Genomic DNA, 288,358 nt, shown 5'->3' on the forward strand with positions numbered 1-288,358 from the left:
AGGGGGAAGCCACTTAGGACAGCGATGAGGAGAAATTTCTTTACTCAGAGGGTTGTAAATCTTTGGAATTCTCTACTCCAGAGGGCTGTGGAAGCTCAGTCATTGAGTATGTTTAAAGCAGAGATTGACAGATTTCTAAATACAAATGATATAAGGGGATATGAGGATAGTGTGGGAAAAAGGCATTGAAGTGGATGATCAGCCATGATCATATTGAATGGCAGGGCAGGTTCAATGGGCTGAATGGCCCACTCCTACTCCTATGTTCCTATGTCAAAGTAGCCACTGCTGGGGAAGTCCTGCAGAAAGAAGATTTCTGCAGCTTCGAATCCACAGCATTCAAAAAGGACTCCATTAGTGAAGTAGGTCCAGTCCATGGGAGCACCTCCTTTGCTGTTTTTCACTGCCACCCTAACGCTGTTACAAACCCCCTGGCTTGGAGCTCTGGTGTTGGTTACAGCCATTTTTTGTTTAAAGTCTTCCTTGGACTGGCATCAAGACCCAAACCAGCAGGAAAATAACAACCACGGGAGAATTCCAATCCCAAAGGGGTGAAAAGCCAAAAAAACAGTGCTGAAACCCACCCACAGCCCCCAAAACCCCCAAAAAACACACAACACCCACTGCAGGATCAAGGTCTCTCCCCTACCAGGTAAGATGCTGAAATAAAACAGAAAATGCTGGAAATACGGCAACAGATCTGTGGAGAGAGATCAGCGTTTTTTTCCAAAAATATACTATATTCATAAAAATTTGTAAAAAATAATTACAAAACAGTTCAAAGCAGTTCAAATTTGACATTTCAGAAAGTACAACAGAGATCAGATTCCTTCGATACAGAACCTTAGTTGCCTCACAACCCTTTCCATTCTATATGCAATGTACATTTGCATTACACAGCAAAAACATATTTTGATGCATACAGCCTGAGGGAATTTACATGGGTTCCAGACCCTCGGTCTACTATGGCGCGAGGACCTTATATTGGGGCCTTTCCCCATTGAGCCTTTGCAGCGGCTGCTCCAAGCTTTAGTGTGTCCCTCAGCATGTAGTCCTGGACCTTAGATGTGCCAATCTGCAACACTCAGTGGTGGACAACTCTTTGCACTGGAAGACCAGTAGGTTTTGGGCAGACCAAAGAGCGTCTTTCACCGAGTTGATGGTCCTCCAGCAGCAGTTGATGTTTATCTCGCTGTGCGTCCCTGGGAACAGACCATAGAGCACAGACTCCTGTGTCACAGGGGTGCTTGGGATGAACCTTGACAAAAACCACTGCATCTCTTTCTATGCCTGCTATGTAAAGGCACATTCCAGAAGGAGGTGGAAGATGGTCTCTTCCCCAACACAGCCACCTCAAGGGCAGTGTCATCCTGATGGAGACCTGTGTAGGCACACTGGCTCCCCACCACACTTAACCAACACCACTCCTCCAATAGAACACCATTGGCATTTCATAGGCAGCCCCTCAGTCCACACTCATTTCAGCAAGTGCCAGAGAAGTTTATCGCACCATTCAGCCCATTGTGCCTGTGGCAACTCTTTGAAAGTGCTATCCAATTATTCTTGCTTTCCATAACTCTGCAACTGTTCAAGTATTTGACCCTTTTGAAAGTTACTGCTGAATCTGCTTCCACTGCCCTTTCAGGCAGCGCGTTCCAGATCATGACAACTCGCTGCATAAAACCCTCCTGGTTGTTTTACCAATGATCTTAATTCTGTGTCGTCTGGTTAATCAACCTCCCACCAATGGAAACAGTTTCTCCACATTTACTCATTTACAATAAACCCTTGTAAATACCTTTATTAAATCTCCCATTAAGTTTTGCTTCTCTAAGGAGAAGGAGCTTCTCTGGTCTTCTGCCTAGTGGTTTGAAATTGGAGCCCTGGCTGATTTTATCCTTATTTGTTCTTGGACGCTGGGGGCAGCTGTGGTCTATGGGGTATTATCTCATTCAGAAGAAGCCATAGAGCCAAGCAGGAACTGCCTAATCCATATGGTTGAGTACAGTGCCGAGTGGTATATTTACCCATGGAGCCATTAAGGAAATGCTGGTGGATTTTTATTGACATAAATGGACCACAACCAGAGGGACAGTGTCCAATTACATAGTACAGAAAACAGCGAGTCCTGGTAAATGGTTGTTTTTCAGACTGAAGAATGGTCGGCAGTGGTGTTCCCCAAGGGTCAGTTCTAGGACCATTTCTTTTCTGCTATATATAAATGACTTGGATCTTGGAATACGAAGCAGAATTTCAAAATTTGTTGATAATACCAAACTTGGAGGAGTGGCAAACAGTGAGGATGATACAAACTGCTGCAACAGGACATAGATAGGTTAGCAGAATGGGCTGACAGGTGGCAGATGGAATTTCATACAGGCAAGAGTGAGGTGATGCATTTTTGCAGAAGGGATAGAGTGAGGCAATATAGACTTAATGGCACTGTTCTAAAGAGTGTGCAGGAACAGAAGGCCCCGGGAGTGCATGTGCATCGATCTTTGAAGGTGGCAGGACAGAGTGGTTAGCAAAGCATGTGGGATCTTGGGTTTCATAAATAAGGCAAAGGGTACAAAAGCAGGGAAGTTATGCTGAACCTTTATAAACCTCTATTTAGGCCCCAACTGGAGTATTGTGTCCAGTTCTAGTCACCACACTTTAGGAACAATGTGAGGGTCCTTGTGAGGGTGCAGAGGAGATTTACCAGAATGGTTCCAGGGATGGAGGATTTTAGCTACAAGGTTAGGTTGGAGAAGCTGGGGTTGTTCTCCGTGGAGCAAAGGAGATTGAGGGGAGATTTGATTGAGGTGGTCAACATTATGACAGGCTTGCTAAGTTAGACAAGAAAAAAACTGTTCCCATTAACTGATGGTTCAAGGACTAGGGGACACAGATTTAAGGTTTTGGGCAAGAGATGCAGGGGAAATGTGAGGAAGAACTTCTCTACGCAGTGTGTGGTAATGACCTGGAACTCGCTGCCCACGAGGGTGGTGAAAGTGGAGACAATCAACGATTTCAAAAGAAAATTGGATGGGCACTTGAAGGAAATAACTTGCAGGGCTACAGGGATCGAGCGAGGGAGTGGGACTGACTGGATTTCTCTCTGGAAAGCTGGCATGGATTCAATGGCCGAATGGCCTCCTTCTATGCTGTAAATGACTCTATGACTACTGTTGAAGCTAATCGTATCCAGAGGGACAGATGAGTTAGGAGTGTCCAGGAGGACCCACTGAAGCACCAGTTGGAGGTCTGTCTGAGGCCCAGTCTAAACCCTCCTCAATATTTGGGTGAACCTTGGAAATCCATTACTAAAAAGCCAGGAACATAAATATTCACAGAAAGAAAGATTTACATTTTATATAGCATCTTATCATGTGTTTGGGCAACGTCTCAAAACACCTTGCATTGTAATGATTTACTATCCAGTGAAATCGCCATTGTTATGTAGGTAATCAAAGTACACAGCAAGATTCCACGAACAGAAATGACTGCCAGTTAATCTAATCTTATTGGTGTTAGTTAGGGAGGAATTTTTATGAGGAGCCACGGTGAATTCCTTGTTTGTCTTCAAAGCGCCTTGGGATCTTTAACATCCACCTCAACAGGTAGATGGAGACTTGATTTAACTGCATCATTGACAGGGTTGCACTCTAGGTTATGTGCTCATGGAAATGCAAGGTTGACATTTGTGGAAGGGTTCGAGAGAAAGTAAATGAAGGGCGGGGAAAAAGGAAGAAGCCCGGAAATCAATGAAAGTCAGGTCAGGGCAAGAGGGCCACGCAGACTGGGTTAATGTCACCTTTTTTGATGTCAGTAAGATCAGTGCTAGTCCGAAAGTCCTCTAGTGCTCTTTCTAACCTGCAACTATATGTAGAATCATAGACTGGCCCGTCATGTCCATGCCAGCAAATCACCTGGTCCCACTTCCCTGCCTTTTCCCCGTAGCCCTGCAAATCTTTTCTCTTCATATAATTATCCAATTCTCTTTTGAAAGCCTCTCTTGAATCTGCCTCCACCACATAAGACCAAGAGTTGGCCACTTGGCTCCTCGAGCCTGTTCCATCATTCAATGAGATCATGGCTGATCTCTGACATAACTCCATATACCTACCTTTGTTCCATCTCCCTTAACACCTTCGGTTAACAAAAATCTATCAATCTCATCTAAAATTAACAAGTGATCTAGCATCAATTGCCATTTGTGGAAGAGAGTTCCAAACTTCTACCACTCTTTGTGTGACTGAGCCAGTGTAGAATTCTCTCTGCATTCTATGACCATTTGTGTGTAGAAGTGTCTCCTAATTTCACTCCTGAAAGGACTGGCTCTAATTTTTTGACTATGCTCCCTAGTCTTAGATTCCCCAACCAGGGGGAATAGTTTCTTTCTATCTACCTTATCAGCTCCCCTTCAATCAAATCACCCCTTAATATTCTAAATTCCAGGGAATCTCTCCTTGTAATTTAACCCTCGGAGTCTAGGGTATTATTCTGGATAATCTATGCTACCCTCCTTCCAGGTCCTTGTGGGACAACATTCATTACATCTTGCCAATTAGAGTACCTGCCCAAAATGCCTACTTACTATCTCCTGCTGCTCAGACAATTTCCTAGAATTGTTCACAGTAGGGCGGCACAGTGGCACAGTGGTTAGCACTGCAGCCTCACAGCTCCAGGGACCCAGGTTCAATTCTGGGTACTGCCTGTGAGGAGTTTGCAAGTTCTCCCTGTGACCGCATGGGTTTTCGCCAGGTGCTCCGGTTTCCTCCCCCGCCAAAGACTTGCAGGTGATAGGTAAATTGGCCATTGTAAATTACCCCTAGTGTAGATAGGTGGTAGGGAATATGGGATTACTGTAGGGTTAGTATAAATGGGTGGTTGTTGGTCGGCACAGACTCGGTGGGCCGAAGGGCCTGTTTCAGTGCTGTATCTCTAAATAAAAAAATAAATAGTACTCCAGCTGTGATCTAACCAAGCCTTCATATATTTGAAGCATGACTTGTACCTCCGTGTATTCTAGTCCTTTAGATAGAAAGGCTAGAACTCTATGAACCCTTTTGACTATTTTCTTTACCTGTTCATGACATTTTCATGATCCATGCACCTGGACCCTAAATTCTCTTTGGACCTCCACTGTTTCTAGCTTTTCACCATTTAGAAAGTGCCCTGTTCTATTTTAGGTCCAAAATGGATGACCTCACATTTGCCTTGATCCAAATCCATTTGCCTCAACTTTTCCTATTCACTTAATCTCTGTAATTTCATGGTTCCATCTATAATTTATAATACCAACTATCTTTGTGTCATTGGCAAAATTGGATATGTGACTTTCTATCCCATCATCAAAGTTGTTAATAAGTATGAAGAATGGTTATGAGACAGGTCCTTGCAGGACAACATTCATTACATCTTGCCAATTAGAGTACCTGCCCAATATGCCTACTTACTATCTTCTGCTGCTCAGACAATTTCCTAGCCAGGTCAATAATTTGCCTTCAATTCCATCACTTCAACTTTTGCTAACAGTCTCTTATGAGGGACTTTATCAAATGCCTTCTGGAGAGCCATATAAATAACATCCATGGACATTCCCCTGTGCACTCCCTTAGTCACTTCTCAATCAGTTCATCAGGCATCATCTTCCTTTTACAAATCCATGCTGGTTCTCTCTGATCTGCTGAAATTTTCAAGGTGTTCAGTCACCCTATCCTTAATTGTAGACTCTAGTAATGTCCGGCAACAGGTGTTGGGCTAACTGGTCTATAATTCCCTGGTTTCCCTCTCTCACATTTCTTAAATAGCGATGTGACATGCACAGTTTTCCAATCTAAAGGAGTGGTTCCTGAATCGAAGTAACTTTGGAAGATCATAATTTCCCAATTTAACTCACATCTTCTATTCCTTTTCAACCCAGGTCATGTCTAACAGTATGGGCCTTGGCTTGTCATATTACATAGAAAGAGGAGGCCATTCAGCCCTTTAAGTCTGTTCTACCATTCAATTAGATCATGGCTGATCTGTATCTCAACTCCATTTACCCATCTTTGTTCCCTATCTCTTGACGTCCTTACCTAATCTCTAATCTGCCTATCCCAGTCGTGCAAATTTCAACCGACCCCTAGCGTCCAGAGTTTTTTGGAGGGAGAGTGTTCCAGATTTCCACTACTCCTTTTCCCAAAAAAGCACTTCCTGAGTTCACTCCTAAATGAACTAGTTCTAATTTTACGATTTTGGGGATTTTCTCACCAGAGGGAATAGTTTCCCTTTAACTACCCTATTGAATCCCTATATCATTTTAAACACCTCGATCAGATAACACTGACCCCCCACCTCCCCAACCTTCTCAACTTAAGGGCATACAAGCCAAGTTTATGAATAAGAATGTAAAGAAATAGAAACTGGAGTGGGCCATTTAGCCCCCTTCAGCCTGCTCCACCACTCAATAAGATCATAGCTGAACTTATACATCAACTTCACTTTCTGACCTAACCCAATACCTCGATTCCCTTAGTGCCCTAAACTCCATTGAATTCTGTCTTGAATAAACTCATCGACTGAGCATCTACAGCCCTCTAGGGCAGAGAATTCCAAGGATTTACAACCCGTAGAGTGAAGAAATTTCTAGTTTCAGCATCCTCAGAATGATTAACACTTTAAGCCCCGGTATCATTCTGGTGAATATGCGCTGTGCCCCCATCCCTGGCCAATCCAGCTTTCCTGACTTTCGGGGCCCAAAACTAAATGCAGTGCTCCAAATGGAGTTTGACCAAGGCCATGATACAAAAGATGACCTTGCACCCCCCCCCCCCCCCCATTATTAACTCTGGGCTAGGGAGGGGGAAATCAGCCCTGAGTCATTCTCCTGGCTGTGGTTTAGCAAAGCTGTATTCGGCTGTTGAATGAGAGTAGCATCGATGAGACTTGTCTGTGACCCCCTTGTCCATTCACCCTGCCAACAATCACTGGTTGGCACATGAAGAGTCAACGGGGTGAGGTATGGGCGAAGGGTGACTGACCGCTGTGGGTTTGCAAGGAATAAAGGAGCTTTGGGAGGGAAGCAGGTTACAAAAGGGCCTGAAGGGCCTGTACTGCGCTGTAATGTTCTATGTTCTATAGTGTAGGTCAGATGGTGTCACAGGTCGGCGCAACATCGAGGGCTGAAGGGCCTGTACTGCGCTGTAATGTTCTATGTAATGTTCTATGTTCTAAAAAGAGGCAAAGGACAAAAGCAAAATAACTATCTAAGTAATTTTGGGGACAGTGTGCCTTTAAAGAGCTGGGAGGAGCTAGGCGATGCAGACTTGCATATGTTGAAACGTGATCCTAAATAGTGAAGCTGAGGATATTACACTTGAGTTGAATGTAGAAGACGGTGTATCTAGTACATAAAACAGATCTGTAGCATTGAGTGAGAGAGGGGAATAGGGCAAAAAAAGGAAAGGCGGACAAGGGGCGATGTCTCACTTTGGTATCTTCCTGAACGTAAGCAAAGGGAAGGAATTCTTCTCTCGTATTCTACAGGCCACCGGATTCTCCCAACATTCAAGACACAAGGCGGTGCCGTTAAAGAGGACAAAAGATGGGGGAGATGTTGAGATCCTCGTGGGTGACTCATCGCCGGCCGGAGCTCAACCCCAAGGGGCGAAAAACTTGTCTGAAATGCCCGGACCCAGTACTTGGAGCAACCTGGTAGAGTTTTTCTGGAGAGACGGATTCAGCAGAATACACGACATTCAAGTAAGTCAGTGGATCAAAAGGTAAATACAATTTACTGAGCAAAGCCAAAATAGTATGGGATGTATTTGCAGGCACTCCTTGCAGTTTAAAGGGTTCACTACTCCGGCAATTCATTCATTAAGGGGCTTTTTCCCGTTGATGGAAGGTTAAAGTAAATTGAACGGGAGAAAGGCGTTTTTTGAATGTTTTTTTGCCAACAAAGAAACTTCATCAGAGGCGTCCGATTTACTTGAGGAAAAGTTTAAGGAACTTTTGGATGCAGCGCCTGTGAGATTTGTTGCACTTGGGAGCTTGTTTCCCTGCTGCGTGAAGTAATGCAACATCTCACAAAGTTGTTGCAACCCATCACTAGTGTTTTATTATAAAAACAAGAAATGCTGGAACCACTCAGCAGGTCTGGCAGCATCTGTGAAAAGAGAAGCAGAGTTAACGTTTCGGGTCAGTGACCCTTCCTCAACTTTTCTATCTCCATCTCTGCCAATAGGCTGTCTACTAATATTCATTATAAGCCTGCCCCGGCCATGTTACTCCCTGGCTAGCTCAGTCGGAAGACCATGAGACTCTTCATCTCAGGGTGGTTCGTTTGAGTACTAGGTCGGGTGATAGATGTTTGATAGAGTGCAACTAACCGAGCCACAGCTGATACTGAATCGTAACTGAGTATTTCAACTCCACTCACTTCCTTCAAGTAAAAGGTGTTGCTATGGGTACCCGCATGGGTCCTAGTTATGCCTGTCTTTTTGTGGGATACTCAAACATTCCTTGTTCCAGTCCTACTCAGGGTCCCTCCCTCACCACTTTTTCCGATACGTTGATGACTGTATCGGTGCTGCTTCCTGCTTTTGCCCCAAAATGGAAAACTTCATCAGCTTTGCTTCCAATTTCCACCCTTCTCTCACCTTTACATGGTCTATCTCCGACACTTCCCTTCCCTTCCTCAACTTTTCTATCTCCATCTCTGCCAATAGGCTGTCTACTAATATTCATTATAAGCCCGCCGAGTCCCATGGCTACCTTGACTACACTTCCTCACACCCTGTTTCCTGTAAGGACTCCATACCTCATACCAGAAATAGGCAGTAACCTAGGGGCTAAAAAGAGTGAGGAAATTAAGGATAGTGATATCAGTTGAGAAAAAATATTGGAGAAACTTGAGGGACTAAAATCTGACAGGTCCCCGGGACCAGATGACCTACATCCTAGGGTTCTAAAAGAGATAGCTTCAGAGATAGTGGATGCGCTGGCTATGATTTTCAAGAATTCCTTAGATTCAGGGATGGTCCTGTCAGATTGGAAGTTGGCAAATGCTACGATGCTTTTCAAGAAAGGAGGTAGAGAGAAAACAGGGAAATACAGGCCAGTTAGCCTAACATCAGTCACTGGGAAGATGCTGGAAACTATTATTAAAGAAGTCTTAACAATGCACTTGGAAAAGCATAGTATGACTAGAACAAGTCAGCATGGTCTTACTAAAGGGAGATCCTATTTGACAAATGTATTCGTTTTTTGTGGAAGTAACTAGTAGGGTAGATAAAGGGGAATCAGTAGATGTAGTATACCTGGATTTCCAAAAGGAAATCGATAAGGTGCCACATAAAAGGTTAATGGGCAAGATAAGGGTTCATGGTGTTGGGGTTGGGGGTAATATATTAATGCGGATAGAGGATTGATTAACAGACAGGAAGCAGAGAATGGGCATAAGTGGGGCATTTTCAAGTTGGCAGGCAGTGAATAGTGGGGTGCCGCAAGGATCAGTGCCGGGGCCTCAGCTATTTACACTCTATATTAATGACTTGGATGAAGAGACAGAGAGTAATGTATCTAAGTTTGCTGATGATACAAAGCTCGGTGGAACGGTAAGCTGCAGGGAGGATGTAGAGAGGCTGCAAAGAGATATAGACAGGCTAAATGAGTGGGCAACAAGATGGCAAATGGAGTATAATGCAGGGAATTGTGAAGTTGTTCACTTTGGTTGTAAAAATAGAAAAGCAGAATATTTTAGAAAAAGTGTGAAACTGATAAGTGTTGATGTTCAGAGAGACTTGGGTGTACTCATACAAGGAACGCACAAAGTTAACATGCAGGTGCAGCGGGCTATTAGGAAGGTAAATGGCATGTTGGCCTTTATTGCAAGGGGATTGGAATACTGGAATAAAGAAGTCTTACTAAAATTGTACAGGGTTTTGGTGAGACTGCACCTGGAATACTGTGTGCAGTTTTGGTCTCCACATTTAAGAAAGGATATACTTGCACTGGAGACGGTGCAGTACATATTTAATAAATTGGTCCCTGGGATGAGGAGGTTGGCCTATGATGAGAGGCTGAGTAAATTGGACCAATATTCTTTGGAGTTCAGAAGAATGGGAGGCGATCTAATTGAGACATATAAGATTCTGAAAGGGCTTGATAGGGTAGAAGCTGAGAGATTGTTCCCACTGGTCAGGGAATCTAGAACATGGGGACATAGTCTCAGGGTAAGGGGTCAAGCATTCAGGACTGAGATGAGGAGAAATTACTGCACTCAAAGGGTGAATCTTTGGAATTATCTACCCCAGATGGTTGTGGATGTTCCATCATTGAATACTTTTCAGGCTGGGATAGATAGAATTTTGGTCTCACAGGGAATCAAGGGATATGGGGAGCGGGCAGGAAAGTGGAATTGAAGCCCAAGATCAGTCAGGCTCGATGGGCCATATGGTCTACTTCTGCTCCTATTTCTTGTGTTCTTGTGCTCTGGTATCCCATTCTCCCAATTTTCCATCACTGACACATCTGTTCTGATGATGTAACCTTCTATAACAGCGCTCCTGATATGTCTTCCTTTTTCTACAACCAAGGATTCCCCCCCCCCCCCACTGTGGTTGACAGGGCCCTCAACTGTGTATGACCCCTTTCCCACACTTCTGCCCTCACCCCTTCCACCCCCCCCACCAGAACTGCCACAAGGTTCCCCTTGTCCTCACTTTCCACCCACCAGCCTCCACATCCAAAGGATCATCCTCCGCCATTTCCACCACCTCCAGCGTGATGCCACCACCAAACGCATCTTCCCTTCCCCTCCCCTGTCAGCGTTCCGAAGGGATTGTTTCCTCCATGACACCCTGATCCACTCCTCCATCACCCCCGACACTTCGCCCACTTCCCACGGCACCTTCCCCTGCAATCGCAGGAAGTGTAATACCTGCCCTTTTACCTCCTGTCTCCTCACCATCCAAGTCTCCAAACACTCCTCCCAGGTGAAGCAGTGATTTACTTGTACTCCCTTCAATTTGTTATACTGTTTGCCGCTTACAATGCGGTTGCCTCTACATTGTGGAGACCAAACGCAGATTGGGTGACTGCTTTGCGGAGCACCTCCGCTTAGTTCGAAAGCATGACCCCAAGCTTCCGGTCGCAAGCCATTTCAACACACCACCCCTGCTCTCATGCCCTCATTTCTGTCCTTGGCCTGCTGCAGTGTTCCAGTGAATATCAACGCAAGCTCAAGAAGTAGCACATGATCTTTCGATTAGACACTCTACAGCCTCGCGGACTGAACATTGAGTTCAACAATTTCAAAGCATGATTGGCCTTTATTCATATTTTTTCTATTTTTTGTTATTTTATTTTTTTTTAACCATGACTGTTTTTTTCATGTGGACAGAGTTGTTCATTACTCTGCCAATAACACTCTCTCTGGACTAATGTTTTGTCTTTCACCACAAGCATACGAACATACAAATTAGGAACAGGAGTAGCCACTTGGCTGTTCAAGCCTGCTCCGCCATTCAATAAGTTCATGGCTGAACTGATTACTCCACATTTCCACCTACCCCGGATAACCGTCCACCTCCTTGCTTATCAAGAATCTATCTACCTCTGCATTAAAAATATTCAAAGACTCTGCTTCCACCGCCTTTTGAGGAAGAGAATTCCAAAGACTCACAACCCTCTGAGAGAAAAAGTTTCTCCTCATCTCTGTTTTAAATGGGCAACCCCTTATTTTTAAACAGTGACCCCTAGTTCTAGATTCTCCCACAAGGGAAACATCCTTTCCACATCCATCCTGTCAAGACCCCTCAGGATCTTATATGTTTCAATCAAGTTACCTCTTACTCTTCTAAATTCCAGCGGATACAAGCCTAGCCTGTCCAATCTTTCCTCATAAGACAGCCTGCCCATTCCAGGTATTAGTCTAGTAAACCTTCTCTGTACTGCCTCCAACACATTTACATTCTTCCTTAATTAAGGAGACCAGTACTGTACACAGTACTCCAGATGTGGTCTCACCAGTGCCCTATAGCTGAAGCATAACCTCCCTACTTTTGTATTCAATTCCCCTCACGATAAACGATAACATTCTATTAACTTTCCTAATTACTTGCTGTACCTGCATACTGACCTTTTGTAATTCATGCACTAGGACACCCAGATCCCTCTGCATCTCAGAGCTCTGCAATGTCTCACCATTTAAATAATTTGCTTCTTTTTTATTCTTCCTGCCAAAATGGACAATTTCACATTTTCCCACATTATCCTCCATTTGCAAGGTCTTTGCCCACTCATTTAACCTATCTATATCCCTTTGAAGCCCCCTTATGTCCTCTTCACAAGTTACTTTCCTACCTATCTTTGTGTCATCAGCAAATTTAGCAACCATACCTTCAGTCCCTTCATCTAGGTCATTTATATAAATTGTAAAAAGTTGAGGCCCCGGCACAGATCCCTGTGGTATACCACTCGTTACATCTTGCCAACCAGAAAATGACCCATTTATGCCTACTCTCTTTTTCCTGTTAGCTAACCAATCTTCTATTCATACCAATATGTTACCCCCTAAACCATCAGCTTTTATTTTCTGCAATAACCTTTGATGTCGCACCTTATCAAATGCCTTCTGGAAATCTAAGTACAATACATCCACTGGTTCCCCTTTATCCACAGCACATGTAACTCCCTCAAAGAACTCCAATAAATTGGTTAAACTTGATTTCCTTTTCACAAAACCATGTTGACTCTGCCTGATTACCTTGAATTTTTCTAAATGCCCTGCTATAACGTCTTTAATAATAGCTTCTAACATTTTCCCTAAGACAGATGTTAAGCTAACTGGCCTGTAGTTTCCTCTTTCTGTCTCCCTTTTTGAATAAAGGAGTTACATTCATATCACAAAGAGCATTAACACGCTTTTTGCCTTTGCCCCATGACAGCTTTATTTAATCTCTCCTGCCCTCTGCCCTATCACACACCTTCTCTTTTGTTTTCTTCCCCATCAAACTACACCCCCTCCCCTTCACTTGCTTAAAACCTAATTCTTTTCTAACCTTTGCCAGTTCTGATGAAAGGTCACAGACCTGAAATGTTAACTCTGCTTCTGTCTCCACAGATGCTGTCTGACCTGCTGAGTATTTCCAGCACGTTCTGTTTTTATTACTGAGTCATAATTTCTGGGTTCAAGTCCCACTCCGGGGCTTGAGCACAAAAATCAAGGCTGTCGCTCCAGTGGAGTGCTGCACTGTTGAAGGTGCCATCTTTCAGTTGAGATGTTAAACTGAGGCCCCATCTGCCCTCTCAGGTGGATGTAAAATATCCCATGGCACTATTTTAAACTGCTGTCCTGGCCAATATTTATTCCTTATTCAACATCACAAAAACAGATGATCTGATCATTATCACATTGCTATTTATGGGAGCTTGCTGTGCGCAAATTTGCCACTGTGTTTCCTATGTTACAACAGTGACTACACTTCCAAAGTCCTTCATTGTCTGTAAAGCGCTTTGAGACATCCCAGTGGTTGTGAAAAGCGCTGTAGAAATGTAAGTTTTTTTTTTGTGAGGTTGCCAATTTTGCACTTTTCCTCTCCCCTCCTTGTCATTTCTCTCCTTGCAGGCTGCTGGGTTTCTGTGCTTGGAGGGTTTGCTCAGTTTCTCAACAATTCTCTGTGATTCAACAGCACCTTTCCTGTCATAAGAAGTTGCCTCAGGTCATCTGCATTCACACGCTGCTCCTCCCTCTTCTAGTATGAGGGATCAACTGACCATAGCTCGCTTCCTGGTTTCTACATCCTCGAACCTTAGTTAGAATGAACAGTCTCTTTCTTTTCGTTTGGGATTACTTTCACAGCAACGCAGGTTCTTGGAACAAAAGATCCAATCTAGAAACACATCACAGTTCAGAGTGTTGAAGACTTGCTCTGTTCAAGGCCTCTCATCTTCTATCCTACTTAAACTGAAGAACATCCATAACTTAGCTGCCTGTACCCTAACTCGAACCAAGTTTCATTCACCATCACCCCTATGCTCGCAGAACTACCTTGGCTCCTGGTCCAGCAATGCCATTATTTATTTATTTTTTTTTTAATTCTCTTCCTTGTTTAGAAATCTTTCCATGCCTTGCGCCCTCCCTATCTCTATAACCTTCAATCCTGGCCTCTTGCACATCTCCGATTTGTTTTGGTGGTCATTCATTTAGCTGCCTAGACCCGAGGCTCTGGAATTCCTTCCGTAAGCCTCTCTTGTCCTTTTGAGATGCTCCTTAAAATCTATCTCTTTGACCAAGGTTTTGGTCATCTATCCAAATATCTCCATATGTGGCTCGGTGTCAATTTTTGTTTGATAGCACTGCTGTGAAACGCCTTGGGATGTTGTACTATGTTAAAGGTGCTATATAAATGCAAGCTATTGTTATTTGGCTCTGGGAACAGGGAATGAAAATAGTGTTGTGTTAAACTACTTTTATGTTGACCTTTAGATGGGTGCTTACATTGCTAATTCCCATTTTGATTTTTGCAGTCTTCCTTGGTGTCGATCTTGAGGTTAGCCAGCCACTTTACACTGGAGCTATCTATCCCCAGGTGCAAAAGACCCGGAAACCAAGGGTGCACAAGACTTGCATGGCCAGCATAAAAGGAACAATAGGTAGCAACTACAACAACAATTTACATTTATATTGCTCCGACAACTTACTAAAAAAATCCCAAGGGCCTTCTCAAATGACAATACTTGACACAAAGCCACATAGAAATATTAGGACAGGTGGTCAAAGAGGAACATTTTAAGGCACCTCTTAAAGGAGTAGAGAGGTTTATAGAGGGAATTCCCTGCCAATGGTGGCACAGTGAAAATTGGGCATGTGCACGAGGCCAGAATTGGAGGAGTGCAGAGATTTTTGAGTTGTAGAGTTAGAGGAGGTTACAGAAATAGGGAGCAGCAAGGCCATGGAGAGATTTGAAAACAAGAATTAGAGTTTTAAGATTCCGGAATTTGTAGACGGAGAGCCAATGTCAGTCAAAGAGCACAGGGATGATGGGCAAATGGAACTTGGTATAAGTTAGGATACAGGCAGCAGAGTTTTGGATCAGCTCAAGTTTACAGGCTGGTGAAGTTTCTTACTAACATTCCAATGAATATATTTTCTTTTTAATTGTAGCTCCAGCACACACAGCAATATGGCAAGATCTTTAAATCGCGCTTTGGACCCCAGTTTGTTGTCTCCATTGCTGATCGGGACATGGTGGCACAGGTGTTGAGGGCAGAGGGCAGGACCCCTCAAAGGGCCAACATGGAGTCATGGCAGGAGTACAGACAATTACAAGGAAGGGCTACGGGACTGATATCTGCGTAAGTAAAACCTGGTAGGTGCCAGTTGGTGGCTGTTTTCAGAGTGGAAACAGACTGGGGAGTAATGATAGACTTTCAAGTTAAGCAGTTAGGGGCAGATGGTTCAAATGATACTGAAGTAATGCAATGCTTGTGACTGATGTTTATCTTTAATATGCAAGTTTGTTGTCTTGCCCCTTCTGAGGCAGTGACTTCACAGGAACTAGCAGTTCATCATTCATTCATTCAGCATTCATTGAAGTGTGAGTGTACTGTTAATTTCAGCAGGCTGTTCAACTGTGGGAAGAAGCATCATCACAAGAAGCCCAGGCCCACCTTACTCAATGTATGGATACTTTCCAAGAGGACTCAGTAGTTAGAAATTAGAGGGAATCATCTCTTCCCGCCACCACGTTCCTCACTCCAGCGCAAACTTCAAAGACATTTGAGCCAACTGTAATGTCTCATCATGAGAACAGGAAGAGGCAATTTAGTCCCTCAAGCCTGTTCTGCCATTCTGCATTCTCCCAGTTTCTCCGTCTCCGACGCATCTGCTCTGATGATGCTACCTTCCATGACAGCGCTTCTGATATGTCTTCCTTTTTCCTCAACCGAGGATTCCCCCCCCACTGTGCTTGACAGGGCCCTCAACAGTGTCCAGCCCATTTTCCGCACCTCTACCCTCATCCCTTCCCATCCCTCCCAGAACCGCGACAGGGTTCCCTTTGTCCTCACTTTCCACCCCATCAGCCTTCATATCCAAAGGATCATCCTCCACCATTTCCGCCACCTCCACCGTGATGCCACTACCAAACGCATCTCCCCCTCCCTTCCCCTGTCAGCATTCTAAAGGGATCGTTCCGTCCGCAACACCCTGGTCCACTCCTCCATTACCCCCGCCACCTCTTCCCCTTCCCATGGCACCTTCCCCTGCAATCGCAGGAGGTGTAATACCTGCCCATTTACCTCCTCTCTCCTCACTATCCCAGGCCCCAAACACTCCTTTCAGGTGAAGCAGCGATTTACTTGTACTTCTTTCAATGTAGTATACTGTATTCGCTGCTCACAGTGTGTTCTCCTCTGCATTGTGGAGACCAAATGCAGACTGGGTGACCGCTTTGCGGAACACCTCCGCTCAGTCCACAAGCAGGACCCTGAGCTTCCGGTTGCTTGCCATTTCAACACTCCCTCCTGCTCTCATGCTCACATCTCTGTCCTGGGATTGCTGCAGTGTTCCAGTGAACATCAACGCAAGCTCGAGGAACAGCATCTCATTTATCGATTAGGCACACTACAGCCTGCCGGACTGAATATTGAGTTCAATAATTTCAGAGCATGACGGGCCCCCCATTTTACTTTCATTTTTAGTTCTTTTTTCTTTTTTATATAATTTTTTTTTTTGTGCGTTTATTTTATTTTATTTCATCTTAGTTTGTTCAGTTTGCCTACCCACTGTTTTTTTTTTCATGTTTGTACTTGCTGCTGTTCAATTTTCAGTCTATCTGTACTAATGCTTTGTCTTTCAAAACATCATTAACATATTGTTTGCCTTTGCTCCATGACCTTCTGGTCAGCTATTCTGTGACCTTGTCTACACTTTCTTCTTTGTTATCTCTTGTCCCAACTCCGCTCTACTTGTGAATAACCTTTCACATTTCTAATATTTGCCAGTTCTGATGAAGGGTCACTGACCTGAAACGTTAACTCTGCTTCTCTCTCCACAGATGCTGCCAGACCTGCTGAGTATTTCCAGCATTTCTTGCTTTCATTATAGGTCGGCACAGACTCGGTGGGCCGAAGGGCCTGTTTCAGTGCTGTATCTCTCTATGACTGTATGACTCTATGAGATCAGGCTGATCTGTGACCTAACTCCATATATCCACCTTGCCCCATATCCCTGAATACCTTTTTTGGCAAACATCAATCTACCAATCCCAAATTCAAAATTAATAATGGATCTAGCATCAACCAGTTTACAGAAAAGAGTTTCAAACCTTTATCATCCTTTGCATGTAGAAGTGTTTCCTAACTTCATTCCTGAAAAGCCTGGCACAACATATTTAGGCTACATACCTTAGTCCTAGACTCCCCAAAGGATGAGTTTGCATTTATTGAGCACATGCGATGCACTGGAGTGCCAGCTAAAATGTTTACACTCTTAAAAAAAGCTGAAAGGCAAGATTGCTACCCACTGAGTCACAGCTGACAGAAAAAAGTCAGCTGTTCCACTGTGAACCAGGAATCTATTGTAACAGTCCATGAGGTGTCTCGTGTGCTCCCCTTGTGTTAGAACTGAGTAAGTGGTCCCGGGCAGAAACCATTCTCACCCCAACAATGCACCGGAAGGTTAACCCTAGGGAAGCAACAGTAACTCAACTCATAAAATGCCCATGGGAGTTAGAATGTTAGAAGAATTTTGGGTATCAGGAAAGCAAGAAAGACTTGCATTTATATAGTGCCTTTTAGGACATCCCAAACCCCTTTCCAGCCAATGATGTACTTGAGAAGTATAGCCACAGTTGTAATGTGGGCAGACAGATTGCACATTGGAGAGGGTCCAGAGAAAAGTAGCAGCAATAATTCCGATCTCAAAACATTTAAGCTGTGCGGACTGGTTGTAAAATTAATCCTCTGCCAGCCTCCTCCGCACAGGTGCCAAATTTCCTTTTAAAAATTGGTCCCTTTATGCCACCTGCACAACTGTCTCAATGACATCAACTGCTGACAGTGAGAAGAGCAAGTCCTGGTGTCCTGACCAATATTTATCCCTCTGTAAACATTCCTAAAAACAGATTATTTTGTCATTATCACATTGTTATAAGTGGGAGCTTGCTAATTATCTGTTGTGTTCCCTACATTACAACAGTGACTACGCTTCGAAAGTAGTTCAATTGCGGTAAAATGCTTTGGGATGCCCTGAGGTTGTGAAAGGTGCCATATAAATGCAACTCTTTTCCTTTCCTCAATTGGCATCCACATTCCAGCATGTTGTTTCCCTAGGGTTAACCTTCCGGTGCATTGTTGAAGTGAGAATGGTTTCTGCCTGGGACCACTTACTCAGTTCGAACACAGGAGACACCTCATGGACTGTTACAATAGATTCCTGGTTCACAGATTGATCAGAGATAGGACCCCTAGCAGTTTGATATTCTCCTTCTGTCGTGCATGGCATTGAGGCCAATCTCATCAACCTTGCCATTGTCCCAGATAAGGAGCAAGCTTTAATCTAGTACTCTTCTGGTCTAAAATAAAAACACAAAGTGCTTGAAATACTCAGCAGCTCCAGCACCATCTGTGCAGAGAGAAACAGAGTTAATGTTTCAGGTCTGTGACCTTTCACCAGAACTCTACTGGTCTGCCTGGCTCAGGGTCACTCCAGGCAGTGCATTTACACTTTGAGGCAACAAGGGACTTGCCATCATCTTCTGAAGGTAAATTGAAGTCATAATACAGGCAAGTGACTGCTGCTCGACATTGCTTAGCGTAAGTAATACTTCAAGTCCCTTTTATGACCATATCTAGATTTAGGTCCATTCATGACCCAGAAATTCTCCTCCCTTTTGTGCTGGTTTCGAACACCAGGGGATGTAAGTTTAAATGTTAGGAGGGAAGTCAGAGGAATCTCTCGCCCACAGGGTGATTGATTGAGTTAGTGAATATGTTAGCAAGGAAGGTCATTGAAGTAAAGCATATCAGTAGATGCAAGAGGCGGGTGATGTTCCTGTGGAGGGAGAAGGGGTTGGAGGATGTGGTGAGGTGAAGTTGGTGTATCAGAAAGGGGAAAGTTTGTTGGGCTCCTTTCCTTCTGCGCAAACTCTGGTTTTTGCTGGCTGATGAGACTGCTGTTAATTTCAGAGAGGGCGAGGAGTGGCTTAAAATGAGGAATGTGCTGAAACAACAGCTCCTGAAGCCCAAGGATGTGGCCATGTTTTCAGAAGGAGTGACAGATGTCATCGCCGACCTGATCAAAAGGATGAAGTACGTAAAGGTGCAGGAAGGCGCCTCGGAGACCATAACTGACGTGAACAACTTGTTCTTCAAGTTTGCAATGGAAAGTAAGATCCTTTGCATGCCACTGGATCTCTTAACCCAGGGTTTTCCCATCTAATGACTCACTTTATCCATTCATTGCCTGGCATGGATCTGAAATCAGGTAGACTGGGAAATCCCAGGTTCAACCTTTGGTCTGTTCTGTAGCAGTTGAACTGGGAAAGGATGGTTGAGGCGGTGGGGTCTACCGTCAAACATAAGAAATAGGAGTAGGCCATTTGGCCCTTCGATTCTGCCCTGCCATTCAATAAGATTGTGGCTATTCTTCTTCCTCAGCTACACTCTATTCAAAAAAAGGGTGTAAAAAAAAAGTCAGACTTCGGTGGTGGGGAAAGCTTTGGGAAACGATAATCTAAGACTAAAGTAAGTCACTTGGGCAAATGTGGATTAATTAGTGAAATCCAACACAGATTTATTAAAGGCAGATCGTGTTAAACTAAAATAAAAGCAAAATACTGCGGATGCTGGAAATCTGAAATAAAAACAAGAAATGCTGGAATCACTCAGCAGGTCTGGCAGCATGTGTGGAAAGAGAAGCAGAGTTAACGTTTCGGGTCAGTGACCCTTCTTCGGAACTGACAAATATTAGAAAATGTCACGGGTTATAAGCAAGTGAGGTGGGGGTGGGGCAAGAGATAACAAAGGAGAAGGTGTAGATTGGACAAGGCCACATAGCTGACCAAAAGGTCATGGAGCAAAGGCAAAAAATATGTTAATGGTGTTTTGAAAGACAAAGCATTAGTACAGAATAGGTGTTAACGGACTGAATATTGAACAGCAGCAAGTGCAAACATGAAAAAAAACCACAGTGGGTAAGCAAACTGAACAGACTAAGATGAAATGAAATAAATGCAAAAAAAAGGTTGTAAAAAATGTAAAAAAAGAAAAAAAAGAAAAAAGAAAAAACAACTAAAAATGAAAGTAAAATATGGGGCTGTCATGCTCTGAAATTATTGAACTCAATGTTCAGTCCGGCAGGCTGTAGTGTGCCTAATCGGTAGATGAGATGCTGTTCCCCGAGCTTGCGTTGATGTTCACTGGAACACTGCAGCAATCCCAGGACAGAGATGTGAGCATGAGAGCAGGGGGGAGTGTTGAAATGGCAAGCAACCGGAAGCTCAGGGTCCTGCTTGTGGACCGAACGGAGGTGTTCCTCACTATCCCAGGCCCCAAACACTCCTTTCAGGTGAAGCAGCGATTTACATGTACTTCTTTCAATGTATAATACTGTATTTGCTGCTCACAATGTGGTCTCCTCTACATTGGGGAGACCAAGCACAGACTGGGTGAACGCTTTGCGGAACACCTCCGCTCGGTCCGCAAGCAGGACCCTGAGCTTCCGGTTCCTTGCCATTTCAACACTCCCCCCTGCTCTCATGCTCACATCTCTGTCCTGGGATTGCTGCAGTGTTCCAGTGAACATCAACGCAAGCTCGAGGAACAGCATCTCATCTACCGATTAGGCACACTACAGCCTGCCGGACTGAACATTGAGTTCAATAATTTCAGAGCATGACAGCCCCCCATTTTACTTTCATTTTTAGTTGTTTTTTCTTTTTTCTTTTTTTTTCTTTACATTTTTTACAACCTTTTTTTTGCATTTATTTCATTTCATCTTAGTTTGTTCAGTTTGCTTACCCACTGTGGTTTTTTTTTTCATGTTTGCACTGGCTGCTGTTCAATATTCAGTCCGTTAACACCTATTCTGTACTAATGCTTTGTCTTTCAACACACCATTAACATATTTTTTGCCTTTGTTCCATGACCTTTTGGTCAGCTATGTGGCCTTGTCCAATCTGCACCTTCTCCTTTGTTATCTCTTGCCCCACCCCCACCTCACTTGCTTATAACCTGTGACATTTTTTATATTTGTCAGTTCTGAAGAAGGGTCACTGACCCGAAATGTTAACTCTGCTTCTCTTTCCACAGATGCTGCCAGACCTGCTGAGTGGTTCCAGCATTTCTTGTTTTTATTTCGTGTTAAACTAACTTGATTGAGTTTTCTGAGGAGGTAACAGAGAGGGTTGATGAAGGTAATGCAGTTGATGTGATGTACATGGACCTCCAAAAGGCATTTGCTGAAGTGCCACATAACAGGCTTGTCAGCAAAGTTAAAGCCCATGGAATAAAAGGAATAGTGGCAGCATGGAATTGAAGTTGGCGGAGTAACAGGAAACAGAAAGTAGTGGTGAATTGGACTGGAGGACGGTATATAGTGGCGTTCCCCAGGGATCAGTACTAGGTTCACTGCTTTTCCTGATCTATATTAATGACTTAGACATTGGTATGCATGGCACAATTTCAAAATTTGAAGATGATACAAAACTTGGAAGCATTGTGAAGTGTGAGGAGGATTGAGATAGACAAGAGGACAGGATAAACCTTTCAGGACTGAGATGAGGAGAAATTTCTTCACCCAGAGAGGGATGAGCCTGTGGAATTCGCTACCACAGAAAGCAGTTGAGACCAAAACATTGTATGTTTTCAAGAAGGAGTTAGATATAGCCCTTGGGCCTAAAGGGATCAAAGGGTATGGGGCGAAAGTCGGAACAGGTTACTGAGTTGGATGATCAACCATGATCATAATGAATGGCGGAGCAGGCTCGAAGGGCCGAATGGCCTACTCCTGCTCCTAGTTTCTATATTTCTATGTAGACAGGCTGGTGGAATGGGTGGACAGGTGACAGATGAAATTTAAATCAGAGAAATGTGAAGTCGTATATTTTGGTAAGAAGAAGGAGGAGAAACAATATAAACTAAAGGGTGCAATTTTAAAGAGAGGGCAGGAACAGAGAGATCTGAGGGTATATGTGCATAAGTCATTGAAGGTGGCAGGACAGGTTGAGAAAGTGGTTAAAAAGGCATACAGGATCCTGGGCTTTATAAATAGAGGCACAGAGTACAAAAGCAAGGCAGTTATGATGAAACTTTATAAGACACTGGTTTGGCCTCAGCTGAAGTGCCAATTCTAGGCACCACACTTTAGGAAGGATGTGAAGGCTTAGAGAGCATGCAGAAAAGATTTACGAGCATTGTTCCAGTGATGAGGAACTTCAGTTATGTGGATGGATTGGAAAAGCTGGGGCTGTTCGCCTTAGCAAAGAGAAGGTTGAGAGGAGACTTGATAGAGGTGTTCGAAATCATGCGGGCTTTAGACAGACTAGATAGGGAGAAACCATTCCCATTGGCAGAAGGGTTGAGAACCAGAGGACACCGATTTAGGTGATTGGCAAAAGAACCAAAGACAATATGAAGAAAAGCTTTTTTATGTGGCAAGTGGTTAGGATCTGGAATGCACTGCTTGAGAGTGTGGTGGAGGCAGATTCAGTTGTGGCTTTCAAGAGGGAATTGGATAGGCATTTGAAGGGAAACATTTTTCAGGGCTACGGGGAAATGGCGGGTGAGTCAGACTGGTCATTGCTCTTGCAGAGAACCTGCATGAGTTTGATGGGCCAATTAGCTTCCTTCTGTGCTGTAACCATTCTGTGATTCTACCTTCCCCAAATCTTTTGATTCCCTTAGTATCCAAAAGTCTATTGATCTCTGTCTTGAATATACTCAACGACTGAGCATCCGCAGCTCTCTGGAGTAAAGAATTCCAAAATTCACATCCCTTTGAGTAAAGAAATTGCCCCTCATGTTAAGTTGGTCAAAGTGTCCCTGGGAAAGGGATACTACATATCAAGCATCGTTCCACCCCCCAATCTCAATGCTATCGAGGGTCTCTTGTGTTCTTGTGGATGTTGAGTGCGGATAGGAACAAATTTGGCTGTGATGCAATTTCCCCTCTGCCCCATGGTCATGGATCCTGCGGCAGGTTCCCTATTGAAGAATAGCCTTTTGCTGTGGCGCAGTGGTTAGCACCGCAGACTCACAGCTCCAGCGACCCGGGTTCAATTCTGGGTACTGCCTGTGTGGAGTTTGCAAGTTCTCTCTGTGTCTGCGTGGGTTTTCTCCGGGTGCTCCGGTTTCCTCCCACAAGCCAAAAAACTTGCAGGTTGGTAGGTAAATTGGCCATTATAAATTGCCACTAGTATAGGTAGGTGGTAGGGAAATATAGGGACAGGTGGGGATGTGGTAGGAATATGGGATTAGTGTAGGATTAGTATAAATGGGTGGTTGATGGTCGGCACAGACTCGGTGGGCTGAAGGGCCTGTTTCAGTGCTGTATCTCTAAACTAATCTAAACTAAACTAAACTAAACTTAATTGCTGATGTTTGACTGTTGGCGAGGGAACAAGTGTGAAGGACCCAGAGCTTGAAAGCACAACAGTTAGCTTTGGAGAGGAAAGTACTTGGAAGCAATATTCACAGAATTATACTGCACAGAAAGAGACCACTCAGTCCATCTTGCCTGTGCTGGCTCTCAGAAAGAGCTCTCTGATCAGTCTGCTCTTTCCCCATAGCCCTGCAAATTTTCCTTTTCAAGTATTTATCCATTTTCCTTTTGAATATTATTACTGAATCTGTTTCCATTGCCCTTTTCAAGTAATGCATTCCAGATCACCACAAATAGCTGAGTTTAAAAAAAAACTTACTTCTCACCTCACTTCTGGTTCTTTTACCAGTTGTCTTAAATCTGTGACCTCTGGTTACTGACCCTTCTGCCACCGGAAATAGAGTAAATCAGAAGAAACTGTCAAACCCCTTCATGATTATGGTCACCCTATGAAATTACTTCTCTGCTATAAGCATAATAGTCCCAGATTCTCTAACCTTTGCACATAAGAAAAGCCAAGAGTATGATGGAATACTCTCCACTTGCCTGGATGGGTGCAGCTCCAACAACACTCAAGAAGCTCGACACCATCCAGGTCAAAGCAGCCCGCTTGATCAGTAACCCATCCACCACCTTAAACATTCAGCCTCTCCAGCACTGGCACACTGTGGCTATAGTGTAGCATCTACAAAATCACGGCAGCAACTCACCAAGGCTTCTTAGACAGTATCGCCCAAACCTGCAACTTGTATCACATACAGCTGCAGGTGCATTGGAACAGCACCACCTCTGAGTCACACACCCATCCTGACTTATATTGCTGTTCCATCATTGTCACTGGGCCAAAATCCTGGAACTCTCTCCCCAGCAACACTGTAGGTGTACGTGCAACACTGTGGGTGTACGTACACCACAAGGACAGTTCAAGAAGGCAGCTCACCATCACCTTCTGAGGGCAATTAGCATTGGCCAATAAATGCTGGCTTTGCCAGTGACTCCCACATCCAATGAACGAATAAAATAAAAAATCTTTAGGATGAGATATAAAACCAAGGCACTGTCAGCTTGCTGAGGTGAAACCAGAAGATCTCATGATACGATTGAAAGAGTAGAGCTTTCTCCTGCTGTTCTGGCCAACGTTTCCTCGTTCAATCACCAGCACAAGACAAAGAGACACATTAGCTTGTCATTCATCTCATTTGCTGTTTGAGGGATCTTGCTGCTGCAGCTTGGTTGTCATGTTTGCTACAAAACAAGAGTTGCTACGCTTTGAAATGTTATAAACTGGAATGCACTGCCTGAAAAAGTGGTGAGCACAAAATCGAAAGGGAATTAGATAAATACTTACAAAGAAAAAAGTTATTGTAGAGCTATGGGGCAAGAGCAGGGTAGGAGAGTGGGACAAATTGGGTAGGCCTTTCAAAGAACCAGGAGTAGGCCATTCAGCCCATCGAGCCTGCTCCATCATTCAATTACATCAATGCAACATTCCCGCACTATCCCCATATCCCTTGATGTCATTAGTATCTAGATATCTATTGATCTCTGTCTTGAACATGCCCAATGATTGAGCTTCCACAGCCCTCTGGGGTAGAGAATTCCAAAGATTCACGACCCTCTGAGTGAAGAAATTCCTCCTCATCTCAGTCTTAAATGGTCTACCCCTTATTCTGAGACTATGTCTCCAAGTCTCAGACTCACCAGCCAGGGGAAACATCCTATCCACATCCACCCTGTCACGCCCTGTAAGAAGTTTGTAAGTTTCAATGAAATCACCTTTCATTCTTCAAAACTCTAGTGAATACAGGTCCAGTTTCCTCAATCTCTACTCATAAAGACAATCCTGCCATCCCAGGGCACAGCATGAGCAGAGTGGGCCAAATGGCCACCTCCTGGGCTGTAAGATTCTATGTTTGTAAAGCACTTTGTGACATATTTAGGATATAAGACGGTATTCATGTATCACATGTGATACTGTGCAGGAATGTGGGAAAAGCCCAGGCAATAGAACAAAGAACAAAGAACAGTACAGCACAGGAACAGGCCATGCGGCCCTCCAAGCCTGCGCCGATCTTGATGCCTGCCGAAACTAACACCTTCTGCATTTCCGGGGCCCATATCCCTCTATTCCCTTCCTATTCATATATTTGTCAAGATGTCTCTTAAACGTCGCTATCGTATCTGCTTCCACCACCTCCCCTGGCAGCAAGTTCCAGGCACTCACCACCCTCTGTGTAAAAGACTTGCCTCGCACATCCCCTCTAAACTTTGCCCCTCTCACCTTAAACCTATGTCCCCTAGTAACTGACTCTTCCACGCTGGGAAAAAGCTTCTGACTATCCATCTGCCATTTCTCCCAAGTCTCCAACCGATCTATATCCTGCTGTATCCTCTGACAATCCTCATCATTATCCGCAACTCCACCAACCTTTGTGTCGTCCGCAAACTTACTAATTAGACCAGCTACATTTTCCTCCAAATCATTTATATATACTACAAACAGCAAAGGTCCCAGCACTGATGCCTGCGGAACACCACTAGTCACATCCCTCCATTCAGAAAAACACCCATTCATTGTTACCCTCTGTCTTCTGTGACCGAGCCAGTTCTGTATCCATCTTGCCAGCTCACCTCTGAACCCTGTGTGACTTCACCTTTTGCACCAGTCTGCCATGTGGGACCTTGTCAAAGGCTTTACTGAAGTCCATATAGACAACATCCATCGCCCTTCCCTCATCAATCATCTTCGTCACTTCCTCAAAAAACTCAATCAAATTAGTAAGACACGACCTCCCCTTCACAAAAACATGCTGTCTCTCGCTAATAAGTTCATTTGTTTCCAAATGGGAGTAAATCCTGTCCCGAAGAATCCTCTCTAATAATTCCCCTACCACTGACGTAAGGCTCACTGGCCTATAATTTCCTGGATTATCCTTGCTACCCTTCTTAAACAAAGGAACAACATTGGATATTCTCCAGTCCTCTGGGACCTCACCTGTAGCCAATGAGGATGCAAGGATTTCTGTCAAGGCCCCAGCAATTTCTTCCCTTGCCTCCCTCAGTATTCTAGGGTAGATCCCATCAGGCCCTGGGGACTTATCTACCTTAATGCTTTGCAAGACACCCAACACCACCTCCTTTTTGATAATGATATGACTGAGACTATCTGCACTCCCTTCCCTAGGCTCATCATCCACCAAGTCCTTCTCTTTGGTGAATACTGATGCAAAGTACTCATTTAGCACCTCACCCATTTCCTCTGGCTCCACGCATAGATTCCCATCTCTGTCCTTGAGTGGGCCAACCCTTTCCCTGGTTACCCTCTTGCTCTTTATATATGTATAAAAAGCCTTGGGATTTACCTTAATCCTGTTTGCCAATGACTTTTCATGACCCCTTTTAGCCCTCCTAATAATTCTAGGTTCTGAAATTACAGTGTGTTGAAGACTGTCAATGAATGGGCAGAGAAAATAACTGCAGTTTATTTTTAATCCACAAATCACATGTAGAATCATAGAATGATACAGCACAGAACGAGGCCATTTGGCCCATCCTGTCTGTGCCAGTACTTTGAAAGAGCTTTGCATTAGACCCATTCTTTGCTCTTTCCCTATAGCCCTACAAATTTTGTCTTTTTCAAGTAAATATCTAATTCCTTTTTAAAAGTTACTATTGGATCTGCTTCCACCACATTTTCAGGTAGTACATTCCAGACCATAACAACTCACTGTGTATTTTTTTAAACGTATTTTCCTAGTCTCCTCACGGGAGTGTAATCAGACAAACTCTTAACACCGAGCCACAAAAGAAGGTGGCCAAAAACTTGGTCAAAAAGGTCAGTTTTAAGGAGCGTCTTAACTGAGGGGAGAGAGGTGAAGAGATTTAGGGAGGGAATTCCAGAGCTCGGAATCTAGGTGGCTGAAGGCATGTCCAGCTATGGTGAAGCGATGAAAATGTGGGATACTCAAGAGGCTAGAATTGGAGGAGTGCAGGGATCTCAGAGGGTTGTAAGGCTGCAGGGTGTTGAGGCCACGGATAGATTAGAACACAAAGATGAGAATTGTAAGGATGAGACTAGGTTGAACCGACGTGGTAGTTAAATCAGGAGAGGGTGCTTCTATTAAATTTCTAAATTCCCGACCTTACTGTGGTGACGACCCTATCCTTTCTACATTCAGGTGTTGCCACGATCCTTTTTGAAACTCGGCTCGGATGTTTAGAAAATGAGATCTGCCCAGAAACTAAGAACTACATGGAAGCCCTGGCGCTCATGTTCAGCATGTTCAAGACCACCATGTATGCAGGGGCCATTCCCAAGTGGCTCCGGCCTTTCATCCCCAAACCTTGGAATGAGTTCTGCCGATCATGGGATGGACTTTTCCGATTTAGTAAGCATCATCGCTTTTCTAGTGACTGTAAACCTTTTGCAATCTATTGGCAGTTCACCTGCTCCTTCAGGTATTGTAGCTCTTGTTAGGGTTAAGAGGCAAATAATTCTGAGTAGCAAGAATTGGTTCTGCCTCTCTCTCTGGAAAGGAGGAGACTTCGAGATGATTTAAGGGTAACTTAAGTATTCACGTAAGAAATAGGAAGAGTAGGCCAATCAGTCCTTCAAGTCTGCTCTGCCTGTCAATAAGATGATGGCTCATCTTCATCAACTTCATCATCCCATATTATCCCCATATCCCTTGGCATATTCCTTGACTCCTTTAATACCCAAAAACCTATCAACCTCAGTCTTGAATGTACTCAGCGACTGAGCAGCCCCAGCTCTCTGGGGTAGAGAATTCCAAAGATTCGCAACCCTTTGAGTGAAGACTTTTCTCCTCATCTCAGTCCTAAATGGCCAACTCCTTATTCTGAGACTGTGAACCCTAGGTGTGAACCTCGCAGCCAGGGGAAACATCCTCCCAGCATCTACTTTGTCAAGTCTCTCAAGAAATCTCTGCACACAAGGTAAAAGTGAGGAAGTCTGCAATGAGGAGGGAATTGGGAGTGGGAACTTCTTCCAGTCAAAGCATAGTAGAGTGGAGAATAAGTTACTGGGGGAAGACTATTGAAATCAACTGCATTAAGAGGTCATTAGAGTTCTGGAGTGACAAGGTGGATTGAGGGTTGTGATGAGAAGATCAATCCTTCTATCAAAAAAACCCCCCAGTTTTTTTGGGCCTATTCACCTTTTTCCTTTCTGAAAAGTCGTTGTGTTCTCTTATCCACCAGCAATCTATGGTAGCCAGATTTTGAAGTTTCACGGAATTTGCCATTATTGGTGTCCAAACCAGATGAGTGCTCTTGTTCCATGCTATAATACCTGGGATAAAGGCTTGTAAATTAGAAACTTCTGGAAAATTGAGATGATTGGATTTACATGAGTACAATTTGTCTGTGTCTGTACTGATAGGAGCTCTTAATTTATTTTGTTCTAATTAATAGATCACTACAAGAGCACAAGTTATTCTTTATCTTGTGTTCTCTGCTGCTTGAACTCTTTGGCACAGCCCACAAATTGCCTGGGTCACATTTGTCATGTCACCTTGATAATCTTCAGAAATTAAGATACCTTAAGCTATACTTCAAATTAATGTCTTTTTTAAACTCGTTCTTGGGATGTGGGCATTGCTATCAAGATCAGCATTTTTCCCCATCCTTAGTTGCCACTGAGAAAGTAATGATGAGCTGCCTCGATGAACCACTGCGGTGCATATGGTGATGGTGCTCCTGTATGTTCTAAATGCTGAAAGAGTGTCAGCCCGTGGCTCACTTGGTAGCACTCTTGTCTCTCAGGTTAGAAGGTGTGGGTTTAAGTTCAAGTTCCACTCCAGGACCTGAACACAAGAACCTAGGCTGACACTGTAGTGCGGCACTGAGAGATACTGACCTATCAGAGGTGCTATCTTTGGGGTAGATAGTGGTAATGTCGCTGAATTAGTAATCCTAATGCCCTGGGGATACTGGTTCAAATCCCACCATAGCAGCTGGTGGAATTTGGGATTAATTAATAAAATCAATTAATTAATCTGGAATTAAAAGGTAGTCTCACTAATGGTGTCATGTTTTAAAAACCCATCTGGTTTACTAATGTCCTTTTAGGGAAGGGAATCTTCCTTCCTTACCTGGTTTAGCCTGCATGTGACTCCAGACTCACAGCAGTGTGATTGGCTCTTAACTGCCACTTTTGAAGTGGCCTAGCAAGCCACTCAGTTGCCAAGGGCAATTAGGGATGGGCAAGAAATGCCAGCCTTACCAGCAACACCCACAGCTCATGAAAGAATCAAAAAAGTTATTTGATTCCCTTGGTAAGTACAAAATGAGATATTTGGTCATTTTAAACACTGAACATTTGACTTTGAATGTGAGGTACCAGGTAAATTGTAGAAAATAACTAGCAACACCAACTTACATTTATGTAGTGCCTTTAATGCCTTTAATGACTGCCCTCAATGCAGCCCAGCCTCTACCAGTCATGGATGAGCTGGACATACAGCCAACCAAATCAGAACTCAGTGATGCCATTGATTCTCTAGCCAGTGGAAAAGCCCCTGGGAAGGACAGCATTACCCCTGAAATAATCAAGAGTGCCAAGCCTGCTATACTCTCAGCACTACATGAACTGCTATGCCTGTGCTGGGACGAGGGAGCAGTACCCCAGGACATGCGCGATGCCAATATCATCACCCTCTATAAAAACAAAGGTGACCGCGGTGACTGCAACAACTACCGTGGAATCTCCCTGCTCAGCATAGTGGGGAAAGTCTTTGCTCGAGTCGCTCTGAACAGGCTCCAGAAGCTGGCCGAGCGCGTCTACCCTGAGGCACAGTGTGGCTTTCGTGCAGAGAGATCGACTGTTGACATGCTGTTCTCCCTTCGTCAGATACAGGAGAAATGCCGTGAACAACAGATGCCCCTCTACATTGCTTTCATTGATCTCACCAAAGCCTTTGACCTCGTCAGCAGAAGTGGTCTCTTCAGACTACTAGAAAAGATTGGATGCCCACCAAAGCTACTAAGTATCATCACCTCATTCCATGACAATATGAAAGGCACAATTCAACATGGTGGCTCCTCCTCAGAGCCCTTTCCTATCCTGAGTGGCGTGAAACAGGGCTGTGTTCTCGCACCCACACTTTTTGGGATTTTCTTCTCCCTGCTGCTTTCACATGCGTTCAAGTCCTCTGAAGAAGGAATTTTCCTCCACACAAGATCAGGGGGCAGGTTGTTCAACCTTGCCCGTCTAAGAGCGAAGTCCAAAGTATGGAAAGTCCTCATCAGGGAACTCCTCTTTGCTGACGATGCTGCTTTAACATCTCACACTGAAGAGTGTCTGCAGAGTCTCATTGACAGGTTTGCGGCTGCCTGCAATGAATTTGGCCTAACCATCAGCCTCAAGAAAACAAACATCATGGGGCAGGATGTCAGAAATGCTCCATCCATCAATATTGGCGACCACGCTCTGGAAGTGGTTCAAGAGTTCACCTACCTAGGCTCAACTATCACCAGTAACCTGTCTGTAGATGCAGAAATCAACAAGCGCATGGGAAAGGCTTCCACTGCTATGTCCAGACTGGCCAAGAGAGTGTGGGAAAATGGCGCACTGACACAGAACACAAAAGTCCGAGTGTATCAGGCCTGTGTCCTCAGTACCTTGCTCTACGGCAGCGAGGCCTGGACAACGTATGTCAGCCAAGAGCAACGTCTCAATTCATTCCATCTTCGCTGCCTCCGGAGAATACTTGGCATCAGGTGGCAGGACCGTATCTCCAACACAGAAGTCCTCGAGGCGGCCAACATCCCCAGCTTGTACACACTACTGAGTCAGCGGCGCTTGAGATGGCTTGGCCATGTGAGCCGCATGGAAGATGGCAGGATCCCCAGAGACACATTGTACAGCGAGCTCGCCACTGGTATCAGACCCACCGGCCGTCCATGTCTCCGCTATAAAGACGTCTGCAAACGCGACATGAAATCCTGTGACATTGATCACAAGTCGTGGGAGTCAGTTGCCAGCGTTCGCCAGAGCTGGCGGGCAGCCATAAAGACGGGGCTAAAATGTGGCGAGTCGAAGAGACTTAGTAGTTGGCAGGAAAAAAGACAGAGGCGCAAGGGGAGAGCCAACTGTGTAACAGCCCCGACAAACAAATTTCTCTGCAGCACCTGTGGAAAAGCCTGTCACTCTAGAATTGGCCTTTATAGCCACTCCAGGCGCTGCTTCACAAACCACTGACCACCTCCAGGCACGTATCCATTGTCTCTCGAGATAAGGAGGCCCAAAAGAGAAAGAGTGCCTTTAATGTAGTAAAATGTCACAAGCTGCTTCATACAACAACAACTTGTATTTATATAGTGCCTTTAACATAATAAAACATCCCAAGGCACTTTACAGGAGCACTATAAAACAAAGTGTGACACCAAGCCACAAAGAAAGATATTAGATTAGATGACCTAAAGCATGGTCAAAGAGAAAGGTTTTAAGGAGTATCTTAAAGGAGGAAAGCGAGGTGGTGACGCAGAGACATTTAGGGAGGGTTTTCCAGATCTTAGTGCCTAGACAACTTGAAGGCTTGGCCACTAATGGTGGAGCAATTAAAATCGGGCGTGCTCAAGAAGCCAGAATTAGATGAGCGCAGATATCTCAGAGGGTCGTGGTGCTGGAGGAGATTACAGAGACAGGGAGGGGTGAGGCCCTGGAGGGGTTTGAAAACAAGGATGAGAATTTTTAAATCTAAATGTTACTTGACCGGGAGCCAATGTAGATCAGTGAGCACAGGGGTGATAGAGGAACGGAATTTGGTGCATGTTCAGACACGGGTAGCAGAATTTTGGATGACTTACAGATTGTAGGATTTGGGAGACCAGCCAGGAGTGTGTTGGAATAGTCAAATCTAGAGGTAACGAAGGCATAAATGAGGGTTTCAGTAGCAGATGAGCTGAGACGGGGGCGGAATCGGGTGATGTTATGGAGGTGGAAGTGTTATCAAATAAATTTTGATACCGACCCACAGGACATGCTTGCCTTCATTGGCCGAGGCATTGAGTACAAGAGTTGGGACATCATGTTACAGTTGTACATGCCGTTGGTTAGGCCGCATTTGGAGTACTGTGTGCAGTTCTGGTCGCCGCACTACAGGAAAGATGTGATTAAGCTAGAGAGGGTGCAGAAAAGATTCACAAGGATGTTGCCTGGTTTGGAGGGCTTGAGTTATAAAGAGAGATTGGATAGGCTGGGTCTGTTTTCCCTGGAGTGAAGGAGGCTGAGAGGGGACATGATAGAGGTATATAAAATTATGAGAGGCATAGATAGGGTAGATAGCCAGAGTCTGTTTCCCATGGTAGGGATGACTAAAACTAGAGGGCATAGATTTAAGGTGAGAGGGTGGAGGTTTAAAGAGGATCAAAGGGGTACATTTTTCACACAAAGAATAGTGGGTATCTGGAATGAGCTGCCTGAGGAGGTGGTGGAGGCAGGAACAGTAGCAACATTTAAGAGGCATCTGGACAGGTACTTGAATGAGCAAGGCATACAGGGATATGGAATTAATGCAGGCAGATGGGATTAGTATAGATAGGCATTATGGTCGGCATGGACGCGGTGGGCTGAAGGGCCTGTTTCTATGCTGTACGACTCTATGACAGGTGAGCAAAAGCTTGGTCAAACATTCAAAATTGTCAATATGGCAGTTGTCATAGCTTTAGACAGATTTTCTATTTTGCAATAATTTTCAAACTTTTAGGGCAAGCATGCAACAATAGAAATTGATGAAATGTAACCGTGATTTAAAATAAAATCAGTGTCAATTTCTTTATTCCCCCTTTATTCCCTTTTCTCGTTCTTTCTCCCATCTCATCTAACTAGGTGAGATCCATGTTGACAGAAAAATGGCTCAGATTCAGCGGCAGTTGGAGCAGGGGGAGAAGGTCCAGGGTGGACTGCTGACCTGCTTGTTGGTTAATCAGGAGATGACCCTGGAGGAGATCTATGCAAATATGACGGAGATGCTGCTGGCTGGCGTCGATACGGTAAATCCATCTCCATAACCATCGTCCCCTCTCCCTGTGGTAGGGGACTTGCTGGGAGAAACTCAAGACCTGAGTTTCTTCTCTCTCTCTGAATTTGGAGATGAGAGTTGGATTCGTAATGCAAAAATTGGTCATTCCTTCACAAACTACTTCAATGATCAAACCCCCATAATAAGGCTTCTTATGGAAGACCATGGGGGAGTTGAGTGAATCATATTAAGGGATAGGTAAAAAGGAGTTAGTAAACAAAGTGACTGCCTTCTTATATCCCAAATCGGATTCCCTAGATGGCTGATCGGTTTAACTCAGAATTTAATTTTGATGCCTGCACTGTGGTGACTGGGTGAGATTAGCTATGAGCGGTGGGGTGGGTCTCTACAGCGGGGGATCTGTGCACTACTAAACTAGGAAATGGTGCTATTGGAAACCAAGGAAACGAATTGCAGATAAAGCTCAACCTGTACCATATAGAGAGAATGGGGTGAAGTGGGGAACAACCCTGGCATAGATAAGGTTAGCCCGGAATATTACTTCAAGATAAGTTAGGCCAACAGGTCAAGACAATAGGGAGCTCAGAAAGAGTGATGGACCATCTGGTATTATCATTGAATTTCGTGAAGTCCAAAAATCATTCAACTGGGAACGATCCCTACAGAATTTCTGGCAGTGCAAGGGAAATGTGAGATAGTTTGGGAGTCAGCAGATTCTGCTAATTCTATGAAGGATTTCCAGGGCAGGGAAAGGGCCTTTCCTGTCTTGTGGCTAACACTCAACATATGGTTTATTTTCAGACCTCTTTCACGTTATCCTGGAGCACATACTTACTGGCCAGATATCCGACTGTTCAGAGTGTGGTGTATAAAGAGATTGTTCAGAACCTTGGACAGGATGTGACCCCAACGTTCCAGCACTTGTCCAAATTACCTTTGATCCGAGGTGTCCTCAAGGAAACTTTGAGGTAAAACACTTCTGGCAAAAGTTGCCTCTTCTCTTTTTCTTTTTTCCAATTTGTTTTTGGATGGGGAGTGGGTTGTTGTAATCTGATCACTTCTCATCTGTGCTGGATATGATGGTCAGATCAAGTATGGAACTGAGGTGTCATTACTTGTGGCAGTGCAATGTTGGTACTGGATAGGTAAGTTTGCCTATATAATTATTGCACTTCAATAAATATTCATTGCAAAAGGTTTTGGGGCATTTTGGCAAGAAAGGTGCTTTTATGGTAAAGTGTGCGCTCCACAAAATGACTTTACAGGGCATCTGTTCTTCAGCAGGCAGTCTCTGGTGTAAACCTTGCTCCTTCTACCTCCTCCAGTGTAAAGCCTTGCTCACCTAGTGGGGAGGTTGGTGCACAAGAACTGCCACCACCCCCACCCCCCTTAGGAAACTGCCATTTGTACCAGAAGGGGTCAGAAGTGAGTGGGTTGCTTGTAACGTCCCTATTCAGCACTGAGGGAGAGCTGCAGTACTGGAGCTGCCATCTCTCCACTGAAGCTCGTTAACCCAAGACTCTGTTCTACAAGATCAGGGGGAATACAAGATCCCATGGCAGTATTTGTAGAAAATCGAGGGAGTTCTCCCACATGCTGGTCAGCATTTCTCCCTCAGCTTACACCACCAGATAAAATAACAGATGTAGTGGTTATTATGCGTGTGAACAGGTTTGCCTGTGTGGCAGTATTCACTGAACTTTACACATACTTCACTGTAAATGCTGCGGTGGGGAAGAGACGGTTGCCCACCTCCTTCTGGAATGTGCCTTTGCAAAGCAGGTGTGGAAAGAGATGCAGTGGTTTTTGTCAAGCGCCATCCCAAGCAGCTCTGTAACACAGGAGTCTGTGCTCTACGGGCTGTTCCCAAGGGCGCACACTGAGATAAACATCAACTGCTGCTGGAGGACCATCAATTCGGTGAAAGACCCTCTTTGGTATACCAGAAACATGTTGGTCTTCCACTGCAAAGAGTTGTCCACGATCGAATGTTGCAGACTGGCACATTCCAAGGTCCAGGACTATGTGCTGAGGGACGCACTAAAGCTTGGGGCAGCTGCTGCAAAGGCTCAATGGGGAAAGACCACTGTGTAAGGTCCTCCCGCCGTAGTGAACCGAGGGGCTGGACCCATGGGAAACCCCTTGGGCTGTATACACCAAATATGGTTTGCTGTATAATGTATATGGCATGTCACCAGACGCATGAAAACATGGGTTTCCACATTGGTCTTTGTTCCTTTTCTGATTTTTATCCAGTTACTCTTGTTGGAAAGTGTGTGTGTCTGGTGAAGCTGCAGCTGCCCCTGCGAATTCCTTTGTCATAGAAGAGCTTGCTGGCACTCGCTGTTGAGACATTTTGCCATCATGTGTATAGCTGAGATGTTGGAGGACGGAAAACAGGTGGAAATGATCCAAGTGTGAGTCAGCCTGATTGGGAAAGTGTTTGCTTTGACTTTGAATAACTTGGAAGTTAAATGGAACAAGCATCAACTGTAAACTGAGGAATTTCCTCTTGCTTTCCACCACAGGCTGTTCCCTGTTCTTCCCGGGAATGGGCGGGTCACCCAAGAAGACATGATTGTCGGAGGGTACTTCATCCCAAGCGGAGTGAGCTGAACCTTTATTTTGATGAATTACATTTATTAACACAGCTGATAAACTAGTCAATCTGCGGACTTAAATAATTTCATAAAGTTCTTGATGTCTGTTGGTATGAGATTCGGGGATGGTTCCGTTAGATTGGAAAATAGCGAATGTAACTCCTTTATTCAAAAAGGGAGGGAGACAGCAAGCAGGAAACTGCAGGCCAGTTAGCTTAACGTCTGTCTTAGGGAAAATGTTCGCTATTATTAAAGATGTTGTAGCAGGGCACTTAAAAAAAAAAAAATTCAAGGTAATCGGGCAGAGTCAACATGGTTTTGTGAAAGGGAAATTATGTTTAACAAATTTATTTGGAATTCTTTGAAGAAGTAACATGTGCTGTGGATAAAGGGGAACCAGTGGATGTATTGTACTTAGATTTCCAGAAGGCATTTGATATGGTGCCACATCAAAGGTTATTGCAGAAAATAAAAACTCATGGTGTAGGGGGTAATATATTGGCATGGGTAGAAGATTGGCTAGCTAACAGGAAACGGAAAGTAGGCATAAATGGGTCATTTTCTGGTACGTAAGATGTAACAAGTCATAGAATCATAGAGTTATACAGCACAGAAATAGGCCCTTCGGCCCATTGTGTCTGTGCTGGCCATCAAGCACCTAACTATTCTAATCCCATTTTTAGCACTTGGCCCGTAGCCTTGTATGCTATGGCGTTTCAAGTGCTCATCTAAATACTTCTTAAATGTTGTGAGGATTCCTGCCTCTACCACCCCTTCAGGCAGTGTGTTCCAGATTCCAACCACCCTCTGGGTGAAAATATTTTTCCTCAAATCCCTTCGAAACCTCCTGCACCTTACCTTAAATCTATGCCGCCTGGTTATTGACCCTTCCGCTAAAGGAAAAAGTTTCTTCCTATCTAACCTATCAATGCCCCTCATAATCTTGTATACCTCAATCATATCTCTCCTCAGCCTTCTCTGCTCTAAGGAAACAGCCCTAGCCTTTTCAGTCTCTCTTCATAGCTGAAATGCTCCAGCCCAGGCAACGTCCTGGTGAATCTCCTCTGCACCCTCTCCAGTGCAATCACATTCTTCCTATAGTGTGGTGCCCAGAACTGTACACAGTACTCCAGCTGTGGCATAACTAGCATTTTATACAGCTCCATCATAACTTCCCTGCTCTTATATTCTATGCCTCGGCTAATAAAGGCAGCTATCCCATATGCCTTCCTAACCACCTTATCTACCTGTGCTGCTGCCTTCAGTGATCTATGGACAAGTACACCAAGGTCTCTCTGACCCTCTGTACTTCCTAGGGTCCTACCATCCATTGTATATTCCCTTGCCTTGTTAGTCCTCCCAAAATGCATCACCTCACACTTGTGAGGATTAAATTCCATTTGCCACTGCTCCGCCCATCTTACCAGCCCATCTATATCGTCCTGTAATCTAAGGCTCCTCACTATTTACGACACCACAAATTTTCGTGTCATCTGCAAACTTACTGATTATACCTCCTATATTCATGTCTAAATCATTAATGTACACTACAAACAGCAAAAGTCCCAGCACCGGTCCCTGTGGTACACCACTGGTCACAGGCTTCCACTCGCAAAAACAACCCTTGACCATTACCCTCTGCCTCCTGCCACTAAGCCAATTTTGGATCCAAATTGCCCTGGATCTCATGGGCTCTTACCTTCTTAACCAATCTCCCATGGGCTCTTATCAAAGGCCTTACTGAAGTCCATGTAGACTACATCAACTGCTTTACCCTCATCTACACATCTCGTCACCGCCTCGAAAAATTCAATCAAGTTAGTTAGACACGCGATCTCCCCCTGACAAAGCCATGCTGACTGTCCCTGATTAATCCCTGGTGTGCCACAGGGTCAGTGCTGGGGCCTCAACTTTTTACAATTTATATAAATGACTTGGATGAAGGGACCGAAGGTATGGTTGCTAAAAATGCTGATGACACAAAGATAGTTAGGAATGTAGGTTATGAAAATGACATAAGGAGGCTACAAAGGGATATCGATAGATTAAGTGAGTGGGAAAGATCTGGCAAATGGAGTATAATGTGGGAAAATAAGAAATTATCCATTTTGGCAGGAAGAATAAAAAAGAAGCATATTATCTAAATGGTAAGAGATTGCAGAGCTCTGAGATGCAGAGGGATCTGGGTGTCCTAGTGCATGAATCGCAAAAGGTTAGTATGCAGGTACAGCACGGAATTAGGAAAGCTAATCGAGTGGTGTTGTTTATTGCGAGGGGAATTGAATACAAAAGTAGGGAGGTTATACTTAATTTATACAGGGCATTGATGAAACCACATCTGGAATACTGTGTATAGTGTTGGTTTCCTTATTTAAGGAAAAATGTAACACAACTAGGCTTGTTTCTGCTGGAATTTAGGAGAATAAGAGGCGACTTGATTGAAACAAATAAGATCCTGAGGGGTCTTGACAGGGTGGATGTGGAAAGGATGTTTCCCCTTGTGGGAGAATCTAGAATGAAGGGTCACTGTTTAAAAATAAGGGGTCGCCCATTTAAGACAGAGATGAGGAGAATTTTTTTTCTCTCAGAGGGGTGTGCGTCTTTGGAATTCTCTTCCCCAAAAGGCAGTGGAAGCAGAGTGTTTGAATATTTTTAAGGCAGAGGTGGATAGGTTCTTGATCAGCAAGGGGGTGAAAGGTTATCGGGGCAGGCGGGAAAGTGGAGTAATCAGTTCAGCCATGAACTTATTGAATGGCGGAGCAGGCTCAAGGGGACGAGTGGCTACTCCTGCTCCTAATTCATATGTATGTATGAAGAGTGTGATATAACAACAACTTGCATTTATAGAACCATAGAATCATAGAAACGTGCAACCTCAGACCCGTGCTAGCTGTTTCAAAGCATAGTTGCATTTCATCCCACATCCCCGCTATTTTGTCCGTAACCGTGTTAAGTTCCTCATTCTCAAGTTCCTGTCCAACTCCCTTTTAACATTTACTTGTGGATTCAGTTTCCTCCACCTTTTTTAGGTCAAGCATTCCAGATCCTGACAACTCTGAATGAAAAAAACATCTCCTTATCTCCCCTCTAGATCTTTTTCCATTGATTTTAAATCTGTTTCCTCTAGTTATTGACCCACTCGCTAAAGGGAATATCTCTCGAGTCTATCAAAACCTCTCATCATCTTGTAAACCTCTATTAGGTCACCTATTAACCTTCTCTGTTCCAAGGAGAACAGTTCTAACTTTTCCAACACCACCTCATAAATGAAATGACTCATCCCTGGTAATATTTCAAGGGCAATTAGGGATGGGCAATAAATGGTGACTTTGTTCACATTCCCAAGAATGAATAAAAGAAAACAACTGGTAAGCTTCCTTCTCTGTAGTCTATATATTTTTATATTCTTTCATGGGATGTCAGTGTCATTGACAAGGCCAGCATTTGTTGCCCATCCCTAATTTTCCTTGACAACTGAGTGGCTTGCTAGGCCATTACAGACGGCAGTTAAGAGCCAGCCACATTGCTGTGGGTCTGGAGTCACATGTAGGCCAGACCAGGTAAGGACGGAGGATTTCCTTCCCTAAAGGACATTAGTGTCCAAGATTGGTTTTTAAAATCAATCAATGGTAGTTTCATGGCACCATTACTGAGACTAGCTTTTCAATTCCAGATTTTTATTAATTAATTTAATTTAAATTCCACCTGCTGCCATGGTGGGATTTGAGCCCGTGCCCCCAGGACAGTAGCCTGGGCCTCTGGATTACTAGCTCAGCGACATTACCATTACGCCATCACCTCCACTTTAACATAGTAAGATGTCCCAAGGCACTGTGTGTGTGTGTGTGTGTGTGTGTGTGTGTGTGTGTGTGTGGTTACACCGACAATGTTTTAAAATTCAATTGTGAGTGAGATGGGCTCTGGTTGTCCTGAGAAGATGGTGGTGAAGCTCATTGAATAGCGATTGTTTTGTAACCAGGTTGCTTCCTTGGCCACTTTAGAGAGCGTGAAAAGTGAACCGCGCAGTGTGGGACTGGAATCACACACACACACACACAGCGATGTGGGTGGGAGTGGCATGTTCCCCTCTTTGAAGATCACAAATGAACGCATTGGGTCTTCATCACAATCTGGAAGCATTCATGTCCATTTTCCTGCCTGGTGCCAGCTCTAATATTCTCAGATTTATGGAAGTCAATTTCTGAATTTGGTAGGGTGAGACCTGAACTCATGACCACTGGGTTGCTGGTCTAGTATTATAACTGCTGCACTATTGTATCCCCAAATTACAGTTAGGGTTCAGTGTGTGTTGGTTAAAGAAAGGGTGAAATTGGCAAGGTTACTGTTCCTGCTGGCATTATCAGCGACCCTGTACTGAGAGTGTGCTATTAGGGTCAGAATCAGATTTGGATGTAATTCTTCTCACTACACCAGTCTCTTTCCCGCCCCAGTCAGGTGATTTGCTGATGTTTACTATTAAGAGTTGCACATGAGAAACAGCCATTTTGTAAATTCATTGTTGATATGGGCATTTATTGCCTGCATTTATTGCCCTTTTGAGCCACTGCAATCTGTGTAGTGAGGGTGCCCCCACAGTGCTGTTAGGGAGGGAGCTCCAGGATTTTAACCCAGTGACGATGAAGGAACACAGGAATGGGGGGTGGTGGGGGGGGATGGCATTTAGCCCCTTGAGCCTGTTCCGCTGCCATTCAATGAGATCCTGGTTGATCTGCAACCTAACTCCATATAGGCCCAAGTCAGGACTGCGAGTGATTTGGAGGGGAACTTGGAGGTGGTGGTGTTCTCATGCGTCTGCAGCCCTTGTACTTCTAGATGGTGGAGGCCATGGGCTTGCAGAGGGAAACCAGTGCCACCAGTATTTTGAATTCCACTTTGGGACGCTCCTGAAGATCTACAAGGCTTGGGGAAAACCTTCGATTGATCGGCACTCCTTTTCCTATTTTTGCCCTTCCTCCCCCTACAAGGAGCCACTTGTCTTCTTTCTGTTTCCCTCTGAGGCACAGGTGCTATGAGGAACTCGTGATGTTGGGAAAGAAGAGGTAATTCCTCATCTTGCCAAATGTTGCCCCATTGTTTCTTTTTAATGTATTCATTCATGGGATGTGGGTGTCGCTGGCTAGGCCAGCATCTACTGCCCGTCCTTAATTGTCCTTGAGAAGGTGGTGAGCTGTCTTCTTGAATCACTGCAGTCCTTGGGGTGTAGAGGCATTGTACAAGGGCTCCTCCTCCATAAGTCATACAAGAGGAAAAAGCGTTGAGTCCTTGGGAGGAAAAATGGAGAGCGACTATAGAATGCTGCGGTACAGAGGGATCTGGGTGATCTTGTACATGAATCTCCAAAAAGTTACCGTGCAGTTACAGCAAGTAATTAGGAACGGAAATGGAATGTTGGCCTTTATTGCAAATGGAATGACGTATAAAAGGTCGGAAGTCTTGTTACAACTGTACAGGGCGTTGGGGAGACCACACCAAGAGTTCTGCGTAAAATTTTGGTCTCCTTATTTAAGGAGGGATATACTTGCATTGGAGGCAGTTCAGAGAAGATTCACTTGTTTGATATAAAAACAAGAAATGCTGGAAATACTCAGCAGGTCTGGCAGCATCTGTGGAGAGAGAAGCAGAGTTAATGTTTCAGGTCAGTCACCCTTCATCAGAACTGGTTTGATTCGTGGGATGAAGGGGTTGTCTTGCGAGGAAAGGTTGAGCAGGTTGGCCTGTAGGGTAGACAGTGAAGATTGTTTCCGCTGGTCGAGGAATCTGAAACACAGGGGCACAGTCTCAGGATAAGGGGCTGATCATTTAGGGCTGAGAGGAGAAATTACTTCACTCAAAAGCTTGTGAATCTTTGGAATTCTGTACCCAGAGGGTTGTGGATGCTCCATCATTGGATTTATTTAAGTCTGGGATCGACACATTTTTGGTCTCTCAAAATTAAGGAATATGGCAAGTGGGCGGGAAAATAGAGTTGAGGCCTGAGATCAGCCATGATTGTTTTGAATGGCGGAGCAGGCTCGATGGGCCATATGGTCTAATCCTGTCCTATTATTTTTTTGTGTACTCATTGGAGTTAAGAAGAATGAGAAGTGATCTTATAAGAAACATTTAAGACTCTCGGTGGGGGCTTGACAGGGTCGATGCTAAGAGGATCTTTCCTCCTGTGGGGGAATCTAGAACTAAAGGGCAAAGTTTCAAAATAAGTGGTCTCCCATTTAAAATGGAGATGAGGAGAAATTTCTTCTCTGAGGGTTGTTAATCTTTGGAATTCGCTTCCCCAGAAAGCAGTGGAGGCTGGGTCATTAAATATATTCAAGGCTGAGTTAGACAAACTTTTGATGTACAAGGGAGTCGAGGGTTATAGCGGGGGGGTGGGAGGGGCAAGCAGGAAAGTGGAGTTGAAGCCACGTTCAGATCAGCCACGATCTTATTGAATAGTGGAGCAGGCCCAAGAGGCCAATGGCCTACTCCTTGTTCCTAGTTCATATGTTCTAATTCCAAGCTTTATGTAGTATAGAGGGAATTAAAATGCAACTCAATGGCAACCTTCTCCAACTCTCTCATCAATTCAGTTATTCTCATTCCTACCCTGTACATTTATTCTCAATTCTCCGTTTCAAATTTTCCATTGTACAATCTTCCTTGCACTCTCCCCTGATACTGACTCTTTATGCCATCTCCTATTCCTAACAGTCTTTGCCAGCATCTCAAAACTCCTCAACACCTTCAGTCTTCAATTCCTCTGGCAATCTACAGGCTTGGTGCTAACTCAGTACCTCTACTGGGTTTCTTGCTGTCTTCTCCCTTATTGGACCTTGACGTCCTGCACTAAACTGAACTTTGTCCTTTTCATTCGGGTTTTTCAAAAACTAACAACAATCCCTGTGTCCTGAAAGGGCAACCAACCTTCATTTCTGCCTCTCCCTTCCTCCACCAGACTCAGCTTGCTCTTTGCCACTACACCACGTCTCACGACAGCGAGGTTTTTGAAAGGCCCGGAGAGTTCCGACCGCACCGTTGGCTGAGGAAGACCGACACGGATAGGGTGGATAACTTCGGAGCGATCCCGTTTGGCTACGGCGTGCGGAGCTGCGTGGGACGGAGGATCGCGGAGCTGGAGATACACCTAGCGCTTGTACAGGCAGGTCTTGTTGCTCATTGGCAAAACAGCCATTGAGAGTTCTAATCCTACCTTGGTCAGTTAAAACTGAATTCAATAGAACCATACAGTACAGAAGGAGGCCATTCAACCCATCATGCCTGTGCTGGCTCTTTGACAGAGCTATCCAATTAATCCCACTCCCCCTCCTCTTACCCCCATAGGTCTGTTTTCAAGTATTTATCCAATTCCCTTTTGAAAGTTACTACTGATTGTGCATCCAGCACCCTTTCAGGCAGCGCATTCCAGATTATCATAACTCACTATGTTTAAAAAGAAAATCTCCTCCTCTCCCCTCTGGTTCTTTTGCCAATTATCTTAAACCCTCAGGTATCCTGAAACATCTGGCTGTGGAAACAGTTTCTCCTTATTTACTTGATCAAAACCCCTTCATAATTTTGAAAATCTCTATTAAATCTCTCCTTAACCTTCTAATTGGGTAACTTGTGAGCTGGCTCCAGGCAACAGTACCATTAGAGTCTGGATGGGCATAAAAATTCATCTTCAAGTATCTTTCAAGGAAGGGGACCTACTATCCCCATGGAATCTAGTCAGTTCCATGCTGCATGCTTGACACTTAACACCCTCTAAATTGGCCGAGCAAGCAATTCCAATCACTACTCAAGAATGCAAGTGTTATCCTTGGCTTTTTTGATAGCACTCTTGCCTTCTGAGTCAAATGGGTTGTAGGTTCAACTTGCATTTATATAGTGCCTTTCACTACCTCAGGATGACCCAAAGCATTTTCCAGTCAATGAAGTACTTTTCAAGTGTAGCCACTGGTGTCATCTGAAATGCAGCCGCTAATTTGCGCACAGCAAGATCCAACAAAAAAAAGGCAATGTGTTAATGACCGGATAATCTATTGTTTGTGATGTTGATTGAGGGAAAAGTATTGGCCAGAACACCGGGGATAACTCCCCTTCCCTTCTTCGAAATAGTGCCAAGGGATCTTTTCCATCTGCCTGAGAGGGCAGATGGACCTCAGTTTAACATCTCATCCAAAAGATGGTACCTCTGACATTTCGGTAGACCCTCAGTACTACACTGAGAGCATCAGCTAGATTGTTCTGCTCAAGTCCTGGAGTGGGACTTGAACCCACAACCTTCTGACTCAAAGGTAAGAGTGCTGCCCATTCAGCTGATCATCAATGTGTAACAGGCAGAGATTTTAGTTCAGATCGGAGTTAGAAAGGAAAAGCTACAAATCTAAAATCTTAAGAAAAGGTGCAGCTTCTGTGCAAAATGAGGAGGAATAGCCTCGCGAGAATGAAGACAGACCTTTATCTCATTGCTCACTAAAGGGGTGGTGAAAAGGAAGAGCCCATGTAAACTGTGCTACTGTGTATCCTAACTTGCACCAAGCCCCGTTCACCCAGCACCCCTGTGCTCACTGACCTACATTGGCACCCGGCCAGGGAACGACTCAAAGTTAAAAGACTGAGTTTGTGACAACGCAACCACTAGGTGGCGCAGTACTTGCACATGTGCAAATTCAGGCTCTTCAACTGGAACATCGTTGTCTGCGACGTTCAGGCAGCTGCCAGGATTAAAGATGGCGCTGCTCAATTTATCACAGGAAATGCTTATGGCTAGATCATTCTAGCAAGCTAACCTTACATTAAGTTGGATGGAAGCCCAGTAATATGCTATGTAGTTCTAGGATGCGAACTGTAATCCTCAGATCCATTTAATATTCTAGTAATCCTATTAAATACAAAAGGAATTTTATGCTTGAATTTCCATTGGAAAATAGTGAATTGTCACCCCAATTGAAAACTGGGAACAGTATAAAATGTGCTGCCAATTCAGTTTGTGATTCGTTTATATGACTGATCAGGACTGATTTCAGCCGAATGCACCTAATAGCTCCTGCCCCACTGGCCACTCTCCCCCCCTCGGCAACTTGCTTTCTCCCCCTCTTCCCCACCAGCCATTTCTCCCCCTCAGCTGCTCACCCCAGACCTCACTGCTCCCCCCCACTCCCCTGGCCAATTGTTCCACGCTCGCACCACCCTGTTCTCCAGTCGCTCGCTCGCTCCACCTCCCGCCACCCCCCAAACCACCCCCCCCCCCCCACCGCTGCTAGCTCAAGGCCACGCCACTTCCCTCCTCTTGGCCACTCACTGCCATGTTTGATCAGTCTCCATGCGCTACCCGAAGAAGCAAGGAGGGATGCAAGGAGTGACGTAGCAGTGAGTGGCAGGAAGGAGGCAAGCAACGCGCCTAGAGCGAGCAGCTAGAGAGGGGGACGGGGAAGAGGGGAGCGAGCGGCCGGAGAGTGGGGTGGCACAAAGCGAGGAATAATCGGCCAGCGGAGTTGGAGGGGAGCAGCGAGGTCTAGAGCAAGCGGCTGAGGGCAGGAAGTGTCGAGGCCTGGAGCGAGTTACCGAGGGGGGAGAGCTCCAGCCTCAAAGTCTCCCATTCAGCCGCTTCCTCCAGTCGAGTGGAGGACTGGATACCCGATGACGCTTTAGTGCGCGAAGTTGGACCAGGTGTGGATACGCGATCACGTTAGCGCTGCGCGATGACATAATCCCGTGCACACACCACCTCGTCTTGGCAAGATGTAGCTGCGCAGGTGCGCAGCTTGGCGCACTCTGATGACGTCAGCGGGCCACTGCATTGTCAGGAATCACTTTGAAGTTAAAATTGTCATCCTGTTTTCACATCTGTCCATGGCCTCCCCCTCCCTAGCGATGTAACCCTTTCAAGCCTTACAACCCTCTGAGGTCCCTGCGCTCCTCCGGTTGAGCACACTCCACTTCCTTCCCTCCACAAGAAGCAGCCGTGCCTTCAGCTGCCTAGCCTGAGCTCTGGAATTTCCTCTCTACCTCTCCCTTCTTTTAAGTCACTTATAATTCTTACCTCTTTGACAAAGCTTTTGGTCACCAGTCCTAATAGCTCCTTGTGTGGCTCCGTCCAGATTTTGTCTGATTAACGATTCTGTGAAGTGCCTTTCGACATATGCCTGGGTGGCACAGTGGTCCAGTGGTTAGCACCGCAGACTCACAGCTCCAACAACCCGGGTTCAATTCTGGGTACTGCCTGTGCGGAGTTTGCAAGTTCTCCCTGTGACCGCATGGGTTTTCTCCGGGTGCTCCGGTTTCCTCCCACAGCCAAAGACTTGCAGGTTGATAGGTAAATTGGCCATTGTAAATTGTCCCTAGTATTGGTAGGGGAATTGAGGGAAGATGGGGATGTGGTAGGGAATATGGGAGTAATGTAGGGTTAGTATAAATGGGTGGTTGATGGTCAGCACAGACTCGGTGGGCTGAAGGGCCAGTTTCAGTGCTACATCTCTAAATAAATAAATTTTTCTGTGTTAAAGGTGCTATGGAAATGCAAGTTGTTGTTGTGGGCATTTACTTTGTATCCACTTGAACTGACCATTTTAACCTCTGCTTTCTTCAGCTCCTGCAGGCGTTTGAGATACAGGTGGCCCCCGATACTGCAACTGTTCCCGCCAAAACCCACGGCCTACTGGGTCCCGGAAAGCCTATCGACCTGAAATTTGTGGACAGGAAGTAATGTGTCTGGCACGAGGTGGACACCTGGGGAGCCAACTGAAAATGTTTTCAATATGTGTCGCGAGTGGATTTGACTTAATCGTACAACGACGGGGCTGCTGAGGTAACGCAACCGGGCAAAACAGCGACAGGCCACAAGGAGTGACAATGGAGGCTTTTATTCAACTCGATTTTAGACGCTCATATGGAGCAGAGATTGTTCAACCCAATTTTATCTCCTGTTTTCCGCTTCGACCTTAGATCAATGCCAATGGTCATCGTCTGGTAAATTGCCTTAGTGGAGAATTGTTTTTTATAACTATTTGAGAAGTTATAAGATTACATACTGCCACTTCACAACTGCAACCCCTCCCCCATCACTCTCAGATGTTTCCCCCCCGCTCTGCTTCCCCACCCTCCACCTTCCCTGAATGTACTTATGGGCAACATTCCCTCTTAAGCTCCACAGGTGTATAGCCACACAGCCATCAAGAATGTGCCACGCAGGGGACAAACCGACCGTGCACAAGCAGCGGTCCCTTTAAGATGCACGGCCGCGCAGCAGTCTTAAAGGGGCCATGCATTGCCAGAAACGCGCCACGCACAGCGAAGGGCAGTTAGAGGGAACATTGCTTCTGGGTGCTGGAGCATGCTTTTGAAGTTGCTATCTTTCGCTGGGGGAGTGGGACTGACTGGATTGTTCCACAGAAAGCCAGCATGGACTCGATGGGCCGAATGCCCTCCTTCTATTGCCATAAATGACTTGTGGGCTGGATTTTACCAAGCCCACGACATCAGGCTCCATGGTGGGGGATCAGACTATGGGTCTGGCAGCGGCCCACCACCAGGGTCGGGCCGATCCTCCCTGCAGCAGTGAGGCTCCATGGCGGCCCAGCAGCGCCCCCACCCCCCCCACCGCCCCCCTGCCGCTGGGCAACGGGAACTGAATCTAAATATTTAGATGAATGACTTGAATAAATTTAAATAAACTTACCTGAAATCCTCCGGGCTCACCGCAATGTTCAGCGCGGCGGCCAGCACTCCCGCACCTTCAATTCCCCATCCGGGGAAAGCTGGCGTAACACTGGTGGGAAGGAGGGAGGAGGTATGATTTTCAGTGCCGGAGGTAGTGAGTGAGTGGGTGGGGGGTGCAGGGAATTGGGGTCAAGTAAATGTAATGGTATAGGGGATGGTGGGAAGGGGTGAACCTTGAACTTTGCGCAGTCTGTGGTTGGGGGAGTGGGGGGGGGGGGGAGGTGGGGAAGGCCAGATTTAAAAGGTATGTGTTTGGGGCGGGGAAGGGCAAATAGTTAATGTAATTGTTATTGGGGGGGGGGGCGTGGGAAAGAGGCAATACAAATGTTTTGTATAAATTTTGTGGGGGGGTGGGGGGGAAATACTGCTTTAAAATTCAAATTGTCCATCAGGGCTGGCTGCCCTTTAAAAATGACGCCAGCGCCTGCTCACAGGCAACTGATGCCATTGCCGGGGACGGACAGCCCACCCCCTTCCATGTTACTGAGGGTGGGGGGGGGGGAGGGGGGAGGTGCGAGCCACCCTGGCTATTTAAATGAACCGCCGTGCGGGAGATCACAGCGGCTCTTTGGCGTGCAAACCACTGTTGTTTGAGCTCACCGCCGAGATTGACAGCGGCTTCTTAAAATCCAGCCCGATATCTTCCCCTACATGTAAGATTAGATACTGCAGTGGTCTCACAGCTGTGTGGGGTGGGGCCAAGGGAAGGTCCCTGAATTGAAATACCCAATAATGCTGAACCCCGTCTCCTAAATCAGGAGACAAAGTTTTAAAAATCGAGAGATTCGCTCGAACGTCATGAACTGCTTTTTTTAAAATCACATAAACCAGTTTGATTGACAGCTGGTTTATAACCTCATGAGTGCCTTATTGAATTTCTAACAGGTCCTATGAAGCTACACTTAGTCCCACAGATTATCTATGGTTATAAAAGCAGACCCAGAGTCAGGTGCTCAGACCGTGATCTCCACGCACCCTTTCCCCATTTAATCTTCTCCTGCTTCCATTCCAAATTAAGGCTGATTAAAATTCCCATAAGGAAGGAAATCGAGTTCCGTGCTTTTAAACCTGTTCCTTCCGCAGCCCTGGCCACAGGAGAGTGAATTCAGTGCATTGCCTCCCTAGGTTAGCATTACGAAAACCGTCTCCCTTATCCTGTCAGCTGATGGGTTAACGAAAATCTTGAGTCGATCAATGATTCTATTGCTAGGATACAGTAGTAGATTTTAAATGTAGACACAGGAAGTCAAGGTACAGACGTCACTCTGCCATCACGAGAACTTCAAAAGCAACAAATATAAAAGCACGTTTAGCTGTAAATGGAGACCTGATGACAGCAGCAAGACTCAGAACTAACTTGGTCTCCAGACTCCCCCATTGGAAAATGCCATCACTGGCACTTCATCCCTGTCAGTTTAAACCATCCTAATATCAGAAAGCCATATAAGCAGATAGGCACATTCCAACAGCCAACAGGCTCCATCAGGCTTAGCTTGCTGTCTGAAACACTAAAGTGATATCGATCCAGCATCAAAATCCACAAACACTCCCACTTTGGAGGATAATAGAATAGTTAGATCTGTAACATTACCACTGATACCACATAACCTTGATCTACAAATCATTATTGCTTCCTGAGCACACACTCCATGCACTGTTCTCTCCTGGCAAATACTCTTTATCCCTAGCCTTTTGCTTTATGTTGCTATATCAGACCCCAGTTGCTATTCATTGCGAGTTCCTGTAATCTCTACCTTCCAAAAAGAGAAATCACTGTTGAACTCCCTCAGAGCAGAGAACCCACCCACACCCCACACCCCCCCACTCCCCGCCACCCCAGCAATAAGATTTCTTCTGATTGGCAGGATGGGGCCGCCTGTACTGGGATCCAAATGCTATTGTGTTATTGTCTGAATGACATTGCAATGATCTAGAGTTGGCTGGTCCATACACAGTTGCCACGGTGTCTTTTATGCAAAAGTTGGATATCAGAGTATCTACAAAACACTCAGTAAATGTAAATCTGCAAGTTGTTGCTGATTGGTTGTTACATTGGTATTCTTGCGGATTGTCCTGATGAGTGCAAGATGAAAAGCTTCAACAACATGGCTGGAATTTTACGCCCCCGAAGAACAGGATGGTGCTGGGGGGGGGGGGGGGGGGGAGGGGGTGGTGGCGGAGGTGGGCATAAAATGGAGCGAGAGACTCGGGAATCCCTTCCCGACCTGCTCCCACTGCTACTTTACGCAGGGTGGCGGAGGCGAAAAACGGCCACTTAAGGGCCTCCGCCCGCCGCCACAAGGATTTTACCTTTGGCTGGCGGGCGGCCCAGGCTGGAGAAAAGCCACCTGTGAAAAGTCGGTGGCTTTCTGACAGCCTGCGGGGGGCCCTCCTGATCAGGCACCCTGTGCCTGACGGAGGGCTGCCCCCGATGTCCCAACCACCCCCAACGCCCAACGTGATCCCCCCCCCATCCCCCCAGTCGAACACCCTTGCCTAACCGGGGCCCGACCGCTTGCCCCCGGCGAGGCCCCAGAAACTTACCGGTTCTCCGGGGCTCCCCGACATCTTCCGTCTTCAGCTGGATTGCAGTCCCAGCAGTGGCCACTGCTCCCGGTGGCGCTGCTGGCACAGAGAGCTGCCGGCACGCTGATTGGCCGGCAGCTCCATTAGGCGGGCTTCCTACCTCAATGAGGTAGAAGTCCTGCATCACGCCAATTAAAGGCCTGGGGACCGCAAAATGCGGAACGGATCCCCAGGCCAAATGGAGGTGGGTTCTCCACCGACTTTTCAGTTAGTGGGCGGCTCCCGTCCGCCGAGGGTGAAATTGCAGCCCATGTCTCTCTTTTCAGCAACACTCAAATCTGCAATTTGTTTATGCAATTAGTTGCTGTGCCTTTAACAATAGCGGGATACTTTTCTCTTTAAAAGTTGAGTGCTGTCTTGTAGGAAGTGGTCGAGGGCTCAGCGCAATGTTTTTAAAAAATCGCTAGCAGCCGTTTCAGGGCCTTGCAGAGCAGCTGCTGTCTTTCACCAAGTCCCGATTAGCAGACGGAGAATCGATAACCTGGTGCCAACCCAACTCCCCAAGAAGCTTTCAAAACTGTCAGACAAATGCTGTAGCTACTAGCCTGATTTCAACTCCCCTTCAACCCGGGGCCAAGGATCCAACAACTGGCAACAGCCTCAACATGTTCCCTGAATCGCCAATTCAAAGTGATGCCTCCAGAAGTTAGATCAGCACCTGTCAAGAAGGGACCCCCCCAGTGCACCCCAATTCACCATTTGACAGGTCGACACAGCTCTGCTTTCCCTCCCAAGCAACTGTAGTATTAACCCATCATATTCCACTGCAGTCAACTCCTTGGTGCTGGCCTTGAAGGAATTGCAGAAGCCACAGGTTAATCTCTTGGTCACGTTAAGTTCAACCTGTTTTGAGCACCTTTTCTTTCGGTTAACCAGAAGTCTGGAGATCTGCGAAAACCTAGCACAGTGCTATAGTGTGTCCAAACCGAGAGTTTTCCAACGCAGAGTGTAAACCAGGATTGCCCAACCTTTTCGAGCGGTGGGGGGTGGGCGGGGAGCCACATTTCGATTTCTGCTCAGCCTGGGGGGCCGGTGAGCAACTTTTGAAGGATTAAGAATTTATCTAACTAATAAAAACAACAAATGTGCATTTTTGTGACGACTTACTTCCTCGTCACTATGTTGAAAACTGATTCAGTGACATACCTGGCATTGTTTTTGCTTGCATAAGTAGTTAATCTCTGCCGCACACTTGATGTAGCGATGCAAAGTATTCTGGATAGATGTCCATCTGTCAGGAGAGGCCTCGATCTCTGTTTCCCCCCCTCACCCCACACTCTGTGTGTGTCCTTCTCTCTTCACCACCAACCCCCCCTACTGCCCCGCCACTGTCCCCTCTGGGACTAGAGGACACATTGAAAGTTTTGTGCAAAGGATGCAGGGGGAATATGAGGAAGCACCTTTTTACGTAGCGGGTGGCAATGACCTGGAACTCACTGTGCACAAAGGTGGTGGAAGCAGAGATGATCAATGACTTCAAAAAGAAGTTGGATGGACAGCTGAGAGAAATAGACTTGTAGGGCTACGGAGTTTGAGCTGGGGAGTGGGACTGACTGCATAGCGCCATGGAGAGCAGGTATAGACGCAATGGGCAGAATGGCCTCCTCTGTGCAGTAAGTAAATGACTGTATTGGCTGGATTTTATGGTGGGCGTTGGGGGAGCCGTCCACAGACCAAAAGGTCCATGGCGAGCCTGCTACCACTGGGCCTAGGGAGCCAGACCAGGCTTTTTTGTCCCCCAGTCCCTTAATTGGGCTTGGGTGGGATTTGCACTCATTGAGGCAAGAAGTCCCAACTAATGGAGCTGCCGGCCAATCAGCGGGCCATCGGCTCATAGGCCTAGCAGCGCCACTGGGAGCAGTGGCCACTGCTGGGACTGCAACCCAGTTGAAGAATGAAGATGATGGGGAGCACCAGAAAACGGGTAAGTTTTTGGGACTTTGCCGGGGGCAATTGGTTGGGCCCCGGTTAGACAAGCAGGGAGGGTCCGTTCGGGGTGGGGGGGTGGGGTGTGTGTTGGGCGTTGGGGGTGTTTGGAGCTTTGGGGGCAGCCCTTCATCAGGCACAGTGTGCTCAATCAGGAGGCCCTCCCCCCAGGCCGTCAGAAGGCCGCCTCCTTTTATCAGGCAGCTTTTCTGAGGCCTCAGCTGCTCACCTGCCAACCGTAAAATCCCCATGGCGGTGGACGGAGGTCCTTAAGTGGCCGTAAATTGGCCTGGGGCGGGTGGGCCATTTCTTGTCGCCATCGCCCTGCATAAATTGGAGGCAGAAGCGGGTCAGGAAGGGCCCCTTGAGCCTTACACTCCATTTTATGCCCCTCCCGCCCCCCTCCTCCTGCCACCAGCCCACTCATTTGGGGGTGTAAATTTCTGGCCTATGATTCTCTCTCTCCTCTCTGATTCTCTCTTGCTCCCTTCCCCCTCTCGCTCTCTTCAATCCCATGTCTTCTCTGTTCCCTGCTCCATGTTCCCAACTTCCCGTTCAATGTTCCCCATTCAGTCTTCCCAGTTCCCTGCTCGCTGCAGCAGCCATTCCCACAAACGGATATGTACCATGCCTGTATTATTTAAGTTGGGGCGAGTGGAGACAGGAACCTGCCCATGGACATTTACTGAATCCTGCAAAAGCAACAGGGGCAGCCAATCCCAGGGTGCCTGTGCCGCATTCCGCCAATCAGCACTAATGCTGCCTGGGCAGCCCCTGTCCCAGGAAGTGACCAATCACAGACAGGGGTCACCTGTCCATCGGGCGCAGGGCCTGTCTACGCTCTCCGCCTGATGTACATGGGAGCTGTGAATCAGAGCTGAGCCACAGGCAAATTGGTGGGCCGGATGGAAACCTTTGGTGGGCTGGATTCTGGCCGTACGTTGGACAACCCAAGTGTAAACTGTCTCAGGATTGTACCCCATTTGCCTTAAGCCTTAGCCTGGGAACCCCTAAATATGCACAGTGCTTGGGCCATATTGCTGGAGGTCACATCACCTGACCTTCAGCCTCAAAGCAGTCTTTTTGTCCGCCCCCCCCCCCCCCCATCTCCAAAATGTTCAAAATTGGAGGCGGGGGTGCGTGGAACCCAAATTTTATGTCCTTATTTTCCTTTTCTCCTGGGTTTTACTTGCAGCAATGGCTGGGAGATTAATCTTTGGTTTCTGGTGACTCCAGAGCAATTCTGGTGACTTGGCAAATAAACTTGCTGAAGATTACGGAGCTAAAACCAGAGAGAGTTCTGCTAAATGGCCTTCCGCATGTCTGAGGAAGACCAGTTTCCCCATTGGGGGTTTACAGGTTGCAGGCTTACCTGCAGCTGAGCGGGAAGATTTCTGGCTCCCAATGATGGGCCTACACCCTCCTTCCTCCTCTACCCTCCGACCCTTTATTCAGACCCACAAAGAGCTGGATGGTTGGCCGAACATCATTAGTGCCCTGAAGTACTACAGACCTTTCAAACTAGGGGAACAATTAACGGGGCCCATGACCAAAAATAGATTCAGTTCCAATATCTCATAGAGTCATAGAGTTATACAGCACAGAAACAGGCCCTTTGGCCCACCGTGTCTGCACCGGCCATCAAGCCTATCAATTCTAATCCCATTTTCCAGCACTTGGCACGTAGCCTTGTATGTTATGGCATTTCAAGTGCTCATCTAAATACTTCTTAAATGTTGTGAGGGTTTCTGCCTCTACCAGATCTTCAGGCAGTGCGTTCCAGATTACAATCACCCTCTGGGTGAAAGAATTTTCCTCAAATCCCCTCTAACCCTCCTGCCCTTTACCTTAAATCTATGCCCCCTGGTTATTGACACCTCCGCTAAGAGAAAAAGTTTCTTCCTATCTACCCTATCTATGTCCCTCATAATTTTGTATACCTCAATCAGGTTCCCCCTCAGCCTTCTCTGCTCTAAGGAAAGCAATCCTAGCCTTTCCAGTCTCTCTTCATAGCAGAAATGCTCCAGCCCAGGCAACATCCTGGTGAATCTCCTCTGCACCCTCCAGTGCAATCACATCCTTCCTAAAGTGTGGTGACCAGAACTGGACACAGTACTCCAGCTGTGGCCTAACTAGCGTTTTATACAGCTCCATCATAACCTCCCTGCTCTTATATTCTATGCCTCTGCTAATATGGCTTATATCCCATATGCCTTCCTAACCACCTTATCTACCTGTGCTGCTGCCTTCAGTGATCTATGGACAAGTACACCAAGGTCCCTCTGACCCTTTGTACTTCCTATGGTCCTACCATCCATTGTATATTCCCTTGCCTTGTTAGTCCTCCCAAAATGCATCACCTCACACCTCTCAGGATTAAATTCCATTTGCCACTGCTCCGACCATCTTAACAGTCCATCTATATCGTCCTGTAATCTAAGGCTTTCTTCCTCACTATTTACAACACCATCAATTTTCACGTCATCAGCGAACTTACTGATCATACCTCCTACATTCTCGTCTAATATCTCATCCACCAGTCAATCATGTGATTGAGCCAATTTGACCCCTAAGGGACATCACCTCTTTGCCTTCTCTCCTTTCCCACCCCCACCCCTGCCTTGCCCTGCTAACTGGGACGACTGCCGTTATTTGACCCTGTAAGCATAAAACTTGTCAAGGTGACCTGTGGAGGCGCCGTGTATTTAGTTTGTAACTGCAGTATGTCGTTTGATACTATCTGGATGGGCTGAATGGCCTCCCCCTGTTCTGCTGTGGATCCTTTCCGATCTAGTTCATGAAAGATGATGGCATAAAAGGAGGTGTGTGTGTTTATTTTGGTCAGGAAAGCATGTTAGACCTGTTAGAGTTCTGATGAAGGGTCTGAAACATTACCTCTGCTTCTCTCTTCACAGATGCTGCCACACCTGCTGAGTATTTCCAGCATTTCTTGTTTGTATTTCAGATTTCCGGCATCTGCAGTATTTGCTTTTATGTTAGATCCGTACCTGCAATAACGTAGCAACCTCCAGATGGCAGAAGAGCTGTTTGCACCTTTGAAGTCTTCTTCTTGGGCCTCCTTGTCTCGAGAGACAATGGGTAAGCGCCTGGAGGTGGTCAGTGGTTTGTGAAGCAGCGCCTGGAGTGGCTATAAAGGCCAATTCTAGAGTGACAGACTCTACCCCAGGCGCTGCAGATAAAATTGGTTGTCGGGGCTGTTACACAGTTGGCTCTCCCCTTGCGCTTCTGTCTTTTTTCCTGCCAACTGCTAAGTCTCTTCGACTCGCCACACTTTAGCCCCAGCTTTATGGCTGCCTGCCAGCTCTGGCGATCGCTGGCAACTGACTCCCACGACTTGTGATCAATGTTACAGGACTTCATGTCGCGTTTGCAGACGTCTTTAAAGCGGAGACATGGACGGCCGGTGGGTCTGATACCAGTGGCGAGCTCGCTGCACAATGTGTCCTTGGGAATCCTGCCATCTTCCATGCGGCTCACCTTTGAAGTAAAATGACACAAACGCCTCACAGCAGACTGCATTACACCCAGTCCATCTACATAACATAAACAAAAGTTGCAGCAGAGCCTTAATTCAAATCTACAGAAACAAAACTGCATATTCAATGCCTTCTGGTTGCCATGGTAAATAAGCCCTCTGCGGGGATATAATCCATTACTTCTTTTGATAGATTTTGATAAATTTATTTTCTTTGGGTGTCAGCTATGCCTCAGTGGCTAGCAGTCTTGCCTCCCTCCAGAAACGTGAGCACTAAATCTAGGCTGACACTCCTAGTGCCAGTATCGAGGGAGTGCTGCACTGTCGGAGGTTCTGTCTTTTGGATGAGATGTTAAACGAAGAACCCCATCTGCCCTCTCAGGTGGATATGAAAGATGTCCTGGCGCTATTGCAAAGAACAACAGGGGTGTTCCCTCTTGTGCCCAGACCAATGTTTATCCTTCAAACATTAGGCCAGAAGTGGGGATGTTCGCTGATGATTGCACAATGTTCAGAACCATTCGCGACTCCTCAGATACTGAAGCAGTCCGTGTAGAAATGCAGCAAGACCTGGAAAATATCCAGGCTTGGGCTGATAAGTGGCAAGTAACATTCGCGCCACACAAGTGCCAGGCAATGACCATCTCCAACAAAAGCCAATCTAACCATCTCCCCTTGACATTCAATGGCATTTCCATCGCTGAATCCCCCACTATCAACATCCTAGGGGCTACCATTGACCAGAAACTGAATTGGAGTAGCCATATAAATACCATGGCTACAAGAGCAGGTCAGAGGCTAGGAATCCTGAGGCGAGTAACTCACCTCCTGACTCCCCAAAGCCTGTCCACTATCTACAAGGCACAAGTCAGGAGTGTGATGGAATACTCTCCACTTGCCTGGATGGCTGCAGCTCTAACAACACTCAAGAAGCTCGACACCATCCAGGACAAAGCAGCCCGCTTGATTGGCACCCCATCCACAAACATTCACTCCCTCCACTACTGATACACAGTGGCAGCAGTGTGTACCACCTACAAGATGCACTGCAGCAATGCACCAAGACTCCTTAGACAGCATCTTCCAAACCCACGACCTCTACCAACTAGAAGGACAAGGGCAGCAAATGCATGGGAACACCACCACCTGCAAGTTCCCCTCCAAGTCACACACCATCCTGACTTGGAACTATATCGCCGTTCCTTCACTGTCGTTGGGTCAAAATCCTGGAACACCCTTCCTAACAGCACTGTGGGTGTACCTACCTCACATGGACTGCAGCGGTTCAAGAAGGCAGCTCACCACCACCTTCTCAAGGGCAATTAGGGATGGGCAATAAATAGTGGCCTGGCCAGCGACGCCCACATCCCATGAATGAATAAAAAAACATTTAAAAATATTCTGCTTTTCTATTTTCCTTATGTTCACATTTCTCCATATTATATTCCATCTGCCATGTTCTTTCCCGCTCAATTAACCTGTCTAAACCCTTTTGCAGCCTCTTTGCTTCCTCCTCACAGCTTACTTTCCCACCTAACTTTGTATAATCAGAAAACTTGGATACATTACACTCAGTCTCCTCATCTAAGTCATTGATATAGATTGTAAATAGCTGAGGCCAATCTGAAGATGATGTGTTTACTCCTACTCTGTTTTCTGACTATTAACCATTCTCAATCCATGCTACCCCCAATCCCAGGAGCCTTAGTTTTGTTTAATAGCCTTCTGTGTGGCATCTGTTCAAATGCTTTTTTGAAAATCCGAATATGTGACATCTACTGCTTCCCCCTTATCTACCCTGTTACAACCTCAAGAAACTCTTAGCAGATTTGTCAAACATAATTTCCCTTTCATAAATCTATGTTGCCTATCATATGATTTTCGAAGTGCCCTGTTACCACGTCCTTAACATGAGATTCTAGCATTTTTCCAACAGCTGATGTCAGGCTAACTGGCCCATAGTTTCCTTTCTCCCTCCTTTCTTGAATAGCAAGATTACATTTGCTACTTTCCAAGCCCTGGGATCCATTCTATAACCTAGGGAATTCTGGAAGATCAAAGCCAATGCATCCACTATCTCTGTAGCAACCTCTTTAAAATCCTAGCAGCAGGATTTTTTCCTTTGGGGTCAAATGGGGGTCACAACCCTGCACTTTGTGTGGAACTGTTACCCAGCAGTGCTTTCCCCCAAATTGGCCAGAGGCCAAGTTCGTTGTTCAATTAAGGATGGCGGGTGGGCTCTCAAAGCTGGAAGGCCAACAGGAGGCCCTTCAGACTGAAGGAGATAAAGCCTGCAGTTCACATAAGAGAGAGAGAGAGAGAGAGGGCGGCTCCATTTTGAGGTGCCCTCTCTCTCTCTCTCTCTCTCACCAGAACTGCAGGCTTTATCTCCATTTTGCTATTATACGCGGCAGCTCACTTATGTGGCTGAGGTACACCGCCCGCCCCCGATGATGGGGAGGGCGTGGGTGATCCGTTCCCCGGCAACAGTGTCCGGCGCCACTGTGCGGGCGCTGGTTCCATTTTGAGACGCCCTCTCTCCAACTTCTTGAACTTTTAAATTTCCAAGTGTCTTCAGCAGCCGAGCCACCATTGTGGAGATGGAACCCCTCCCCAGGGCGGCCTGGGGCTGCAGCTATAGCCAAGCAGGCGGGCAGGGTCTCAGAGCCTGCCTGGAGCACTGGCCCCCAGGCTGCCTCCAGGCGTTCACCTCTCGGCAGCTGGCATCGGCCCTGAGGCCTTGTTGGGGGTGTGGGGGGTGCTGGGGGAGGAGGTCTTCAGGCTGACTGGAATATTCCGTGCCCACCCGCCTCCACATTTGCGCCTCCGCCCCCCCCCCCCCCCACCGCCCCCACACTTTCCCATCAGGGCCTAAAGATCCTGATATAGGGTACAGGCCATCAGGATCAGGGGGTTTGTTGACTTTATTTAATCCCATTAATTTCTCCAGTCCCGTTTATTTGCTAATACTAATTTCTTGAAGTTCCTCATTCTCGTTATACCCTTACTTCGCCACTATTACCAGAATGTTTTTTGTGACTTCTACTGTGAAGCCAGACACAAAATATTTGTTTAAAGTCTCTGCCATTTCTTTATTCCCCATGAAAACTTCCCCTGGGCTGAATTTTAGATTGGTGGCGAGCTTCGAAGATGGCGGCCAGCACACGCGGGCTTTTCACCGTGGAGCCACCGCAATATTATACGCGGCAGCTCATTTACATAGCCAGGGCAGACCGCCCGCCCCCAATGACGGGGAGGCGGCGGGTGATCCGTCCCCAGTAATGGCGTCCGGTGCCACTGCGCAGGCGCCATTTTTAAAGGGTTTCAAGATCTTCCATTGAATTTAAAGTTACAGGCAGTATAAATTTAATGTAAAAAATGTGATAAAAGATTCAAGCCCCTCTCCCCCTCCCCCCGCCATGACTAAACAATTTATTACTTAGACAGCACCTTCCAAACCCGCGACCTCCACCACCTAGAAGGACAAGGGCAGCAGATGCATGGAAACACCAGCACCTGCAAGTTCCCCTCCAAGCCACACACCATCCTGACTTGGAACTAAGCCGCCGTTCCTTCACTGTCGCTGGGGCAAAATCCATACCCAGATAGCATGACTGACAAAGGCAGGGCCAAAGACTGTACTATTCCAGTGAATCTAAATGGTAACTGGAAGTTGTGCTATGTTTTTTGATGGCGAGCCAGTGGCTGTGCGAAGACACAAAAGCGCTCTGTTGAAAGGTGTCATTTATCCTGCACTCGCACAACCATGACAACCAACTATTAGTTGAATTTCCTTTGGCACACACACACACAGACAGACACACAATTATTTAAAACAAAGAGGGCACTTTACCACAAGCAAGTATTGAGGCAGGCACAACACCATCATTAGTTAGAATGCAGCAATTAGATTGAAATAATTTCTCTTCCCCACTCCACAAAAATGCTTTACATCAATTATTCCATCAGTGCATGTTTTTTGGGCTATACTCTCAGCTTGGGATGATAGCATAGTGGTAATTTTACTGGACTAATAAGGCAGAAGCCTGGACTAATGCGCCGAGAGACATGGGTTCAAATCCCAGCACAGCAGCTGGTGGAAATTAAATTCAAGTAATTAGTAAATGTGGAATAAAATGCTAGTCTCATTAATAATGATCTTGAAACTACTGGGTTGTCATAAAAACCCACCTGGTTCCCTAATATCCTTCAGGTGAGGAAATCTGCCATCCTTACTCGGTCTGGCCTACATGTGACTCCAGACCCACAGCAATGTGGGCGGCACAGTGGCGCAGTGGTTAGCACCGCAGCCTCACAGCTCCAGGGACCCGGGTTCGATTCCGGGTACTGCCTGTGTGGAGTTTGCAAGTTCTCCCTGTGTCTGCGTGGGTTTTCTCCGGGTGCTCCAGTTTCCTCCCACAAGCCAAAAGACTTGCAGGTTGATAGGTAAATTAGCCATTATAAATTGTCACTAGTATAGGTAGGTGGTAGGGAAATATAGAGACAGGTGGGGATGTTTGGTAGGAATATGGGATTAGTGTAGGATTAGTATAAATGGGTGGTTGATGTTCGGCACAGACTCGGTGGGCTGAAGGGCCTGTTTCAGTGCTGTATCTCTAATCTAATCTAATCTAATGTGATTGACTCTTAACTGCCCTCTGACGTGGCCTAGCAAACCACTCAGTTGTAGCAAACTGCTACCAAAAAAAAGCACTCTGGGTGTACCTACACCACATGGACTGCAGTGGTTCAGGAAAGTAGCTCACCACCACCTTCTCAAGGGCAACTGGGGACGGGTAATAATTGTTGGCCTTGCCAGCAACACAGACATCCCAAGAACGAATCAAAAAAAATCTGATGTCATTGGCTCTGAAAGGCGCTAGAAGAATTTATTTTCTTGAGGTGGCAGTGGCTAGCACTCTTGTCTCCACGTCAAAAGGTTGTGCGTTCAGGCCTCACTCCTGAGACGCAAACTCGACATTTCCGTGCCGCCCCACCCCGGAGTGATCCTCCGGTGTATTCAAGCCCCTGTCCCCTCCACCCTCACCTCCAATCATAAGTGCGAGGAGCTCCTGGACTTCTCTGTCACTAAGATCAGCTGCCTCTGCTGCATCCCTCCCTTCCACCAGTTGACCATGCCAAACTTCCTCTCGTGCTCCCCCATTGCCCTCGCCCTGAACTCGCATCTTTCTCTAGTTTCTCTCCTCTCTCCCCTCATGCCCTCTCTGAGCTCATCTTGTCCACGAGACCCATGTCCTGCTCCCTCGATCCTATTCACATTAAACTGCTGATCACCCAACTTCCCCTCCTGGCCCCCATCTTAGCTGATATTGTTAACAGTTCTCTCCCTTCAGGTATTGCCCCTCTCCTTTAAATCTGCCATATCTTCCCCTCCTCAAAAAACAACCCTTAACCTTACCATCCCATCTCTGATCTCCCTTTCCTCTCCAAAGCCTCTGAATGTGTTGTTGCCTAACAAATCCGTTCCCATCTTTCCCGGAACTCCATGCATGAATCCCTTCAATCAGGTTTCCAACCCACCACAGTACCGAAACAGCTCTTATCAAAATCATAAATGACATCTTTTACACAGCAAATGGTTAGGATCCGGAATGCACTGCCTGAGAGTGTGGTGGAGGCAGATTCAATCGAGTCTTCAAAAGAGTATTGGATAATTAACTAAGCAGAAAAATTTGCAGGGCTACAGGGGAAAGGCAGGGGAGTGGCCCCCTTCTATGCCATAACCATTCTATAATCTTATGATTCTGTGTCCCACACGGGAATCCTCATCCCTTTAAAGACGGGGATCCCGCCTTGAAGAACTGCTGGCCAATCAGAGGGCTGGCAGTTTAGTATCAGCAGCACCACTGGGAGTGGTGGCCGCTGCCGGTACTACAGATGTCTTGGACCCAGGTCCAGCGCTGGTACCCCGGACTTCAGGTAAGTGAGGCGGGGTCGCTGAGGCCAGTCTGGAAGGCCCCGTCGAGGAGGTTGTGGGAGAGTGGGCACGGTCCAAGTGGGGGGCTGATCCATGGAGTAGGTTTTGCCAACAGGGGTCCTCCATGGACCACAGATTGTCCACAGAGGAGGGATGCACCCCCCCCCACCCCCCGCCACAAGCCCACAGGGAGTGCGCCTCAAGGAGGGATGCACCCCCCCCCACCGCCACAAGCCCACAGGGAGTGCGCCTCATTTTACAAGGCACCCTCCCCGCGTGGTGGAATCACCCCCTGTCCACTGGTTAGATCCCAGCGATGATGGGAAGTGGCCCTTAAGTAGCCATTAATAGGCCACTTAAGGGCCTCAATTAGCCCCTTGGGTGTCAATGCCAATTACAAATACTGTTACAATCACCCATGTGCAGTCTGTGCTTACCTGTCAGCAGAATACCTACTCTGCCTGGTTAGCCTGCAATTGAAAACAGTAGGCCAGGAAATCAGATAGCTCTGGCGTACTGGCTGCCTGGCATTGCATTATAATGTGTGTGACACAAGGTTTAGATCTCATGGGATTTAAGATACAGAGCCACCATGTTCTGACATGGGACTGGCTCACAGCGGCTGAATGGCCTCCTCCTGTTCCGACCAGACCGAGAGTCGAGAGTAAATACCGGTCATCGGTGGGCGAGTGAGCACAGTTATTTCTGCCCAGAGCACTTAAGACACCATGACCAGCAGCTTTGAAGCTGATGCTAATGCATATGGTTGTGCAGTGTTTCAGCCAATAGGAGAGACTCCTGAATTAAGTATGGATGTTGTAAGTGGCGAGGAATCTAGTAAGTCGACCAATTCAATTCAAACTCCTGAGCCCACCTCCCCTGCCCCACCCCATCAAAAGTTCTCATTGGTCACACAGAAATTAGCAGTCGTGAAGGAACGTTATGCAGATGGCATTATGTTGGGTGGGGAAGAGGGGGGAGAAGGTGATTTATTGAAAAGGTTCTCCCACTCAACTTACGTGACTTCAGCATAAACCCTGTGAGAAAGAAGTGCTATGAAAGGCAGGATGGGCTGAACAGCCTCCTGAGGTGGTGCGAGATTCGAGGAAAGTTACGGAGGGAGGGAAATGAGCGGAGGAATCTCTCACGGGAATGCATCACACCCCTCCACTCCCCTCCCTTGACGTGTTTTTTCGCCAATTTTGGCTGAAGGTGATTCCTCGTCTCCGGAAAAGGACAGTCAGGTAGTGGTAAAGGGATGGGGGGTGCGGTCAGGAGGATGGTCACTCGGTCACTTCCTGTCGATGAACTGCAAGTTGATGGGGGCTGCAGGGCAAAGCAGCGTTCTGGTTTTCGCCGTCACCACTTTTCCGGAAGGATCTGGCCTGACTTCAAAGTGTTTGATTAGCTGAAACGGAAAAAAAGAAAGGAGGTCAGGAACAAGAACCAAAGTCAGGTGCTGAAGAAACTTCGTTCACTCTCCCAATTAAAAAGAGAAATATTTTATTCCATTATCCACACACTACTCCCTCAAAGCCACAGTGTCACAGTTCTTGTCCCTCTGTATTATCCTCCTCCCCCATTTTTCTACATGGTGGAACACAATTCTTCAACTCTGAGACAGCTAATCTTCCCATATCTACAAAATCCAGGCTGACACTGTCACTGCAGTACCGAGAGAATGCTGCAAGGTCAGCGGTGCCGTCTTTCGGATGAGATGTTAAGCCGAGGCCTCATTTGCCTTCTCAGGTGGATGTAAAAGGTCCCAGAACACGAATGAAAGCAGAGCAGGGGAGTCTCCCCGTGTCTTGTCATTATATATTACTCAATCAACGTCACAAAAACAGATACTGCTGTTTGTGGGATCTTGCTGTGCGCAAATTGGCTGCTGCATTTCCCACATTACGACAGTGCCTACACTTCAAAAAGTATTTCATTGGCTGTAAAGTGGTTTTTGGACATCCTGAGGTCGAGGAAGGCACTATATAAATGCAAGTCTTCCTTTTATTTTATGCTCTTCCCCTCTTCATCTTATTCTACCACCATTAGTTTATAAAACTCTCAAACTACCAGGGTGGGTTTGAACTCATTCTGGATTTTCTGTCCTAACCTTTTCAGCTACTTTGATGCTTCTGGGAAAGTTGCGGGCTCAATCCCCAGTATGTGAGGAGTTAGCGATCTCAGCCAGGGAGCTAGTAGGGTGATTGGATGTAATTGCCACAGTCTCTGGATTAGGGAAGGAGGGGCTGCTATCCAACCACCTCACGATGGGAGTGTGTGTGTGTGTGTGTGTGTGCGTGTGTGTGTATGTGAGAGTGTGTCTGTTAGTGTCAGTGCGTCAGTGTTAGTGTCAGTGTGGCAACATACGAATTAGAAACAGGAGTAGGACATTCGGCTCCTCGAGCCTGCTCCGCCATTTGTTAAGATCATGGCTGATCTGAATGTATCCTCAACTCCACTTTCCTGTCTGTCCCCCGTAACACTTGACTCCCTTGTCTATCAAGAATCTATCTAACTCAAAAATGTTCAGTGACCCTGCCCCCACTGCTCTCTGGGCAAGAGAATTCCACAGCCTAACGACCCTCAGAGAAAAAAAATTCTCCTCATCTCCATCTTAAATGGTAGACACCTTATTTTTAAACTGTGTCCCCTGGTTTGAGTCTCTCTCATAGGGGAAATATCCTCTCAGCATCCACTCTGTCAAGTCCCCTCAATATCTTAAACATTTCAATAAGATCACCTCTCATTCTTCTAAACTCCAATGGATACAGACTAACCTGTCAAACCTTTCCTCCTAAGATAACCCCTTCATCCCAGGAATCAGTTGAATGAACCTTCTCTGAACTGTGTCTAATGTAATTATATCCTTTCTTAAGTAAGGAGACCAAAACTGTACACAGTACTCCAGATGTGGTATCACCAACACCCTGTACAACTGTAGCAAAACCTTTTTATATTCCATTTCTCTCGCAATAAACGACAACATTCTATTTGCCTTCCTAATGACTTGCTGTACCTGCATACTAACTTTTTGTAATTCATGTACCAGGACACCCAGATACCTCTGTATCTCAGAGTTCTGCAATCTCTCTCCATTTAAATAATATACAGCTTTTCTATTCTTCCTACCAAAGTGGACAAGTTCACATTTTTACGCATTATATTCCGTCTACCAAATTTTTGCCCACTCAATTAACCTATCTAAGTCCCTTTGCAGAACCCTTAGGTCCTCTTCACAACTTACTCTCCTACCTATCTTTGTATCATCAGCAAATTTAGCTACCATACAGCTCCCTTCATTCAAATCATTTATATAGACTGTAAATAGTTGAAGCCCCAGCACTGATTCCTGTGGCACACCAATAGTTACAGCTTGCCAAGCAGAAAATAACCCATTTATCCCTACTCTCTGCTTCCTGTTAGCTAACCAATTCTCTGCCATGCTAATATGTTACCCCCTACTCCATGAGCTCTTATTTTGTGTAGTAACTTTATCAAATGCCTTTTGGAAATCCAAGTACACCACATCTACAGGTTCCCCTTTATCCACGTTGCTTGTTACTTCCTCAAAGGACTTTAATAAATTAGTCAAACATGATTTCCCTTTCACAAAACCATGCTGACTCAGCCTTATTGCATTAAGACTTTCTAAGTGTCCCGCTGATAACCTCCTTAATAATAGATTCTAGCATTTTCCCTATGACAGAAGTTAGGCTAACTGGCCTGTAGCTTCCTGCTTTCTGTCTCCCTCCTTTCTTGAATAAAGGAGTTACATTCACTACTTTTCCATCTGATGGGACCTTTCCAGAATCTAGGGAATTTTGGAAAACCACAACCATCTACTATCCCAGCAGCTACTTATTTTAAGACCCTAGGATAAAGTCTATTAGGTTCTGGGCACTTATCAGCCTTTAGTTCTAACGGTTTTCTCAGTACCCTTTCCTTGATGATTGTAATTGTTTTAAGTTCATCCTTCCCTTTCACCTCTTGATTACAAGTATTTCTGGGATGTTATTTGTGTCCTCTACAGTGAAGACAGACACAAAATATCTGTTCAATGCTTCCGCCATTTCCTTATTTCCCATTATTAATTTCCCAGACTCTCTCCCTAGAGGACCCATGTTTACTTTTGTTATTTTGCCCTTTTGAATACCTGTAGAAACTCTTATCTGTTTTTATATTTCTAAATAGCTTTCTCTCATACTTTAATTTCTCCCTCCTTTTATTTAGTCATGCTTTGCTGGCTTTTAAATTCTGTCCAATCTCATGACCTACCACTAATCTTTGCAGAATTGTACGCTCTTTCTTTCAATTTGATACTTTAACTACCTTAGCCACGGATGGTACATCCGTCTCCTCAAGTCTTTCTTTCTCACTGGAACATATGTTTGCTGAGCCTTATGAAATATATCCTCTAATGTCTGCCAGTGCACTTCTACTGACCTACCCCTTAACCTAATTTCCCAGTTCACTTTAGCCAGCTCAGTCTTCATACCCTTGTAATTGCCTTTATTTAAATTTAAAACACTAGTCTTAGACCCAATGTTCTATCCTTCAAACTGAATGCAAAATTCAATTATGTTATGATCACTGCTACCTAGAGGCTCCTTTATTATGAGATCACTAATTAATTCTGCCTCATTGCACACTAGTCTAGAATAACCTGCTCTCTGGTTGACTCTAGACGTGCTGCTCTAAGAAATTGTCCCGAAAACACTCTATAAACTCATCTTCCAGGATACTTTTGCTGATCTGATTTGTCCAATCCATGTTTAGATTAAAATCACCTATGATTATTGCCGTACCTTTCTTACAACCCCCCCATTATTTCTTCCTGTGTACCCTGTCCTACAGTGTAGTTACTGTTAGGTGACCTATAAACTACTCCAACAAGTGACTTCTTACCTTTACTATTTCTTATCTCTACCCAAACCGATTCTATATCTTGATCTTTAGAACTAAGGTCACCTCTCTCTATTGTACTAATGTCATCCTTCTGTGTCGTTGTTAGTATCAGTGTGTGTGTCTGTGTCTGAGTGTGAGAGAGGGAGAGAGAGAGAGACTATGGGCCTCCTCAGGATGTGAGTGGAGGCGGGGGGGCCCGTCGTCTTCCCGATGCCTTCCAATTTAGTCCGGGGCAGGGAAGGCTGAGGACAACCTTCCTGCCCCAGGCCAATTGAGGCCCTGAAGTGGCCAATTAAGGGTCACTTAAGGGCCTCTTCCTACCTCCGCCTCAATTTAATGGAAGGTGGCGGGGCCTGCCGCCTGGGGACACACCACCAGGTTGGCCAGCAGTTCTTGGTGGGAGGAGCTCGTCCCTTAAAGGGACGGCATCCTTACACTGCTCAGTTAATTGCCTGCCTGCCTTGGAATTTCAACGAGGGTCTGACAGAGGGCCAAGATGGGGTCCTCCCCCAACCTTCCAAGCCCCTGCCAGGACCCCCAACTTCAGAACAATATCTGTGTGTGTGTGAGTGTATGTATGTTTATGTACATGTGTAAGATCCTGAACGTTCTTGACCAGGTGGATGTGGGGGAGTCCAGAACCAGGGGGCACTGTTTTAAAATTAGGAGTCGCTCTTTTAGGAAAGAGATGAGGAGAAATTTTTTTCTCTCAGAAGGTTGTGTGACTTTTGAACTCTGCCTCAGAAGATAGTGGAGGCGGGGTCATTGAATATTTTTGAGGCTGAGGTAGATAGATTCTGTATAAGCAAGGGAATCCAGGGGTATCGGGGGAGATGGGAGTGTGGAATTCGAGACACAAACAGATCAGCCATAATCTTATTGAATGACGGAGCAGGCTAGAGGGGCCAAATGGCCTACTTCTGCTCCTAATTCGTATGTTCATATAAAAGCAAAATACTGCAGATGCTGGAAATCTGAAATAAAAACAAGAAATGTTGGAAATACTCAGCAGGGGGTCTGCCAGCATCTGTGGAGAGAGAAGCAGAGTTAACGTCTCAGGTCAGGGCTGATGAAGGGTCACTGATCTGAAACGTTAACTCTGCTTCTCTCTCCACAGATGCTGCCAGACCTGCTGAGTATTTCCAGCATTTCTTGTTTTTATTTCGTATGTCCATATGTCTGTCTGTCTGTGACAGTGTGATGGTGTCTGTGTGAGACTATGCATGTGTGTCTGCATATTTATGTCTGCGTGTTTCTGTCTGTGTGTCTGTGCTCACCGGTTAAGGATAGGATCGGGGCTTGGTTATGATGGTCTCTGTGGTTAATCAGTCCATCAACATGAGAGGGGGAGGGAAAAAAACAATCTCCTGGAGGAAATGTGGCCCTTGGGAAATGCACCCAAGTTAGAACCCGAAGAAACCTTCAGAAGGAGCAGGAGAAAAATTGTGGCTGGTTTTGCTCATCCTACATAGGAACAAGAGGAGGCCATTCAGCCCCTCAAACTGGCTCTGCCATTCAGTTAGATCATGGCTGATCTGTATCTTAATCCCAACGACCCACCTTGAATTCAAAACCCATAATACCCTTGCCGAACAAAATCAGTCAAACTCAGTTTTGTAGTTTTCAATTGACCACCCAGTCTCAACAGCTTTATGGGGGAGAGAGCTCCAGATTTCCACTACCCTGTCTCTGAAGAAGTGCTTCCTAACATCACCCCTGAATGGCCTGGCTTAATTTTAAGATTAACCCCCTTGTTCTGGACTTGCCTAATCAGAGGAAATAGTTTCCCTCTATCTACCTGTCAACTCTTTCAAACACCTCAATTAGATTACCCCTTAATCTTCTCACTCAAGCCTAGTCTCTGCAACCTGCCCTCCTAATTTAACCCCTTAGGCCCTAGTATCATTGTGGTGATGGGCTGGATGTACTTTTTTTGCTTGCTCACCATCCTGTGGATTACCACTGACCAGAAACTGAACTGGACCAGCCACATAAATAGTGTGGCTACAAGAACAGGTCAGAGGCTAGGAATTCTGTTGTGAGTAAGTTACCTTCTGTCCCTGCAAAGCCTGTCCACCATCTACAAGGCGCAAGTCAGGAGTGTGATGGAATACTCTCCACTTGCCTGGATTGGTGCAGCTCCAACAACACTCGAAGCTCATCACCATCCAGGACAAAGCAGCTCGCTTGATTGGCATCCCATCCACCACCTTCAACATTCACTCCGCCCACCACTGACGCACAGTGGCAGCAGTGTGTACCATCTACAAGATGCACTGCAGCAACACACCAAGGCTCCTTAGACAGCACCTTCCAAACCCACGACCTCTACCACCTGGATGGACAAGGGCAGCAGATGCATGGGAAAACCACCACCTGCAAGTTCCCCTCTAAGCCACACACCATCCTGACTTGGAACTATATTGCCGTTCCTTCACTGTGGCTGGGTCAAAATCCTGGAACTCCCTTCCTAACAGCACTGTGGGTGTACTTACACCATAGACTGCAGCGGTTCAAGAAGGCAGCTCACCATCACCTTCTCAAGGGCAATTAGGGATGGGCAATAAATGCTGGACTAGCCTGTGACACCCACATCCCATGAATGAATTTTTAAAAAACTTACCCGCGAGATCACACTGTACATTTCCAACTCCGCTACCCGCTTCCCCAGGCAGGTGCGGGTGCCGAACCCGAATGGGATGGAAGCAAACGGGTGGTGCTTCTTCTCCCCTCCCTCGCCGCGGAGCCAGCGGTGCGGCTGGAAGCTTCTTGGCTGAGTGAACTCGCTGTCCTCCTGAGACACAGCATAGTGGCACAGGTGGAAGAGGGTCTGGAGTGGAGGGAGTGAGAATTAGTGCATCTTACATGAAGCAGAGAGAGAGAAACTAAAGTTTTAGGTTTGACATCGCCATGTGTTCACTGCAATATTTTAAAGGTTTTATATTTCCAGAGCCCCAGGACATCCAAAGCACTTTCCAGGCAAAGATGTATTTTTGAAGTGTAGTCACTGTTGTAATGTAGGAAACATGGCAACTAAACTGTGCACAGCAAGCTCCCAGAAACAGCAATGGTCTGATAATCTGTTTTCAAATGATGTTGGTCTAGGTTAGGACATGGGCAGAGCATTCCCCTGCTCCTCTTCAAAATAGTGGCCAAGGGGTCTTTTACACCCACCCACAGTTCAACGTCTCATCCAAAAAGACATTATCTCCAACAATGTATCACCTCCGACAGTGCAGCACTCCCTCAGTACAGCACTGGGAGCGTCAACCTGGATTATGTGTATAAGTCTCTGGAGTGGGACTTGAACCTACAACCTTCATAAGCTGTGAAGCACTTTGGGATGTCCTGAGGTCATGAAAGATGCTATATAAATTCAAGTCCTTTCCTTTTCAGTGACGATAGCAATAAGATTTTTGGAAGGGGATGGTTATGAATTGGGCTCCTGTTTTAGCAAACTACACAAACCGAGGTTATGACGTTACATTCAGGTACAAGTGTGTATGTTTCCTGCTGACATTTTTTTTATATTTAGATTTAGAGATACAGCACTGAAACAGGCCCTTCGGCCCACCGAGTCTGTGCCGACCATTAACCACCCATTTATACTAATCCTACACTAATCCCATATTCCTACCACATCCTCACCTGTCCCTATATTTCCCTACCACCTACCTATACTAGGGGCAATTTATAATGGCCAATTTAACTATCAACCTGCAAGTCTTTTGACTGTGGGAGGAAACCAGAGCACCCGGAGGAAACCCACGCAGACACAGGGAGAACTTGCAAACTCCACACAGGCAGTACCCAGAATTGAACCCGGGTCGCTGGAGCTGTGAGGCTGCGATGCTAACCACTGCGCCACTGTGCCGCCCTCGGCAGATGCAGCTAAGAGCTTGTCCCCCCCCCCCATTATGAAAATAACATCCATGACAGCCAATCACTTTTTTCATTATAACATGGTGCACATGTCAGTCAATCTCCCATAGTTACAGATTAAATGGAAATCAGGGCATGAAATGGGGAATAATTAAGGCAACTTGCACTTTTAATTAGGATTGTGATGTGGCTTAAAAGACAATAGTCTAATTTAATTAATTTCTTACAGTTTGAAAAATGAGGTTTATTCTAGAAGTGTTAAAGCACTTGTCAGTATTGTGCCTGTGATTCACTGCCATCATTTTTCTTTACAATGTTTTATACTCCAGAACTGTAATCATTTTGCAGAGAGGGGAAGAGTTCCTTTCTACTGACATAATGATTGGACCATTAAGAAGGAAAGACATTCTTCACCCATTGGAGAAGGAAGATTTTCTTCGAAGATGTCTGCCTCGGCACCAGGTGATGAAAAGACATCAGTTACTAAACAGATTGCTCAATAAGGGAGGAACTGAAAACTGTCACTAGGTGCAGTTAGTTCCAATGCCAAGAAGTGGGAGACCCCTAGTCTGTGTACAGATATCTCCCTGAGAGAAGGACTGAGAGTTGCCAGTCTTTGTATAGATATCTCCCTCAGGGAGGGACTGAGAGAGGGACTGAGAGATTACAGTCTGTGTACAGATATCTTCCTGAGAGAGGGACTGAGAGATTACAGTCTGTGTACAGATATCTTCCTGAGAGAGGGACTGAGAGATTACAGTCTGTGTACAGATATCTTCCTGAGAGAGGGACTGAGAGATTACAGGCTGTGTACAGATGTCTCCCTGCGGGAGGGACTGAGAGATTACAGTCTGTGTACAGATATCTCCCTGAGAGAGGGACAGAGAGATTACAGTCTGTGTACAGATATCTCCCTGCGGGAGGGACTGAGAGATTACAGTCTGTGTACAGATATCTCCCTGAGGGAGGGACTGAGAGATTACAGGCTGTGTACAGATAGCTCCCTGAGAGTGGGACTGAGAGATTACAGTCTGTGTACAGATATCTCCCTGACAGAGGGACTGAGACCCCTCAGCCTTTGTACAGATATCTGCCTGAGGGAGGGACTGAGAGATTACAGTCTGTGTACAGAAAGCTCCCTGCGGGAGGGACTGAGACCCCTCAGCCTTTGTACAGATATCTCCCTGAGGGAGGGACAGAGAGATTACAGTCTGTGTCCAGATATCTCCCTGTGGGAGGGACTGAGAGATTACAATCTGTGTACAGATATCTCCCTGAGGGAGGGACTGAGAGATTACTGTCTGTGTACAGATATCTCCCTGAGGGAGGGACTGAGAGATTACAGTCTGTGAACAGATATCTCCCTGCGGGAGGGACTGAGAGATTACAGTCTGTGTACAGATATCTCCCTGCGGGAGGGACTGAGAGATTACAGTCTGTGTACAGATATCTCCCTGCGGGAGGGACTGAGAGATTACAGTCTGTGTACAGATCTCTCCCTGAGAGAGGGATTGAGAGTCGCCAGTCTTTGTACAGATATCTCCCTGAGGGAGGGACTGAGAGATTACAGTCTGTGTACAGATATGTCCCTGAGAGAGGGATTGAGAGTCGCCAGTCTTTGTACAGATATCTCCCTGAGGGAGGGACAGAGAGATTACAGTCTGTGTACAGATATCTCCCTGCGGGAGGGACTGGGAGATTACAGTCTGTGTACAGATATCTCCCTGAGGGAGGGACAGAGAGATTACAGTCTGTGTACAGATATCTCCCTGCGGGAGGGACTGAGAGATTACAGTCTGTGTACAGATATGTCCCTGAGGGAGGGACTGAGACCCCTTTTCTTTGTACAGGTATCTCCCTGTGGGAGGGACTGAGACCCCTTTTCTTTGTACAGGTATCTTCCTGAGAGAGGGACTGAGAGATTACTGTCTGAATACAGATATCTCCCTGAGGGAGGGACTGAGAGATTACAGTCTGTGTACAGATATGTCCCTGAGGGAGGGACTGAGACCCCTTTTCTTTGTACAGGTATCTCCCTGACAGAGGGACTGAGACCCCTCAGCCTTTGTACAGATATCTCCCTGAGGGAGGGACAGAGAGATTACAGTCTGTGTACAGATATCTGCCTGAGAGAGGGACTGACAGATTACGGTCTTTGCACAGACAGCTCCCTGAGAGAGGGTCTGAGATCGCCCCCCCCGCCCCCCCCCCCCCCCCAGGCAGTGCGATTGCCTGAGTACCTAAAACCTGGTGCCTGAGTAATGCAGGACCCTTTGAGATAGAATTGGAAATAATGCAGGTGGACTGGTGGGGAGGATGTGAACTCAAAGATTAAGGGTAGACTTTCTACTAAGGCATTTTCTTGTAGCTTCTTAACCAATACTAACGTTTTTAGGGAAGTAATATCCTCCAGCCACCACTTCCTTCTCCACTATGACCCGAGCATTGCCAGGTACAACAGGATACAGCCTACAAGAGAGGAAAGGGTTCATTACCGTTCGAGTCAACACATGCACACATTTCATTTTGAGAATAGGTTAAGAGGGGGTGAATAATGCGAAAAGAACTGGTGAAACTTGGGCCCTGGGAAGAAGTATCTGACAGTTGATCTTATAGAGATATATAAAAGACTGTTAAGGGTATGGAAAAAGTAAATGAAATTCGGGAGTGGAACTAAAGGGCACAGCTTCATACAGGCAAAGTGTAATTTTAAAACAAATAATCAGGAAATTATTCACACAAAAGGGGGCAGATTTGACTTTCTGGGTGATATCATTTCCGATGCCCATTATAAATCCGTCCTGCTTTTTACCTTCAATGACTTCAACAGAGTAATGTACAACAGGCATTGGATTCAATATCACTTGGTTTACACTTACTGCCATAAAGTCAAAATAACCCCAGGAGGTGAGACCAATACATAGAATATACCTCTAGAAAGGGTTGTGGCAGTTAAAAGCCTGAAATATTTTAGGTAACAATTGGGTGCTACAGCAGGGAGGGGATGTTGGAATATCTCTGGAGGGATGGATGAATTAAGATGGGCTGAATGGTCTTCCTCATCCCTATTTTAATCTTCTGCATCCAAGGCTGGGCAAGAGGAGTTGGTCACAAACGGCACCAAACTAAGTTCTTCCCCCTGCATTGTCACTGTCTTCAAATCAAAACTGAACCACTCTCTCTCCTACCTTTAACTTGGACTTTCCCAGGACCTCAAAACTCTTGGTTCCTTCTGACTTTTCTGCTTCTTCCTAAAATGTGCAGGATTCTAAAACACCAAGATTGTTTTCCCCTTAATACTGGTTTATGATTTATCACAGTGTGTCTTCGCTTTAGCTCTATTTAAACTTTGTGGTGGCCTATGGGCAATGGCACAGTGGGTATGTTTGGTAAAATAGTTTTTATGTTATTGGACTAGTAATCTAGGGATATGAGTTCAAATCCCACCACCAGCAGTTGGGAAATTTAAATTCAGATAAATAAATCTGGAATAAAAATCTAGTATTACTAATGATGACTAGGAAACTACTGGATTGTTTTAAAAACCCAACTAGTTCACTAATGTCCTTCAGGGAGGGAAATTTACTGTTCTTACCAGGTCTGGTCTATATGTGACTTCAAACCCCAGCAATGTGACTGCCCTCTGAAATGGCCCAGCAAGATACTTTGGTTGGGCAATAAATGCTGGCCTTGCCAGTGATGCCCACATCCTGTGAATGAATAAACTTTAAAAAAAGTTCTCCCTCATATGCTTGTCTTGTTTTCTAGCCTCCCCTTACATGCATCTATACTATTTGCTTCAACCATTCCCTATAGTAGTGAGTTCCACATTCTCATCACTCTCTGAATTCTTCTGAATTCCCTGTGGGATTTCTTGGTGACTATCTTATATTGATGTCCTTTTAGTTTTGCTCTTCACCACAACTTTTCGAAGAGATGACGAAAGTAATGGAGAGGGGAATGTTACTTTATTTATATGGACTTCCAGAAGGCATTTGATAAAGTCTGCCATTAGAGACTGTTAGCTAAAGTTGAAGCCATGGAATTGAAGGCAAATTATTGACCTGGTTAGGAAATTGGATGAGCGGCAGGCGACAGAGAGTAGGGATAATGGACAGGTACTCTAGTTGGCAGGATATGACCATGACTAGTGGTGTCCTGCAAGCATCTGTGTTGGGGTCTCAACTGTATTCATTAATGACTTAGATGATGGGATAGAAAGCCACATATCCAAATTTGCAGATGACACAAAGACAGCTGGCATTGTAAGCAGTGCAAATGGAAGCATAAAACTGCAAAGCGATATTGATAGATTAAGTGAATGGGCAAAACTGTGGCAAATGGAATTCAATGTAGACATATGTGAGGTCATCCACTTTGGACATAAAAAGGACAAAACAGGGTACTTTCTAAATGGTGAAAAGCTGGAAACAGTTGAGGTCCAGGTAAATAGATCATTAAAATGTCATGAACAGGTGCAAAAATCTTCAAAACGACTAATGGAACGCTGGCCTTTATATCTAGAAGTCTAGAATACAAGGGGGTAGAAGTCATACTTCAGATGTACAGAGCCCTGGTTAGCCCACAGATGGAGTACAGTGAACAGTTCTGGCACCACACCTTAGGAAGAATATATTGGTGGGAGTGCAGTGTAGATTTATTAGCATTTAACCCATCAAGGGTTAAATTACGAGAAGAGGTTACTAAACTAGGGTTGGAATTTAGAAGATGAAGGAGTGATTTGATCCAAGTTTGCAATATATTAACAGGAACTGATGGGGTAGATAGAGAGAAACTATTTCTGCTTGTTGGGGAGTCTAGCACCAGGGGACATAGTCTAAAAATTGGAGCCAGATCTTTCAGGAGTGAAATTAGGAAACACGTCTACAGGTAAAGGGTGATAGAAGTTTGGAACTCAATTCTGCAAATGGTAATTGATGCTGGATCAATTGTTAATTTTAGATGAGATTAATAGATTTTTGTTATCCAGCAGTATTAAGGGATAAGGGGCAAAGGTGGGTACATGGAATTACGTCACAGATCAGCCATTACCTCACTGAATGGCGGAACAGGCTCAAGGGGCTGAATGGTCTCCTGTTCCTATGTTTATTTTATGTTCCTAATAAGAGAGAAATCCTGGCAAACTGGGTTTGACTCCCCTCTCCACCCCCTCCCAACGCAGGAATTTTGGGGTCAATAACTCCAGAGAAGAGGGAAAAGACAACAAGAGGAAAATAGCTGGAAAAAGAGGGTGTAAACCCATGCTCTACCGAAGAGTCTCCTTGGCGACTGCTTTTAACAGAGGCATGCTGGCAAAATCCTTCGCTGTTGGGATTTGGTCTCCAGGGCAAACACTGTTCACTTCTTCATAGAGCTGCTGCTGAATGGATGGCTCCTTAGCTAAATTGTACAGGATCCAAGAGGTCGTGTTGGAGGTCTGAAAGAGAGGAGCAATTTCCTTCGCTGTCTACCAGCATAGTTAGAGGGACATCCTGTGCTATACACAATAGACTAGAGCTGAACCTTATGCTATCTACAGGGAACAGAGGGGAATCCTCTGTTATATACCTGTAGGGGGAGTCCTGTACTATAATCAGTCGAGGAGAATACTATGTCATATTTAGCAATATCAGAGAATCCTGGAGTCATAGAGTCATTATGGCACAGGAGGCGGCCATTTGGCCCATCGGGTCCATGCTGGCTCTCTGTAGAGCAAGCGAATCAGTTCCATTCTTCCGCTCAGTCCCTGTAGCCCTGCAAGCTTATTTCTCTCAAATGCCCATCCAATTTCCTTTAGAAATCATTCATCGTCTCTGCTTCCACCACCCTCATAGGTAGCAGGTTCCAGGTCATTACCACTCACTGCGTAAAAACCTTCTTCCTCATAACCCCCTGCATCGCTTGCCCAAAACCTTTAATCTGTGTCCCCTAGACTTTGTACCATCAGCTAATGGGAGCAGCTTTTCTTTGTCTACCTTATCTAAACCGGTCATAATCTTGTAAACCTCTATCCCAATTTTGTTAACCAATCTTTTATGTGGTACTTCTGTCAAACGCTTTCTTAAAATGCATTTACACATCATCCACTGCATTCTCATGATCAACTTTCTCTGCTACTTCACCAAAAAATTCTATTAGATTACTCAAGCACAATCAGCCTTTTACAAAAGCAAAATACTGTGGGTGCTGGAAATCTGACATAAAAACAGAAAATGCAGGAAATACTCAGCAGGTCTGGCAGCATCTGTGAAGATTGAAAAAGAGTTAACATTTCAGGTCTGCTCTGAGGATTGTCACAGACCTGAAACATTAACTCTGTTTCCACCTCCACAGATGCTGCCAGATCTGCTGAGAATTTCCAGCATTTTCTGTTTTTATTACTGCCTTTTACAAATCCTTGCTGGCACTCCTTAATTAACTCTACACTTCTCCATGCCTGTTGATATTTTCCCCGATTATTTGCTTCTTAAGCCTTACCCACCACTGATGTTAAACTAACTGGCCTGTAGTTTCTAGGACTGTCCTTGCACCCTTTCTTGAATAAGAGTATCACAATTGCCACTCTCCAATCCTCTGGCACCTTCTCTGTATCCAGGGAAGACTAGAAGATCATTGCAAGCCCTTGCACCACCACTTCCTTTAGACCTGGGATGCAAGCCATCCGGACCAGGAGACACCCATTCTAAGGATAGCTAGCATTTCCAGTACATCCTTCTTATCAATTTCTACCCCATCTATAACTCTACTATCTCCACTTCTACCCATATTTTGTCAGCATCTTCTTCCTTTGTAAACATCAAAACAAAGTAGTGTAGCCTTGCCCTGCCCCTCTAAGCATTTCTTACCTTCTTTATCCCTAATAGGACCCACTCCACCTCTTACTACCCACTTACTATGTACATGCCAGTAAAAGATTTTTGGGTTCCCTTTTATGTTACCTGTCGTTCTAGTCTTTCTTTGCCAGTCTTATTTTCCTCTTCACTTCCCCTCTCAATTTATTGTATTTGGCCAGGTTCTTGCTTGAGGAATTCAAATGACATGCGTCATACACCCTCTTTTTTTGTTTCATTATATTCTCTAAGTCCCTTGTCATCCAAGGAGCCCTGGCTTTGGTTCCCCTACCTTTCACCTTTTTGTAATGTACGTAGCCTGTACCTAAAACATCTCCTCATTAAAGAACACCCATTGTTCCGTTATAGTTTTTCCTGTCTTTGATTCCATTTTATCCCGGCAAGATCCCGACTCATCTCATTGAAGTCAGCCCTCTTCCAATTTAGAAGTTTTCCTTTAGATTGTTCCTTGCTCTTCACCATTACTAGTCCAAACCTTATGATACAATAATCACTCTTACCCAAGTGCTCCCCCACAGATACTTGGTCCTCTTGGCTCACCTCATTCCCCAGCACCAGATTCAGCAATGCCTCCTTCCTAGTTGAACCAAGGACATCCTGACCATGGAAGTTCTCCTGAACACATTTCAGAAATTCCTCCCCCTCCTTTCCACTTACTCCAACGTTATCCCAATCAATACTTGGGTAATTAAAGTCCTCCCAATATCACCACTCTAAAGGAATAAAAACAGAAAATGCTGGAAATACTCAGCAGGTCTGGCAGCATCTGTGGAGGCAGAAGCAGAGTTGACGTTTCAGGTCGATGATCCTTCATCAGAACTCACCGCTCTATAGTACCTGCACATCTCTGTGATTTCCCTGCAGATTTGCTCCTCTATCTCTCTTTCTCTCACTATTTGGAGGCCTATAGAATATCGCGAGCAGCATAATCATACCTCTCTATGCTATACATCAGTAGAACCAATATCATCATAGGAGCAGGAGTATGCCATACAGCCCCTTGAGCCTGCTCCACCATTCATTAAGATCATGATTGACCTTCTACATCAACTCCACCTGCCCGTCCTATCCCTTAGCCTCTAAAAATCTACTGATTTCAGTCTTGAATCTATTCAATGACCAAACATCCACCGTCTTTTGGGGTAGAGATTTCCAAAGATTCACAAGCCTCTGAGTGAAGACATTTCTCCTCACCTCAGTCCTAAATGGCCGACTCCTTATCCTATCCTGAGATGATCCTAGTTCTGGACTCTTCAGCACGGGGAAACAGTCTCTCAGCATCTACCCTATCAATTCCTCTAAGAATTTTATACTTTCAATTAGATCACTTCTCATTCTTCTAAAACTCCAGAGAATATGGGACTGTTGTTTGTGATATACATAAATGATTTGGAGGAAAGTATAGGTGGTCTGATTAGCAAGTTTGCAGACGACACTAAGATTGGTGGAGTAGCAGATAGTGAAGGGGACTGTCAGAGAATACAGCAGAATATAGATAGACTGGAGAGTTGGGCAGAGAAATGGCAGATGGAGTTCAATCAGGGCAAATGCGAGGTGATGCATTTTGGAAGATCCAATTCAAGAGTGAACTATACAGTAAATGGAAAAGTCCTGGGGAAAATTGATGTACAGAGAGATTTGGGTGTTCAGGTCCATTGTTCCCTGAAGGTGGCAACACAGGTCAATAGAGTGGTCAAGAAGGCATACGGCATGCTTTCCTTCATTGGACGGGGTATTGAGTACAAGAGTTGGCAGGTCATGTTACAGTTGTATAGGACTTTGGTTCAGCCACATTTGGAATACTGCGTGCAGTTCTGGTCGCCACATTACCAAAAGGATGTGGATGCTTTGGAGAGGGTGCAGAGGAGGTTCACCAGGATGTTGCCTGGTATGGAGGGCGCTAGCTATGAAGAGAGGTTGAGTAGATTAGGATTATTTTCATTAGAAAGACGGAGGTTGAGGGGGGACCTGATTGAGGTGTACAAAATCATGAGAGGTATAGACAGGGTGGATAGCAAGAAGCTTTTTCCCCAGAGTGGGGGATTCAATTACAAGGGGACATGAGTTCAAAGTGAGAGGGGAAAAGTCTAGGGGGGATATGCGTGGAAAGTTCTTTACGCAGAGGGTGGTGGGTGCCTGGAACGCATTGCCAGCGGAGGTGGTAGACGCGGGCACGATAGCATCTTTTAAGATGTATCTGGACAGATACATGAATGGGCAGGAAGTAAAGAGATACAGACCCTTAGAAAATAGGCGACAGGTTTAGATAGAGGATCTGGATTGGCGTAGGCTTGGAGGGCCGAAGGGCCTGTTCCTGTGCTGTAATTTTCTTTGTTCTTTGTTCTTTGTATTCAACTCAATCTCTCCTCACTGGACAATCCCCTCAACCCAGGAATCAATCCTGTGAACCTCTGTTGCACCCTCTCTAAGGCAAGTATATCCTTCCTTAAGTAAGGAGACCAAAACTGCACACACTACTCCAGATGTGGTCTCATCAATTCCTATATAGTTGCAGCAAGGCTTCTTTACTCTTATACTCCAACCCCTTTGGCTAACATACCATTTCTCTGCCTAATTACTTGCCGTACCTGCAAGTTAACTTTCTGTGATTCGTGTAGAGAGGAATTTGGGTGTCCTTGAACACCAACGTATATTAGTCTTTCACCTTTTAAAAAGATTCTGCTTTTCTACACATTGCTTAAGTTATCTTGCAACAGTGCACTTGATTCCAGAGTGGAATACACAGCTTCATTCAGTAAGTATGCCCCTCAGTGGGATCAAGTTTATTATGGTTGGCCAAACACACTGACTGTTAAACATGTTATTGCTCTTACAGTGTCCACTGCGGCTAGTAACAGCTCACACAGACTGCCATATATGTCCACAGGAGTCATCTTGGTACTGGTCAGCAGGTATGTGAGGTACTCGCCTTCCACTGCACAGCCTTTCTTCACACTCTCATTCATCTCTTTGATTTTCTTGTTAACCAGCTTCTTGGCTGAAAGTTAAAGAAATACAATTCACAAGCCTGGTTCACAAAGGCAAGCTGTCAGATCCAGCAGATCAATGAGTCAGACCCTCAGACCCAGCAGACCAATGAGTCAGACACCTCAGACCCAGCAGACCAATGGGAGTCAGACCATTGGGTCCAGCAGACCAGTGGGAGTCAGATCCTCAGATCCAGCAGACAAATGGAAGTCAGACCCTTGGGTCCAGCAGACCAGTGAGTCAGACCCTCAGATTCAGCAGACCAATGAGTCAGACCCTCAGATCCAGCAGACCAATAGGAGTCAGACCCTTGGGTCCAGCAGACCAGTGGGAGTCAGATCCTCAGATCCAGCAGACAAATAGGAGTCAAACCCTCAGGTCCAGGAGACCAGTGGGGGAGTCAGACCCTCGGGTCCAGCAGACTGGTGAGTTAGACCCTCAGGTCCAGGAGATCGATGGGAGTCAGACTCTCGGGTCCAGTGAGAGTCGAATTCTCAGATCTAGGAGTTCAGTGGGAGTCAGATCTGGAAATCATGTCAGGTGTATATTTACCAACAGCCACTCACCACATCCATTCTAACCTATCTGCACCCTGTTTTCAGGTTATCATTAACCCATTTATTTTAACTATTAACCAGTTAATACTTGCTACAGGCCACATATACAGGAATGCAATAGTAAGACATTAGTGCATGTATGATTGTCACCAATCAGATAATATACCCCATTGTGCCTGACAGCTCTCAATTATTATCAGGGAGTTTATGCTATAACTGTATAAAACACTAGTTAGGCCACAGCTAGAGTACTGCGTACAGTTCTGATCACCACATTACAGGAAGGATGTGATCACACTAGAGAGGGGGAGATTTAGGAGGATGTGGCCAGGAATGGTGAATTTTAGCTATGAGGAAAGATTAAATCGTGGGTGATTTTAATCAAAGAAATCAAATTGGCAAAAGTAGCCTTGAGGAAAATTCATCGAGTGTATTCAGGATAGTTTTGTCGAACAATACATTGTGGAAATCATCAGGGAATAGACTATTTTAGACTTGTTAATGTGTAATGAGATAGGATTAATGAATGATCTCATAGTAAAGGATCCTCTAGACAAGAGTGATCGTACCATGACAGAATTTCACATTCAGTCTGAAGGCAAGAAACGTGTGTCTGAAACTTAAATAAAGGCAATTACAGAGGTATGAAGCAAAAGTCGGCTAAAGTGGACTGGGCAAATAGGTTAAAAGGTAAGATGGTAGATAGGCTGTGGCAGACATTTAAAGAGGTATTTTGTAATTCTCAACAAAGATATATTCCACTGAGAAAGAAAGACTCTACGAGAAGAATGAACTATCCATGGCTAACTAAGGAAGTTACGGATGGTATCAAATTGAAAGAAAAGGTGTACAATGCTGCAAAGGTTAGTGGTAGGCCAGAAGATGGGGAAATTTCTAGAAGCCAGCAAAGGATGACTAAAAAAAGGGATAAACTAGAATATGAGAGTAAACTAGCAAGAAATACAAAAACAGACAGTAAGAGCTTCTGCAAGTATATAAAAAGGAAAAGAGTAGCCAAGGATGAGGCTAGAGAATTAATAATGAGAAACAAGGAAATGGCAGAGACTTTGAAAAAACATTTTGTATCTGTCTTCACAATAGAAGACAATAAAAGAATCCCAATAATAATAGAAAATCAGGGGGCAAAACGGAGGGAGGAACTTAAACAATCACTATCGCTAGAGAAAATGTACTAGGAAAACTAATTGGACTAAAGTCTGACAAGTCCCTTGGACCTGATGGCCTGCACTCTAGGGTATTTAAAGAAGTGGCTGCAGAGATAGTGGATGCATTGGTTGTGATCTTCCAAAATTCCCTTGATTCTAGAAAGGTCCCAACAGATTGGAAAACAGCAAATGTAACGTCCCTATTCAAGAAATGAGGGAGAGAGAAAGCAGGAAACTATAGGCCAGTTAGCCTTACATCTGTCATTGCGAAAATACTAGAATCCATCATTAAGGAAGCAGTGGCAGGACATTTAGAAATTTGTAATAAATCCTTGTTGGCTCTGCTTGGTTGTATGAAAGGGAAATCATGTTTAGCAAAGTTAAGGGAATTATTTGAGGATGTAGTAAGCAGGCTGGACAAAGGAGAACCATAATTTGGATTTCCAAAAGCATTTGATAAGGTGCTATATAAAAAGATTACTACACAAGCTAGGAGGTCATGGTTTTGGGGGTAATATATTAGCATGGATAGAGGATTGGCTAATAACAGGAAACAGAGTGGGGATAAATGGGTCATTTTCAGGATGGCAAACTGTAATTAGTGGGGTGCCACAGGGATCAGTGCTGGGACTTCAACTATTTACAATCTATATTAATAACTTGGATGAAGGGACTGAGTGTATTGTAGCCAAATTTGCTGATGATACAAAGATGGGTAGGAAAGCAAGAGTTGAGGAGGACATAGAGAGCCAGCAAAGGGATGTGATGGGTTAAGTGAGTGGGCAAAAATTTTGCAGATGGAGTACAATGTGGGAAAATGTAAGGCTATCCACTGTGGTACATACGAACATATGAATTAGGAACAGGAGTAGGCCACTCGGCCCTTCAAGCCTGCTCCGCCATTCAATAAGTTCATGGCTGAACTGATTACTCCACATTTCCACCTACCCCCGATAATCTCCTACCCCCTTGCTTATTAAGAATGTATCTACCTCTGCCTTAAAAATATTCAAAGACTCTGATTCCACTGCCTTTTGAGGAAGAGAATTCCAAAGACTCACGATCCTCTGAGACAAAAAAATTCTCCTCATCTCTGTCATTAATGGGCGACCCCTTACTTTTAAACAGTGACCCCCGGTTCTAGATTCTCCCACCAGGGGAAACATCCTTTCCACATCCACCCTGTCAAGATCCCTCAGGATCTTATATGTTTCAATCAAATCACCTCTTACTCTTCTAAATTCCAATGGATACAAGCCTAAACTGTCCAATCTTTCCTCGTAAGACAGCCCACCCATTTCCAGGTATTAGTCTAGTAAACCTTCTCTGTACTGCCTCCAACGTATTTACATCCTTCCTTAAATAGGAGATCAGTACTGTACACAGTACTCCAGATGTGGTCTCACCAATGCCCTGTATAGCTGAAGCATAACCTCCCTACTTTTGTATTCAATTCCCCTCACGATCAACGATAACATTCTATTAGCTTTCCTAATTCCGTGCTGTACCTGCATACTAACCTTTTGCGATTCATGCACTAGGACACCCAGATCCCTCTGCATCTCAGAGCTCTGCAATCTCTCGCCATTTAGATAATATGCTTCTTTTTTATTCTTCCTGCCAAAGTGGGAAATTTCACATTTTCCCACATAATACTCCATTTGCCAGATCTTTGCTCACTCACTTAACCTATCTATATCCCTTTGTAGCCTTCCTATGTCCACTTCACAATTTACTTTCCTAACTATCTTTGTGTCATCAGCAAATTTAACAACCATACCTTCGGTCCCTTCGTCCAAGTCATTTATATAAATTGTAAAAAGTTGAGGCCCCAGCACAGATCCCCGTGACATACCACTTGCCAACCGGAAAATGACCCTCTGTTTCCTGTTAGCTAGCCAATCTTCTATCCATGCCAATATGTTACCCCCTACACCATGAGCTTTTATTTTCTGCAAAAGCCTTCAATATGGCACCTTAGCAAATGCCTTCTGGAAATCTAATTACAATACATCCACTGGAAAACGGGAGGGGGGGAAACGGGGGCGGGGGGGTGAGTTGGGGGAGGAAGCGGGGGGGTGGGGAAACGCTGGGAGCCACGCGCTTCCCCCCCCCCCACCCACTCTCTCCAGCCACTCGCTCCCCCCCCCACTGCCCCCACCCGCCCACTCACTCTCTCCAGCCATGGGTTTACATTGCATTTCTGTGATTGTTTGAGCAGCGCCATCTTTAGTCCTGGCAGCTGCCTAAACGTCGCAGATTATAGAGTCATAGAGTTGTACAGCATAGAAACAGGCCCTTCGGCCCGCCGCATCCATGCCGACCATAATGCCTATCTATATTAATCCCACCTGCCTGCATTAATTCCATATCCCTCTATGCCTTGCTCATTCAAGTACCTGTCCAGATGCCTCTTAAATGTTGCTACTGTTCCTGCCTCCGCCACCTCCTCAGGCAGCTCATTCCAGATACCCACTATTCTTTGTGTGAAAAATTTACCCCTTTGATCCCCTACAAACCTCCTCCCTCTTGCCTTAAATCTATACCCTCGAGATTGAGTCACCCCTACCATGGGAAACAGACTCTGGCTATCTACCCTATCTATGCCTCTCATAATTTTATATACCTCTATCATGTCCCCTCTCAGCCTCCTTCGCTCCAGGGAAAACAAACCCAGCCTATCCAATCTCTCTTTATAACTCAAGCCCTCCAAACCAGGCAACATCCTTGTGAATCTTTTCTGCACCCTCTCTAGCTTAATCACATCTTTCCTGTAGTGCAGCGACCAGAACTGCACACAGTACTCCAAATGCAGCCTAACCAACGATATGTACAACTGTAACATGACGTCCCAACTCTTGTACTCAGTGCCTCGGCTGATGAAGGCAAGCATGCTAGATGCCTTCTTCACCACCCTGTCTACCTGTGTTGCCACTTTCAGGGAACTATGTACTTGCACCCCAAGGTCTCTCTGCTCAACAACACTCCCCAGGGCCCTGCCATTCACTGTGTAATTCCTGCCCTGGTTTAACTTCCCAAAATGTATCACTTCGCACTTGTCTGTGTTAAATTCCATTTGCCAATCCCTTGTCCACTTTCCCAGTTGATCTATATCCTGTTGTAACCTTAGACAACCTTCTTTACTGTCCACTATACCACCAATTTTGGTGTCATCTGCAAACTTACTAATCATGCCCCCTACATTCACATCCAAGTCATTAATATAGATGACAAACAACAGAGGGCCCAGCACCGATCCCTGCGGCACACCACTGGTCACCGGCCTCCAATCTGAAAAACAACCCTCCACTACCACCCTTTGCCTCCTATCACCAAGCCAATTTTGTATCCAATTGGCTAGCTCACCCTGGATCCCTTGCGCTTGAACCTTCTGGACCAGCCTACCATGCGGGACCTTGTCAAAGGCCTTGCTAAAGTCCATGTAGACAGCATCCATCGCCCTGCCCTCGTCAATCCTCTTGGTCACCTCCTCAAAAACTCAAATTCGTGAGACATGATTTCCCACACACAAAGCCATGCTGACTATCCCTAATCAGACCTTGCATTTCCAAATGCATATAAATCCTGTCTCTCAGAATCCCTTCCAATAACTTTCCCGCCACTGACATAAGGCTCACCGGCCTGTAGTTCCCTGGCTTATCCCTGCTGCCCTTCTTAAATAAAGGCGCAACATGAGCCATCCTCCAGTCTTCCGGTACCTCACCCGTGGCTAACGATGATACAAAAATCTCTGCCAGGGCCCCAGCAATCTCCTCCCTTGCTTCCCATAGCATCCTAGGATACACCTGGTCAGGCCCTGGGGATTTATCCACCTTAATGCACCTTAATGATGCTTCAGTGGAAAAGGCTGTATTTGTGCAAGTGCCAGTACAGCGCCACCCAGTGGTTGCATTGTCAGCAAACACAGCCTTTCGAATAAAGGAGTTACATTCACTATTTTCCAATCTAACGGAGCCTTCCCCGAATCTAGGGAATTTTGGAAAATTAAAACTATCAACTATCTACTAGCCACTTCTTTAAACATACTTGTCAGCCCGCAGCTCCAACAATTTGTTCAGTACCTCTTCCCTGGTGATTGTAATTTTCTTGAGTTCCTCTCTCCCTTCCGTTTCCTGACTTACAGCTAATTCTGGGATGTTACTTGTATCCTCAATAGTGAAGACCGATGCAAAATATCTGTTCAATTCATCTACCATCTCCTTATTATCCATTATTAATTCCCCAGATTCACTTTCTATTGGACCAACGTTCACTTTGTTAACTCTTTTTTAAATATCTATAGAAACTCTTACTATCTGTCTTTATATTTCTAGCCAGCTTTCTCTTGTACTCTAATTTTACCTTCCTCATCAATCTTTTAGTCATTCTTTGCTGTTTTTATATTCTGTCCAATCTTCTGACCTGCCTCCCATCGTTGCACAATAACAGGCTTTTTCTTTAAGTTTGATACTATCTTTAACTGTTTTAGTTAACCACAGATGGCGGGTCCCCCCCTTGGAATTTATCTTTCTCATTGAAATGTATTTATTCTGTGTATTCTGAAATGTCCCCTTAAATGTCTACCACTGCATCTCTATTGACCTACCCCTTAACCTGATTGGCCAGTTCACTTTAGCTGGCTCTGCTTTCATGCCCTCATAATTTCCCTTATTTAAGTTTAAAATACTCTTCTTGGACCCACTCTTCTCTCCCTCAAACTGAATGTAAAATTCAATCATATTATGATTGTCGCTACCTAGGGGCACCTTAACTATGAGGTCATTAATTAATCCTAGCTCATTGCACAATACCAGGTCTATTATAGCCTGCCCTCTGGTTGGCTCCAGAATGTATTGTTCCAAGAAATTATCCCAAAAACATTCTATGTACTCCTCGTCTAGGCCACCTCTGCCCACCTGATTTTTCCAGTCTATATGTAGGTTAAGATCCTCCATAATTATCGCTGCACCTTTCTGACAAGCTGCCATTATTTCTCCCTTTTTAACCCATTTTACAGTATGGTTAATGGCCTGTAAACCACTCCCACAAGTGACTTCTTGCCTTTATGATTTCTCCTCTCTACCCAAACTGCTTCTATATCCTGGTCTCCTGAACTTAGGTCATCCCTCTCTATTGCACTAATACCATTATTAATTAACTGAGTTACCCCTCCCCCTTTTCCTAGCTTCCTGTCCTTCCTAAATGCCATGTACCCTTCAATATTGAGGCCCCAATCTATGTCATCCTGCAGCCATGTCTCTGTAACGGCTATCCAATCGTACTTATTTATTTCTATTTGCGCTCTAAGTTCATCTCTAAGTTTACTCCTAGATTTGTATGCTCTGTCTCTTCCTGTCACAGTCTGTTTATCATTTCCCCTTTTAATACCTTTCTCTTTTGCCTTGTCTCCAGTTCTTGATTTACCATATCTTCCCAAATTTGATCCCTTGCCCCCATATTCAGTTTAAAACCCTCTCTACTTCCCTAGTTATGCAGTTCGCTAGAACACATGCCCAAGCACAGTTCAGATGTAGACCATCCCAATGGTACAGCCACTACTTTCCCCAGTACTGGTGCCAGTGCCCCAAAACCGGAACCCACTTCTACCAATCTTTGAGCCACGCATTAATTTCTCTAATCTTATTTGCCCTATGCTAATTTACACATGGCTCAGGCAATAATCCAGAGATTATTACTTTTGAGGTTCTGCTTCTTAATTGGGTGCCTCGTTCCTCATACTGACTATGCAGAACCTCTTTCCTTGTCTTGCCTATGTCATTGGTACCTACATGGACCACAATGACTGGCTCTTCCCCCTCTACTGTAAGATCCTCTCCAGCCCTGAGCAGATGTCCTGAACCCTGGCACTGAGCAGGCAGCACAGCCGTCTAGACTCTCTTTGCTGCAGAGAACAGCGTCAATCCCCCTAGCTATACTGTCCCCTACTACCACTACATTCCTTTTTTCACCCTCCACTTGAATGGCTTCCTGTACCATGGTACCATGGTCAGGTTGCTCATCCACCCTGCAGCCCCCACTCTCATCCAAACAAACTGGAAGAACCTCAAACCTGTTGGACAATCACAAAGGCTGAGGCTCCTACACTCCTGCCCTCTGGGTCCCCTTACCTGCCTCAGCTGCAGCCACACTCTCCTGTCCCTGACCACTGACCAAATCAGAAGACCCTATCCTGAAGGGTGTGACCACCTCCTGGTACAAAATGTCCAGGTAACCTTCCCCCTCCCTGATGTGTCGCAATGCCTGCAGCTCAGACTCCAGTTCAATGACTCTGAGCCGAAGCTCTTCGAGTCACAAACACTTACTGCAGACGTGTTTGCCCTGGATCACACTGGCATCCAGGAGCTCTCACATGCTGCAGCCATGACGCAATACCTGTCCTGCCATCCTTAATGTGTTTCAATTAACTATTTAATTACTTTATTCAATTATTTATTTTATTTTCCTTTTTTTATATATTTTATTAAGCTTTCCACGCAGTCCTTTACTATTTAAAATTTTAGAATTAGAATGGACCATAATCACTTACCAGATGGTAGGAAGAATAGAAAAGCAGAATATTATTTTATATTGAATGGCAGAGCAGGCTTGAGGGGCCAAATGGCCTACTCCTGCTCCTATTTAATATGTTCTTATAATCGGATAGGTTGAGGTTGTTTTCTTTGGAACGGAGAAAGCTGAGGGGAGATTTAATGGAGGTGTATAAAATTATGAGAGGCCTCTAAAGAGTGAATAGGAAGGACCAATTTCCCTTAGCAGAGAGGTCAATAATCAGTGGGGGGGGGGGGCATAAATTTAAATTAGTTGGTACAAAGATTGGGGGGGTGGTGAGTGAGGAGGATTCTTTTCACCTAGCAGGCAGTGGGGGTCTGGAATTTTCTGCCTGAAAAGTGGGTGGAGGCAGAAACCCTCGTCTCACTGAAAAAACACGTGGATATGCATTTGAGGTGCTGTAATCTAGAGGGTTATGGACCAAGAGCTGGAATGTGGGATTAGACTGGATAGCTCTTTCTGAGCCAGCACAGACATGATGGACCAAATGGCCTCCATCTGTGCTGTAAATCTTTCTATAATTTCCATTTGTTAATTTCTATTAACTGGACTGTACTGGGCATCATTCGACTTTCACTGCCGTAGTTCTTAATATTGCCCGGGAGGCTTCTGGACGTGTTGCTGTTCATTTTTAAACTAAAGAAGACGAATCTCAGTGCAAATAACTTCATCTTACTGATGTAGAAGAGATAGTCCCACGCTGCTACAAACTGTTTCCAGTAGGGCAGATATGGCCATATTGCCTTTGGAAAGAAGATTATAAACGCAGAGAGCCGGAACATCTCAAACACAGCCTCGATGAACTTTTGCGTTTCCTCGGGAATTTTTTCTTCCAGACATCCCATCCTTGTTTCAAACAGTACAGTACAGATTGCTGGGAAAAGCAGAGCACAGAAAAAAAAACACATTGATAGAAGCAAATTGTAAACAGAGCATGAAACCAGAATTCATAAAGTTTTGATGTCAACATGGTTCATGGAACAGAGAAGGCTGAGGGGAGATCTGATTGAAATGTACAAGATTTTGAGGGGCCTGAACAGAGTGGAGGTGAAGGGTCTATTTACCTTAGCAGAGAGGTTAGTGACTAGTGGGCAGAGATTTAAAGTGATTATATTAAAGGGGAGATGAGGAAACTTCTTCACCCAGAGGATAGTGATGATCTGCAACTCACTGCCTGAAAAGGGAGTTGAGGCAGAAAGCCTCAACTCATTCAAAAGGAGTCTGGATATGCACCTCAAGTGCCGTAATCTGCAGGGCTATGGACCAAATGCAGGAAAGTGGGGTTAGAATGGGTGCAACGTTTTTCGGCTGACACGATGGGCCTAGTGGCCTCTTTCTGTGCCATAAACCTTCTATGATTCTATGTTGTTCTTCATGCTGTATTAATGTTTCTCCATTTTATTTCAGAGAGAATGTTATCACAGTTGCAAAATTGGATTGAATGATGCAACACAAGCAATGGCAGTTGTGTTTAAGTCTCAAAGTTTTAACACAATACAGTTCAAATTTTATGAATTTTGCTTTCATATGCTATTTGTGACTATGTCCAAGGCTAATAAAGTTTAAAGTTGCACAAGGACTGCATAAACACCCTCTACAGCATGTTCCACAACCTCAGGACATCACAAAGCCAATTAAGTAATTTGTTTGAAGTGTAGTCACTGTTGTAATGTGGGAAACAGGGCAGCCAATTTACAGCAAACTCTCAAAACAGCAATGTGATAAAGACCAGATAATCTGTTTTTAGTGATGTTGGTTGAGAGATAAATACTGGCCAGGGCACCGAGGAGAACTCCTCAGCTCTTCTTCAAAACAGCGGCATGGGATCTTTTATGTTCACCTGAGAGAACAGACAAGGCCTCAGTTTAATGTCTTATCTGAAAGACGGCATCTCTGACAGTGCAGCACTCCCTCAGTAGTTACACTGGGGGTATTAGCCTGGAATTTGTACTCAAGTCCCTTTCACTGATACCAGCTATTTATTTCCAGATGTTTTAAACTGAATTTAACTTTTCATATTGTCATGAGGGAATTTGAACACTCATGCTCTGGATTATTGGTGTAGCCGATGGGCCTCCTAGTCAAACAACATAACCACTACACTACAGTGCCTTAAACCACATAGTGGAATTACAAATATAGGAATTTCTGTAAATATTAACACTGTGTAAGTTAGATGGCTTGCTATAGAATAGTGTGGGAAATTCTTGGCTGCACAGTTCACAGTGGAGCCCAGAATCACTGCGACAGTGAAACCTGAGGTAACAAATCATAAAATCAGAGACTGGCTACTATACAGGAGGCCATTTGGCCCATCGTGTCCATTCCAGTTTTCTGCGAGAGGAACTCAGCTAGTCCCACTCCTCTGCCTTTTCCCTGTAGCCCTGTAAATCTTTTCCCTTCAGAGAATTAGCCAATTCCCTTTTGAAAGCCATGATTGAATCTGCCTCCACCGCACTCTCTGGCAATGCATTCTAGATCCTAACCACTCACTCTGTAAAAAGGTTTTTCCTCATGTCATCTCTAGTTCTTTTGCCAATCACTTTAAATCGGTGTCCTCTGGTTCTCAACAAGTCTGCCAATGGGAACAGGTTCTCCCTATCTACTCTGCCTAGAACCCTCATGATTTTGAACACTTCTATCAAACCTTCTCTCAACCTTTTCTTCTCTTCAGAAGAATAGCCCCAGCTTCTTCAATCTATCCATTTAACTGAAGTCCCTCATCTCTGGAACCATTCTTGTAAATTTTTTCTTCATCCTCTCCAGTGCCTTCACATCCTTCCTAAAGTGTGGTGCCCAGAATTAGACACAATCCTCCAGTTGAGGCTGAACCAGTGTTTTATGAATGTTCACTATAACTTCCTTGCTTCTGTACTCTATGCCTCTATTTATAAAGCCCAGGATGCCGTATGCTTTATTAACCACTTTCTGAACCTGCCCTTGCCACCTTCAGTGATGTGTACATATACCCCAAGTTCCTCTGCTCCTGCATCCCCCTTCGAATTGTATCCTTTATTTTATATAGCCTCTCCTCAATCTTCCTACAACAAGGCTGTGTCATGCTCCCAATACCAAGTCAGCTCACTCCTTCCTGTATTCAGATGTGCCCGACACAGGGATAAGGGAAGAATACAGCACAATGAAGGGAAAGAAAGCACTTATATAGAATAGGAAGGGCAAAAGGTTGGAAATATCCATGGGATCGTTCTTTGAACTGCAGCTTATGAAATGCTGAGGGAAAGCTAATTATTATCAGGGAGAGTGCATTACCCTTGCAAACAATCTACAATCCAGTTCAAGGTCCAGTTAACTGCTGAAACAGGGAGCTCAGTCCTTGACCTGTGCGTCTCACAGTCAGCATCTCATTCAGCTATCAGGCAGATCATGAATGCCCTTTTCAGAAGAGCAGGGACTACACCCACTTTGACATAGATGGACCTGCACTGGCACAGAGGGCACTGGGTTTTGACACCATTGATGGATTTCTTCAGGTGCAGGGCATCATTGACTGTATCCATGTGGTCATCAAGGCACCCAGTGACTGGCAAGTGAGATCCATCTACTGCCCCCATGTCCAAATATTCTGCAACCACAGCACAAGTTTCCTCTATGTGTGTGCTCACTTTTCTGGAAGTTGCCATGACTCCTTCATCCTCCGCCAGTCCAGGCTGCCTCAGATCTTCACTCCATCCTCCAAAGTGCATGGTGGCTCCAAGGGGACAAGGGAAACCCCTGGAAGAGATGGCTACTGAGGTACAGAAGTGAAACAACCAATGCCACCTGCTCAGCAGGCCTACCATTGAGCAGGCCTGCAGGTTTCTGAAGATGCAAATCTGATGCCTGGATTGGTTGGGTGGCACCCTCCAATGCCCTCAAGGGTCTCGGTTATTGTGGTGGTCTGCTGCACTCTCCTTAACATGACCCTCCAGAGAGGTGTGGACCCTAATGTCAGTGAGGCCCTGGGAAGGGCAGGAGGTAAGAGGAGGAAGAAAAAGGGGGCAGAGGGCAGATAACATTGAACAGACAGGTGCCCCTGCTGCACGACGGTGGTGGCCTCCTCCTGCCACTCTCCTTTCCCTCACGCCCTCCAGCATTAGATCAGGTGGGCATCGATCCCCTGTGACATCTCGCTTTCCTCTGGTGCTGTGGAAGGCAGGTCTCTCCCCCAGGAGAAGCAACAGCCTCACTGATGGTTTTCGTAGGAGTCTAAATGAGCTCCACACTTGATCTGATCCACTGGCTCTAAGAGGACAGGAAACCCGTCTCTATACCAACGCTTCCCACTTGAAAATTCCAATCTGAATCAGCTTCCCAGAGAAGGCATGTTTCTGATCCAAAACCAGACCCGGTTCCTGTTTACCGCCTCCAATTTGAAAATCCAGTCCTGATTGTCAGCGTGAAACATTGCCATGCACAGTTTTTAGGAACAAATCTATGGATCATTTTTTTAAAACTGGGATTATACTGGTCCCATTCTGACCTTTGACTATCCATCTTTTGGCCAATTATAATCATGTCTTTCTTGCTTTCTGCTGTAATGGCGGCTGCATGTGGTGATGCCGCAACTGCACTTTCCTCCCACGCACATGCATTGATGATACAGGCCACATACCTTAATATACTACATATTACAGACTCGAAGAGACCTAGCAGTTGGCAGGAAAAAAGACAGAAGCGCAAGGGGAGAGCCAACTGTGTAACAGCCCTGACAATCAAATTTTATCTGCAGCGCCTGTGGAAGAGTCTGTCACTCTAGAATTGGCCTTTATAGCCACTCCAGGCGCTGCTCCACAAACCACTGACCACCTCCAGGCGCTTACCCATTGTCTCCCGAGATAAGGAGGCCAAAGAGATTCTTAATCCTCATACACCTATAATCAACAATATCCATTTCATATTATTTTTCCTGAATTTCCTATCAAAAATGATTTATGCGGGGTGATACGACACCCGTATTTAATGGCATATTCTGGACGGTATGTGGGACTGTAGGGCCCTACCAAATTCACAGTCAAATTTTACAAATTTCACAGTCACAGCATTTAAAGAATCTTGAATTTCACATATTTAAATCGTAAATGTCCTGGTGTCGTAGCAAACCATGAAAAAGATCTATTTGAAACAAGAAAGGTCAAGGGAGGTTTCTGGTTTCAAATTGCATTTTTTGTATACTCAATCACCATTGTAAAAAGCTGACTACAAACAGGTCACATTCTTTACTCAGTGGGTTGAAAGTGAGCATGGAGACTCAAATGGGTTATTCTGAAACTTCATCTCCTCACAATGTGCAGCAAGAACATTCGGTCGGTAGTCCTGTCATAGTTTATTTGCAATTGAAAAGCAACCACCATTTTGGCATTATGTTGAATGAATACCCACAGTTTTGGGTGATCAAATTCTCCTAATGAGATGCTGACGCTTGAAAAAGCATCCACAAATTCCGTTGTAACCAACTGACGATTTTCTGAGCTCTGTCGACTTCTTAAAAAGAGATGAAATCATTGTTTATATTTTTGCGTGTTCATTTTCCAGTGGTGCAGTGTCAGATGCTCTCTTTCTGCTTTTGGACTCTAAGTGGCACTGAACTGTTGCCCACCATGTGTGATCCAATGAAACAGCGTAGCTTGTACAAAACTGTATTTTCCCATTGGCATGAAGAATTTGGCTTCCAAAATTCTTTCACTCGATGAGCTGCAGCCATGGTTATGGCCTTTGTTTGACTTTCTCCTTCTGGCATTCTCACTTGTCGGCTGTTACTTGAGACTGCTTCTCTCAAAACTGCACTTGAAGCCCTCCCTCATCGACCGATCAGCGAGTTGAGCCCTGTGTCTATCACTAAAATAAGCAAAGTTCGTAACATGCCCAGCAATCAGTGAGGTGAGCCTCGTGTCAATGAATAAAATGAGCAAAGTTCTCAAAATGGACGATTTCACAGAGGACCCGAGATTTCATGGTGTGTGATGCATTTTTAACGTCCATGAATTCAGTACAGCCCGACTAATAAATGATGAAATCTGGCATCTGTTTACTGCTCAAGATACATATATAATAAAAACACTGAGGTAAACTTGAACACTCCTCAATACTAATATCTTATACTCAACCAATGGGGAAAACTGCACATGCAGTTCACTTTATTTATTTTTATTTAGAGATACAGCACTGAAACAGGCCCTTCGGCCCACCGAGTCTGTGCCGACCATCAACCACCCATTTATACTAATCCTACATTAATCCCATATTCCTACCACATCCCCACCTTCCCTCAATTCCCCTACCACCTACCTATACTAAGGGCAATTTATAATGGCCAATTTACCTATCAACCTGCAAGTCTTTGGCTGTGGGAGGAAACCGGAGCACCCGGCGGAAACCCACGCAGTCACAGGGAGAACTTGCAAACTCCTCACAGGCAGTACCCAGAACCGAACGCGGGTCCCTGGAGCTGTGAGGTTGCGGTGCTAACCACTGCGCCATTGTGCTGCGTCAGAAGATACAGTGAATACAGAAAGACTTTCATTGGCCTTAGGAAAGTCCAGAGCATTTTACAGCCAACAAAGCACTTGTAAACTGCTATTATGGTTGTTACGTAGGAAATGCAGCAGCCAATTTGCGCACAGTAAGCTCCCACAAACAGCAATGTGATGAGGACCAGATAACCTGTTTCAGAGATCATGTTGAGGGATAAATCTTGACCAGAATTACCTTGCTCTTGTTTGAATTAGCAGGATCTTTTAGATCAACCCGAGAGAGCAGACGGGACATTGGTTTAATGTTTCATCGAAAAGACTACAGCACTCCCTCAGTACTGCACTGCAGTGTCAGTCTGGATTTTGTGCTCAAGTTTCAGGTGTGGGGCTTGAACCCACAACTCTTTGCATCAAAGGCAAGAGTGCTAGCAACTGAGTCGTGGCTGACACCTTAAAAAGTAAGATAGGGATGTGCTCTTGAGACTGAAACACAATAGATAAAAAATGTTGTATGATTGCCTTTAAGAGTGATGTCCCTTTAAGATTTTAGTATGCCAATGAACCAAATACCACGATGGAGTCATGTGACTCGAAGCCAGTGTCACTTTGCAACTGTGAACCCAGAGTAATGTTCTGTAAGTAGTTTGCTCTGTATTGTATAAAATAGTTTAGCTGTAATAAACCTGTTTGAGATCTTCAGCATAACTGGACTCCACGCATCTAATTTATGTTGCACCAGACAACCTAAAGAACTCATTACATGGTGGCATGTGAGAAGACCAAGTCTAAGTTGAAGACCACAGGTAAAACAGCTTTGAAATTGACCCTCCGACAGCCAAAAGAGAGAAAGTTCAATGAAATACTGGCCCCAACTGTAGAAAGAAAAGAGAACCTACCTCCAGCTGGTGGAAGACAGAGCTCAGAATGACAGGCTGCAAGTAAATCGGGTGAGTCATTGTGCCACAGTCGAGGGATCTCCATGAAAAAAAACAAGTTTTAAAGTCCTTAAAAAGATCAATGTTTTTTGAAAGACTCTGTGGAAAAAAAATGGGGAAGACCCGACTCCTCTGCCAGGCTGATCAAGGTTGGCACCATTACAGGAGGCATCCGATTGCAAAAAGCGCAGGAAACCCTGATCACTGCAGAGTTCACGCAGCCAAAGTTTTAAAAACTCATTAAACCACTCGAGCATGAAGAACAGCTTCCATTCAGGCAGCTACAGCTATATAAAAAAGCAATAAACCACTCAAGCGTGAGGAACATAAACAATTTTTAGCAAGAAAAAAGCAATTAACTGCCAAGTTAACTGCCATCTTCCATGCAGCTCACAAAAGCTGTGTAAACAGGCAAGCTTAAGTGCTGCAAGCAAGATAAACAAAGTGCACTGTCAAACACCTGCTCTTCTCAATCCAAGCAGCTAGTCTAAACAGAGAGTTTCTCAAACAGGAAACAGTGCAGAGTCATTGAACAAGTCTTAAAGCATGTTTTAAGCAAAAGAACAGCAGGAAGCTGGCTATCAAATGGAGCTGGTGATTGTCGCAGTATCCATTGAGGCGTTTCAGAAAGACCTCTTGGAGAGAAAGGAAGGTCACAGCGTTGATGCACTGGTAGAAGATGGCTGGAAATATGAAGCTATTGTAGCTGGACAACAACACGTACAGGCAGTAAGTGCAGCCAACAGTCTTCTTCTTCTTTGGCCTCCTTGTCTCGAGATACAATGGGTAAGTGCCTAGAGGTGGTCAGTGGTTTGTGAAGCAGCGCCTGAAGTGGCTATAAAGGCCAATTCTAGAGTGACAGACTCTTCCACAGGCGCTGCAGATAAAATTGGTTGTCAGGGCTGTTACACAGTTGGCTCTCCCCTTGCGCTTCTGTCTTTTTTCCTGCCAACTGCTAGGTCTCTTTGACTCGCCACACTTTAGCCCCGCCTTTATGGCTGTCCGCCAGCTCTGGCGATCACTGGCAACTGACTCCCAGACTTGTGATCAATGTCACAGGACTTCATGTCGCGTTTGCAGTCATCTTTAAAGCAGAGACATGGACGGCCAGTGGGTCTGATACCAGTGATGAGCTCACTGCACAATGTGTCTTTGGGGATCCTGCCATCTTCCATGCGGCACACATGGCCAAGCCATCTCAAGCGCCGCTGGCTCAGTAGGGTGTATATGCTGGGGATGTTGGCCGCCTCGAGGACTTCTGTGTTGGAGATACGGCCCTGCCATTTGATGCCACGGATTCTCCGGAGGCAGCGAAGTTGGAATGAATTGAGACGCCGTTTTGGCTGTCATACGTTGTCCAGGTCTCACTGCCATAGAGCAAGGTACTGAGGACACAGGCTTGATGCACTCGGACTTTTGTGTTCCGTGTCAGTGCGCCATTTTCCCACACTCTCTTGGCCAGTCTGGACATAGCGGTGGACGCCTTTTCCATGCGCTTGTTGATTTCTGCATCTAGAGACAGGTTACTGGTAATAGTTGAGCCTAGGTAGGTGAACTTGTGAACCACTTCCAGAGCATGGTCGCCAATATTGATGGATGGAGCATTTCTGACGTCCTGTCCCATGATGTTCGTTTTCTTGAGCCTGATGGTTAGGCCAAATCCGTTGCAGGCAGCCGCAAACCTGTCGATGAGACTCTGCAGACACTCTTCTGTGTGGGATGTTAATGCAGCATCGTCAACAAAGAGGAGTTCCCTGATGAGGACTTTCCGTACTTTGGTCTTCGCTCTAAGGCGGGCAAGGTTGAACAACCTGCCATCTGATCTTGTGTGGAGGAAAATTCCTTCTTCTGAAGACTTGAACGCATGTGAGAGCAGCAGGGAGAAGAAGATCCCAAACAGTGGAGGTGCGAGAACACAGCCCTGTTTCACGCCACTCAGGATAGGAAAGGGGTCTGTGGAGGCACTGCTATGCTGAATTGTGCCTTTCATATTGTCATGGAGTGAGGTGATGATACTTAGTAGCTGACGAGGTCAAAGGTTTTGCTGAGATCTATGAAAGCAACGTAGAGGGGCATCTGATGTTCACGGCATTTCTCCTGTAGCTGGCGAAGGGAGAACTGCATGTCAATGGTGGATCTCTCTGCTCAAAAGCCGCACTGTGCCCTAGGGTAGACACGCTCAGCCAGCTTCTGGAGTCTGTTTAAAACGACTCGAGTGAAGACTTTCCCCACTATGCTGAGCAAAGAGATTACAGTATCAGCACCATAAACAAGTTGAAAAGAGCAAGCAAGCTGCGTGGTAACTGTGGTTGGTCCCACTCACTGCAGCATTATTCTGCATTTCAAGAACTGTGCAAGGCGTGCGATACAAAAGGATGCAGCCAGAAATCACAGTAGAACACAAGCAAACAGAAGACAGGCGCAGCAACAGGACAACAGCAGCAAGAAGAGCGCCAGAGAACTGCATATACACAAGCCAATACACAAAGTCCACAGTGAAACAGACCTGAGACAAGACCCAGAGAGAAACAATTCTCAGTCAGAAGAGAAGCAAGCATTCCACATTGTGAACCTGACACATCAGCCTGGATCTTACGGCCACCCCCCACCACCCCTGCCCCCGACATCGGAGATCATGGCGGGAGGGGGCGGTAAAATGTCTCCGGGGGAAGACCTGCCACGGGCCTCAATGCCGAGAAGGCCCGCCCGATATTGTTGGCGACGGCGAAACCTTGTGGCCGCCCCCTGCTGCTCGGCAATGGGAGCTGCATTAACTTAGTCAAAAAAATGCAGATGAATGAATTAAATACTTACCCGCTCCCATCATCCGTTCCAGTGCCATATTGGTGGTGGCGGCCGGCAGTCCCATGTGTGGGACACTGGTGGGAAGGACGGAACAGGTGAGTATTTCAGTGCGGTGGGTGGGTGGGGGGTGTGGCAGAAGAGAGCAGATTCAAACTATTCTGATTGGTGGAGGGGATGGTGGGAAGGGGTTGAAGTTAAATGTTTATGAACTTTGGGGGGAGGGGCGGTAAGTATTTTGCGGGGGGTGTTGAGAGGGCAAGGATTAAACTGAATGGATATTTGGCTGGGGGGGGTGGTGATGGGAGAAGGGGTGGAAACATTTCTTTAATTTTTAAAATTAAATCTAAAATGCCTTTTCCGTTAAGTATTTAAATGAAATGCAAGGGCTGGGAGCCCTTTAAAAATGGCGTCAGTACCTGTGCAGTGGCGCCAGATGCTGCTGCCATGGAGGGACCGCCCACTCCCTCTGCGTCATCGGGCAGTGGGGGGGGGGGGGGGCGCGCCGCTTCGCCTCGGCCATTTAAATGAGCCCGCACATGGTCGCGGCGGGAATATAAAATCCAGGCCATCATGTTGATAAAGTCAAACAACTGGAAGCTTTCGTCACTATTAACATCATGTGCCCAAAGAAAGCTGGCAAACATACACTCAGGGTTAAGACTGACACTGGAGCTAGTGTTAGTAACCTATCAGTCCGAATCCTGAAGGGTATGTACCGGAGTCGTTGGAAATCAATAATACAACTGACAAATGCAAACCTTTCTGCATACAACGGGTCACCCGTCCCTTGCAGGGACACACTAACAATGCAATGCACCTATGGTAAACTGGCATGGAAACCACAAATATTCTACCTGGTAGACACGAGTGGACCAGCAGTGGCAGGACTACCAGCGTGTAAGGACCTCAACACCATAACTATCCACGAGGTACCAAGGTACCAATTACAGCAGAAGAGACCAAGGGTACCCGCATTGAGTCACAGTTCCTCTCGAATCTCAGTAGTTCTGGTTTGGAGAGAATCAGCCTCTTCCCAGAGACACCACACCAAGCGAATGATGATCCTAATTCAGAAGGTGAAAGTTCTTTGTCAGCGGCAGTGTTTCCTCGCACTCCAGCGACTCAGAAGAAGAGACTGGCATTGTTGCTACTGAGGAGCAAAGCTGGCAGTGGGGCGCATTGCCAAGGGGAAATCTCCAAGGACCAGAACTCACTCACAGACTCTGGCCAGCATCAAACCTTGCAGTCTAAAAATTCCAGCAACAACACAACAATGCAGGCCTTCACTTCTGCTCTCGAGAGAAGCCAGCACCACAACGAGCCAGAACAGACAGGTACCTCCATGAGGCCAAGTGCTCCTTCCAAAACAAGTCCTCGACCTTGAGCCCAAGACCTTCAGATGAGGAGAGGCAAAGGACATGCAATGTCCTGAAGAAGCAGAGGAGGAATGAGTTGAAGTATTGTCTGTTGGCTCTTCGAGGTGAGGTGCCAGAACTTTCCAAGAATGACAAAACCTCTAAAGTGGTCATCCTGAGAAAAGCAAGAGTATGTTAGCAGGCTGAAGGCAGAGCAACAGAAACTGAACGCAGAGAGGGAGAAACTTCAGAAAAAAACAGCAACAGCTGAGATACAAATTCTCCGTGCCAGATTTGCCAAATCACCGAAACAATAAGTGGACTCTTGAGCTTCTGCGCGTGTAAATTTCATAATCTCTATCCATGTGTAAATAATGTTGATGTTATCTAACTTCATGTGTTGAAACTTTTAGCATATGAGACTCGTCTTTGGAAAGAAAGGAGATGTTGTGTGATTGCCTTTTAGAGTGATGTCCCTTTAAGATCTTAGTATGCTAATAAGCCAAGTACCAGGATGTAGACATCTGAATCAAAGCCAGAGTCACTCTGCAACTGTAACACACAAAATAAGGTTCTGTAAATAGTTTGCTCTGTACTGTATACAGTAGTTTAGCTGTAATAAACCTGTTTGAGATATTCAGCATAACTGGACTCCACGCATCTCATTTATGTTGCATCAGACAACATAAAAAGAACTCATTACACAAAATAAACAAACAGGTCTACTCTCATTTAAACTTCAATAATCCTTCTTTACAACATTTTGCCAGGTGAAGTTGAGCCTCTAATTTCCACAGAGGCCTTTGTTTTAAATTGAGACAACTCGGTGAAAGGTCAAGGGCACCAAATCTGAAAGCAGTCGGAGAGATTATGAGGCAAATCAGCAATTTGTAGCTTGGTGAGGCCTGGCTTGGGTTTAAAAAGCCCGACGGTTGGAGCAGGAAAGGAAACACTAAGAGAGGGAAATGCTTCTATGGTTTTGAAGCCCTGGGAAAGAATGAACTCAATTAAGAGACAGCATCATGAGACTTTAGTTTCAAAGCAGTGAGGGTCAGGCAAGAGGAAGAACAATCTTGGAATGGAGATTTGGAGTTCAGGGGGACTGCAAAAGGAAAGCTCCGAACAGCGATGGCTACAGTAGTGTGGCTCAAATAGAAAGACCCAAAAAAGGTTGGGACTGTCTAGACTGGCAGGTGAAGATTCACCATTAGGCGAGGTACCTAGAGAAGGCGCTAGTATTGCCAACTCTGGTTGGTTATATTCCTAGAGGTTACATCAGGTGACCTCCCACCTCCAATTGCTGCAGCTAAATTCCCTATTTTTTCCAAACCCCAGACAATTCCGCAAGACAGAAGCGTTTAAACAAGGCCAGTTAAAACATTCAACTGAGGGAACACCATCTTTACCAGAGAATCATTCAGCACTGAAGGAGGCCATTCAGCCCATCATGCCTGGGTCCACTCTTTGAAAGAACTATCCAGTTAGTCCCACGCTCCCGCAAATTTATCTCAACATTAAGAAGATGCTGCTAGACTACTGGTTATAACAGAAGCCCCAACTTTGTCTCTAAATTGCTGATCTGTTATGATATTTAAAATCAACTTTGATCAGTTTACTGCCCTTCCCCCGACCAATGATGTAATTGGGGGATTTCAATCTCCTGCTGAGCCAGCAGTAACTGGTTATGCTGTTTTTACCACTTCAGGCTGTTCCTAGCCAGATGAATCACTCGCCTGCGCTGAGTTCACTCCAAAGTGACCTACAGTCATCTCAGACTGACCACCTGAAGGCGCAGTAGCTGGAGGGTAAGGTAGATGGAGGTGGCAACCTGGAGGTGGGAAGCAGCAACTTGTAGCTGCTCCCTTCGCACGCCTGGAGGACAGGATCACACGTACTTTTGTGCCAATCTTGGACCCTGCCTGTCAGTGCCTGCACGGGGGAGGCAGTGGCGTAGTGGTATTATCAGTGGACTAGTAACCCAGAGACCCAGGGTATTTTTTTTATTCATTCAGGGATGTGGGCGACACTGGCCAGGCCAGCATTTATTGCCCATCCCTAATGGCCCTTGAGAAGGTGGTGGTGAGCTGCCTTCTTGAACCGCTGCAGTCCATGTGGGGTAGGTACACCCACAGTGCTGTTAGGAAGGGAGTTCCAGGATTTTGACCCAGTGACAGTGAAGGAACGACGATATAGTTCCAAGTAAGGATGGTGTGTGACTTGGAGGGGAACCTGCAGGTGGTGATGTTCCCATGTATTTGCTGCCCTTGTCCTTCTAGTTGGTAGAGGTCGCGGGTTTGGAAGGTGCTGTCTAAGGAGCCTTGGTGCATTGCTGCAGTGCCTCTTGTAGATGGTACACACTGCTGCCACTGTGCGTCGGTGGTAGAGGGAGTGAATGTTTGTAGATGGGGTGCCAATCAAGCAGGCTGCTTTGTCCTGGATGGTGTCGATCTTCTTGAGTGTTGTTGGAGCTGCACCCATCCAGGCAAGTGGAGAGTATTCCATCACACTCCTGACTTGTGCCTTGTCGATGGTGGACAGGCTTCGGGGAGTCAGGAGGTGAGTTACTCGCCTCAGGATTCCTAGCCTCTGACCTGCTCTTGTAGCCATGGTATTTATATGGCTACTCCAGTTCAGTTTCTGGTCAATGGTAGCCCCTAGGATGTTGATAATGGGAGATTCAGCAATGGTAATGCCATTGAATGTCAAGGGGAGATGGTTAGATTCTCTCTTGTTGGAGATGGTCATTGCCTGGCACTTGTGTGGCGCAAATGTTACTTGCCACTTATCAGCCCAAGCCTGGATATTGTCCAGGTCTTGTTGCATTTCTACACGGACTGCTTCAGTATCTGAGGAGTCACAAATGGTGCTGAACATTGTGCAATCATCATCAAACATCCCCACTTCTGACCTTATGATTGAAGGAAGGTTATTGATGAAGCAGCTGAAGATGGTTGGGCCTAGGACACTACCCTGAGGAACTCCTGCAGTGATGTCCTGGAGCTCAGATGATTGACCTCCAACAACCACAACCATCTTCCTTGCAGCAAGACCTGAACAATATCCAGGCTTGGGCTGATAAGTGGCAAGTAACATTTGTGCCACACAAGTGCCAGGCAATGACCATCTCCAACAAGAGAGAATCTAACCATCTCCCCTTGACATTCAACGGCGTTACCATCGCTGAATCCCCCACTATCAACATCATAGGGGCTACCATTGACCAGAAACTGAACTGGAGTAGCCATATAAATACCGTGGCTACAAGAGCAGGTCAAAGGCTAGGAATCCTGAGGCGAGTAACTCACCTCCTGACAGGAGTGTGATGGAATACTCTCCACTTGCCTGGATGGGTGCAGCTCCAACAACACTCAAGAAGCTCAACACCATTCAGGACAAAACAGCCCGCTTGATTGGCACACCATCCACAAACATTCACTCCCTCCACCACCGACGCACAATAGCAGCAGTGTGTACCATCTACAAGATGCACTGCAGCTACGCACCAAGGCTCCTTAGACAGCACCTTCCAAACCCGCGACCTCTACCACCTCGAAGGACAAGAGCAGCAGATGCATGGGTACATCATCACCTGCAAGTTCCCGTCCAAGTCACACACCATCCTGACTTGGAACTATATCACCGTTCCTTCATTGTCACTGGGTCAAAATCCTGGAACTCCCTTCCTAACAGCACTGTGGGTGTACCTACCTCACATGGACTGCAGTGGTTCAAGAAGGCAGCTCACCACCACCTTCTCAAGGGCAATTGGGGATGGGCAATAAATGCTGGGATAGCCAGTGATGCCCACTTCCCATGAATGAATAAAAAAAAATTAACAACAACATCAAGAGCTCATGGCTAAGGGAGTAAACCCGACAAAATCTGGAGTGGAATCCCATTAGGCTGTTGGTGTTTCCCTCAAGCTAATGCCTTCCAGCAACTTCTTCAACCGAATAGGCCCCAAACGTATAGGCTTCCGTCTTTCCTCTGAACACCAGCCTATGTGGTTGAGAGCGGGGTGCAGATTCTGGGCAAGACTGCACATCCTAAAACCATACCTCGGCTACGCAGCAAACAAAGAAAGGTAACCTTTCGGCTGGAATGAACAATGACCCACATTGCACAGCTAGTGTACGCAAGGCAGCCCTGATCAACCATGAGCTACACAAGCTTCATGTCGACATTGTCGCTCTAAAAGAAACCAAATTAGACGACACAGGCTCTATTCAAGAGGCTAATTATACCTTCTACTGGCATGGAAAAAGCACTGAAGATCGCCATGAGCGTGGTGTAGGCGTCACAGTGAGCAACCAGCTGACACAGTCAATTGAGCCACCAGTAGCAACCTCGGAACGCCTCATCTCCCTGCGGTTATCATCCGATGGATGGTCAACATCATATGCACCGACGCACCAACTCTGAATGCCAGCGTCTCAGATAAAGAGCATTTCTATGACTCCGTTGGTGACATTCTCAGGAACATCCAAAATGGCAAGAGGCTATTCATCCTGGGTGACTTCAACGCAAATGTTGGGGCAGACAGTGATTCATGAGGTCGTCATGAGGTGGGCAAGATCAACAATAACGGACAACACCTTCTTGAGCTTTGTGCCCTGAATGAACTCTGCATCACCAACACCTTCTTCCAGGACAGACATTGCCACAAGTTATCATGCCGTCACCCAAGGTCTGGTCATTGGCACCAACTAGACCGAGTCATCGCGAGGAGGCGTGATCTGCCCAATGTTCTTCATACCTGCACCTATCACGGCACAGATAGAGACACTGACCACTCTCATATCAGCCGCAGAGAGAAGGTGCACCCCCGAAAGTTCCACAACGCCAAACACAACAGTCCGCCACGAATCAGCAACCCTTGCACAAGCAATGATGCCAAATACTAGCACTTTGCACTGTCGCTAGAATGCTTGCTACCCACCAAAGCCTTAATGGAAGCACCGATGCTGGCTTGGATGATGCTTAGAAGTCACTAAGCTCAATCCTCTATGAAACAGAAGAAGCATCATTTAGTAAAGGCGGAACTCGCACAAGGACTGGTTTGAGACCGACTCAGTTGCGATGATATGTCACTGATGCAAAAAAACAAACCCAACACGATGCATAACGTAAACCCAACAGCTAAGACACTGCATGACCTGAAAGTAGCCAAGACAGCTGTGCAAAAGACAGGGAGATACTGCGCAAACAAACACTGGATCAACTTGTAAAGCGATCAAAACTGCATGTGACAAATGAAATCTACGGGCTATGTACGAAGGGATCAAGAGGGCCATCGCCAAAGTTGCTCCCCTGAAGTCGGCAGATGAAGTTCTCACTGACAGAAGTAAACAAATGTCCCACTGGGCTGAACACTACTGCGAGCTGTACTCCTGTGAGTGGACATCTACCACTCTGTGCTTGACGCTCTTCCGCAACTTCCTGTCATGGATGAGTTAAAAGTAGAACCCTCATCACTGGATCTCAAGAAGGCCATAGACTGCCTAGCGAGCAGAAAGGCACAGGGCAAGGATGGAATCCCAGCCAGACTATTCAAGCACAGAAAGTCTCATCTATTACCACCTTTATGACCTTCTCCTTCTCTGCTAGAAAGTAGACTTTTCCACAGGAGATGCGTGATGCCAAAATCATCAAACTGTACAAAAAGGCAACAGAGGAGACTGCAACTATTACAGGGGCATCTCACTATTTAGCATCACGGGGATGGTCTTTGCTAGGGTCCTACTTAAAAGACTCCATTTACTTGCAAATCAAGTGTACCCGGAAGCACAGTGTGGTTTCCATGGCAGCAGATCTACTGTGAACATGATCTTCTCCATACGCCAGCTACAGAAGAAGTGTAGGGAGCAGAGTATACCCCATTACCTGACTTTCATAGATCTCACAAAGGCATTCGACACCAAAATTCCTCAGTTTCATCCGTTCCTTCCACGATAACACACTCTGCACTGTACAGTTTGATGGCTCCACTTCCAACAGTTTCGGAGTGAAGAATGGAGTGAAGCAGGGTTGTGTCTCAGACCCCACTCTGTTTGGTATCTTCTTCTCCAGGCTCCTGACCATCACCTTCCCTGCAGATATTGAAGGATTCTACTTGCACACTAGGTCAGATGACAAGCTCTACAATCTATTAAGGCTGAAGACAAAAACACATCTTGTCCTGATCAGAGAACCCCTCTAGGCTGATGATGCTGCGCTAGTCGCTCACACAGAAACTCAGCTACAAAGACTCATGAACTATCTCTCCCTTGCCTGTAACTTGTTCTCCTTGACTGTAAGCATCAAGAAAACCATGGCCACGGGACAAGAAGATTCATCTCACTAAATAACATCTCACTGGAAGGGATTAGCAAATTCTGCTACCTTGGGTCCACGGTGACAGACAAATTTCCCTTGATGCAGGGCCCAATACACACATAGGGAAAGCAGCTACCACCTTTGGCCAATTTGCAGAGCACGCATGGGATAACACCAAGCTGACATTTAGGACCAAGCTGATTTTTTTTTTATTCGTTCATGGGACGTGGGTGTCACTGGTTAGGCCAGCATTTATTGCCCATCCCTATTACCCCTGAACTGAGTGGCTTTTAAGAGTCAACCACTTTGCTGTGGATCTGGAGTCACATGTAGGCCAGACCAGGTAAGGACGGCAGATTTCCTTTCCTGGAGGACAGTAGTGAACCAGATGGGTTTTTATAACAATCGACAATGGTTTCATGGTCACCATTAGACTAGCTTTTAATTCCAGATCTATTGAGTTCAAATTTCACCATCTGCCCTGGTGGCATTCGAACCCATGTCCCCAGAGCATTAGCCTGGGGGTCTGGATTACTAGTCCAGTGACACTACCACGACACCACAGCATCCCCTAGAAGGCCTGTGTTCTCAGCACCTTGCTGTCTGGCTGTGAAAGATGGGTGACTTACAGCTACCAGGAAAAGAAGCTCAATAATTTCCATCTTCGCTGTCTGCGGAGCATCATGGGTATATCCTGGAAGGACAAAATCACAAATGCAGCAGTCCTCACAAAGGCAGAGCTCCCAAGTGCTTTGGCGCTAAGCAAACAGAGACGGCTTCAAAAACAACAACTCACAGTATCACTTGGGACCTTCATGTGCGGCACTTGTGGCAGATCCTGCCTCTCAAGGATTGGCCTTCACAGCCATCAACAAAGGTGCATCAAGAGAAGACACTCCACTGAAATGGATTGTTTGCAGCATGTCCATCATCTTTCATAGATGGAAGGATGCTGACCAACCCATTCTTTCCCCATAGCCCTGCAAATTTTTCCTTTATCATGTATTTATACAATTCCTTTTTGAAAGTTACTATTAAATCTGCTTCCACTGCCCTATCAGGCAGCACATTCCAGATCACAACAATTAATTGAGTAAATACATTTCTCTTCATTTGGCCCTGGATTTTTTGCAATTATCTTAAATCCGTGTCCTTGGTCTTTTATGTCACGATAATTCTGCCTAGATAATTCTGGAAACAGCCATGAGAAAGGTTAACTACCACATAAAATAATCACTGAGCATGCTAAATAAAGAACCCTTGAGGAAAATAAAACCATTTAAAGGCGTCATTTTAGCAACTTCTTTGCAGGCAAGCCTTAAATAAACATACCTCAAACTGCTCCCAAAACACCATCAGCTCATCTGAAAACTTTTCTGCCTAAAGTGCTTATACAACGGTGATCTAATTGGTTGATCTCCAATCTTGTTCTCTAATCGGTTCGACTGATTCAAATGGGATCCAATCCCACCCTTCAGCTTTCTGATTGGTTTTGATAGCCTCCAGTCTCAGCAACTGATCTGATTGGTAGACATTGACAAGCTTCAAACGAAGTGTAGAATATTGGTTCAAGATATCGACTGTTGGCAGGATACGCACAGTGTATTTTGTAACTATCTCCCCTTTCAGGACTGAGACGAGGAGAAATTTCTTCACCCAGAGAGTGGTGAGCCTGTGGAATTCGCGACCACAGAAAGCAGTTGAGGCCAAAACATTGTATGTTTTCAAAAAGGAGTTGGATATAGCTCTTGGGTCTAAAGAGATCAAAGGGTACAGGGCGAAAGCGGGAGCAGGTTACTGAGTTGGATGATCAGCCATGATCATAATGAGCGGCAGAGCAGGCTCGAAAGGGCCGAATGGCCTACTCCTGCTCCTATTTTCTATATTTCTATAACTCTGTCCTAACAGGATAGCAGTCTTGTTGTATTGAGAGATATAAAACACACACATTCAAATCTGCAAAGACATGGAAGGATGTTGGGAAAAGAGGGGGTATATCCTCATCTTGCCAAATGTTGCCCCATTGTGGCAATGCACAAGAGCTCTTCCTCCATAAGTCATACAAGAGAAGAAAGCGTTGGGTCCGCAGGAGAAAAACTGGAGACTACAGAACACTGCAGTACAGAGGGATCTGAGTGAGCTTGTACATGCATCACAAAAAAGTTACCAAGCAGATCAGCGAGTAGTTAAGAATGCAAATTGAATGTTGGCTTTATTTCAAGGGGCATAGAGTAGAGAAGTCTTGCTACAACTAAACAGAGCGTTGAGAGGACCACACCTAGAGTTCTGTGTACAATCTTGGTTTCCTAAATTTAAGGAGGGATATTCTTGCATTGAAGGCAGTTCAGAGAATGTTCATTAGGTTGATTCCTGGTATGAAGGAGTTGCCTTATGAGGAAAGGTTGGACCTATATGCATTGGAGTTTGGAAGAATGAGAAGTGATCTTATATAGAGTGCAGGGTAGAATATATAGAATACAGAGTAGAACCTCAAAATTTGCTGATGACACCAAACTGGGAGGTGCAGCAATGAGGATGATATGAACTGCGTGCAACAGGACTTAGATGGCTCACAGAATGGGCAGAGGGCTGGCAGATTGAATTTAATTCTGACAAGTGTGATGTGATGGATTTTGGCAGAAAGATTAGGGAGAGGCAATATATATTTAATGGCGCAGTTCTAAAGAGTGTGCAGGAACAGAGGGACCTGGGGATGCATGTGCATCGATCTTTGAAGGTGACAGGACATAATTGAGAGAGTGGTTAGTAAAGCAAATGGGATCTCTGGCTTCATAAATAGAGGCATCAAGTATAAAAGTAGGGAAATTATGCTGAACCTTTATAAAGCTCTGGTTCAGCCCCAACTGGAGTATTGTGTCCAGTTCTGGTCACCACACTTCAGGAAGGATGTCAGGGTCCTTGTGAGGGTGCAGAGGAGATTTATTGGAATGGTTCCAGGGATGAGGGATTTTAGTTACAAGGTTAGGTTGGAAAAGCTGGGTTTATTCTCCTTGGAGCAAAGGAGATTGAGGAGAGATTTGATAGAAGTGTACAAGATTATGGCAGGCATAGATAAGTTCGACAAAGAAAAGCTGTTCCCATTAACAAATGGTACAAGGACTAGGGGACACAGATTGAAAGTTTTGGGCAATAGATGCAGGGGGAATATGAGGAAGAACTTATTTGCGCAGAGGGTGGTAATGATGTGGAACTCGCTGCCCACGAGGGTGGTGAAAGTGGAGATGATCAATGATTTCAAGAGGAAGTTGGATGCCCATCTGAGAGAAATAGACTTGCAGGGTTAGAGGGATCGAGCCAGGGAGCGGGACTGACTGCATAGCTCTGTGGAGAGCCAGCACGGACTCAATGGGCCAAATGGCCACCTTCTCTGCCGTAAATGACACTATGACTATATTACTGAAGCAAAGAAGTTATGTTAAACCTTTATAAATCACTGGTTAGGCCCCTGCTGGAGCACTGTGGTCAATGCAGGGCACCACCCTTCAAAACAATGTCATGCCTTGGAGAGGAGGCGGAAGAGATGTACTGGAATGGTACCAGGGATGAGAGGCTTGAGTTACGTGGAGATACTAAAGGAGCTTCAATTGCTCTCCTTAAAGAAGGATAACGAATGATTTAACAGGGATTGTGAAAGAGTAATTTAGGAGAAACTGTTGGAAGCGTCATTAACCAGAACACACAGCTTTAAGGTCATTGACGGAAGAGTCAGGTGTGAGAATGAGGAGACATTTCTTCACAGAGTGAGGTGCTATGATCTGGAATGCACTGTCTGAAAGGGCGATGGAAACAGATTCAATCATAATGTTCAAAAGGGAATCAAATTAATACTTGAGGGGAGAAAGTTGCAGGGCTATGGGGGAAGAGCAAGGGGGAGTGGGACGAATTGGATAGCTCTTTCATAGGTACAATGGGCCGAATGGCCTCTTTCTGTGGTTTAAGATTTAAAGTTGATACCTTCAAATGCAAATTTGTACAGTTCACTGGACATGTCATTCACCATCACTCCTCCCCCATGGTTTTCTCTCAGCCAGTGAAGCTTCTTCACAAAGTCAGTCACCACCTCATTGATGGCAGGAGAATAATTGGACACCTCTTTTGGTTTCAACATCTTGGGATTTAACATACTGCGCATGCGATGCCACTCTTGACCATACCTGAGAAACAGGAAGCAAAAGGATTATACCACTGGCTACAAATGCTTGACTCCCTGTTCCGTACTATGCATTCGAATGCTACTCGTCGTGAGAGACTTCAGTTATCTGTACAGACTAGAGAGCCTGAGGTCAGATATGCAACACAGAAACAGACCATTTGGCCCAAGTGGTCTATGTCAGTGTTTATGCTCCACATGAACATCCTCCTAGCCCTTTTCAGAGGCACATAGGAAATAGGAGCAGGAGTAGGCCATTCAGTCCATCGAGCCTCTTCTGTCATTCAAACAGATTATGACTGATCATCTACCTCCACGGCATTTTTCTCCACTATCCCCATATCCCTTGATGTCATTAGTATCCAGAAATCTATCGATTTGTGTCTTGAACATGCTCAATGATTGAGCTTCCACAGTTCTCAAAAAACACCTCCAACAATGCAGAACACCCTTAGTACTACCTGGAGTGTCAGCCTTGATTTTTTTTTTTACTTAAGTCCTGGAGTAGGATTGAACCCATATCCTTCTGACTTATAGGTGAGTGTGCTACCAACGCAGCCACAGCCAACCCAGTCACCCACAACCAACACATCTCACCCTATCAACATATCCTTCTATCCCTTTCTTCCTCATGTACTTATCCAGCATACCCTCAAATGCGTCTATGCTATTCACATCAACTACTCCCTTTGGTAGTTTGTTTGACATTCTCACCACTCTCTGGGTAACCAAGTTTCTCCTGAATTCCCTATTGGATTTATTAATGACTAGCTTATACTTATGGCCCCAAGTTTTGGTCGGATTGTTTTCCTGAGAACACAGAAGGTTAAGGGGAGATTTAATAGAGTATTCAAAATTATCCAGTGTCTTGATAGAGTAACTAGCGAGAAACGGTTTCCACTGGCAGGATAGTCAGTAACCAGAGGACACAAATTTAAAATAATTGGCAAAAAAAAAAACAGAGGGGCGATGTGGAGAATTATTTTTCGTTAAGCAAGTTGTGATCTGGAATGCGCTGCCTGAAAGGACAGTGGAAGCAGATTCAATAGTAACTTTCAAAAGGGAGTTGGATAAATATTTGAAAAAGGAAAAATTTGCAGAGCTATGGGGAAAGAGCAGGGGATTGGGACTAATTGGATAGGTCTTTCAGTGAGCCAGCACAGGGATGATGGGCTGAAGGGTCTCCATCTGTGCTGGAAGATTCGATGGTTCCTCCCAATTTCCTTTCTCAGCTTTATTCCAACATACTGCTGGAACAGTCTTGTACAAATATAATGATTTGAGAAACAGCAGTCCTCAGATATCACACACTGCAGTCATTCGTCATGTGTGAGCCAACACAACAAGTGAGAAAGATATTCAACCAGGGAAGACATCACAACTAAGCCTGCTTACGTCTTAAGAAAGAAAGAACTCATATTTATATAGTACCTTTCTCATCATCAGGACATCTCAAAGCACTTTACAGTGAATTAAGCACTTTTGAAGTGCAGTCATTGTTGCAATGCAGCAGCCTAATTATGCACAGCAAGCTGCCACAAACATCGGTAGAACTCCATTGCCTCCTCTTCAAAATAGTCCTACTGGATCTTTTAGACCTCAGTTTAAATGTTTCATCTGAAAAGCATCACCTCCAACAGTGCAATGCTCCCTCAGAACTGCACCTTCAGCCTAGATTATGTGCTTGAGTCTCTAGAGTGGGGTTTGAACCCAAACTAGCTAACTCAAAGACCAGTGTACTGATCACCTAGCCGTGGCTGACGAAATGACTACATCTACGGTCTCTCAGTTGCTCTCTGGTCTCCAATCTCTGCTTGATGAAGGATTTGACCATCACTATCCTTTTTACATATCTAAATTAATATTAACCACCTATGGGCTGAAACTAGATTACTAAAACTGTTTGACATTCGTCCGCCCATCATTCACCTTTTAAAATAATAATTGTGACATCATCTTGATTAATCCAGTAGACGGAAGGCTTTTATATGAACCTGTTGATGTGATTGTTACTCATATCGCAGTATGAATTCAACACACTAATCTGCAGATTCCCTACTCACTCAGTGACAGGTTGCTCGGATGAAATGTAGAGTTCAGGTTGGTTTCCTCGATTTGAACCAATGCTGAACTGTGCGGGCAGATGGCCATAGTAGGATTGCCAATTCTGATTGGACACGCCCATAGAATCAAAGAATAGCATAGCACAGAAGGAGGCCATTTGCCCCATCATAACACTCTTTGAACGATCAACCTAATTAGTCCCACTCCCTGCCCTTTCTGCATGCCCAGCAATTTTTTGTTCTTTTTCCCCTCTTGAAAGTGCCAGTGCATGCCAAATCATACCAACTTTGCATAAACAGTTTTTTCCTCAAGTCATCTCTGGATTTTTTTGCCCATTACCTTAAATCTGTGTCCTCTGGTTACTGGCCTTCTGCCACTGAAACCAGTTTCTCCTTATTTACTCTAGCAAAACCATTCATGATTTTGAACACCTCGATTAAATCTCTTTTCTGCTCTACGGAGAACAATCCCAGCTTCTCCAGTCTCTCCACATAACTGAAGTCTCTCATCCCTGGTACCATTCTAGTAAATGAGTTTTTTGTCTCTGTCTTCACAAAGGAGAGGGTTGATGCAGACATTGTAGTTAAAGAGGAGGAGTGTGAAATATTAGATACGATAAGCATAATGAGAGAGGACGTACTAGAAGGTCTGGAATCCTTGAAAGTGGATAAATCTCCAGGGCCGGATGTTTTGCATCCCAGGTTGTTAAAGGAAGCCAGGGAGGAAATTGCGGATGTGCTGAGGATCATCTTCAAATCCTCACTAGATACAAGAGAGGTACCAGACGATTGGAGGTCTACGAACGTTATACTATTACTTAAAAGAGTGCGAGGGATAGGCCAAATAAATATAGGTCGATCAGTCTGATTTCAGTGGTGGATTAATTGTTGGAATCAATTCTGAGGGACAGGATTAACCACCACTTAGAAATTAATCAGGGATAGTCGGCACGGGGAAGGTCATGTCTTACTAACTTAATTGAGTTTTTTTGAGGAAGTAACAAGGAGGATTGATGAGGGTAGTGCAGTAGATGTGGTCTATATGGATTTTAGTAAGGCATTTGACAAAATCCCACATGGCAGGCTGGTCAGTAAAATGAAAGCCCATGGGATGCAGGGGAATGTGATAGGTTGGATCCAGAATTGGCTCAGGGACAGGAAACAACGGGTAGTAGTCAACTGAGTTTTTGCAAATGGAAAGCTGTTTCCAGTGGCGTTCCACAGGGCTCAGTACTGGGTCCCTTGCTGTTTGCTGTATATATTAATGATTTGGACTTAAATGCAGGAGGCATGATTGGGAAATTTGCTGATGATACAAAAATTGGTCACGTAGTTGATAGTGAAGAGGATAGCCGTAGACTTCAGAAAGGTATCAATGGTTTGGTTGAGTGGGTGGAAAAGTGGCAAATGGAATTCAATCCAGAGAAGTTTGCGGAGGGCAAATAAAGCGAGGGAATACACAATAAATGGGAGGATATTGAGAGGAGTAGAAGTGAGAGACCTTACAGCGCATTGCCACAGGTCCCTGAAGGTGGCAGGACAGGTAGATAGAGTGGTGAAGAAGGCATATGGAATGCTTTCCTTTATTGGCCGAGGTAGAGAATACAAAAGCAAGGATATAATTCTGGAACTGTATAAAATGCTGGTTAGGCCACAACTGGAGTATTGCGTACAGTTCTGGTCACCACATCACCGGAAGAACATAATTTCTCTGGAGAGAGTACAGAGGATATTTACAAGAATGTTGCCAGGGCTTGAAAGTTGCAGCTATGAAGAATGATTGGATAGGCTAGGGTTGTTTTCCCTAGAACAGAGGAGGCTGAGGGGTGACTTAATTGATGTGTACAAAATTATGAGGGGCCTAGATAGAGTAGACAAGAAGGACCTGTTTCCTCCAGTGGAGAGGTCAATTACCAGAAGGCACAGATTTAGGGTGATTGGTAGAAGGATTAGAGGGGACATGAGGAAAAATTTTTCACTCAGAGGGTGGTGAGTGTCTGGAATTCACTACCAGGAATGGTGGTGGAGGCAGAAACCCTTAATTCTTTTAAAAGGTACCTGGACATGCACCTGAAGTGCTGTAACCGGCAAGGCTATGGACCAGGTGCTGGAAGGTGAGATTAGATTGGGCGGCTAGTTTGTTCGGCTGGCACGGTCACAGCGGGCTGAATGGCCTCCTTCTGTCCCATAATTTTTCTATGGTTCTGTGGTTCTAATTCTCTTCTCTACCCTCTCCAAGGCCCTGATATCCTTCCTAAAGTGTGGTGACCAGAACTGAACACAATATTCCAGCTGAGGCCTAACCAGTGTTTTATAAAAGATTCACCATAACTGCCTTGCTTTTGCATTCTATGCTTCTATTTACAAAGCCAAGGATTCAGAATGCCTTTATAACAGGTTTCTCGATTTATCGTACCACCTTCAAAGGTGTGTATGCATACACCCCTAGGTGTCTCTGTTTCTGCACCCCTTTTCAAACTACACCATTTAGATTCTATTGCCTCTTCTCATTCATCCTACTAAAATGAATCACTTCACACATCTCTGCGTTAAATTTAATCTGCCAGGTTTCTGCCCACTTCATCAGTCTGCCTCTGTCCTTTTGAAGTCTGTTACTATCCTGCTCACTGTTTACTACATTTCCAAGTTTCGTGCCATCTGCAACTTTTTATTTATATCCATTCCAGGTTATTAACATATATCAAAAAGAGCAGTGTTCCTAACATGGACCCCTTGGAGACACCATCACACTTCCTGGAGATTTCACCATGTGGCCTCTTGGTCCCACCCAGCGCTCCCATACCCACCACTGGTCGCCCAACATGAATCCTCACATGGAGTATCTCCTTCCTACAGCCGATTGAGAAATGAATAGACTGTTCTGGTGAAATTTTATGCTCTCCTCCACGGTGGGTTTGGAGGCTGGGAGAGCATAAAATTGGGTTGGATGGTGGGGAGGAGGGGCTGTCACCATCCTGCCTCTGCCTGTGAATGGCCTTCCCACCTTGCTGCCAATTAAAGCCCTTAACTGGGTAACTAATCCCCAATTAAGGGCTTCATCCCACTGCCGCCACAAATAGCCGAGCAGTACAGAAAGCACAACACGAGAAACCATGTGGGCTGCTTCCCGGCTTTGGGGTGGAGGGGGGGGTATGGGGTCCCCTTGTTAAAAGGCACTAAGTGCCTGAACGAGGGGCACAGCATTGGGGGTGGGGGGGTCCACTGAGAGCCACCCGCCCCCCCACCCTTAATACCGATACACCCTACAACCCCGTCCCCCGTGACCCCCCACCACCATGCGAGACCCCTCCAGCCCTGACCTACCTGTGGCCTGGGTCCAGCCGCTCCTGGGCCTCCGGTAGGTGCTCCTCAGGCAGCAGCCACCACCTCCGCAGTGGCACTGCTCAGTGGAAGAGCTGCCAGTCTCTGATTATGCAGCAGCTCTCCAAGGGCAGGACTACCAGTGACGGGGTCCTGGATCCTGTGGAAGGTCTGCCGCTGTCCGCTAAAATGCCTGGTTGGCACTAGATTCAGCAGGCCTTCCGGAGATGAGGCGACGTGGGATTCCCGGTGTCACTTTCTCCAGACATCGAAACCCCCCCGTCGCCAGCATAAAATTCCAGCCCACATCACTGATTGGCTGAGAGTCAAGAATCATCCAGCTTTCTCTGCCCCCACCAAATTGTGATACTTTTACAACTGATGCATCTTTTTCATTAAACAAAAAGGTCCTTAATGACAGTACTGCACTGTTCCCACAATACTCACTCACAAAGTGGTCCATAAGCGTGTCCTCTCAGCTTTCTGTACTCCCGCCAGTGTGGCATGTAGGCTCGCACTGGGTATTTACCCTCCTGTCGCAAAATCTGCTCAATCAAATCAGCACTGGCCACATTGACGACAGTGAGTGGGCCAAATTTGGACTTCCAAATGGGTCCAAACATCATCTTCTGCACAAGCTATAAAAGAGACAAAAATCAAACCAAAAAAAGGGTAAGGAATTAGTTCAGAAGTTTCTCAGGAAAGTTTGACAGGGTATTGTTGTAATATCACTTATGTGTTTACCTTAAGTGGTTCAATGAGATTACCTCTCATTCTTCTAAACTCCATTCGACTCAGATGACTCAGCCAACGGAGTCAAATGGATGATGGCCAAAGACATGCTCTATGGTGAACTTGCTATCAGCACAAGACCAACAGGTCGCCCACATTTGCGATATAAGAATATCTGTAAGCAAGACCTCGAGTTGACCAGGATCGGAGTCGATGCATGGGGAAGTCCTTGCCTTCTGATCGGAGATCTGGGAGAATGGCACTCTGAAAGGGCATGGATAAAGCAGTGGACAAAAGAAACGACCAAATGGCGGAAAAGAGGAGCCCGGCGGAAGGAAAAAAAAAAATCAGTCAACCTCAGGCCAATGATATTCATCTGTCCCAAATGCAGAAGGGATTGCCACTCAGGCTTCGGCCTCTACAGCTACAACAGATGATACTCAATCCAGAAGTGACACACACCCCAGGTGCAGTCTATCATCTCCCGAGATAGTCGAATGCCATCATTATCCTTCTAAACTCCAGAGAAGGCGGCTCTGACAGTGCACGTTTTTACAGTTTTAAAGTAATTGTCATGAAGGGTAAGCAGTAACACAAGATGAAGCAAAGGAGAATTAGTGTTTACTGCAAGAGCCATCACAGTGCACTGTCACTGAAATCTCCTGTAAAGCTCTGACAGGTTCCCATGCATTTGCTGCCCATGTGTCCTTCTAGTTGGTAGAAGTCGCGGATTTGGAAGGTGCTGTCAAAGGAGCCTTGGTGCGTTGCTGCAGTGCCTCTTGTAGATGGTACACACTGTTGCCACTGTGCGTCGGTGGTGGAGGAAGTGAATGTTTGTAGATGGGGTGCCAATCAAGGGGGCTGCTTTGTCCTAGATGGTGTCGAGCTTCTTGAGTGTTGTTGGAGCTGCACCCATCCAGGCAAGTGGAGAGTATTCCATCACACTCCTGACTTGTGCCTTGTAGATGGTGGACAGGCTTTGGGAAGTCAGGTGAGTTCCTAGCCTCTGACCTGCTCTTGGATCCATGGTATTTATATGGCTACTCCAGTTCAGTTTCTGGTCAATGGTAGCCCCTAGGATGTTGATAGTGGGGGATTCAGCAATGGTAATGCCATTGAATGTCAAGGGGAGATGGTTAGATTCTCTCTTGTTGGAGATGGTCATTGCCTGGCACTTGTGTGGCGTGAATGTTACTTGCCACTTATCATACCAAGCCTGGATATTGTCCAGGTCTTGCTGCATTTCTACACAGCCTGCTTCAGTATCTGAGGAGTCGCAAATTGTGCTGAACATTGTGCAATCATCAGCGAACATCCCCACTTCTGACTTTATGATTGAAGGAAAGTCATTGATGAAGCAGCTGAAGATGATTGGGCCTAGAAGAACTCCTGCAGTGATGTCCTGGAGCTCAGATGATTGACCTCCAACAACCACAACCACCTTCCTTTGCGCTAGGTATGACTCAAACCAGTGGAGAGTTTCCCCCGATTCCCATTGACTCCAGTTTTACTAGGGCTCCTTGATGCCATACTCGGTCAAATGCTGCCTTGATGTCAAGGGCAGTCATTCTCACCTTACCTCTTGAGTTCAGCTCTTTTGTCCATGTTTGAACCAAGGCTGTAATGAGGTCAGGAGCTGAGTGGCCCTGGCGGAACAAAAATTGAGCATCACTGAGCAGGTTATTGTTAAGCAAGTGCCACTTGATGGCACTGTTGATGACACCTTCCATCACTTTACTGATGATTGAGAGTAGGCTGATGGGGCGGTAATTGGCCGGATTGGATTTGTCCTGCTTTTTGTGAACAGGACATGCCTGGGCAATATTCCACATTGCCGGGTAGATGCCAGTATTGTAGCTGCACTGGAACAGCTTGGCTAGGAGCGTGGCAAGTTCTGGAGCACAGGTCTTCAGTACTATTGCCAGAATATTGTCAGTGCCCATAGCCTTTGCAGTGTCCACTGCCTTCAGTCATTTCTTGATATCACGCTGAGTGAATCGAATTGGCTGAAGTCTGGCATCTGTAATGCTGGGGACTTCAGGAGGAGGCCGAGATGGATCATCAACTTGGCACTTTTAGCTGAAGATTGTTGCAAATGCTTCAGCCTTATCTTTCACACTGATGTGCTGGGCTCCCCCATCATTGAGGATGGAGATATTTGTGGAGCCTCCTCCTCCAGTTAGTTGTTTAATTGTCCATCACCATCCACAGCTGGATGTGGCAGGACTGCAGAGCTTAGATCTGATCCATTGGTTTTGAGATCGCTTAGCTCTGTCTATCGCATGCTGCTTATGCAGTTTGGCATGCAAGTAGTCCTGTGTTGTAGCTTCACCAGGTTGATACCTCATTTTGAGGTATGCCTGGTGCTGCTCCTGGCATGCCCCCCTGCACTCTTCATTCAACCAGGGTTGATCCCCTGGCTTGGTGGTCATGGCAGAGTGGGGGATATGAGGTTACAGATTGTGATTGAGAACAATTCTGTTGCTGCTGATGGCCCACAGCGCCTCATGAATGCCCAGGTTTTCGTTGCTAGATCTGTTCAAAATCTATCCCATTTAACATGGTGGTAGTGCCACACAACACGATGGAGGGTATCCTCAATATGAAGGTGGGAATTTGTCTCCACAAGGACTGTGCGGTGTTCATTCCTACCAATACTGTCATGGACAGACGCATCTGCGACAGGCAGATTGGTGAGGACGAGGTCAAGCATGTTTTTACCTCTTGTTGGTTCCCTCACCACCTGCCACATACCCAGTCTAGCAGCTATGTCCTTTAGGACTCAGCCAGCTCAGTCAGTAGTGGTGCTACCGAGCCACTCTTGGTGATGGACATTGAAGTCCCCCACCCAGAGTACATTCTACGCCCTTGGCACCCTCAGTGCTTCCTCCAAGTGGTATTCAATAGGGAGGAGTACTGACTCATCAACTGAGGGAGGGCAGTAGGTGGTAATCAGCAGGAGGTTTCCTTGCCCATGTTTGACCTGATGCCATGAGACTTCATGCAGTGCAGAGTCGATGTTGAGGATTCCCAGGGCAACTCCCTCCCGACTGTATACCACTGTGCCACCATCTCTGCTGGGTCTGCCCTGCCGGTGGGACAGGACATACACAGGGATGGTGATAGCAATGTCTGGGACATTGGCTGTAAGGTATGATTCTGAGAGTATGACTATGTCAGGCTGTTGCTTGACTAGTCTGTGGGACAGCTCTCCCACTTTGTCACAAGCTTCCAGATGTTAGTAAGGAGGACTTTGCAGGGTCAACAGGGCTGGGTTTGCCGTTGTCGTTTCCGGTGCCTAGGTCGATGCCGGGTGGTCCGTCCAGTTTCATTCTTTTTTATTGACTTTGTAGCAGTTAGATACAACTGAGTTGCTTGCTAGGCCATTTCAGAGGGCATGTAAGAGTCAATCACATCATTGTGGGTCTGGAGTCACATGTCGGTGAGACCAGGTAAGGACAGCAGATTTCCTTCCCTAAAGGACATTAGTGAACCAGATGGGTTTTTACAACAATCGAAAATGGTTTCATGGCCGTCATTAGACTAGCTTTTTAATTCCAGATTTATTAATTGAATTAAAATTCCACCTTCTGCTATGGTTAAATTCAAACCCATGTCTCCAGAAAGTTTGCACTGGAGTGCTGACTTGGGTTGCATTAGAGTGCTATAGTGGAAGTTTGGTAACTGAGGATAATTAAAGGTTAATTTTATCTTAAATCTAATCTGTCTTTTATTTAGCAGATTAACTTAACAGTTGCTGTTAGGGTTGGAGAAGGTGAGTTTTAGACCAGCTTTAAACAGGGTTCACTCAGTTCTGCTTGCAGCTGCACCGTGTTAATTAGATAACTGGCATAAACCAGTTTTCAGGGGCTAGAGTCAGTCAGTATAAAAGTGAGCCGGCCTAGAGTGCTGACTTGGGTTGGTTAGAGTGCTATAGTGGAAGCTTTGTAACTGAGTAAGTTCGGTAAGGAGGTAGTGAGGAGCTCCTTTATTTCCTACCTGTCCTCAGAGTGAGAGGAGTCGAGAGCTTCCAAAGAGCACAGCTGACTGGGAGAAGAATTGAAAGGCGGAGCTCCAGACCGGTAAGTATAAAAAAACTTACCTCTGGTAAAAAAAAACTGAAAGTAACGTCACAGGAAAGCTGTGACCTGATTGGCTGGTAGGGAATTTTTTTTACTGAATTTGAAAATAAAGCATTGATTAAAAATTGATTAAAACCCTAATTACCTAACTAATAAGTAGAGTAACTAAACCAGAGGGAGGAGATTACTGTATTTACTTAGCATTTAATATTTATAGTAGGAATCTAGCACAAGGGACCATATAGTTAATTATAACAATTTAGTAAGGATTTAATAAGTATTTTAAATTAATTTATTAATTAGTGCTAGAAATATCAGTTAGAGGGGTGAAGTGCTTCACCTGTGAGATGTGGGAGGTCTGTGATGCTTCCAACCTTCCGGATGACTATGTTTGCAGGAAGTGTACCCAGTTGCAGCTCCTCACAGACCGCATGGATCGGTAGGAACAGCAACTGGATGCACTTAGGAGCATGCAGGTGGCAGAAAGTGTCATGGACAGGAGTTCTAGAGAAGTGGTTACACCCAAGGTACAGGCAGATAGATGGGTGACTGCTAGAAGGGGCAGGCAGTCAGTGCAGGAATCCCCTGTGGCTATCCCCCTCTCTAACAAGTATACTGTTTTGGATACTGTTGGGGGGGGATGGCCTATCAGGGGAAAACAAGCAGCCAGAGCTGTGGCACCACGGCTGGCACTATTGTTCAGCAGGGAGGGACAAAGCACAGAAGAGCAATAGTTATAGGGGACTCTATAGTCAGGGGCAAAGATAGGCGCTTCTGTGGATGTGAAAGACTCCAGGATGGTATGTTGCCTCCCTGGTGCCAGGGTCAAGGATGTCTCTGAATGGACAGGGGGCATTCTGAAGGGGGAGGGTGAACAGCCAGAGATTGTGGTACACATTGGTACCAATGACATAGACAGGAAGAGTGATGAGGTCCTGCAGGGGGAGTTTAGGGAGTTAGGTAGGAAGTTTAAAAGACAGGACCTCGAGGGTTGTAATCTCTGGATTACTCCCTGTGCCACATGCCAGTGAGGCTAGAAACAGGAGGATAGTGCAGCTAAACATGTGGCTGAACAGCTGGTGTAGAAGGGAGGGTTTCAGATATCTGGACCATTGGGATCTCTTCAGGGACAGATGGGACCAATACAAGAAGGACGAGTTGCATCTAAACTGGAGGGGCACAAATATCCTGACTGCGAGGTTTGCTAGTGTCACTCGGGAGGGTTGAAACTAGTGTGGCAGGGGGGTGGGAACCAGAGCAGTAGGACAGCAAGTGAAATAAATGAGGGGGAACTAGTAAATAAGGCCAGTAAGACTGAGGAAGAGCAGGCAGGGAGATGTTGCGGAGCACAGCGGGACTGGTGGTCTGAACTGCATTTGTTTCAATGCGAGAAGTATAACAGGTAAGGCAGATGAACTTAGAGCTTGAATTAGTACTTGGAACTATGATGTTGTTGCTATTAGAGACTTGGTTGAGGGAAGGACAGGATTGGCAGCTAAATGTTCCAGGATTTAGAAGCCTCAGGTGGGATAGAGGAGAATGTAAAAGGGGTGGGAGTGTTAAGGAGAATATCACAGCTGTACTGCGGGAGGACACCTCGGAGGGGTCGTGCAGCGAGGCAATATGGGTGGAGCTCAGGAATAGGAAGGGTGCAGTCACTATGTTGGGGGTTTTACTACAGGCCTCCCAACAGCCAGCGGGAGGTAGAGGAGCAGATATGTAGACAGATTTTGGAAAGATGTAAAGGTAATAGGGTTGTAGTGGTGGGTGATTTTAACTTCCCCTATATTGACTGGGACTTACTTAGTGCTAGGGGCTTGGATGGGGCAGAATTTGTAAGGAACATCCAGGAGGGCTTCTTAAAACAATATGTAGATAGTCCAACGAGGGATGGGGCTGTACTGGACCTGGTATTGGGGAATGAGCCCGGCCAGGTAATCGAAGTTTCAGTAGAGGAGCATTTCGGGAACAGTGACCATAAGTCTAAGTTTTAAGGTACTTGTGGATAAGGATAAGAGTAGTCCTCGAGTGAAGGTGCTAAATTGGGGGAAGGCAAATTATAACAATATTAGGCAGGAACTGAAGAATTTAGATTGGGGGCGGCTGTTTGAGGGTAAATCAACATCTGACATGTGGGAGTCTTTCAAAAGAACAAAGAACAGTACAGCACAGGAACAGGCCATTCGGCCCTCCAAACTTGCACCGATCTTGATGCCTGCCTAAACTAAAACCACCTGCACTTCCGGGGACCGTATCCCTCTATTCCCATCCTATTCATGTATTTGTCAAGATGCCTCTTAAACGTCGCTATCCTAACTGCTTCCATCACCTCCCCCGGCAGCAAGTTCCAGGCACTCACCACCCTCTGTAAAACACTTGCCTCGCACATCCCCTCTAACCTATGTCCCCTAGTAACTGACTCTTCCACCCTGGGAAAAAGCTTCTGACTATCCACTCTGTCCATGCCGTTCATAACTTTGTAAACCTCTATCATGTTGCCCCTCCACCTCCGTCGTTCCAGTGAAAACAATCCGAGTTTATCCAACCTCTCCTCATAGCTAATGCCCTCCAGACCAGGCAACATCCTGGTAAAACTCCTCTGTACCCTCTCCAAAGCCTACACGTCCTTCTGGTAGTGTGGTGACCAGAATTGCACGCAATATTCTAAGTGTGGCCTAACTAAAGTTCTGTACAGCTGCAACATGACTTGCCAATTTTTATACTCTTATGCCCTGACCGATGAAGGCAAGCAGCCGTATGCCTTCTTGACTACCTTATCCACCTGCGTTGCCACTTTCAGTGACCTGTGGACCCGATCTCTCTGCCCGTCAATACTCCTAATACTACAAACGTCAGTTGATTAGAATCCAGGACCAGCATGTTCCTGTGAGGAAGAAGGATGAGTTTGGCAAGTTTCGGGAATCTTGGGTAACACGGGATATTGTGAGCCTAGTCAAAAAGAAAAAGGAAGCATTCGTAAGGGGTGGAAGGCTAGGAACAGACAAATCCCTTGAGGAATATAAAGACAGTAGGAAGGAACTTAAGCAAGGAGCCAGGAGGGCTAAAAGGGGTCATGAAAAGTCATTGGCCTGTTCCTGTGCTGTACTGTTCTTTGTTCTTTGTTCTTTGTACCCTTGGTCTTTGGGTTACTAGGCCAGTAACAATACCACAATTAAAGTAGCTTGTACCAGTTCAATGATAAGCTCTCATTCTCCTCAAAAATAAACCAGTATGAATTCCACTCCTGAGCTGTATGTTTTCTTAACAGCTGGAATTTGCAGTCTTGGCAGATGTGATACAGAATGCAATTCCCCAGATTCGTTCAGACAGAGCTTGGCACTGTAAACCGTGTTAAACACCAAGCTCTAATTTCAATTGCATTAAACGATATCATGAAAACAGGTTGTTTGTCCCAACCAATCCATGTTGACGTTTACTCTCCACATAGTCATATACGGCACAAAAGTAGGCCATTCAGCCCATTGAGTCCATGGCAGCTCTCCACAAAGCTATTCAGTCTGTCCCACTCCCCCACTCGATCCCCTAGTCCAGCAAGAGCAGTAATCCTAAACCCACCTGCCTGTATCCCTTTTATTCCCATTTCATTCAGTCTCCTATCTAACCCATTCTGCAACATTGGAGAGACCATGCCAATCACAAATTCTGGTCATGCATTTCACAGCTTCACAACACCCCCGTGCCCCCACCCCCGTCCTGCCCCACTACCACACAGTGCTACATAATTTCTCCAGCTCTCTGTCCTAAAGCTCTTACTTTTAATTCAGCAAAGAATTACACAGAAATCAGAACTCAAACAGACTGATGGGGTCAATCAGTCTGAGCCAAATAAATAAAATTACACATATAGTAGGACAAGTGGTGTGTCGTGACTGCAACACGTGGGAGTTTATGGAAAGCAATGCGATCCCAGACAGCCATATCTGCAGTAAGTGTCTGAATTGTTGAGCTGAAGTCCAAGCTGCAGACATTGCAGGGTCTCAGGGAGGGGGGGGGAGGAAAAGAGTTATCTAAGACACTTTGTTCCAGGGGGCAGTCACACCTCTTAGGTTAAGAAGAACTTTAGAGTTGGTCAGGGACAGGAGGGTGTGACTGTGAGGCAGGGATCCAGGATATAGCGATGGAGGAGCCTCGGTCTTTCATTTTGGCCAACAGATACGGGATATTTGCTACCTGTGTAGCTGAGAACAAGGACTGCAGGGTGCATGTGCAAACTGACCATAGCACCATGGTGCAGGAAGCTATTCAAGTGAGAGGAGTGAAAAAGAATGTGGAAGCGATAGTGATAGTTGTCAAACATCAGCAACTGGACAAGAACACCAAACTGTGAGTCTTGCAAGTCTACCAAGCCTGTGTCATCAGTGTACTCCTCTACAGTAGTGAGACCTGTTCAACATAGGCAGGAGAAAAGGTTGAAGAGTTTAAACCTTTGCTGTCTTAGACCATATCCTCAACATCTCTTAGCAGCACAAGGTCACCAACACAGACGTCGGGAGCATACTAATTCCATCAGCATACACTCATTAATAAGCCAACAACAACGTCTGTGATGGTTTGACCATGTTCATCAGATGGATAATGGCTGTATACCCAAAGAACTGTATGGTGAATTGACCACTGGGTCACAACCTGCTGGATATCCATACCTCCACTACAAGGATACCTGCAAACAAGATATGAAGATGGCTGACATCGACAAAGCCAACTGTGAAACAGTCGCCAACAGCCAGGACCTCCAGAGGCTGACTGTTCGGAGGGGTATTGGAAGACACATGGAGAAACGAAAAGTTCAGCTGGTTGAGAAGGGGGCCCAGAGAAAACAGAAGTCAGGTAATCCTGCACATTTTCAGCCCACTGTCTTCAACTGCAGCAAGCACAGCAGAGACTGCCCTGCCAGAGTGGGGCTCTTGAGCCACACCCGGTGATGTTTAACACAGTTGAACATCAATGTGCAAACCATCATCTCATAAGATGGAAGGTTGCCAGAAGAAGGAACAATTGGGGACAGTATAGTCAGGGGGCTAGATATTATCCTCTGCAGCCGTGAGTTCCAAAGGCTGTGTTGCCTGCCTGGTATCAGGGTTAGTGACATCTCCTCGCACTGGAGTTGAACTTTGAGTAGGGGGGGAGGATCTAGTTGTTGCGGTCCACATAGGAACCAATAACATAGATAGAACTAGGAATGACGTTCTGCTGAAAGTTTGAGTTAGGGTTCAAATTAAAATGCAGAACATCACTAGATTGTTACCTGAACCATTGTTCAAAAAAGGGTGTAAAGATAAGCCCAGCACCTACAGGCCAGTCAGTTTAACTTCGGTGGTGGGAAAACTTCTAGAAAAAATAATTCTGGACAAAATCAATAGTCACATAGACAAAGGTGAGTTAATTAAGAAAAACCAGCAAGGATTTCCTAAGGGAAAATCATGTGGAACTAACTTGCTGAAGTTTTTGAGGAGGTAACAGAGGGTTGATGCTGTTGATGTGGTGCACATGGACTTTCAAAAGGCATTTGATACAGTGCCACACAACAGACTTGAGTAAACCTGAAGCTGATGGAACAAAAGGGACGGTAGCAACATGGATACGAAATTGGCTAAATGACAGGAAACAAAGAGTAGTGGTTAATGAATGTTTTTCAGGATGGAGGAAGGTTTGTAGTGGATCCCCAGGGATCAGTGTTGGGACCCTTCCTTTTCCTGATGTATATTGATGACCAAGACCTTGATGTACAGGGCACAATTTCAAAGTTTGCAGATGATATGACTTGGACGAATTGTGAACTGTAAGGAGGATAGTGTAGAACTTCAGAAGGACATAGTCAAATTGGTGGAATGGGCAGACAGGTGGCAGATGAATTTCAATGCAGAGAAATGTGCGGTGATTCCTTTTGGTAGGAAGAACATGGAGAGACAATCTAAAATAAAGGGCACAATTCTAAGGTGGGTGCAGGAGCAGAGGGACTTGGATGTATATGTGCATAAGTCATCAAAGGTGGCAGGACAGGTTGAGAGCAGTTAATAAAGCATACAGTATCCTGGGCTTTATTAATAGAGGCATAGAGTACAAGAGCAAGGAAGTTATGTTGAACTTATGAGACACTAGTTCAGCCACAGCTGGAGTATTGCGTCCAATTCTGGGCTCCGCACTTGAGGAAAGACGTGAGGGCATTGGAGAGAGTACAGACAAGATTCGCGAGAATGGTTCCAGGGATGAGGAACTTCAGTTATGAAGATAGATCAGAGAAGTTAGGGCTATTTTCCTTGGAGAGAAGACTGAGAGGTGATTTGATAGAGGTATTCAAAATCATGCGAGGTCTGGATAGAGTAGATAGAGAGAAACTGTTCCCACTCATGAAAGGATCAAGAACGAGAGGGCACAGATTTAAAGTATTTGGTAAAAGAAGCAATAGTGACATGAGGAAAAACTTTTTCTCACAGCACGTGGTTAAGGTCTGGAATGCACTGCCTGAGAACGTGGTGGAGGCAGGTTCAAATGAAGCATTCAAAAGGGAATTAGACAGTTATATGCAAAGGCAGAATGTGCAGTGTTATGGGGAGAAGGCAGGGGAATGGGACTGAGTGAATTGCTTTCAGAGAGCCAGTGTGGACAGGATGGGCCGAATGGCCTCCTGTGCTGTAACAATTCTGATTTTTTTTTTTTAATTCATTCATGGGATGTGGGTGTCACTGGCCAGGCCAGCATTTATTGCCCATCCCTAATTGCCCTTGAGAATGTGGTGGTGAGCTGCCTTCTTGAACCGTTGCAGTCCATGTGAAAATTGGCATAGGGACAAGTGGACTAGAGAATTAAATGCATGGCTCAAAGAGTAGCATGAGAAGAAGGGGCTTCCATTCATGGGGCACTGGCACCAGTCCTAGGGAAACCGGGAACTGTTCCATTGGCAGTTCTGATGAATGGTCACAGACCTGAAATGTTAACTCTGCTTTTCTTTCCACAGATGCTGCCAGACCTGCTGAGTATTTCCAACACTTCCTGTTTTTTATTTCAGATTTCCAGCATCCACAGTATTTTGCTTTTATTTTAGTTATCTCCAGTGTCCTGGCTAATATTTATCCCTCAATCAACATCACTGAAAGCAGATTATCTGGTCATTATCACATTGCTGTTTGTGTGGAGCTAGTTGTTCGCAAATTGGCTGCTGTGTTTCCTACCTTGTAACGGTGACTTCATTGGTGGTAAAGCACTTTGTGTGTCCTGTGTTTGTCATGGGCAGTATATAAATGCAAATGTTTCTTTCTATTTATAAATATGGAAAAAATACTAGAAATGGTGTGGTTGTTTTCATTAGAACAAATGAGGTTACAGGGTGATTGCTCGAGGTTTTGAAATCATAGCATCCTACAGCTTAGGAGACCAGTCAGCTCTCCACGCCTGTGCCAGTTCTTTCAAAGAGCTGTTACATTAGTCTCACTCCCCCCTGCTCTTTCCCTGCAGCCCCGCAAATTTTTCACCTTCAAGTATGTGTCCAATACCCTTTTGTAAGTTCGTATTGAATCTGCCTCCACCGTCCTTTCAGACAGCACATTCCAGATCACAACAACGCACCGTGTAAACAAACAATTCTCCTCATCCCACCTCTCCTCTGCCCGCCCCCACACCAGGTCTCTCTGCTCTACACCCCCTTTAAAATGTTACCCTTTATTTGCGTGACTAATTACCAACAGGATTCACATTAACAGCTCTTTACCTGAAGCTCATGAACTTTCTCATGGTATCCTTTCACGAAGTACCAGTAGAAAGTGGAAAACAGACCGTGCACGGGCAGCTCCTGAATGGTTTTCAATGTCCCAGGGGTTCGCTCAGTCTGCGGGTTGAGAGCCGCCGCCGCCGCCGCCGCCGCCGGTGGTCTTACGCTCGACTTTCGCCGAGACAGCGGGGCAAGCGCCTGAATTCCGGGGAGCAGCCGGTTCCCAACGGGGTAATAGCGCAGCGAGAGGGACATGGACATGGACAGGGACATGCTGGTTTCCACCTGTGCCAACTCAAGCTTCACGAGTCCAATGAAGGCTCCAGTCAAACATCCTGAAGACTTTGCCTGTTAATCCCGGAAACAGTAAAAGAATTGAAACTGAGCCAAAATTTCGCAAGTTTCGGGCCAACAAACAAAGGACATCCATGCAACATTTTTGTTTTACGCACTGCTAATTTTTGATATGATTTAAGAATTTTATTTTAATCGCTGCTCTTTTATGTAACTCGATTTATTATCAAGTAGGTTTAAAGTAAGAAAGACTGTAAACATTGAGATGAAATGATTAATTCCGCGCATTGGAGCGAGGCTGGTTCAATGAGTTTCAATGCCAAGGAGAGATAAACCCAGTTCAAGTTTCAGTGGCAGCAAAAACAAGAAATGCTGGAACCACTCAGCAGGTCTGGCAGCATTTGTGGAAAGAGAAGCAGAGTTAACGTTTCGAGTCAGTGACCCTTCTTCGGAACTGTTTCAGTGGCATGACCTTTCATGACACCGGCAAAAAGTTAACTCCTGTTTTATCCTTCTGCACGCTGCCTGACTGCTGAGAGTTTGCAGCATTTTCTATTTTCATTTCAGATTTCCAGCATCCGCAGTTTTTACTTCTTATGTGGATGATTCCATGTCATTCAATCATTTTTATTTATTTGTAGATACAGCACTGAAACAGGCCCTTCGGCCCACCGAGTCTGTGCCGACCAACAAACACCCATTTATACTAATCCTACATTAACCCCATATTCTCTACCACATCCCACCATTCTCCTACCACTTACCTACACTAGGGGCAATTTACAATGGCCAATTTACCTATCAACCTGCAAGTCTTTGGCTGTGGGAGGAAACCGGAGCACCCGGCGGAAACCCACGCGGTCACAGGGAGAACTTGCAAACTCCTCACAGGCAGTACCCAGAACCGAACCCGGGTCAACTGGAGCTGTGAGGCTGCGGTGCTAACCACTGCGCCGCCCTTGTTCACTGCTTTCCGATTATAAGGCAAAGAAATGAGCACAACAGGTTTTCTTAGGGTTAAAGAAGAAATATGAAATTTATTAAACCTTAAACTTAAACTCTAATTTGGTTAAGACCTATGGATACATGCCACATTCCACTCTAGCATGCATACGCGATACGCATATGCCAAATCGAGACTGAAAAGAAAAATAAAATGGAGAGGTTTGAGGCAATCTCTGGAGAGGAGCTTTTACTGTGCTTCGAGTTCGCTGTAGGGTCCTTGATTATAGGTAGTCTTGCTTTTCGTTGGGACCCAGTATTCTTCTTAAACTTTATTCACAGTAGGAGACTTTTCTCTCTTGGGGATCATTTGTCTTCAATGGTTTCCGAAGCTGGTGAGAACGAGATGTGAGCAGACAGGAGAGGGGTCTTTTCCAGTCTAAGAGCGAATAGCTTTCTGAGTTTCTTTCTCTCAGCAAGTTCAAATTCAAACAGCTAGTTATTCATGTGACTAAACTGCCCTGACCAGGTCTTCTGTGTATTGGAGAAGCAGGGACTGGGTCCTTTGTTCCAACACTGTCTGCTAGCATGCAAATATCTTTCCAGTCAGGGGCTTGGCTATTCCTTGTGATAGGCCCTCTTTTTTCTTCCCAGCCACAGTTTTAAGTTTTAATGATCATGTGGAGAAATAATATGTGCCTCAGTCTTGGCAGGTCAGGCCCTGCATGACACCTATACACCATATCAACCACATTACCATCATCAATCCTTTCCATTACCTCATCACAAACCTCCAGTTTGATCAACACAATTTGCCTTTAACAAATCCATGCTGACTTTCCTTAATTAATCCACACTTGTCCAAGTGACATTTAATTTTATCCCAGATTATCATTTCTAAAAGCTTTCCCACCACCAAGGTTAAACTGACCCAGCCTGTAGTTGCTGGGTTCATCCTTACATGCTTTTTTGAACAAGGATGTACCATTTGCAATTCTCTACTCCTCTGGTACCACTTTATATCTAAGGAGGATTGGAAGGTTATGGCCAGAACCTCTGCAATTTCCAATCTTACCTTCCTTAATATCCTTGGATGCATCCCATCCAGTCTTTCTAATACTTTATCTCCATCACTTTTTAACAAGACCAGTGTGTCAACTACCTCCTCCTACATGATGATCTTTGGCAGCATCTTCTTCCTTGGTAAAGAATGCTGCAAAGTACTCAGCCATGCCCTCTGCCTCTATGCGGAGGTCTGCTTTTTGATCCCTAATCAGCCATCCCCTTACTAATGCTTTACTATTTATAAGCCTTTAGAAGACTTTTGGACTTTTTAAAAAATTCATTCTGGGATGTAGGTGTTGCTGGCTAGGGCTGCATTTATTGTCCATCCCTAATTGCCCTTGAGATTCCCTTTATGTTAGCTGCCTGTCTCTTCTCTCACTCTCTCTTTGCCACTCTTATTTCCTTTTTACACTTTCCCTCTGAACTTTCTATATTCCACCTGTTTGTCACTTGTATTATCAACCTTACATCTGCCATATGGCCTCTTTTTCGGCTTCATCTTACTACTTCTTTTGTCAACCAGGAGTTCTGGCTTTTTTTGCCCTACCTTTCATCCTCTTGGCAATGTACATCGACTATAACCAAACTATATCCTCTTTAAAGGCAGCCCATTGTTCCATTAGTTTTGCCTGCCAATCTTTAATTCCAAGTTACCCAGGACAAATCTGTTCTCAGCCTACTGAAATTGGCCCTCCTCCAATTAAGTATTTTTTCTCTGGATTGCTCCGTGTCCTTTTCCATAGCCAATCTAAACCTTATGATACTATGATCACTATTCCCTAAATGTTCCTGTACTGACATTTGATCCACTTGACCCACCTCATACCCCAGAACCAGATCCACCAATGCCTCCTTCCCCATTGGGCTAAAAACATACTGATCAAGGAAATTCTCCTGAACACACTTCAGACACTCTTGTCCCTCTCTTCCCTTTACATTATTACTATTCCAATCTATATTAGGATAATTGAAGTCCCACATTATAACTACTCTATAGTTCTGACACCTCTCTGCAATTTCCCTAAAATTTTGCTCAGCTGTCTCATTTCCACTAGTTGATGGCCTGCAGAATACACCCAGTAATGCATCTCTCTTGTTTCTTAACTCTAACCAAATAGATTTGTCCTCGACCCATCCAGGACATCCTCTCCCAGTACTGTAATATTCTCCTTAATCAATACTGCAACCCCTCCTCCTTTCTTTCGTTCCCTATCTTTCCTTCCCTATCTTTCCTAAACACCATGCATCCAGGAATATTTAGTACCCAGTCCTGCCTTTCTCAGCAACGTCTCCATAATTGCCACAACATCATATTCCGTCTGGCTATTGGTGCCTGCAGCTTACTAACCTTATTTACCACGCTTTGTGCATTTACACATATGCACGGTAAACCTAATTTAGACCTTTTTGTATTCGTTCTTAGTCTGACCCCACTTAATACCTTACTATTTCGGTGCTATCTGACTCATCCAATCCTTTCTGCACCTTGTTTCTCCTTTCTAATGCTACATCCTGGTTCCCCTCCCCTGCCAAATTAGTTTAAACCCTCCCCAATGGCACTAGAAATCTGCCCCACGAGGACGTTGGTCTCAAAGCTATTGAGGTGCAACCTGTTCAGCCTACATGGGTCCCATCTCCCCAGAACCAGTCCCAATGTCCCAGGAATCTGAAGCTCTCCCTCCTGCACCATCTCTCCAGCCCCACACTCATCTGCTCTATCCTCCTAGTTCTATACTCAATAGTGCGTGGCACCAGGACTGATCTGGACATTTCTACCTTTGAGGTCCTGCTTATTAATTTCTTGGCTAGCTCCCCAAAATCTGCCTGCAGGACATCGTTCCTCTTTCTATCTATCTCGATATGGATCATGGCCTCTGGCTGTTCACTGTCCCTCCTCAGAATGTTCTGCAGCTGCTCAGTGACATCTGGAACCCTGACATCAGGGAGGCAACATACAATCCTGGAATCATGTCTGCAGCTGCAGAAAGAACTTTCTGTACCCCTCGGTTATGATGACCTGCACACTCACAACTCAGCTCTTTTCAAAGTATATTGCATGTAGCACCCAGTCTGACACAAGCTCTGGCCTGAGAGCCCATCATGCAGTGGAGTCCAGGTCAAAAGTTCGGAGTGGGAGAGCCAAAGAGAAGAGGTGGGGAAGAGAGGGAGAACATAGTCCAGATAGGGAGCTGACTCACATTCACCCCCCCACCCCCCACCTCCTCCTCTATTAAAGTAGGATTGTATTCTCCCTCTACTCCCCCACAAGCTACACCTGGATGTCACCAAACATGACCTGGGACAACCGATCTTGTCACCAAGCACAATCTGGGATACCTGATAAAATCACCAGGCATGACCCAGAACACCTGATGATGTTACTGAGCTTGCTCTGGGATATCCGATGACGTCATCGAGTATGACCTCGGATACCCAATGACATCACCAAACATGACCCTGGGCACCCAAAGATGTCATCGAGCATGACGCAAGCCACCAGATGACATCATGCAGCATTACTGGGACATCTGATGACATCACCATGCATGACCCAAGACACCTGATGATATCACTGAGCATGACCCAGAACACCTGATATCACCAAGCATGAATTGGGACAACGGGTGACATCACCAAGAATGACCCAGAACATTTGATGTCATTGAATATGACTCAGGACACCCAATGACATCACTGATCATAGGCATGGACACCTAAAGACATCACTCTTGTGTATGTCATAGAGTTACACAGCACAGAAACAGGTCCTTCGGCCCATCGTGTCTGTGCCAGCCATCAAGCACCTAACTATTCTAATCCCGTTTTCCAGAACTTGTATGCTATGGCATTTCAAATTCTCATCTAAATACTTCTTAAATGTTGTGAGGGTTCCTGTTTCTACCACCTCTTCAGGCAGTGTGTTCCAGATTCCAACCACCCTCTGGGTAAAATTTTTTTCCCTCAAATCCCCTCTAAACCTCCTGTTTCTTACCTTAAATCTATGCCCCCTGGTTATTGGCACCTCCGCTAAGGGGAAAAGCTTTCTTCCTATCTAACCTATCAATGCCCCTCATAATTTTGGAAACGTCAATCATATCTCCCCTCAGTCTTCTCTGCTCTAAGGAAAACAACCCAAGCCTTTTTCAGTCTCTCTTCATAGCTGAAATGCTCCAGCCCAGGCAACATCCTGGTGAATCTCCTCTACACCCTCTCCTGTGCAATCACAACCTTCCTGTAGTGTGGTGCCCAGAACTGGTAACAGTACTCCAGCTGTGGCCTAACTAGTGTTTTATACAGCTCCATCATAACCTCCCTGCTCTTATATTCTATGCCTCGGCTAATAAAGGCAAGTATCCCATATGCCTTCCTAACCACCTTATCTACCTGTGCTGCTGCCTTCAGTATGGACAAGTACATCAAGGTCCCGCTGACCCTCTGTACTTCCTAGGGTCCTAGCATCCATTGTATATTCCCTTGCCTTGTTAGTCCTCCCAAAATGCATCACCTCACACTTCTCAGGATTAAATTCCATTTGCCACTGCTCCGCCCATTTTACCAGCCAATCTATATCGTCCTGTAATCTAAGGTTTTCCTCCTCACTATTTACAACACCACCAATTTTCGTGTCATCTGCGAACTTACTGATCATACCTCCTATCTTTTGGGCCTCCTTATCGCGAGAGACAATGGATACGCGCCTGGAGGTGGTCAGTGGTTTGTGAAGCAGCGCCTGGAGTGGCTATAAAGGCCAATTCTGGAGTGACAGGCTCTTCCACAGGTGCTGCAGAGAAATTTGTTTGTCGGGGCTGTTGCACAGTTGGCTCTCCCCTTGCGCCTCTGTCTTTTTTCCTGCCAACTACTAAGTCTCTTCGACTCGCCACAATTTAGCCCTGTCTTTATGGCTGCCCGCCAGCTCTGACGAATGCTGGCAACTGACTCCCACGACTTGTGATCAATGTCACACGATTTCATGTCGCGTTTGCAGACGTCTTTATAGCGGAGACATGGACGGCCGGTGGGTCTGATACCAGTGGCGAGCTCGCTGTACAATGTGTCTTTGGGGATCCTGCCATCTTCCATGCGGCTCACATGGCCAAGCCATCTCAAGCGCTGCTGACTCAGTAGTGTGTATAAGCTGGGGGTGTTGGCCGCTTCAAGGACTTCTGTGTTGGAGATATAGTCCTGCCACCTGATGCCAAGTATTCTCCGAAGGCAGCGAAGATGGAATGAATTGAGACGTCGCTCTTGGCTGGCATATGTTGTCCAGGCCTCGCTGCCGTAGAGCAAGGTACTAAGGACACAGGCCTGATACACTTGGACTTTTGTGTTCCGTGTCAGTGCGCCATTTTCCCACACTCTCTTGGCCAGTCTGGACATAGCAGTGGAAGCCTTACCCATGCGCTTGTTGATTTCTGCATCTAGAGACAGGTTACTGGTGATAGTTGAGCCTAGGTAGGTGAACTCTTGAACCACTTCCAGAGCGTGGTCGCCAATATTGATGGATGGAGCATTTCTGACGTCCTGCCCCATGATGTTTGTTTTCTTGAGGCTGATGGTTAGGCCAAATTCATTGCAGGCAGCCGCAAACCTGTCGATGAGTCTCTGCAGATACTCTTCTGTGTGAGATGTTAAAGCAGCATCGTCAGCAAAGAGGAGTTCTCTGATGAGGACTTTCCGTACTTTGGACTTCGCTCGTAGACGGGCAAGGTTGAACAACCTGCCCCCTGATCTTGTGTGGAGGAAAATTCCTTCTTCAGAGGATTTGAACGCATGTGAAAGCAGCAGGGAGAAGAAAATCCCAAAAAGTGTGGGTTTGAGAACACAGCCCTGTTTCACACCACTCAGGATAGGAAAGGGCTCTGATGAGGAGCCACCATGTTGAATTGTGCCTTTCATATTGTCATGGAATGAGGTGATGATACTTAGTAGCTTTGGTGGACATCCGATCTTTTCTAGTAGTCTGAAGAGACCACGTCTGCTGACGAGGTCAAAGGCTTTGGTGAGATCAATGAAAGCAATGTAGAGGGGCATCTGTTGTTCACGGCATTTCTCCTGTATCTGACGAAGGGAGAACAGCATGTCAATGGTCGATCTCTCTGCACGAAAGCCACACTGTGCCTCAGGGTAGACGCGCTCGGCCAGCTTCTGGAGCCTGTTCAGAGCGACTCGAGCAAAGACTTTCCCCACTATGCTGAGCAGGGAGATTCCACGGTAGTTGTTGCAGTCACCGCGGTCACCTTTGTTTTTATAGAGGGTGATGATGTTAGCATCGCGCATGTCCTGGGGGACTGCTCCCTCGTCCCAGCACAGGCATAGCAGTTCATGTAGTGCTGAGAGTATAGCAGGCTTGGCACTCTTGATTATTTCAGGGGTAATGCTGTCCTTCCCAGGAGCTTTTCCGCTGGCTAGGGAATCAATGGCATCACTGAGTTCCGATTTGGTTGGCTGTATGTCCAGCTCATCCATGACTGGTAGAGGCTGGGCTGCATTGAGGGCAGTCTCAGTGACAGCATTCTCCCTGGAGTACAGTTCTAGGTAGTGCTCAACCCAGCGGTCCATCTGTTTGCGTTGGTCAGTGATTATGTCCCCCGATTTAGATTTGAGGGGGGCGATCTTCTTGACGGTTGGCCCAAGAGCTCTCTTCATGCCATCATACATTCCTCTGATGTTTCCGGTGTCTGAGGCCAGCTGAATATGACTGCATAGGTGTTGCCAGTAGTCGTTTGCGCAACGCCTAGCTGTTCTTTGTGCAGTACTTCTGGCTGCTTTAAGTGCTGCGGATGTTAAATCGCTGGGGGCTTTCTTGTAGTTCAACAGTGCAATGCGCTTAGCGGCTATGACAGGTTCCAGCTCTTCATTATGAGATTGAAACCAGTCTGCATTTCTCTTCGCACTTTTGCCGTAGGTGGTCAAAGCTGACTCATAGATGGCGTCTCTGATGTGGGCCCACTTGGTCTCAGCATCCCCTGTGGGAGTGTTTTGAAGGGCTGTTACAAGTGAATTTAGAAATTTTTGTAACAGCTGTGGGTGAGAAATTCTGCTCGTGTTGATGCGCGGGTGGACCTTCTGCTTGGAATGATGCAACTTCTTTGGTCTGAGTCTAACCTTGCTGCACACCAGGGAGTGGTCGGTGTCGCAGTCCGCACTGTGGAAGCTGCGTGTGATTTGAACACTGTTTAAGGCGGCTCGCCTTGTGACAATGAGGTCTAGCTGGTGCCAACGACGTGATCTTGGGTGCCTCCATGAAACCTGGTGACAGGGTTTAGTGTGAAAGAACGAGTTGGTGATGCAGAGGTTATGATAGGTACACAACTCAAGCAGTCTCTGCCCGTTCTCATTCATCCTTCTAACGCCATAGCGCCCAAGGCAGGAGGGCCATGAGTCATGGTCGGCCCCAACCCTGGCATTAAAGTCCCCCAGCAGGAATAGGTGTTCGGTGTTGGGGATGCTGCTAATGATGTTATGGAGTTGTTCATAGAACTGGTCTTTAGCTTCAGGTGGGGAGCAGAGTGTTGGAGCATAGATGCTGAGTAGGTGTACTGGACCAGAGGTGGTGAGCAGTCGGATGGACAGTATGCGTTCTGAGCCATTTGAGGGAGGCTCTATCATGCTGAGCAAGGAGTTTCTGATGGCGAAGCCCACTCCATGCTGTCTTGGTTCTTCAGGATCCCTGCCCTGCCAGAAGAAGGTGTAGTCTTGCTCTGCTAGAGAGCCACTCACGGGAAGGCGAGTCTCCTGAAGTGCTGCAATGTCTACATTGAATCTACTGAGCTCGTTGTTAATGATGGCGGTCTTCCGAGAATCGTTGATTTGTGTAAGGTCTTCCGACAGGCCAGGACACATAGTTCTGACGTTCCAGCTTGCAAAGCGAAGGGCTGGTACCTTCTTTCCTTTTTTCATGTTGTTTGGTGCGGTGTATCAGTCCACCTTTCGGGCAATGACCCTGAGCTCCAAGCACCCATTGAAGCAGGCAGACTGTGGCGGGACAGAACCTTATTGACCGGGGGCTGCCCGGTTTGAGGCGGGCGGTAGCTGTCCAGTGAGGTGCAATGACCTCTCCCACCGACAAAGGCAACCCGTGGCGCCCAGTTTCTACGCCAATTTATCTGGACTTATAACCCGTAACTGCTGCCTTCCGTGTTGTTTTAGTCGCTGTGAGGCAACTATGGAGTGACCTCTCCATGGCGCATGCCTGGGCAAATTTATGGAGGTTGAGAGTTGCCCAGTCGTCAAAACCCCCCTCTCGGCCTTTCTGGTGGGGTCCAAAGGAGTGCAGGACACGACGTTTGGCACCAGTATGGCTGCAGGAACTGCCGGAAACATGCCAAAGGTGACACATGACCGCCTACGGGGTTCCGCTCCGGATTTTCTGTTAGGGTTTACTCCCTTAGCCTTGGTCTCTCCCGAGACGCCCACAAGGCATTGGGGTTGTTGGGGCCCCTACACAGGTGTAGGATGGTGCCGGTGGGAGGAGGGGATGCAAGGGGGAAGGGTAGAGGGAGGAGGTGGGGGGGGGGGGGGGATGCAGGGGAAGGGGGTGCGGGGTGAAGATGGTGCGAGGGGGGGGCGGGCTGGGACGGGGTTGTGAGGGGGTGAGCTGAGAGGGTGGAGCAGGGAAGGGGACGGGGGTGGGGGGGGGGTGGAAGGGGGGTAAAGGGGGGGGGAGGGGGGGGGGGGGAAGCTGGTGCAGGTAATAAGCCATTTCCTCAGTGCCCACCATCGACGTCCGGAAAGCTCATCCACGTCCTTCGGGAGGTGAAGCATCATTTGGCAGACTTAGAGGTGATTACATTTGCTCAGGGTTTTTTTTTGCAGTGGTTTAAATAAAGGAATGCAGCATTGCCGACAGTGCGCTGCAGATGCTCTCCGAGCCATCTCCCGCGGGTGCTTTGAAGTTGCGGCCGGGGGGGGGGGGCCGTTCGTGGATTTTTTGGGTGTTCGGGGCACCTTTTCTCAGGACTTCTCTCGGGTCCCGCAGCTCCTTCTTCACCTCAATGGACTTACCGCATGCCGTGGCTGCAGACACTCTGGACTGTGAAGACAGCAGGATCGGAGATTGAAGTATCGGCAGCTGTGCTCGTCAGTTTCATCCGGATCAATTTCATTGAGAAAACAAAGAGCAGGTGTGGCTGGGGGAGGGCAGTGGGCCCAGGTAACATACACTAAACTAACTGTTAGCCTTTAGATAGGGCTAAAATGAACTGATTTAAAGAGCCAGGGGAATTTAAACAGTTTAAGAGGGCAGATTGGGGGAGAAAACGTTAGGGATGGGAGCAGATGGCCTCCTATATTCACATCTAATTCATTAATGTACACTACAAACAGCAAGGGTCCCAACACCGATCCCTGTGGTACACCACTGGTCACAGGCTTCCAATCGCAAAAACAACCCTTGACCATCACCCTCTGCCTCCTGCCACTAAGCTAATTTTGGACCCAATTTGCCAAATTGCCCTGGATCCCATGGGCTCTTACCTTCTTAACCAATCTCCTGTGCGGGACCTTATCAAAAGCCTTACTGAAGTCCTTGTAGACTACATCAACTGCTTTACTCTCATCTACACAACTCGTCCCCTCAAAAAATTCAATCAAGTTAGTTAGACATGATCTCCCCCTGACAAAGCTATGCTGACTATCCCTGTTTAATCCCTGCCTCTCCAAGTGGAGATTAATCCTGTCCCTCAGAATTTTCTCCAATAGTTTTCCAACCACTGATGTTAGACTCACCAGCCTGTAATTACCTGGTTTATCCCTGCTATCCTTCTTGAATAATGGTACCACATTTGCTGTCCTCCAATCCTCTGGCACCTCTCCTGTGGCCAGAGAGGATTTGAAAATTTGTGTCAGAGCCCCTGCTATCTCCTCCCTTGCCTCACATAATAACCTGGGATATATCTCATCTGGGCCTGGGGATTTATCCACTTTTAAGCCCGCTAAAACAGCTAATCCTTCCTCCCTTTCAACTGCTAATATGTTCAAGTATATCACAATCCCCCTCCCTGATCTCCACACCTACATCGTCCTTCTCCATTGTGAACACAGATCAAAAGTAATCATTTAAAACCTCACCTATGTCCTCCGTCTCCACATACAGATTGCCACTTTGGTCCCGAATGGGCCCTACTCTTTTCCTGGTTATTCTCTTGCCCTTATATACTTATAAAACACCTTAGGATTTTCCTTTATCTTGCCCGCCAGTGTTTTTTCATGTCCCCTCTTCGCTCTCCTAATTACTTTTTAAGTACCCCCCTACACTTTCTATACTCCTATAGTGCCTCCACTGTTTTCAGCACTCTGAATCTGCCATAAGCCTCCTTTTTTCCCCTCCTGATCCATTCCTCTATATCCCTTGACATCCAGGGTTCCCTGGACTTGTTGGTCCTACCCTTCACCTTAACAGGTACATGTTGGCTCTGAACTCTCACTATTTCCTCTTTGAATGACTCCTACTGGTCTGATGTAGACTTTCCTACAAGTAGCTGCTCCCAGTCCACTTTGGCAAGATCCTGTTTTATCATATTGAAATCGGCCTTCCCCCAATTCATTACCTTTATTTCCGGCCCGTCTTTGTCCTTTTCCATGACTACCTATAATCCTATAGAGTTATGGTCACTATCCCCGAAATGTTCCCCCAATGACACTTCTACCACTTGTCTGGCTTCATTCCCTAAGGTTAGGTCCAGTACTGCCCCTTCTCTTGTAGGCCTTTCTACCTACTGGCTCAAAAAGCTCTCCTGTACGCATTTTAAAAATTCCACCCCCTTTAAGCCTTTTGCACTAAGACTATCCCTATTATTACACTATTATTTTTACACCTCTCTGAGATTTGCCTACATATCTGCTCCTCTATCTCTCCCTGACTGTTTGGAGGCCTGTAGTACATTCCCAGCCAAGTGATTGCCCCCTTTTTGTTTTTAAGTTCTACCCATATGGCCTCATTTGAGGAACTTTCTAAGATATCATCCCTCCTTACTGCAGTAATTGACTCCTTGATCAACAGTGCAATGCCACCTCCTCTTTTACCCCCTCCGTTGTCACGCCTATAGATTCTATACCCTGGAATATTGAGCTGCCAGTCCTGCCCCTCCCGCAACCATGTCTCTGTGATAGCAATATCATAATGCCATGTGCTAATCAATGCCCTCAATTCATCTGCCTTACTAGCAAGACTCCTTGCATTAAAATAGATGCAATCTAGCCTTGCATTTTTCACATACCTTAACAGGTCTATATTTGCTCTGCCTTCCAGACTGACTTAGTTTCTCTTCTATATTTGACTGTGCATCACCCCCTACTGTAACTCCACTCTGTATCCCATTCCCCCCCCCCCCCCCCACACCACACACCCCCACCACACCCACACCACTAGCAAACCTCCTAGCAAGGACGTTGGTCCCGTTCTGGTTCTAAAGCCCGCCCTCCTGCACCACCTCCTCAGTCACGCATTCATCTGCTCTATCCTCCTATTCCTTTTCTTACTAGCACGTGGCACCGGGAGTAATCCAGAGATCACAATCTTTGAGGTCCTGCTTTTTAATCTGCTACCTAGCTCCATAAATTCTTGTTGCAGGGCTTCATCCCTCTTTCTACCTCTGACTGTTCACCCTCTCTCTTCAGAATGTCCTGCAGCTGCTCTGAGACTTCCTTGACCCTAGCACCAGGGAGGCAACATAATCATCCTGGAGTCTCTTTTGCAGCCACAGAAACGCCTGTCTGTTCCCCTTACAAGTGAATCCCCTATCAGATTGGCTCTCCCACTGTTTTTCATCCCCTCTTCTGCAGCAGAGCCATCTGTGGTGCCACAAACTTGGCTGTTGCTGCTTTCCCCTGGGAGGCCATCCCCCCAACAGTATCCAAAGAGGAATGGCCACGGGGGACCCCTGTACTACCTGCCTGCGCCTACTACTTCTCCTGGTGGTCACCCATCCCTTTTCTGCCTCTGCAGCCATTACCTACAGTGTGACCACTGAGCTGAAGGCACAGATAGACACGTGGCAGTATGATATCATAGCTATTACAGAAACATGGCTTAAGGAGGGACAGAAATGGCAGCTCAATGTTCCTGGTTACAGGGTTTTCAGACGTGATAGGAGGGGGATAAGAAAGAAGTGGGAGTGGGAATTTTGGTCAAAGAAACTATTACAGTTGTGAGGAGGGATGATATGTTGGAAGGTTCATCAAATGAGGCCATATGGATTGAGTTAAGGAACAAAAAAAGGGGCAATCACACTGCTGGGAGTCTACTATAGACCCTCAAACAGTCAGAGAGAGATAGAAGAGCAGATGTGTAGGCAAATCTCTGAGAAGTGCAAAAACAATAGGGCAGTAATACTGGGGGATTTTAACTACCACAATATTAACTGGGATTGTTTTAGTGTGAAAGGAATTGAGGGAGCAGAATTCTTGAGGTGCATTCAGAACTTTTTGGCCAGTATGTAGCAAGTCCAACAAGAGAGGTCACAGTTTTAGACTTAGTTTTAGGAAATGAAGATGGGCAGGAAGGAGTGGCAGTAAGAGAGCACCAAGAGGAGTATAGAAAGTGGAGGGGTGAAATCATAAAGGAAATTGGGAAAGCAAAGAGAGGGCATGAAAGAATATTGGCAAGAAAAATCAAGGTGAATCCAAAGATGTTTCAACTAAGGAGAGAGTAGGGCCCATAAAAGACCAAAAAGGTAACCTACGTGGAAGGGCAGATGTTGGTACAGTTCTTAATGAATACTTTGCATCTGTCTTCAGAAAAGAGAGGGACGATGCAGATAGGAGGAGTGTGAAGTATTGGTTATGATAAACATAGGGAGAGAGGAAGTATTAATAAGATTAACATCCTTGAAAGTTGATAAATCACCAGGGCGAGATGAAATGTAGCCTGGGCTGTTAAAAGAAGCAAGAGAGGAAATAGCAGAAGGTCTGACCATCATTTTCCAGTCCTCACTGGATACAGGTGTGGTCCCGGAAGATTGGAGAACTGCTAACGTTGTACCTGTTTAAAAAGGAAGTGATGGATAAACTGAATAATTACAGGCTAGTTAGTCTAACCTCAGTAGTGGGCAAATGATTGGAATCTATTCTGAGAGACAGGATAAACTGTCACTTAGAAAGGCACAGGTTAATCAAGGATAGTCAGCATTGATTTGTTAAAGGAAGATCTTGTTTGACCAACTTTATCAAATTTTTTTGAAGTAACAAGGAAGATAAGTGACAGTAGTGCAGTTTATGTGGTCTACATGGATCTTAGCAAGGCTTTTGACAGGTTCCACATGGCAGACTGGTTAAAAATAAAATCCCATGGGATCCTGGGAAATGCAGCAAGGTGGATACAAAATTGGCTCAGTGGCAGGAAGCAAAGAGGAATTGTTTATGGGTGTTTTTGCGACTGGAGGGCTGTTTCCAGTGGCGGTCTGCAGGGCTCAGTATTAGGTCCCCTGCTTTTTGTGTTATATATTAACGACTTGGACATAAACGTAGTGAGAATGATCAAGAAGTTTGCAGACGACACAAAGATTGGCCGTGTGGTAGATAGTGAGGAGGATAGCTGTAGGCTGCAGGATGATATTGATGGTCTGGTCAGATGAGCAGAAAAGTGGCAAATGGAATTCAACCCATGTGTGAGGTGATGCATTTGGGAAGTTCAAACTAGGTAAAGGAATACACGATTAGTGGGAAAATACTGAGAAGAGCAGAGGAAGTGTGACACCTTGGAGTGGCTGTTCATTGATCCCTGCAGGTAGCAGAAAAGGTCGATAAAGTGGTTAAGGCAGCATATGGAATCCTTTCCTTTATTAGCTGAGGTATAGAATATAAGAGCAGGGAGGTTATGCTGGAACTGTAGTACTCATTGGTTAGGCCACAACTTGAGTACTGTGTGCAGTTCTGGTCACCTCATTTCAGAAAGGATGTAACTGCACTAGAGAGGGTACAGAGGAGATTTGAGGATGTTGCCGGGACTGGAAAAATGCAGATATGAGGAAAGATTGGATCGGCTGGGGAGGGGAGATCTGATTGAAATGTACAAAATTTTGAGGGGCCTGGATAGAGTGGAGGTGAAGGGCCTATTCACCTTAGCAGAGAGATCAGCGATTAGGGGGCATAGATTTAAACTGATTGGTAGAAAATTAGAGTGGAGATGAGGAAAAACATTTTCACCCAGAGGGTGGTAGTGGTCTGGAACTCACTGCCTGAAAGGGTGGTTGAGGCAGAAACCCTACACACAAAAGGAGTCTGGATATGTATCTCAAGTAATCTGCAGGGCTATGGACCAAATGCTGGAAGGTAGAATTAACAAACATGATGGGCCAAGTGGCCTCTTTCCTGTGCCTTAAAATTTCTATGATTCTATGAGGGAAGGCCATCTGGCCTAGTCCTTTTCCAGAAGGATGTTCAGAGGGAAATCATTTAAGTGATTAAATCATTTCACTGAGAGCCAAAGAAGGTTCAGAAATAGAAGTGCCTTTTACATAACAAGTTGATATGATCTGGAATGCACTTCCTCAAAAGGATGGTGGAAGCAGATTCAGTGGCATATTCCGAAAGGGAATTGAAAAGGGATAAAATTTGCTAGGCTATGGGAGGACAAGAGCAAGGGCGAGTTGGACTAACTGGATAGCTCCTTCAACAAGTCAGCACAGGCACACTGGGCTGAATGGCCTCTTTCTGTGCTGTATGATTCAATAAAAGTCCATGAACTCAGCTTTTCCCCATTTGAAGTAAAGTCCCTGAAAGGGAACAGGCAAAAAAAAAAGCTTGTATACTGATAAGGACAGGCGTCAGAATTTTATTTCTGAAGTCGCACAATTACATTTTTGAACTTCAAGTATCGGCTGAAACAGGTCTCCTGCCTCAAAAGGACACAGCCGCGGAACCCTCCCGTCCCTCTCACACAGCAGTTGCACGGTTTGCAACAGGGAATGGACAACAGAAGATCTTGCAACTAAAGTAGATTGAGTATTACAAGTGCAGTGACTGGCTGTGCAGGCCAAAGTAAACAGATTGCATGAAATATTTTGAGATTTGGGATACTGCGCTCTTACAAGTGCAACGCCAGGAGTCTATAAAATAGGGGTGAGGCATTGGAGTGGTAGTGCCAGGGAAAATTGGTGAGGAAAAGGATGGAATGATTTTCACTTCTCTTCGTAATTGAGAGATGGGCGTGAGCGTACATCAACATCGTTCCTTAGCTACAGCAGGGAAGGCACGTGTACCCACTATGAGCTGAGGCAGCATCTCGGCATTTCACTGAATGTTGGGGCACGAGGGTTGATTTCACACCACCGGCAGGGACTCTTCCTACTAAGAGCAGAGATAAGAAATTCAGGCACAGGCTCTCTCTCCCTTCCCCACAACGCTGAATTAAAGGTCCTGAGCAACATGAGCCCGTTTTCCAAGATGCACTTCTGATAGTCAAGGAAAAGGAGCCCCAAGTGCTTGAAATACTGGACCAAAAGTAATGCTGCTCTCTTTATTAAATATTTTACAAAATACATTTAATATAAATCTATCATGTCTGGTGCAAAGACACACTGCAGAAAGAGAAAAAAAAAACTTTACTGGCGACACCATTGGGATCAAGGAGGGACCAAAAGTGCATATGTAATCAAATTGCCATGGCCTTTTTTTTAAATAAACTGATCACAGTGAAAACAGCCAAAAATATCTTGTTGGATTTTTTTTGTAAAAAGTGCTTTCCATTAAAGGGAACATCTGTGTTTGTATGTGTGCGTGTATAATGTTTGAAAATCCCATGGCCCAATTACAGCAAGATGTAATTGTATTTATCACGTGTTCCTTCCTTCCTTGATACTAATACTCCGCATTAAGAGCACATTTAGTTGATTTAGTTAAGACATCAAGTATTTAAGACATCATTAAGGCAGAGAACAGGAAACAATTCTGACAGGACCTGCTAAATGCATTTCGGCTTACAAGACTCACTTGCTCACCATCATTTATACCAATTACTTTCAAGTTCTTGCAGTAGCTGTTTCCTTGCTACAAAAGTTTTATTAAATTATATTTATCTGAATGTAGACACATACACACACACACACACTCAAAAACAGCACCACTACACAAGGGCCGTTTTCTTCCTCTTCTTCTCACTTCTTTTTTTCCATAAAAAAAAAGTTTTGTGATACAGTCACGCTCTGCCTCTGCAGTTGCACAATAAAAAGCTTCTTCACTCATCGCTGTCACTTCCAGAGTCACTTAGCTGTAGATCACTTCCTGAAAATTAAAAAAGAAAAACTTTTACCCAGCCTAGTTTGGACCAAACCCGCTGACCGAATGAGCAGATATTCCAGGATCGAATCACATTAAACCCTCCCTCAGCACACAGCATAAATAAATTGGGATCAAATTACAAATTTCCAGTGGAATAGGGAAGTTAAGTGAACAAAAAACAGACCCACCCCCCCACAAAGAGGTGTCTAAAGTGTACATGGAGCACCACACTGAATTTAATCCCTCCTCTCCATCCTTTCTCACAACTCTTTCCTTCAACCTCTCTGCTCTCCCAACTCCCCTTCATGCTCCTCTCCAAACTCTGTCCCGCCCAACCTCAGAACCCCTCTCTCAACCCTCTCAACTGTCCGATCTCCTCCCACCTCTGCACAAGTAGCCTTTCTGCTCACTTCCCTTTCCCTGACTCCTCTCCCCACCACCTCTCGCCCTCCTCCTTTCTGCTTTCCGTTATCTTCCTCTGTCTCCTTCTTCCCATACCCCTCTACTTGTTGATCCAATTGAATTATCCTGACAGTGCTCTCCTCAACTCCCTCACCCTGAATACTGCCCCTGGTCTTGACCATCTGTGTGCAGCACCATAAATTGACTGGTATTATTTAAAGAATATCGTAGAGGCCAGACACATCTTATTCACAAAATTTACTTACATTTTTTTGGTCTCAAATTTGTAAACTGTTGTTGGGCGTTCAATTTTGCAGTGTGCGCGCAGTTAATGGTGTTCAGGCTCTTACTGGAACCAATGTCCTTGGGGGTGCTTTTGCTAACGCAGTTGGGGAGAGTTTAAACTAATATGGCAGGGGGATGGGAACCAAATGAGGAGGTCAGTGGACAGTAAGGAGGTAGTAACTAAAGCCTGTAAGGAACTAGATAATGAAGTCAGCGTGACTAAGGGGAAGAGTAGGCAGGGAGCAGATGATGTACGCAAAGGGACTGGTGGTCTGAGGTGTATTTGTTTTAATGCAAGGAGTGTAGTAGGTAAGGCAGATGAACTTGGGCTTGGATTAGTACCTGGGAGTATGATGTTATTGCTATTACTGAGACTTAGTTGAGGGAAGGGCATGATTGGCAACTAAATATCCCAGGATATCGATGCTTCAGGCGGGATAGAGAGGGAGGTAAAAGGGGTGGAGGAGTTGCATTACTGGTCAAAGAGGATATCACAGCTGTGCTGAAGGAGGGCACTATGGAGGACTCGAGCAGTGAGGCAATATGGGCAGAACTCAGAAATAGGAAGGGTGCGGTAACAATGTTGGGGCTGTACTACAGGCCTCCCAACAGCGAGCGTGAGATAGAGGTACAAATATGTAAACAGATTATGGAAAGATGTAGGAGCAACAGGGTGGTGGTGATAGGAGATTTTAATTTTCCCAACATTGACTGGGATTCACTTAGTGTTAGAGGTCTCGATGGAGCAGAATTTGTAAGGAGCATCCAGGAGGGTTTTCTAGAGCAGTATGTAAATAGTCCAACTCGGGAAGGGGCCATACTGGACCTGGTGTTGGGGAATGAGCCCGGCCAGGTGGTTGAAGTTTCAGTAGGGGACTACTTTGGGAATAGTGATCACAATTCCGTAAGTTTTAGAATACTCATGGATAAAGACGAGAGTGGTCCTAAAGGAAGAGTGCTAAATTGGGGGAAGGCCAACTATACCAAAATTCGGCAGGAGCTGGGGAATGTAGATTGGGAGCAGCTGTTTGAAGATAAATCCACATTTGATATGTGGGAGGCTTTTAAAGAGAGGTTGATTAGCGTGCAGGAGAGACATGTTCCTGTGAAAATGAGGGATAGAAATGGCAAGATTAGGGAACCATGGATGGCAGGTGAAATTGTGAGACTAGCTAAGAGGAAAAAGGAAGCATACATAAGGTCTAGGCGGCTGAAGAAAGACGAAGCTTTGAAAGAATATCGGGAATGTAGGACCAATCTAAAACGAGGAATCAAGAGGGCTAAAAGGGGTCATGAAATATCTTTCGCAAACAGGGTTAAGGAAAATCCCAAAGCCTTTTATTCATATATAAGGAGCAAGAGGGTAACTAGAGAAAGGATTGGCCCACTCAAGGACAAAGGAGGAAAGTTATGCGTGGAGTCAGAGAAAATGGGTGAGATTCTAAACGAGTACTTTGCATCGGTATTCACCGAGGAGAGGGACATGATGGATGTTGAGGTTAGGGACAGATGTTTGATTACTCTAGGTCAAGTCGGCATAAGGAGGGAGGAAGTGTTGGGTATTCTAAAAGGCATTAAGGTGGACAAGTCCCCAGGTCCAGATGGGATCTATCCCAGGTTACTGTGGGAAGTGAGAGAGGAAATAGCTGGGGCCTTAACAGATATCTTTGCAGCATCCTTAAACACGGGTCAGGTCCCGGAGGACTGGAGAATTGCTAATGTTGTCCCCTTGTTTAAGAAGGGTAGCAGGGAAAATCCAGGTTTTTATAGACCGGTGAGCCTGACGTCAGTGGTAGGGAAGCTGCTGGAGAAGATACTGAGGGATAGGATCTATTCCCATTTGGAAGAAAATGGGCTTATCAGTGATAGGCAACATGGTTTTGTGCAGGGAAGGTCATGTCTTACCAACTTAATAGAATTCTTTGAGGAAGTGACAAAGTTGATTGATGAGGGAAGGGCTGTAGATGTCATATACATGGACTTCAGTAAGGCATTTGATAAGGTTCCCCATGGTAGGCTGGTGGAGAAAGTGAAGTCGCATGGGGTCCAGGGTGTACTAGCTAGATGGATAAAGAACTGGCTGGGCAACAGGAGACAGAGAGTAGTAGTGGAAGGGAGTTTCTCAAAATGGAGACGTGTGACCAGTGGTGTTCCACAGGGATCCGTGCTGGGACCACTGTTGTTTGTGATATACATAAATGATTTGGAGGAAAATATAGGTGGTCTGATCAGCAAGTTTGCAGACGACACTAAGATTGGTGGAGTAGCAGTTAGTGAAGGGGACTGTCAGAGAATACAGCAGAATATAGATAGATTGGAGAGTTGGGCAGAGAAATGGCAGATGGAGTTCAATCAGGGCAAATGCGAGGTGATGCATTTTGGAAGATCCAATTCAAGAGTGAACTATACAGTAAATGGAAAAGTCCTGGGGAAAATTGATGTACAGAGAGATTTGGGTGTTCAGATCCATTGTTCCCTGAAGGTGGCAACGCAGGTCAATAGAGTGGTCAAGAAGGGATACGGCATGCTTTCCTTCATCGGACGGGGTATTGAGTACAAGAGTTGGCAGGTCATGTTACAGCTGTATAAGACTTTGGTTCGGCCACATTTGGAATACTGCGTGCAATTCTGGTCGCCACATTACCAAAAGGATGTGGATGCTTTGGAGAGGGTGCAGAGGAGGTTCACCAGGATGTTGCCTGGTATGGAGGGCGCTAGCTATGAAGAGAGGTTGAGTAGATTAGGATTATTTTCATTAGAAAGACGAAGGTTGAGGGGGGACCTGATTGAGGTGTACAAAATCATGAGAGGTATAGACAGGGTGGATAGCAAGAAGCTTTTTCCCCCAGAGTGGGGGATTCAATTACTCGGGGTCACGAGTTCAAAGTGAGAGGGGAAAAGTTTAGGGGGGATATGCGTGGAAAGTTCTTTACGCAGAGGGTGGTGGGTGCCTGGAACGCGTTGCCTGCGGAGGTGGTAGACGCGGGCACGATAGCGTCTTTTAAGATGTATCTAGACAGATACATGAATGGGCAGGAAGCAAAGAGATACAGACCCTTAGAAAATAGGCGACAGGTTTAGATAGAGGATCTGGATCGGCGCAGGCTTGGAGGGCCGAAGGGCCTGTTCCTGTGCTGTAATTTTCTTTGTTCTTACCACTTGTTGGCTATCTAGAGCAAGTTTCTGAAGTTTCTGACCCCAACTCTCTTTTCACCTTGTTAACATTGCCACTAGCTATTTTTACTTGTAAATACAAGTAAATGTATTCACCAATGATTATGCTTGGGATTGGCCCCAAAATTCAGGCCCCGACTTGCTGCCCCGCAGAGATAACCATTCTCCACCCGCCGAAGTGGAGAATCTTGAATGCTGAGGCTTGCCTGTTCATCTACAGTCTTCACCTACTCTCATCACCCAGCACCAAGGGTAAATATTGCAGGAGCAAAATTGGATAGGTAGCTTTGGCAGTTTTGCCTGGATTACCTTTTGTAGCAGATTAACTTAATGAGGACGGGTTCCTCATGGGATCAAATGGATGGCCTTGAGCTAGCGATGATTAGATTATATACATGGCTTTCGGAGGCAACTGCTTTGATGGACCAAATTACTTCTCATTATTTCACACTTCACATGTGTCCTCCACTTTGATCTGGGATATATGTCACCAATAATGTCTCTCATTTAACCAAACAGAAATTATTCTCCAGTGAGACAGTAATGTCCTGTTACATTTCCTCTCTCGTACTCTCTGACCTCCCTGACCCACTTTCAAATAATCTATATGGGTTTGGATGTTATTCAACACTGGGGCTCTGTAGGTAGCCAAGTTATCCAATGAGCACTCTCAACCCCTGAAATCTTTGAACTTTACTCTGTTAATTAAAAAATTTTTAAAAAAGATTACTTACGCAACGTACTCAGACTCTCCTCAGGTCTGTTGTTAACAACATCTACTGTTGAAATGTGTTGTTGAGGTAGTGGTGGTGGTATTAATGGCATTGAAAAAGAATGAGAGGAAGGCACTGAAGGAGGTAAAGCAGGCTTCTGTGTCTCGTCCTCAGAATCACTAGAGCTATTGCTGCTTGAGGAAGAGGATGAAGAACCCTTGGAGTCCGACGAACTGTCCGATGAACTCATCTGGTCCATGGCACCAACCTCTGCCATCAGCTCTATAAACAAATACAGAATTATTTGATTTTGCATTCAAATAAAACATGAATGAGAATACAAATGTCTTTTTGGATGAAATGCTTAGCTGACTGTTCAGAAGGAAATAAAAGAAGAGGTCTCATGATCTACATTCCTCCTTAAAGCCAATCACCAAGAATGGATGTAATCACAAGTCTCTCTTGCAAGAACCTTGCTACGTGCAAATTCACTCCTGCATAAACAAATGATTTAACTCAGCTGTGATGCCTCCAACATGGAAGGAGTTCAAGAGAGTTCAAATTTTACATGGAAATGAGTTAGATCATCTTTACTCATTCCACACCTTATGAAGCAAGACTTCAAACTAGTTCAATGGTTCAGGTTTCATATTATGGAGGAATGGAATTCACAGTATTGTGAGAGTAGCAGATAGTGAAGGGGACTGTCAGAGAATACAGCAGAATATAGATAGATTGGAGAGTTGGGCAGAGAAATGGCAGATGGAGTTCAATCAGGGCAAATGCGAGGTGATGCATTTTGGAAGATCCAATTCAAGAGTGAACTATACAGTAAGTGGAAAAGTCCTGGGGAAAATTGATGTACAGAGAGATTTGGGTGTTCAGGTCCATTGTTCCCTGAAGGTGGCAACGCAGGTCAATAGAGTGATCCTAATCTTAATTACATATACTTATATCAGGTCTCAACTACTCGAATTCCACGGGGTTCCTTAGCAACTCAGCACTCACACAACCAAAAGTTATTGCAGAACTACAAAAACACAGATTGTCAGCAAACTGTCATCAGGTTAAGGCACTTGCAATTTTTTTTGTTTAACTCTTTCATAGGATGTGGGCATCAGGCCATTTGAGGGTTGCTAACAGTCAACCACATTGATGAGAGTCTGGAGTCACATGTAGATCAGACCAGGTAAGGATTGCAGATTTCTTTCCATAAAGGACATTAGTGAACCAGATGCATGTTATATGACAATCGATGATCGTTTCATGGCATCATTACTGACACTAGCTTTCAATTCCAGATTTATTAATTCATTGAATTTCAATTCATTGAATTTAAATTCCATCAGCTGCCATGGTAAGATTTGAACCAGTGTCCCAGGGCATTAGCCTGAGCCTCTGGATTACTAGTTGAGAGTATACCATCGTCAATCGCAATGGGGTCTTCGTATCACAATGCAGAACCCAGAAACCAGGACACGTCTCAAAAGTTGGGGGGTGGGGGGAGCGGGGAAAGCAGACCCTGGAGGTAACTCTTCCCAGATCAGAACATATGAACCAGGAACAGGAGTAGGCCACTCAGTCCATTGAGCCTGCTCCGTCATTCAATAAGATCATGGCTGATCTGATTTTTTTTTTTATATATTCGTTCATGGGATATGTGCTTCGCTGGCCAGGCCAGCATTTATCCCGAATTTCCCTTGAGAAGGTGATGGTGAACAGCCTCGTGAACCGCTGCAGTCCATGTGAGGTGTAGGTAGACCCACAGTGCTGTTAGAAAAGGGGTTCCAGGATTTTGACCCAGCGACAGTGAAGGAACGGAGATATAGTTCCAAGTCAGGATGGTGTGTGGTTTGGAGGGGAACTTGCAGGTGGTGGTGGTGTTCCCATGCATCTGCTGCCCTTGTCCTTCTAGGTGGTAGAGGTAGCAGGTTTGAAAGGTGCTGTCAAAGGAGTCTTGGTGCATTGTTGCAGTTCATCTTGTAGATGGTACACACTGCTGTCACTGTGCGTTGGTGGAGGGAGTGAATCTTTGTGGATGGAATGCCAATCAAGCATGTTGCTTTGTCGTGGATGGTGTCGAGCTTCTTGAGTGTTGTTGGAGCTGCACCCATCCAGGCAAGTGGAGAGTATTCCATCACACTCCTGACTTGTGCCTTGTAGATGGTGGACAGGCTTGGGGAGTTAGGTGGTGAGTTACTCGCCACAGGATTCCTCGCCTCTGACCTGCTCTTGTAGCCACGGTATTTATATAGCTACTCCAGTTCAATTTCTGGTCAATGGTAGCCCCTAGGATGTTGATAGTGGGGGATTCAGCGATGGTAATGCCATTGAATGTCAAGGGGAGATGGTTAGCTTCCCTCTTGTTAGAGATGCTCAGATGCTCACTGCCTGACACTTATGTGGCACGAATGTTAGAACATCGAACATTACAGCGCAGTACACGCCCTTCGGCCCTCGATGTTGCGCCGACCTGTGAAACCATCTGACCTACACTATTCCATTTTCATCCATATGTCTATCCAATGACCACTTAAATGCCCTTAAAGTTGGCGAGTCTACTACTGTTGCAGGCAGGGCGTTCCACGCCCCTACTACTCTGAGTAAAGAAACTACCTCTAACATCTGTCCTATATCTATCACCCCTCAACTTAAAGCTATGTCCCCTCGTGTTTGCCATCACCATCCGAGGAAAAAGACTCTCACTATCCACCCTATCTAACCCTCTGATTATCTTATATGTCCTTGCCACTTATGAGCCCAAGCCTGGATATTGTCCAGGTCTTGCTGCATTTCTACAAGGACTGCTTCAGTATCTGCAGAGTGGCAAATGGTGCTGAACATTGTGCAATCATCAGCGAACATCCCCCCTTCTGCCCTTATGATTGAAGGAAGGTCATTGATGAAGCAGTTGAAGATGGTTGGGACCAGGACACTAGCCAGAGGAACTCCTGTAGCTGAGATGATTGACATCAAACAACTACAACCATCTTCCTTTGCGGTAGGTACAATTCCAACCAGCAGAGAGGATCCCCCCCCACACCCCGATTCCCATTGACTCCCATTTTGCTAGGGCTCCTTGATGCCATACTCAGTCAAATGCTGCCTTGAATTTCAGGCCAGTCACCCCCACCTCACCTCGAGTTCAGCTCTTTTGTCCATGTTTGATCCTAGGCTATAATGAGGTCAGGAGCTGAGTGGCACTGCCAGAACCTAAACTAAGAGTCAGTGAGCAGGTTATTGCTAAGCAAGTGCTGCTTGATAGTACTGTCGACAACACCTTCCATCACTTTATTGATGATTGAGAGTAGACTGATGGGGCAGTAATTGGCTGGGTTGGACTTGTCCTGCTTTTTGTGTATGGGACATACCTGGGCAACTTTCCACATTACCGGGTAGATGTTGTAGCTGTACTGGAACAGCTTGGCTAGGGGCACAGCAAGTTCTGGAGCACAGGTCTTCAGTACTATTGCTGGAATATTGTCAGGGCCCATAGCTTTTACAGTGTCCAGTGCCTTCAGTCGTTTCTTGATATCATGCGGAGTGAACCGCATTGGCAGCAGACTGGCATCTGTGATGCTGGGGACTTCAGCAGGAGGCCGAGATGGATCAACACATTCTCACCTACTCCAATAACCTTTCACCCCCTTATCAAGAATCTATCTACCTCTGCCTGAAAAATATTCAAAGACTCTGCTTCCACCACCTTTCAAGGAAGATTTCCAAAGATTCAACCCTCAGAGAAAGAAATTTCTCATCGGTCTTAAATGGGTGACCCCTTTTTTTTTTAAAAAACAGTAACCCCAAGTTCTAGATTCTCCCGCAAGAGGAAAACATCCTTTCCACATCTACCTGGTCAAGATCCCTCAGAATCTTAAGTTTCAATCAAGTCGCCCCTTCTAAATTTCAGCAGATACAAGCCTAGCCTGTCCAATCTTTCCTCATAAGACAACCCACCCATTCCAGGTATTAGCCTAGTAAACCTTCTCTGAATTGTTTCCAATGCATTTACATCCTTCCTTAAATAAGGAGACCAATACTGTGCACAGTACTCCAGATGTGGTCTCACCAATGTCCTGTTTAACTGAGGCATAACCTTATTCAATTGCCCTTGCAATAAACTACAACATTCTATTAGCTTTCCTAATTACTTGCTGGACCTGCATACTAACTTTTTGCAATTCATGCATTAGGACACCCAGATCCCTCTGCATCTCAGAGCTCTGCCATTGCTCACCATTTAGATAATATGCTTCTTTTTTATTCTTCCTGCCAAAATGGATAATTTCACATTTTCCCATATTATATGCCATTTGCCAGATTTTTGCCTACTCACTTAACCTATCTATAATCCTTTTGTAGCCTCCCTATGTCTTCTTCACAACTTACTTTCCTACCTATCTTTGTGTCATCAGTAAATTTAACAACCATATCTTCAATCGCTTCATCCAAGTCATTTATATAAATTGTAAAAAGTAGAGGCCCCAGCGCTGATCCCCCGACACACCACTCGCTGCATCTTGCCAACCAGAAAATGACCCATTTATGCCTACTGTTTCCTGTTAGCTAGTCAATTTCCTATTCATGCCAAAATGTTACCTCCTATACCATGAGCTTTTATTTTCCGCAATAATCTTTGATGTGGTGCCTTATCAAATACATACGAACTAGGAGCAGAATTAGGCCATTCGGCCCCTCTAGCCTGCTCTGCCATTCAATAAGACCATGGCTAATCGGTTTGTGTCTCAAATTCCACACTCCCATCTACTCCTGAGAGCCATTGAAACTTTGGAATAACAGCAGAAGTTCAACCCAGTATGTAATGGTTTGCAGATTTCTATAACAACGTTAATGCCAAAAACCTGTGATATCAGTGGACTAACAATTAATGCACTTCTCCATCTATCGTAATACAGAATTAACTTGATTTTTTAAAATGCCTTCTGGAAATCTAAGTACAGTACATCCACCGGTTCCCCTTTATCCACAGCACATGCTACTTCTTTAAAGAACTCCAATAAATTGGTTAAACATATTTTCCCTTTCACAAAACTATGTTGACTCGTGATGGAATATAGGTAGAATAGGCTTAATTAGGTAGAATTTAGATATAGTTAATATATTATACCTTTTAGAATTAGAGATTGAATAAATGGTCAGTTTTCAAGACTCACTCAAATTCCCCTTTAAGAAGGTAGAGTTAGAAATTTCAAGGTCCCTGTTACAATAGAATATGAACCAGAAATCCTTTTAAAGGTGGGAAATCCTCTTCAGCATTTCGGTTACTAGGGACTTGGAAGATAAACACACATTTCAATATCCTGTGTGACATCAGTAAGAGGTAGCAATAAACTTAATTGATAGTGTCGGTGATGTAGACAGATCGACTCAAAAAGGTTCTTACAAGGTACCATAAAAACACAATTATAGATAATAAAACAATAAATGGAATAGTGCTTACCAAAACAAGGGGTCAAGTAAACACAATTATAAACATTTTGACCAGATAAATGCTCACAACTTCAAGAGCAGGGGAATTCCAGCAAAACATTAAGTGGAGATGTTAGTTAATGATACTACTAAATATGGATCTTAAAAGCAGGGAAAACACACAGAGAAAGGTAACACCTCTATGCTAAAAGGTCAGATGATACCTTAGAAACAGTATAAACAGGAGGGGCTCCGAAGCAAAAATTAGAAGCATTGAATTCCTCAACAATACATCTCACCCCATGCCTTACCCGGGGAATTTAAGGTAAAAGTTTACTTTAAATTTTGATGGATATTCGAAGATATTTTGCTGTAACATTAGCAAGGTTAAACTTTTAGATTCTATGTTAGAAATAAGAGTATGTGTTACATCTCTTAGTAATATTTGATATTGTGATATACTTATCCACTTAAAAGTGTATTGCATGTTAAATTCTTTAATAAATATATAAAAGTTAATAAATTGTCTCATGTGGCATTCTGTATACAACTACAAGAACCCACTCTCTGTGTCTCTTTAAGCGGAGAGATACGTATTGGAGAGTTTCCCATACCCTTATAATATGAGATATTTATGACTTAGCCATAATTATTTAAAAATAGGCTATCCGGAAGATGGTAATTTGTTAGTTTTCTTTCTTTGAGGGAAAACTAGTTCAATTCTTTCGACCCAAATAAGTGTCTATAGGAAATTGTCTGGTTTGAACTTAATTAAAGGAGATTCATAGGGATTTGGTTAATCCGATAAGGGATTTAAAGTCATAAATCACTTCAGACTCTGCCCAATTACCTTGAAATTTTCGAAGTGCCCTGATGTAACATTTTTAATAATAACTTCTACCATTTTCCGATGAAAGGTCTAGCTCTAGTTTGAAGATTATGTCTCCTTGTTCTTCACAATTTATTATTATTCAATATTCCTATAACCCTCAGTTCAATAGTTGAAGTTATCCTAAACTTGCATAATATGTTTAAACACTAGCTCAGCATGAGTATTGTGTTCAATTCTGGGCACCATGCTTTAGGAAGGATGAAGGAAAGAAGAGATTTACTAGAATGGTTCCACGAATGAGGGACTTCAAGTAGGGACACTAGAGAAGCTGGGGTTGTTCTCCTTAGAGCAGAGAAGGCTTAGGGTAGATTTGACAGAGGTGTTTAAAACCATGAAGGATTTACATAGTTTTTCAATATTTACTCCATTTCCAATGGCTGAAGGACCAATATCCAGAGGGCACAGATTTAAGGTGATTGGCAAAAGAACCAGAATTGACAGGAGGAAAAACTTTTTTCAAATGCATTGAATGGTTAAGATTTGGAAGGTACTGCCTGATAGGGTGGTGGATACAGATTCCATCGTAGCTTTCAAAGGGGAATTGGATAAATACTTGGAGTAAAAAATTGCAGGGATATGGGGAAAAAGGCAGGGAGTGACACTAACTGGATGTTCTTCGAAAGAGTTGGCGCAGACTTAATGGACCGAATGGCCTTCCTTGTGCTATACTGTTCTATGATTCTATATCAATTCAGCAAGTTGTTGTTGAGAGGGAGTGAAATAGCTACAGATACAGCAGAGCAGTCATGTAACAAAAAATGTGGAAATGGAAAAACAGCATGAAACATATCAACGTTGTGAGCAGGACACGGCACAGATGATATCTCCAGGCATCCAACAGCCGACTGTCTGCACCACTGAATATCAAGAAGTGTTTTAGCCAGTCCATGTAGCATTACCTCTAACTCTTATCACTATTCCAATGATACCTCAACAAGGACCGACTTCTTCATGCAGAAGAACTGTACAGCACTCATAACACTAGAGGACCCATCGTAACATTAAGCGTGGACATACCAAGACAATAGAGAAACCGCTAGTCCCTGAACGTCTCTCTCTCTTAGGAAATGAATTGTTACCTAATTATCTCCAGTACCTAGCCTCCATGAGACAGCATGAAAGCATTCCGTGTGTATATTAATATGTGCATGCATGTATGTGCTTATATATCTATGCATGTGAGCATAAGAGTGAATAAGTTTGCGTGTGTATAAATAATATATATACCACACACACACACACACACACATACATATATAATATTGATTTTTAAATATCATCAGATGATCTGGACTGCACATTGATTTCAATATTATCTTGCCAGAAAGAATCTGTCCTCTGTTTAAAAGGGCACTATCTCCTTGGAAAAGAAACAAACATTCAGCAAACATTTTTTGCTTGCATTTGTAAACATACAATGTCACAATTCAACGATGACCCTCCCCAGCAAATCTGCTGAACACTGTCACAGGCGTCTTTCTTTATCAGCATTTGACATTCAACCAATAAAAAAAAAATTCTAATCAGATGGAACATGAAGTACAGTAAGAACATTACAGTCCTAGCTGGTTTCCGTTCAGTTCACATAATTAAATACACAGCATGGCTACTATTTAGTCCAAAACAGAATAAAAATCCTCATCATGCATACAGAGCCACTTTAGTCACCATCTGTTCAAACCTAAATTTGTACCAGCGAGGGGGCGCCAATGTCACAACAGTGTGCAAGTGCACTGTTAAGAGCAAATGGTCAATGCAATGTTTCTCTTTGCAGTACAAATTGCCACAAAGGAAGACAATAAAGAAAAGACTTGCATTTATATAGCACCTTTCAGGAACCCAGGATGTCCCCAAGCAGTTTACAGCTAATTAAGTACTTTCGCAATGTAGTCACTGTTGTAATGTAGCAGGCATGGCAGCCAATTTGCTTACAACAAACTCTTCTTTGAAATAGTGCCACGGATCTTTTACATCCACCTGAAATGGCAGACAGGGCCTTCATTTAATGCCTCAACTGAAGGACAGCAGTACTGCATGGAAACGCCAGCCTCGAATGTGGACTCAAGTCTCTGGCGTGGGACTTGAACCCACAATGTTGTAACTCAGTGGCAAGAGTGCAACCACTGAGCCACAGCTGACACCTAAAGAAAAAATGATTAATTTGAAAAGCACATTTCACATCCTCAGTACATCCCAAAGTGCTTCACTGCCAATTATGTATTTTTGTAGTATTGTCACCATTGTAATGTGGAGAAGCACAGCAAGGTCCTACAAACCGAAATGGGATAATTGACCAGGTAATGTGTCTTTGTGGTGTCGAGTTGAGGGATAAAGGTTGACCAGGACAGCAAGCTGAACCCACTGCTCTTTTTCAATAGTGCCATGGGATTTTTTTTTTTACATCTACTTCTTTGGACAGACTGCTTTAACAAAAGATGGCATCTCCAACAGTGTAACACTCCCCAAGTCCTGCACTGAAACATCAACTTAGATTATGTGCTTGGCATGAGGATTTAACTCACAATTTAACCCACAAAACAGACAACTGAGCCAAGACGGACACCAAATTAAACCCGTGTGCCTTAGTCACCAACAATAAAGCAGAGCTGATTATTTAGATTAATCCAGAAGAGAAAACTTGCTTGTGAAACAAGTTTCTAACCCACGCTGAGAATAAACTGAATAGGTGAGAATAGATTAGTGTGTAATCCCTAGGCGTGTAGAATGGAATGGGCAACACTAGATCAGTATATAAACAGCCCAATTACCAACAACCAGTCAACAGGGCCACAGGTGGACGGCAGAGGAGTGGGGAGTGGCTTCTATTGCTCCACCAATGCTGAAGAGTACCAGTTATGATACTGGACTAGGAATCCAGAGGCCTGGACTAATGATACAAAGACATGAGTTCAAATCCCACCTTGGCAGCCAGGGTATTTAAATTCAATTAATTAAATAAAATCTGGAATAAAAAGCTAGTATAAGTAATGGTGACCATGAAACTGCTGGATTGTTTTTGCCCCTCTGTCCTATAAACTTGCACAGTTCTATAGTGTGAGCTGGCCTCGCTGTTAGCTCACCCAAGTGGTCATTTACAGAAATTGAGCACAGGAAGTGGTTATTCAGCTGCCTATTTCCAACCTCATTTCTCTACCCCGTCCTCATTCTTTCTGTGTCAGATACCAACCGAGTCGGGCAGGGAACAAGATCAAGAACTAAATACCCATCAGAAATGTAAAGTACTTGTCCAAAATGTTTTTGTGTAGAACTCTTTCCAACAGAGAAAGTGCCTTTAGCCCACGAGTCTGGGCTGGATTTAGTGTCGGATGTAAAAGGACAAGCAGCCAGTATCTTCTGACAATGATGCAGTAAAACACCGTTTATGTGTACAGCAATGCTTAACTCACTTAGCGAAGAAAAAGCGTCCAAACTTGTGTCCCCACTGTGCACACTTGGCTATAGAGCATAGGAAATATTGGAGAAGTTAAAGGGAACACAGGAACATAGGAGCTGGAGTAGGCCATTCGGCCCCTCGAGCCTGCCTTGCCATTCAACCAGATCATGGCTGATCTTCTACCACAACGCCACTATCCCCATATCCCACACTATCCCCATATCCCACACTATCCCCATATCCCGTGACATCTTTGATATCTGGAAATCTATCGATCTCTGTCTTGAATGTATTCACTGATTGAGCTTCCACAGCCCTCTGGGGTAGAGAACTGTAAAGATTCACCACCCTCGGAGTGAAATTCCTCATTACAGTCTTAAATGGACTACCTCTAGTTTGGAGACTAGGTCCTTGGTTCTAGATCCCCCAGCTACAGGAAACATCCTTCCTGCATCTACCCTATCGAGCCCTGTAAGAATTTGGTATGCCTCAGAAAGGTCACCTCTCATTCTCTAAACTCTAGAGAATACAGGCCCAGACTCCTCAATCTCTCCTCATAGGACAATCCTGCCATCCCAGGGATCAGTCTGGTGGGCCTTCGTTCTACTCCCTCTATGGCAAATATATCCTTCCTTAGTTAAGGAGACCACAGTACTCCAGGTGTGGTCTCTCCAAGGTCCTATACAATTGCAGTAATACTTCTTTACTCCTGTACTCAAATTCTCTTGCAATAAAGGCCAATATACCATTTGCCTTCCTAATTGCTTGCTGCACCTGCATGTTAGCTTTCACAGAATCGTTTCAGTGCAGGAGGCTGTTCAGCCCATTGTGTCCACACCAGCTCTCTGAAAGAGCAACTGACTGAGTTCCATTCCCCCACCTTCTCCCCGTAACCCTGCATATTCTTCCTTTTCATATAACTATCTAATTCCCTTTTGAATGCTTCAATTGAATCTGCCTCCACCACACTCTCCAGTAGTGCATTCCAGACCTTAACCACTCGCTGCATGAAAATGTTTTTCCTCATGTCACTTTTGCTTCTCTTACCAAATACTTTAAATCTGTGCCTTTTCGTTCTCAATCCTTTCACGAGTGGGAACTGTTTCTCTCTATCTACTCTGTCCAGACCTCTCATGTTTTTGAATACCTCTAATCAAATCATCTCTCAGCCTTCTCTTCTCCAAGGAAAACAGTCTTAACTTCTCCAATCTATCTTCATAACTGAAATTCTTAATCCCTGGAACCATTCTTGTGAATCTTTTCTGTACTCTCTCCAATGCCCTCACATCATTCCTAAAGTGCAGCGCCCAGAACTGGACACAATACTCCAGCTGAGGCCTGACTAGTTGTCTTATACAAGTATAACATAACTTTCTTGCTCTTGGACTCTATGCCCCTATTAATAAAGCATACAGTATCATGAACTTTATTAACAGTCTCTCTTTCAGTGGCTAATGAACAAGGACACCCAGGTCCCTTTGGACATCCACACTTCCCAATCTCTCAGCATTTGAGAAACGTTCTGTATTTCTGTTTTTTCTACCAAAGTGGATAACTTCACATTTTCCACATTATATTCAATCTGCCATGTTCTTGCCCACTCACTTAGCCTGTCTAAAGCCCACTAAAGCCTCTGCATCCTCCTCACAACTCACATTCCCACCTAGTTTTGTCTCATGAGGAAACTTGGAAAATTTACATTTGGTCTCCAAATAGAGATTGTGAATAGCTGGGGCTCAAGCACTGTTCCTTGCGGTACCCCACTAGTCACAGCCTACCAACCGGAGAATAACCCGTTTATTCCTACTCTCTGTTTTCTGTCCATTAACCAATTCTCAATCCATGGCAGGATATTACCCCCATTCCCGCGTGCTCTAATTTTTACTTATTAACCTGTGTGGGACCTTAGCGAAGGGAGAGGTGTTCAAAATTATGAAGGGTTTTGACAGAAATAAATAAGGAGACACTGTTTCCAAGGATTGATAACCAGAGAACACAAATTTAAAAGGGGATTTATCAAAGAGCCAGAGGCAGGATCAGAATTTTTTTTTTTAAATGCAGCGAGTTATGATCTGGAATGCAATGGCTGAAACAGATTCAATCGGAATTTTCAAAAGGGATTTGTATGAATACTGGAAAAAAGAAAGATTTTTCAGGCCAATGAGGAAAGAGCAGGGGGGAGTAAAACTAATTGGATAGCTCTTTCAAAAATGGGCCAAATGGCACGTGCACGTCAGAGAGGAGAGAGAACAGATCACCACCACATACCTCGCTCAATGTCATCCATTTGAGAAACCGGCGAAATTCTTTCCTTTGGAGGAGAACTCTTTGGTGGAAAGGAAGCCCTGGCATTGAGACGCATTTGTTGCCCCAGGCGATTAGTCTGCTGATCGAGGCGAGATTGGATTTTGCTACTTCCTTCCGCTCTGCATGGAATCATAGCAATTTTACAGAAACAGCTCACTGGGTGCCCTGCCCCATTTCCCTCCACATGAGTTCCCCCCACCACCCACCCCCAGTCTAATCCTACTTCCTTTAATATTCCAATTTCAAAACACTTAACTAATTCTCTCTTGATATGAATTCATGGGTTCTGCTTCAACATTGAGAAGAAAAATAAAATTACAAAACCAGGAAGGCCCCCCCGCCTCCCCCAACCCAGCCCTCTCTTTCCCCTCCTTTCCTGAACGTGTAAGGGTGGCTTGCTGGGGCAGTGCAGAGGGCAACTAAGAGACAACCAGTTGCGGGACTAGAGGCACATGCCTCCCTTCCCTGATGAACACGCAGGAATAATAAACTGAGCAGACATATACCAAGACTGAAGAAGTGCTGCATTGCCAAAGACGCTGTCTGTTCCAATAGCAGACTGAATGACAAGAGCAAATTCAAAGTGATACAAAGATGAAAAGGACTTGTATAAATTCTGATAGGAGAAAGGGGTTGGAGTTCACTGGTTTGAATAAAAGAAAACACAAAAACATGCAAAGAGGAAAAGCAAACCAATAAAGCTAAACTTAATAGATATAACCCAAAGAAAACCAAAGGCTATTGGATAGGTACAAAAATTATTTTAAAAACTAATGCATTTTATCACAAAAGGGCTGGAATACAAAGAGTTGGGAGTTATGTTGCCGATGTACAGAATAAGAGGTGATCTTATTGAAACATAAAATTCTGAAGGGGCTTGGCAGGGTAGATGCTGAGATATGCTCCCCCTTGTGGGAACAAGGGGGCATAGTTTCATGACAGAGATGAGAAATTTCTTCTCTCAGAAAGTTGTGAATCTTTGTAATTTTCTAACCCAGAGAGCTATGGAGGCTGGGTCATTGAATACATTCAAGGCTGAGATAGACAGATTCTTGAACTACAGGGGAGTCAAGGGTTACGTGGAACAGGCAGAAAAGTGCAGTTAAGGCCAAAATCAGATCAGCTATGATCTTATTGAACGGTGGAGCATGCTCAAAGAGACGTTTGGCCTACACCTGCTCCTAATACTTATGTTTTACAGTTAGATCCCCTCAGGAATACTGCATTCGTTTCTGGGCACTGCACCTCAGGAAGGATACATTGGCCTTGCAGTGTAGATACACCAGAATTCTTTTGGGGACGTGGGCATCACTGGCAATGCCAGCATTCGTTGCCCATCCCTAATTGTCCTTGACAACAGAGTAGCTTGCTAGGCCATTTCAAGAGGGCAGTTAAGAGTCATCCACATTGCTGTGGGTCTGGTGCCACATGTAGGCCAGGCCAGACCAGGTAAGGATGGCAGATTTCCTTCCCTAAAAGACATAAGTGAACCTGATGCATTTTTAAGACAGTCGATGATAATTTCATGGCACCATTACTGAGATTAATTAATTGCATTAATTAATTACATTTAAAATTCCATCAGCTACCATGATCATATTTGAACCCAGTTCCCCGGGGCAATTGCGTGGGCCTCTGGATTACTAGTCCAGCGCCATTACCACTACGTCACCCTCTCCTTGTAGGTTTAAGCGCCATTCCAGAAACATAAGCGCACAATTTAGGCTGACACTCCAGTGCAGTACTCAGGCAGCACTGTGCTGGCAGAGCTGCCGTTAAACAGAGGCCCCATCTTCCCTCTTAGGTGGACTTAAAAGATCCTCCCACGGCACTATTTGTAAAAAAAAAGAGCAGCAGAGTTTTTTTTTTAAAGAGATACAGCACTGAAACAGGCCCTTCGGCCCACCGAGTCTGTGCCGACCATCAACCACCCACTTATACTAATCCTACCCTAATTCCATATTCCTACCACATCCCCACCTGTTCCTATATTTCCCTACCACCTACCTATACTAGGGGCAATTTATAATGGCCAATTAACCTATCACCCTGCAAGTCTTTGGCATGTGGGAGGAAACCGGAGCACCCGGAGAAAACCCACGCAGACACAGGGAGAACTTGCAAACTCCACACAGGCAGTACCCAGATTTGAACCCGGGTCGCTGGAGCTGTGAGGTTGCGGTGCTAACCACTGCGCCACTGTGCCGCTGTGCCACTGTTGCCCCGAGTCTTCTGGCCAACACTTATTCCAACAACACTAACATTCATTATCTGGTTATTCTAATTTTTTTCTGTGGGAGCTTCCTGTGTTGAAATTGGTCGTCGTATATTCCTACAATGCAACAATGATTAGTTTTTAGAAGTACTCTAATGGATGCCCTGGTTGTACAAGGTGTTATATAATTGGAAGTGCTTTCTTTCTATCCCATGCATGGCTGATAATTGTTACAGGTACCACTGAAAACATCCATTAAGATTGCTACCTAGCCAGTAGAGATTGAACATTGGTACCAGTTACACAGGACATCTTGCATTAGATGATGAATACAAGTTGAAAAAAAAAGTGAGGAGCTACACCTTCGTCATACCTAGCACAAATGAAGATGGTTATGGTTGTTGGAGGTCAATCAGCTCAGTCCCAGGACATCACTGCAGGAGTTCCACAGGGTAGTGTCCCAAGCCCAACCATCTTCAGCTGCTTCATCAATGACCATCCTTATATCATAAGGTCAGAAGTGGGGATGTTCATTGATGAATGCAGAATGTTCAGCACCATTTGCAACTCCTCAGATACTGAAGCATTCCATGTCCATGTCTTGTTGCATATGGACAACATCCAAGCTTGGGTCGATGTGTGGCGACAATGTTACTTGCCACTTAACTGCCAAGCAATGACCATCTCAAACAGGAGAGAATCTAACCATCTTCCCTTGATGTTCAATGGCATTACCATCGCTGAATCCCCCATGATCAACATCCTAGGGGTTACCATTGACCAGAAACTGAACTGGACCAGCCACATAAATGCTGTGGCTACAAGAGCAGGTCAGAGACTGGGAATTCTGTGACAAGTAACTCACCTCCTGTCTTCCCAATGGCCATCCACTATCGATAAGGCACAAGTCAGGAGTCTGATGGAATATTCTCCACTTGCCTGGATGGCTACAGCTCCAACAACACTCAAGAAGCTCGACACCATCCAGGACAAAGCAGCTCGCTTGACTGGCACCCCATCCACCAACATTCGTTCCCTCCACCACTGTGCAGCTCACCAAGGCTCCTTAGACAGCAACTTCCAAACCCACAACCACTACCACCTAGAAGGACAAGGGCAGCAGATACTTGGGAACACCACCACCTGAAGTTCCTCTTCAGGCCACACACAATCCTGACTTGGAACTATATCGCCGTTCCTTCACTGTCACTGGGTCAAAATCCTGGAACTCCCTTCCTAACAGCACTGTTGGTGTACCTACACCCCAAGGACAGAGGCAGTTCAAGAAGTCACCTCACCACCACCTTCTCAAGGGCAATTAGGGATGGACAATAAATGCTGGCCTAACCAGCGACGCCCACATCCCATGACTGAATAAAATAAAAAGCTTCAAGATATGAGCTTAAGTCTTAATACACTTCCAATTAATATCTGTATACGATAATACAGACTGGGACCATCCTGCTCAAAATTGAGTTTGCAGACTCAAAGTGCTAGCTCCAAACCTCAATCCTATCCTCGTCAAGTGACAATGTGGTCATTTGGTAGTCAGGGTGATTAGGAAGGGCACTTGAAGATAATAAAATGTGCATATGGACACTGCCTCTGGCCATAGTGGGTACCAACATTTTGGTAGCACCTCACACACATTAAGAGTGCCTATGTAGGCAAATGCAGCAGCCATTTTTGTGCAACAACATCTCGCGAACAACCAGATGAATGGCCAGTTATACTGTTTTATGCCAATGTAGGGCCAAATGTTGGCCAGTATACTGGGAGAAGTCCCTGTTCTTTTACCCCCAAAAGTGACATATAATCTTCAACATTGCCTAAGCTGGCGAACAGGGTCTCATTTCACCTTTTATCTGAAGGAGAGCACCTTGGACAATGCAACACTCCCTTAGCATTGCCCTGGAGTGGCCGCCTAGATTGTGCACTGATGTGGCTTCAGGCCCTTAAACAACAGGGCTACCAACTAAGCTAAGTTGAGACATTTCTAGGTGATATCAGAGGAAGAAAATTAAGATAAAACAAAACTTAGTTATTCTGTGCAAGTACAGATGAACATGTACAGACTTATGTGGTCAAATTACTTGTAAAGCCAATTAGTTGGACAGTGTCCAAACCTCTAACCCCCTACATCTTAACTTTAAGGGTGTTAAGTTTTAAAGTATGACTCAATTTTTTTCTGCTCACTAAGGTAAGGGTGTGTGCGCTAGAGAATAGAATTCTTCCCACTTCCGGCACCCACTGTCGGCCTCGAGCCTCATGAGATTTAATAGATACACTTGCTCTATTCCGCCCCATTCTAACCTCATAGCAGTGCCCACCCCCACCCCCCCACCCCCACCCCGACTACTCCAGTATAACTTTTTCCCATTTCTCAAACCAATCCATCTGGGGCCTCTGAGTGAGATTGCCAATAATAACAAAGGGTTGTGAACATTTGGAAATCTCAGAGGGTTGTGAATGCTCCATCATTGAATACATTTAATGCTGGGATAGATAGATTTTTGGTCTCTCAGGGAATCAAGGAATATGGCGAGCGGGTGGGAAAGTAGAGTTGAATCCTAAGATCAGCCATGATCGTTTTGAATGGGCCATATGGTCGACTCCTGCTCTATTTCATGTGTGTTCTTGTGAATTAGGGATATGCACGATAGGTTTAAGCCCCCACTGGAATCATATGGCACAGAGGGAGGCTATTGGGCCCCATAATGTCTGTGCTGGCTGCTGAAATTGCTACCCAATTAGTCCCATGCCCTCGCTCTTTCTCCCTGCAAATCTTTCTTTTTCAAGTTTCTATCCAATTTCTTTTGAAAGTTACTACTGAATCTGTTCCAAACCTCTTCAGGCAGTGAATTCCAGATCATAAGAACTTGCTGCATTAAAAAAACTAATTCTCATCTCCCCTTGGTTCTTTTGCCAATTATCTTAAATCTATGTCCTTTGGTTACTGACCTATTGCCAGTGGAAACAATTTCTCCTTATTTGCTCTTTCAAAATGTTTGAATTTTGAACACCTCTATTAAAGCCTCCCTTAACCTTCTCTAGGAAGGACCATACCATAACTAAAATCTCTCATCCCTGGTATCATTCTAATAAACCTCCTCTGCACCCTCTACAAGTTCTGACTAAGAACTGGGTTAAGAATGCCCAAACTCATTTTACAGTCAATTCCATTTAATGGTCCACATTTATTGCAATGTATTTTTTTTTTTGAAAGGTGATCCTTGCCCATTGATGTAGAGAGGTACAATGCCAGAAAGTGGGAGGGCACACTGGCCATCAGGTATTGCACCAACACATGCAGCACGCACCACCCACCTGGTTTTCTTCACCGTGATGTTGCTGCTGAGTTTCTCCAGTCGATATTCTCCAGTGTCGTGATTTACTATGAGAATGCACTCCTTCAGGTAAGGTCTCTTTGAGCCTTTAAACACTGACATGGGTGGCGTTGAACCCTGTTTAAGTAAAGGCAGTCATTTCAGTTTGGAAAGAAAAGAAATATCACACTGAGACCAGCATTAAGTATGTGGCGTTGTGATCTGGAATGCACTACCTAAAATACGGTGGAAGCAGATTCAATAGTAACTTTCAAACAGGAATTGGATAAATAATTGAAAAAGGAGAAATTTGCAGGGCTATGGGGAAAGAGCAGGGGAGTGAGACGAATTGGATAGTTCTTTCAAAGAGCCAGCACAGACACGATAGGCCGAATGGCTTCTTTCTGTGCTCTATCATTCTATGATTCTATAAGGTTGCAAGGAAAGACATGAGTAGATATGGAGAAACTGTTTCTAGTACTAGAATGTTTGTTAACCAGTGGATACAGATTTAAGATAATTAGCAAAAGAACCAAAGGGGACATCAGGAAAAGAAAAAAAATTACACAGCAAGTTGTCACGATGTGGAATGCGCTGCCTGAAAGGATGGTGGAAGCAAATTAAATAATAACGTTCAAAAGGGAATTGGATAAATACCTGAAGGGGAGAAAAAATTGCAAGGCTGCGGGGAAAAAGCAGGGAAGTGGAACTAATTTTATAGAACTACCAAAGAGCCAGCACAGGCACTATTGACTGTACAGTCTCCTTCTGTGCTCTATGATATGCAGGTCTCTGTGAAGTGAATTGAGAAACTTGGTGACTGGTTGACACACAGAGTTACAATTATGACGATTGAGGCAAAAGACCATGGTTCAGAGTCTCCCATCTTAGATAGGCGTTGTATCTCCTTCGCTAAAGGAATCCCCCAATTCTCATCCCAACTGAAAAACCAAGGCAAAAGGGTCAAATCTGCAGAGCACCAAAACTGGAAGAAAGAGAAAAGGTAAGTTAGCAAGTAGTTGGATATTCTCAATTTGGGTTTCAAAAGACTGTAAATTGTCTGAAGAGAACAGAGAGTATGGAAAAATTCTGTAGTTTTGCTGTTCTGGGAAGAAAACATTAGAGCAACAGATAATGCGATCAATGTTCATCTCCACATGGAAACGGAGATTTATATCTGAGAATAAAATTCAGTATAATCCATTATAAAAGTAAAGGGTGGCAGCTTCCGGTGAGGTCACGCCAAGGGTAAATGCCAGAAGCTGGTGGGTCCTGCAAATGGTGAAGACAGGTTGATGTTTCCGGCAACAATAACTTGTATTTTATAACACCTTTAATTTAGTAAAATGTCCCAAGGTGCTTCATGCAGGAGAGTTATCAGACAAAATTTGACACCTAGGAGAAATTTACTGAGTGGTGAGAATGTGGAACACGTTACCACAGAGTGGTGGAGGCAAATAGCTTAGATTCATTTAAGGAGAATCTAGATAAATACATGTGGGAAAGGAATAGAAGGAACTGCTGATCAGGTTAGATGAAATAAGGTGAGAGGAGGCTCGAGGGGAGCCGGGCTAGTTACCTCTGAAGTGCAGTTACTGTTATATTCACAATTAGACCAGTTCACAATATACATACAATGCCAACATTCTGTGCTTGAAGATATAATTAAAATGGAGCATTTTGAATATTATATACAAATATTTATATTTAGTAAAACGTCCCAAGGTACTTCGCAGTAGAAAACAGAATTTGACACCAAGCTGCAGAAGAAGCAATTCAGACAGATGATCCAAAAACTTGGTCAAATAAGTAGGTTTTAAGGGGCATCTTAAAGAGGAGAAAAAAGTAACAAGGAGGTGTCCAGGGACTGAATTTCAGAGCTTTCAGTCTAAGCAGGTGAAGCTGCGACTGCCATTGGTGGAGTGCTTAAAATTGGGGATGCACAAGAGATCAAAAAGAGCGCAGAGATCTTGCAGGGGTGTAGGGCAGGAGGAGGTTAGAGGGATAAGGAGGAGAGAGGCCACGGAAGGATCTGAAAATAAGGATGCAAGTTTTTAAATTAAAGCAAGGTTGGAGCTCAAAGGGACCAAAAGAAATTTTCCCCCTTTGGCAGGACAGGACAAATTTCCATTCTCCATACCATCCATCCATTGCTCTGGTCTCCAAGTGCCACTGTTAATTTAGTTCCACATGGAGATGCAATTTTGCAGTCTGGCTTCAAGACACAGAAAACGGTGTCTTTTATAGGAACACGGGAACAGGTCGTTTAGCCGCTCAAGATGGTTCTGCTATTCAGTGAGATCATGTCTCATCTGTGACCCAACTCCACATACGTCTTTGCCCCCATATTCTTTAACACCCCGGGTTAACAAAAATCTATCAATCTCAGATTTAAAAATAACAATTTGTCCAGCATCAATTGTCGTTTGTGCAAGACAGTTCCAAACTTCTACCACTCTTTGCGTGTAAAAGTGTTCCCTAACTTCAGCCTTGAAATGTCTGGCCCTAATTTTTAGACTATGCTTTCTAGTCCTAGACTCCCCAACCAGCAAAAAATTGTTTCTCTCTATGTACCCTATGAGTTCACCAAATCTTTAAACTTCAATGAAATCACCCTTCTAGGAATACAGCCCTAGTTTGTGTAATCTCTCCTCTTAATTCAACCCTTGCAGTCCAGGTATCATTCTGGTAAATCTATACTACTTCTTCTTTGGCCTCCTTGTCTCGAGAGACAATGGGTAAGCGCCTGGAGGTGGTCAGTGGTTTGTGAAGCAGCGCCTGGAGTGGCTATAAAGGCCAATTCTAGAGTGACAGATTCTTCCACAGGTGCTGCAGATAAAATTGGTTGGCGGGGCTGTTACACAGTTGGCTCTCCCCTTGCGGTTCTGTCTTTTTTCCTGCCAACTGCTAAGTCTCTTCGACTCGTCACACTTTAGCCCCGTCTTTATGGCTGTCCGCCAGCTCTGGCGAACGCTGGCAACTGACTCCCACGACTTGTGATCAATGTCACAGGACTTCATGTCGCGTTTGCAAACGTCTTTATAGCGGAGACATGGACGGCCGGTGGGTCTGGTACCAGTGACGAGCTCGCAGTACAATGCATCCTTGGGGATCCTGCCATCTTCCATGCGGCTCACATGGCCAAGCCATCTCAGGCGCTGCTGGCTTAGTAGGGTGTATATGCTGGGGATGTTAGCTGCCTCGAGGACTTCTGTGTTGGAGATACGGTCCTGCCACCTGATGCCAAGGATTCTCCGGAGGCAGCGAAGATGGAATGAATTGAGACGTCGCTCTTGGCTGATGTACGTTGTCCAGGCCTCGCTGCCGTAGAGCAAGGTACTGAGGACACAGGCTTGATACACTTGGACTTTTGTGTTCTCTGTCAGTGCGCCATTTTCCCACACTCTCTCGGCCAGTCTGGACATAGCAGAGGAAGCCTTTCCCATGCGCTTGTTTAATTCTGCATCTAGAGACAGGTTACTGGTGATAGTTGAGCCTAGGTAGGTGAACTCTTGAACCACTTCCAGAGTGTGATCGCCGATATTGATAGATGGGGCATTTCTGACGTCCTGTCCCATGATGTTCGTTTTCTTGAGGCTGATGGTTAGGCCAAATTCATTGCAGGCAGCCGCAAACCTGTCGATGAGTCTCTGCAGACACTCTTCAGTGTGAGATGTTAATGCAGCATCGTCAGCAAAGAGGAGTTCCCTGATGAGGACTTTCCGTACTTTGGTCTTCGCTTTTAGACGGGCAAGGTTGAACACTATACTACATCTATACTACACTTCCTCCAAGACCAGTATATCCTTAAGGTGTGGTGCCCAGACCTGCTCACAGTCCTCCAGGTGTTGCCTGACTAGGACTTAGCATTAATCTGGGATGGATTTGAAAAGTCGTTCCCAGCAATGAAAGAAGAGTGTGTTACCTCCTGTTCCCACCCAATCCCCTGGTAATTCATGTGTGAATAAGCAGGATGCCAACATCAAGATCAGTTTGCATACGTACCTCTATGTTTGGCAAGGTGATGGTGATTTGTTCCCCTTTACCCACTTCGAGATCACCTTCGCATGCCGTGTCAATGGATGCTGGTTTGAAATCATCTGGAACGAAGAAGCAAGGATATTTTAACAACGATCAAGGACCCAGGCAGACTGCAACCCCTCCCTCAAATAAACGAGGCACCTATTGCCAGGCATGATATGAAGCCATGTAGACAGGGAAGAACCCAAGTTCGATGCCTGGCACATATATATAAAAAAAACTAGCCGATCTCACTGGTTGATAGAAGGCTCTCAAACCCTTTGGATGAAAGCTTTAAAAACAAAAAAAAGAGTAAAAAGCAGCCAGGGTACCCGATAACCCCTTGCACCTGTGGGTGTCAGGCAAGGATAGGATCAAACTCAGTGCGACGCCCCACCTTCCCAAGTCAAATAAGAACAAAGAACAGTACAGCACAGGAACAGGCCATTCGGCCCTCCAAGCCTGCGCCGATCTTGATGCCTGCCGAAACTAACACCTTCTGCACTTCCGGGGCCCACATCCCTCTATTCCCTTCCTATTCATGTATTTGTCAAGATGTCTCTTAAACGTCGCTATCGTATCTGCTTCCACCACCTCCCCAGGCAGCAAGTTCCAGGCACTCACCACCCTCTGTGTAAAAAAAACTTACCTCGCACATCCCCTCTAAACTTTGCCCCTCGCACCTTAAACCTATGTCCCCTAGTAACTGACTCTTCCACCCTGGGAAAAAGCTTCTGACTATCCACTCTGTCCATGCCACTCATAACTTTGTAAACCTCTATCATGTCGCCCCTCCACCTCCGTCGTTCCAGTGAAAACAATCCAAGTTTTTCCAACCTCTCCTCATAGCTAATGCCCTCCAGACCAGGCAACATCCTGGTAAACCTCCTCTGCACCCTCTCCAAAGCCTCCACGTCCTTTTGGTAGTGTGGCGACCAGAATTGCACGCAATATTCTAAGTGTGGCCTAACTAAGGTTCTGTACAGCTGCAGCATGACTTGCCAATTTTTCTACTCTATGCCCCGACCGATGAAGGCAAGCATGCCGTATGCCTTCTTGATTACCTTATCCACCTGCGTTGCCACTTTCAGTGACCTGTGGACCTGTACGCCCAGATCTCTCTGCCTGTCAATACTCCTAAGGGTTCTGCCATATACTGTATACTTCCCACCTGCATTAGATCTTCCAAAATGCATTACCTCACATTTGTCCGGATTAAATTCCATCTGCCATTTCTCCGCCCAAGTCTCCAACCGATCTATATCCTGCTGTATCCTCTGACAATCCTCATCATTATCCGCAACTCCACCAACCTTTGTGTCGTCCGCAAACTTACTAATCAGACCAGCTACATTTTCCTCCAAATCATTTATATATACTACAAACAGCAAAGGTCCCAGCACTGATCCCTGCGGAACACCACTAGTCACATCCCTCCATTCAGAAAAACACCCATTCACTGTTACCCTCTGTCTTCTGTGACCGAGCCAGTTCTGTATCCATCTTGCCAGCTCACCTCTGATCCCGTGTGACTTCACCTTTTGCACCAGTCTGCCATGCGGGACCTTGTCAAAGGCTTTACTAAAGTCCATATAGACAACATCCACCGCCCTTCCCTCATCAATCATCTTCGCCACTTCCTCAAAAAGCCCAATCAAATTAGTAAGACACGACCTCCCCTTCACAAAACCATGCTGTCTCTCGCTAATAAGTTCGTTTGTTTCCAAATGGGAGTAAATCCTGTCCCGAAGAATCCTCTCTAATAATTTCCTGACCACTGACGTAAGGCTCACCGGCCTATAATTTCCTGGATTATCCTTGCTACTCTTCTTAAACAAAGGAACAACATTGGCTATTTTCCAGTCCTCTGGGACCTCACCTGTAGCCAATGAGGATGCAAATATTTCTGTCAAGGCCCCAGCAATTTCTTCCCTTGCCTCCCTCAGTATTCTAGGGTAGATCCCATCAGGCCCTGGGGACTTATCTACCTTGATGCTTTGCAAGACACCCAACACATCCTCCTTTTTGATAATGAGATGACTCAGACTATCTGCACTCCCTTCCTTCGGCTCATCACCCACCAAGTCCTTCTCCTTGGTGAATACTGATGCAAAGCACCTCGCCCATTTCCTCTGGCACCACGCATACATTCCCATCTCTGTCCTTGAGTGGGCCGACCCTTTCCCTGGTAACCCTCTTGCTCTTTATATATGTATAAAAAGCCTTGGGATTTTCCTTAATCCTGTTTGCCAATGACTTTTCATGACCCCTTTTAGTCCTCCTAACTCCTTGCTTAAGTTCCTTCCTACTGTCTTTATATTCCTCAAGGGCTTCATCTGTTCCTAGCCTTCCAGCCCTTACGAATGCTTCCTTTTTCTTTTTGACTAGGCTCACAATATCCCATGTTATCCAAGCTTCCCGAAACTTGCCAAACTTGTCTTTCTTCCTCACAGGAACACACTGGTCATGGATTCTAATCAGCTGACGTTTGAAAGACTCCCACATGTCAGATGTTGATTTACCCTCAAACAGCCGCCCCCAATCTAATTCTTCAGTTCCTGCCTAATATTGATATAATTAGCCTTCCCCCAATTTAGCACCTTCACCCGAGGACTACTCTTATCCTTATCCACAAGTACCTGAAAACTTATGGAATTATGGTCACTGCTCCCGAAATGCTCCCCCACTGAAACTTCGACCACCTGGCCGGGCTCATTCCCCAATACCAGGTCCAGAATGGCCCATCCCTAGTTGGACTATCTACATACTGTTTCAAGAAGCCCTCCTGGATACTCCTCACAAATTCTGCCCCATCCAAGCCCCTAGCACTAAGTGAGTCCCAGTCAATATTGGGGAAGTTAAAATCACCCACCACTACAACCCTGTTACCTTTACATCTTTCCAAAATCTGTCTACATAGCTGCTGACACTTGCTGACTGGGCTCATGTGAAGGATGGCTGCTTGGGTCAAGACATGCTAATGCTTCTGGAAGGGGCATTTAGAAAAAAAAAGGGTGTGGGGTGTGGTGCAGAATCCAAGTTGGAGGAGGTGGTGAGCTGGTGAACATTTTTCTGTTTCACTTACAAAATTGCCATGCAGTAAAAGAACAGCTGACCCATCAAGCCTGCCTCACACCACAATTGCCAGATCATGAATAAAAGCTTCCATACCCCATCCCTGCTCACCCACGTGATCTCCCAGGAGAGGCAACATATAAACAACACAGGGACAAGAAGGGAAAACAATACTCTGGAAAATTCCTCTTGGACCCCCCACCCACTCTCTGGCAATCGAAACCAGTCCAGATCACACAGATACTTGCATTCTATATGATGCGATCTGTGCCCCAGTCAGGAACTGGTCTAGCTCCCTCTCGAAAGGATAGACAGAGTCAGCAGGCTTCATATTCCCGAAGAATAGGTTGGATTTAACCTACCTCTCAGATTTCCATTAAAACAACTGTTTCCAAGAAACAAAAAATGGATGGAATTGAGGAATTCCTAATTGCTAATTTTATTCTGCTCCTGAAGGCACCATAGTCTTGCTGGAATACAATTCTGCAGGCACCAGACTCAGTCCAGTACCTCACCAGATGGAGAGAGACTGGGGATAAGGGGGCCATTTCCACTCATGCACAAAAGGTGATCTAATTGAGATTTTAAAGATAATTAAAAGGATTTGATCCGGTAGATAGAAAGTAACACTTCCTCTGTTGGGTGGGGGAGTCCAGAACAATGGAGCATAAATTTCAAGTAAGAGCTAGGCCATTAAGGGCCAACATCAGGGAGAATGTCTTCACACAGAAGGCTATCTGGAACTTTCTCCCCAAAAGCCTTTGAGGCTGATCGGTGGAGAGGAAAGGCGGGGGGCCTGATCGAGTGAAAATTGAAAAATGGAGATTGATTAATTTTTGTTGGTAAATGTATTGAGGGTTGCAGATCCAAGGCAGGTAGGTGGAGTTAAGATACAGAGCAGCATGATCTAAATGAATGAAGGAGCAGACCCGAGGGGCTGAGTGGCCTACTCCTGTTCCTATGTAACTAACAGAAGATTTAATAAATGTTTTTAAAATCGCACAGAGTTTTGACAGAGTCAATGGAGAAGGGGGGGTGGGGGTAGTCTGCTCCTCTAGCTGGGGAGTCAGTGACAAGGGGGGCTGTCATCAATTTAAAATTAGCTGCAGTTACAGTGTGTACCATCTACAAGATGCACTGCAGCAACTTGCCAAGGCTCCTTCAACAGCATCCGCCAAATCCACAACCTCTACTTCCTAAAGGACAAGGGCAGCAGATGCATGGGAACACCATCTCCTGCAAGCTCCCCTCCAAGTCACACATTACCCTGGCTTGGACATACACTGCCATTTACTGCTGCTAAGTCAAAATGCTGGAACTCCCTTCGTAACAACACTGTGGGTGTACCTACATCACACGGACTGCAGCGGTTCAAGGAGGTGACTCACCACCACCACCTTCTCAAAGGCAATTAGGGATGGGCAATGCCCACATCCCATGTACAAATAAAAAAAGGTCAGTAAGAGATTGAGGAGAGGTTAGGATCACTGTGACTTTTAAAGGAAATTTATATTTAAGCAAAAGGAAGATGCAGGGCAATGGGGTGAGAGCAGGGCATTGGGTTTAGTTTCTGATTTCCCTAGCAAAGAGACAAATGACTTATTTCTCTATTGTCATTATCTGCTGTCAGCCTTGACACTGAACAGCAGCAGGCAATTCAGGAAGGGATAGGGGCGTGTGGATGGGGCATGGAGTGGCAAGCAGGATTAATTTTGTGTGTCATTTTAACCACAACAGATACTTAAGGTAATACAAGACGGTAACTATCTGAGGCAACAGATGACATTAGCATCTGTGCAGGGAGAAACAGAGTTGATGTTTGGAATCGGATATGACCCTTCTTCACCGGTTCTAATAAAAAAGTCATATCCAGCTGTTTCGCTCTCCACAGATGCTGCCAGACCTGCTGAGTATTTCCAGCCCTTACTGTTTCTATTCCAGATTTCCAGCATCCACAGCATTTTGCTTTTAAGATGACATTAGCCACTAATCAATCCCGTAATTGCCTCACACCCAGCCACGAACATTTTCTGAAAGGCTACATTGAATAGCAAACCATCAGCAGTAGGATTTCTGGCTGACTTTTTTCTAACCTCCTCCCCAGCTCTAGGCACTGAGCCTACCTACAAATATCCTAAAGCAGAGATTAAAATCTAGCTTGGAAATGTGCTGGTCTGTATTAGGTCAGTCCTATTATTACATTTGCCTACTGAGCCATCACGTATCACATGTACATCCAGCATTTTGATTGCTCAACTAATTCTTAATTCAAACATAAAATGTAACAAATAGTCATAGGATATGAGTCACATATGCAATACAAACAGCTGAAACCAGGATTTCCCCAACACTTTCAGTGCTCTGATCTCCCTCTCCCTTTCCTTCACTACCTCTCCACTTTTTCTCCAACTCTTCCTCCTGTTCTACCTTCCTCCTTCCCTATTCCAACTCCGCTCCTTCCAAACTCCTTCTGCTCCGTTCCTCCTCTCAAAGTTCCTCTTCCTACTTTCCTTCGTCTGTGGTCCTTCCCTCCACATCATCTAAGCTGTGCCTCTTTATTCCTTCCCTTCTCCATTCCTCCTCCTAGTGCTTCTCCATAATCAGTATTTCACCGCTACATCCCAATGCTTCTTTCTATTCTTCCCTACACCATTCCCTATTCAATCCCAGCTTCTCCAATCTATTCACGTAACTGAAGTGTCTCATCTCAGGAACAATTCTTGTAAATCTCTCTGCATCCTCTCTTCCAACCTCCTTCAATATTCCCCCTCCAAATGCTTCTTCCTTCATCATTGCTCATCCTAGAGCTTCTCCCTCTTCCCTTCTCCAAGTTCCCTCTTGCTCAAGCCCTTCTCTTTCCTACAACGCCCCTCTCCCCAATCCTCTTCCTTCCCTGTAAAAACCCTCTTCCTCTCCACCAAGCCCCCTCCTCCCTCCCCATAAAGATCCCCTCCCTCTCCTCCGAGCCCCCTCCACTCTCCTCGTAAAGATCCTCTCCCTCTCCTCCGAGCCCCCTCCTCCCTCCCCGTAAAGATCCCTTTCCTCTCCTCCAAGCCCCCTCCCCTATACAGCCCCTCTCCTACACAGCCCCTTTTCCCCAAGCCCCCTCCCCTATACAGCCCTTCTTCCCCAAGCCCCCTCCCCTACACAGCCCCTTTTCCCCAAGCCCCCTCCCCTACACAGCCCTTCTTCCCCAAGTCCCCTCCCCTATACAGCCCCTCTTCCCTCAGCCCCCTCCCCTCTGCAGCCCCTTTTGCCCAAGCCCCCATCACCACATTTCCCTCATCCCACACCCAGGGGGCGCATTCACAGAGCGCTCCTCAAACCAGCTGCCTGCAAACGGCTACTTACATCGGATGGTGTGGAAGCCGCATTTGGGCTGCCTGTCAAAGCTACCGCCCAGCTTTAAAACGTGTTCCTTATTGTCAAAGTGAGAGAGAGCTCCTCCATTCATCCTCAGATCACTTCTTCCACTCTCCCCAGCAACTAAAAGCACCCTCGTCTCACACGGGCGCTGCTCCACCAAACTTTACGGCGCAAAGGGGAGGGGACAAAGGCACAAGCCCCGCCCTTTCTGCGGACTCTGATTGGTTGTCTCATGTGATTGACGCGGCCCGTTGGGGAGGCTCCCATTTTTGATTGGTTCATCTTGTTGTCGATCAAGTCACGATTGTCATATTGTCTCTCCATATTTGGCCGCGCCACTCTGACGTAAACCACATGCGTGCTGACGTCACCAGAGGCTGGCGTGGGCGGTCCTGTAGCTCACGTGACCAGAGTGGGCCAGTTGCTCAAGAGTTGCATTTCTGTAGCGCCTTTCACATCCTCAGGCCCTCCCATAGGTCAATGATGTATTTTGAGGTGAAGTCACTATTACAGGAAATGCAGCACCAATTTGCAATAAAATGATAATGACCAGAACATGTACTTTTCTCGTTGGTTGAGGGATTGGTCAGAACACCAGCGGGGAGAACTCCCCTGCTCTTCTTTGAAATAGTGCTCTGGGATCTTTTACATCCACATGACGGGGCAGATAAGGCCTCTGTTTAGCGTCAGGACCAAAAGATGGTTGAGTCAAAATCCTGGAACTCCCTTCCTAACAACACTGTTGGTGTCGGAAGGACTGCAGCAGTTCAAGAAGGCAGCTCACCACCACCTTCTCAAGGGTAATTAGGAATGGGCAATTTTAAAAAAATGAATCATTAAAGCACAGAAGGAGGACACTCAGCTGATCATAAAATAAAAACAAGAAATGCTGGAAATACTCAGCAGGTCTGGCAGCATCTGTGGAGGAAGAAGCAGAGTTAACGTTTCAGGTCAGTGACCCTTCTTCAGGAACGTTCTGGTTTCAGGGATTAGGAACTTCAGTTATGAAGATAGACTGGATAAGTTGGGACTGTTTTCCTTGGAGAGAACGCTGAGAGGAAATTTGAGAGAGTTATTCACAACCATGAGGGGTCTGGCAGAGTAGATAAGGAGAAACTGTTCCGACTAGTGAAAGGATCGAGAATGAGAGGGCACAGATTTAAAGTAATTAGTACAAGAAGCAAAAGCGACTTGTGGAAAATCTTTTTCATGCAGCGAGTGGTTAAGATCTGGAATGCATTTGCCTGAGAACATGGTGGAGGCAGGTTCAATTGAAGCATTCAAAAGGGAATTAGACAGTTAAATGAAAAGGAAGAATGTGCAGGGTTATGGGGAGAAGCCGGGGGAGTAGCACTAGGTGAAATGCTCATTCAGAGAGCCGGTGCAGACACGAGGAGGCTGAATGGCCTCCTTCTGCACTGAAACAATTATGTGTTTCTGTGAGGTTTGAGTTACTTAAAGATAGCCAGCATGGTTTTGTAAAAGGCAGATCGTGCTTGACCAATATAATTGAATTCTTTGATGAAGTAACAGAGAAGGTTGATGAAGTGATGTTGTTTATATGGATTTTAAGACAGCATTTGATAAGGCACTGTTCTAAAGAGTGTGCAGGAACATAGGGCCCTAGGGGTGCATGTGTATAGATAGATCTTTGAAGGTGGCAGGACGTATTGAGAGAGTGGCTAGTAAAGCATATGGGATCTTGGGCTTTATAAATAGAGACATTGAGTACAAAAGCAGAGAAGCTATGCTGAACCTTATAAAACTCTGGTTCAGCCCCAACTGGAGTATTGTATCCAGTTCTGGTCACCACACTTTAGAAAGGATGTGAGGGCCCTTGAGAGGGTGCAGATGAGAATTAGTAGAATGGTTCCTGGGATGGGGGATTTTAGTTACAAGGTTAGGTTAGAAAAGCTGGGTTTGTTCTCCTTAGAACATAGCAGATGGAGGGGAGATTTAATAGAAGTGTACAAGATTATGACAGGCTTAGATAAGTTAGATAAGGACAAACAGTTCCCATTAACTAATGGTACAAGGACTAGGCGACACAGATTGAAAGTTTTGGGGAAAAGGTGCAGGGGGAATATGAGGAAGCACTTTTTTAGGCAGCGGGTGGTAATGACCTTTGACTTGTTGCTGACAAATGTGGTGGAAGCAGAGACGATTACTGACTACAAGATGAAGTTGGATGGCCAGCTAAGAGAAATAGACTTGCAGGGCTGAGAATTTCGAGCCGGGGAGTGGGACTGACTACATAGCTCTGCGGAGAGCCAGCATGGACTGAATGGGCTGAATTGCCTTCTTTTGTGCTGTATGTGACTTTATGCTACTGTTGAGGCACAGCTGACACTACTTACTGCCCACCTTATCTTGAATTTTCCTCTTTTCAATTATACCAACACTACTTAAAATTTCACATTTAAAAAATTATATGAAACAAAAAGTATTGAGACTAATATTGTTTTATACAGTTAAATTGCAACTGGAAAAATGGGAATTGGATGAATACATAAAGGGGATGATAGGGAAAGAGCAAGAAGAAATGGGACTATTTGGATAGCTCTTTCACAGACACAATGGTCTGTTACTACACTGTGTCATTCTATGACATTTAATTCCAATATTATAACCTACTCAATAGCCTTAAAACCTGATTATTGAATTTGGGACCATAATCCCTCCTAAATATTGCCCTATTGGTAATTCTTGGAGAGCAAGTTACTTGAACAACATGGGGGCTTTAAAAATCCAAGCCGCCGATTCGTCAGTTTCTCAACTTTTTGTAGTCAATAAGTTATTAGTTTATTTAAGAATAAAATTGTAATAATGTATCTTGGGGGGGTTGCTTTTATTGTAGTGAGGAATCAGAGGAGGACGATGGAAATCGTGTCGAATGTGCTGATGTGAAGCGTTGCCCTGGAAACCCGAGGCGCGGCTCTGGCCGCGGCCTAGCAGAAAGGCGGTGGCCTGGGGGAGGATGGCTGGAGCTTGCCAGCGGTCAGCACCGGACTCGGACAACGGGTAGGGTCTCCTAGACTTATTGGCTGCGGGAAAGGTGAGGCAGAGGCCTTGGGCGCTGCTCCTCCTCCTCCTTATATAGAAACAATTCTTGCCCTTCTTCCCGTGGCATTGCAGGCCGGGGAGTTCCTGAAAGATTACATTTAAGAGCAAAATACTGCAGATGCTGGGAAAAACAAGAAATGCAGGTCTGGCAGCATCTGTGGAGAGAGAGAAGCAGAGCTAAGGTTTCATCAGAACTGGCCCAAAGGCTTAAAAAGCCTTGCATTTATATTTGTGGTGGAGGCAGATTAAATCTTGGCTTTCAAAAGGGAATTGGGTAAGCACCTGAAGAGAGAACATTTTGAGGGTTGCCGGGGGGGATGGGATTAACTAAATTGCTCTTGTAGAGAACTGGCAGTGGCTCGACCGGCCGAATGGCCTCCTTTGGCACCGTAACAATTCCATGATTCTATAAAAACAGAAAGTGCTGGAAATACTCAGCAGTTCAGGCGGCATCTGTGGAGAGAGAGAAGCTGAGTTAATGTTTCAGGTCTGTGACCTTTCATCAGAACTCCATAATTCTATACAGCGCCTTTCACATCCTCAGAATGCCCCCAAAAACATCAGCCTGAGCTGGAAGGTCGTGGGCTCAACCTGTCTGCATAGGAAGACTTGCATTTATATCGCCCCTTTCATGATCTCAGGGTGACCCAAGTTGCTTTACAGCCAGTGAAGTACTTTGGAGGTGTAGCCACTGTAGGAAACGTCGCAGCCAATTTGCACACAGCAAGCTCCCACAAACAGCACTGTGATAATGCCAGATAATCCATGTTTTGTGATGTTGATTGAGGGATAAACTTTGGCCGGGAGATCAGGGATAATTCCCCTGCTCTTCTTTGAAATACTGCTGTGAGATCTTTTATGACCCTCTGAGAGGGCAGGCAGCCTTGATTCAGTGTTTCATCAGAAAGGTGACACCTCTGACCGAGCAGCACTCCTTCAGTACTGCACAGGATGGTCAGCCTAGATTTAGTGCTTAAGACTTGGGAATAGGGCTTGAAGTGACAACATTCTGACTCTGAAACAATAGTGCTACCCACTGAGCCAAAGATGACCCCCTAAAGAAATTCTAGCCAATCATTCATCGCATTGCTGTTGGGGAGCCCCAAGTCCAAGAAGGAAAGAACTTGCATTTATATACAGCCTTTCACATCAAGACATCCCAAAGAGAGGACTCTTGCCCATGTAAAGTGGATTCTCCCGGCTCTCTGTGACAGATGAGGAACTGTTAAGTTTTTTGCAGCCGAAACTGTTCTTTTACATTGTGAAAATCGTGGAACTCCCTTCCACAGCACTGTGGGTGTACCTACACCACATGGACTGCAGCGGTTCAAGAAGCTAGTCACTGGACTAGTAATCCAGAGCCCAGGCTAACACTATGGGGACACGGGTTTGAATCCCACCACGACAGATGGTGAAATTTGAATTCAATTAATAAATCTGGAATTAAAAAGCTAGTCTAATGGTGACCATGAAACCATTGTCAATTGTTTTAAAAAACCCATCTGGTTTCCTTTAGGGAAGGAAATTAGTTTAGTTTAGTTTGGAGATACAGCACTGAAACAGGCCCTTCGGCCCAGCGAGTCTATGCCGACCATCAACCACCCATTTATACTAATCCTACACTAATCCCATATTCCTACCACATTCCAAGCTGTCCCTATATTTCCCTACCACCTACCTATATTAGGGGCAATTGCTAATGGCCAATTTACCTACCAACCTGCAAGTCTTTTGGCTTGTGGGAGGAAACCGGAGCACCCGGAGAAAACCCACGCAGACACAGGGAGAACTTGCAAACTCCACACAGGCAGTACCCAGAATTGAACCCGGGTCGCTGGAGCTGTGAGGCTGCGGGGCTAACCACTGCGCCACTGTGCTGCCCTAAATCTGCTGTCCTTACCTGGTCTGACCTACATGTGACTCCAGACCCACAGCAATTTGGTTGACCCTTAAATGCCCTCTGAAATGGCCTAGCAAGCCACTCAGTTCAAGGGCAATTAGGGACAGGCAATAAATGCTGGCATAGCCAGCGACGCCTACATCCCATGAAAGAATTAAAAAATCTGTTTTGTATTTTATGCTGTGAACAGTTATATTGAATTTTTCACTGATAAAAGTATCTCATTTTATGCTATATGATCAGCGGTGGAGCCACAGGTAGTTTCGATCAAGGAGTGGATTCCCAAATTTTTAACTTGGCAGCTGAAGTTGCAGAAAGCTCAAATGATAAGATTCCTACACTGCTACTAAAGCTGAAAGGTAAGAAATTGACTACATTATTACAAAATCAAGCAACATCACACTTTCTTGTATCTTTTACCCTTCAGTTGCCCTCCTTCTAACTCTCCAGGAAGTACTGACTCCGGCTGGAGTAAGTGTCGTGCTTGCTGTTACCCTCCAGTCTGTTATCCAGGTAGCTTTCATTCATCTATGAGTGCAGATCGTGCATGCAGGACTATATATTTTGTAGAATAGTGATAGACTTCAAGAGGACATAGGCAGACTAATAGAATAGATGGATGAAATTTAATGCAGAGCACTGCAAAGTGGTATGTTTTGAAAGAATGAGGAGAGGCACTATGAAACAAAATGTACAATTCTAAAGTGGGTGCAGGAACACAGAGACCTGGAGATATATGTGCACAAGTTGTTGAAGGTGGCAGGGCAGGTTGAGAAAGTGGTTAAAAGGGCATATGAAATCCTGGGCATAGAGCATAAAAGCAAGGAATTTATGGTTCTGGTTCAGTCTCAACTAGAGTATTGTGTCCAATTCTAGGCACTGCACTTTAGGAAGGAGTGAAAGCATTAGAGAGGGTGCAGAAAAGATTTATGAAAATGGTCCCAGGGAATAGAGACTCCAGTTACTTGGATAAATTGGAGAAGCTGGAGTTGTTTTCCTTAGAGAAGAGATGGTTAAGAGGAGTTAATAGAGGTGTTCAAAATCATGAGGGGGTCTGGACAGAGTAGATATGGAGAACCTGTTCACATTGGTGGAAGGGTCGAGGAACAGCAGGCATGAATTTAAGGAGATTGGTTCTTTTGTCAATGGTGACATCAGAAAACATTTTACTCAGACAGTGGTTAGGATCTGGAGTGCACTGCCTCAGAGTGTGGTGGAGGTAGCTTCAATCATAGCTTTCAAAAGGGAATTGGATAAGCACCTGAAGAAAGAGAATTTTCAGGGCGACAGGGAAAGGGCAGGGAAATGGGACTAGCTGAGTTGCTCTTGCAGAGAGCTGGCACGGACACGATGGGCCAAATGACCGCCTTCTGCGCTGTAACTATTCTATGATTTCTGTCTATGTTGATGGGCATCTTAACCAAATGCCACCCTGCCCCTCACCCAGTGTCCACACTGGTCACTGAATAGCAATCAGTAGTAGGAAAACTGACTGATTTTCTGCATTCTTAGCTCAGAGAAATTATGGAATGACGTGGTATTTATAGAAAAGGCCATTAGGCCCAATTGGTCTGTTCCGGTGTTTATGCTCTATACAAGCCTCTTCTCACCCAGCTTCATCTAATCTTATCGGCATGCTCTTCTATGCCTTTCTCCTTTATGTATCTATCTAACTTCCCCTTAAATGCATTGACACTATTCACCTCAACTATTCCATGTGGTATTGAGTTTCACATTCTGTACTATCATACAATCATAGAATGGTTACAGCAGAGTTGGACCATCGTGGCCTTGCTGGCAATCTGCAAGAGCAGCTCACCTAGTTCCCTCCCCCCACCTTTTCCCTGTCGCCCTGCAAAGTTTTTCTCTTTTGAAGCCCTCGATTTGAATCTGCCTCCATGTCACTCGGGCAGTGCATTCCCGATCCTAACCACTCGCTGCATAAAAAAGGTATATCTTCCTGTCTTCGTTGCTTCTTTTGCCAATCACCTTAAATTGGAGTAAGCATTCAACCTTCATGCTTGATTAATGCCGAGAACAAAGTGTGCATTTCAGATATGGTCTTCAAATTAAATGTCAAATTCTGACTGGTGTAGGATTAAATTGACCAGGTTTGGATCAATGTTGGGAAGATTGAAGCCATTGGGTCCAATTTTAACTGTGTGTAAGTTTTGAGTGAGTTAAAATCTCACCCATTGTCTTCGGTCCCTGGCACAAACTCCGTTCCCTAGCCACTGTCCCTGACAACTGTCTGAGGCGGAACCAGACTGTTCACAACCTTGGTGTCAAGTTTAACTCCGAGATGGGCTTCTCTCATATCTGTGCTATCACTAAGACAACGCATTTCCAAATCCAAAACATCAACTGACTCCTCTCCATCGCAGCTCATCTGCTGCCGAAACCCTCATTTGTTACCTCTAAACTTGACTATTTCAACGCACTCCTGGCTGGCCTCCCATTTTTGATCCTCCGTTAACTTGGGCAGCAGAGTTTTGAATGACCTTGTGTCCTTACACGCACCACATTGGCTCCTGATTAAGCAACATTTCTATTTTAAAATTCTCATCCTTGCTCTGAAATCCCTTCGTGGCCTCACCCCTGCCTATCTTTGTAAGCTCCTCCAATCCCAAAACTCTCCCAGATATCTGCACTCCTTTAATTCTGGCCTCTTGAGCATCCTCGATTTTAATCACTGCACAATTGCTGGCTGTCCCTTCAGCTGTCAAAGCTGTAAGTTCTGAAATTTCTTCCCTCTTCCTCTCAGCCTCTCTACCACTCTTTCCTCTTTTAAGATGCTCTTTTAAAACCTACATCTTTGACCAAATGTGCTCTAATATCTCCTTATATTGCTCAGTGTTAAATTTTGTTAATGCTCCAGTGAAATGCCTTGGGATGTCTTACTATGTTAAAGGCACTATATATATATATAAGTTATTGTCTAACTGTAGTAAAACTGGCATGGTGTCAACCAGTCTCCAGGCCATTGAGTGGTTGGGATGATACCATAGCCTGTGTAGTTGAAGCTTTATTTGAAATTAAAAACTGAAAAATGCTGGAGCTACTTAGAACCTGTCAGACATCAACCTGCCTTTTTACTCTGCAGGTGTGATTCAAACATTTGCATGTTTCTGCATTTTATTCATCTCTTCTCAACCCAATACTAATTTGGAACACACTGTGCCACATGTGGATAAAAAGAAATGCTGGAGATCCAAACTTTAAAAAGAAATCAGCATCTGTAAAGACAGATTCTTGCATTTATATAGCACCTTTAAAATAGTAAAATGTCCCAAGATGCTTCACAAGAGTGTCATCAGACAAAATTTGACACCGAACCACATAAGGACATATTAGGAGAGATGACTGAAAGCTTGGTCAAAGAGTAGGTTTTAAGGACCTCCTTAAGGAGGAGAGAGAGATAGAAAGTCAGAGAGGTTTAGGGAGGGAACTCCAGAGCTTAGGGCTTGGGCAACGGTAAGCGCAGCTGCCAGTAGTGGACTAATTAAAATTGGAGATGCGCAAGAGGCCAGAGTTGGAGGAGCACAGAGATGTCCGAGTGTTGTAGGGCTATAAAAATAGGGAGGGGTGAGGCCATGGCAGGGTTTGAAAACAAGGAAGAGAATTTTTGATTGGCTCCTGCTCAGGTAATGCCTCAATGTAAGTCAGTGAGCATAGCAATGATGTGTGAACAGAACTTGGTGCGTGTTAGGATATGGGCAGCAGAGTTCTGGATGAGCTCAAGTTTATGGTGGATAGAATAGTAAAGTCTAGCGGTAACAAGGTCATGAATGAGGGTTTCAGCATCAGATAAGCATAGGTGACGTTACAAAGGTGGAAGTCAGCAGTCTTTGTGATGGTCGGAAGTGCATCTCATGTTTAATTTAGGTGTATTGATGCTAAGGATCTATTCCTGAACTGTAATCTATCTTTTTCTCTTTATAATTTGCCATAATTTTTCTTCATGAAGTGAAAGCTGTACTGTTTTAAACAAGCAGCAGATATGGCATTACACTTTGCCATTTTCTCTATCTAATGCCGGTTCTAACTCAGAAATGCCAGCTGCATAGTAAAGCCTTCTTTATTGTGTTCTGTTAAGGTCCTGTCAGAATAAGTCAACCTTAACCTCTTAAGAATGCCTTGCCCTGTAGCAACATGACATTTTCTTTACCCACACCAGCCATCCATCTGGCTTCTCTGAGAATGTGAGTTTGCTTCCAATTTATGTCAAATTAATGGTAGCTTCCTGCCAGACACTCTGGTTACTAAGAAGTAGATTGGGACCATCCAGATTCATTTCACATGATTGATGTAGCTGACAAGCAGAGGAGACTTTCATCACTTCAGTCTAAGCTGAAACTGAGACCTACACCCAATTCCTAAAACTTTCTATTCCTTCAGCTTCTCTGTCTTTGAACTTTTTATATAGTTTTATTTATTGGACTCTCAATGAAGTTCATTCATAAATTCCAATGCTGTTCTGGCTGGACTTTCACCTTGCACCCTCTACAAACCTGAGCTCATCCAATCTGCTGCCCATGTCCTAATGCACGCCACACTGTCCTGTTCACCCATCACCCACTGTGCTTGCTGGCCTATACTGGCTCCTGGAACAGCAACACCTCGGTTTTTAAAAAACTTGCTTTCAAATCCCTCCATCACCTCGACCCTCGCTTTCTCTGTAACCTCCAGGAGTCCTGCAACCCTGCAAGACCTCTATGCTCCTTCAATTCTGGCCTCTTGCACATCCCAGATTTTCATCCCTCCGGCATTGGCGGCTGTGCCTTCTGCTGAGCCCCAAGCTCTGGAACTCCCTCCCAAGACCTCTCTGACTTTCTACCCCTCTCTGCTCCTTTAAGATACTTCTTAAAACCTACCTCTTTGACCAAGCTTTTGGTCACCCCTCCTAACATCTCCTAATGTTGCTCAGAGTAAAATTTTGTTTTATTCCACTTTTGTGACATTTTACTCAGTAAAAGGCACAATATAAATGCAAGTTATTGATGTATATATTAAATGCCACTATTTAGCACATTCATATACATATTTTATGAACCCATTGTGTGCCCAACTATACATTTGTATATTCTTTGAGTCAGTAGTATATTCGGGTGTACACTTGGGTGTTTACTGGAAATATTTTATGCAGTCATTTTACCTTTGTATTTCAGTGCTGGCAGGAATATGTATCCAGGTTTCTTTGCGTGGCTGTTCTAGGACCGGGAGCAATACGTGCCGGGAAGGTTGAGACAGCTTTGGGTTGGATTCTAGGTATCACTTAGACCTGGAGAGGGGAGTGGGCAAGAAGGCTTTGCATACTAGTTTCAGTTGAGGTTGATGCCCATCATGACCTCTGGATGGAATTCAGTGGTGGACAGAGCAATCGTATATTCTTTTATTTGAATGGCAAATAGTGATGCTCTCGAACGGAGCCGGGTTAAGCTTGATCAGTGTGAGGGAGCTGAGTTAAAGTGCACATATAGACTTCAAGGTTTTACTATGAAGGCTGCAATGATGGTGCTTAGGGCCACAGACTTTTTTTTAGTAGTATTCTGAATCTGTTAAGAGCAAATAATGGTTAAGCTTGTTATAAAATCCCCTCAGAATTGTAAATGGTACGCAGAAGGCTGCACTGTAATGTTTCCATATTCTGCAGCATAGTTTAAGATTTTGTTTCTAGTGTAGCATTAACCCATTCCCCTTTAAACCTTGCCATATGTCTTTTACAGAAATCCTGAAAGGACCTCCCTTAGGAAGCAAAGAGTTACAGAAGTTAAAAGAGGATATTTATTATTATGACCTAATTCAATATTGCGTACTGGTGCTTAGACAAGATTACTGCAACATCCCAGGAAGCTGGTTCACAGCTGTAGAGTTGGCAGAGATACTCAGGTAAAGTAGGCAAGCGTCTATAATTGATATTCCGCTCTACATTTCTTTTACAGTTCTGGTTCAGTAAAAAAAAAAAATTTGTTATAACACATTTCCACAGAAAGGATTCGGGCAAGAGTTGCATTTAAATATTTAAACCAAAGTGTTCTTTTCAAAAATGCACTGAAACATAAGGTTGTTCAAAAGAGAAGTTAAATATTGGCCTCTCACCAAAGACTGAAAACTGTAAGTGATTTATTAGATTCAGTAATCGCTTATCACCTTATGCCCATTATGTTGGGAAGCCTTGGCGCTTGGCAGGGGGTGTCTCCTATAGACCCCTCCTCTAGTTGTGAACACAGGGATAGTAAGATACACTGACTGTAGGGTTTTTACACAGAAATTGACTCGACAGGCTTTTGTCCAAAGTCAGCAGGTTGCAATGTAGGTACCTAGTTAGAAGTTATTTTTTCAAATCAAGCAAGCTGACCCACTGATGTGGGTCATTGGAGCATGTTCATTATTTTGTTTGTTTCAGTAAAATGTTAAAGCTTTGGTTTCTGACATAATCCCACCCTCTGTTGCTTTGTAACACAGTCCATTCTATATATTAACATATAAATAATACACAACACAAGTCAGTAGCGTTGACTTTGTAGTCAGGTGCTTTTGAAACAGTGAGTATAGTGAATTCTGACTATGGAAATAACAGGTCTGCTCCCTGCAAGCACTCAACCACAGAATCAGCCCTATTATCTCTGAAGAGGATCTAATACTGTGATAAATTTTCTTTCATGGTCCCTTACCACATTAATGTACGTACAAGTGAGTTGTTAACTTAATTGGTTCAAACTACTCATCTGGTCAGAACAAAGCACTGGTATGTGAATAGAAAATGCTGGAAATACTCAGCAGCATCTATGAAGAAAGAAACAAGGATAATGTTTCAAGTTGATGACCTTTCATTAGAACTGGAAACTGTTCGAGATGTACTATTTTTCAAGAAAGTACAGAGACGGAAAAGGTGTGGGGGGGAGGAAAGAACAAAATGGGAAGCTCTATTATAGGGTGACGGCAGGAGTGATGAAATGGCAAAAGGGATGATTGAGCAAGGCAAAAGGGGCAGTAATGGGACTAGTAAAGAAATAAAAGACGTGAATGGCATCAGCAGAATCAATACCATCACCTGCTGTCCAAAAAAAATGGGAGCAGTGATTATAATCTGTAATTGATGAACTTGGTGTTGAATCCGAATGGTTGCAAAGTGCCTTATCGAAAGATGAGGTGCTGTCGCTCGAGCTTCCATTGAGCTTCATTGGAACAAAACAGAGGCCAAGGCCAGAATGGGAGAATTAAAATAGCAAGTGACTGGAAGCTGAGGGTCACGCTAGCAGACTGAATGGAGATGTTCAGCAAATAAATCACTGAACCTGCGTTTAGTCTCCCCAAAATAGAGGAGCACTAGTAGGTCTTCTTACAGACTGCTTGTCAAGTTAGCTGAACCAATGGTAAAGAGCTTTAATTTGTATTCTTTTGATTTATAATGTTTCTTGAACCCCTTTGATAGATTCACCAGCTGAACCCTGAGATTCAACTCTAGGTAACCAATATGAACCATCTGAGCCCTTCATTTCTGGGTATCCATTATTCTATGCAAAAAAAGTCTACTGAAACATTTGACTATGGATTGCTTCCTTTTTATCATCATTAAGTATCCAATTGGTCAACCTGAGCGAAAGATTCATATTTGACATAAATATCTAGTGGACCATCTAGGTTTCGTCTGGTGAATGCATTGCAGGGTTAAAAGTATCTATTGTAATATTTTGAGGTTTACAGAGTTAACGGTAAATTGAATTGCTTCCTCTTAGCACTGCCTGCGTGGGTCTAGATCCAAAGAAAGATGCTGAAGAGTTTTATGACAAAGTACTGCCATCAGCTGCAGACAATCTGATGATGCTGGCACGACGCCTGCAGGCTCGTTTCCTCAAAGCTATTGAGGTGATTATGCATATAGATTCTGCTTGTCTGTCATATTTGCATGGAGTTTATTTATAAACATATCTCACTAGTCTGCAAGCTAAAAGTTTTGTTTGTGGTAACGGTTTATAAGAGGTGGACCATGTAGATTGGCTTAAAAACAACCACTCAACAAGCTCAACAGCACACACATATCTGCCACAAAATTCACAATTATCAAACAGAATCACATCTCTTAAATATTTTACAACATCCTTTAAATGGCTCTGTAGTTCCTCCAACCTTCCTACTGTATATCCCTAAAAATAAAGCTCATCACACAATATTTCAAAAAGAATTTTGGAAAACAAGTCATTAAACTTGTATCTTCCAGTTACCCCAGCAACCTCCTGACACCCCCTCCACAAACCATCCCTCACTCAGGAATGTCTGTTTGTCTTGTGCTGTGTTCCACTGAACCATAGAATGGTTACCGCACAGAAGGAGGCCATCTGTCCCATCGAGCCCATGCTGGTTCTTTGCAAGAGCGATTTACCTGGGCCCACTTCTCTGCCCTTTTCCTGTAGTCTTTAGTTTAGTTTAGAGATACAGCACTGAAACAGGCCCTTCGGCCCACCGAGTCTGTGCCGACCATCAACCATCCATTTATACTAATCCTACACTAATTCCATATTCCTACCACATCCCCACCTGTCCCTATATTCCCCTACCACCTACCTATACTAGGGGCAATTGCTAATGGCCAATTTACCTATCAGCCTGCAAGTCTTTGGCTTGTGGAGGGAAACCAGAGCACCCGGAGGAAACCCACGCAGACACAGGGAGAACTTGCAAACTCCCCACAGGCAGTACCCAGAATTGAACCCGGGTTGCTGGAGCTGTGAGGCTGCGGTGCTAACCACTGCGCCACTGTGCCGCCTTGCAAACTTTTTTCCTTCGGGTGCTGGTCCTTTTGAAGCCCATGATTGAATCTGTCTCCCCCCTTTTGGGCAGTGTGTTCCAGGTGGTAACCACTCACACTGTGTTTTTAAAAAAGGCTTACTTTGTGTTGTCTTTGGTTCTTTTGGCAATCGCTTTAAATCGGTGACCTCTGGTTATTAGAATTAGAACATTTACAGCGCAGTACAGGCCCTTCGGCCCTCGATGTTGCGCCGACCTGTGAAACCATCTGACCGACACTATTCCATTTTCATCCATATGTCTATCCAATGACCACTTAAATGCCCTTAAAGTTGGCGAGTCTACTACTGTTGCAGGCAGGGCGTTCCACGCCCCTACTACTCTCTGAGTAAAGAAACTACCTCTGACATCTGTCCTATATCTATCACCCCTCAACTTAAAGCTATGTCCCCTCGTGTTTGCCATCACCATCCGAGGAAAAAGACTCTCACTATCCACCCTATCTAACCCTCTGATTATCTTATATGTCTCTATTGAGTCACCTCTCCTCCTCCTTCTCTCCAATGAAAACAACCTCAAGTCCCTCAGCCTTTCCTCGTAAGACCTGCCCTCCATACCAGGCAACATCCTAGTAAAGCTCCTCTGCACCCTTTCCATAGCTTCCACATCCTTCCTATAATGCGGTGACCAGAACTGCACGCAATACTCCAGGTGCGGTCTCACCAGAGTTTTGTACAGCTGCAGCATGACCTCGTGGCTCCGAAACTCGATCCCCCGACTAATAAAAGCTAACACACCATATGCCTTCTTAACAGCTCTGTTAACCTGGGTAGCAACCTTCAGTGATTTATGCACCTGGACACCAAGATCTCTCTGTTCATCTACACTACCAAGAATCTTCCCATTAGCCCAGTACTCTGCATTCCTGTTACTCCTTCCAAAGTGAATCACCTCGCACTTTTCCGCATTAAACTCCATTTGCCATCTCTCAGCCCAGCTCTGCAGCCTATCTATGTCCCTCTGTACCCTACAACATCCTTCGGCACTATCCACAACTCCACCGACCTTCGTGTCATCCGCAAATTTACTAACCCACCCTTCTACACCCTCTTCCAGGTCATTTATAAAAATGACAAACAGCAGTGGCCCCAAAACAGATCCTTGCGGTACACCACTAGTAACTAAACTCCAGGATGAACATTTGCCATCAACCACCACCCTCTGTCTTCTTTCAGCTAGCCAATTTCTGATCCAAAGCTCTAAATCACCTTCAACCCCATACTTCCGTATTTTCTGCAATAGCCTACCATGGGGAACCTTATCAAACGCCTTACTGAAATCCATATACACCACATCCACTGCTTTACCCTCATCCACCTGTTTGGTCACCTTCTCGAAAAACTCAATAAGGTTTGTGAGGCACGACCTACCCGTCACAAAACCGTGCTGACTATCGCTAATGAACTTATTCTTTTCAAGATGATTATAAATCCTGTCTCTCATAACCTTTTCCAACATTTTACCCACAACCGAAGTAAGGCTCACAGGTCTATAATTACCAGGGCTGTCTACTCCCCTTCTTGAACAAGGGTTCTTGACCCTTTCGCCAATGGGAACAATTTCTCTCCATCTACTCTTTCTAGACCCCTCATGCTTTTGAACACCTTCTTTCCTCCAAATCTCCTCTCAACCTTCTCTAAGGAGAGAAACCCCAACTTCTCCAATCTAACCACGTAACTGGAAGTCTCTTATCCCTGGAACCATTCCCATAAATCTTTTCTGCACCCTCTCTCTAAAGACATCACATGCTTCCTAAAATGCAGTGCCCAGAATTATTGAGTCATTGCAGCACAGAAGGAGGCCATTTGACCCATTGAGTCTGTACTGGTTCTCTGTAGAGCAATCCACAGTCCTATTCTGTTGCTCTGTCCCCGTAGTCCTGCAAGTTTAATTCCTCCAAGCACCCATTCAATTTCCTTTTGAAATCATTGATCATCTTTGCTTCCACATAGGCAGCGACCTCCAGGTCATTATCTCTTTCTGCGTTTAAAAACGATAAGTTTTTCCTCACATTTCCTCCCCCACCATATATCTTGCCCAAAACCTTAAATCTGTGTCCCCAGTTGAGGCCGAAGCAGTGTTTCATAAAGGTTCATCATAACTCGCTTGCTTTTATACGCTTTGCCTCTGTTTCTGAAACCCAGGATCCTGTATGCCTTATTAACCAGTTTCTCAACCTGACCTGCTACCTTCAACAATTTGTGCACCTATATCCCCAGGTCTCTCTGTTCCTGCATCCCCTTTAGAATTGCACTCTTTATTTTATATTGCTTCTCTCATTCTTCCTACCATAATGTATCACTTTACACCTCTCTGTGCTAAATTTCATCTGCCATACATCCTGCTATTCTACCAGCCTGTTTACATCCTCTTGAAGTCTTATCACTATCCTCCTCACAGTTCACATTACTTCCAGATTTTATGTCACCCTCAAATTTTGAAATTGTTCCCTGTATGCCCAAGTCTAAGTCAGTAATCTAGATCATGAAAAGCAGTGGTTCTGGTACTGACCCCAGAGAACCCCACTGTATACCTTTCTTCAGTCCAAAAACAACTGTTCATCATTGCTCTCTGCTTCCTGTCACTCAGCCAACTTTGCATCCATTTCATCACTGTCTTTTTTTTCTTCTATGGGCTTCAACTTTGCTGGCAAGCCCATTATGTGGCTTGTTATCAGATGCCTTTCGGAAGTCCGTATACACCACAGCAACCACATGACCCTCATTAACCGTCTCTGTTACCTCATCAAAAAACACAATCAAGTTAGTTAATAAGAACAGAAAATGCTGGAAATAGCTGGGCCCTGGATTCTTATATTTTTCAGGCCATCATGGGCACGTACTCTTTCAGGCCTTTGCAACTGTACTGGCTTTCCCTTGGGGAGTTGCTATTTTTTCATATATTTTATTCTCAAATGCGAGAGGATTTCCATCTGCATTGCACACGGGCCGTACTATAAGGGCCTTGAAGATATGCCAGCTTCCCACATAGTCACTGGAGGCCCTTCCTCAGCCCTAGCTGCTTTGGTCATTCCCAACGACTTGCATTGACTTCATCCAACCCTATCAGCAAACACTTCTTTTCCTTTCTCCCTCATGTACTTATCTAGCTTCCCCTTAAATTCACCTAAGCTATTTGGCTCAACCACTCCATAGGGTAGCGAGAGATTCAAAAGCTTCAAAAAAGAAATTTATTTGTTTTGGGAAGAGATTTTAAAGGCGGCGTGGTCACTGTGGGAAAGTCATTAGGGAAGCCATTCAAATGTATTTATCAACACATGACATGGTTAAGTCAATGCATTGTGAAACATTACAGTGTGATATAAATGCCGTTGAGTTTCACTCCATTCCTTTCCTCCCCACGATGTCATTTTGAAAATATAGAGTGGAGGGACAAAGTACTTATTAGTAATAACATAGTAATAGGAATAGGATCCATGTGGATAGAGGTAAAAGATTTTTAAAAAAAGGATCAATCACACTAATAGGGGTAGTCTACAGACCATCTAATAGTGGAAGGGAGATGGAGAGAGAATTATGCAAACAAATTAAGGAAATGAGTAACAAACAAAGAATAATAATCCTGGGGTGTTCAACTACGTCAGAATTAATTGGCCAGAAGAGGTTAACGGAGTGAGTTCCTACAATGTGCACAGCACTGCTTTCTAAACCAATATGTAAGAAGTCCAACAAGGGAAGGTTCGCTACTGGATCTGGTAATGGGGAATGAACCAGAGCAGGTAAGAGACGTAAAAGTAGGGAAACATCTAGGCAGTAGTGACCACAATACAATATGGTTTAAGATAATTATTGAAAATTATTAGGGCGGCGCAGTGGTTAGCACTGCAGCCTCACAGCTCCAGCGACCCGGATTCGGTTCTGGGTGCTCCCTGTGCGGAGTTTGCAAGTTCTCCCTGTGACCGTGTGGGTTTTCGCCGGGTGCTCTGGTTTCCTCCCACAGCCAAAGACTTGCAGGATGATAGGTAAATTGGCCGTTGTAAATTGCCCCTAGTGTAGACAGGTGGTAGGAGAATGGTGGGGATGTGGTAGGGACTATGGGATTAATATAGGATTGGTATAAATGGGTGGTTGTTGGTCAGCACAGACTCGGTGGGCCAAAGGGCCTGTTTCAGTGCTGTATCTCTCTATGACTTAAAAAATGTCATAAACATGACACAGATCTGAGTAATAAATTAGAGAAAATCTGATTTTGAGGGGCTGGGAATAGCAATTGGGAAAATAAAATAACAGTATTGACAAACAGTGATGTGGAGCAGCAAAATGAAACATTTAAAACAGTGTTTATCGGAGCCTAGGAAAGATATATGCCACTAAAAAACAAGAACAACTGAACACTAATGAGACACTCTGGGTGAATAATGACTGAAAGGAAAAACTGATGGTAAGGAAAGGGACAGACAATACATACATGGTCAGCAGGGGAGAGTATGACACAGGAGAATACAGAGACTAGGGGAGAAGTCCAAAAAACAGTTAGGAAGGTAAAGAGGAACTTTGAAATTAAATGATCACTGAAAAAACAAAATAGTAAAATATTCTACAGGCGCATAAATGAAGAACACAGTCAGGATGGAAATAGGGCCATTAAGGGGTGGTCAAGAAAAACTCTCAGGCAGCAAAAGCAAAATGGCAGGAATATTAAATAATTATTTTGCATTAATACTTAACCAAGGAGACGGATAAAATGGACATAACATTGGAAGATGAGATTAGAAGTCATATAACCGCATTTAAAATAAAAAGTGGAGAAATATTATATAAGCTAATCAAACTCCACAAGAGGATAAAACCCTGGTCTAGTTGGATTGCATCTGTGATTTTAAAAGAATTTAGGACAGAAATAGATGAGATACTATTACACGTATTTAATAATTCATAAAGAAAGTTGTAGTGACAGAGGACTGGTGAAAGTGAATGTTATATCTACATTTAAGGGCAATAGTGTATGTCCAGGGACCTGTAGACTAAAGGCCTGCTTAGGTCAGGAAAAAGAACCCAACCCGAACCCGACTGATCCACAGCAGACCCGAGCCCGAACCGGTCCGAGTCCCTCCAATTTCACCCCTAGCCCGACCTGACCATCCCTTGACTTACCTTCTGACTGGGAAGCTCCATGACGCTGCAGCGCACGCGTGATGATGTCATAGTGACGTCACTCGCTCACTGAGCAGACTCAGTTTCGTCCCGGACTCCCAGCTCAGCTAAGTTTTTTTTATTTTCAATACTTACTGCAGAGCACTTACCGTGTGTGTCCGACCCGACTCGACCCGGCCCGGGACTCTGCCCAGCCCGACCCAAACCCAACACATGTCGTCTGGTCCTGTCGGGTTCGGGCCGGGAAGCAGGCCTTTACTATAGACTGGTCAACTTAACGTCCGTAGTAGGATAGAATGAAATCCCTAATAAAGGAGGGGAAAAAAAGCAAGTAGAAATCAGTACTATAATAATGAATAGTCAACATGGATTTCAAAAGGGAAAGTTTTGCTTGACCGACCTCATTGAATTCTTTGAAGAGGTAACAGAGAGAATTGAAAAGGGTATTATGGTAGATGCAGTAGATCTAGGTTTCCAAAAGGCCTTTGCTGAGATATTGCATAAGAGACTAATGAATAAGGTTAGAGCATGCGGAGTGAAGGGACAGTAGCAGAATGGATACCTGGCTGGCTGAAAGACAGAATGCAGAGAGTAGGGGTAAAGGGTAACTATTCAGGGTGGGGTCCCACAAGGATTGGTGCTGTTGTTCATAATTTACGATGTAGACTTTGGAATCAAAAACTCAACTTTTAAATTTGCGGATGATGCCGAATTGGGAGAGATAATTAACACTCAGGTGGACTGCAACAAGTTACAAGAAGACATTACTAAACTTACAGAATGGACAGGCAATTGGCAAATAAATTTCAACATAGGTAATTTTTTGGTATTACATTTTGGTAAGAAAAATAAGGAGCTCACGCATTACTTAGAAAATAAGAATCTAAATGGGATAGAGGAGCAAATGGATCTGGGAGTAGTAATGCAGGTTAATAAAGCCAAACAAAAGCAAATCGATCACTTGGGTCTATTTCTAGATGGTTAGAATTGGAAAGTAGAAGAGTTGTGCTAACCTTGTATCAAACTTGTTAGACCACGCTTAGAGTACCATGTACAGTTCTAATCGCTATATTATAAAAGGGGATTAAAGGAACTGGAGAGGGTGCAAAAAAGATGTACAAGGATGGTACCAGAAATGTAAGGTTATAGCCATCAGGAAACTATAAACAGGTTGAAAATAGAAGGCTGATGGGTGACCCAAAAGAGGACTTTAAAATTATGAAAGGTTTTGATATAGTAAACACGAGAGAATGTTTCCACTTGTGGGGAGGAGCCAAACTAGAGGTCATCAATATGAGGTAGTCACTTTGATATGTAACCTTCGATAAGGTCCCACATGAGAGATTGGTTAAGAAGGTAAGAGCCCATGGGATCCAGGGTAATTTGGCAAATTGGATCCAAAATTGGCTTAGTGCCAGGAGGCAGAGGGTGATGCACAAGGGTTGTTTTTGCAAGTGGAAGCCTGTGACCAGTGGTGTACTGCAGGGATCGGTGCTGGGATCCTTGCTGTTTGTAGTGTACATTAATGATTTAGATGTGACCATAGGAGGTATGGTCAGTAAGTTCGCAGATGACACGTAAATAGTGAGGAGGAAAGCCTTAGATTACAGGATGATATAGATGTTCTGTTAAGATTTGCAGTGGCAAATGGAATTTAATCCTGAGGTGTGAGGTGATGCATTTTGGGAGGACTAACAAGGCAAGGGACTATCCAATGGATGGTAGGACCCTGGGAAGTACAGAGGGTCAGAGGGATCTTGTTGTACTTGTCCAAAGATCACTGAAGGCAGCAGCACAGGTAGATAAGGTGGTTAGGAAGGCGTATGGGGTACTTGTCTTTATTAGCCGAGGTATAGAATATAAGAGCAGGGAGGTTATAATGGAGCTGTATGAAATGCTAGTTAGGTCACAGTTGGAGTACTGTGTACAGTTCTGGTCACCACATTATAGGAAGGATGTGATTGCACTGGAGAGGGTGCAGAGGAGATTCACCAGGATGTTGCCTGGGCTGGAGCATTTCAGCTATAAAGAGAGATTGGATAATCTAGGGTTGTTTTCCTTAGAGCAGAGAAGGCTGGGGGGTTGGGGGGTGGAACCTGATTGAGGTATACAAAACAATGAGGGACATTGATCGGATAGATAGGAAGAGACTTTTTCCATTAGTGGAGGGATCAATAACTAGGGGGCATAGATTTAATGTAAGGGGCAAGAGGTTTAGAGTGGATTTGACGAAAAATATTTTCACCCAGAGGGTGGTTGGAATCTGGAATACACTGCCTGAAGGGTTAGTCGAGGCAGGAACCCTCACAACATTTAAGAGGTATTTAGATGTGCACTTGAAATGCCATAGCATACAAGGCTACAGGCCAAGTGCTGGAAAATGGAATTAGAATAGATAGATGCTTGATGGCCTGAACAGACACGATGGGGCGAAGGGTCTGTTTGTGTGCTGTATGACTCTATGACTAAAAAATCAAATAGGAAATTCAGAAGAAACTTCTTTACCCAGAGTGTGTTGAGAATGTGGAACTCACGACCACGGAGATTAGTTGAGGCGAATAGTATAGATGCTTCTAAGGGGAAACTAGATAAGCTGTTGAGGGAGAAGGGAATTGAGAGTTATGCTGACAGAATTAGATAAGGAAGGATGGAAGATGGCTCAAGTGAAGCATAAATGCCTCATGGGCTGGTTCAGCTGAATGGCCTGTTTCTGTGCTGTGTATTCTATGTTAGCATCCTATTACTTGGTGATACTTAACAGCAACATATGATCAGAAACAACGTTATAAATATCACGTGCGAAGAGTATTTGAGAAGTTGAATGCATCTTTCAGTGCTTGAAAAGGTTAAAAAAATTGTTCTTAATTCAAGGATGACAGCAAACAAGATTTTCTGCGCTCTTTCCACAATGTGACTAACTCCCTTTGCTGGCTTCTTAGTGGCCACATTCAGCTGATTCAACATGGTAAGTACCAGTCAGAGGCTTTGTTTTAATGCCTTTGGAAATTGTTAACAACAAAAACTTGCATTTGCATAGCACTCAAAGAAAAATGTCCCAATGTACATCACAGAGGCATAATTGGACAAAAATGGATGACGAGACAATGAAGGCGACATTGGGAAGAATGCCCAAAAAGCTTGTTTTATAGGGATATGTTTTAAGGAAGCTCTTAAAGCAGGATAGTGAAGGGGAGAGATTTAGGGAGAGAATGCCATACTGTTAGGCCTAGACGGCTGAAGGCATGGCCAACAATGCTGGGGTAAGGTAGGGGAGATGCGCAAAAGGTCAGCGTCAGAGGAGCTGGAAGTTTGGCAGCTGGAGTGGTAGTTCTTGGGGAGGTTGGGGAAAGATCTTAAACGTGGTCATGAGAAATTTACATCTGAGGGGTTGGTGGGTCGGTAAGAACCAGGGTGATTGGTGAGCAGGACCTGATACAGGATAAGGTACATTGACCTGAAACGTTAACTCTGTTTCTCTCCACAGATGCTGTCTGACCTGCTAAGTATTTCCAGCATTTTCTGTTCATATTTATGTAAAATTAGCACATTTGAGTAGTGGGTCCTGGCCAGAATTTCACTCAAACTACCTGTGCAAGACCCTTAACAGCTAGTAGACAATGGGTCAGAGCTGGATTTGAAAAACAGTATCTATCCCATTGCACCATCAGTTCTTTCCCTGCCTCCTCCCCTCTCTGTTTTCAGGCATTGCTAGTTTGTAGTGTCTCATGCATGTTTTCAGTAGATGTGTTCAGAACCAGTAATGATTTAATCATTTCTGAAACCAAAGTCCTTTGCTTTACCATACTTTTGAACATCTGCACACTTAAGCTATTTTTGCACAATTTGCATGAACAGAAATTTGAGAAAATGGCACAGATGGTTGAAATGTGTTTAAAAACAGCAGCAGGGGGTCTCCCAGATAATTCTGATAGACTAACAGGCCATATTTAATCTCATAATTTTCTCAAGTTTGAAGATTAGTCTGAGAGGCAGATTCCAAATGAATCTCTTTCCACTTTTCCATTATGATTTTGGAGGACCAGTAATTAAGACAATTAGTAAAGTAACGATTATAGAAGGGTTTCATCTGCAGGCTGTTGAGTTTATGCTTTTGCTGTACATAACATACAGAAACGACTGATGTAAACATGACATCAATATTAAATACGTCTTGCGAATTGCCCACTCTTTTGTAAGTGATTCAGTAGATTGCAGAGCAATAGCCCAAGGTTACTTACCTGCCAATATTATTATTGATTCATAGTCCAAAGCTCCCGGTAGAACACTGCTTATCCGTTGTACAACATCTTGCTACTTCTAAAATCCATGTCCTACACTTCCATTTGTCTGGTTCCTATATGCCTTCGGAGTATAATTATATAATATATATGCTGCACCTAGTAATACTGAGGGCAGCAGGGAGCAATCTTAGACTGCTCATATTGGCTCTGACGCTATAGATTGCCCAAAGTAAAGGGCTGCACGAATGTGTTGTGATCATGCTCTATGCTAATTTCTGCAGTTCTGGAGAGGCGCAGTCAGGAATGAATACGATTGCAGGCCTCCAGAGATGGTGCAGATGCCACTTCACAACACAAATCTATTTGCCAGTAGCATGCTTTGCTTTACCACACTTGTGAACACCTGCACACTTGAGCTGTTTCTACACAATTTATATGAACATAGATTTGAGAAATAAGCATAGATGGGGGGGGCGCGGGAAGAATAATGACTTTTGTGTCGATAAACATATCACTCATACTATATTAGGCAGCTGGACATCATCGCCAGTACTCCTCGTACCCAACTAACAATGCAACATCAGCGGAAGGACTGCCATCAGATGCTCAACAGAATGGGAATGAGCAACAAATGATAGCCTTGTCAGTGACGTTCACATCCCATGAAAGAATAAAAAAAGAAAGTTTAAATCTGTTTTATAGTATTTTTGTAGGTTTGATTTTTTTTTTTTTTGCCTCTTTCCAAAAGGTACCAGGTCCTGTCAAGGTGGGGGTTTCAGCCTGCGGGTACCTCTCCCAAGTAGAAGGGAGAGCTTTTTGACTATTACAGTGCACAAATGGGGACTGAAATTTCCCAGGAGTTCCAGCAGTCTCCCACTATACCTCTGGTGGAAACACGAGTACATAAGAACAAACATAAGAAATAGGAGCAGGAGTAGGCCATTCGGTCCCTCAAACCTGCTCCGCCATTCAATAAGATCATGGTTGATCTACCCCAGACCTCAACGCCTCTTTCGTGCCAGCTCCTCATAGCCCTCAATTCCCCGATGTTTCAAAAATCTATCCACCGCCTCTTTAAATACTTTCAATGATCTAACCTCCACAACTCTCAGGGATAGAGAAATCCAGACATTCACTACCCTCTGACAGAAGAAATTCCTTTGCATCTCAGTTTTAAATGAGTGTCCCCTTATTCTGTAACTATGACCCCCTAGTTGGAGATTCCCCCACTAGTGGAAACATCTTCTCAACATCTACCCTGTCAGGCCTCCTCAGAACCTTAATATAAAAGCAAAATACTGCAGATGCTGGAAATCTGAAATAAAAACAAGAAATGCTGGAAATACTCAGCAGGTCTGGCAGCATTTGTGGAGAGAGAAGCAGAGTTAATGTTTCAGGTCAGTGACCCTTCTTCAGAACTGACAAATATTAGAAATGTAAAAGATTTTAAACAAGTAAAGCGGGGGGTGGGGCAAGAGATAACAGAAGAGAAGGTGTTGATAGGACAAGGTCACAGAGAATAACTGACCAGAAGGTCATGGAACAAAGGCAAACAGTATGTTAATGGTACGCTGAAAGACAGTGTTAGTATAGAGAGGGTGTTAACTGACTCCAAGCACAAATATTTAAAAAAAAATTTAAAAACAAACAGTGAGTAGGCACAGTAGAAACAAACTAAAAAACCTAAAATAAAATAACCAAATAAAAAAGAAAGACAAAAATAACTAAACATAAAAAGGGGGCCCATCATGCTCTGAAATTATTGAACTCAATGTTCAGTCCGGCAGGCTGTAGCGTGCCTAATCGGTAAATGAGATGCTGTTCCTGGAGCTTGCATTGATGTTCACTGGAACACTGCAGCAATCCCAAGACAGAGATGTGAGCATGAGAACAGGGTGGGATGTGAAATGGCCGGCAACCGGAAGCTCGGGTCATGCATGCTTCCGCAAAGCGGTCACCCAATCTGCATTTGGTCTCCCCAATGTAGAGGAGACCACATTGTGAGCAGCGAATACAGTATACTAAATTGAAAGAAGTACAAGTAAATCGCTGCTTCACCTGAAAGGAGTGTTTGGGGCCTTGGATAGTGAGGAGAGAGGAGGTAAATGGGCAGGTATTACACCTCCTGCAATTGCAGGGGAAGGTGTCGTGGGAAGGGGACGAGGTGGTGGGGGTAATGGAGGAGTGGACGAGGGTGTCGCGGAGGGAACGATCCCTTCGGAATGCTGACGGGAAGAGAGGGGAAGATGCGTTTGGTAGTGGCATCATGCTGGATGTGGCGGAAGTGGTGGAGGATGATCCTTTTGGATCTGGAGGCTGGTGGGGTGGAAAGTGAGGACAAGGGGAACCCTGTCGCGGTTCTGGGAGGAAGGGGTGAGGGTAGAGGTGCGGAAAATGGGCCAGACACGGTTGAGGGCCCTGTCAACCACAGTGGGGGGGGTGGGGAATCCTCGGTTGAGGAAAAAGGAGGTCATATCAGAGGAACTGTCTCCTCAGAATCTTGTACGTTTCAATACGATCACCCCTCATACTTCTAAATTCTAATGAATAAAGGCCTAACCTGTTTAGCAACCTGATAAGGCAACCCCTTCATCCCAGGAATCAACCTAGTGAATCTTTTTTGCCTCCAATGCCATTATATCGTTTCTTAAATACGGGGACCAAAACGATACGCAGTACTCCAGGTGCGGCCTCACCAACACCCTGTACAGTTGTAACAAGACTTCCCTATTTTTAAACTCCAGCCCCCGAGCAATAAAGGCCAAAATTACATTTGCCGCCTTAATTACTTACTGCACCTGCAGCTAACGTTTTGTGTTTCAAGACTGAGATGAGGAGAAATTACTTCACCCAGAGAGTGGTGAGCCTGTGGAATTCTCTACCACAGAAAGCAGTTGAGGCCAAAACATTGTATGTTTTCAAGGAGTTAGATACAGCACTTGGGGCGGAAGGGATCAAAGGATATGGGGAGAAAGCGGGAACAGGTTACTGAATTGGATGATCAGCCATGATCATAATGAATGGCGGAGCAGACTCGAAGGGCTGAATGGCCTACTCCTGTTTTCTATGTTTCTATGCACAAGAATACCCAGATCTCTCTGTGCTGCACTTTTTCGATATCTCTCCATTTAAATAATAGTCTGCCTTTCGAGTCTTCCTACCAAAGTGCAGGACCTCACACTTTATTACATTAAACTCCATCAGCCAAGTTTTTTGCCCACTCACTCAACCTATCTATATCCCCTTGTAGTATTTTTTCTGCGGTTTCCCTAAGGGTTCTTTCCACTGATGTTGCAGGAGACCTTTATATGAAGGGGTTTGGAATACAAAGGTGATGCTTCAGTTGTACAGAGCTATGGTCAGACTCCGTCTATAGTATTGCATTCAGTTTTAGACACCAAAGAACAGGAAAAATATGAAAGCAAAATGCTGCGGATGCTGGAAATCTGAAATAAAAACAAAACAAAAATAAAATGCTGAAAATACTCTGCAGGTCTGGCAGCATCTGTCAAGAGAGAAATAGTACTGAAGCAGTCCGTGTAGAAATGCAGCAAGACCTGGACAATATCCAGGCTTGGGCTGATAAGTGGCAAGTAACATTTGCGCCACACAAGTGCCAGGCAATGACCAACTCCAACAAGAGAGAATCTAACCATCTCCCCTTGACATTCAACGGCATTACCATCGCTGAATCTCCCACTATCAACATCTTAGGGGCTGCCATTGACCAGAAACTGAACTGGAGTAGCCATATAAATACCGTGGCTACAAGAGCAGGCCAGAGGCTCAGAATCCTGCTGCGAGTAACTCACCTCCTAACTCCCTAAAGCCTGTCCACCATCCACAAGGCACAAGTCAGGAGTGTGATGGAATACTGTCCACTTGCCTGGATGGGTGCGGCTGCAACAACACTCAAGAAGCTCGACACCATCCAGGACAAAGCAACCCGCTTGATTGGCACGCCATCTACAAACATTCACTCCCTCCACCACCGACGCACAGTGGCAGCAGTGTGTACCATCTACAAGATGCACTGCAGCAACGCACCAAGGCTCCTTAGACAGCACCTTCCAAACCCGCGACCTCTACCACCTCGAAGGACAAGAGCAGCAGATGCATGGGAGCATCACCACCTGCAAGTTCCCGTCCAAGTCACACACCATCCTGACTTGGAACTATATCGCCGTTCCTTCACTGTCGCTGGGTCAAAATCCTGGAACAACTCCCTTCCTACAGCACTGTGGATGTACCTACCTCACATGGCTGCAGCGGTTCAAGAAGGCAGCTCACCACCACCTTCTCAAGGGCAATTAGGGATGGGCAATAAATGCTGGCCTGGCCAGCGACGTCCACATCCCATGAATGAATGAAAAAAAGAAAGAAAAATGCTAGCTTACCCTTTCACATCCTACCCAGATAACCTTATTCCTTTAAGTTAATAAAAAGCTTCAGTGTCAAAAAGTATCCAAGAGACTTATATTTATAAAGGGGCTTTCACATTCTCGGGATATCTCGAGTAGTTCACAAGCATTGAATTACTTTTGAAGTATGGTCATTGTTGTTATGTAGGCAAGTTAGCAATGAGTTTGCACACAGCATGGTCCCACAAACAGCAGCGAGGTAAACAACTAGATAATCTGTTACAGTGACATTGTTTGAGGGACTCATATTGGCCAGGACACCAGAACTTTCTGCTTTTTGAAAAAGTGCCCTGACCTCTTTTATAGCCACCTGAACAAGCAGATGGGGCTTTACATTTTAAAGTCTCATGGGAGGATTATAGGATATTGGAGTCCAGGGAACAAACAAAAACAAAAAATTGCCAGCTGTTCAGACTTGGACCTCAGCACAATATTTATAGGATATATAGGCTATGAGTGTCCTTTGCTAACTTTTTTTTTCTCTTTTCAATGCAGTGTTGCAGTCTGATCACTTCCTGCAGTTGTTGCTCACTGATGATGTGGAAACTGGAGCTATCATGGTGTCTGTCCTGCTCGGTATCCTCCAGGTCGACAGGTGAGATGCTGCTGTCTACTGCGTAATGTTCAAATGCACTATAATCACTTGTTTAAAATCATTGAAAAAGCAGTGATTTATGCCACTAAAGAGTCTGTGTTAACACTTGCTGTTTTAAACTGACACTGTTGTCCATATCTATCAGTAATATTACTGTGAGCACCAAATTTGGTATCAGCTACCAAGTAATCGGACTGTCACAAACATACAAAAGGAAACTTGGGAAAACCTTGTCCATGGCACAGTACAACCTCGTGTACCCATACTCCAAAATCATGAGTAATCAACTCCTGGGAAGGCCAAAGATAGAGAAATAAAATGAAACCATTTTCAGGTAAAGCTTGGGGAAATTCCTCGATAAGTTCCAGGAGACCATGATTAGCTGGACTTATCACTAGATATGCTTAAACCAGCACCTTCCCCACCACATGTCCTAATTTCCTTAGGAACATAGGGAAATTTAGGATTGGAAAAGACCATTCTATCCATCATGCTGATCCCAAGATCAAAGACTTCTTACTCCACTTTATCTCTGATATCCTTGTCTATCCCTTTTAAAAGTTATAACATCCCCTGCGATCACTTCATTCCTGGCAGGCTATTCCACATATCTGTCACTCTTCACATGAAAAGACAAGGTTATATTTTTTGTATTCTCCTTTAATTCTATTATACAGTATATAATTTTTTGGAGGGATGGTGGTGTGCTATAAAATCTTTATTTTTTCTACTGCTCATCCTGGACTATAAATGGATTCAAAGAGGGCAAGTGGGTAGCATCATCCAGTACCTCAGTTAATCCAGCTGTGAAAGAGAGAGTACACAACAACAACTTTAGATGGACCCTTGCTCCAATTTAGCTTTCCCATGGGAAGATAGGCACCCTTGCTCAGCACTTCGTCACAGTCGTGTGGCTGAAGTTAAGAAATTGGCAGATTTGGGAATCAAACCTTTGTCCCACCTTGACCCATGGTACCATGCATTGGTGCTCCAAAACTCCTTTTCCATCAATCTCCACCTCATCCCTTCCCTCCTTTCTCTAAGTGGTATAATTCCATGGGCACTGGGTGTTCTCCAATATTTCACCCAAATGCCCATTCTTCATGTGTGATCTTAGGTAGTGATTGTTGCAGTCTGCTCCATCACAGGAGCATCTCAGTCGAGCTGAATCTCTTAGGCAATGTCCACATGCAGCCACTTCATTAGTTTTCAGGAGTAGAAACTCTGCCAAATTCTTCTGTCAATAACAAAGTGTGCTGAGGCCAATTGTAGCACCAGTTGGTTGAGATCAATTAACACTGGACACACCAGGGATGTCAAATACTGAACTGTAGAAATTATTTCCCTTTCAGGGCAGTATTGTTCTCTGTGAAAGAGAAAAACATCCGTATAATTCTGGATGAATTAATTTACAAGCTTTTTGCAACCAGCAATCCAGTCATAGGAAACACGTCTATCAAAGCCATGCTATTAATAGCAGAGTCCCATCCTCCCACCTTGAAGATACTTTGCACTTCTTACAAAGGTATGTGAAGTACTAATTATTGACAGTAATGCTCCAATTAAGGCTCAGAGTAATTGCATTTTGTAAAGTTGTTCCCAAGGGCCAAAACTAAACCAGACTGATTTCTTTTCAAAAAATCTTTTAAGAAGGAGGTCCCAAATTGTTAAGTTGATAACTGCAGTGCATGGTGTGGTACTAAGTCAAGCAAACCAGCAGTCTCCCAAATTCAATTTCTGTTTGTGATGAATAATGATGACTATTCTGTGTCCTGCATAATCTTGCGCATGGCTTCAAACCCCCTATGTTTTCAAAAAGCATTTACTTGGCACTTCTATAAATATCACCCCCAGCCTCTTCACTACTGCAACTGAAATCCTTCTGCATGCTTTCATTACAACCAGACTTAATTTCTCTGTTATAAAGACAAAAAATGCTGGAAATGCTCAGCAGGTCTGGCGGCATCTGTAGGGAGAGTTGACGTTTCAGATTGATGATCTTTCATCAGAACTGAATTAATTTATCTGATGCTCTCCTTTCCAACCACCCACAGTTTGCCCTACAAAAACTCCACCACTGCATCCTGCTCATCCATTAATCCCATCCTCCAAATTCTATTGCCTTCGACTCTGAAATACTCATCCTCATTTGCAATTACCTGCTTGTCTGTGAGGAGACTTCATGAAAGTAATCTACTGAATTCCCCTTGTCTCTGTTCTGCTGAGGTCTCCGACCGATACTGGCTGTAGTTTGGTGAGCCATGGCGGTCCCTGTACTGCAGCACCTTAGCCAAGCAACCATTCTTTACTGTGAACTCAAGCAATGAGCAGTGGTAGACTATTCCACTGTGGTGGGCATCCCAGCCATGCTGATGTCCTCACTTGACTTTCACACATCACAGCAGACATCACTGGATAATGATCAGGAGTGGAAAGCCTTGCCACCTTTTCCCCCTTTCCTAGCCCAGAGAAGCAAAAGGCCATCTGTCATATTCATGCCACTTCCCGATCTGAAGTAGCTAACCCAGCACAAACTATGGGCGAACCTGGGAACTTTCTAGACCGTAACGCTCAGTGCCACGCCCTTTGTGCCATTATCAACTGGGCTTAAGAGCAATTTGCTTCAGCAAGTTGTATATTGCTAAGACTAGACGAGTAAGGGCACCCGAGAAATTACATGTGCCTCCAGAAAAATTGAGCTATGAGTTACTTGCGGGCTCAAAACTCAACTCTCTTCTCCCTCCCGCTGCCATTTCCAATGTTAATCTACAGGGATGTGCAGACAGAAGAGGCACCTGCCTAAAGCAGACAGCAGCGTCATGAATTAATGTGAAGCGGGGTCCTACTGTATCAATAGGAGTCCCAATAACATTTTAACTGGAGCAGGGAAGCTGTAGAAGAAGATACCATCTAGAGAAGTCAAAACGTTTCCTTTGTGGGGCTTGCACTCCTCCCAAGCCCCACTGGGCAAGTTGCAGCTTCACTGGCCCCGGACACCTTACTCCATCCCCTTCCCTCCCAAAGCCCCTTACCCACAATTTATCTGAAAGCTGGCTGCTAGCCAAGGACACCTAATTGTCCCCTGTCAGCTGCTGCTCTGTGTCATCCTACAGTGACTACATTTCAAAAGTATTTCTTTAGCTGGAAAGCTCTTTGAATATCCTGGGGTTGTGAAAGAGGCTGTATAAAGGCAAGCCTTTCTTTGCTTCCTACACATTCTGGGCAGGAAGTGGAGCAGCAGCATTTAAATGAAGCCTAGCAGTTAGAATCGCAGCTGTCTCGGAAGAAAAAATAATTTCCCACTAGAAACGTAGCCTGAGTTAAAATCCACCCGTAACATCAAACCTGGAAATACACAGCAGTTCTGTCAGCATTTGAAAAGAGATCAGAACAGTTCAACATTTCAGGTGCAGATAGCGACCAACTTGATGTGTGTTCCCTGAATTTACTGTGCATATTTCAGATTTTCAGCTGTTGTATTCTTTTCTTCTTATCTCAAGTTTTGATAATAAGCCTAAGCCTGTATTGCTGCAACTTAACCTTGGAGGACAGCTAGCAGCATCCCTGAGCAAAACTATATCCCAACAAGTTTGCACAATTACATTTTAAAAAGAAAAAATGGTTTCCTGCAAAAATGTTTCCCCACTGTAGCAGTCATTGAGTGACTGCTTTTTATTGAAAGAGCAATCAAAAATAAAAAGGATATCTTGTGGATGTGGTACATTGTAAATATTGTTGTAAATACAAGCTCACTCTTTCATAAATATATCTGAACAGCCTATAGTAAGAGAAGAAAGTTGTTTCTTTATCTGTTTCTCTAACTTCTGAAGAGCTTCATTCAGACTAATTGAAATGTTGTGCTCATGTATTAGAATGTTCTGACGGCTTAAAACCAGTACAGCAATACTGGAGGCAAACCAATCCTTCAATAAATGTTTTTGGAACAGAATTTATTTTGACATGTCATAGCAACTTTGCAGGTCTCTGTGTATTTTCCTGACCAGATTTGGACAGTTCTTCTGACTAATGTACAAAAAGCACCTTATGGCCAGCAGTCTGTTAGGAGTGAGGAACCTGGTGTGAGCCACATATTCATTTCTGTTTTGTTCTGGCACTAACGTCACCATAGCAAAGGTCTCGGAGACGTTTGAGTGACTGGAAGTGTTTGAATGTGAAAGGCGTTATGTGATTACTTCAGCCTGTAGCTATCTAGCTTGCAGGATCCCACCTTTCTAGGATTTCTGGGTCAATGATACAGTCCACTCTTTATAGACAATGGAGGCAGGAGTCACTCTGAAAAATGGCTCCATTTGCCATGATAAATAATAACTTTTGGTTCACCTTTTGATACTGGGATAAGTGAGAACCACCTCTGAATAACATGACAGTGCCGAATCACATGCACTCAGTTAGCTTCTGAGCTTAAATTCTTTCATGGTCAAAATCCTCGTCACTGCTACTGTACTGTTTGATGGAGGGAAGTAGAACACTGGTAATGAGAAAGAAAAGCTGAAAGGTTATCATCTGAAATAGAGTGGGCAAGTTGTTGTGGGATCCTTCATTTTTTTCCTCCCCTTTTGTTCCCTCCCCCCTCTGTGTGCCAGGTAGTAGAAGCAGATTCAGTAGTAACTTTCAAAAGAAAATTGGATATATGGTTGAAAAGGAAACGTTTGCAGGGTTGTGGGGAAAGAGCAGGGGAATGAAACTCATTGGATATTTCTTTCAAAGGCACAATGGGCCAAATGCCCTCTTTCTGTGCTGTATGATTCTCTGACTGCCAGCTAAGGTGCCTGGGCCAATAGGTCCTTCTAGTTTTTCCTTCCCTCCTTTCAAGGTTGATACTTGGTCTCTGCTGGTGGATACTGCAACAACCAAAGGTGAAATTGGGAGATTGTTGTTTGGAGGAAATTGTGGCTGCAAACCAGCATCCAACTGACCGGAACTGAACTTTGGAGCCTGCCAAATCAAGTGCTAATTAGGCACTTAAGTGGACATCGGCAGGCCTTCCATGGGATCAAGGACCCCGGCGATGGAAGAGCTGCCGGCCAATTCAAAGCCAGCAGCTCTTTATTGGAGCAGCACCGCTGCAAAGCCGGTGACTTCCGCTGGTGGAGCACTCACATGAGGCCCAGGAGCGGCGCTGGACCCAGGCCACTGGTAGGTCAGGGCAGGAGGGATCTCACGAGTTAGTGGGGTGTAGGGGGGTGGGCAGCAAGGGCAGCGGGTGCCCGCCCCCCCCCCCCCCCTCCCAGAGCCGTCAAGCAACCCGCATTTTCTCGCCATGCTCCCTGTGTGGCCTCAATTGCCAGGGTGGGAAGACCGTTCATAGGCTTTTCTGCCCCAGACTTAATTTTGACGGAGGCGGGAAGATGGTGGGGTCCCCCACTTGTTACCATTCCACCTGATTACATGCTCACCCCGCCTCAAAACCTGCTGTGGGGGAGAGCATAAAAATCACCCCACCCTCTCTCCCCCACACCCATTGTGTCAGCTTGGAAGAATATTATTTTTTGCCTCCAAAACTGCAGGCCCACTTCCTTACATAACGACCAGCCTTGCAATGCAAAGATAGTTCATTGTGTAAAGCATTATGAGACATTGCAACCTGATGAGGGGCTCAGTAACTTCACTATTATTAGTCTCATTGGTCCAGGCTACACAAGGTAAATAGAATGCAGAAATGGCTAAGTATTGATAGAGATGGGGTTACTTCACTTTGTTGAACACTGACGTGGCAGATCATTGTTTGAATGGATACGCTGCAGGATTTGGAGTAAAACATACCCAATATTCATAATCCTGATTGTCTACAGAAATTTGTGTTTCCCGCCCAGCCTATTTGAATTTTAATTTTTTTTAAGGCATATGTGAATTTTGCTTCCTAACGGATGATTTTCTGTCTTTTTTTACCATCAAATGTCCTATCTCCTCATGGTATTGCTACTATTCTGGATATTCTGTTCAACTATTTGGGAATCATTTTTGATATATTCTCTTTTACTCTGTTCTGATTTGCACAGTTTCAACACTATATTGACTGTAAAAGGAAGCAGAGTGGCATCTGTGATTCTGTGAAATGGAAACCTAAGAATGCTGGTTTAACATAACGAGATTTCAGGATAGGAGAAGCATCAGGGACACAGATTGACATTAGCGTTTATTAGAATCATTTTTGATCAAAACATTGAAATCCTGAAAAATCCAAATGAAGCACAATATGCACAGTCTGGATTTGGAAGTAACTTTCTAACTCAACCCAGTCAACTCACCAGTCAGTTTGTAGTAAGAGCTATACTGCTTCTATATCATAGATCTAACATTGATCATTGCAAATAAATTTCTAGCACTAATAATCGTGCATAAAGTTTCACAACTTCTGAAACCAAAAGGTTAAGCTTACAGCACATGCCCATACCCATACCCATCCCTATCACACCCATACACACTGATCCCATCTCCACCCAGCAGGATCTGTCTCCTTTTGTACAGGGCTATGTGTCATTGCAGCCCAAACTGAAATCCACAACTCCTATTTCCCAAGGGAAAGAAGCTGAGGCAAGAGCTCTAAAGTTCAGAAAAGATACAAACAGCCTTGTCAGCTGTATCTATACTTTGTTTTACATGCACAACCACAAAATAATAAGCCTATATGATATTTATTTTCATTTCAGTCAGTGTTTCAGTGGTGCATTTTAGCCACAAAGGCAGGCTGGAAGGTTTAAAAATGCTGACTATCCAACCACCACTGATTTTTGAGCAATCGCCTAGGATTTTGAACATGTCTTAACTTCCTCCTTACCTCTAATCTCACTTTACACATGCGCAAGTGTCCGCAGATTTTAAAAATATATATATGCTTGACATTGTTTAATGAAATTTCACTGGATAGTTATAATGAGAGCTGCATTGCTGTTCTATTAATTTCTTCTTCCATGCTTTCACATGCCAGTAAGCATGCATGTGGGAAGCTAAAGTTTGCTCACAGTACTTTGTCAAGAGCTAATATCTTTTCTGCACCCTCTTATTGAAGTGGGGGGGGGGGGGGTGCTCACCATCAACACTTTTTTTTAATGGGTTTCCCTCACTCCTCACCCCTCCCCACCTTTTACTCTCTTGTTCCACTGAAGGCACTGGCTCCACCAGTACCTCAGCCAAGTGTTCATACTTGACAATGAGTTGCTGGGGTTGGAGTATGCTTACAGACAAGCCAATCATCATCTCACCCAGTGTATGCAGTTTCCAGCAAGGAGTCACTGGATAACAATCAAGAGTGGTATAGCAAATTGTAGCACCTCAACTGCTGCCCAAGCTGAGGTCAGCTAACCAGACACAGGCAGAGAATGGGGCTTTTCTGGTCTGTATAGCTCAGTAATGTTGCATTTGCTCACTAGTCCGTCAGCAAAACAGTATTCAATTTTAGAAATAAATTACAATTAATTAATTTCAGTATCCTCTTTTTGTTTGTGTATTTCTACCTAAATGCTATTGATACTGTCATTGTTTGCAGAACTGGTTATGGGTTGGTAGTGAGCCTGATAGTAAAAGCGCGCTCCTTCTCACTTGGTTGCTTTCCATTGCTGAGGCAAGTTTTCAGAGCGAATCTACGATTATGATGGTGCAAATTGTATACAATCTGTTTGTAGGAATGGGCTTGTCTCATTTCCTGCTTTCCAGGTTTCAGTATCTGTCCTGCAGCCACCATTGCTAATTTGCCTATGCAACCAACATCACCTTGCATTTAACATGCAAAGCGTCCCCCAAGGTACTTTACAGAGTAGTAATGAGGAATGGGAGAGAGCTTACAAGCCAAGAATGATGACTCGGGTAAAGGATAATTTTTGCAAAGATTTTAAAGGAAGAGGGGGAAGTAGAGGGGCTTAGGGAGGAGGTTCTAAAAATAACAGGGCCTGAGCAACTTAAGATCTGCCACCAAAGAAGGGGGGATGGTCGGTGGTGAAAGAAAGGGGTGCATATAAGATATCCGTCGGAAAAGTCGACTAGTAGCAGTTGGGGAATGGACAACAATGGATGTATAATATCTGTGCCCGTCAGTACACTTTGTGCATTGGTCTGTGGAGTTACTTCCACAAACAGTGCTGACTGTAACCATTTGCCTGTGTGTCGTGAACATTTTTGTTTTAAAATGACTTGGATTGTTGACTTAGATTGTGACTAGAAACTCTCTATCTAACAACACTGTGGGAATATCTTCAGTGCAAGGACAATGCTGGTTCAAGAAGGTGGCTCGTCACCACCAACTTCTCAAGAGGCAATTAGGGATGAACAATAAATGTTGGCCTTGCCAGCGATGCCCATATCTCAAAAATCAATTTAAAAAAATTAAGCTTGAATTTTTATTTTATTTAGAGATACAGCTCTGAAACAGGCCCTTCGAGTCTGTGCTGACCATCAATCACCCATTTATACTAATCCTACATTAATCCCATATTCCTACCATATCCCCACCTTCCCTCAATTCCCCTACCACCTACCTATACTAGGGGCAATTTATAATGGCCAATTTACCTATCAACCTGCAAGTCTTTGGCTGTGGAAGGAAACCGGAGCACCCAGCGAAAACCCACGCAATCACAGGGAGAACTTGCAAACTCCACACAGGCAGTACCCAGAATCAAACCCAGGTCCCTGGAGCTGTGAGGTTGCGGTGCTAACAACTGCGCGGCCAAGGTCCTGTTGCTCTTTGATGCTTTAAACTTAAATTTAATCATGTTACACAGCTGCTTGCACCATCATATTCAGAACTAACATGACCTCGAGTTAAAGGTAAAAATGTGAGTGTATTGAAATAATAACTGTTCCTTAATGCAAAGAAAGAACTTTGATTTGTATAGGTAATATAACAGATTATTTGTAATTCCTTGCATTATGTTTTGTACTTTTAAAAATAATTCATATAAAAGTAGCTGCCAAGCAATGTCTGAAAAATAATCAGTGGTTTGTTTCCCAGGTTTGTGTCCTCTCTTGAGCAAGCATTGGACAGGAAGAGGCTTTGACAAGGAGTTGAGTCAGTTATTGGAACTCCTCTATGCTGGCTGCACCCAAGGAGTAAAGCAGCAGGCATGTATTATTAGCCTACTTGGTGGCACAGAATTGATGGCTTTGTCAGAATAAAAATATCCTGCATTCCAGTAGTATGTTTTTGGCAGTGCAGGTGGTGAAAGCAGATTCAGTAGTAATTTTCAAAACGGAATTGAATGTACACTTGAAAAGGAACTGAAGTATCCAAGTTTCCTGATGACACCAAGTTCAATCAGAAAGTAAGCTGTGAGACAAAGAGGCTGCTAAGGGATACATTTGTTAAATAATCTGCAGTGTACTAAGTATTATGCTGACAACCAATTTAAGACTGTCGGTAGGACTCGCAGTGTGGCGTATTTGCACGTGTTGGAAGCTACATACATTAGTACACAGGGCCCTGTTCTTTGCAGACAGAAAGAACATGTACACATTGCGCCTGTTTCAGCTAAACAAAATAAGTGACAGCCCTTTGCTAGTTCAGTCTTCAGGGCAATGCCGTGACCAATCAGAGTCAAGCTGCCTGGTTTACATTTCAAACAAAGCTTGACAGTTAACTGTCAGTCACTGTAAACTGGTGCATTCTCCATGGCAACACCTCTACCAATCAGAGTTCAATTGCCAACCAATCAGCGCACTCTTTTTATGCAGTATAAGTTGTTGTTTTCCCCTACATTGGTTATTAGAGTCATAGAGTTATACAGCACAGAATCAGGCCCTTCAGCCCATCGTGTCCATGCCAACCATCAAGCACCTATTCTTGCGCATTGTCCTCATGAGTGCAAGACGAAAAGCTTCAACAACATGTCTCTATTTTCAGCAATTCTCAGGATATATAAAGGTTAAGTGGTTGGTTGGGCAAGAACGTGGCAGATGGAATATCACATGGAGAAGTGTGAAGTTATCCAATTTGGAGGAAAAATAGATAAGCAGAATATTTTTTCAATGGTGAAAGACTGGGAATTGTTGGCATTCAAAGGGACTTTGGTGTACTTCTGCACAAATCAAAGTTAGGAACATAGGAGCAGGAGTAGGCCATTCAGCCCATCGAGCCTGCTCCTCCATTCAGTTAGATTGTGACTGATCATCTACCTCAACACCACATTCCCGCACTGTCCCCATATCCCTTGATGTCATTAGTGTCCAGATATCTATCGATTTCCAACTTGAACATGCTCAATGATTGAGCTTCCACAGCCCTCTGGGGTAGAGAATTCCAAAGATTCACCACCCTCTGAGTAAAGAAATTCCTCCTTATCTCAGTCTTAAACAGCCTACCCCTTATTCTGAGACTATGTTTCCTGGCCCTGGACTCACCAACCAGGGGAAACATCCTACCCACATCCACCCTGTCACACCCTGTAAGAAGTTTATAAGTTTCAATGAGGTCACCTCTCATACTTCAAAACTCTAGAGATTACAGGCCCAGTTTCTTCAATCTTTCCTCATAAGACAATTCTAGCACCCAGGAATTAGTCTGGTGAACCTCCATGGTACTCCCTCTATGGCAGTTGTATCCTTCCTTAGATGAGGAGTCCAAAACTGTGCACAGTACTCCAGGTGCAGTCTCAACAAGGTTTGCAGCAAGCCTTCTTTACTCCTGTACTCAAAACCCCTTGAAGGCCAACATACCATTTGCCTTCCTAATTGCTTGCTGCATCTGCATGCTCGCTTTTAGTGACTCATGAACACCATGATGTCCCTTTGGACATCAACACTTCCCAACCTTTCACCATTTAAGAACTAGTCTTTTTTTTTCTACCGATGTGGATAACTTCACACGTATTCACATTATATTCCATCTGCCATGTTCTTGCCCATTCACTTAGCCATGGCTTAAAGCCTCCTTGCATCCTCCTCAAAACTTGCACTCCCACTAGTTTTGTGTCATCAGCAAACTTGGAAATATTACATTTTGTCCTCACATCTAAATCATTTATATAGATTGTGAACAACTGTGGCTCCAGCACTGATCCTTAAGGTACACCACTAGTAACAGAATGACCCATTTATTTCTAACCTCTGTTACTGTCTGTTAACCAATTCTCAGTCCATGCCATTACATTATCCCCAATCCCATGTGCTCTAATTTTGTTTACTAACCACCTGTGTGGGACCTTATGAAATACCTCCTGAAAGTCCAAATACACCACATCCACATGCAGGTACAGCAAGCAATCAGGAAGGCAAATGGTTTGTTAGCCTTTATTACAAAGTGATTAGAGTATAAGAGTAAAGAGTTATATAAGGCCTTGGTGTCGTTTCCTCCCAAATCTGTTCCCATCTTTCTGGGAGCTCTATGTTTGAATCCCTCCAATCAGGTTTCCGCCCCTGCCACAGAAACGAAACAGGTCTTATCAAAGTCAAAAATGACTTCCTATGTGACTGTGACAAAGGTAACCTGTCCCTCCTCGTCCTTCTTGACCTGTCTGCAACCTTTGACATGGTTGACCATACCATCCTGCCTCTCCACTGTCGTCCAACTGGGTGGGACTGCTGTCACCTGGTTCCATTCTTATCTCTCTAATCGGAGCCAGAGAATCAGTTGCAATGGCTTCTATCTTGCTCCCGCACTGTTACCTCTGGTGTCCCCCAAGGATCTACCCTTGCCCCCTCCTATTTCTCATCTACATGCTGCCCTGCAATGGCATCATCCAAAGCACAGCATTGGTTTTCACGTGTACGCTGACGACACTAAGCTCTACCTCACCACCACCTCTCGATGACTCCACTGTTGTTAAGCTATCAGACTGTTTATTTGACATCCAGTACTGGATGAGCAAAATTTCCTCCCAATTAAATATTGGGAAGACTAAAACCATCGTTTTTGGTTCCTGCTTCAAACTCTGTTCCTTAGTCACCCACTCCATTCCTGTCCCTGGCAACAGTCTGAGATTAAGCCAGTCTGTTCGCAACCTTGATGTCACATTTGACCCAGAGATGAACTTCTGACCTCATATTCGGACAATTTCCACCTCCGTGACTTCACCCCTGTTTCATCTCATCTGTTTCTGAAACCTTCATTTATGCCTTCGTTAGCTCTCGACTTGACTATTCCAGTGCACTCCTGGCTGGTCTCCCATATTCTGCTCTCCGTGAACTTGATGTTGTCCATAATTCTGCTGCCTTTGTTTTAACTCGCACCAAATCCCATTCACCTATTACCCTGAACTCACTGACTTATGTTAGCTCCCGTTCAAGCAACTTTTTGATTTTAAAATTCTCATCCTTGTTTTCAAATCCCTCCATGGCCTCGCCCTTCCCTATCTCTGTAATTTCCTCCAGCCCCACAACCGTCGGAGATATCTGTGCTCCTCTAATTCTGGCCTCTTGAGCATCCCTGATTTTAATTACTCTACCATTGGTCGTCGTGGCTTCAGTTGTCAAGGGCCCAAGCTCTGGAATACCCTCTCTACACCTCTCTGCCTCGCCATCTCACTTTTCTCCTTTAAGACACTCCTTAAAACCTACTTCTTTGACCAAGCTTTTGGTCATCTGAACTAATATCTCCTTAAGTGGCTCAGTGTCATATTTTGTTTTATAATGATGCTGTGAAGCACCTTGGGATGTTTTATTATGTTAAAGGCACTGTATAAATACAAGTGGTGGTGGCAGTGGCAGTGATCCCCTAGCTGGGGAATCAGGAAAGTGGGATCACGGTCTCAGAATAAGGTGTCAGCCATGTAGGACTGAGATGAGGAGAAATTTCTTCACTGAATGGGTTGTGCATCTTTGAAATTCTCTCGCCCAGCAGGTTCTGGATGCTAAGTCATTGAGTATATTTGAGACAGAGATGTCTAGATTTTTAGAGTCTAAAGACTTAGAGTCTTATTAAATGACAGAGCAGACTTGAGGAGATGTATGGTCTACTGCTCCTAACACGTTCTAAATATGTGCAGGGGTTTGGGGAAACAGCAAGGGAAGTTGGACTAAAAATAACTCTTTCAAAGAGCCATAATGGTCCAAATGTAAGACTTTATGAACTGTCTTTTTTATCTTGAGAAAAGGTGATAAAAGAATAGAACAATTTACTGGGTAAAGTAGTGAAATGAAAATCTTTAGAGGAATCAGTGTGGATGGATGCTAGGCTGGGTGAGTTGAAACTCTGGATCGATGAATGACTTTGTTGGATTCAGCGGCCTTTTCTCATCATTGTTTTTTATTTCTTACTGTTTTAAGTTTAAGCGATCTAACTTAAAATAAAAGTATAAATCTTGGCATTTTTAGAGGTTCGACAGAGCTGCATGCTTGATCCAAGCAGCATGGAGAGCATATCAGACAAGAAAGCGGGTGAAGTATCTTCCGAAAGCAGTGACAACTTTGCAAAGGAGTTTCAGGTAAAGCTTTTGATTCTTTCTGTGCCTTATTTAAAAACAGATGTATTACCTGTAAATCCAAAGGAAAGGATATTGCACATCTTCTTCGCTGCACCATTGGCAGCTGTACCTTCACCCGCCTAGGCCCTAACCTCTGGAATTTCCTCCCCAAACCTCTCTGCCCCTCTCTCCTCCTTTAAGATGTGCCTTAAAACCTACTTCTATGACCAAGCATTTGGTCACCTGTCCTAATCACTCCCTATGTGGGTTGGTGAAAAATTTTGTTTGATAACCCTCCTGTGGAAGTGCCTTGGGATGTTTGATTGTATTAAAGGCACTACATAAAAGTTGTTGTTGACATTGTAGCATGGACTGCAGCAATTTACAATGGTGAAGTTGTCCGTGGTAAGTCAGTTATGTGCTGTTTTACAAGGTGGAATTTCCTGCTTACGTCTTTTTTAATATTCTAAAAAATGACAGCTACAGCACACATTTTCTGTCAGTCACACTGTGTTTCACTCATTTCTGTGTCACATTATTATAGGCAAATTTATTTAGCATAGGTAATTTCTTCCAACTGATTGGCTCATATGAATTTTTGTAAATCACCAATTTGTCGTAACTACCTAGATTTTAACCTCAATACATTTTGGCATGTTTTTGACTGAGGGATGCATATAAGCCATTTTAAAAGTGAAATCTATATTTAATAATAAAGCACCATCACAACCTATTTAAAGCCTCAACAGTCTTATTAAACTGATACGTATATTTATGTATACTGAACCTCAAATGCTTGTTACTTAACAACAATTGTACTTTATGCTTTAAGCTGACATAAATTCACCTCACCAGTAAAACAATACATCTTCATTATGCCGTACGATACTTCTGTCCTTGTTACACATAGTTTCATTTAATTTAGAAAACATCAATGTCACAGGATGTGCACCAACATTAATCACACACCAGATCCCACATGTTATTGCAGATGCAAAAGTACTTTTTTTTAAAAAAAACAGAAAGCCAATCATTATCCCAGAACTTGAAACTTATAAGCATGTTCTAATTTACTGTCATCAAACAACAATTAAATTCCAGTTGACCTGAATCTCTGTTCACTTAACAACAGTTTGCCTTTGCGGTGTTTATAAAAACAGTTCCACCATAAGCAGCAACATGTGCATTTCATGGTGCCTAACTCCTGTCCTTATAAAACAGAGTATTGTCTAAGTTACCATGGGGAAAGCCACATTAAATCCACTAGTGTTTGAGTTGTTTTGTGGGCAGTTGTGAGCAATGTAACAGCACAACTGTATATGATTTCCCCTTTCACTGTGTGCCGTGAGCCACAGGATTTGCTTTGAGGAGTCACTGCTCACTTACTAGTATCCACTGACTTACCCACCAGTAGGCTGATGCATATAAATCTGGCACAGGTCAACTTTTCGATGCATTTCTGCCAGTAGATTTGGTGAAGATATCGTAAAACTTACATCAGGCATTAAAATAGGCAATAGACATGGAGGTAAGTACAGATTAAAATTATCAGGGTCAGAGTGACCTCCTGGACTAGTTTCTATTGCCTAAGGGGGTCAGAGAGGAATTTCCCACATTTCCCCCCACCATTTGGCCTGGATATTACCTATTTTTTCCCCTCTTGCAGGAGATCAAATGGTTTTAGATCGGGTCGGGGCTGTATATATATGTGATGTAGCTATCACAATATGGATGGACCAGAGGGTCTTTGTCTGTCATTGTTCATATGTTTGTTACATCTTATGGAAAGAAGCAGGATAAGGAGGTCACTGAGATTTTTAACTGCACAGAGTATTTGTATCTGCTTAGTTCATCAAGGAGTCTGGTTGCTGGATGAAGGCAGCAGGCAGTAGAGAAGAAGGAAAAATAAATGATTGAGAAGAATCTTTGGGGATAGAAACACGACTAAGCAAGAGGAAAGATGAGAGACAGCTAAGAAAGAGGGCCATTAGAGGAACAGCGATGAGAAGCAAGGAGAGAAGAGAGACCTGGGTCATCGAGGAATAGGAGACGAGGCAGAGAGAGAGACAGGAGACATAGAAAATTATCAGTCAATGCAGCAAATAAGCACTGAACATCGACCTTACATTCATTCACTGCCATTTTAATTCTGTAGGTAGGATATTCAGAACAAAAAAATTTCTAAAAACAAAGACTTGCATTTCTTTAGCGCCTTTCATGATCTCAGGACATCCCAAAGCCAATGAAATACTTTTGAAGTGCAGTCACAATTGTACTGTATGAAATTCTACATTTCATATATGAAAAAAAATAGCCAAATGTTAAAGTAGGTGCAAAAGTAACTTTTCTAAAGGCCATTATAAAGTGAGGAGGAAAAACAGGAAGCTTTTTATTTTACACAAAGGGTAGAGGAAATCTGAAACTCTATCATCTGTAAGCTGTGGATGCTGGTGTCAATGGAACTGTTTAAGACTTAGATCAATAGATTTTTGTTAGGTAAGGGATATGGAAAAATGGTGAGAAAATAAAATTAACATACAATGATCTATTAGACTGGTGGAACAGGCTTGAGGGACTGAATGACCTACTCCTATGTTCCTTGCACTCTGTGACATATTTAGTATCTGTATGGAACTCTGGCTATGTTTGGGGAGAATTGATTGTTATCACATGAAATGCTTCTTAGGGCAAAACGCGAACAGGAAATGCAACGGCTGGAGAAAAAGAGAGAGGAGGAGGAGCTTAAACGGCAGCTACAGCTTCGGCGGCATCGAGCTCTACGAGAGTTTCGACAGCGGCAACTGAGCTTACTGGAAATCGTCCCCGCAAGTAAATGACTTTTCAAAAATTTGGTGCCTTTGTCCTTATTCTCCTGCGGGCCAAAACGGCTTAAGCTTGCAACCTCTTTCTTCCTTCAGAACCCTCTTTAAAAAAAAAACCTGTTGATCTGTTCAGTTTCTTCTCTCCTTTAAACATTTTGGTCACCTGCTTGCCACCTTCCTTTGGTTGTTGTGTTTGCTGATCTGCATTGTCCCTCAGTCCGGCAATGCCTCTATTAAAATTCTCATCCTTGTTTTCAACCCCCTCCATGGCCTCACCACCTCCCTATCTCTACAACCTCCTCCAGCCCCACAACCCTCTCATATCTCTGTGCTCCTTCAATTTTGTCCTCTTGCGCATTCCCACTTTCCATCTCTCTACCACTGGCGGCTATGCCTTCAGCTGAGTAGGCCGTAAAATCTGGCATTTTCTCCTTAAACCTCTTTATTTCTCCATCTTTCTCTCCTCCTGTAAGATGGTGAGGACTGGAAGCTTGATTTTCATGGATACGAGGTGTTCAGAAAAGATAGGGAAGGAGAGAAGGGAGTTGGGATGGCAGTACAGATTAGGGAAGACATTGTTGTGTTGGAAGGGAGGGTGTCCTTAAGGAAGCAAGGACAGAATCTATTTGGTTAGAGTTGAGAAGCAAAAAAGGTATGATCACGCTACTGAGTGTATTCTATAGGCCCTCAAATAGTGAGAGAGATAGAGGAAGAAATCTGCAAGAACTGTCAAATGGTGACATTGGGGGACTTTAATTACTTAAATATCTAAAGGGATAATGTTATGGTAAAGGGAAAGGACGGGAAGGAATTTCTTGGTCCAATTCAGAAGGAGGCATTGCTGGATCTGGTGCTGGGGAATGAAATGGACCAAATGTCTGTGGGAGAACACTTGGGTAAGAGTCATCACTGTATCATCAGCTTTAAATTAGTAATAGAGAAGAGCAAGGAACAATCTAAAGTAGAACTTCTACATTGGAAGAGGACTAACTTCAATGGAATGAGAAGGGATCTAGCCAAGGTAAAATGGAGTCCAGGTTTGACAGGAAAAACTGTAAGGAACAATAATGGCCTGCTACCGGACCTGATGACATATGTTGGGATTCGGGTGGGGTCGGGTCCTACTTCCGGGTCTGACGTTCGGGCTGGGGTCGGGCCGGGCTGGATCGGACACCTCCTATCACCACCTCAGGTAAGTGACTCTAATGTTAATTTACTTTTTGGACTTTAAAAGTGGTTTTGTTACAGTTATTTTAAGCTTGTGCAGGTAAGGAACAAAGTGAAAGTGGGAAGGTAGGTTAACTGATGGTCAGATCGGGTTGGGCGCGGGAAAAATGGAAGGACTCGGGCTGGGTCAGGCTCAGGGTCAGATGGGGTTCTGTTGGGCTCAGGTTGGGTGTGATTTGCAGACTCGAGCAGGCCTTTAAGGAACAATGGGTGATATTTAAGCAAGAAATGTTTCAGGTACAGGCTAGGTACTTTCCAACCAGGGCAAAACGTAAGGGATCCAAATGCAGGTCTCCTTGGATGATAGGGAGATAAAGAATATGATGAAACTGTTATGACCAGGTGAGGAAGACGTCTAGGGGTCCCTCTCAGCCTTCACCTGGTCTTACCATAACAGGGTTTAATTTTAAGCACACCGTGTTTTTAGCTCCCCCTTGGTGAATCCTTGTTGACCGCTTTCCAATTAAAAGGCAAAGAAACCAGCGCAAACAGGTTTTCTTAGGTTTAAAGAAAAGAAGGTTGAGATTTATTAAACTTAAACTTTAATTTGGTTTATGCCTATGGATACACGATGCGCCCACACTAGCATGCATATGCAATACACACATGCAAATAGAGACAGAAAAGAGCAGAAGAAATAAAGTGAAAAAAGTTTGAGGCAATATCTGAAGAGTTTTTATTACGATTCTTCGAGTTCACTGTCGAGTCTTTGATTATAGGTAGATCTTGCTTTTCGTTGGGGCCTAGTATTCTTCTTGAACCTTGTTTGCTGTAGAAGATTTTTCTCTCTTGGGGTTCATGTGTCTTCAGTGGATTCAGAGGCTTGTGAAAAAGAGATGGGAGCAGACAGGAGACGTCGTCTCAGTCCAGGAGCAAACAGTCCTCCTGAGTTCAAACTCTCTGTGGCTAGTTCAAAAGAAAACCCTGGAACAGCCAGTTAGTCATGTGACTAGCTGGTCTAACCAGTCTTGGCCCTTGTGGATTGGATCCTCCTTAGCAGGCCTTGGAATGCACTTCCTCACTTTCGATGTCTGTTAGTATGTAAATGTTTTTTTTCCAGCCATGGCTGATCTGTTTAACAAGTAATTTCCTCGCTCCAACAACAGTTAAAAATCAATGTTCATGACAAAATTGATGGGTCTCGTTTTTGGCAGGTAGGAGCCTAGAATGACAAAACAAAAAAGATGATGCATGTCAAGTGAATTCTTCAGGTCAAAAACAGTAAGTTGAGAGGGAAAGTGAAGAGGAAAATAAGACCATCAAAGAGAGAATATGAGAATCGAATGGCAGTTAACATAAAAGGGAACACAAAAATCTTCTCTCCTTTAAACTTTTTGGTCACCTGCTTGCAACCTTCCTTTGGCTGTTGTGTTCGCTGACCTGCATTGTCTCCCAGTCGAGCAATGCCTCTAATAAAATTTTCATCCTTGTTCTCAGACCCCCCCCCCACCATGGCCTCACCTCCTCCCTATCTCTGCAACCTCCCCCACCCCCACAACCCTCTCACATCTCTGTTGTACTCCAATTCTGGCCTATTGCGCATTCCCACTTTCCATTGCTCTACCATTGGTGGCTATGTAAGTAGTGTCATGTTAGGCCCCCACCTGCCAAGAATGAAGCACATTAATTTTGTCATGAACATTGATTTTAAACTGTTACTGGAGTGAAGAAGGACCTGTTAAACAGATCAGCCGTGGTTGGAAAAGACATCTGCATATTAACACACTGTTTGGAAGGACAAAGCAGCCATTCCCTGACGCATTCAACCCGCAGTGGACTTTTGATCACCAGATGTTGAAGGTGGGGGAGCTCACATTCCAGGTTGGCTGCTAAGATGGCCAAATACACCAACGAACATGGTCAAACCAGCTAGTCACATGACTAACCTGCTGGGAAACCTGAGTATTTTGAATTTGTACAAACAGTTTGGGCGGAAAGTCTGTTTGCTCCTGCACTGAGAAGATCTCTCTCCTGTCTGCTGCCATCTCTTTCTCACAAGCCTCTGCAGACACATGAACCCCAAGAGAGACAAGTCTCCAACAGCGAACAAGGTTTAAGAAGAATACTGGGCTCCAACGAAAAGCAAGATCTACCTACAATCAAGGACTCTACAGTGAGCTCGAAGAACAGTAATTACAACTCTTCAGATATTGCCTCAAACCTTTCCACTTTATTTTTCTTCTCTTTTCTGTCTCTATTTGCATGTGTGTATCGCGTATGCATGCGTCGTGTCTCTGTAGGCGTTAACCGAATTAGAGTTTAAGCTTCTTTAAATATAAGAAAGCCTCTTTGTGCTGGTTTCTTTACCTTATAATTGGAAAGTGGTAAACAAGAATTCACCAAGGGGGAGCTAAAAATACGGTGTATTTAAAATTAAACCCTGTTACGGTAAGACCATGTAAAGGCTGAGAGGCGCAGTGGTTAGCACCGCAGCCTCACAGCTCCAGCGACTTGGGTTCGGTTCTGCGTATTGCCTGTGCGGAGTTTGCAAGTTCTCCCTGTGACCCCGTGGGTTTCCGCTGGGTGCTCCAGTTTCCTCCCACAGCCAAAACCTTGCAGGTTGATAGGTAAATTGGCCATTGTAAATTGCCCCTAGTGTAGATAGGTGGTAGGAGAATGGTAGGGAATATGGGATTAATGTAGGATTGGTATAGATGGGTGGTTGTTGGTCGGCACAGACTCAGTGGGCCGAAGGGCCTGTTACAGTGCTGTATCTTTCTTTGACCCCTAAACACCTTTCTCACCTGGTCATAACAGTAGTAAGTGGGTAGTAAGAGGCAGAGTGGGCCTATTAGGGACAAAAAGGGTGGTGTATGCTTTGAGGTGCAGGGCAAAGCTCGAATACTTAATGACTACTTTGTATTGATGTTTACTAAGTACGATCATGCTGACAAAATATCAATAGAAGCGGAGATGGTTGAGGTAATGGTTGGGGTGAAAATCGATAGGCAAGATGTACTGGAAAAGCTGGCTGTGTTTAGAGTGGATAAGTTGCCTCCTCCAAATGGCTTGCATCCCAAGTTGCTAAGGGAAGTGGGAGTGGAAATAGCAGAATGGCTTGTCATAATCTTCTAATATTCCCTCGATACAGGGGTCAGAGGATGGAGGGTGGCAAATGTGACACCCTTATTCAAGGAAGGGTGTAAGGACTACATAACTACAGGCCAGTCAGTTTAAAATCAGTAGTGAGTAAGGTTTTAGAAACAATAATCAGGGAAAAAATTAGCAGGCACTTGGAGAGGTTTGAGTGAATTAAGCAGAGCCAGTATGAAGTTACAAAATGCAGATTGTGTTTGACTAATTTAATTGAATTTTTTGATGATGTAACAACGACGGTTGTTAAAAGGAAATCAATGGATGTTGTCTGTGTGGATTTTAAGAACGTGTTTGACAAAGTGCCACATAAAAGGCTGGTTAACAAAATTGAGGCTCATGGAATAGTGCAGTCAGTGTCAGCTTGGATAAAGAATTGGCTTAAGAACAGAAAACAGTGAGTTGTGGTAAATGGTTGTTGTTCAGCCTGAAGGATGATAGACACTGGTGTTCCCCAAGGGTCAGTGCTAGGATAACTGCTTTTTTGATATATATAAATGACTTGGATATTGGATACTTGGATACAGAGTAAAATTTCAAAATTTGTCGATGATACCAAACTTGGATGTGGGGCAGACAGTGAGCATGATACCAATTGACTGTAACAGGACATAGATAGGCTAGCAGAATGGGCAGACACATGGCAGATGGAATTTAATACAGAGAAGATTTGCAGGTTGATAGGTAAATTGGCCATTATAAATTGCCCCGAGTATAGGTAGGTGGTAGGGAAATATAGGGACGGGTGGGGATGTGGTAGGAATATGGGATTAGTGTAGGATTAGTATAAATGGGTGGTTGATGGTTGGCACAGATTCGGTGGGCCGAAGGGCCTGTTTCAGTGCTGTATCTCTAAAAGTGTGAGGTGATGCACTTTGGCAGAAGGGATCAGGCGAGGCAATGTATACTTAACAGAACAGTTCTAAAGAGTGTGCAGGGACAGCAGGACTTGGAGGTTCATATGCATAGATCTTTGAAGGTGGCAGGACATATTGAGAGAGAAGTGAGCAAAGCATATGGTGACTTGGGTTTCATAAATAGGAAGTATTGAGTGCAAAAGTAGGGACATTATGCTGAACCTTGAGAAAGCTCTGGTTAGGCCACAACTAGAGTATTGTGTCCAGTTCTGGTCAGCACACTTTAGGAAGAATGTGAAGATCCTCGAGAGTTGCAGAGGAGATTTACCAGAATGGCTCGAAGGATGAGGGTTCTTGGCTACAAGGTTAGGTTGGAGAGCTGGTGTTGTTCTCCTTGGAGAAAAGGAGGTTGCGAGGAGATTTGATAGAGGTGTACAAGATTATGAAAGGTTTATACAAGGTAGACAAAGAAAAGCTGTTCCCATTAGCTGATGGTACAAGGGTGAGGAGACAGAGATTTACGATTTTGGGCAAGAGGAGGGTGGGATATGAGGAAGAACATTTTTACGCAGTGAGTGGTAATCACCTGGAACTCACTGCCTACAAGGGTGGGGGAAGTGGAGATAATGATTTCAAAAGGATGTTGGATGGAAACTTGAGGGAACTAAATATGCAGTGCTACGGGGATCGAGCCAGGGAATGGAACTGAATGGATTGCTCTACACGGACTCGATGGGCTGAATGGCATCCTTCTGTGCTGTTATGACTGTAGGCTCCTAAAATCCTAACTCTTCAACCAAGCTTTTGGTCACCTTCCCCAATATCTCTCTATGTAGCCTGCTGTCAGATGTTGTCTGATAATCTCCTGTGAAGTGCCTTAGGACATTTTACTGCATTAAAGGCTCTGTGTAAATAAATGCAAGTTGTTATTGTTGTAACGTTCTCTGAGCTATTGTTCTGCATGAGCGGCACTATGTAAAGGTAAATTGTTGTCCTTTGGGAGGGTCACTGAACAGTATGGCTCTTTAGAATCCCTTTCAGCTGGGAGACAACAAGTCACACACACATTTCTAAAAGTAAATCAGGCAGAATATTTTCGGCAAAGGGTCACCTATTTGCATGACAAGTTACAAAGGCAGGCAATTGAAACAAGCCAGGTAAATGAGTTCAGGTAAATTTTCATGAATTCAAAGTTACAAGCTCCCTTGGGTTCTGGAACAATGCAGGGTACTTCAGATACATACATTGGGATCTTAGCTCAGGGCTCTTCATTGCCATTGAGACATTGAGCAATGCTGAAGCTGGGTTACTACTCGGCAGAGGAGATTGTTTAATGTTATTGCAACTCTTTGACCAGTCTTGGAACAGGCTATATCTTTATGATGTGTAATTTTAAGGATTCTTTGCTGTTTTTAGCATTTTTATAGCGGAGATCAAATTGTTGGGACAGTCTTTGTATTTAGAAAATGGCCAATGGTATCGGGCAAGATTTGAAAACAGTATTGTGCCACATGATTTTAAACTGTCATGAATTTTTCAACATCCTGGTAACTGTTCCTGACCCACTGCCTGCAACTGGCAGGCATATCAACTACACCTCGCGCACACATCACACATCAACCACCTAGATCGTGTTCCACGCCCAGCTACTGTCGGGGTGGGGGGTGGGGAAAGCAAATAAATTGGCTGACCGTCAAACCCCAGTGACCCAGCCAAAATGCAACAGGGCCAATGCAACAGGCAAGGACAACAGCATGCACTAGAACATTGGAACTAATCCTCAGGATCATCCACGGACCCGGGCACTTAGTAAAACACTCTCACTACCACAATGCACCGCGTGCACTGTATTATTTACTTAACATAGCCAGTGTGTTTTAATTAATTGACTGTTTTATCAAAAATTGCAGTGACATCAAGATTATTTCACTGCATGTTACAGGGCAATGTTATATATTACATGTTCCTACTCATTTATTGTTCAGTAATATTTTGATCTGATCATTGCCTTGATCTTGTACTTTTTGGAGGTTCATTATAAAACTATCCAGAATGCCTTGTACTAGTGATTTTTTGCTGCCCCCGATTCTGTTTAATCCTCTAATGTATAGTATAATACATGTCATCCTGTGTAGGTGAGATGGGCAAACACCTGCAGGAAGAGAGAGAGCGGTCAGCACTGCTGATTCAGAAGGTGTGGCATGGGCACAGGCAGAGGAAGGCCTTTAACAAACAGAAGCAGGCCCTTAAGGAATTCAGGGCAGCTATTACTGTCCAGAGAGCTGTGAGTGTTTTCCCGATATGTTGAAATTTAAAACTTTGGGGGGAAAAAAGTACAGAATCGTAATATGAAACAGTTGTTGGAGTGACTGGCACATGCACCATTTTACCTCCAGGATCTGCACTGAAGAGATCTGGAGAGACCAAGAAATGGGGGTAACAAAGAAGCTGGCTTATTCAGAAATGTTTTGCAAAACATTGGATAATGTACACTCAGGAAAATTATATGGCATATTTAATTTAAAATCAAAAATGACTATTTAGACCAGTGGAATGATTGAATATATATGATCCCCTCAAAACAAATGGGAGGGATTTTTCATAAATGATGCTCAGCTTGGGTGTCCTATTTTGTGACTCTTAATTCAAGTACAGAATTTTTTTTTTAAGAATCTTGTCCAATGGAAGCACATTTCAGGAATTTAATGTTGTTTATCTTGAATTGTTATTGGGTGAGAGATGGGGCATTAATCTCAATTAATTAAGTTGTAGAACTAAAATTTCAAAAAAGCTTCATGAAATGTTTTTCTGGTTGCAGGTCTTGAAGTTCTTAAAAAAGCGTCGAAACTTGAGATCATGTATCACATCCTGGCAAGGTCCAACGGGTCTCTCAGATACACGGAGACTAGAACTCCGTGCTAAAGTAGATGAGTATGTCAAGCTTCATCCAGTGAGTATATTGCACCAGAGCTGTGGCCTGATCTCCCGACAGTCATTTCTAAATCTGGATTTCACATTTTCAAATGTGAAAATGTATGAAACGAGAAAAGGCCTTTTGGTCCATCAAACCTGCCCTATCCAGCATCACAGAATCATAGAATGGTGACAGCACTGAAGGAGGCCATCTGTGCTGGCTCTCAATAGGAGCAACTCAGCTAGTCTCACTTCCCAGCCTTTCCCCTGTAGCCCTGCAAATCTTTTCTCTTCAGTTAAATTATCCAATTCCCTTTCAAAAGTCATGATTGAATCTGCCTCTACCACACTCTCAAGCAGTGCATTTCAGATCCTAACCACTTACTGAGGAACAAAAAGGTTTTCCTCCTGTCGTCTCGAGTTCTTTTGCCAATCACCTTAAATTAATGTCCTTTGTTCTCAACTTTTCTGCCAATGGGAACAGTTTCTCCCTACCTACTCTGTCCAGACCCCTCATGATTTTACACACCTCTATCAAATCTCCTCTCAACCTTCTCTGAAGAGAACCGTCCCAGCTTCTCCAATCTCTTGACATAACTTGCCCCTCATCCCCGGAACCATTCTTGTAAATCTTATTGCACCCTTTCTAATGTCTTCAGATCCTTCCTAAAGTATAGTGCCCAGAATTACTTGGACACAATACTCCAAACCAGTGTTTTATAAAGACTCATCATAACTTCCCTCCTTTTGTACTCTATTCCTCTATTTATAAAGGTCAGGATCCCGTCTGCCTTATTAACTACTTTATCAACCTGACCTGCCAGATTCAGCAATTTATGCACATATGCCCCAGGTCCTTCCGCTCCTGCACCCCCTTTAGAATTGTATCCTTTATTTTGTATTGCCGTTCCTTGTTGTTCTTAGCAAAATGTATCACTTTACACTTCTCTGCATTAAATTTCATCTGCCACGTGTCTGCCCTTTCCACCAGCCTGCCTATATTCTCTTGAAGTCTATCACTATCCTCTTTACAGTTCACAATACTTGCAATACTGTCTGATTATTCTCTAATGAATTCCCTCCCACACCATCTGTTGATCATCTGCTTCATCAAACATAAATTCCATTGAGGAAAAATAAGTAGTGATATTAATAACCTCTACATCCTTCAGTCCACCTTTAATAGTCATAGAGAGATACAGCACTGAAACTGGCCCTTCGGCCCACCGAGTCTGTGCTGACCAACAACCATCCATTTATACTAACCCTACATTAATCCCATATTCCCTACCACATCCCCACAATCCTCCTACTACCTACCTACACTAGGGGCAATTTACAATGGCCAATTTACCTATCAACCTGCAAGTCTTTGGCTGTGGGAGAAAACCAGAGCGGAAACCCACACGGTCACAGGGAGAACTTGCAAACTCCTTCTTAGAAACAGGTTAATCCCAAAAGGCCCGAGTTTAGATGATTTCAAAGACCGTTTCCGGTATGGTTTAGCTAACCGAGATCATACATACAGGAGCCTGAGAGTTGCAAATGAAAATTTCAGGTTCAGAGAGATCTTGAAAGACTCATATTCACCACTATTGTAGACTGTGTTATAGTACCTAGCATTTAAACGATCCTTTCATTTTTCTTATCCAATTTTGCGTCAGTAAAATTTACCAGCCTTACGTCAGTGGTAGGGAAATTATTTTAGAGGATTCTTCGGGACAGGATTTACTCCCATTTGGAAACAAATGAACTTATTAGCGAGAGGCAGCATGGTTTTGTGAAGGGGAGGTCGTGTCTCACTAACTTGATTTGAGTTTTTTGAGGAAGTGACGAAGGTGATTAATGAAGGAAGGGCAGTGGATTAGAATTAGATTAGAACATTACAGCGTAGTACAGGCCCTTCGGCCCTCGATGTTGCGCCGACCTGTGAAACCATCTGACCTACACTATTCCATTTTCATCCATATGTCTATCCAATGACCATTTAAATGCCCTTAAAGTTGGCGAGTCTACTACTGTTGCAGGCAGGGCGTTCCACGCCCCTACTACTCTCTGAGTAAAGAAACTACCTCTAACATTTGTCCTATATCTATCACCCCTCAACTTAAAGCTATGTCCCCTCGTGTTTGCCATCACCATCCGAGGAAAAAGACTCTCACTATCCACCCTATCTAACCCTCTGATTATCTTATATGTCTCTATTAAGTCACCTCTCCTCCTCCTTCTCTCCAACGAAAACAACCTCAAGTCCCTCAGCCTTTCCTCGTAAGACCTTCCCTCCATACCAGGCAACATCCTAGTAAATCTCCTCTGCACCCTTTCCAAAGCTTCCACATCCTTCCTATAATGCGGTGACCAGAACTGCACGCAATACTCCAGGTGCGGTCTCACCAGAGTTTTGTACAGCTGCAGCATGACCTCGTGGCTCCGAAACCCGATCCCCCACTAATAAAAGCTAACACACCATATGCCTTCTTAACAGCCCTATTAACCTGGGTAGCAACGTTCAGGGATTTATGTACCTGGACACCAAGATCTCTCTGTTCATCTACACTACCAAGAATCTTCCCATTAGCCCAGTACTCTGCATTCCTGTTACTCCTTCCAAAGTGAATCACCTCACACTTTTCCGCATTAAACTCCATTTGCCATCTCTCAGCCCAGCTCTGCAGCCTATCTATGTCCCTCTGTACCCTACAACATCCTTCGGCACTATCCACAACTCCACCGACCTTCGTGTCATCCGCAAATTTACTAACCCACCCTTCTACACCCTCTTCCAGGTCATTTATAAAAATGACAAACAGCAGTGGCCCCAAAACAGATCCTTGCGGTACACCACTAGTAACTAAACTCCAGGATGAACATTTACCATCAACCACCACCCTCTGTCTTCTTTCAGCGAGCCAATTTCTGATCCAAAGCTCTAAATCACCTTCAACCCCATACTTCCGTATTTTCTGCAATAGCCTACCGTGGGGAACCTTATCAAACGCCTTACTGAAATCCATATACACCACATCCACTGCTTTACCCTCATCCACCTGTTTGGTCACCTTCTCGAAAAACTCAATAAGGTTTGTGAGGCACGACCTACCCTTCACAAAACCGTGCTGACTATCGCTAATGAACTTATTCTTTTCAAGATGATTATAAATCCTGTCTTTTATAACCTTTTCCAACATTTTACCCACAACCGAAGTAAGGCTCACAGGTCTAGAATTACCAGGGCTGTCTCTACTCCCCTTCTTGAACAAGGGGACAACATTTGCTATCCTCCAGTCTTCCGGCACTATTCCTGTCGACAATGACGACATAAGGATCAAGGACAAAGGCTCTGCAATCTCCTCCCTGGCTTCCCAGAGAATCCTAGGATAAATCCCATCTGGCCCTGGGGACTTATCTATTTTCACACTTTACAAAATTGCTAACACCTCCTCCTTGTGAACCTCAATCCCATCTAGCCTAGTAGTCTGAATCTCAGTATTCTCCTCGACAACATTTTCTTTCTCTACTGCAAATACTGACGAAAAATATTCATTTAACGCTTCCCCTATCTCCTCTGATTCCACACACAACTTCCCACTACTATCCTTGATTGGCCCTAATCTAACTCTAGTCATTCTTTTATTCCTGATATACCTATAGAAAGCCTTAGGGTTTTCCTTGATCCTATCCACCAATGACTTCTCGTGTCCTCTTCTTAGCTCTCCCTTTCGATCCTTCCTGGCTAGCTTGTAACTCTCAAGCGCCCTAACTGAGCCTTCACGTCTCATCCTAACATAAGCCTTCTTCTTCCTTTTGACAAGCGCTTCAACTTCTTTAGTAAACCACAGCTCCCTCGCTCGACAACTTCCTCCCTGCCTGACAGGTACATACTTATCAAGGACACACAGTAGCTGCTCCTTGAATAAGCTCCACATTTCGATTGTGCCCATCCCTGCAGTTTCCTTCCCCATCCTACGCATCCTAAATCTTGCCTAATCGCATCATAATTTCCTTTCCCCCAGCTATAATTCTTGCCCTGCGGTATATACCTGTCCCTGCCCATCGCTAAGGTAAACCTAACCGAATTGTGATCACTATCACCAAAGTGCTCACCTACATCTAAATCTAACACCTGGCCGGGTTCATCACCCAGGACCAAATCCAATGTGGCATCGCCCCTGGTTGGCCTGTCTACATACTGTGTCAGAAAACCCTCCTGCACACACTGGTCAAAAACTGACCCATCTAAAGTACTCGAACTATAGTATTTCCAGTCAATATTTGGAAAGTTAAAGTCCCCCATAACAACTACCCTGTTACTCTCGCCCCTGTCGAGAATCATCTTCGCTATCCTTTCCTCTACATCTCTGGAACTATTCGGAGGTCTATAGAAGACTCCCAACAGGGTGACCTCTCCTCTCCTGTTTCTAACCTCGGCCCATACTACCTCAGTAGACGAGTCCTCAAACGTCCTTTCTGCCGCTGTAATACTCTCCTTGATTAACAATGCCACACCCCCTCCTCTTTTACCATCTTCTCTGTTCTTACTGAAACATCTAAATCCCGGAACCTGCAACATCCATTCCTGCCCCTGCTCTACCCATGTCTCTGAAATGGCCACTACATCGAGATCCCAGGTACCAACCCATGCTGCAAGCTCACCCACCTTATTCCGGATGCTCCTGGTGTTGAAGTAGACACACTTTAAACCAAGTTCTTGCTTGCCAGTGCCCTCTTGCGTCCTTGTAACCTTATCCCTGACCTCACTACTCTCAACATCCTGTACACTGGAACTACAATTTAGGTTCCCATTCCCCTGCTGAATTAGTTTAAACCCCCCCAAAGAGCACTAGCAAATCTCGCCCCCCAGGATATTGGTACCCCTCTGGTTCAGGTGCAGACCATCCTGTTTGTAGAGGTCCCACCTACCCCAGAAACAGCCCCAATTATCCAGGAAACCAAAACCCTCCCTCCTACACCATCCCTGCAGCCACGTGTTCAACTCCTCTCTCTCCCTATTCCTCGCTTCGCTATCACGTGGCACGGGCAACAACCCAGAGATAACAACTCTGTTTGTTCTCGCTCTAAGCTTCCACCCTAGCTCCCTGAATTTCTGCCTTAAATCCCCATCTCTCTTTCTACCTATGTCGTTGGTGCCTATGTGGACCACGACTTGGGGCTGCTTCCCCTCCCCCTTAAGGATCCGAAAAACACGATCCGAGACATCACGAACCCTGGCACCTGGGAGGCAACACACCAACCGTGAGTCTCTCTCGTTCCCACAGAACCTCCTATCTGTTCCCCTAACAATGGAGTCCCCAATGACTAATGCTTTGCTCCTCTTCCCCCTTCCCTTCTGAGCAACAGGGACAGACTCTGTGCCAGAGACCTGTACCCCATTGCTTACCCCTGGTAAGTCGTCCCCCGCAACAGTATCCAAAACGGTATACCTGTTGTTGGGGGAAACGGCCACAGGGGATCCCTGCACTGCCTGCTGGTTCCCTCTCCTTCCCCTGACGGTAACCCATCTACCTACTTCTTTTACCTGAGGTGTGACTACCTCCCCATAACTCCTCTCAATAACCCCCTCCGCCTCCCGAATGATCCGAAGTTCATCCAGCTCCAGCTCCAGTTCCCTAACGCGGTTCTCGAGGAGCTGGAGTTGGGTGCACTTTCCGCAGATGCAGTCAGCAGGGACACTCTTGGCGACTCTTACCTCCCACATTCTGCAGGAGGAACATACAACTGCCTTATCCTCCATTCCCACTATTCTAAATTCCCAACAAATCTACTGAAAAACCCCCCCAAAAAAAGTCAAAACTTGTAAGCTTAGCAATCTGACGGACCAGAACTTTTAAAATAAAAAGCTTACCTTATCAACACACCATGACTTGCCAATTTTTATACTCTATGCCCCGACCGATGAAGGCAAGCATGCTGTATGCCTTCTTGACTACCTTATCCACCTGCGTTGCCACTTTCAGAGAGTAGCAGTGGAAGGGTGCTTTTCTGAATGGAGGGCTGTGACTAGTGGTGTTCTGCAGGGATCAGTGCTGGGACCTTTGCTGTTTGTAGTATATATAAATGATTTGGAGGAAAATATAGCTGGTCTGATTAGTTTGCGGACGACACAAAGGTTGGTGGAGTTGCGGATAGTGATGAGGATTGTCAGAGGATACAGCAGGATATAGAGCAGGATGGAGACTTGGGCGGAGAAATGGCAGATGGAGTTTAATCCGGACAAATGTGAGGTAATGCATTTTGGAAGATCTAATACAGGTGGGAAGTAAATGGCAGAACCCTTAGGAGTATTGACAGGCAGAGAGATCTGGGCGTACAGGTCCACAAGTCACTGAAAGTGGCAACGCAGGTGGATAAGGTAGTCAAGAAGGTATACGGCATGCTTGCCTTCATCGGTCGGGGCATAGAGTATAAAAATTGGCAAGTCATGCTGCAGCTGTACAGAACTTTAGTTAGGTCGCACTTAGAATATTGCATGCAATTCTGGTCGCCACACTACCAGAAGGACGTGGAGGCTTTGGAGAGGGTACAGAGACGTTTACCAGGATGTTGCCTGGTCTGGAGGGCATTAGCTATGAGGAGAAGTTGGATAAACTCGGATTGTTTTCACTGGAACGACAGAGGTGGAGGGGCGACATGATAGAGGTTTACAAAGTTATGAGTGGCATGGAGAGAGTGGATAGTCAGAAGCTTTTTCCCAGAGTGGAAGAGTCAGTTACTAGGGGACATAGGTTTAAGGTACGAGGGGCAAAGTTTAGAGGGGATGTGCGAGGCAAGTTCTTTACACAGAGGGTGGTGAGTGCCTGGAACTTGCTGCCGGCGGAGGTGGTGGAAGCAGGTACGATAGCGACGTTTAAGAGACATCTTGACAAATACATGAATAGGATGGGAATAGAGGGATATGGTCCCCAGAAGTGCAGAAAGTTTTAGAATAGACAGGCATCAAGATCGGTGCAGGCTTGGAGGGCCGAATGGCCTGTTCCTGTGCTGTACTGTTCTTTGTTCTTTATTGTTCATTATTATAATTGCATTCCAAAACTAATTTTTATGAAACTGTCTCAAATGTCTTGTGTTTCTTTAAATGCTGGCTTTGCATTAACTAATAATTGGATCTGCAGTGCATATTGTCTCGGTCAACATCAGCTGCTGTTATCAGATACCACATCCTCTATCATCTGGGGAGCCCCATAACTGCCCAAACCCCAGCTAGTGTGACACAAGGACCAGAACAATAGGACCCTCTGCTATGTGTACTGGATAATAATGTAAGACTGTCAAAACTGGATGCAACATTTTAACCCATCTCTCCTCTCAGGTACCGCAAGTGTCCAAGGAGAGAACGAACGAACGGCATTCTCAGGCTCAGGAGATGTTGGGTCATTACCTCATGAGAAGAAACTTTGAGCGAAAGTCTGAGCAGCGGCAGGAGGCGCTGCTTGCCCAGATCAACACAGACATTGAACTGCTGATGAGTAAGTCGGCTATGGGCTACCTGTTAACCCTTTGAGCAGCGAGTGTCCTTTCAAAATGCACACATTGGGCGCAGTTACCTCCTGAGCACTACCTCAAGCCTGGACTTGGGATAGGCCAAGGGTCAGTTCTCCTGGATGTCCCCTCAAATCAGAGAACAAAAGAACATGTGGCAGGGGAGAATGTAAATTTGCAATGCAGGTTGCATTGAGCTGAGTGGGTAAGTGCTGGATGGTTCTATGAATATGTCTTCATCCAGCTGCCTGGTTGTGCCCTGTCAGAAGGCACTCAATCAAGCAAGTAAACTTAAATGACAGTACAACCCAAAGACTTGAGCCTCTGGCCTTGTGACTGGGGCTCAATCATTCTACCAGCCGGAACTGATGCCACTTGAAGCCCTTTGTTTAAAATCCATAAGTCAACCGTCAGATTAGATTTATATCACAGAGAACGTGCAGGAGATTTCCTTTATTTGACTGCTTCTGCAATACCAGCCATATTCCTGACCCACTTCCACACTACTGCTTCATTGTCCTCCTCATTACCCTTACTGCCATGTCACAGCGATTTATTGTCAGCAAATAGCAGCTTAAAAATGCCTCTGTGAGTTTGTTTTTATTAAACTGCCTGTAGTCGGTGCTTGTACCAAATTACAAACGTCTGGGTGGGTTTTAAGTAGTCCTGAAGTAAAATAAAGAAATGGTGCAAGCTGGAAAATCTGAAATGAAAAGAAAACGTGAGGAGTGGAAAGCCAGGCAGGCTTGGAAAGGAAAAGGCCTCTGGGCCACACTTTCACAGCATTAAGATAAAAAAATTAAATGGTGGGTGTGACCTATTTGTAGATTTAATTATGCTCGGGGGGCAAGTTTGAGTTGGCCTTAGTGCAGGGATTGGCCAGTATATGCACATCAAAATGACAGGCAAAGTTTGAGGTCTGAGAAGGGGTTCAACCCAAAATGCTAACCTGTCTTCCTCATTCCATCTGAACTTTTCAGGACTGAGATGAGGAGAAATTTGTTCACCCAGAGAGTGGTGAGCATGTGGAATTTGCTACCATAGAAAGCATTTGAGGCCAAAACATTGTATGCTTTCCAGAAGGAGTTAGATATAGCTCTTAGGTCTAAAGGGATCAAAGGGTATGGGGCAAAAGCGGGAACAGGTTACTGAGTTGGATGATCAGCCATGATCATAATGAATGGCGGAGCAGGCTCCAAGGGCCGAATGGCCTACTCCTGCTCCTATTTTCTATGTTTCTATGATGGATCTGCAGTACATCTTCAGCTCTGACGTTCTACTGGTGTTCCCAAACCGGACAATTCGAATCATTGCCTTGTGTAGTCGCCTGCATTCCTATTTTTTTTAAACTGGCTTTTTTGTTTGATTACATCCAGATGCTCCATGCCTGAAGGAGGCCACAAAGAAGGATACAGAGGTGTTTAGCAGCAGGTCCGCTCCTGTCGCAGCCAGAGCCAGGCAGTCCCACAACACCATGTTGCAGTTCACACGGGGGCCCTGGTGGAAGAAATTGGGAGACGAGTTCCAGGATCCTGAAATGATCTACACCGAGGACATGGATTTTGATCTTGTGCTGTGATATAGGGGTCAATGTCATAAAAACACTGGCAGGGATGTGGGGAAGTGACAGGTGCATGGTCCACGAATTCATGATGTGTGTGGCTGACAGGCCAGACTCCTTTTCGATAGAGTGTCTTCATAACATCAGCACTTGTGTGCTTTCTTTGGGTGCGTTTGTGAAGAGCCACAGGAAGGAAGGATAGCGCTTGCTTTTATACAGTGTTTTTTTTTTTGAAGTGTGGTTGCTGTAGGAAAAGTGGCAACCAATTTCTCTAAATCAAAATCAAATCAAATTTGCACGTAGCAAGATCCCAAAGCGAGCAATGTGATGAATCACCAGTTTTTCTATTTTACTGGTGTTGGTTGAGTGATAAATGTTAACCAGGAGAACTCCCCTGCTCCTCTTCTGCCAGTGGCATGAGATTTTTTTTTTTTTTTAACATTCATCCAAACTGGCAGCTAGGGACTTGGTTCCTCAAGGTCCTACAAGCTCAACAAGATAAATCTGGGTTAAGTTGTTTTCCTGGTGTTGCCTGAGGGATAAGTGTTGATCGCTAGTGTTGGTATGGGGGAGACTGAGCTTTAAGCAAAGACTGGAGAAAGTAGGATATTTCAGCCCCAAAAGGCCACTGAGGGGACCTGTTAGAGTTCCACAAGATAGCACACAGTGCAGCTAAGGCAAATGCAGGACACTACTTCAAGGTAAAACACATGCTGAGGATTCATACAAATAAAAGGCAAAACTTGATCTGGTAGCAGAATGTTTCAAACAAAGAGTGATAAACGTCTGAAGTGGACTTCCAGGTGGGATAGTGGAACCAAAAACCTTGAATAATTTAAGGAATTGGGTGCCGTAATCAGGGAAATATATACTTTTTTCCGGATGGGTCCACTATGAACGGCTGAGTGGTTTCACGCATCCATATGGTATTTTGTATCTTAATTTTTTTTTTTAAGTTAATTTATTAAACTTCAGTCTGTTTTTCCTACCTGTGCTGGTTCTGAGTTTATTTGATAGAATACCCTGGAGTGTGTTTTCAGGTCTATCAGGAAGCTCTATTGAAAACGCTTCAAAAGGTTCACCCAGGAAACATTCAATCCCCGCAGCAATTTACTTATCTACTTTTGTATGTGAGCAAAGCGCAAGTTATCTTGAAATTAGGTGTTACACTAGTTCCCTGGTGGACGGAACATTCTGGGAGGCAAATCAGTTCCCAGGTCCTTGCCAGTGCTTGATACATTTTAACCTTGCAGCTGAAAGGTGTGGGAGAGAGGGAACAATCCCACTGATATCTCCCTCTCCCTTTTTGTATGGCAGAGGGGGGCAGGACTCCTTTACTTGGTGCCTGCACCTTCTTAACATTAGCCCTGTTCCAGATCGCTCCTGCCAGAAGAATTGGGTGTGCAGCTTATCCCCAATTCTGCCAATCCTCCAACTGATCAGCCACTAGGGTTTCTGCCTAGGCTGGGCTACCCCTAGACTCCTCAGCTCGTCACAGCTTAGATCAAGAACTGAAGCAACAAAGGGAGGATTTGAATATACTCCACCCAACTCAGCATTACAGTATCACCATGACGTATATCAGCCATTCCTTCATTGTCACTGATCCAAAGTCCTAGAATTCTCTAGCAACACTGTGAGGGCACCTTCACCACATGGACTGCAGCAGTTCAAGAAGAAGGCCATCACCATCTTCTCGAGGGCAGCTAAGGGTGGGCAATAAATCAATAAATACCAGCTTTGCTAGTGACGCCCATATCCCAAGAATTAATTTTTTTAATAACCCACACCACCTGCTGAGGTGCACAATTTATTCTCTTGCAGTTTTGCTTTATGGTCTTGTGTGTGTTTCCCAATGTCTGCTCCCACTTTGCTTATGCAAGGAAGAAGGACTTACTTATATTTATAGGAAATGCAGCATTGAACCTGTGCACAACAACGTCCCACAAACAGCAATATGGTAATGACTAGATAATTGCATAGGATTAACATAGTAAAATGTTGCAAAGCGCATCACAGAAGTGTTAACAGACAAAATTTGACATCGACCCACCTAAGGGGATATTAGGACAGATGATCAAAAGCTTGGTCAAAGAGAACAATGAAAATCAGGGATGCACAAGAGATCAAATTTAGATGAGCACAGAGATCTCGGAAGGTTGTGGGGCTGGAGAAGATTGCAGAGATGGGGAGGGGAGAGGATATGGAGAGACTTGAAAACAAGGATGAGAATTTTACAATTAAGGCATTGCTTGTCCAGGAGCTAATGTAGGTCAGCATACGTGGGTGATGGGTGAACTGGACTTGGTGTAAATAAGGACACAGGCAGCAGAGTTTTGGATGATGAATAGGGAAATAAGGAGAAATTTCTCCACTCAAAGTGCTTAAAATGTGGAGCTTGCTACCACGGGAAGTAGTTGAGGCAAATAACTTACATGCTTTCAAAAGGAAACTCGGTGAGTATATGAGAGACAAAGGAATAGGAAGATAAGCTGGAAGGCTGAATAGGAAACTTGTGTGGCGTGTAAACACTAGCACAGACTAGTTGGACTGAATGGCCTGTTTCTGTGCTGTATCTTCTATGTAACTCTATGGAGTGCCACACTCCCTCAAAACTGCACTGCAGTGTCTGCCTAGATTCTGTGCTCAAGTGGCCATAGTGAATCTCGCAGCGAGTTATAGGATACGCTTTTAAGTCCAGTATATTATACAAGAAACGAGAACTCAGAGCTGGTGAGCAAACATGAGATGTTTTTTTTTTGGGGGGTGGCAGGTAGTGGGGGGCTGGTGAGACATGTAGATCGGAGCTTCCAGCAACGTAGTTCTGACAACAGACTAAAGTCAGATCAACCTAACCTTTGGAGCCACTAATCACACAAGATGAGAGTGTTTAAATATTCATGCACTGATGTGTGTCTTGACAGCTGTTGTTGACTCTGTTTATATCCAGATACAAAGGGAAAAATCCTTAGCTGTTATTTGCTAGCTGCGGCAAGCACCTGACTCTGAAGAACAAAACCAACGCATTTTTAAAGGTGGCTTGTATATGAAGTCTGCAAACCGGCAGCTTGCTATTATACTGCACCTTTAACATAGCAGACCATCCAAAGGTGCTTCACAGTTGAGGGGGGTTGCAGGAGGTAAATATAGGAAGGTTAGAGGTTTTTTCAAGATGGGAAGGGAGTAAGAGATATAGGGAGTGAATTCCAGACTAAGGATGAATTTGTATTATAGAACTGAACATCCATTATTAAAACAACTTTATAGATTTCAAGAAGGCCTTTGACAGTGTATAGCCGGAATGGGGTATGATGCATCTTGAAGATGGCCTGAGAAACTTGTCAGATTGATAGAAAACATCCATGATAGGTCCCCGACTGTAGTTCAGATTGGATAGGAAATTAATGGAACGGGTTAGATGATCACCAGTCAGATTGAGACATGGATTCACACCATCGCCTGATTTATTTAATCTAATACTGGAAGCAGTAATGAATCTTTCAGTAAAAGGTGATATTGCAGGAGTCACCTTATATGGCAGGGTTTTAAACAATCTCAGATTTGTCAGTGACAGTGACCTTATAGCTAGATCCAAAACAGATTTGCAGAGCCTGGTGAAGTGTATGTGGAGAGCAACAAATCTGGTTTGTATATTAACACAAGGAAGACCACGTCTACAGCACAGAAACAGAACACTTGGTCTTGTTGGTGTTTATGCTCCACATGGGCCTCGTCCAACACTCCTCCTTCTCACCCTATCAGCAGATCCTTCTATTCCTTTCTCCCTCATGTGCTTATATGGCTTTCCATTAAATGCATCTATGCTTTTTGCCTCATCTAGTCCATGTAGCAAGTTCCACATTTGGGCTTCTTAACGACTATCATTTATGGTCTCTTGTTCAGGTCTCCCCCACAAATGGGACCATTTTCTCTACATCTATCCTAGCAATCAGGATCTTAAAGACCTCTCTTCAGGCCATCCCTCAGCCTTCTCTTGTGGAATAAAAACCTATTCAGCCTTTCCAGTTAAGTATAAGACAAAGGTCCTGTCATTTGGGAAGCAACACGAAGATGTATACAAGAGCTAGAGGGAATGCGGTTGAAAAGCTGAACGTCTGTCTATCTTGTTGGGTTAGTGTCAGAGAATGGGACTTGGAAAGAAGACATCAATAGAAAAATTGGATTTATGCTGCTTTTGGAAGATTAGACAGAATATGAAAGGCTGAAGATATGTCGGTTAAGGATGAAGGTGAGAGTTTATGTTTGGCCAATATTAGTTATACAGATCCTTTATTCTTTCAGGGGATGTGGGCATCGCTGACAAAGCCAGCATTTGTTGTCCATCCCTAATTGCCCTTGAACTGAGTGGCTTGCTAGGCCATTTCAGAGGTCAGGGAAGAGTCAATCACATCAGTGAAACGGATGGGTTTTTACAATAATCGATGATCGTTTCATGGCACTGAGACCTAGCTTTCAATTCCAGATGTTTTATTTCAAAATTGGATTTTATTAATTAATTCCACCAGCTGCCATGGTGGGATTTGAACCCATGTCCCCAGGGCATTATCCTGGACCTCTGGATTACTAGGCGAGTGACACCACTACACCACCATCTCCTTCAGTGCATATATAATGCAGCAACTTCCCTGCAGTGAGGAACACTTAACCACAGAAATAACAGCTCCAGCTTTTGTGTGCGAGGTGGAAAAGGTTCAATCCATTGTAGTCCAGTCATCGCTGAATATAATTTCTAATATTTTGCATATGTTTTCCACAGAAATATATATGCAAATAATAAATTGGTTAGGCCGGCCTTTCTATTCATTATTTCTTTTCTTAATAACGATATGGCCTCAACTTGCTGCGTTTCTCCTCCCACCCCTCGTAATAAATCAGGCTAATATTAAACTGACTGGCGTACATTGCTTACAGCCATGCTGCTGTCTTCCCTCGATCACTGGAAACCAGGTTTGTTATTTTTCAGGCTTCAGTGCATCAGCCCCAGTCTCCAGAGAACTACAGAGAATTTCAATCAGTGGGCCAGTCCTTCTTTTCCTATCTCTGTGTAGCCTCGGAATAATTTCACCTGAGCCCCTATCACCTCGCGGCTGTTTTCTTTTTCCCTTCACCATCTTCTGCTTCCAATCTCTCTAGCATCCCTTTGCATAAACATCTCCTGCTCCCAGGCTGGGAAATGCCACTGCTGTCTGCTTCCCTGAATACTGATTGGAAAAACTTATTAAAGAGGTCAGTTATACCCCTTTAGTGTCTCTGGTACCTGAGCCTTAAGGACCGCCCCCCCCCCCCCCCCCCCCCCCACTAGTGTCAGACACTTTGTGCTGATTTACTCTCCTAAATAAGTTCCTGTTATTCTCTTTCGATTCTCACTGTAACTTGGTTTTCCAATGTGCTTAAATGTTCATTAAATAAACCATTAATAATTATTCTTTCCAGAGCTCTCACTGTGGTTCACCTGGTATATAGATGAGCTGCACAGACCAGGCAGGTACCAACCACAACGTGCAGTTATATAGCGGTTTTAATTTAGTAAAACTTCCCAAGGTGCTTCACAGCAAACAAAATATTGACACTGAGCCACTTAAGGAGATATTCGGACAATTATCCAAAAGGTGCATCATTAAACAGGAGTAAGGTGGAGAAACAGGTTTAAAGAAGAGATTCTAAGCTTCTGACCTGCAAGGTTGAATGCATAGCTGCCATTGGTTAGGTGAATGAAGCGGGGGGGGGGGGGGGAGGAAATATGCACAAGAGACCAGAGAGGGTGGGACGCAAAGTTCTCAAAGGGTTGTAGGGGTGGAGGAGGTTACAGAGACAGGGAGGGACGAGGCAATGGGAGAGATCAGGTTCCCATCTCATCCAGATTAGTGGTATGCGGTAACAGATGCCTTGACACATCTGGGTTAAGTTTCCCACTGTCCAGTGACCATCAATACCCACCACCACCCCCCCCCCCCCCCCCTCCCCGGCCCCAAACCCTCCCCATTGCAAACATACAGATCTTGATGACAAAGCAAAAACAGAAAAATTCTGGGACCAGTCAGCAGGTCAGGTGGCAAGCATAGAAATGGAAGCAATGTTAATATTTACAGGAATGGAACTTTGTCAGAACTGGAAAAATATTACAGACGAACAGCTCATAGGGAACAGAGAAAGGGCAGGAGGGGGGAGTGAGACTACATTCACAAGAACGAAAAGAATAGCCTGTAAAGCCGAGAAAGGAGATGGTTGAGTGGCAGGTGCGGTAATAGCGTAAGGTAACAGGGGGCCTAATGAGAGAAATTAGAGGAATCACGGCAGGTATAGGAGGTGAGAAGGGCTGGATCCATGAGTTAAGTGCCTTTGTTACACTGCTTTTGAACCACGAGGAGCTCAGCAATCCTCCCTCCATGCCATTGGACCCTCGTAATCGGCCGACCCAACTCTGCACCCCCCCCCCCATCCCCCGCTATCTGACTCAACCCCCACAATCAACCTCACCCCCATGTCTGATTTAACCACCACCCCCCCCCCCACCCCCCGGCTGCGATGACCGCTCCCCCCATTGAACACGCCTCCCAAATGTCTGCCCTCCCCTGAGAAAGCCTACTCTTCCCCCCCCCCTGACACCACCCCCCTCCCCCCGCCCCAGCTCACCACCCCACCCCCTCCCCACCGCGATGTCAGACGTACCTCCCTGGCTGCTTTCTCACCCGCCAGGCAGCTGGTCAATCTGGCTGATTTCAAAGAAATCCCTACATCTGATAATCCATTGCCCCGCCCTTTTCCCCTCCCCGAGTAAATGTTGGGACCCTTGGGTTTGGCTCCAGGTAAGGATATTGAACTCCTGTCTCTTAATTTTTCCTTTACAGCTAGTCACTGAAAATATTTAGTTCCACTCAGTTACATACATCCAGTGAACTCCTCCGAGCTGTTCTGTTCTGCAAATAAAGTCTAGCTTTTGATGCTGTTATTTAATTATTATATTACAGTGGATCCAGTCTATTGTACCATAATACACACATTACCTCTATAGGTACAATCGAGTTACAACAAGAACAACTTTCCCGATTGTGAAGCTCATTGGGATGTGTTTCTATGTTAACTGCGTTGTCCGCTGATCTGGCAACCCCTCAAATCTAAAATTCTCATCCTTGTTTTCAGATCTCTCTATGGCCTCCCCATCCCCCACTCCTATCTCTGTAACCTCTTCCAACCCTTCAACCCTCTGAGATCTCTGCGCCCCTCTATTTATGGCTTCTTTGGCATCACTGATTTTAATTCTTCCACCCTTGGTGGCCGTGTCTTCAGCTGCCTGGGCCCTAATCTCTGGAATTTCCACCCTTCAACCTCTCCAACTCGCTCCTCTTTTAAGTGGCTTCTTAAAACCTACCTCTTTGACCAAGCTTTTGGTCACCTGTCCTAATATCTCTTGGCGTGGCTTGGTGTCAAATTCTGTTTGATTACGCTCCTCTGAAGCACTTCCGCACATTTTACTACATTAAAGGTGCTATATAATGCAAGTTGTTGTGACTATAAATATGTATCTACTTTTCCTTTTTAAAAGAAATGCAATGATCGTTGTCTCCACTGCCTCTTGCTGCAAACTGCACAACAAAACAACTCCCTGCAGAAAAGAAAGGGAAAGGGTTGGAAAAGAGACCTAAAAGAGCGAGCAAGCAGAGGAGAATTCCAGAAAGGGTTAATGGTTTTCTTCACTGCCTTATTTCCATTTGCGTACCATGTACTGCTATGCTCTGCTGTGAAGGCTGCCTTTAAACTGGCAGAATGATGCCATCCTGAGGCAATCAGTAAACCGTGTAACCCAGCAACAGTCGTATTTGCTACACTCACTTGCGAGCGCTAATGAATGAAGGAAGGAAGGTTTGTCGAGTTAGTGATTCTGCTGCACTTCATCCAGGCTACACATAGTATTTTGTCTTGATATCCCAGATAAAAGAGAAGAGAGAGACAGACTGAATCTCATTACCTTGGCAAGTTTACAGGCTGGGTAACATAACACTGGTAAAACACCAGAGGGCAGTCCCCAACGCACCAGACTGCTGTGCTGTGGATGCAGTAAATTAAAAGATTATTCGAGAGTGCCCACTGAGGTTACCAACCCTCCAGGATTGCCCTGGAGTCTCCAGGAATTGAAGATTATTCTCCAGGACACTGCTGTGCACGAACCTAAGAGAAAAATCACAGGGGCAATAAAAAAAATTGGCTTTTTAAAAAATATGCTTGGAACACTTTTTGTTTCTTCATTATAAAAACATAGGGAAAAAAGGTGTTTCACTGACTGTCGAGAATCATAGTAGCAAAGAGTGTGTTTGCTTTCTGATTGGCTATGGCAAGGCAGGGCATCGCAAGCATGGACGTGCTGGGAAACCAGTGCTGTGGATCATTGCGTTAGGGCAGCTATAAGTTACAGGTCATGTCCAAGCAGAGTTGGCAACCCAAGTGCCCACGTATACAATCATCAGCAGGCTACAGCTGGGGGAAATCCAGCCAGGGTTCTCACTCCTGATTGCAATCTAGTGGCTCCTGCCATAAAGAATGAGTGCGTGAAAATTGGCTGAGGACAGGGTTCGAGCTCTGCTGTGATGCCTTCCATGGTGGGAGAGCCTTGCCAACATTCCTTGCCTCATGGCTCACAGGTGGCTGTTCAAAGGCAGCTGATACCCACAGAACTGTCTGGCAGGCCCAGCATGGGGCAGGGCCATGGTGGGGAGATGTTTGCCCGTGTAAGTTTGATCAAGGCTCCTTTGCCTTCAGGAGCGGAAAGGAGACAAGCTTTAAAAAAAGGAATTGCATTCATGTCACACCTTTCATGACCTCAGGACATCGCAAAGTACTTTACAGCCAATGAAGTACTTTGGCAAAGTTGTCACAGTTGTCATGTAGGAAACACAGCAGCCAATTTGCGCACAGCAAGATCCCACAAACAGGAATGTGATAACGATCAAACAATCTGTTTTGCGATGTCGATTGAGGGACAAAAATTGGCCAGGACACCAGGGATAACTCCCCTGCTCTTTGAAATTGTGCAATTTGACCTTTTATATTCATCTGAGAGAGCAAATGGGGTCTCGGTTCAACATTTCATCTAAACAGCAGCACCTCTGACAGTGCACTGCACTCTAAGTATTATAATGTCATGGAGTCATAGAGTTATACAGCACAGAAACAGGCCCTTCGGCCCATCGTGTCCGTGCTGGCCATCAAGCACCTAACTATTCTACTCCTGTTTTCCAGCACTTGGCCCATAGCCTTGTATACTATGGCGTTTCAAGTGCTCATCTAAATACTTATTAAATGTTGTGATGTTCCTGCCTCTACCACCTCTTTGGGCAGTGCGTTCCAGATTCCAACCACCCTCTGGATGAAAATTCTTTTCCTCAAATCCCCTCTAAACCTCCTGCCCCTGACCTTAAATCTATGCCCCCTGGTTAATGGACTATCGTCTTTTGATTTTTGTGCTTAACCCTGGAGTGGGCTTTGAATCCACAGTTGTCTGACTCAAAGGTGTGAGTTTTTTAATATTATTTTTTCTTGGGATGTGGTGTCGCTAGCAAGGCCAGCATTTGTTTCCTATCCCTAATTGCCCTTAAAAACTGAGTGGCTTGCTAGGCCATTTCAGAGGGCAGTTAAGAGTCAACCACATTGCTGTGGGTCTGGAGTCACATGTAGGCCAGACCAGGTAAGGACAGCAGATTTCCTTCCCTAAAGGACATTAGTGAACCAGATGGGTTACCCACTGAGCCACAGCAGAATCGCAGAATCATAGAATAATACAGTGCTGAAGAGGCCCTTCGGCCTATCGAGTCTGCACCGATGCATTAAAGACACCTGACCTGTCTACCTAATCCCATTTGCCAGCACTTGGCCCATAGCCTTGAATGTTATGACGTGCCAAGTACTCATCCAGGTACTTTTTAAAGGCTGTGAGGCAACCCGCATCTACCACCCTCCCAGGCAGGGCATTCCAGACCGACACCACCCTCTGGGTAAAGAAGTTCTTCCTCAAGTCCCCCTAAACCTGCTGTCCCTCACCTTAAACCTGTGTCCCCTCGTAACTGACCCATCAACTAAGGGGAACAGCTGCTCCCGATCCACCCTGTCCATGCCCCTCATAATCTTGTACACCTCGATCAGGTCACCCCTCAGTCTTCTCAGCTCCGGTGAAAACAACCCAAGCCTATCCAACCTCTCTTCATAGCTTAAATGTTCCATCTCAGGCAACATCCTGGTGAATCGCCTCTGCACCCCCTCCAATGCAATCACATCCTTCCTATAATGTGGCGACCAGAATTGCACACAGTACTCCAGCTGTGGCCTTACCAAAGTTCTATACAACTCCAACATGACCTCCCTACTTTTGTAATCTATGCCTCGAATGATAAAGGCAAGTGTCCCATATGCCTTTTTCACCAGCCTATTAACCTGCCCTTCTGCCTTCAGAGATCTATGGACAAACACGCCAAGGTCCCTTTGTTCCTCAGAACTTCCCAGTGTCAGGCCATTCATTGAATACATCTGTGTCACATTACTCCTTCCAAAGTGTATCACACTTTTCAGGGTTAAATTCCATCTGCCACTTTTCTGCCCATTTGACTATCCCATCTATATCTTCCTGTAACGCAAGACACTCCACCTCACTGTTAACCACTCGGCCAATCTTTGTGACATCTGCGAACTTACTGATCCTACCCCCCACACAGTCATCTATGTCGTTTATATAAATGACAAACAATAGGGGACCCAGCACAGATCCCTGTGGTACGCCACTGGACACTGGCTTCCAGTCACTAAAACAACCGTCTGTCATCACTCTCTGTCTCCTACAGCTAAGCCAATTTTGAATCCACCTTATCAAGTTACCCTGTATTCCATCTGCATTTGCTTTCTTGATAAGTCTCCCATGTGGGACCTTGTCAAAGGCTTTGCTGAAATCCATGTAAACTACATCAACTGCACTACCCTCATCGACATACCTGGTCACATGCTCAAAAAATTCAATCACATTTGTGAGGCATGACTCCCTCTGACAAAGCCCTGCTGACTATTCCTAATCAAAATTTGCCTCTCCAAGTGGAGATAGATTCTCTCCTTCAGAATTTTCTCCAATAGTTTCCCTACCACTGATGTGAGACTCACTGGTCTGTAGTTCCCTGGCTTATCTCTACAACCTTTCTTAAATAGTGGGACCACATTAGCTGTTCTCCAGTCCTCTGGCACCTCCCCCGTGGCCAGAGAGGAATTAAAAATTTGGGTCAGAGCCCCTGCAATCTCCACCCTCGCTTCCCACAGCATCCCAGGACACAAATCGTTCGGACCTGGAGATTTGTCCACTTTTAAGCCTGCCAAAACCTCCAATACCTTGTCACTCCCGATGACAATTTGCTCAAGGACCTCACAGTCTCTCTCTCTGAGTTCCAGAAGCAGCGGGCAAAGGAGTCTCTCTAAAAGTCAATTTGCAGAATTGATCCATCTCATACGGAACTGTTAGTGAGCAAATATCATCACCGTATTTTTTCAAAGCAAGAACCTCAGTTCTAAAGAATTATCGTTAGCTGCTCTTCATCAGACAAAAGGGTACATTATATTCCCCGAGAGCTATCTGGCCTTTTAAGTATTTAATGTTCATCGTATATTACACACTACAACCTCTGAGAATTATAATGTAACAGCGTACTTTACCTTCCCCTTTGATGTCTTAATATTCATGGTACATACATGGTACAATGTAGTAATATCCATGGTTTGTCAACGCCTTCCAAACCTGCCTCTTGCGCCAGGACAAGGGCAGCAGGCGTGTGGGAACAGCACCTTCACCACGTTCCCTCCAGTCACGCACTATCCCGACATGGACATGTATCGGCTGTTCCTTCATCATCGTTGAGTCAAAATCCTGGAACTCACTACCTGACAGCACTGTGGAAACATGGATGGCAGTGGTTCAAGAACAAGGCCCACCACGACCTTCGCAAGGGGCAACAGAGGATGGGCAGTAAATGACTGTCCCAATAATGATTTTTTAAAAAAGCTTACCCTAATGTTACCATCCCTTTTAAGTATTTAATATTTATTGAACATACCCCTAGTGATAGCGTCCCCTTTAAGGACATTATATTTCATCGTACAGACCCCTGGAGTTACCGTCCCCTTAAACACCCTCATTTAAAAGCAATAGAGAATTTACAGCACAGAAAGAGGCTATGAGGCCCAACAAATAGTCACAGACACTTGGACCCTCAAAAGATACAGTGACAGCCCAATGTGTATCTGTTAAAAAGAAATGAATTAACTGTTTGTGAAAGCACATTCTACAAACACAAACTGCAGTAATATATTGGCAAGCAGATGCAAGAATACATAATATACATTCAGGAGAAATGTTTGAGCTGTTGGATGCCTTTGGACACTGTGACTGCACCTCCCTCAACAAGAAAAATAATTGCTTTTTAAGCGGAAAAAAAAAAGACCCTGTTGGACCTCTCAAGCAAGCTAACCTTCCCATTATAAAAGCCAGGCTGTTAACAGTGAATGATCCCTTGGCCTAAGACATGCTCTTTAACTCTGCTTGCCCAATCAGGGATCCGATTCTGTTCCGTACTGTTGCCTAGTGACAGCAGGCTGTCTCTCTGGCTGAGGAGAAAGAGGGAGTGTTTTTGGACTCATTGACAATGCAGAGCTGAGGTGCTGCTGTACCGTAAGCTGACACAACAAAGGGGAGAGGTACTGGCACGGCAGTGCCCTTTGCTGAGCTGCCTCGGTCCAAATGTGTTAAAGGAAGGGGGCCCTTTCCCTTGCTCCTTCATTGGCGTGGAATCCGGCGCAGTTTTCCCTCTGGATTTATTTTGCTGGACACATCTTGCCGCGGGGCTGACAGGAGGGAGAGACAAAAAAAAGGGGTCTGATGCTGCGAGCCCATCACTTAACGGTAAGACTGGCTAACGAGTCAGATTTATTTCTATGCTGGGACCTAGAGCAGGCAGGCGGGCAGACTTGCTTGTCCTTGTGCGTGGGGCACTCAGCTCAGGGACAGTCTTGGTAAGGCACAAAGCTCAAACTGTGCTCCTTTAAAAACAAGGCTGAATTTTAACAAATAAAAAAACTGCAAGTGCAAGAAACAAAGATGAGAGCAACAAATGCTGAAAATGCACAAGCAGGGCCATCAAGATTTGTAAAGAAATAAGATTCTGCTGTGTATCTTCAGCATTTACAATTTTATTTTTAGTCTCACGAAGGTAATTTATAAATATATCTATTAGGATGTGTGTGTACATGTGTGTGTCCTGCAAAATGTAAACCTCAGAGATTGTCAACAGCTCTTACAGAGGATGTGTTTTGGATGCGATCAACCTGGGAAAGTGTGGCCTTCTTTTGCAATTTCAGGAAAATATACCCATGTATTTTATCACAATGTTAAAACATCTTCTGTTACTTCTCTGCTCTGTTGCTATAATGCGTCTATCGTCTTTGGTTACTCAATTCCTAATGCAGAGGCAAGCAATATAAAGTAAGGAGGCAAGTTGTTTTTTGGTTCACTCACCAGTATCTAATACTAAAAATACTAATAAAGTTTAACATCTTGCCTCCCCCTTTCCCCGATCCCTCGCATCGATGAGTACTTGGGGCCAACCTTCCACCTGGCAGTCCTGGAAAGCAGGAATGGGCACCAGGAAGATCCTTAAGAATTTTTAGACAATAAAGGGCCAAGGTCCATCGTACTTGCCTTCCATCACCATGGGTAGTCACATGATACAATGATGATGGAGTTGTTGACTAATTACAGCAATCAATCTCTATCAATGAGTCTACAACAGACCCAGACATGAGGTGATGAAAACCCCAGTGGTGGAGAGCTTTGGAACCGTAGAGTCCAAAGTCACCTTTTCCCTTTAGTATGTGGCATGGACTCGATGGGCCAAATGGCCTCCTTCTGTGCCATAATGACTCTGGTGACCCTAAGTAAACTGTGGCTCAGTGGGGCGCACTTTCCTTCTGAGGCTGAAGGTTTTTGATTTGGGTCCCACTCCAGAAACTTTGGTGCAAAAATTTAGTCTGACACTCCCAGAGCAGTAGTGAGGGAATGCTGCACTGTCAGATGAAATGCTAAATGGAGGCCCCCGTCTGCCCTCTCAGGCGGATGTTAAAAGATCCCATGGCAATATTTTGAAAGGCAGGGGAGTTATCGCTGGTGTCCTGGCTGATATTTATCCCTCAATCAACATCACTAAAAGGACAGAGTATCTGGTCGTTGCTGTTTGTGGAAGTTTGCTGTGTTCACATTTCTGACAGTTAAGTACTTCATTGGCTGCTAAGCACTTTGAGACGTCCTGAGGTCATGAAGGGTGCTATAGAAATGCACGTGTTCATTTTCTCCCTCCCAAGCACACTGGACATGGACGTGGCATCCGTCCATCTCGGGAGACGATGGACTGTGCCCAGGGTGTATGCCAGCTGGAGTGCTCTCTCCAGGGCGCAGGCCATTCTTCTCTCCTGAGACTTCCACAAGGCAGTGAGGCTACTTACCCATAGCTGGGAGTCTGATTCGCTGGCATTAGGGCGGAAACACATGCTGGTGGGCCTGCATGCCATGCATCTGGGGGCCAGGCCTCCTCCAAGTCCCCTGTAGTTTAGCCTGGGACTGCAGGGTATGCAGTTTACATATGTCGCCACAGCCCCAAGCACACTACATTCACCACAAGTAGCAAGGAGAATCCCAGGTCTTTGTGACTGTCCGGTCCTGGTGTTGCCAAGTTCTGTCATTCTCCTGTGCTGCTCTAAGTCAGTGTGACAGTCGGGGCCCTACAGCTGGCCTCAGACCACTAAGGTTTGGGGATGCTCCTAATCCTGATTAACTCCTCCTGGAAAGTGTGGACATTTAACTGGGTGAATACGGGATTGGATCAGCTCCAAAACTCACCGCAGCAGAATAGGCTGGTGAGACTTACTGCTGTTCTGCAGGAAAATGCAGGAGCCAGTGTTGTGCACAGCAAGATTCCACAAACAGCAATGAGGTGAATGGCCGGTTGATCACATTTTGTTGCTGCTGGTTGAGGGAGTAAGGATTGCCAGGACATTAGCGATAGCGGGAGTGGTGGCCTAAGAAGGTCTGATAAAGCCCTCTTTGGCTTGGGGAGTCTTGTGTTTAGATTTGCAGAGGGACCCTACATAGGAACAATTTAAGAACATAAGAAATAGGAGCAGGAGTAGACCACTCGGCCCCTCGAGCCTGCCCCGCCATTCAGTACGATCATAGCTGATCTTCTGCCTCAACTCCACTTTCCCGCCCACTCCCTATATCCCCGTGATTCCCTGAGAGACCAAAAATCTATCTATCACAGCCTTAAATATAATCAAAGCTGGAACATCTACAGCTCTCTGGTGTAGACAATTCCAAAGATATACAACCTTCTGAGTGAAGAAATCGCTCTTCATCTCAGTCCTAAATGGTCAACCCTTTACCCTGTGACACCATGTTCCAGATTCCCCAGCCAGGGTGAAAAAACCTCTCAGTGTCCACCCTGTCCAGCCCCTTCAGAATCTTGAATCTTTCAATGAGATCACCTCTCATTCTTATAAACTCCAGAGAATATAGGCCCAACAGGAGTAGGCTATTCAGCCCCTTGAACTATTCAATTAGATCATGGCTGATCTGTATCTCACACCCATTTACCTGCCTTTTCTCCCTATTGCTTGGTATCCTTACCTTATAAAAATCTACCCATTGCAGTCTTCCTGGGAGAGCATTTACCCACCTCTCTCCAGTTCAGGGTGTATGTAGAGCCTGGTCCCATCCCAGAGATTTCCGTGTATGGTCAATTTAAATGGACGCAAAATTGACCAGTTCGCTTGCAGAAGTTGGCTGTTCAGTGCTCGATTTACACCAAGTGCTTGGAGAGGACAATTTGCCCCATAATTCTTTCTACTGTGAATACGTTGGCCTTGCCCGGCTTTGTGCCTCTCTCTCCTCACCAGGATATGACACACAGAGAAAGGTTCGTTGAAAGGTGCTGTTTGTTCTAGCAGTGTGAATGACCTCATGCTGCGTGACAACAAACGTGCAGCTGAGTTCTAAGGGTGAAATAAGGGTGGCAGAAAGACCTCCTTCGAAGTTGCTAGATGCAGCATTCTGGTTATGTGCAAGCTCACTGTAAAGACAAAAAGAGGGGAAACTCATCCAGCCTCTGTGATGTGGCTCGGTTGATAGTGCTGTCATCGCTGAGTTAGCATGTTGTGGGTTCCAGTCCCTCTTCAGCAACCTAAAGTCATTTATGGTGCAGAAGGAGGCCATTTGGCCCATTGACTCTATGCCAGCTATGCGGACAGTTCCCCCTCCCCGGCTGCTGGATCCCCATAGCCCTCCAAGCTTATTTCCTTCCAGTGGCCAGCCAATTTCCCTTTGAAGTCATTGATTGAACTTGAATGCACATATTTTGGCTGACACTCCCAGTGGTGTGCTGAGGGAGTGCTGTACTGTTGGAGGTGCTGTCTTTTGGATGAGATGTTAAACTTAGGTGGATATTCAAGACTCCATTGTACTATTTTTGAAGAAGATCTTTGAAAGAGAATAGCTAGCAAAGCATATGGGATCTTGGGTTTCATAAATGGAAGCATTGAGTACAAAAGCAGCAAAAGTTATGTTGAACGTTTGGTTAGGCCACAACTGGATTATTGCATCCAGTTCTGATCACCACACTTTAGGAAGGATGTGAGGGCCCTTGAGAGGGTGCAGAGGAGATTTACCAGAATGGTTCCAGGGATGGGGGATTTTAGCTACAAGGTTAGGTTGGAGAAACTGGGGTTGTTCTCCTTGGAGCAAAGGAGATTGAGGGCAGGTTTGGTAGAGGTGTACAAGGTTATGGCAGGCTTAGGTAAGGCAAACAAAGAAAAGCTGTTCCCATTAGCTTTTCGGATAAGGACTAAGGGACACAGATTTAACATTCTGGGCAAGAGATACGGGGGAACTGTGATGACAACCTATTTTACACAGCGGGTGGTAATGACCTGGAACTCACTGCCCCCGCGGGTGATAGAAGTGGAAACAATCAATGATTTCAAAAGGAAATTGGATGGGCACTTGAAGGGAATAAACTTTCAAAACTACAGGGATAGAGCGGGGAGTGGGACTGACTGGATTGCTTTATAGCAAGTCGATATGGACACGATGGGCCAAATGCCCTCTGTGACTCTGGGCTAAGAGTAGGGAGGTTCTTCTATCCCTCAACCAGAACCACTAAAACAGATTATCTAGTTGATTAGCTCCCAGTTGCTATGGGAGCATGCTCTGTGCAAATTGGCTGCCGTGTTTCCCTACTTTACAACAATAACTACACCTGTGAAACACTTTGAGGCATCCTGAGGTCGTGAAAGGCACTATAGAAATGCAAGTCTGTTTTTTCCTTTATTGGTTTCTTGGCTCACTCCCACTGTGCTGGTTTTGATGGCAATAATGCAACATCAAAGTTTCCATCTCACAATTCATCGAATGTACAGCTGTTATTGAAGATATATTAAGGTAAAATTCAAAAAAGGACCGGGGGAGATGAGGGGATTTTTGTTTTAACGCAGTGAGTAGTTGTGATCTGGAATGCACTGCCTGCCTGAAAGACGGTGGAAGCAGATTAAATAGAAACTTTCAAAAGACCATTAGATAAATACTTGAAGGGGGAAAATTTTGCAGGGCTGTAGGGAAAGAGCAGGGGAGAGTGGAACTTATTGGATAGCACTTTTAAAGAGCTAGCACAGGCACGATGGGCTGAATGGTCTCGTTCCATGCAGTATCATTCTATGATGTCAGCGGTGAGATCAGCAGGACAGGTGCTGAGACAGCAAGTGCAATGCAATGGAACCTATGCATAATGCATGTGTCAGCTGCGGTATTTAACAAAGTTAATCACATCAATTCCTTTACCAACCTGATTAGATGTGGTGGATAAACAGGAGGAATCAATACCTCAGCCTCTTCATCTGCCGATGTTGTTTTACATCAAAAGATTTCCTGTTGGATCGCAGCTCATATTATTTTCCTATTGTAACACGAAGCCAGAAAGCCCAACAAACAGCACCTTCCAGATAGAAAACGGTTCAAAATCCCGCCAATAAAATGGGGACCAGCTACCCCTCCCCCAACAGTCATCGCAACCACCAGTGCAGTGATTAAATACTCACTCAACAAGCAAGCCTATCACTGCCCAGATACTTCAGCTATTTCCTTTGTGCAGTGTTTTCCCTCCCCTCCTCTCCCAATGGTGCTAATGTTTGGCAGGTGCTGGTTGCCCTCTGGTAGCCGTGTAACCGTGCTTCACTTGTGCAGCCTAAACAGTGGCATGTGACCAGGATATCTGTCTGAGGAGCATTGTGAGCCGTGGCTCAGTTGGCAACACTCTCAACACTGAGTCGACACAGTGGGCGGCACAGTGGCGCAGTGGTTAGCACCACAGCCTCATAGCTCCAGCGACCCAGGTTCAATTCTGGGTACTGCCTGTGTGGAGTTTGCAAGTTTTCCCTGTGTCTGCGCGGGTTTCCTCCGGGTGCTCCGGTTTCCTCCCACAAGCCAAAGACTTGCACGTTGATAGGTAAATTGGCCATTATAAATTACCCCTAGTATAGGTAGGTGGTAGGGAAATATAGGGACAGGTGGGGATGTGGTAAGAATATGGAATTAGTGTAGGATTAGTATAAATGGGTGGTTGATGGTCGGCACAGACTCGGTGGGCCGAAGGGCACTGTTTCAGTGCTGTATCTCTAAACTAAACTAAACTAAACTTCTCGGTGGAATGTATCTATTCAGTGTTTTCTGAAATATCCCCTTAAATATCTGCCACTGCATCTCTATTGACCTACCCCTTAGCCTACGTTTCCAGTTCACTTTTGCTAGCTCTGCTTTCATGCCCACATAATTGCCCTTATTTAAATTTAAAATACTAGTCTGAGACCCACTCTTCTCTCCCTCAAAATATGGCAGGCACCTAAATCATTAACAGCTTCTCATCATAAGACACAAATTCAAGTCAGAAAAAGGAACTTCTAATGTAACAAATGGACGTTTGGTGTCTGATTTGTATCTAGAAATTTCCAAATAACTTGGTCATATATCAGCCCGGCCAATCAACAGCAGTCAGCAGTCATTGCTTCCACATTTGAAATGTACCATTCATACAATGATTCTGGGAAATCACTACCTCTGATTTGTCACACTGCTTGCCAGTAGTGGATGAGCAGAAATCTCCTCCAGCTAAATATTGGGAAGGCCGACGTCATTGCCACAAATTTTGTTCCCTTGTCACCGATTTCATTCCTGTCCTTGGTCACTGCCTGCGGCTGAACTTGACGGTTCACAACCTGGTGACCTGTTTGACCCTGAGCTGAGCTTCGGACCCCGTATCATCTCCACCACTGTAATACCACCCATCTCAGACACTGCCTCTGCCCACTTGCTTATGAATCCCTCAGCCATGCCTTTGTTACTTCCAGACCCTACAGTTGCAATAGTTGCCCCAGCCATTCCTACAGCTGCCTAGGCCTCACACTCCAGATTCCCTCCCTAACCCTCTCCATTTCGTTAACTCTCTCTGCTCCTTTAAGACACTTCTTAAAACCTACCTCTTCGATAAACCTTTTTGTAACTTGTCCTATTATCTCCTTACGAGGGGCAGTGTCAAATTTTGTTTGATAATCTCTCATGTGAAGCACCTTGGGACATTGTTACTACATTTTAAAGGTGCTTTATAAATACCAGTTGTTATTGAAATAACCTTCAGCTGCTAAGTGTTGCATGCGTGCATAAACAATGTCTTTGGGTTACAGTTGTGATATGCTGTGTTATATTAACTGAATCTCTTGTGCCTTATGCTATCGATCCTGGAAAGAAAGCAAAGCAAGTAGATTTATGGTTCCCAGAATCTCTCAAGGAAAATAAGAGGTATCGATGGGTGAAGGAGTGACAAACAGTCGAGGCTACAGCTATCATAATGAATTGGTATTAAATGAATTATCCTGTCAGACTCATCTCAGAATTAGCTACTTAATCAAGGTCCGTGTTTGAAATGTTAATGGGAGCATCCCTGCAACTGTACTGCAGGGACTGAATAAAACATGAACTGAGGTTTACGGTTAATATGAAATCACTGACTCTGACTATTGACCAGCGTTAGAACCACTGAATAATAGAGGCAAAAGGAGGCCCTTTGGCCCATCATGCCTATTCCAGCTCCCCTGAAGTCGCAGGCTCCCAAAACAAGCCCACAATCCCATTCCACCACCATAACCGTAGCTTGGCGGGATTACTGTCTGCTGTCCCCAGGCACCCCATGACCCCATTCCTAAAGTTAGTGGGATCAGGGGGATTTTTTTTCCAAAAATATACTTCATTCATAAAATTTGTAATAATAGCATAACAGTTCAAATTTAACATTACATTAAGTGCAATGCATTTCAGTGTCTTTCAATACAGTACATGAGGTGTCTCACTGCACTTGCCTTTACAGGTTAGATTTACAATGTGCATTTACATTCCATGTCGAACATTCTCTGGGGCATACAGCCCGAGGGGTTTTACACGGGTCCCAGCCCCTCGGTGTACTATGGCGGGAGGTCCTTACACTGCTGCCTTTCCCCATTGAGCCTTTGCGTCAGCTTCTCCAAGCTTTATTGCGTCCCTCAGCATGTGGTCCTGGACCTTGGAATGTTGTAGTCTGCAACATATAGTCACACATCAGAGTCGTGGGGAGTGATGAACTTGCAATTACTAATGCTGCTGTTGCTATTTGAGCCTGAGTTTAAATGGTGTCATTTTTAGCTCTGTTGGTAGCTAGTCAGGTCAAAAGGTCCCGGGTTCAAGTCCCACCTTTGCTGATGGCTGTGAAGGCCAATCCTTGAGAGGCAGATTCGGCCACAAGCGCCACACGTGAAACACATCAGATGAACATCATAACAAATGCATGGGGCGGGATTTTCCCTGCAATATTCGGGACCTCAATGCCAGGGTCAAATGGGGGTCAGAAGCCCCTAATGCTCCAACTGGAGGCCCTCCAGTACTGAAGAAGCAGCAGGCTGTCTTTTCAGGTTAGTAAGAGAGAGGGTGCTTGAATGTGGAGGCACCTGCTCTCCAACTTTTTTGAATTTTATATAAAATGTACACTCAGCAGCGGGGCGACCACTGTGAGAGGGAGCCCCTCTGCAGGGCGGCCTGCGGCTGCAGCTAAAGCCAAACAGGGGAGAGGGCCTCAAAGCCTGTCTGGAGTGCTGGTCTCCTGGTCTGAGGCTGCCTCCAGGCATCTGGCCTGGTCTCGGATGCCTCAAGTGGCTTGTAGGCTGACTTGAAAATCCCAGTTGGTCTCTGACAATTGGCCTTACTAGGTCTTTAAGGGCCGTCAATTGGTACCCACCACTTGCGGGCCGATAGCGCTGCTGACCCCCATCCCGCCTCCAGGAAAATGGCCCGGAGGCAGGATGGAGCTGGCAAACTGCCAGCCGGCAACGCAAATTTCCATGTCCACCAGCCTCCGTGCCCGCCCCCATTGAGGCTAAAAATCAAGCCCATCCCGACAAAACATGTATGTTTTTAATTATTTGCCTCATCTACTCCCTGTGGTAGCAAGTTCCACATTCTCACCACTCCCTGGGTAAAGACGTTTCTCCTGAATTCCCTATCAGTCTCAGATTTGAAATTTTCAATTGACCCCCAACCAGAAAAGCCTTTTGGGGGAGAAAGTTCCAGATTTCCACTACCCTTTGTGTCACCCTTGAACGGCCTAACTCTCATTTTAAGGTTTTTTCTGGGCTGCACCAGAGGAAATAGTTTCTCTCTATCTCGCTTATCAACTGCCTTAACCATTTTAAACACCTCACTTAGGTTCTCCTTAATTTTCTATTCTGTGGCTCAAACAGTAACACTCTTATTTCTGAGTCTGCAGGTTGTGGGTTCAAGTCGTACCCCAGGATTTGAGAACAAAAATCAAGACTGATTCCCCAGTGCAGTGCTGTGGGAGTGCTACCCTGTCAGAGGTGCTGCTTTTCAGAGGAGATGTTGAATTGAGGCCCCAACTATCCTTTGAGGTGAATATGAAAGACCCCATCAAACTGTTTTGAAGAGAGCATTGTAGGTGTCCTGACCCTCAATTAACATCGCCAAAACAGATTATCTGGTCATTATCGCATTACTCATGTGGGACGGTGCTGTGTGAAAATTGGCTGCCACGTTTTCTACATTAGAACAGTGACTACATTTCAAAAGTATTTCAAAGGCTGTAAAGTGCTTTGGGACATTGTGAGGTTGTGCAAAGTCTTTCTTTATCATACTCAAGGGGCATGATCTCAAATACTGAACCCAAGAAAGTTATTTCATGTAAGACACAATGGGTCATTTTCACCTTTACCACATATTGTAGAACATTGCCCGATATTCTTCCCTTGCAATGGGTGGGCGATAGTCCAGGGGTGCAGCTGAAAATTACCCTGGTAAGTGGTTGTCCAATCATAGCACGGATACTTTGAAGCTGTAGTGCTTGCTTCAACAACAACCATTTTGCGTTTCTATAACGCCATTAACATATCAAAGCATCACAAAGGGGCTTCACAATTGGAGGTCAGAGCCCCCCATCGCATCCCCAGCAGTAACAGGGGCAAAGGTCTCAGGGTGATGGCCAAGGCTGCTATTCAAGGATATCTTCTAAGGAAAACTTAGGAGAGATACAGTAAGGCTAAGTGGGATTTTAGGAGAAACATAGGAATATTAATAGGCTATTCAGCCCTTTGCCTGCTATGTCACTCAATTAGATCCATTTTACTTTCCTTTTTCCACATTTTTGCTACCAACAAAAATCTATTCTCTGTCTTGAAAGAAAGGAAAAGAACATACATATGACCAAGAAGCAGGAGTAGGCTATTCGGCCCCTTGAGCCTGCTCCGCCATTCTATAAGGTCATGGCTGATCTGTTTGAGGACTCCACTTTCCTGCCTACCCCGATACCCTTTGACTCCCTTGTTTGTCAAGAATCTATCTACATCTGCCTTAAAAACATTCAATGACCCTGCCTCCACCACTCTCCACAGACTCACGACCCTCTGAGAGAAAAAAATCCTTCTCATATTTGGCTTAAATGGGAGACCCCTTATTTTTAAACTGTGTTCCCTAGTTTTAGTTTCTCCTACAAGGAGAAACATCCTTGCAACATCCACCCTGTCAAGTCCCCTCAGGATCTTACATGTTTCAATAAGATCACCTCGCATCCTTCAAAACTTCAATGAATACAGACCCAACCTCTCCAATCTTTCCTCATAAGATAACCCTTGCAATTCTATAATGCTTTTCGTAACCTCACGATGTCCCAATGTGCTTTACAGACAATGAAGTACTTTTTGAATTGTAGTCATTGTTGTAAAGTAGGAAACGCCGCAGCCGAATTATGCATAACGAAATCCCGCAAACAGTAATGTGATATCGATGAGTTAATCTGTCTTTGTGATGTTGATTGAGGGACTAATATTGGCCAGGACACCAGGAATAATTCCTCTGCTCTTCTTTGAAAAAGTGCAGTGGGAACCTTTACCTGAGAGAGCAGACAGGGCCTTGGTTTAACATTTCACCCAAAAGACAGCACCTCTGACAGTGCAGCACAACCTCAATGCCGCACTGGAATGTCAGCCTAGATTTTTGTGTTCTAGTCTTGAGTGGTATTTGACCCACAGTCTTCTGAATCAGAGGTGAGAGTGCTAACCGAGTAACAGATTATACCTCAAATGGATCCTGACCATCCACAGCCTATTGGGAGGAGATGGGGGAGAGATTTCCATATAGAAAGTTCCAGAGTGTTGAGAATGTTAGCCCCTTTTCCGTCCTCAGCCCATCAGAGAAGAAGTTCCCTCCCTTGTCCAGCTTTCCCCGACATGCAGCGAGAGCGTGATTGTGAACGTCAATGCGGTCTGTAAGGATAATAAATGGACTGTTTTGAAAACTCTTTTTTTTTAAAGAACTGCATGTTCCCTGAGACATTTCTCTCCACTTGTCAGTCATTGGCACAAAGCGATAGCCTTTTCCAATTCCACTCACAGACCAATACACAGGTGCGTACACCCGTTGCCTTACATCTGCTTCCCCCAAAGAAGAAGGTTAGGGCTGGTGTGTGTTTGTGTTTATGTGAGTATCTATGTATATGTGTGTATGTATTTCTATGTTTGTGTGTGTTTATGTGAGTATGTGTGCATGTATGAGTGTGTGTGTATTTGTATGTGAGTCTGTGTATGTATGTGTGAATTTGTCTGTCAGTATGTGTGTGTGTGTGTCTGTGTCTGTGTCTGTGTGTGCATGAGTGTGTTTGTGTGAGTGTGAGTATGATTGTGTGCATGTGAGTATGTGTTCATGTGAGTGTGAGCATGTATGCGTGTGAGTGTGAGTACAAGTGCGTGTATGCGTGAGTGTGCATTGTGTGTGCCAGCATGTGTGCATGTGTGTGAATGCGTGTGTATGAGTGTGAGTGTGCACGTGTGAATGTGACTGTATGTGTATGTGAGTATGAGTATGCATGTGAGTGTGAATAAGAGTGTGTGTGAGTATGAGTGTGTGCGTGTGTATGTGAGTATATGGGAGTGAGTATGAGTGTGTACGTGTGTATGTGAGTATATGGGAGTGAGTATGAGTGTGTACGTGTGTATGTGAGTATATGGGAGTGAGTATGAGTGTGTACGTGTGTATGTGAGTATATGGGAGTGAGTATGAGTGTGTACGTGTGTATGTGAGTATATGGGAGTGAGTATGAGTGTGTACGTGTGTATGTGAGTATATGGGAGTGAGTATGAGTGTGTACGTGTGTATGTGAGTATATGTGGGAGTGTGAGTATGAGTGTGTGCGTGTGTATGTGAGTATATGGGAGTGAGTATGAGTGTGTACGTGTGTATGTGAGTATATGGGAGTGAGTATGAGTGTGTGCGTGTGTATGTGAGTATATGGGAGTGAGTATGAGTGAGTACGTGTGTATGTGAGTATATGTGGGAGTGTGAGTATGAGTGTGTGCGTGTGTATGTGAGTATATGGGAGTGAATATGAGTGTGTACGTGTGTATGTGAGTATATGGGAGTGAGTATGAGTGTGTACGTGTGTATGTGAGTATATGGGAGTGAGTATGAGTGTGTACGTGTGTATGTGAGTATATGGGAGTGAGTATGAGTGTGTACGTGTGTATGTGAGTATATGTGGGAGTGTGAGTATGAGTGTGTGCGTGTGTATGTGAGTATATGGGAGTGAGTATGAGTGTGTACGTGTGTATGTGAGTATATGGGAGTGAGTATGAGTGTGTGCGTGTGTATGTGAGTATATGGGAGTGAGTATGAGTGTGTACGTGTGTATGTGAGTATATGTGGGAGTGTGAGTATGAGTGTGTACGTGTGTATGTGAGTATGTGAGTATGTGGGAGTGAGTATGAGTGTGTACGTGTGTATGTGAGTATGTGAGTATGTGGGAGTGAGTATGAGTGTGTACGTGTGTATGTGAGTATATGTGGGAGTGTGAGTATGAGTGTGTATGTGAGTATGTGAGTATGTGGGAGTGTGAGTATGTGGGAGTGTGAGTATGAGTGTGTGCGTGTGAGTATATGTGGGAGTGTGAGTATGAGTGTGTACGTGTGTATGTGAGTATGTGAGTATATGTGGGAGTGTGAGTATGAGTGTGTGCGTGTGTATGTGAGTATATGTGGGAGTGTGAGTATGAGCGTGTGCGTGTGTATGTGAGTATGTGGGAGTGTGAGTATGGGTGTGTGCGTGTGTATGTGAGTATGTGGGAGTGAGTATGAGTGTGTACGTGTGTATGTGAGTATATGTGGGAGTGTGAGTATGAGTGTGAACGTGTGTATGTGAGTATATGTGGGAGTGTGAGTATGAGCGTGTGCGTGTGTATGTGAGTATGTGGGAGTGTGAGTATGAGTGTGAACGTGTGTATGTGAGTATATGTGGGAGTGTGAGTATGAGCGTGTGCGTGTGTATGTGAGTATGTGGGAGTGTGAGTATGAGTGTGTGCGTGTGTATGTGAGTATGTGGGAGTGAGTATGAGTGTGTACGTGTGTATGTGAGTATGTGGGAGTGTGAACGTGTGTATGTGAGTATATGTGGGAGTGTGAGTATGAGTGTGTACGTGTGTATGTGAGTATATGGGAGTGAGTATGAGTGTGTACGTGTGTATGTGAGTATGTGAGAGTGAGTATGAGTGTGTACGTGTGTATGTGAGTATGTGGGAGTGAGTATGAGTGTGTACGTGTGTATGTGAGTATATGGGAGTGAGTATGAGTGTGTACGTGTGTATGTGAGTATATGTGGGAGTGTGAGTATGAGTGTGTACGTGTGTATGTGAGTATATGGGAGTGAGTATGAGTGTGTACGTGTGTATGTGAGTATGTGGGAGTGAGTATGAGTGTGTACGTGTGTATGTAAATATATGTGGGAATGTGAGTATGAGTGTGTGCGTGTGTATGTGAGTATATGTGGGAGTGTGAGTATGAGTGTGTACGTGTGTATGTGAGTATGTGGGAGTGAGTATGAGTGTGTACGTGTGTATGTGAGTATATGTGGGAGTGTGAGTATGGGTGTGTGCGTGTGTATGTGAGTATATGTGGGAGTGTGAGTATGAGTGTGCACGTGTGTATGTGAGTATATGGGAGTGAGTATGAGTGTGTACGTGTGTATGTGAGTATGTGGGAGTGAGTATGAGTGTGTACGTGTGTATGTGAGTATGTGGGAGTGAGTATGAGTGTGTACGTGTGTATGTGAGTATATGTGGGAGTGTGAGTATGAGTGTGTGCGTGTGTATGTGAGTATATGTGGGAGTGTGAGTATGAGTGTGTACGTGTGTATGTGAGTATATGGGAGTGAGTATGAGTGTGTACGTGTGTATGTGAGTATGTGGGAGTGAGTATGAGTGTGTACGTGTGTATGTGAGTATATGGGAGTGAGTATGAGTGTGTACGTGTGTATGTGAGTATGTGGGAGTGTGAACGTGTGTATGTGAGTATATGGGAGTGAGTATGAGTGTGTACGTGTGTATGTGAGTATATGTGGGAGTGTGAGTATGAGTGTGTACGTCTGTATGTGAGTATGTGGGAGTGAGTATGAGTGTGTACGTGTGTATGTGAGTATGTGGGAGTGTGAACGTGTGTATGTGAGTATATGTGGGAGTGTGAGTATGAGCGTGTGCGTGTGTATGTGAGTATGTGGGAGTGTGAACGTGTGTATGTGGGTATATGTGGGAGTGTGAGTATGAGTGTGTGCGTGTGTATGAGAGTATGTGGGAGTGAGTATGGGTGTGTACGTGTGTATGTGAGTATGTGGGAGTGTGTACGTGTGTATGTGAGTATATGTGGGAGTGTGAGTATGAGTGTGTGCGTGTGTATGTGAGTATGTGGGAGTGTGAGTATGAGCGTGTGCGTGTGTATGTGAGTATGTGGGAGTGTGTACGTGTGTATGTGAGTATATGTGGGAGTGTGAGTATGAGTGTGTGCGTGTGTATGTGAGTATATGTGGGAGTGTGTGTATGAGCGTGTGCGTGTGTATGTGAGTATATGGGAGTGAGTATGAGTGTGTACGTGTGTATGTGAGTATGTGGGAGTGAGTATGAGTGTGTACGTGTGTATGTGAGTATATGGGAGTGAGTATGAGTGTGTACGTGTGTATGTGAGTATGTGGGAGTGTGAACGTGTGTATGTGAGTATATGGGAGTGAGTATGAGTGTGTACGTGTGTATGTGAGTATATGTGGGAGTGTGAGTATGAGTGTGTACGTCTGTATGTGAGTATGTGGGAGTGAGTATGAGTGTGTACGTGTGTATGTGAGTATGTGGGAGTGTGAACGTGTGTATGTGAGTATATGTGGGAGTGTGAGTATGAGCGTGTGCGTGTGTATGTGAGTATGTGGGAGTGTGAACGTGTATATGTGGGAGTGTGAGTATGAGTGTGTGCGTGTGTATGAGAGTATGTGGGAGTGAGTATGGGTGTGTACGTGTGTATGTGAGTATGTGGGAGTGTGTACATGTGTATGTGAGTATATGTGGGAGTGTGAGTATGAGTGTGTGCGTGTGTATGTGAGTATGTGGGAGTGTGAGTATGAGCGTGTGCGTGTGTATGTGAGTATGTGGGAGTGTGTACGTGTGTATGTGAGTATATGTGGGAGTGTGAGTATGAGCGTGTGTGTGTGTATGTGAGTATATGTGGGAGTGTGTGTATGAGCGTGTGCGTGTGTATATGAGTATGTGGGAGTGTGTACGTGTGTATGTGAGTATATGTGGGAGTGTGAGTATGAGCGTGTGCGTGTGTCTGTGAGTATGTGGGAGTGTGAACGTGTGTATGTGGGTATATGTGGGAGTGTGAGTATGAGTGTGTGTCGGTGTCAGTGTGTGTGCTTAAGCTGATAAGGAATCTGTGGACTTGAGGTTTAATGGAGGAGGAGCAATGCTGGGTACAAGCATATCGCACTGTATCCGTGCAGTATCAGGCAGACTGAGCTAACAGCAGCTCTAAGCTACTTACTCAGTAGCACAAAGTAACAAAAGATTTGATGCTGCTACAGTGATGATTCTCTTTTTTTTTGGCCATTTGAGCATTGAGAGACTTTGGTTTCCTTTCTGGAATTGTCCTGCAGTGCAGTTACACAGCTGGAGGCACTTCCACCATGTTCCTCATAGGTCAACCAATGCAGTGAATTGGCAGGATGTTCAGCCATGGCAAGCATCATGAGCGAGAGCAAGCTTCTGTCCTCACACGATAACAGTGCACACGCATTGTCCTGTAAGATCAGGAGCAGAGCAAGACTCATTTCTCTGTTCTCCTTCCCTAGGACAATAAAGTGTCAACTGTGTCTCAGTGGGTAGCACTCTCACCTCTGAGTCAGAAGGCCGTGAATTAAAGTCCTACTCCATAGACTTGAGCACATAACAAGGGCTGACTGTGCAGTGCCGTACTGAGGGAGTGCTGCATTGTTGGAGGTGTTCTCAGATGAGAAGTTAAACTGATGCAAAAGATCCTGTGGTACTATTTTGAAGAGGCACAAGGCAATTCTCCCTGGTGTCCTGGCCAATATTTAACCCACAACTAACATTACTAAAGAAACAAATTACCTCTTCATTATTTCATTGCTGTTTGTGGGAGCTTGCTGTGTGTAAATTGGCTGCTGCCTTTTCTGACATTGCTATAGAGTACGGTACTAAACTGGCTTATTGTATTGTAATATCTTTTATTTACACTTTCTATCAGAGAAGCTGTATACAAAAGTGATTACAATACACTATGCCAGTTTAAGAGGTGTAAATAAAAGTTTTCAACATGACTGATCTCAGTGATGAGCTCATGTAGTTTTATTCTGAATAAACAACAATTGCAACAGCGACTATACTTCAAAAGTACTTCATTGGCTGTAAAGCACTTTGTAAAAGGTGCTATATAAATGCAAGTTCTTTCTTTCTCTGAAAGCACCTCGACAAGGGCTGATATTGAGATGGACTAACACAGCATGGACCAGTGATGGAGCCTGGAGCCTTGCTGGTCCATCTGTTCAGTAAGGAAAGAAAAATTTGCATTTCTATAGCGCCTTTCACGATCTCAGGATGTCCCAGAGTACTTTACAGCCAACCAAGTACTTTTGAAGTGTAGTGATTGTTGGAATGTAGAAAACGCAACAACCAACAGGGGAAAAAGTGACATAGTGGTATTATCACTGAACTAATAACCCAGAGGCCCAGGCCAATGCCCTGAGGGCACAGGTTCAAATCCCACCACGGCAGCTGGTGGAATTAATATCAATTAATTAAAAAAGGATCTGAGATTGAAAGCAATTCTCAGTGATAGCACCATGAAACTATCATTGTTTGCTGTAAAAAAAAACCCCATCTGCTTCACTAATGTCCTTTAGGGAAGGAAAATCTGCAGTCCTTACCTGGTCTGGCCTACATGTGACTCCAGACTCACAGCAATGTGGTTGACTCTTAAATGCCCTCTGAAATGGCCGAGCAAGCCACTCAGTCCAAGGGCAATTAGGGATGGGCAACAAATGCTGGCCTAGCCATTGGCAGCCACATCCCACAAACAAAGAATAAGAGAAACACAGGAAGATCCCAAAAACAGCTTTGTGATAATGACCAGATATTCTCTTTTTTCTAACCCCTGTGTGCTGACCTTAACATGCAGCATTTGCCTTTGCAGCCGCATTTTGACAGCAGGAAAATTCAGCCACATTTCATCATTGGTATCCTGGGACTGGCTGGAACTGCACATATTGACCAATTCATTGCTTGTCTGTGATACTCCCTTGTAGTTGATTAGCCCTCTGTCCCGCACACATAAATAATGGCCACTTCAGGCAAAGGTGCCCAGGGTGGGGAGTGGGTAGCGACTGGCGCCTGTAGAATTGTACCCCAGAAGGAGTCAATGGGGTAGATATCAGTAGTCATTGCACCCAGATACATTCCAGGTGGATGATGGAGCAAAAGAAGAACACCAATTTTAGGGCACAATATCCTTCGTCTGATCTAAGGCTGTGTTACAGTGCTGCCATATTGAAAAGGCAGCTTTTTTGGTGACCCAGGTGATCACCTTAAGTAGGCCTTAGACCTCTTGAATAGACAACTAACTTCTTGGACATTTGTTAGCCGCCAGGCCAGCTCCACCCAGTATTTTGGTTTTACATATGACCAGTGTTCTTTACCCGAAAATGGGGCTGAGACCAGTGTCCGCCCAAATGTCTTGGAGGGAGAGGGAACAAAAGAGAAATTAACACTCAGAACAGCCAACTGCAAAATGAAAGATAACACTTGTCAGGAGTGAGCGCATTCAATTTAACCTCTAAATTGGAAAGTCACTTCTAGCGATGGGGAATGATAAAAGAGACAGACAAGATGGTTCGAGAGGTTTAGTCAGAGGCTGGAAATATGAAGAGTTGCCCTTGTCATACAGTTCATTAATGTCAGCATATCAGCCTTGAGCAATGGCATGAGGAGGACCCATTTATCCAGACTTCAACACTTACTGTGAAGGGTCGGGAGTAGATTACCACTGATTCCTTGTCTGCATCAACAACCCCATAAACTAATTAAGTTTATTGATACCTCTTACTGATGTCACACAGGATATTTCAATGTATGTGTTTATCTTCCAATTCCCTGGCAACAAAAATTCTCTTCTAACAGGGACCTTGAAATATTTAACTCTACCTTCTTAAAGGGGAACTTCAGTGAGTTCTGAAGACTGACCATTTATTCAATCTTTAATCCTAAAAAGTATAATATATTAACTAAATCTAAATGCTACCTAATTAAACCTATTATACCTATATTCCATCACAGGTATAGGGTGTGGGTTATCTCTGTGGATGGTGTAGAGTGTGGATTATTACTGGGAAGCCTGTTGTAAGAAGTGAGGTATTACTGGGGAAGGTGTCATAGGTTGTGGGTTATCTCTAGGAATGGTTTAGGGTGTGGGTTATTACTGGGTTGGTGTTGGGTCTGAGTTATCTCTAGGAATGGTGTAGGGTGTGGGTTATTACTGGGAAGAGTGTAGGGTGTGGATTATCTCTGGGGTTGGTGCAGGATGTGGGCTATTACTGGGGATGGTGTAAGGTCTGGGTTATTACTGGGTTGGTGTAGGGTGCGGTTTATCTTTGGGGAGGTTGTAGGGTGTGGGTTATCTCTGAGGCAGGTTTTATAGGGTGTGAGTCATCACTGATCACAGTAATGTGGTGTAGCATTAAACTTTCACTGGTCCAGTTATTGCACAATTAGATGCAGCGCAAAGTTTCCTCTACACACCAATGTGTCTTAGCAGAAGTAAAGATGGAATGATCTAGAATGCAGCTACCATTACAGATTAGGAGTCAGTTAGTTGCATGTTAACGAAAGTATAGTTTTTTTTTCAAAATGCATTCCTAGGATGTGGGCGTCGCTGACAAGGCCAACGTTTATTGCCCATCCCAAATTGCCCTGAGAAGGTGGTGGTGAGCTGCCTACTTGAACTGTCTCTGTGGATTATAGCTTTTCAAACAACTGAGTGGTTTGCTGTTAAAAGTCAGCCACATTACCCTGGGTCTGGAGTCACATATAGGCCAGACCAGGTCAGGACAGCAGATTTCCTTTCCTAAAGGGCATTAATGAACTCACATTCCTCCAGATTATTATTCCAGGCCTCTGGATTACTAACCCAGTAATAAAGTTATTGAGCTACTGTACCCTGCAAGTATTAAAGGTGCTATAAATAAGGTTGTAATTGAATTTTATTTATTCATTCATGCTATGTTTGTGTCGCTGGCAAGACCAGCATTTGTTGCCCATCCCCAATTGTCCCTTGAGAAGGTGGTGGTGAGCTGCCTTCTTGAACCGCTGCAGTCCGTGTGGGGTAGGTACACCCACAGTGCTGTTAGGAAGGGAGTTCCAGGATTTTGCCCTGGATAATGAAGGAATGGCCAAATGTTTCCAAATCAACAACAACAATCACATAATTATATAGCGCTTATAATGTAAATAAAAATCCCAAGGAGTTTTATAGGAGCATTATAAAATAAAGTCTGACACTGAGCCACAAAAGGAGATATTAGGTCAGGTGACCAAAAGCTTGGTCAAAGAGGTAGGTTTTAAGGAGCGTCTTAAAGGAGGAAAGTGAAGTGGCGAGGCGGAGAGATGCAGGGAGGGTATTTCAGAGCTTAGGTCCTGGGCAACTGAAGGCGCAGTCACCAATGGTGGAGCAACTAAAATCAGGGATGCACAAGAGGCCAGAGCTAGAGGAATGCACATATCTCAGAAGGTTGTGGGGCTGGAGGAGATTACAGAGATAGGGAGGGGGGCGAGGCCATGGAGGTATTTGAAAACAAGGATGAGAATTTTAAAATCAAGATGTTGGTTGACTAGGTGCCAGCGTAGGTCAGTGAGCACATGGGCAATTGGTGAATGGGAGTTGGTGTGAGTTCAGAAAAAGACAGTGGAGTTTTGGGTCAGGATGTTGTGTAACTTGCCAGGGAACTTGTAGGTGGTGGTGCTCCTATGCACCTGCTGCCCTTGTCCCCCTGTTGTTTTAGTCTAATGTTTTAGAATGCAGCTAACAGACGCAGTTCGATTCATTTGCAGACGCTACTCTTTGTATAAATACACCTTTAACTTTTTATTTTAAATTCAGGCGTCGGTGCGATTCTAACAACCTCCGATCTTTTTGATTTCACTTCTTCCATTGCCTGAAATTCCTGTCGGGCATGATGCTAGTGCTGCCAACCGAGATTGGACGTATTCCTGGAGGTTTCACCACATGACCTACGACTGTCCTGCCAAACAGCCTTTTCTTTCCCCTCTCCAGTATTTTTAGAACGAATAAACTAAGAAAGAAAATGTAAAGAAACACAATTTATTTTAATGCTCCTCTGATTTTTCCTCCTGGGTTTTTTTGCTTGCGGCAGTGCCCAGTAGATTAATCTTTAATTCCTGGAGACTCCAGTTCAATCCTGGAGCTGCAAAGGACTTGCAGATGATGGGGTAACACGGCACGGAGCTCAGGCTGACAGGAGGTAAAAGAGTTTCTTCACCTGAGCTAATTAAATCCAAGAACTGAATAAAAGATGTAGGTTAACAGCGATGTAACTATCCCCAGGTCAATAATAGGTCGATGAAGCTGTTAATTTTGCACTCTTTACCACAGCAAGGGACTGGAGGTCAGCTGGCTGTATATTATGCTAATTGCCTCTTCCAGTGTCTAGCCCTGCTTGTAAAAAGCCTAACTCACAGGCCCGTTTATGGGTTACACATACATCCTGTTAATGGGGACACCAGAACAACATCGACTTATATTTATATAGTGCCTTTAACAGGAGTTTGCAGGAGTGTTATAAAGCAAAATTAGATGCCAAGCCACTTAAGTCAATATTAGGGCAGGTGGACAAAATTTTGGGAGGTTTTAAGGAGCGCCTAAAAGGAAGAAACGGAGTTCGAGAAATGGATAGGTTTAGAGAGGGAATTCCAGAGCTTAGGGCCCAGTCGGCTGAAGGCAGGGCCGCCAATGATGGAGTGATTAAAATCGGGGATTCACAAGAGGCCGGAATTAGATGAGCACAGATATCTCGGAGGAGCCTTTTGCTTCAAAGTGATGCATTCAGATAATCTCCTGGCTTTTCCCTCCAGTTTTCTACTGATAACACTGCTTTCTTATTTTGTTATTTTCTTCTAAGAATGTGGCAAGGCAGAGAAAATTAAAGGGAAAATTAACAGAGCTGTTCAAAAATTATAATGGTTCCGATGTAGTAATTCAGGAGAAGCTGTTTCCACAGGCAGCAGAATCGTTAACTGGAGGACACAGATTTAACATAATTGGCAAAGAACCAGGGCGAAGATTAGGCAATTTTTTTAAATGCAGTAAGCTGTTGTGATCTGGAATGCACTGCCTGAAGGACGGTGGAGGCAGATTCAATAGTAACTTTCAAAGAGATATCTGTGCTCAACTAATTCTGGCCTCTTGTGTATCCCCAATTTTAATCGTGTCTTCAGCTTGAAAAGGAAAAATTTGTTGGGCTATGGGGAAAGAGTGAGGGAGTGGGAATAATTGGATAGTTCTTTCAAGGATCAGGCACAGGTACGATGGGCCGAATGGCCTCCTTCTGTGCTGTAGGATTCTATGATTCTAAATATAAGAGTTAGGGGAAATGACCAAAGGCATGATTGAAGTGCTAGATTTGGAAGGTGGAAGAGAAAATTGGAACAGAGGTGGGGAGTAGGAAAGGAACCCTAGAGCTTAGAGTCAACATTCTGGGTGTTTATCATTGATTAGAAACTTAACTGGACCAGCCATATAAATACCGTGGCTACAAGAGCAGGTCAGAGTCTGGGAATTCTGTGGTGAGTAACTTACCTCCTGACTCCCCAAAGCCTGTCCACCATCTACAAGGCACAAGTCAGGAGTGTGATGGAATACTCTCCACTTGCCTGGATGGGTGCAGCTCCAAAAACACTCAAGAAGCTCAACACCATTCAGGACAAAGCAGTCCATTTGATTGGCACCCCAACTACAAACATTCACTCCCTCCACCACCGATGCACAGGGGCAGCAGTGTCTACTATCTACAAGATGCTCTGCAGCAACCCACCAAGGCTCCTTAGACAGCACCTTCCAAACCCGTGACCACTACCACCTTAGAAAGGCGAGGACAGCAAATGCATGGGAACACCACCACCTGCAAGTTCCCCTCCAAGCCACACACCTTCCTGACTTAGAACTATATCGTCGTTCCTTCACTGTCGCTGGGTCAAAATCCTGGAACTCCCTTCCTAACAGCATATGGATTTCAGCAATTCAAGATAGCGGCTCACAACCACCTTCTCAAGGCGGAATTAGGGATGGGCAACAAATTCTGGCCTTGCCAGCAATGCACAAATTCCATGAACAAATAAAAAAAGATGGTTGAGGCCTGAGCTACCAAAGACGGAGTAGAGAAAGGGGTGGCAGGGAGGTGCATAGGACGACAGAGCCTGGAGCCAAAGAGCACGGATGAAGAAATAAGAATGGAAGTGAATGTAGATGTTTGATGAAATGAGGCCATGGGGGGATTAGTGAATGAGGATGAAAACCTTAAATTAGCTTTATAACCAGAAGGGACCAGTTCTAACCAGCTGTCCAGGGAACACAGATACACTGAGTAAAAGACCCACGAAGTGCAGTGTATTTTTTTAAAAATATACTGACAATTCCTAAGTTTACTAATGGTCTAGAGTCCTGTCAGAGAATAAGCATTGATACCTTGATTTTAAAATTCTCATCCCTCCAGGGCCTCAGCCACCACAATCTCTGTAACCTCTTCCAGCCCTACAAGATCTCTGCACTCCTCTGGCATATTGTGCACTCCCCCATCTGCATCACCCCATCATTGCTGCTGGTGCCATCAGCTGCCTGGCCCTAAACTCTAATAATTCCATCCCTAAACTTCTCCACCTTGCCACCTCTCCTTCTTTGAGAAGCTCCTTATAACTTACCTCTTTGGCCAAGCTTTTGGTCACCTGTCCTAATGATTCCTTAGGCTCGATGTCGAATTTTGTTTGATAACACTCCTGGAAGCCCTTTGGGATGTTTTATCTAAAGGTTCAGGATTTTGACCCAGCGAATGTTGAAGGTAATGGAGGAAGTGCTGATCAAGCAGGCTACTTTGTCCTGGATGGTGTCGAAGCTCCTGAGTATTGTTGGAGCTGCACGCACCCGGACAAGTGGAGAGTATTCCATAATACTGACTTGTGCCTTGTAGATGGTGGACAGGTTTTGGGAAGTCAGGAGGTGAGTTAATCACCGCAGAATTCCCAGACTCTGTTAAAGGCTTTGTGTCATTGCTATCAACACCACTCTTCTGTATAAAGGCATAAGACAAGTGTAATGTACAGCTGAGGAGGCCATCAAAGGCCATTTTTCAGGGGTTGTCTCATTAAGGCAGCCAGATGGTGATTCATCATTGAGTGGATCCCCAAGAGATAATTGCTTCCAGCATCAAAATGCGACCATCCAGTCTTTAACTGTGGACATTAGAGAATGAGGTTGATGTTTTCTGAGCGTAAATGAAAACGATTAATGAAATGCCCCACAGCATTGCTAAATTAAAGTCAGCTGCACAAATGGGAGGGAAGTTGTGAGTTGGGTCTCCACAGGGTTGAGTTGGCTCCAAGATAACATGCCAGGAGATGGGAAACTTGCATCTCCCGCAGACTTGCTAATCCGATGCCCGAGCCAGACAGATCCCTACTACTGCAGGGGGCTTTTGATGATTGATTAACCAGGCTGGCTATGCACACTTGGAGGTCCCCAGGTCTTGGCTCTTGCATGCCTGGGTCTAGACAAGTAGGGTATGTGCCTCTACGGTGAAAGATTGTGTACTGTATATCAAGCAAATGGATCCTGCAAATGTACATAGGAATGAACAAAAGTGATAGATAGGAAAAGACTGGCTGGTCTATCACACCTACCTGACACCACGGCCATCGTGACTAAACATTTAATCCCCCTCCTCCATCCCCAACACCCCACCTCACACCTACCACTTCCCTTACTCTCCCCTCCCGCACCTCTCCACCATATAATCTCCTGGGAGAGGAAAATAACAGAAAAAAATCCACGGCCAATAATTGAAAAAATACTCCGTAAAATTCATCTCCAACTCCTGTAAGCTAATTAAAAACTTGAGTTTTGAAAAGAAAGTAAGGAAGTTATATTTGTATGGCACCTTTGAATGTTCTCAAGATATCCCCAAGTACTCCACAAGTATTGAATTACTTTTGAACTGTAGTCACTGTTATTATGTAGGCAAATCAGGAGTTGGTTTGTTGCATTCTGGCCCTGGCCCATTCCTGAGACTTGAACACAAAATCTAGGCTGGCACTCCCATTGCAGTTGAGGGAGTGCTGCACTGTTGGAGGTGCTGTCCTCAGTCTAAACTGAGTCTGTGCCTGCCCTCTGAAGTGGGCATAAAAGACACTAATTCGAAGAAGACCAGTGTAGTTCTCCCAGGTTTCCCGGCCAATATTTTATCGCTAAACCATCATTACTGTTTGTGGGATCTTGCTATCCACAAATTGGCAGCTGTGTTTCCCACATTACAACAGTGACTACACTTCAAAGAAGTGCTTCATTGGCTGTAAGGCACATTGGAATGTTGTGAAAGGTGCTATATAAATGTAAGACTTTCTTCTTAGGGCAACTAGGATTGGCCAGTAAATGTTGAGCTTGCCGGTGAGGCCTGCCTCCAGAGAATGAGCTAGATAAAAAAGCGGGGGGTAGTTGCTCCAAGTTGTTCTGGTTTCAGGGAGGGCGTCAGCTTACAGGAACTGGGGTATCTTACCCGAGTGGCCATTATGCGTGCTTTACCGGCCGTTCAACCTTGAAGATCATCAGAGGAGAAGCAGATCATGCTTTCACCAAGCAGCCACCCACACACTTCATATAAAGCAGCAATGGAATAATGATGTAGCGATCATGAAAGGGAATTGGGCCATTTCTCCCCCTCTGCTAATGTAGGACTGTTGTATTAACAACAGTGTTTCTTCCCCCACCACCGCAGAGAGGTAAATCCACACAGAGTGAGCAACAACAAATTGCATTTATATAGTGCCTTTAACATACTAAAACATCCCGAAGCGCTTTAAAGAAGCATTATCAAAAAAAAATTGACACCGAGCCACATAAGGAGATATTAGGACCGGTGACCAAAAGCTAGGTTTAAAAGTTAGGTCTTAAGGACCGTCTTAAAGGAGGCGGGAGAGGCGGAGAGGTTTAGGGAGGGAATTCCAGAGCTCAGGGCCCAGGCAGCTGGAGGCATGGCCGCCAACGGTCGAGCGATGATAATCAGAGATGCGCAAGAGGCCGGAATTGGAGGAGCACAGAGATCTCGGGGGGGTTGTGGGGCTGCAGGAGGGTACAGAGATAGGGAGGGGGAGGGGGCTGCGAGCCAATGGAGGGATTCAAAACCAAGGATGAGAATTTTTAACTGGAGGCATTAGTAAATCAGGAAACTATATAGGTCAGCGAACACAGGGGGCAAAGGGTGAACAGGACTTTGATGTGAGTTAGGACATGGGCAGCAAAGTTCTGAATTAACCTGGTGTGTATGGTCATCAGATCATATATAACTGATGAGGGAAAACAGCCCTTTTCATTTCAACACTTTTTTAAGTAATAGAATTAAATCAAATTGATAGTCAGCATAAATCCCATTTATTAATCCTGCAGAACGATTGTTAATTGAATTAATCAGCCTGAAAACAGTGGCATATTGTCAGCTTTTCTTCTGCTCACCAATCGAAGTAGTAATTCTATTTTCCAGTTCCCCCAGGACAAGTGATTGCCAAATCTCTCGATCACTGAACTGGATGAGTTACTCCAGTGATTTGAGCACAAAATCCAGGCTCACACTAATGTAAGTGTTACATATAAACGTATACTCTGAGGATGTTCTGCACTGTTGGAGGTGCTGTCTTTCAGCCAGGACGTTAAACTGAGGCCTCTTCTGCCCTCACAGGTAGACGTTGATCGTCGCTATATCAATAACTGAATATTCCCGTCTCTTGCCTTTATACTTTCGCTTCTCTCATCGAAGTGAAAATCAATTATTTTTCCTGTATTTGTCTGTTGTAAAAGACGTAAAAGATCCCATGGCACTATTCAAAGAAGAGCAGTGAATTCTCCCCGGTGCCCTTTAACCACCATCACTAGATAACAGATTATCTGGTCATCATCACATTGCTATTTGTGGGACCTTGTTCTGCGCTAAAATAGCTGCCACATTTTCTACATTACAGCAGTGACTACACTTCAAAAAGTACTTCATTGACTGTAAAGCGCTTTGGGACATCCTGCGGTTGTGAAAGACGCTATATAAATGCAAGGCTTTCATTTTTTTTAACGAGGGAGCAGTATCTAAGCCTGCCATTAGACGGCTCATTGATTTGCATCATATCAGCAGTAGGATATTAATGGTTGCTTCCTTCATCTTACTCCAGCTGGGGACTGTGTAGAATTAGGTTTGCCACACACAAGTAGATTTGACTGGTGCGCAGATAGAGAGACATGGCAGGATGCCCCACGCAGCTGTTACACGCACAGCCTGCAGCAGTTCAAGGCATCAATTGGTGTTGAATTGTAGACCTGACAGCCTTAATCAAACATAAATATTGTATGGTGTGATTCACTGCAGAGATATCTCCAATTGTGGGCTTGTTGTATACAGCTTGCAAAGCAGCAGCCTCTTCATTTTTCTCTCTCTCAGAAATATATAAAGAGTAGAATTCTGCCATCTGGAGCTCCCGGTGGGGAGTCCCAGTCACAGGGAGCACATTCTGAGAAATCCTGGGCATGCAGTCTATATTTTTCTGAGTTGCACTTCTTACTCCTGTTGCTTGCCAGTAGTAAGGACACCAGAATACAGGATCACCGTTATAATCTTTCTTCTATCACTCAGCAATAGTACTGAAGAATTGAGTTCCAGAACTGGCCGCACCTCTATCCAAGCTGTTCCAGTACAGCCACAACACTGGCATCTACCAAGCAATGTGGAAAATTGCCCAGGTGTGTCCTATCTACAAAATGCAAGACAAATCGAATCCGGCCTATTACCGCCCCATCAGCCTCCTCTCGATCGTCATTACAACCTTGGTCCAAACATGGACAAAAGAACTAAACTCAAGAGGGGAGGTGAGAGTGACTGTCCTTCCCATCAAGGCACATTAGACCGAATGCGACATCAAAGAGCCCTGGCCAAATTGAAGTCGATGGGAATCAGGGGGAAAACTCGCCACTGGCTGGAGTCATACCTAGCACAAAGGTTGTTGGAGGTCAATCATCTCAGTGCCAGGACATCACTGCAGGATGGTGTACCCTGTACTCAGGGTAGTGTCCTAGGTCTAACTATCTTCACCTGTTTCATCAATGACCTTCCCGCCATCATAAAGTCAGAAGAGGAGACGTTTGCTGATTGTTCAGCATCATTCGCGACTCCTGATACCAAAGCAGTCCGTGTCCATATGCAGTAAGTCCTGGACAACATTCAGGCTCGGGCAGATAAGTGATAAGTTACATTCGCACCAAACAAGCACAAGGCAATGACCACCTCCAACAATATAGTATATAACCATCTCCCTTTGACATTCAATGGCATTACCATCGCTGAATCCCCCATTATGAATATCCTTGGGGTTACCATTGACCAGAAACTGAACTGGAACAGCCACATAAATGCTGTGGCTACAAGAACAGTCAGAGTCTGGGAATTCTGCCGCAAGTAACTCACCTCCTGACTCCCCAAAGCCTGTCCACCATCTATAAGGCACAAGTCAGGAGTGTGATGGAATACTCTCCACTTGCCTGGATGGATGCAGCTCCAACAACACTCAAGAGGCTCAACACAATCCAGGACAAAGCAGCCCGCTTGATTGGCACCCTATACCATCCACAAGAGTGCACTGCAGCAACTCACTAAGGGTCCTTCGACAGCACCTTCCAAACCTGTGACCTCTACCACCGAGAAGGACAAGGGTAGTAGATGCATGGGAACTCCATAACCTGCAAGTTGCTCTCCAAGCCACACACCCTCCTGACTTGGAACTATATTGCCATTCCTTTGCTGTTGCTGGATCGAACTCCTGGAACTCCCTCCCTAACAGCACTGTGGGTGTACCTGCACCAGATGCACTGCAGCAGTTCAAGAAGGTAGCTCACCAACCCCTTCTCGAGGGCAATTAAGGATGGGCAACAAATGATGACCTTGTCAGTGATGCCCACAACACATGAAAATTTTTTTTAAAGTACCACGCTACCCAGTGTTTCTAATTTCTGGGGTGGAGGGGTGGGGGCTGTGTTTCATTCCTTTCAGTGTAGCATTCCTAGTTCCATTTCCCTGCCTTTGCTTATTCTATTTATGCCTTGTAACATTGATCTGCAGGTTCGAGACACAGATCCACAGTTTAGTAGTAAAATACAGCATTGTAACACTGCTGCAGTAAGTCTGTGCTGTAGTCTTGTAATACAGTGAATGCTAGAAATCTGAGATATAAACAGAAAATACTGGAAATACTCAGCAGGTCAGGCAACATCTGTGGAGGGAGAAACAGAGTTAACATTTCAGGTTCAGATCTGTGAAAAATTTAACAGTTTTTAAGAAAGTACAGAGCCAGGCATAGAGTAAATAAGGAGAAACTGTTTCCAGTTACCAGAGGGTCAATAACCAAAGGACATAGATTTAAGATAATTGGCAAAAGATCTAAAAAGATGAATATTGTTTTAACTCAGTGAGTTGTTATGATCTGGAATGCACTTAACATACTCCTTGAAACATAGCTCTTTAACTGGTCCCAATATCTCTTATGTGGCTCGGTTTTGATTTGTGTTGGATAACGCTCTTGTGAAGCACCTTGGGACGTTTTACTGCATTAAACGATGCTATATAAATGCGAGTTATTGTTGTTGCTGTTGCACTGACAGAAGAGGTGATGGAAGCAAATGGATATTGGCTATATGGTTGAAAAAGAAAAATTTGGAGGGCTATGGGGAGAGAGCAAGGGAGTTGGACAAATTGGGCAGCTCTTTCAAACAGCCAGAACATGCACAATGGGCCAAATGGCCTCATTCTCTGCTGTAAGAGCCTACGACTATACAATAAACCCTGCCTGAAAATTGCAAGCGTTTGGGAATTGAGTGAAGGCAGCACAAGATGAGGATGTGATACAACCCTGGCCCAGTTGCCTGGTGATACCTGCTTGGCAAGACTCACACTGAGGAATAGCTACTTGGGAAACTAATGGAAAGCCACTGCTGCTAATGGACCCATAGGAGTCAGCGTGATCACCACTTGGGATAGGGTTGCAAACTCTGGTTGGGCATAGCTCTGTGCTTAATCACATGACCTCCCATCTCCAACTTGCCCACCCTTACTCTCCCACCACTGGTTGCCTGGAATTTCTTAAGGTGCACTGCTATTCTACACCAATCAGAAATTGAATAGATTCTTCATTACCCAATTCTTGACTATCATATCCAATACTTTTATGACTAATAAACTGAAGTGTTCAAAGAGTCAGAATCAAAGAACAGTTGCAGCACAGAAAGAGGTCATTCGGCCCATCATGTCCAGGCCAGCTCTCTGCAAGAGCAACGCATCTGGTCCCACTCCCCAGCCCTTTCCCAGCAGCCTTGAGAAGTTTTTATCTTCAGGGACTTATCCAATTCCCTTCTGAAAGCCCCAATTGTATCTGTCTTCACCACACTCTCAGGCAGTGCATTCCAGATCCTAACCACTCGCTATGCAAAAAAGTTTTTCCTCATATCATCATTGGTTCTTTTGCCATTCACCTTAAATCGGTGACCTCTGGTTCTCGACCCTTCCACCAATCAAAGAAGTTTCTCTCAATCTACTCCGTCTAGATACCTCATGATTTTGAACACTTCTATCAAATCTCCTCCCAACCTTCCCATCTCTCAGGAGAACAACCCCAGCTTCTCCAATCTATCCACATAACTAAAGTCCCTCATCCCTGGCACCATTCTCTTAAATGGGCGGCACAGTGGCGCAGTGGTTAGCACTGCAGCCACACAGCTCCAGCGACCCAGGTTCAATTCAGGGTACTGCCTGCGTGGAGTTTGCAAGTTCTCCCTGTGACCGTGTGGGTTTTTGCTGGCTGCTCCAGTTTCCACCCACAGCCAAAGATTTGTAGGTTGATAGGTAAATTGGCCATTGTAAATTGCCCCTAGTGTTGGTAGGTGGTAGGGAATATGGGATTACTGCAGGGCTAGTATAAATGGGTGGTTGTTGGTCAGCACAGACTCGGTGGGCCAAAGGGCCTGTTTCAGTGCTGTATCTCTAATAAAAAATAATAAAAATCTTTTCTGTACCCTCTCCAATGCCTTCACATCCTTCCTAAAGTGTGGTGCTCCGAATTGGACACAATACTCCAGCTGAGGCCAAACCATTGTTTTATAAAGGTTCACCATAACTGTCTTGCAGGATCCCATATGGCTTTTTGATCACTTTCTCAACCTTCCCTGATATCTTCAACGATTTGTGCATATAGATCCCCAGGTTCCTGCATCCCTTTTAGAATTGTATCCTTTATTTTATATAATCTCTCCTCGTTCCTCCTACCAAAATGGATACTTCAAACTTCTCTGCTTTTTTTTCCCAAAAATATACTTGATTCATAAAAATCTGTAAAAAAAAAATTACAAAACAGTTCCAAGTTGGCATTCCAGAAAATGCAAAAGAAATCAGATTCCTTCAATACAGGAAGTGAGTTGCCTCACAACTCTTTCCATTTTACATGCAATGTATATTTGCATCAGTGCATGTACCCGAGGGGTTTTACACAGGTTCCAGCCCCTCGGTTCACTATGGCGGGAGGATTTAGATAGTGGTCTTTCCCCATTGAGCTCTTGCGGCGTCTGCCCCAAGCTTTAGTGCGTCCCTCAGCATGTAGTCCTAGACCTTGGAATGTGCCAGTCTATAACACTCGGTCTTTGCTCTCGAAGACCAGCAGGTTTCGGTCAGGCCAAAGAGCGTCTTTCACCGAGTTGATGGTCCTTCAGCAGTTGATGTTTATCTCGGTGTGCGTCCATGGGAACAGCCCGTAAAGCACAGACTCCTGTGTTACGGAGCTGTTCGGGATGAACCTCAACAAAAACCACTGCATCTCTTTCCACACCTGCCTTGCAAAGGCACATTCCAGGAGGCGGTGGGCAACCGTCTCTTCCCCACCACAGCCACCTCGAGGGCAGCTTGCAGAGGCAGTGACATTCCATGTGTGCAGGAAGGATCTGATGGGGAGGGCCCTTCTCACCACCAGCCAAGCTATGTTTTGGTGTTTGTTTGAAAGTTCTGGTGATGAGGCATTCTGCCTAGTGACTTTGGCAGTCTCCTCGACTTCTCTGCATTAAATTTCATCTGCTACATGTCTGCCCATTTCACCAGCCTGTCTATGTGCTCTTGAAGTCTATTACTATCCTCCTCATAGTTCACAATACTTCCACGTTTTGTGTCACCTGCAAATTTTGAAATTGTGCCCTGTACACCCAAGTCAAGGTCATTAATATATATTAAGAAAAGCAATGCTCTTAGTACTGATCCCTGGGGAACCTGCTATATACCTTTCTCCAGTTCAAACAACAGCCATTTACCACATCTCTCTGTTTTTGAGTACAGGAGCAAGGATGTCTTACTGCAGTTATACAGGGCCTTGGTGAGACCAGATCTGGAGTATTGTGTGCAGGTTTGGTCGCCTTATCTGAGGAAGAGTGTTCTTGCCATGGAGGGAGTGCAAAGAAGATTTACTAGGCTGATTCTTGGGATGGCAGGATTGACGTATGAGGAGAGATTGGGTCAGCTAGGCCTATATTCACTAGAGTTTAGAAGAATGAGAGGGGATCTCATAGAAACCTACAAAATTCTAACAGGACTAGACAGGCTAGATACAGGGAGAATGTTCCTGATGGCTGGGGAGTCCAGAACCAGGGGTCACAGTCTCAGGATACAGGGTATACCATTTAGAACCAAGATGAGGAGAAATTTCTTCACTCAGAGGGTGGTGAACCTGTGGAATTCTCTACCGCAGAAGGCAGTGGAGGCCAAGTCAATAAATATATTCAAGAAGGAGGTAGATATATTTCTTAATGCCAAAGGGATCAAGGAATATGGGGAGAAAGCGGGAACAAGGTACTGAATTAGACGATCTCCTGCTCCCACTTTTTATGTTTCTATGTTTCCTGTTCCTCAACCAACCTTGTATCCATGCTACTGCCATTCCTTTTATTCCACTAATTTCCATTTTGCTGGCATGCCTATTATATGGCACTTAATTTTTTTGGAAGTCCTTGTACACCACATCAACCGCATTACCCTCATCAACCCTCTCTGTTTCGTTATCAGAAAATACATTTTGCCTTTAATAAATGTGTGCTGGCTTTCCTTAATTAATCCACATTTGTCCAGGTGATGTAATTTTGTCCTGAATTATTGTTTCTAAAAGCTTTCCCGCCACTGAGGTTAAACTGCAGTTACTAGGTTTATCCTTACACCCTTTTTTGAGCAAGAGTGTAACATCTGCAATTCTGCAGTCCTCTGGCACTACCCCGTATCTAAGAAGGATTGGAAGATGCCTCCGCAATTTCCACTCTTACTTCCCTCAGTATCCTCGCATAGATCCCATCTGGACCTGGTGCCTTATCAACTTTAAGTACAGCCAGCCTTTATAGTACTTCCTCTTTATCAATTTTTAACCCATCCAGTGTCTCAACTTCCGGCTATGACTTCAGCAGCATCTTCTTCCTTGGTAAAGACTGATGGAAAGTATTCATTTAGTACCTCAGCCAGGCCCTCTGCCTCTATGCGTAAATCCCCTTTTTGGTCCCTAATAGGCCCAACCTCTCTTTTTACCACCCTTTTGCTATTTTTATGCCTGTAGAGACTTCTGGGTTCCCTTTTAGGTTAGCTGCCGGTCTCTTCTCATACTCTCTCTTTGCTTCTCTTATTTGTTTTTTTCACTTCCCCTCTAAATCTTCTATATTCAGCCTGGTTCTCAATTGTATTATTCACCTGATATACACTCTTTTCAGCTTCATCTTACTCTCTATCTTCTTCATCATCCAGGGAGCCCCTGATTTGTTTGTCCTACTTTTCCCATTGTGGGAATGTACCTCGACTGTACCTAAGCCATCTCCTCTTTAAAGGAAGTCCATTGTTCCGTTACAGTCCAGCCTGCCAATTTTTGATTCCAATTTGCCTGGGCCAGGTCTTTTCTCACCACAATTTTTTTTAATGCCTGCATAGCGGGCGGCACAGTGGCGCAGTGGTTAGCACCGCAGCCTCACAGCTCCAGAGACCTGGATTCATTTCTGGGTACTGCCTGTGCGGAGTTTGCAAGTTTTCCCTGTGACCGCGTGGGTTTTCGCCGGGTGCTCTGGTTTCCTCCCACAGCCAAAGACTTGCAGGTTGATAGGTAAATTGCCCATTATAAATTGCCCCGAATGTAGGTAGGTGGTAGGAGAATGGTGAGGATGTGGTAGGAATATGGGGTTAGTGTAGGATTAGTATAAATGGGTGGTTGATGGTCGGCACAGACTCGAAGGGCCTGTTTCAGTGCTGTATCTCTAAATGAATAATTTTTTCCTGTTTTTTTCTGGCAGCAGATAACTGGAGGTTATTCTTTAATTCCTGGAGACTCCAGGGCAATCCTATCACAAGGAGCATCATTTATTGAGCGATGACAGAACAAAAGTCCCTCAACTCTTAAAATAATAATTCTTTGGTCTTGGCAAACAGGCATTGAACTAAAAAAAATCTAAAACTCGAAGCCCTCATTAAAGACCCTGATTTAAGGCAGCGATGATCTTACTTCCTGTTGACGTCCTCAAAGGAAATAATTTATTGAAATGTTATTAGTTCTGTGGTTCTTCAGTCCTGAAAACCAGGCCGAATATTTGCATTTCAATGGGAAGAAAAAGAACCGTCATTAATGGGTCAGCCAGTACTTAACTAACCTTGCATTCCTATTATTTAGCAATGTACAGGGGACAGATTAATATACAAAGTAAATTAGAAAGTACAGAGGAGATCTAAAAAAGGGAAGAAGAGGGACAAAGAGAGAGTATGAGAATAGATTAGTGGCTAACATAAAAGAGAACCTAAAAGTCTTTTTATAGATGCATAAATAGTAAAAAGGTAGGGCCAACAAGGAGATATTCTTATAGAGGCAGAGGGCATGGCTGAGGCACGAAATGAGTATTCTGAATCTGTCTTCACCAAAGTGAATGTTGCAAATGCAGGAAAGGATAAAAAAAAAAGAGGTTATTAGAAGATTGGCAGCCCTCAAAGTCAAAAAGTCACCTGGTTGCAAGGAATACATCAGAGGTTACTGGGCAGCACAGTGGTGCAGTGGCTAGCCTCACAGCTCCAGTGACTTGGGTTCAGTTCTGGGTACTGCCTGTGCCGAGTTTGCAAGTTCTCCCTGTAACTGTGTGGGTTTCCGCCAGGTGCTCCAGTTTTCTCCCATAGCCAAAGACTTGCAGGTTGATAGGTAAATTAGCCATTGTAAATTGCCCCTAGTGTAGGTAGGTGGTAGGAGAATGGTGGGGATGTGGTAGGGAATATGGGATTAATGTAGGATCAGTATAAATGGGTGGTTGTTGGTCAGCACAGACTTGGTGGGCTGAAGGGCCTGTTTCAGTGCTATATGACTGAGGGAAGTAAAGGGAGAAATTGTAGAGTCTCTGGCCACAATCCTTGTTAGATGTGAGGGTGATGCCAGAAGACTGGAGATTTGAAAAAGTTACACCCCTGTTCAAAAAAGGAGAAAGGAATAATCCATGCAGCCTAATGTTGGTGATGGGGAAACTTTTTGAATTGACAATTGAATTGACTTTTGAACAAGTATAGGCAAATAAATGAAAATAAATACAAATCTGTTAAAGTCATTTTATTTTATTTGTTCATGGAACATTGCTATCGCTGGCAAGGGCAGCATTTATTGCCCATCTCTAATTGCCCTTGAGAAGCTGGTGGTGGTGAGCTGCCTTCT

At 44.8% G+C, this 288,358-nt stretch overlaps 4 protein-coding genes across 5 annotated transcripts; 2 read left to right on the forward strand and 2 right to left on the reverse strand.

Annotated features, from left to right (window-relative positions):
• Window positions 1-7,449: 7,449 nt before the first annotated feature.
• On the forward strand, window positions 7,450-46,887 carry cyp27c1 (cytochrome P450, family 27, subfamily C, polypeptide 1). Its single transcript, XM_068034477.1, has 9 exons — window positions 7,450-7,731; window positions 15,140-15,330; window positions 19,165-19,364; window positions 27,757-27,966; window positions 33,429-33,592; window positions 34,384-34,550; window positions 36,111-36,189; window positions 43,135-43,338; window positions 46,771-46,887. Exons 1-9 carry the CDS (start codon window positions 7,450-7,452, stop codon window positions 46,885-46,887), a joined length of 1,614 nt encoding a protein of 537 aa, XP_067890578.1.
• A 12,847-nt stretch (window positions 46,888-59,734) lies between these two features.
• Window positions 59,735-129,094, reverse strand: cyp27a3 (cytochrome P450 family 27 subfamily A member 3). Of its 2 annotated transcripts, XM_068034826.1 has the most exons (9): window positions 128,741-129,094; window positions 116,648-116,838; window positions 110,621-110,820; window positions 89,442-89,639; window positions 80,319-80,482; window positions 75,904-76,070; window positions 73,021-73,102; window positions 69,375-69,581; window positions 59,735-63,254 (listed from the first exon to the last, which is right to left on the reverse strand). In XM_068034826.1, exons 1-9 carry the CDS (start codon window positions 129,011-129,013, stop codon window positions 63,138-63,140), a joined length of 1,599 nt encoding a protein of 532 aa, XP_067890927.1. In that variant the 5' UTR covers window positions 129,014-129,094; the 3' UTR covers window positions 59,735-63,137. The 2 variants fall into 2 exon arrangements, with proteins under 2 accessions (XP_067890927.1, XP_067890928.1); XM_068034827.1 differs by lacking the exon at window positions 89,442-89,639.
• Window positions 129,095-144,796: 15,702 nt separating this feature from the next.
• Window positions 144,797-179,255, reverse strand: eaf2 (ELL associated factor 2). The gene is made up of 6 exons (XM_068034829.1): window positions 178,842-179,255; window positions 172,401-172,495; window positions 168,397-168,533; window positions 162,816-162,973; window positions 150,853-151,113; window positions 144,797-146,260 (listed from the first exon to the last, which is right to left on the reverse strand). Exons 1-6 carry the CDS (start codon window positions 178,942-178,944, stop codon window positions 146,214-146,216), a joined length of 801 nt encoding a protein of 266 aa, XP_067890930.1. The 5' UTR covers window positions 178,945-179,255; the 3' UTR covers window positions 144,797-146,213.
• A 2,491-nt stretch (window positions 179,256-181,746) lies between these two features.
• Window positions 181,747-241,308, forward strand: iqcb1 (IQ motif containing B1). Its single transcript, XM_068034828.1, has 14 exons — window positions 181,747-181,877; window positions 184,063-184,178; window positions 189,546-189,708; window positions 191,559-191,688; window positions 200,613-200,706; window positions 206,899-206,998; window positions 208,351-208,523; window positions 215,967-216,076; window positions 220,262-220,371; window positions 223,037-223,179; window positions 230,485-230,633; window positions 231,168-231,299; window positions 238,590-238,746; window positions 240,136-241,308. Exons 1-14 carry the CDS (start codon window positions 181,834-181,836, stop codon window positions 240,336-240,338), a joined length of 1,824 nt encoding a protein of 607 aa, XP_067890929.1. The 5' UTR covers window positions 181,747-181,833; the 3' UTR covers window positions 240,339-241,308.
• The last annotated feature ends 47,050 nt before the right edge of the window (window positions 241,309-288,358 follow it).

The sequence above is a fragment of the Heterodontus francisci genome, chromosome 7 (genome assembly GCF_036365525.1).
Source record: "Heterodontus francisci isolate sHetFra1 chromosome 7, sHetFra1.hap1, whole genome shotgun sequence".
In the NCBI taxonomy this organism is placed as follows: domain Eukaryota; kingdom Metazoa; phylum Chordata; class Chondrichthyes; order Heterodontiformes; family Heterodontidae; genus Heterodontus; species Heterodontus francisci.

Coding starts and splice junctions, on each gene's coding strand:
- cyp27c1 (XM_068034477.1), top strand. CDS start 7,450: ATGTCTCACTTTGGTATCTTCCTGAACGTAAGCAAAGGGAAGGAATTC. Junction 19,365..27,756: donor CTTCAAGTTTGCAATGGAAA/GTAAGATCCTTT, acceptor TTCTACATTCAG/GTGTTGCCACGATCCTTTTT. Junction 33,593..34,383: donor TGCTGGCTGGCGTCGATACG/GTAAATCCATCT, acceptor GTTTATTTTCAG/ACCTCTTTCACGTTATCCTG.
- cyp27a3 (XM_068034826.1), bottom strand. CDS start 129,013: ATGTCCCTGTCCATGTCCATGTCCCTCTCGCTGCGCTATTACCCCGTT. Junction 69,582..73,020: donor GATATTACTTCCCTAAAAAC/GTTAGTATTGGT, acceptor CCTCCACTCCAG/ACCCTCTTCCACCTGTGCCA. Junction 63,255..69,374: donor TGTACAGTGTGATCTCGCGG/GTAAGTTTTTTA, acceptor TTTCCGTTTCAG/CTAATCAAACACTTTGAAGT.
- eaf2 (XM_068034829.1), bottom strand. CDS start 178,944: ATGAATGGAGGAGCTCTCTCTCACTTTGACAATAAGGAACACGTTTTA. Junction 168,534..172,400: donor TCACCTTGCCAAACATAGAG/GTACGTATGCAA, acceptor TTACTTAAACAG/GGTTCAACGCCACCCATGTC. Junction 151,114..162,815: donor AATGGATGACATTGAGCGAG/GTATGTGGTGGT, acceptor ATTTGTTTATAG/AGCTGATGGCAGAGGTTGGT.
- iqcb1 (XM_068034828.1), top strand. CDS start 181,834: ATGGCTGGAGCTTGCCAGCGGTCAGCACCGGACTCGGACAACGG. Junction 181,878..184,062: donor GCACCGGACTCGGACAACGG/GTAGGGTCTCCT, acceptor CTATATGATCAG/CGGTGGAGCCACAGGTAGTT. Junction 216,077..220,261: donor CCCAAGGAGTAAAGCAGCAG/GCATGTATTATT, acceptor TGGCATTTTTAG/AGGTTCGACAGAGCTGCATG.